At 44.9% G+C, this 288358-nt stretch overlaps 3 protein-coding genes across 35 annotated transcripts in view; all 3 read right to left on the reverse strand.

Moving 5' to 3' along the window:
* Positions 1-15997: 15997 nt before the first annotated feature.
* Positions 15998-233965, reverse strand: TCF7L2 (transcription factor 7 like 2). Of its 32 annotated transcripts, none has more exons than XM_058436004.1 (16): positions 233772-233824; positions 233443-233509; positions 233109-233233; positions 220065-220133; positions 143089-143190; positions 93962-94102; positions 42427-42559; positions 39745-39847; positions 37647-37733; positions 32586-32726; positions 31826-31985; positions 31270-31377; positions 25638-25686; positions 24990-25040; positions 23692-23764; positions 15998-18124 (listed from the first exon to the last, which is right to left on the reverse strand). In XM_058436004.1, exons 3-16 carry the CDS (start codon positions 233169-233171, stop codon positions 17707-17709), a joined length of 1698 nt encoding a protein of 565 aa, XP_058291987.1. In that variant the 5' UTR covers positions 233172-233233; positions 233443-233509; positions 233772-233824; the 3' UTR covers positions 15998-17706. The 32 variants fall into 32 exon arrangements, with proteins under 32 accessions (XP_058291987.1, XP_032033397.2, XP_032033388.2 ...); XM_032177506.2 differs by having other exon boundaries at positions 39757-39847; positions 93962-94105; XM_032177497.2 differs by having other exon boundaries at positions 93962-94105.
* On the reverse strand, positions 196390-196737 carry LOC131383024 (small ribosomal subunit protein uS8-like). The gene has a single exon (XM_058436015.1). The coding sequence runs from the start codon at positions 196735-196737 to the stop codon at positions 196390-196392; it is 348 nt and encodes a 115-aa protein (XP_058291998.1).
* A 43414-nt stretch (positions 233966-277379) lies between the features above and the next one.
* Positions 277380-288358, reverse strand: part of VTI1A (vesicle transport through interaction with t-SNAREs 1A) — a 464597-nt gene continuing 453618 nt past the window's right edge. Inside the window, exon 9 of one of the 2 annotated variants that reach the window (XM_032177811.2) lies at positions 277380-277593. In XM_032177811.2, coding sequence (XP_032033702.1) covers positions 277437-277593 — 157 coding nt within the window. In that variant the 3' untranslated portion in view covers positions 277380-277436. The remainder of the gene's footprint in view (positions 277594-288358) is intronic. The other variant, XM_032177843.2, reaches the window with a different exon arrangement.

Genomic DNA, 288358 nt, shown 5'->3' on the forward strand with positions numbered 1-288358 from the left:
GGTGCCTGAAAGCCAGGGCTCCCCGCCGGCATCTCTCGCGGCCAGGCCCAGCACTGTGCATAGGAGCAAGGCCTGCCCGAAGCCTGCATGGGGCCTGGGCCCTGACCTTGCTTCTTGTCTGCAAGAGGGTTACCCACAATGCCCTGCTCTCCTGACAGGATGTCAGGAGAATAGAGTTGGCCCCTGGAACTTCTCTTCGATATCCCTGAAAAAAAGTGGGATTCCCACTCTGACTTCTTTGGACCTCTGAGCACTTTTCTTTCACATGAATCTCCCTTTGTGAGGGTTGCTAAAATTTTCTCATGTCGTGAATAGGCTGAAAAGTGAGTATCTTTGAATCTTCTTTCTGAAGAAGTCCAGACTCAGATAGGACAAGCTGCCACATTTTTGGAGGAAGCAGTTCGTGCCAAAGGCTGCGTTTGTAGGTGAGCTAAGCTCCATTCATCCCGCGGACTCAGGACTGTCAACAAGGGCAGTCATCCTGCCGGGACATGCAGAGGGGCTGTCCTCTAAATGGAACGTTCCAGAGACCGACAAAGGGAAGGCTCTAGAGCTCCTCTGCAGAGTCTCCACAGGCTCCTACAAACCCAAAAGTTGGGGGCAGTAGCATGCCAGATCCCGTGCATACTGGCTTTTGAGAGCTGATGGCTAACTTTTCAGTAATTTTTTTGCAAGCCAGTTTTTTAAAAATTAACCTGTGAGGCCAGGCACAGTGGCTCACACCTGTAATCCCAGTACTTTGGGAGGCTGAGGCAGGTGGATCACTTGACGTCAGGAGTTCGAGACCAGCCTGGCCAACATGGTGAAACCCCACCTCTACTAATAATACAAAAATTAGCTGGGCGTGGTGGCACACACATGTAATCCCAGCTACCTGGGAGGCTGAGACAGGAGAATCACTTGAACCCAGGAGGCGGAGGTTGTGCCACTGCACTCCAACCTGGGCAACAGAGTGAAACTGTGTCACAAAAATAAATAAATAAAAATTTAAAAATTAAAATTAAAATTAACTTATATAAACTTAACAAATAAATACAGCAAAAGTAATATGCAAAACTCATCTCTTCGTAATTACTTTACTATTCTCTATGCTCGAGGTGTTATATGATTACTGTATCTATATGGCAGAGATACTGGATAATAGTGTGTTTCTGAGCATCTCTTCCCAGCTGTGCATACTGTGATGTCGCACAGAGAGCCACAGTGGAGTATTTACACCACAGAAACTGGCAAATCCACAAATCAGAACTTTTTCCCCTAAGTGCTAGTTGTTAAATACTTACTGGTACACTAGTTGGGGGGTGATCTGGCCCAGCTCCTTGGTCACTAGACCAAGCCACTTTCCCTCTGAAACAAGTCACCATGGTGACAAAGGAAGAAGAAATGGAATGGCATGTTGCTCTGAAGACAAGCTGTATGCAAGTACGAAGCTTAGACAGACTCTGAGCTGCTTGACCCGATATTCATGCATGTGTGACTGTGTTCATTCATTCAACCTATTTTTTCCTCTCTTTCTCTAAACAAAAATATCTTATTAGGAAAAAATACCATTTTCAACTCCAAGACCCTTGACGAACAATCTGCTCCAATATCTGCCTTTAATGAGAATAATTCAGGGCCAAATAGTTGATCCTGAAGGCCATGCTGGGCTCAGGGTTGGGGGCCAGGAGGGATAAGTTCCTGGATCTGGGGACCATATCTCCCTTTGCACCCACCTGTATTCTCTTAGGGCCCCTGTCTCTGGGACTCAGCTGTGAAGGCTGAAAAGGCTGAAGCTGTCCTCCCATGGGACAACTGCCTTTGAACAGGGGTGCAGAGAGGCTGAAAGGCCTTCAGGGCCACACTGAATGAATCTTGCAGGGGATCTCAGGCCAGGGGAGTGATCTGCAAATTTGAGTCTGGTGGATTTCCAAAACACATTATGCAGGCAACTGCCTCCTCCCTCCCAGAAGGCTGCTCTTGATCAGGGTCCTCTTCTCTCCTGCCCCAGAGAACTCAAGGCAACAGAAATAGTAATAATAGCTCATCAGGCCAAAGTGTTAACCTCAGGCCTAAGCACTGTGGCCTCATCTGAGCCTCCTAGAAGTAGGTGGTGCCTTTGTCCCCTCTTACAGCAGAGAACACCAAGACTTTGAGAAGTTCCTTAACTTGGTCCAAGCTGCTCAGCCAAAAAGCTACTCATCTGAAATTCAAATTCAGGCAGTCTGAATCCAGAGTTCTCTCTCCTAACCTCTATGCTCAGATCACAAATCCAGCTGGTTCCCTACCATGCAGGTCTGATCAACGGAAATACAAAAATGGTTTGGGAGACCGAAGCAGGTGGATCACTTGAGGTCAGGAGTTCGAGACCAGCCTGGCCAACATGGTGAAACCGTGTATCTACTAAAAATACAAAAATTAGCCAGGTGTGATGGTGCGTGCCTGTAGTCCCAGCTACTCGGGGGGTTGAGTTAGGAGAATTGCTTGAACCCAGGATATGGAGGTTGCAGTGAGCCGAAATTGTGCCACTGGACTCCAGCCTGGGTGACAGAGCGAGACTCTTGTATCAAAAAAAAAAAAAAAGTAAAGAAAAGAAAAAAGAAAGGAAAGAAAAGAAATAAAGAAATAGAAAAATGGCAGGGGGTGAGGAAGGGGAGGCTGGAGTGGGATGAAAACTATAGTGTGCAAGGGAACTACCTGCTGCCCCTCCCCCCAACTGGGCAACCCCGGGCCCTCCCAGGAGGACACTCCCTTCAGGGCAAGGCTCCCTCTGGCCAGCTCTGAAGTTTCCCTCCTGCCCTGACACACTGGGCTCAATATCTGCTCTGAGTTATTTCACATCTTACAGGGAAGCAACAGGAGCCGAAGCCCTGGGCACTGTGGCAGGCCAGGGAGCTGCTCAGGGGCGCTATAAGCACACCCCACCAACACCCCCAGTCCCCCGTAGCAGACAGGAAAGCATCACTGGGCAGGACCCCCCGATGGGACTCCAGCAGGGTCCTTCTTTTCCCGTGGGCCTTGCCAAGTTAAGGCACTTCCCAAGTTGATTTCTCATTTGCTGTTTATAATTTTGTGAGGCCAGAGTATGTAAAGAGGACACCCTTTACAGAAAGAAGTTAATTCAAAATACCTCTGGGGTTCGACCCAGGCCACTCAGCCCTGCTGGGTCTGAAGCACAGTCTCTGGACTCTCTGTCCAGTGCTCTTTTTGACTGCAGCATCAACATGCACCCCTACCCCACAAGAGGTCCCATGTTTTCGCAGCAGATAAAATCAACTGGTCCCTAGAAATGTGCCAATCACAGCGACCAGAAGACAAGCACCAAAGGAGAGAAATACTTGAGATTCCTGTTAAGAAGCCATGTTGGGATTGATCTGAATAACACCAGAAAAAAGGGGGAAAATAATAAAGTCAGACACTACATAATCCATGGAGACATGGATGGAAGCTGAGTGGGGCAAATTTCAAAGGGGGCACCTTTTCCCATGTAAAGGGGCAGGAGGTACAGAGGGCCTTGAACTTGAACTGAGCTGTGGTCATCTACTAAGCGACACCAAGCAGATACTATTTCAGATCATCATCACTGCAGCCCCACGGCCTAGGGATGATCACCTCCCATTTACAGATGAGGACACTGCACTGAGGATGATCCCATTCCCCAGGAGTGGTGCTGAGATACCCAAGGGCTCTTCCTAAAATGGGGAGTGGGCTGCATGCTTCAGCATGGTGTTTAAAGGGCCAGGTGTTTAATAGCCAAAGTAAGGTCCATTAGCTGGTGAATGCATAAACAAAACACAGCAGATCCACACGATGAAACACTCTACAACCACCAAAAGGATAGCACTACTGATGATACACACTACAAGTGAGTGAACCTCAAAAATATTCTCAAGGGAGATGGTTTTTTCCCCTAAGGGGAGAAAATTGGTTCATATATATATATATCCTTAGATATTAGTGGTTTGTAGCCCTCCAAAGCTCAAGCCTACCGGACAAACTCATGTTTCTTGGTATTTAATTTCTGTCTTTAGGGAGAATTTCAATTACGTTTAATTTTCCTCCTTGGGGGAGGAGTGGATGATAATGAAAAAATGTTTGAGACACTGTGCTGAGTAAAAGAAGCCAGACACAAAAGACCATGTGTCGTATGATTCCATGTACATGCAATGTGCAAAAAGCCAAATCCGCAGAGGAGGGAAGTAGATTAGCAGCTGCCTGGGGCTGGGCGTGGGAACAGGGAGTGACTACAGCCGAGCGAAACGGAGGTTTTGGGGTGATGAAAATGTTCTAAACTTGAACTGTGGTGATGGTTGCACAACTCTGTAAATTTCCTAAAAGTCATTGAATTGTGCGCTTCAAACAAGTGAGTTTTCTGGTATCTAAATTATGCTTCCATAGAGCTATTTTTTAAAAAAAGGAAGAACACAGGCTTGGGGATCTGAGAGGCCCAGCTCCAGTTCTGGTTCCTTACTCCCATGCCTCAGACAGGTGCCTCCAGGCCTCAGTGTCCACATCTGTGAAATGGGGTCTCTACCAAAGCTTTGGAGGCCATGAGGATCCAATGAGACGTGTTTAAAGGCCTTAGCACTGTGATGTGAGGGTCTAAGGGGGATGGCTTCAGGACCCTAACTTTGAGCAGAGAGAACTCATGTTTCAGCCCTCAGGTAAGATAGCATCTCCTTAAGAGGCCTTCCTTGACCCCTGGAGGTTACCGCTCAGGTGTTTGCCTCCCTGAGGCATTTACTGAAATCTACGCCCTTTTGTGTGATCCTTCTTGTCTGTCCCTAAGCCCCACTACTGGAATGTTCGCTTTAGGCCAGCAAGGATCTTATCCTCGTTGTAAAGGCACCCTGTGGGGCACAAAGCAGGGACATATGAATATTCAGTAACAATAATTATTATGGGTTTCATACCAAATGAATGCAGTCAGATGAACTAAGTTTTTGTTCACCAGAAAGTCGCAAATTTCTGGAGGCTTCTTTCCCTTAGAAAGACCTCTCTATCAGGTATGTGAAAGAGTGGATCATTCTGGGGGGAAAGAAAAATAAAAAAACTTGCTTTAGTGACATTGATTCATTTGCCCTGCATGGCAAATGATTCTTACCCTGTGGCTCATGAAATGACCGAAAACATACGCGGCATGCTGTTTGTGTCCAAGAATCTACATTTTCTTTGGGGTGACAGTCATGAGCACTTACCAGAATCTCAGTGGGGTTCATGATGGAAACAAGATGCTCCGGTGCTCCAGGTGAAACGAAAACTCCCAAGTGTGGAGACCACTCCCCCACGCCTGCCCCATCTCCCTCCTTCTCGCCCTCTTTCTCACAAACTTATCTGAAGCTCCAGACTTCATGGGGAATTTGAGGCTGGGCAGTGATGGGGAATCTCCATGAAATGGAACACAAGCCACAGCTGAGACAGGCGACATCGGTCCTTAGCATCTGCTCCTGGAAGAAGCAGCTGTGAAATTAGAACCTGGGACTGGGCACACAGGAAGAGAGCTGCAGAGAGATACAGTGAGAGAAAGCCCCTCTGCCCCTCAGCCATCTACCTGGCACAAAGGTGGAGGGAGGCAGGCACCATCCAGAAGGGGCGAGCAGGGCCTCGTAGGTAGCACCTGAGGCTGCGTGACCCACGGGCCCCTGCTGATTCTCCAGGAGCGTGTGCACTTGAGTGAAAGAGCAAGCAGAGAGAAAAGCTAGTTATCCACGGCAAGCATACCTAACCTATCTACTCTAAAAACGGGGTATCTGACAGCGAAGGGCCCAGGAAGCCAGCTCCTATTCGCTGAACGCTGTGGCCCTTAAAGAATAAAAACAAGAAGGGAGAGGCCGGGGACGGGCTAATTACACCTACCAAGCGACAAATCACTTGGAAAACATAAATACGTTTTCAAGGACACTCCTCCACTAACGATGCTAAAGTGTTTTTCTTTCAAATCCCAGCAAGAAAATCCAAGGGATGAAACAAACTTCGCTTATTTTAGTTTCTACTCAATTACCTGTTAATGGAAAAAATCTGGCACCAGCCATAATGAGGCAAGCATGAGCTCACTGGCGTGGGGGTCGGCCCTGTCAGGGAAGGCTGCAACAAGCGCGGCCTTTATCTGCCTCTCTATAACCCTTTCAAACTCCCTGTCAGGGAGCCCGCATTGAGCAGACTGGAGAGGAGGAACCTGGGACCCACTCCAGGCCTCCGAGGCCCCTTGGGAAAAGGAAAATTGTTGTTGGCAAGTCTGTCTGGCTCCAGAAATTGATCCAGTGCCCCCCACTTGTCCGAGCAGCAGCAGACAGGGCTAAGAATTTTGTTATAATTAAATAACAGAGTGCTGATTGGTTGCTGGAGGTGGTCTTGAAACTGGTGTTTAAAAGCAGAGGAGAACAACGGTTACTATTCATAGGAAAAGCCCAGAGTCTTAAAAATCCATCTGTTTCATTCCCAAATTTAGGCCAAAAAAATGCTCACTTGCTGTCTTTAAAAATACCACCTGCTTTGCGATGTTGTATAATGTGCCATTATATAAGGTGGAGGGGGCGGAGGGGAGGGCCGGGTGGGAGGATGCCGTGTGGTGGGCAGAGCCCCTTCCTGAGGAAAACAGAGACAGCCTTGCAGAGGGCCAGGCTGTCCACTCCAAAGGCCGAGCCTCCACCTCCGATGCCCTACACTGGCCTGGAGGCACCAAGAGAGTCTTCTAAGAATTACCTCAGGGGGCTGCCATCAGGAACCCCCAAATATGGGGCCCTGGTAATTACGGACGTCCATCCTGCACCCACCTGGCCTTAGGGGTCAGCCATCGCAGTTTGCACCAGTGCTGGCCTGGGTGGTGATCTTGCCCCATTGCCCACTACAGCTGGGCTGCTGGGTGAGGCCACAGTTCCTGGGACCAGGGGAAGGAGAAGCAGCCAGGCCCCCTTAGCCTGGTAGCTGGCCACTTGCATCTTCCTCCACACAGCCCCCGAACCCAGGATGTGGAAGCCACAGGACATTAGGTTCCCAATGGGACAGCTCTGTTTCTACCAAGCAGACAAATGTCCCTGTCCAACCTAACCCTTATGGAGTTTCCCAAGATTCCGAGAAATGTTGGGGACTCAGTTTCTTCTTAAGATTCTTATTCATAGGGTAAGTGGGGAAAAAAAACCTCTGTAGTCACACACCTAATTTTAATCCCAGATCTGCCACTTTTTGGCTGACCCATCCTGAACACGTCACTTCACTGCTTCCCATGACAACGGGAGTAGGAAGACTTACATCACAGTATTTGGGTGAAGAACAAATAAAATAATGCATGCTGCCCCAGATGCCTGGGAGCCACGTATGGTGCCTGGCACATCGGAGGCACCGCTAGCAGGTGGTGGCTGGATTTCCAGGAGCTTCACACTCAAGCCCTTCATTTTGCATTGGCGTCTCCAAACCTGAAAATCACCCAGGATCGGGAACAAGTCTTACAGCTGGCAGCAGGGTTAGCATTCCCCACATCAAAGCGAGCCAGTAGAGAATTCGAGGCAACAGGTAGTTATGAGAAAGATCCCTGGTCTAGATTACAAGGAATCATGGCATCTAGCCGAGATCCAGCCAGCACCTAGCTGTGTGGCTTCAGGCAAAACACTCCTGGGGCCCCCTCTCTGAGCTTCAGTTTCCTCTGGTCCTTCTTTCCAGCTCTTAAGGACTAGGCGGTCAGATTCTATTGAGAGCGCATGCTTTTTTCTACAAAGGCCTCCTGGAATTTCTACTCAGCAAGATAAGACTTAGATGTATCCGCACCTCCTCCTTGGGCATTCTGAGGCCCTGGGTGGGGGGGACTAAACGGGGAGCCCCAGGACCTGTGTGAGTTCCCTTCATATCCTGACACCAGAAACAAGCTCGAATTTCAGTAACATGCCCAAGATTCTTTATTTCTACCCTCCTGTCAACCCTTGCACCCTGTAAAGCAAATAGACACGGGGCAATTTCTAGCAGAGTGTTATCTGAAACAGTTATTAATAGGAATTTAATCTGTTTTATTATTATTTATTCTTAGAGGCCATTCCAGAAGCCCCACTGCATCTACATTTTTCACTGCAAATTTCTTGCCATAGTTGGTCTCATAAAGCTAACAGGAATGTGGGTGAGGGGGTGGGCACCACATAGCTTGTTTGGTTTTATTTTAAGAAGCAACCAGCACTACCTTTAGAATCCAGAGGAAGTTAACATTGCTTAACCTGAATCCTTCATAATTCCATAAATCAAGTGAATAGGGGGCATTAAATCTTTTTTTCAAAAGGCTTGTTTCATGACTTAGCCATGGTGCCTTCCTGCTTGGGCCCCATTTGATAGACCACATGGCAGTCATAGCTCCCGTGTTTAGTTACTGGTTCTATATGACACACACAACCTAGAGGCCTTTTGTTTCCCTTATTCATCCAATATCAGCTTCATCATTTCAGCAGAGTGGAGCATATATAATCTATGAGAAAAATCCAGAGGAATCCTGAGGGCACTGGATGAGAACTACTCATCTATTGTACGACAACCACAATTTATTCATCCTTTCTACCACTGATGGGCAGGCAGCTCATTTCCGGTTTTTGGCCATTATGAATGAAGCTGCCGTGATCATCTACTAAGGTAAAACATATCCCATTTGGATATGTTTTGGTAATTCCCTTTTGTGAATTACCTAGTTCTGTTTTTCAGTTTTGCTTTGCTTTTTGCCCATTTTTAATTGGTTGAGCGATCTTTTCTTTTGATTTTTAGGAATTCTTTTTATCTCTCGATATTAGTCCTTTGTCAGATAAATGTATTACAGACATTTTCTTCTAGACCGTGGCTTGCCTTTTTCAATTTTAAGATAAGTTTATGGTAGATCTTTCAGCAAACTAAAGCTAGAAAAGAATTTTCAGGCTGGACGCAGTGGCTCATGCCTGTAATCCCAGCACTTTGGAAAGCCGAAGCAGGCAGATCACTTGAGGTCAGGAGTTCGAGACCAGCCTGGCCAACATGGTGAAACTCCATCTCTACTAAAAATACGAAAATTAGCTGGGCGTGGTGGCAGGCGCCTGTAAGCCCAGCTACTTGGGAGGCTGAGGCAGGAGAATTGCTTGAACCCGGGAGGTGGGGGTTGCAGTGAGCCAAGATCCTGGAAAAAGGAATTTTCCTAACTACTACAAAAACATACCGCTAACACTATACTTAATAGAAAAACAGTGAATGATTTTTCTCTGAGTTCAGAAAAAAGTCAAGGAAGCCGTTATCGCCACTCCTATTCAACATTCCATTGGAGGCTCTTGCCAGTGCAAGAAGGTTGAAATCTCTCAGCCTCAGTTTACTTGTGTATAAAAGGGGGGCAATAACTATACCTACCTCAATCAATTCTTATACAAATTAAAGGAGATAATAAGTAATTCATGCCATTCTTGGCAAATTGTATTATTTTTGTGCCCAGTTATTCTTCCCTATACTAGAATTATACAACCATGTCCTTTGCCATTTGATTGTATTGTTCCTTTAAATTTCGGCAGAGTATAGTTTTCCAACCTATTGATGTGCAGCTGGGCCATGTTTTGGCCAATGGAATGTGGTTGGAATTGACCACGTGCCAGTTTCAAACTGAGTCCTTAAGAAAATGCATATGTTTCTGCCGTAACTATAGGGACATGCCCTGGGTAGCCACTAGTCTCTGAAAAAGACACGTGTTCAGCAGACCTGAACCCAGCTTAGCCTGGTGCCAAGATCAGCTAATCGCATGAGAGTCACAGCCGACTCACAGACCAAATGGCAAGAGAAGAAATGCTTGCTCTTGTAAGCAACTGAGTTTTGAGATCGTGTATTAACAGCATTATTGCAGAAATAGCTGACAAATACACTTGGCGTATAATTAGTATTTAATAAATGGCAGCTATTTAACTTACACCCCAGTTTTATAACCTGAAAATTGGGAATAATACTACAACATAGAGTTGTTAAAAGAATTAAGACATCTAATATACATGTAAATAATTATATTTCCGAAGATGCACTCCAAGGAACATTAATTCAGAAGGAAAATACTAAGTATTACCCTCTCAAAACAGTTTTCTATGGTCAATTACATTTGGGAAATATGATAGGTAAAGTGAAAGAGTGTCCTTTTTGGCAGACTTTCATAAAGGCTTATAAATGAATGAGCATTCTGAAACTCTAAGAGGAGGCAAAGTATGAGATGTTACCCAAACAGATCTGCCCAAGAAGACGTCATGGGGTCTAAGTGCCCCATGGAGCCCGTTTTGGGAAATACTGGTGTAACACTTAATAAATGCCCGTCAATAAACTTTATTCCATTAACTGAATTTTATACACCGTGCATACTGCATTTTATGTATTGAAACTATTATATTCAATATATGATGGCTGATATTAATGTTCAGACGGCTTCTAAACTTTTTTACCCTAACCACAGTAAGATTTTACAAAATACAGTACACACATACTGCAATATATTCTGTCTTCCATATTTTCTATTTCATTCCATCTTTCTTTTTTTTTTTTTTTTTTTTGAGATGGAGTCTCGCTGTGTTGCCCAGGCTGGAGTGCAGTGGTGTGATCTCGGCTCACTGCAACTTCCGCCTCCCAGATTCAAGCGATTCTTATGCCTCAGCCTCCTAAGTAGCCGGGACTACAGGCATGCGCCACAATGCCCAGCTAAATTTTTATATTTTTAGTAGATATGGGGTTTTACCATGTTGGCCAGGCTGGTCTTCAAGTCCTGACCTCAAGTGATCCACTCATCTTGGCCTCCCAAAGTGCTGGGATTACAGGCATGAGCCACCACGCCTGGCCCATTCAATCTTATTTTTTAAAAATATTGGTCTTATTCCACAAAATCTATCTCCTGACCTATGGACACATTGCAAGCCACAATCTGAAAAACACTATATAATATGTATATACAAATTAGAATATATACTTCTAATTTTCTTCCAGTTCCAGGATCATATAGCTTTTAGTGCTGAGTCCAAAATGCTTGATTTATGTAATTATCAACTGTTGTTATTATTATTACATGCACAGATACCAGAGTAAGAAAAGAAAACTTCTGTGCACTGACAGGGAGAACGAGCGCCTGGTGGTCCCATAGCAATACCCTCTCACAAGGCCGTGGATCAAATGTGCTCTACCCTCCACCTCTCCCTAGTTACCCCGATGAGCTGTCTTTATAATAAGAAATATAACATGGTATTTAGCTACGCAGGCTCCTAAGTCAGGCTGCCTGGGTTCAAATCTTAGGCTCTTTGCTTCCCAGATACGTGTTTTTGGGGAAGCAACTTAACTCCTCTTAGCGTCACTTTCTACATCTGTAAAATGAACATAAATGCAATTTCCATCCCCATGAGTGTTAAAAGAGAAATGCAAGTCGAGTTTTTAGCAATTTCTTTTGTTATTATCCTTACATAAAACTTCTTTCTAGGTGAGCAGCTTGTCTAGGCCTCAGGAATGTTGGTGTTCCCTTTTCTTAAAAACTCCAGCCTATAAGATGGTGCAGAAATAAACCCAGGAAAACTGGAGACCAAGCTGGCTTCACCCAGACTTACATGCCAGTTCCTAGAACAGTCCCTGGTGTAAGCAGGTGCCCAAGAAATAGTCACTGAATGAACGAAAGTGCTTACGGCTCCCAAGTGTATCCACGAGGTGCTAGCTTTTAAAAACCCAGCTTCAGAGCCAGAACTCACCAGTGTTGCCCATCCGACACAGGCCAGAGTTCACGGCTGGCCTCTCCGATGGCCACGTGCCTGGGAGTGCGGAACCAGATATGGAATGGGAGACAAAGAAGCCAACCTCAGATAGGAATCCTTTCGAAAATTCAGTCTATGGCCCTGTTCATTCACGATTCCCAGCTCTGGTTTGTGACACTTGCCTCAGGCACCATTCACAAGAGGCTTTTAGGCTACTCCTCAATTTCTTTGCAAAGGGCTTTAATTGAAAACACGTTTCTATGCCGCATTTCTATGCCACAAAAAGCAACCCAGACAGGGCTGCAGCTCCCCAGAGACTAGAAGTCATTTTCCTAAGGCCATTAAGTTGCAGGTAAAATGAATGAGTGTGGATGAGTCACAATGTCTGCCCCTGGGTCATGTAGATGTGTCTTCTGCATCTAGATCTTTGTGATTCTCTTACTTGGGTGTGAAGAGCTGGACTAACCAGCAGAATCCCAAAGAGAAATAATGAAAACAATAATCCCAGCACTTTGGGGGAGGCCAAGGCGGGCAGATCGCCTGAGGTCAGGAGTTCAAGACCAGCCCAGCCAACATGGTGAAACCCCCGTCTCTACTAAAAATACAAAAATTGGCCAGGCATGGTGGCACACGCCTGTAGTCCTAGCTGCTCAGGAGGCTGAGGCAGGAGAATCGTTTGCACTTGGAAGGAGGAGATTACAGTAAGCCAAGATTGTGCCACTGCACTCCATGCAGTCTCCAGCCTGGGCGACAGAATGAGACTCTGTCTCAAAAAAAAAAAAAAAAAGAAAGAATGAAAACAAATAGAAGACTGGCCTTTGGCTTTTATATTAATAATAAACACTATGACCTACTAGTCCAGCAACTTTGCATCTTAGCCCTCATACAAATCTGTCCAGATGAATGCCAGTATCATCACTTGTTAGCTGAAGAAACAAAGACTCAGAGAGATGAAGGAATTACCCAAGGACACACAGCGAGAGAGTCAGATGTGGGATCCTCCAAGCTCAGATTCACTCCACTGCTCCAAGCTACTTACTTTCTCGAACTCCTGCATCCAGATGCAAAGCTCTCTGACCCTACGTGGATCCACACCATCAGGAAAAAAAAACAACAAACATTTTAATATCTGAAATGAAATGCCATCTACTGTAAAAATTGCTTTCCACATGGGCCTATCCAAGACCACCACCAATAGTGGAAGAACTGCCCATTCTGAAGGGTTCTGTGCTAAGACTCAGCAGTTGGCAAATGATTCTGTAGTGGGCTGAATGGTGGCCCCCCCAAAATATATGTCCATATGCAAATCCTATTAAAACTTGTATTGCTTTATATAGCAAAATATGTGATTAAGTGAAAGATCTAAAGAGAAGGGATATTTACCCAGGATTATCTAGGTAGGCCCAAAATACAAAACATGTATCCTTGTAAGAGAGAGGCAGAGGGAGTCTGGGGACAGACAAGAGGAGAAAGCGATGTGAAGATGGAAGCAGAGATTGGAGTGATGTGGCTTCAATCCACGGAATGCCAAGGATTACAGGCAGCCACTGGAAGCTGAAACAGACACGGAACAGATTAGCCTCCAGAGCCTTGGAGGAAGCTCGGCCCTGCCACCACTTTGATTTCAGACTTCTGGTTTGCAAGGCTGTGCAAGAGCAAATTTCTGTTGTTTTAAACCACCACATCTGTGGTGATTCATTACGGCAGCCACAGGAAACATACGCCCTACTAATATGCAAACATCTTTGGCTAAGCCCCGTAAGAGGCCGAAAGTGATGTGGCTGGGAAAGTGAGAGTTCTCGTTTCCCAGACGTTGTTTCAGGGTCTCTTAGTAACAAAAAACCCGCAGATCCACTCTTACAGATGAAATTAGAAGATGCTCAGTTTGAAAAGAAACTCTTGAGGTAAGAAGAAATCAGAGAGAGAGAGGAAGTGCTGAAGGGCAAAGACTTGGCTGGGCATTTGGGAGACTAGAGCTTGGGCTGCTGAGAACACAGGCCTGGGGGAAAGGAAGTTCCGTCTCGGGTGGAAGGATCCTCCAAGTACCAACCAGGTGTTGTAAGGCAGGCAAGCATGTGACTTGGTGACCCCATTTTGATTTTTATAGAGATTGGCACTCGGGCTGGCTGACAGCAGAGGGACTGACCCCCCTGCCCTTTTTCTGGCCTTTGTAACAAAGGCAGTGGGTTACATCCCAGCATGGCCGTAAGGATTAAGGTCACCACCACCCTGAAAGTTGTGAGAACACAAAATTTGGAAGCCTCATGGAAAGTTTCCATTTTGCTTCTTCCTTCAATATGAGTGTTGAGTTGGCCAACCTCATTCCTTTTTTCCTTCAAAAAATGTGTATTGAGCACCCCACTGTGTGCCCGGCACTAAACCAAGACCCTAGCATACAGCAGTGGCACGAAAGCCACAATCCTGTCATCCTGGAGGGCTCTCTAGAGAAATGGTTTTCAACTGGGGGTGATTTTGCCCCCCAGGGGACATCTGGCGATGTCTGGAGACGTTTCTGGCTGTCATGACTGGCGGCGGGGCAAGGGCTGACAGGTTATCTAGTGGGTGGAGGCCAGGGGTGTTGATAACATCCTACAATGCAGAGGTCAGACCCCCACAACTAACAATTATCTGGCCCAAAATGTCTTGAGTGCTGAGGTTGAGAAATACGGTGAGGCTGGAATGACCTAAGAAGATGACAGCCACTTTCAAAGGAGACTAGAAGACAGAGGCCTGAAACACCACACAGGAGGGAGACAGGCAACCCTCAGGGACTCCGGACCATCTCCCCTAACAAAGCGATGTCTTTGCCAAGACCTGAAGCATGAGGGGTTGTTTTCCAGGCAGGAAGAGCAAAAATGCTTTTAGGTAAGCTTAACTCTGTAGTACAGCTAGAGAGGAAAGGGAGTGAGTGAGTGTGTGAGGCAGAGGAGGTGGGGGAATCAAGGAAATCCTCTGAAAGGACTGTTCCCTCACTTCTGTTTTGGAGGGGAAGGGCCGTCTTTATTATGTGAGGTGGCAGAACTTAGTGTTAAGAGCAGGGGCCTGGAGTCAGATCTGAATTTAAATCCCAGCCCCACCACCTCCTGTGTGGCCTTAGACAAGGCACCTAAAACCCTCAGTTCCTAAATCCATTTTCAGAAAATGAAGCAGAGGGTGGCAGGGGAGAAGAATGTCTACCTTAGGTGGTAGTGTTAGGATTAAATGAGAAAATGCACATAAACAGCTTGGCACACTGCCACGAATAATAGATACTGTTCTTATTTGTGTTTTCAAAGGTCACTCGGCCCAGTGTGCAAAATAAAATGAGGAAGGACAACCAGAAACACTCCTCCCTGGGAATACAAAGCAAAGCAAAAACAAAATGCCGAGATTTTACAGAACAAAAACTTGCTTGAGCAAAGCAGTTTCCGAGGGGCTTTTAAGTCCTTGATGCGACACTGTGGTCACCTTAAGTAACCACAACGGCAACAGGAACAGTTCCATGCCCATTGAAATCGTCATCCTTTGAAGGTATAAATGTCCTAGATAAATGGAACAATGTGTCCATCCATCCGTCTAGTCGGCAAGAGAAATGAAATCCAGGGGGAAACCTTAGGAAGATCTGTATCGTGGCCCCTGCTCAGTGATGGTGATGAACTTAGGCTCTTACCAGGGTACAGCCAAAACACTTGGATCCCACATACAGCAAGGCCCTTCCACACACACCTTTCAGTGCATCACCTTAATCCAATTTTCTAAAAAGCTGCTTACTCAATAATCGCTCACTGCTAGAGAAAGGGCAGTCTGACACCCTTGCATCTCTCCCAGGGTGCAACTCTTGGAGGTTAGGATGCTTTCACATCCATGATCCTTAACTGCTAAGGATGTGGTTTCTTAAGTGCACTCTTGGTGGACTAAGTCTCATTCACCAGAATTAAATTCTTTCTGCTTGCTACTGTGAGAGGATGAGTAGGATATGTCAGAGAAACTGGTTTATAGCCCCCCAAAAAATGACACTTGCTCTGTAACTCTGCTTTGCTTTCAGCAATAAACTACTGGGAATGGCACAGTGAAATACTACAGAAGACACACATCAAGGATCCCCTTTGATACTGATCACCTCCATTGCAAATGACACATTATGCAAACCAGATACACCAAATGGGCCAGGAGGATGGAGGGGAGGGGATCAACCCCTCAAAAGAGTCCAAGACCACATTCTGGTATCTAAGTCATCACCCACACACTAACCGTATGGTCAAGTTCCAACTTGGGAATATGTTTTTCTTGATGACGGTAGATCCAGTTTCCCTAGAGATAAAAATCCAAATCACAGAGACAAGTGACCAGCCTTTATCTGCACATACTAAGTTGCTTTTATTAATCCAGAACGGCATGCTACAGATACTGTACAGCATGAACATTTATTCATTACAAAAATGGCTTCCAAACCATTAAAAATGAACTTGGAATAAGAGCATAAAACGGAACAGTAACATCACAACTGTTAGGAAACATTCAAAGTATTCACAAAAAATGTTATAGTTAGCATTTTAATAAACCAGAGAAAAATCGGAGACAGTTTTACAATCGCTTCATGTCAACTACAATGGCACTGAATGAACAGGTTTCAGCTTTATACAGCATTTTGCAACATCAACATGCCTAGGTTTTTTTTATTTTTAAAGTCTGCTGCCTACTCGTATGTAATATGTGTACATAAAAGCGGCAGCTGGTTTTTCTTTAAAGAGTAATCTAATATACAGAATTTTGGCCCTTAAGGGTTTATACCTCTTCATTTAAAATGCTTTCTGGACAATCTGCTACCAAACACATTTTGTTATAGGTGACATTAAAACTACATACAAATCTACCTAGGTAACATCACAGCAAAACATGATGAACAAAAATTACAGCATCAAAAAGAGGGAGAAAGCTAAATTCACTGAGAATTTTGGCACGTAAAGTTTTGCACACGGTCAGTCCAGGTCCTAAGGGCGCAGGGTAGGGCATCCCACTGGGAGTTCAAAGGGGAAACGAAGATGGTTCCCACTGCTGCTCAGACAGTGTCGCTAAAATTCCCTCACTCATTTTCAAGTCTTGTTTTACATAATGGCTTTTAAAGCAACTTTTGTTAATGCTACTGATCCTTAATGCAACTATTAATGTCCATTTGGTGACATCTGGGTTTCATACAGAAAAAAAAAAAAAGTCAAAAAGGGGAAACAAAAATATATATACACATTTTATATATAAACTTAAAAACCTTGTACAAATGAGTTGTTATATATAAGATGCTTATGCTAAGGGGGAAAAAAACTTTATACAGTTTCAAGAAAAAGGAAAACATATTTAAAAAGGGACGACATACAGGTACGACAAGCAATCTCTAAAGCAATAAATACTACTGGCCCAACAGCGTTGTGATTCTATTAAGTGTTGAGTAGCGTCCCCTCCCCCCAAAAGAACAACACCATGGAACAAGGTATATTAACACACTTTTACCCTTTGTTTCTGTACATTTAAACAATAACAAGTAACATCACAATAAAAGTTGTTTCACACAGAAAAAAAAAAAAAAGTAACGGCACTGCATTCGTGGTGCCCTTACGGTTTAAAAACCAGATGTAAAATGATTGGTTCGCAAGCTCGTATTTAATACAAATAATACAGAACCAACTCCTTCTGGAGGGCTGCTTCAAAATTGCTTTTTCTTTCTTTTTGTTTTTTAATCAGTCTTTTAAAACTAAGCTATCCGAACTACATAACAGTTATGTATATATATATATTTTTTAAACGCTACAAAGACTTTAAACAGCTGTTGATAAAAATTTTGGTAGAATCATGAGGTTCTTCTCTCATCTACATATTTAAAAGGAGAAATTGAAATAAGAATGGGTCAAATATTGACCAATGAACTCGATAAACATCAACTAATGTAGCCACGTGGCACAAAATTAAGAGAGTACAAAACAAAACCTTTCAAGGTGGGGGTGGGGGGCAAATTAAGAAAAGTGAAACAAAACCATAAACAAAGCAACTGGGGTTCACGACGCTAAAGCTATTCTAAAGACTTGGTGACGAGCGACAGCGGCTGGGGCTGGGTCCCGGCCAGGGAGCTGTGGGAATGTAAGGAAGAAGTCGACGGCTGTGCAATTGATGAGGAGGGGGCGGCAGGCTGCAAAGCGGCTGGGGGCAGGTCCAGGGCCCCGTTGGGACAGAGGGCGGAGGCCTTGTGGGTGGCCTCGGCGAGCAGGAGGGCGGGCGGCGGAGGCATCATGGACAGGTGGGCCAGGGGGTCGGGCTTCAGGGACAGCGACAGAGGCTGGGTCTGCTCAGTCTGTGACTTGGCGTCTCGGGGAGGGGAGCCTAGCAGGTTAGGGGAGGGGGGAGGCGAATCTAGTAAGCTTCCATCTGAAGAGGGTGGGCTGAGGCAGCTGCCTTCACCTTGTATGTAGCGAACGCACTTTTTTTTTCTCCTAGAAACAGGGGAGAGAGTTATCTGTGAATAGAGGGCACAGGTGCCAAGGGAGAGAGTTACCTAATGTTCACACCCAAGCTGAGGTCACCTAAGGGATGTCCCACAGAGGTGGCACGCCCAGTGGTCCGAGGACAATTACGGTGGCGCCCCCCAGGGTGGGTCGCTCACTTCACGGTGCCCAGTTCTAAGCCTGCTCTGGCAAACAACTTATTTAAGAGTCTGAACTCTCTACTTGCTTCCCCCAACCCCTACTAAACACCCATGGCCCCACCATGCCCAAATTATACGAGAGCAGCATGGCGGCGGCCACCTGCAGACGGTGGCATCTATTTGCCAGAAAGTGGCTTTGTCCAAATTGAGATGAACTGAAAAGCTCTTTTGGCTTAGACAGTCCCTCACTCTCCCATCACGTTTCCTCGGCCCTTCACTCCCATTCCCACCACTACCACCCCCATCCCCCAGTGATATGTGTGTGTGTGAGTGTGTGAGTGTGTGTGTGTTTAAAAGAGAAAGACAGAGCTCCTTCCCCAGCCGCCTCTTATCAATATGAAACTCTCAAAATGCTCACTGTTGAGCCCACATAGCTGAAGGCAGCGCTAGCAAGAGGCTTAAAGGTTTTAACACACCACCACCATGAGGCTGCTGGCGCCCAGAAAGCTTTCGGGCTTGTCTGTTAAGAACCACACCAAATCAAGAGAGGTCAGAATCAGGTGAGAAGGGAGGAAGGGAAACAAAAATAAAACAAAATAAACTTAAAAAAAAAAAAAAACCAAAAAACAAAAAACAAAACAAAAAAAGAAACCACCAAAAACAGGTAGAAGAGGATAAACAAAGGTGGGGGAGGGGGAAGAATAAGAAAAACAGAAAATGATTCAAAGGAACAAGAATAACTGGTTGTATGGCCTGCAGGTTGTGGATTAAATTAAGATTCAAACTTGATTTTTTTTTTTTTTAAGATTTGGGGCTTTCCCCTCCCCCACCCCATAGTGAGAAGGTTGGAAGGAGAGATGGTGAGGATGGGATGGATGGAGGGGCATCCTGCCCTTGTCAATATGCCGAGGCTAGTCAATGGAGGGTGCAGCACAAGCCGGTCACCGAAGTGACTACAAAGAAGAAGTGCCAGGGAATCGCAGCATGGACCTTCCTGGGTTTGGGTTATCGTGATTCGTGTTTAAACCAGAAAGACTAATTTTGCCCTGCACCAAAACCAGCATCTCCCCTCTTCACTACTCATTCATGTAAGAAATAGGAATGAGAATTTCAGAGCCTTTCTTGCTTAGCATCAAAGGATGAGGTCGGGGAAAATCAACTCAAGAAATTGAGCATGTGACTTCAAAGCTTCTCCTCCCATTAATCCCAGTCTGATGGGATGGTATTTGGTTAAGGAAAGGTGAGCCTGGGGATCAACCCCACTAATGCTATAAAAATAATGCAGATACAGGAAGTGTGCTCATCTAAGGACCCTAGAATATTGTCAGAACCATGGCTGGTAACACTCCAACTGGAAACACGTGTGTAAGCACTGGCCAGCTTTCTGCCGCTGGAAGCAACCAAGATGCTGCCTACTTGAAGGCAACCACTGTCAGACAATGTCACTGGCCTTGGAAAGGAAGGGTGTACTGAGTTGCTCCTCTCAGTCTGTGCGCCAGAGCTGTCTGATCATGCCCCTCTGTGCTTGGGGTTTGGACTCAGCAAGATGGCAGGAAGGCAGGAAAGGAGGGGAGGGGTGTAAGGGAGCATGCTCAGTCCTCCCTGCCTCCCAGAGGCTGAGATTCATGGGGGCTAGTGGCCTCAGGGTCGGTCTGTTCCCTCTGGGTCAGAAGGAACTTTAGGGGAGCAAGCACCACCCCCTCTCACCCTCAATTCGGCAAGGTTCCTTTTTCTCCCTGGGAGAGAGTAAATAGACTATGGGTTCTGCTTCCATCCCAGAAACCAAGATAAATAATTAAGCCTCTCAGAGTTTTAAACCACCTTAGCCTGCAGATCAAAACATGCTCAAAAAACTAAGATGTCCATGCATTTTAAAAATGGGAGAAGGAAAGGAGGTGGGGAGGGGGAGGGCATAAGCAAAACTGAGAAAGCAACAGAGAAAAACAAAGAGAGGAAAGGAAAAGGAGAAAGAAAGAAGTAGGGAGAACAAGCAGGAAGACAAGGGAACAGCACCAAGCAGCATTCCATGCTATATTAGGGCAGAGTGAAAAGATGGGAAAAGCAACTTGGTGGGCTCAAAACAGAATCTTGTTAAAAAGTCCACAAATGTCAAATAAAACTAAAAACCTTGTGTGGCAAGCTAGGAGCCCTGATTGGCTAGGAGCATTCTGGTACTTTCCTCACCCCTCCCACCCTGATGACGTGGAAGTTTCCAGATCACAGGAATGAGAGGGGTATCTGGAACACGGGACATGAAGACTATGGCGACAGAGCAATGGGTCTTCTAAGGTGGCTGAGCACAGGGCAGCTGGCACGCACACACATTTCTGACGAGTCAGAAAATGCCTCGGTTGGCAACTGCTTTTCTTTTTTCCTTTTTTTTTTTTTTTAAGTACATTTTGTCCTATGGGTTTCAGCATCAAGCCAGGGGTGGCCATAGCCATGTTAAAAGGAAAATTGAGTAAAAGGGGGAAGGTAACCCATACTCTTAGCACCCCCAACCTAGGCTTCATCTCGATTCAGAGGAGTGGCCTCTTAAAAACCCCTTTCTAGCTTCTTGTTTATTCTGAAAGGAAACTAAGGGTTCTTCCTGATTGCGTTTTGGAATAACATCCTTCAAAGACAGAAGAAATGCATTTGCTAATCATTCCATGGTATGGAAAAGTCACCAATGAAGAAAAATGTCTGCCGGGAAAGTCTGAACACTGCTGAGACTGGAAAGAAAACCAGGTGGAGACGGGGACCTGGGGAACTCTGGCACGTAGGACCAGGGGCTCAGCATCTGCAGCAGAAATGCTGCCATATTGACAGCCCCTCCAAGAAGCATTTTAGAAAACCATGTTGCTCAAACAGGAAGCAGCTACAAAGGTTTTGGGTTGGCAGATTTTCTTTTTTTTGATATCAATAAAATTCTGGTCTCTGAAGATACACCCAGGCTGTAAGCAAGGTGTAAGCTAAAGCTATGCCCAAATGGGGGATGTATGTTTGGGTCAATGTTAGGAATAACTTCAAGAAAAAAAAAAAAGTCTGACTTGCAGCAACTGCTTCCAAAACAAAAAAAGGATCCATAAACCACCACCTACCCCATTAATAAAATAAACAAACCAGGTACCTGAACCAGCCTTATTGCGAGGCGTACACAATAGTGTCAGTTGTGCATTTCTACAGATCATGAGAAACCCTCTCTTTTAGTGACCCTTGTGGTTAACCAGTCATTGGCCATGGCAGGGCATCTCAGAACAGGCTTCCACAGCTAGTTATCTTCCCACCTGGTACAAGTAAAATTTTGACAAATTCACTGCTTAAAAGACTCCCTGCCCTCCCTGGCTAGTCCTAATTAAATATCTAACGACCTCCATCAACTTTGTCACAAAACTCCTTTCTGTTGTGCAGAGAAGACCCCAGGACTGTGTCAAAGGGACATCTGTCAGCTCTGTGAACACTACCATTTCACAGAATGCCTGGGGAATTCCTCTCCTGCCAGGTGTTCAACTCGCCCCCAAATCCCTCATTCCACGGGCAGAGGGCTGTCTGTGTGGTTCCCTCTCAGGGAAGACTCTCAGGCCCTCTCTCCTCTAATGTGTGCTGGGGTCGACACGAGGCACTTCACCGATCTCTCGTATTGGCATCAGAGAAGGGGGGAAGAGACACAGGAGACTCGTGGGCATGCACGTAATGGGATGCACATCTGATCTAACGTCTAAACACGGAGCACATGGCAAAGTCATGAAGGGGAGGGACACGTGACGAGGGAGGCACTACAAACAGGGAAGCGTGTTTGGGGTGTTGAAATACCTACCATTGTAATATTCCAAATTCAAAGACTGCTTGTATCAGAACAAAGAAACAACACATTTAACCAAAGGTGGTCATTAAAGAAAGGAAATGAGACAGGAGCTAGTCGGTATCCCTCCACCAAGACGGAAGTACCTACACTTTCCCTGAGAATGCAGGCTGGATGGAGACCTGCAGGTGGAACATGGGTGCTTAATTTGGACACTTCTGGGCTGTTCTGATTCCTTTTGGAACCAATGCTATATATATACACACATATATTTTGTTAATTCTGCAGGCCTAGGGACACTGCAGTCTGAGACTGCATGACTCACTGCTTGCAGCCCTTTAGCTGGTGCATGCCGTTCAATGCCACGCTTCTTTTTCAGCACTGTAAAACAATGTCAGCTAACCAAGCTCCTCTGTACAGACATGTGGTTTTTAAACATAAAACAACCAAAAAGGAAAAAGAAAAAGGGAAAGAAGAAGCCTACCCCAGAACCCTTCTCCATGTGTCTCGACTCTAAATGCACGGGAATGCAATTGCTGCCAAGTGTTAACTCATTCAAACCTTTGGAAATGGTGGCTCTCTGTGCTCAGTACCCGGGCCACCAAGACATTCATAGGGCCGGACCAGCTCCAGGACGCTGGCTTTCAAAGCAAAAAGATAAGTGCCCCTCCTTGTTTGTTAAGGCTGTGGTCTCAGTCCTGCCACCAGGGATAATTATTCACGAGAGCAGGGGGGAAAGAGAGAAAGAGAAAGTGGGGAGAGGAAACGGCATAAAATTAGCAAGGAAATTTTGAAGAATGAGGATCATTAGTCATTGATGCCAGAGGGGAAGTAGATGGGGAACGAGGTCAAAATAAATTATCACGCTAAGGTACCAGAAGGACAGAATGCTTTGATTTTCCCAAAGGCCTCGCAGTGGTAATATACCTGCACGGTTTGCACCATAAAGTCTGTCGGTCAAGCCCGAACAGTGCCCGACACTTCTTTGGAGTATTTGCATCTGTTAGCATAAGGTAAACACAAAAAATACAACACAATGGTGGGTCGTGCTCAGTTGGATGTGAAATCTCAGCTACAGCTTCCTTTTCTTCTATATCACCTTGGTTCTACTTGATAATCTTCCCTCACCAAGGACATGAAAGGAAAGGACTTCTGAGTCAAAAGAAAAAAAAAATAAAATAAAACAATAAAACACACACACACACAAAACAACAACCAGAAACCAAAAAACAACAATGAAAAAAATAAATAAATAAAAAGAGAGAGAGAAGAGGAGGGGAGAAGGTGACGTCATTTGCTTCTACCTAAGCCAGGATTCCGATCCTGGGCTGTCACAAGGAAGGGACGGGGGAGGGGCTGGCAGGTAACATTCCCTGGGAGGGGGCGCGCTAAGGTTTGCTGTCGCTGACCCGAGGAGGCACGAGTGATGCTGTTTTACAGTGGCATTTTGGCTGGCAGCAGCAGGAGAACAAGCACATCCCTCATAGAACCCATACACTTGGCAGTGTCCCACTCCCCTGTGTCTCCTGAGATCCACACACAGAGCTACAAAGCAACAGGCCAGAGAAGGGGGAGAGGATCGAATAGACCAGCTGCAAACCAGCACAGCGAATCTGGAAAACTATACACACCTGCAAGGGCCGCACCAGTTATTCTGTTGATCAAGGCCAAAGCGCGCTCGGCATTTCTTAGGAGCGCTCAGGTCTGAATGAGTTCAAGAGAGAAGCGAGCAGAGGAGGAGAACGTGGGAGAAAGGGAGAGAGAGAGAGAGAAAGAGAGAGAGGGGGGGAGGGAGGGGGGGAAGAGAAAGATACAAATAAGAAAAAAATAAAAATAAAAAAGGGAATAAATCAATGACCTGGTTACTAATCGCAAAATATTGACTTTCGTTTTTTAACTTTAATTAAAAAAAAAAAAGTAAAAATCACATTCTTATTCAACTTTTGAAATTAGCTGTTGCAAATAAAGCTGCAGTATCCCTTCTTTAAGGACTGTCTCTCAGATTTGGTTCGAGCTGACAAAGGGAAGTTAGACACGGAATAACTCTTTTAAATATTTTTCCTCTTTCAGTTCTGCTTTCCCTTTTTTTCTCTCAATTTTTTTTCTTAAAGAAGAAAATAAAGCGAAGGAGGGAATTAAGTTTGTAACATGCTTTTTTCTTCTCAGAATACAATAGTTTAAAAAAAGAAAAAAATTACAAATAAAAACAGAACAAAACGAAACAAAATAGAAAGAAATAAAGAAAGAAAAGGGTTGTGGTACTGGGATATTGCAGCTTTTGGAACGTTCGTCTTTTTTTTTTAAATCTATTTTCATTAATTATTAAGAGAGGAACAGATAAAGGTAAACAGGCTGTGTGAATGAGCTGTTAGGAGTTAGTTAGAAGCTCATAGCAGCATTTAAGCAGGCACAGTCAGTAAAATGCTAGTGGATTTGCAAATTATGAGCAGAAAAGCAAAAGGAAGAAAAAAACTAAAATAAAAAAAAGCAAAGGAAAAAATAATCATACTGCGGATGCATGCTTGCGTGAGAAAACTTAGTGGAAGCAATGAAAAAAATGCCATTAGATTAAGGAGGTTTATTACTGAATTCCTTCCATTTTTTTTTAACCAGTCTCTTTTAAAGAAATACTGCATATTCAATTTGCACAGTTAGTTCAACTCTAAATCACTGTCATCACTGCTTAAACAACTGTTATGGGAAAAATAAATAAATAAACAAAACAAAGGTTAAATTAAAAAAAAAAAAAAAAAAAACCAGAAGCAACTGAAAAAAAAAAAATCTACCGAAACATACGAAACCGTGTTGATGGTCATTTTAAAGGATGTTCAAATGTCATACGTGTTTAAATGTTAATAAAACTATAATGGCAAGAAAAATTAAAAAACAGTTTATCAACTATTTTAATGACTCAAAATGACATTAGCACCTGTAATCGGAGGAAGTGAAAGGCAAGGATTTAGGAAACATTCGCTGTGTTCTGAAAAAAAAGAACAAATTATACAAAGCCTTCAAAATTTTTGTTTTGTTTGTTTGTAAAAGCCTGGCCTTCTCCAAGGGACCTCTGAGATTGCCTATGCAGTATTTCTAATTTCTTCTAGAGAATGACAAACCTCCTTAATTTAAAATGGGTGTAATTTACCACTGTAAAGGCATGCATCAGAACATTCAGGAACAGCCCAGTTAATATCAAACACTCACACACACCCCCTCCTACTCCCCTAAGCCCCGCCCCCTCCTCATCCCTTCTCAGGCACGTACAAAATAAGCAGACTGTATAAATCCCGGCATAGGCATGCCTACCGCTTGCTCTCCAGTTATAGGCTTTGCAGTTATTTTAAAACACATTCCACTAGAATTACAATGTGCTTTTCATGCAACAATGGATGTTACTAGCTTTAAAAGGGCAGTCATGAAGCAATTAATTAAAATGCATAAACAAAAAGGCTGGCTAAGAAGGGTTCCCCCACAATGTCCTGGCCTTGAATTTCTCCTGCCTCCCCCAGATGGAAACCTAACATAAAAGGGTGGTCCTCAGGCTACGGCTCCTTCCTCTAACCTGATGATTGTCACTTACCATTGGTCTCTCCCGGCTGCTTGTCCCTTTTCCTCTTCTTCTTCTTTCCCTAGATAAACAGATGAAACACAGGGAATTACTGCAAGAAAGAGACGTGAGAAGGGTGTCTGGGCGAACCTAGAAGGAGAAGGCAGGAGGAAGTGACCATACTGCCATCTCCATCCACATCAACCCCCGGTATTTATCCAACCTCCAACCCCGCTTCAAGCCAAATGCCCTTGCATTGTACCCCAGCTGGAGGGACACACGCTTCTTGGGAGAAGAGAAGGGACCGGCGGGTGGTGAAGGGAAGCTCTCATTTCTCATGTACCTATGTCCATTGTCAAACCTGACCCACAGCATTTGATCCATAAAAGGGAAGAGGGGACTGCAGGAGGAAGATTCAGAGAGGAGTGGGATGATGGCGTTGCAAGCAGTCTGAGAGCCCATCTTTGAGGAGCACATGAAGGTGGTCATGGCCGCACCAGCTTCAAGGGCTGCCCTGCCTGACCTGCTCACAGCTCTTACTTAGGAAGGCCAAAGGGTCCCACTCTGAATCAAAAGAGTGAAAGCTTTAGCAAGGGCTTCTCTTAGAGCTTGTTGTTAAAGATGCGGGGAAAAGGGTGAAATAGAACCAGGAATTATCTGGGCTCCTTTCACAACTGCTGAGTGGGTTGGGAGCAGTGGCTGACACCTATAATCCTGGCACTTTGAGAGGCCAAGGCGGGAGGATCACCTGAAGTCAGGAGTTCAAGACCAGCCTGGCCAACATGGCAAAACCCCGTCTCTACTAAAAATGCCAAATTAGCTGGGCATGGTGGTGCATGCCTGTAGCCCCAGCTACTCGGGAGGCTGAGGCAGGAGACTCGCCTGAACCTGGAAGGCGGAGGTTGCAGTGAGCCGAGATCATGCTACTGCATGCCAGCCTGGGTGACAAGAACGAAACTCTGTTTAAAAACAAAAAACAAAAGACAAAAAAACCAAAAAAACTGCTGAGCGGACATCTGCAAGAAAGAAGACGTTCCCTCAATTCTCTTCTAGCTGACATAATGAGGATGATACCACTCCTCCCGTGAATGGGTCACATGTGTTGACCATATGCCAGGTGCCAGGCATGATTCTAGGTGTGCTACGCAGATGGACTCATTTTAATCCTCACAACAATCCTCTTCAACAGGTATTACCACCATGCCAGTTTCACAGAGGAGAAAACTGAGGAGTTAGGTAACTTTGCCAGGGTCACACATCTAGCAAGTGGTGGGGCCAGGAGACAACTCAGGTGGTCTTGGCTCCAAAGCCCTCAACCACAAGGCTCTGCTGCCTACATATTTAATGCCTAGCCCTCCAAGGAAGCTCTTTTAGTGAGGGGTTTAGGGAATGAACTGCATGGAGTCTTTCATATTCTCCAACCTGATCCATCTGCTCGAGGTTGCAAATGTGGAATGGGACTGGGGGGAATTCAGGAGAGGTGACTGCCTCATTCCAGATTAGACTAGTTCTCCCTCCCCTCATAGCCCTACCCAGATGAAGTAGCTGCCTGGCATACATCGAAATGAAATGGTCTTACACTGCTATATGTTTCAGAACAGCTAAAAGTTGCCTTTGCCTTTGGCTAAAGTTTCTCACAATATGTTGACATCAACCCAGAAGAGAAAAAGACAATGATAGGTAAAAAGAAACTTGAGGTCCAGATGCAGTGGCTCACACCTGTAATCCCAGCATTTTGGGAGGCCAAGGTGGGCAGATCACAAGGTCAAGAGATCGGGACCATCCTGGCCAACATGGTGAAACCCCATCTCTACTAAAAATACAAAAAATTAGCTGGGTGTGGTGGCACGTGCCTGTAGTCCCAGCTACTCGGGAGGCTGAGGCAGGAGGATCACTTGAACCTGGGAGGCAGAGGTTGCAGTGAGCCGAGATCGTGCTACTGCACTCCACCCTGGCAACAGAACAAGATTCCGTCTCAAAAAAAAGAAAAAAAAAAAAAAAGAAAGAAAGAAACTTGAGAACACGTTAGGCTCTGTCAGGAAAACCTCAAGGTGGTGATGCCACCAAGCTTAGGCTCCACCCAGGACTGAGGGCCATCTGTTGTAGAAATGGCCTATCTTTTCTCTGAGGGGAAGGGGCCTGTGCAACTTGGGAGCTTCATTTTGGCCTTCTGTTCAGGGATCTTGTTGAAACACGCTATGTTCCTTCATGTACAATTTCTTTTAAAAGGACCTCATGTGCTTTATCATGAAGCTGGCATCTCATGGGCCTGCAAAGGACCATCTCCATGCCCGCGCCTCTCCCATGTGAGGGGCAAAGTGCCACCTGGCTGTCCTGGAACAGGCGGGTGGGCCTAGTTTCAGTTCATTCAGGAGCCTGAAGTATTCATAAAAACTGGGCATAGAAATGTTTTAACTTCAAGGAGTATCAGCATCCACATACCCAAGGGCTTCTCAGCCATGTGTGAAAAAGCATCCCCATTTCCAATTCCTTGCAATATACTGTGAAGGCATCTGAAAATTACCCATGAGGAAGCTGTGCCTTTAGGATATAGCATGGAGATGCTGACTACTGAAGAAGCTGTCACTTAGACTAGAGACTTCTGGAGGACAGGGACTGTGTTTTAAAAGATGTGAGAAAGTGGATAAACCCTACACTTAGTGAAGAGGAAGATGCATCTCCAGGGAAGGGGCCACCCTATTACCCCTTTAAACGTAACAGAAGAAAGAAAGGGCCTACTATAGGGGTGGAAGAAAATAAACTCAGGTGAGCAAATGGCACGGGACCTCTATCCTTTACCTAGTGTAGAGGGTTAGAAAGGAAATAATGTCAAAGATAATCCCAGGGGTTACATATTACTATGGGACTCAAGATGTTTTCTCTTGGGCTCTAAAGAATGTGCCAAGTCTGACAACCCAAATGTGACTGCTTCACTCAATTCTGTTGTCCTAAGGTAGAGATATAAAGGCTTCCGATGCCAGTTGGCTGGAAAAGCAGGAATGTGAAAGAGGCATGAGAAGATCTCAGGAAATATTTTCCAGAAGGACCTTTTGGAGTTTACAATGACCAAAGTAATATATGGAAACTCCCACGTCAAGTTAGTTTAAAAAAAAAAAAAATACTAGTTAAGTTGCTACCACATTCAAATCCATAAAAGCTTCAATGCTGCGGTTCTTAGTCCCAGTGTTCCCTAGTGCATAAAAGGAAGGAGTGAGTGTGAGTGTGTGTGTTCACACCCATGTGTAATGAATGAGCCATTATAATAGGAATCTAAGTACCTCTTACAAGAGATAAAGTTCCTAGAGCCCTAAATCCAGATCTCTAAACCTCAGATCGTCTCAGGAGTTCCCTTCTTATACCAAACCATCTTCCAAATTTAAAACTGAGCTAAAGTGATTTCGAGTGCCTCACAGCCCTTCTGAAACCCAGAAAGTATGTCACAAAAAGCCTCGAGCAATACTTTCTCTAAACGACTCCCAGGCAAGTCAAACACGGTATTCTTTTGAAGCTATCACAGTCTGCCTTGTACCTTTGTAGAGATTTCACCCTGCACAACTCCAGGGGGCACCATTCACATAGACCCCAGTGTAAATGACATACTCTAGAGTTGTGCAGTGCATGCCCTGCACAGCTGTACATGAAGGCCCTACTATGACCCAAAATGTCTATTGGGGATATGATCTCTATAGAGAAGCTGAATTCCACTCTGTGGTATCATTCTAGATTACTCAAAGAATTGGGTCTGTAGCAGGTAGAAGCTCAAGATGAACTCTGAGAACTTCTGACCCGAAACCAGGAGAGCAGCTATCCTGAAATGATATGGTTGTGTATGTGGAGGCTATGGAGCCTGCCTGCTGCTGGAAATCTCCACCTCAGGGTCAGGTGGGGGTGAACAGCAAGCCTGTGGGAGAGCATTCACTTTCTCATCCTCTTCCTTTCAGCTCCAGAAGAAAGGCTTCCCCACTGCACACATGCTGGGGACAAACGGAAAGGTCCCAAGCAGTGGAGACCCCGTGCAAGCCCATCTGTCAGCGACAAGGGCTCTCAGCAGAGCACATGCGCCATCCGAGAGGTGCCAGCACTCCTTCCTGATTCAACTCCCAGGAGGAACACAGTCTAGTGCTGCCAGCTAAGGGGGCAGGGCCTCGAGAAAGATGGCCAGGGGCACCTCCCTTCTCCCTCATCTACAGGGCAAGCACAGGTTTAAAAGTATGAGAAGAAAGAGGAAGGAGGCCTGAAATCACTAATCAGAGCAGGCAGAAGCAGCTCTTCCTCGGGATCACATAGGCCCGCAGATGTTTGCGATTTCCTGGCGGATGCTAAGTTCTGAGGGAGTAAAGATATCCGACTTAACTCTGAATCCCTGTGATAACTTGTGCACAGTAACTGCACATTTCCCAGCATCTCCTGCAGTTAGGTTGGGTCACGTGACTAGCTCTGGCCAATGGGTGATGGGAGTAAGTGACCCATGACACTTCCAGGCCAAGGCAGTTAAGAGCTGTGTGTCCCCAGCCCCTGCCACAGAAGCCTCAAAGGCCATGGTATGTTTCACTCAATTCAGTAATAATTTAACGACCTCAACCTCTATACGTCGAGCTGCTTCACCGCGGATGATGCCAGTGGGAGAGTCCAAAGTAACTGGAAAAGTAACCATCCACGGCTCCAAGACATCGACAGGAAGGGAACGAGAGGCCTGTGCCGGCCTTAAGACAAGTTTTGGTTTTCCCCTAAGAGTGGATGGTGAAATCCCTTCACAGAACCAAATGTCATGAAATAAAGTATCAGGCAAAACAAGAGGCATTTCATCCCTCGAGAGAGGAAAGCAAAGTTACTGGGCAAAATGCAGGATAACCAGCAATGGTGAGAAGTGACAGAAGTCTCCGGAAGACAGCGTGCTCATGGGAGGAGAGGAATCATGGAGTCACAACCACTGCAATTAGTAAAAACAATCACACCATGGTGTTTCCTACAACCCAAGAGAGGACTAGGCAGATCCTATAGCCAACACAGAGCCAGGAACACACACACCACATAGCACACCTTTCCCTGCCCTTGCTGGGGCCAGAGTCCATTCATGCATCCTGCCAAGGGCTGACTTCCTCTGGCTGCTTTCAGGGATATTCCCATCATGCCCCTCTCAGGATGAAATAGGCTTCTAACTTCTACTGCACCATGGCACAAAGGAATAGTTTTGTTTTTCCTTCTTAAGGGTAAAGGGCCTGCTGAAAGGCCTGGGAGGAATTAAATTCTGTTCCTCTACACCTACCCGCTGGTCTTCCCTAGAAGGCCACACCACTGATCACTGCTGAGGAGCCTGAGGAACCTAATCCAGAACATAAGGTCCTCTGGGTGTATCCTAAGAGCCTTGCCTCCTCTAGGAAGGAGACAAGCACCAAATCGACCTCACTCGTCCTGAGCTGGAACACTGGGACTGCAGCCTCCTCTCTCCACCCTGAAGAATGACTGTGAGCTGATCCAACCATCCACACTGGAAGCCCCTCCCTGCAGTTTAGTGATCCAGGAAGATGCTACCAGTCCCCAAAGCGGGCAGATTGGATGGTCCTGAGGCCCACCCCAGTCAAGTGGCAGGTCCTGTTCTCTTTGTCCACATAGATGCACAACACAGCTCTACAGACTCTAATCCTAACGAAAATGATCCACCTACATAGTTATCCCGCGCGGACCAGCCGGGGTACAGCTGCATATGAAGCTGTCGCTCCTTCCGGGCCAGCTCGTAGTATTTTGCTTGCTCTTCTCTGGACAGTGCATGCCACTGGAGGGGACGTGGGGTACAGATGAGAAAGACATGAACAAAGAGAAAAGCATGAAAGAACATCACACGTTACACCAAGGTCAGGGAACAAATAATGCTGCTTTTTTGGGTGAGTCCATCCAGAAATGGTATAATCTGTACATACTGACTGTCGGCTGGGTCCTGGCACTAACAGGAATGTTTAGACAAAACTTGATTTGTTATCTATGTCATTCTGTCATTTGCTCACTCGCTCGGGTAGGGGAAGAGTATGGCTGTGGCTGTTCTGAACGCTGAGTGCAAAATAACTAGTCCTGACTCAGCGAAGGCCATTCGAGGATTCAGAATGTGGCTGAAGGGCAAGAATTCTCCAAAGAAATGGGGACAGAGACATTCTGCCACCTGACCTGCTGCACTCTGGTCCCTTACCACCCGTCCCCCGCTTCTCCCTGAGAAGGGCGTCACCTACCCTCCGCCCAAGGATCTGGTTGATGGCCGCGCTTTCTTTCAATGTGCACTCAGCTACGACCTTTGCTCTCATTTCCTTCATATACAACATGAATGCATTAAGAGGTTTCTTTATGTGGGGCTTCTTCTTTTCTTCTTCCTTTTTGGAGTCCTGATGCTTTCTGGAGATAGACAAAACAGACACAACCCAATAAACAAGGTCGTCGTCCAACTTCCTCCATGGCAGAGAGCGTATCTCCTTGTCTCATAACCCCCAAGCCTTGCAGTTTTGGATTAAAAAGCATGCTTTTAGTTCTTCTGCGCCCCGGAAAATGAAACGAAAATAGCTTGGGGAGGGGTTGGGGGAAGAGAGGGATTTTGCAATCACTTCCTCAAGTTTCACAAATATACAATTTTCCCAAGCCAAAGGGGAAAGCACATGGTTGCTGTCTTCACCTCAGCAGGGTTTTCTCCTGCTTGCAGAACAAAGCTCCAAATGTTCAATGATGGGGTTAGGGGGCAGGGAAGTGGTTGCAAATCCCATGTATCCAAGTACACACACAAAAAACAGTTCTGTTCTAACCCGCAGTGGTACAGTGAGATTCTGCCACTGTGCACTCTCTCTCTCTTTGTAAGGGAGGGAAGAGCCCACACAGGCTGGGTATTGGCTACAGTCAAACCAAACGAGGCCAACCTTAGGCAGAAAGCCACCACCCAGCAGCTGCAACAGGCTTGCAGAACACCATGGCTACGAAGAAGGTGAGAAAAACAGCAACACTTACGAGCTATGGAGTGAGCCGACGTCACTCTGGGACGATTCCTGTTTGACTGTTGGTGTGACTATGGCCGGATGCGGAATGCCCGTCGTGTGTAGCGTATGATGTGGTGGGACCATATGGGGAGGGAACCTAGAAGACAGAAAGCTGTGTAAATCGTCAGAATCAAAATGAATGAATGAGGAGGGATGTGTACACACAATTAAAAAGAAAAAAAAAACAGCACGTAACACTCACATGAAAGCAACCCAAGGCATATGAAACCTGTCAGTATTAATTAGCGATAAATTAAACATAATGATTCTCATAATGTCATTAAAGCCAATCTCCCCCTTCATTATTGCTACTGACATAAGACATTACGATTTTTAACATCTTTAGCAAAAGACAAATTCAACTGACATACTTGGGCGGAAAAGTGGGCTTGGACTACCTGCCAGAAATTGCACGTCCACTTGTTTTTTGAGGCATTATTAGTGGCATCTAAGAAGACAATTTCCTAAGTCCTAATCAGCTCTAAAATGAAAGGTGAAATCTTTTGTTGTATATTGACAGCTAAATAAAATATTAACGTGGTTGAAATATACATACATTTTTGACAATGCTGTGCAAGCCTCATTAAGCCTCCTCCTGTTGATGAAGTGCAATACAATTTTTATTTTTCTTTTGTGCTGTGTCCCATTATTTGACAGGAATGGGAGAGAGTGAGGCAGGAAGACAGGGAAAATTCAAATAGTTCCTATTTGGTTCATATCATAAGTCACGGACATTTTAAATAAGTTTGTATCCCTTTATGGAAAGATGCAAAAAAAAGGAAAGAAAAGGTGCACACACACACACACACACACACACAATAAAGCTTTGATTCTGATTTGTATGCCCTTTCTCCTCTAAAATTTAGGATTCCTATATCACTTTTACTTTATCTGTTGTCTGGGCATCATTAAGAAGTCTTCTAAATGATTATCAAAATTATAAATGAAAGATACAGTTTGTGTTTTCTCCTCTCATGCTGCTCATTTTTTGGACAGTTCTCTAAGACACATTTTAGGGCCTGAATTGGCATTTCCCAACCAAGTACATTAGCCAGGACAGTAAGAGCTAATTTTAGCCTACTCTTGGCCCAACTGCAGACTGACAACTGGATCAAACACCTTTCTCATTTTCTATTTTGCGTGGTGTCACCATGATTTGTACTGGGCTGGAAGACTCACCCCTCTTCAAGCAACATATCCTACTATAGAAAAAACAGTGAGGGACAGAAAGGGCAGAATCCCAAAAGAAAACAATATGGCAGCCTCCTGCTCCAACCTGGCAAGGTGATTCAAGTAAGCAGATGGGAAGCTGTTCAGATGAAGATCATGGCAACTGTTGCTTTCTTAGTAAGTCCAAACCAAAACAGTTCAACATACTACCCAAGGAATAACAACCTGCTCTTTACAAAGCCAATTCCGGTGGGAACTAGAGGGCCTAATGAGGATCGATCACGACGATTCTTTCGAAAGGATTCTGTATGTATTTACAAACTTTTTTCCAGAAGTGGGCTAGAGATAGTTTCCATTCAGCCAAAATAAGGTAACAAACAATTTGAAAAATAATAAAATGATTAAAGTACTAACTGAATCTAGACAGATCAACAGAGGAAGGAAAGTTAATGAACAATGCTGATTCTTGAAGAAGGCCCAAGCCACAGTAGACATTTCACTCAAAAATCCCACCCTGACGTGGCCTCTCCTGCCACTGCCTTCACAAATTTAAGCCAGTAGTGAAGACTGCATGACATGATTTTAAAAATAACAACAATAAAAGTCCTTCGAAAGTATCAAAAAAAAAAAAAAAAAAGAAAGAAGGAAAATGTAAGGAAACAAACAAGCTAACAACCTTCATCCTCTTCCCCTCAAAATAATGTGAAAAACAAAAAAAGCAAAGGAGACACTTGGGAGACACTTGGGCTCCAAGTGACACCCTGTTCCTTCCCACTGCTCGAGGGCCTCAGAGGAAACAGAAGTTAAGAACATGTGTTCTTGGAAGCCCTTGGGTGAAGTGGTGGGTGGCAGCTTTTACTGTGAATTTTAAAGGCCTGACATTCCTCAAATACATATGTTCCCTTCCTGCGGAATGAGAATATGTGTACAGACGTGCGAGGGAGAGGGAGGGGGAGAGAGAAAAACACTGCGTGTGTGACTGTGTGTGTGTGTACGTGTGTGTACATACACCAAATACCACGGGAAGACACCACAATCTGAGTACATTTTGGGGTGCAGACAAACTTCCAATGCAGCCATGAAGAAGGCACATTTCTAAGTTCCCATACCTACACGTATATTCCCGTATCTGAAAAATGTTCAGCAAAGAAAGAGACCATGTGTGAACGTGAATGTGGGCTGTATACACATACCTTCGCTTAAGAAATTCCTTTCTGCAGACAACTATTTCATGAAATGCAATAAACACCCTAAAAATTCTAAGCAGCTCATTATATACCCCCGTCTGCTTTCATGGCTCCAAGCCAGAATATAATGATGAACCTTAACTTGTTAAGAACAACTAATTTTTGTTTCTGGCTGTCTCAGGGGCTTCTCTCTTACTCGCTCTCACTTTACTTCACTGTTGACACGTTTCTGTTAACCGGATGTCATCTGCCGGCCTTGATTTTATGCACAAGCAGTAGGATGCATTTTCCTGTGCAACAATCCTGCTTTGAGTTGCATTAGGTTTGTCATTATTCTCTCATTTTCCCCCTTGCACTTGTAACATTTCATCTCTTCCTGCCTTATTTTTTGTGAGCCACGGTGCACCCACATTATGGTTTATACATGATCTCGCTCCCTTTGAAGCCGGCAGATTTCAGAGCCGGCTCTCGTCAGGAGAAGAGCCTTGCACCAATTTAGCAGGCTGAGGGCCCGGAGCTCCAACATCTCAATCTAAAGGGGGTCACAGGGTGGCACAAGTGAGTGTCAGCAAGAGCTGTTTAATTGCCAATCTAGGCTTCTCCATGGTGTTTAAAGTATAATGACCCATCACTTAATTCTGAGAAGTCCTGGCCCCACTGCTGAATAGAATGAATATCAAAGGGTGTTCTGGAACAGGGCAAGCTGCCTACATTTGCTATAACTGCCATAAGTATAATAGACCTATACTTCTGTCGCCCCATTACCACAATAATGTATTTAATTTGCTGTATACGCTTTTTAACTAGCTATCTTTCATTTGGCCTACCTGGGGAATCGGCCGCCTCTCCCCCGCACCTTGAGGCCCTAACCTTTCTTCCTGAGGTTCCCTTCCTTTCCTCCACCCCCCTGCCCACCTATAAATCATCGACTAACCTCCTAATGATAATTCAATCGATCAGCTTAACCCCAATCCCTATCCTACAATTACTTTACCACTGTTAACCTCCGGAATGCACCAAATAAACAAACATGAAAAATAACCAGGTGTAATATACAAATGCTGGGAAGGTGGGAAGATGAGCTGTGGACCATAAGCTGCTACACTAATAGAACTACATGTAGCCGTGGTCCCTGGGTGCTCTCCACCTGGGGGACCCCCTGTTCATTCGCATGCTTTGAGAAGCTGTGATGACACTACTTAATAAGCGTTACGTCTCCTCTTCTCTCTAGGCCAGAGAACACACGAGCGTTTTCCTACCTAACTAATACTGGCATGGATTTTGAAATTTTGATGATATATCGCAGGTAGAATATGGATCTTTTCAACTGTGATATCCACGGTATAGTTACCGATGCTAGATATGCCACGGTTTGTTTTTCTTAATGAATGTAACTCTCTATCACTGCTAAAATTACTGTTTTGTAAGTAGGAAAAGCAGCATCTTGACCTGTCTTTCCAGGCCCTTCTCTGGTCTTGGCTTCCCATGTTGGCCGCAGGGATTGGGGAAAGAAGCTGGGGACGGCACCCCTGCCACGTAACGCATGCTAATTTCATTATGTGCCATCATCAGAATGGGTTGGCGATTTCAGACCATCAGCAAAGTCTAAACCTCCACCGATTTAATTAACTTGACTGAAAATCAGATGAACAGAAAATAAAACTATCATTAGAAACAATTAGTGACTACTTAAACATACTGCTGCCAACCAGTTTGTAAATAAACTAGCAGTCACTGAAAAATTAGCCAGAATTAATCAGAGAGAGGAAAAGAATAACATGGGGATAGCAGTGTATCTTGCAAATATGTTTCTATGCTGAAATATAAATATATATGAATGTACAGCACACACACACACACACGATTTTTTGTTTTAACTTTCAAAGACTTAGAGCTACACAGACCACTATGATATACACCAGCCACGTGTGGCTATTGAATATTTGAAATGTGGCCAGTCTAAACTGAGAAGTGCTGTGTGTATAAGATACACATCAGATTTTGTACCAAAGCTCAGTATAAAAAAGAACATAACATCTTATTAATAGTTGTTGTCCAGGAATAGCATGTTAAAATGATAATATTTTGGCTATATTGCATTGAATAAAAACGTCATTAAAATAATTTTATCTTTTTTTTTTTTTTTTTTAAACAAACCTTTTTTAAAAACACGGCTTCTACGAAATTTAAAATTCCCTCTGTGGCTCACACTATGTTTCTATTGGACAGTGCTACCTTCGAGGGGAGGAGGTGGATGCTTTCTTGTTGACTTGGAATCAGAGTCTGAGCTTTGAGAACACCAATAATCTTTTTTCGAACTCTTCTTGGTATAATAATAAAACTACCTTCACCGCTACCTTTCTTGCTGAGGATAGGACAACAGAGAAATGGCATTTTTAAAAGCTTCTGTCCTGTTTCTCCCTTGCCTTCTTAATTCTTTAAAACACATTGTTCAACTGAGTGACTCAAAAATTTTACCTAGAAAGACATCACTTACCTTGGAATTTCAGGGCAATTTTTCAGGATTTTCTGGGAGTACAGCCTAATGCCACACTGGCTTTACACTAATAGAACTACATGTAGCCGTGGTCCCTGGATGGCTTGGTGGCCATCTAGAGAACTTCCTGAGAAGTCACACATGGCCTTGGATGAAGGCCCCAGTTCTTGGAACTCACCTGGACATGGAAGCATTGACAGTCAGAGCTGTGGGGTAGGGGTGTCTGAATCCTCCTGTCGTGATTGGGTACACTGGTTGACCTTGCCTACAAAGAAGGGGTACAAAGTAAGAGACTTGAAACAAGGGTGGGGGTGGGGACAAGAAAAAGAAGAAAAGGGAAAAGTTCTCTCTGCACAGTAAGCTTTATTCTCATTTGATCAGAACAAAAATCTTGGGGATTGTACAGCAAGGATCAAAGGGAAGAAACACAGAACAATTTGAATGCCATAAATCTGATAGGAATGGCTAATTAAATTTTATAACCTCTGCTTATGTCAATAGAGACCCTCTCCCCAAGCTGAAACTAGGTGTTTTGTTGTAATAATTAAAGGCGAAGTCTCGCTTGCTTTAATGGAGCCATCACACTAATTGAGGGCTACACATCCAAAGGAAAACAATAATGAATGTAAATTTATACCAAAATAAAGTACAGTGAATCAAAGGACTTCAGTTGCGCTTTGGGCCTCTTTCGGTATTTAGATCTCGGTGAGAAAACATTAAATTAACAGAGCTTAATTTGTAGCCTTTTGTCAAATTAACAAGTGTTGACAAGAGTTACCGGGGGGAGAGTCCCCAAGAAGAATTGTGGGTAACCAATAGACAATCACACCTCATTACAATAATTAAAAAATACAGCAACATGCAAAATAGCATCCTCATGAAAGACACACAACTTTTTCTGACAGAGGGTTGTCTGAGTTGGCTATTCCTTTTTATCTAGACTTCAAGTATCTCCCCATCAGCTGAATAGGGCAAATGATCACTGAGAACTATTCGAGGGATGGCCCCATCTATTTAGAAGAAATGGGTCACAAGCTCATGTTCATGTCTACCCTCCCAATAAAAATAAGAAGAGACAAAGAAACAGAAACTATACCCAGGGTTGGTATTTGGTACAGCTACTACATAATGCAATTTGTTGTTTATTAAAAAAAAAAAAAGCATAGAATCTATCTAACTAGAGAAATCTGGGTAGAATTGTGGAGTAAGCCACTCCAAAATTTTATCTTCCTTAAGGCTTTGAAAGGCCATCTTCCCTAAGACTCAAACCTGAGTTTTACCAGGATTTATTCCTTTTAGCATTCAATGTATTGTCCTGTGTTGTTCAGAGTACAGATCACTGATAAGGAGAAACATATCCATAGAAACAATCATGAAACACATATTACACACATGCTCATGCAAAAACACACATACACGCCACCCGCCACAGTATGCTAATGCATCAAAGGCCTTTCTACTCTGAATTTAAAACACAGTTTTTTTTTTTTTTTTAATTGCAAAAGACAGTCAAATAATCTGGGCACTGCCAAGAACTAGGATTGATGCTTACGAAGGCCCCACATGCTGCAGTGACGGTTCCAACTGCCCCATTCCCACCGTTCACAGTTAGGTAAAACATTCAACGTGCAAAGACTCTCAGAGAGACGCTGATTCAGTCCCATGGAGCTTCTCAACAGACAAAACTTTCCACTGTTGTTGTCAACCTTGGGAGTCATGTTCAGAATGAGGTGGGGGGTCCTGGAATCGTACAAGAACGTGCCCTAATCCCAACCCTGGATTTCAAAACAAGGCAGTTCTTGTTCCCGCTTCTGTGCCCCAAAATATGTAACACCTAAAAGGGAGGACTCAACAGCCTCAACCCAATGACATGACTGCAGTTTGGGCAGCCAACAGCAGAAGGGTCATGACCAGCTTCATTGGGTGGAAGTTCCAGGAGTCTTCTGCAATTCCCAAAGGAACTTCAGGGCACCTCTGTCCACAGAGCCTTTGGGGACCATGGTCTCGGAATGCTAAGTGCCAGTAACCTAATCCACCTGAATGGCTGTGGATTTGCCTGTATTCCCACAGGACACCTCAGCAACACCTTTTCTGTGCCCTCCCACAGCCCCCTCCCCAACCCTGGCTTCTAACACACACACACACACACACACACACACACACAGAATAAATAATAAACATGCTTCTAACACACACACACACACACACACAGAGAATAAATAATAAACATGCCCATGTAAGAAACAAAAAGGAAATTAAAAAATGGAACTCCTTACTGTGGTACTAACCATCCTAGCGGATGGGGGATTTGTCCTACGGTGCCAGGCGATAGTGGGTAATACGGGGATATATCTGGAGGGTGCGGAGGCCGTGGGATTCCTGAGGGAAGAAGCAGCATTTTAGGAACAAAGGAGGGAGAGAAGGAAAGAGCAACCCGCTAGGGGATGGGAACAGGGAAAGGAGGAAGAGAAGCATCTCTTCTGGAATCCTAGCACAAGGTTCATTTGTGATTATAAATCCTGAGTTGTTGGTAGGATTCATCTCATTTTCCCTCAGCCTCAGTTTGAAAAATTAGTTTATCTCCTTCTAAATGGACTGGTATACTGGGTAGACTCAGAATATGCCATCTTGGGTATTTCTGCCTCATGTGACTGGTGTGATTGTTTCAAGTTTAAAAGAAACAACATCAAAAAGGCTCGGCACCTGGTGGGGAATGAAGCAATGGTAATCCCTGTTGCTCTTAGAACACTGGCCCTTCGCCCTGCGGAGTTTCATGCCTTCCCTGCACAAGAGCTACTCCTCTGATTTCTAACACACTTTTTGAGCTGTGGCATTCGAAAGGTTATTACCCTTGCCTTCTTTCAAAAACGGTGACTCCTCTAAAATGTCTCCGCCTCTATTTGGATGAGCTGGAGAAACTGATCAAATGCCATTTGGCATCTTATCTAAGGCAGAATCAGAGCTGAACAGACAAGGAGGTGTTGGAGGCTTGTGTATTCCATTCCGGAACTTCATCCGCTAGAGGACAGAGTCGTCTGTGCGGATTAAGCCCACCTGCTGAATGGGCACCTCATGTGTCGCAGGGGCTAAGAGCTTCACAAGGCACACATGAGTGGATTCTGCAAGTACGCGCCATCGCACACCTGCCAGTTCCACAGGAGCGCATCCTGCAGTCGACTCTGACAGAGAGGAACTGATCTATGCCGTTGAAGTGGGAGGCAAAAGGCACAATACCACAGAATTAAAGCAGAGTAATGGAGGGAACGGGCTGCATGTTCGTGGATGAAAACGACTTCATTTTTTAAAAAATTCATTCAGGAAGCTTTTAATCTGTAAATTAAGTCTCCCTGGGTGACATTTTCATGCAGACATTGCTTTCTCTCTATTACAAAAACCAAACAGATTAGCTGGGCTTGGACCCTACACCGAGCCATTTGCACACTTGAAAGAATGTTCGCAGAGGAAAAGTAAACAGTCCACAGACGTTAATCATATGTTTTACGATAACCATTTAAAAGCTATTCCCTGTACTACCATTATTTAAATGAGACGTTGACGCTGCCATTCACTGGTGGAGCCTGGGGCCGGCTGGAGGAGGCCGCCAGGCATCCAAGCGCCAGGCTCAGTCCTGCACCAGCACAAAGGAGCTCAGAGACCAGTAAAACCCAGCTCATGTGTGGCTTTGCCTAACCAGGCAGCCTACCTACCCCAACACTACCAATCCCCTCTAACAAAGTGATGTGCGATCACCACTTTAAACCCATCCTTCCAATTACTGAGCTGGGAAGGGGAACTCCTACCAAGACACTGGGTAGCCTGAAAGACACACACTAACCTTACCTGTTCTCCCAAGACCACCCCACCAGGAGCTGGGGCTGCCTGCCTGATTTAGATCTTGCTGGAGGAGAGCTACAAGTAACCCCACCTTCTCTCCCTCTCCCCTTTGGGAAAAAAGCAGTCAATGAACAACTGGGATAAAAAGGGGATGCTGAGCTGGGTGTGGTGGCTCATGCCTGTAATCCCAGCACTTTGGGAGGCCGAGGCGGTCAGGAGTTCGAGACCAGCCTGGCCAACATGGTGAAAACTCATCTCTCCTAAAAATACAAAAATTAGCCGGGTATGGTGGCACATGCCTGTAGTCCCAGCTACTTGCGAGGCTCAGGCAGGAGAATTGGTTAAAACTGGGAGGCGGCGGTTGCAGGGAGCCAAAATCGTGCCATGGCACTCCAGCCTGGATGACAGAGCAAGACTCTGTTTAAAAACAACAACAACAAAAAGACGTTGAAAAGCATGGCAACTTCTCTCAGACACCCATTGGTTGTTCTATGAAGAAATGAAGCACCCTGCCTGGGCTTCAGTATTCACATCTGTAAAATGGGTTCAACAATACCTAGAATATTGCAGGGGGAAAAGAACCTAAATAAATTAGCAAAGAAAATGCAGAATCCAGTGATGTGGCTTTTTGAGGCTGTACCAACAAGTCATTGTCAAGTAGTGACTGCAGCCTCTTAGCCAGTTGAAGGAGGCGAGGCCTGGAAAGCCATGCTGTCTCACCTTCCTAGGAAGCTGAGGAGGAACCCCAGAAACGCCTTCAGTATGATTCCTGCATCCACATCTGCCTGAGGCTCTTAAGAGTTAAAAGCCACTCCTGGAACATACTGAGGACTCATAGCTGGGTTCCCAAGACAGCCCCTTCACGGGTACTGGAAGCCATAAAGAGATCTTTAACACTGCAAATGAACTTCTCCAAAGGGAGTGGAAAACCACTGCCACACCAGGCCGCAACCACCCCAAAGAGCTTCCTTTTCAACACCCAGAAAAGCAACAGGGCCCCCCCCCACCACCTTTCCCCCCAAGTCCCCTACTGCTCTGCCCCTGGGGTTCCTGTGGAGGCCTCAAAGGTTCCCCCAGAACCCCAGGACCAGCGCTCTACCTTGGCTCCCAACCCCACAGCCTACCTGTTTTGGGGTCTACGTCAGCTGGTAAGTGTGGAGGTGGGTTTCCCGGCGTGAAGTGTTCATTGCTGTACGTGATAAGAGGCGTGAGGGGGTGGACATGGTGAGGGTGCTGCACCACTGGCACTTTGTTCGACTGTGGGGAGGAGAACAGAGAAAGACGCCGTCAAGCCGGTTCCAGCAGCCCAGGACTTCAGAGCACTGGGCCCGTGGGTTCCCCTGACCACAGCTTCTCACCTGGATTTTCTAAGATGCACTCAACTCTGCCCGTCCCACACTCCCCCGAGTCCATGTGAAAATAATAGATAGTTGTAAGACAGCTCTCTGGGTGGGTCTGCTTTAGTTTTTATTTCCCCACTAAGCCTGGCTTTTAAAATACCTTCTCAATCCCTACTCCATTATGGAGCCCAAGAGTCTGCACTTTTCCCATTGGCAGGTGAGTCAGAAGTGGGGACTTCAATCTCCCATGCCTACTGCGTTTCCGCATGTAGTGGGGACCTCCTACCCCAAAGCTCCACCTCCAGGAGGCAGGCAGGCTGCACAGGGGACCATCTAGGAAAACCACCACTTACAAGAAACCGGCAGGGCCCAAATCCCACCCAGCCAGCCTCCTTAGCCACCCCCCCGACAGCTCCTATCCTCTCTCTGCCCTTAGAAACAGCGGGCACGTTACAATCCTTCACAGACAGCATGGATGCAAAACCCCACTCATGGTTTGGGTGGGAGTGTGAACTTTACCAGAAAGCTCTAAACTGCCTGGCAAGCACCTGCATATTTTATGCAGATTACAGCAGCCCTGATTCATTAGGAATTTCCTTAGAAAGTCATCCGGGAACGCTAATACATTAACTGGATGATGATGAATTGGGCTAATAAAAGGTATGCATTTTAGAAATGGGCAGTTCTAGAAAACAAAGTACAGGCATTTTTGTGTTTGGGAAGGGTGGGTCAGTGGAGAGAAGCAGAGGGCAGGGTGGGGGGAAGAAAAGCATTTTAAAAATGTTTCTAGTTGCTATGCCCAGGCTTTCCCAAATTATTCTCCTCCTCCTTCCCCCACCTCCCGCTCAGTCCACCCCTCCCCACTCCACTACGCTGTGCTATAACTTAGCCCAGCAAGATCACAAAGAAAAAATTAAGCTGAAACAAGCGAACTACTGGGCCATTTACTGAGAGTAATCCAATTGCAAAAAACCCTATTCCCCATAGAGGATTTTCACTAAAATCCTACAACAGGGACATTTAACCAGATTAGGTACCAGCGAAGATAAAGAGGCAAGTATTAGATGATGAATGGATTAGAGTCAAGTTTCATTTCAGAACGTGTCTTCATTTCCTTTTATTACTTTTAGGAAGGCACAACTTGCATTAACATCAAGGAAAAGGAATTGCATTAAAAGAAAAGAACGAGGGTTCTAGTGCTGCCCACTAGCGCCTGTTGAGTTCAGGGATCACTAAGCAGTTAGTTCTCTTTACTATTTCTCTTCTTGTCCTTTTTTTTAAAAAAAAAAAAAAAAAATTGGGTGAGGAAGGAATGTAATATAAGAACAGCATTTCTTACCACAGGTAATTGAGGGGAAAGTGTCTTTTAAAAAGTGCTTTTAACTTTTTTGTGGTTATGTGTGGAAAGAAAAATAAGGCCTTCTCTCTAGATGCCCCAGAAAAAAGCTACAGAAAAAGAAGTCAACGTTTCCAACAGCCTGGTTTACCAATTCCTTTGTATAACTGGACTCTTGGAGAAAGGGGCTAGCAGGTTGCTTACAGGAGCTTTGTGTTATATGCTACCATTCTGCATCAAAGCAAGTAAGTTAAAAGCCACCAAAGCAGACGGAGCTTTGGAAACCAGCAACACTTCCATAGAAGGGGCAGCCATGAAGGGCGGGGCAGCCATGAAGGGCCGGGCAGGCCATGGCCAGGGTGAAGGGCTGCTGCCCACGGCCAGTGCTGGCACCTCATGGACAGGCACTAAGGATTCCTTAAGACTAAGATTTGCTCAGGACAACTTGAGAAATAAGGAAGAAGGAAGCTCCCACTGTGTGCTGAGGTGGAGAGGGAAAAGAGCAAAGGAGAGGAAGGGAGGGAAAGAGACAGACACGGACAAAGTGGAGACCGTTAGGAGGCAAGGCAAATGACTGTTGCTGCCTTCCGGAAGTTTTCTCTTTGGTTGGAAAGATACATACCCGCTGACATGAAAGAAAGCAGACCAGCTCCAGACAGTTTAAAGTGAGTGTGGAAAAACACCAGGGCCAGTGGGGAGAACCACCCATAGCCCAGAGAAGGGAAGATGATTACTAAGGGGTGGAAGGACGGATCAAGTGCCATGGGAGCAGGACCACCATCAGCCATGAGAAGCAGCACATGGGAGGAGAAAGGGCTAGTGGTGGGCATCAGAACCAGCAGCAGTCAGCCCCGAGTCAAGCATCTCCCAGGATGCTTTTCACTCATTCAGATTCCCCAATCCCAGGAAATCTCTCAGTAGGCCCTGATTCATTCACAGGGGGTCTGGGCTCAGGACCCAAGCATCTTGGGCCTGCTTGCTGGGTGCTGTGTGTGGTTCTTGTGTTCAGCCATGAGGACCACACGCACACAGGCAAGCACAGAGGTAAAGGGCCATGGGTTCTGATCATGAATCAAGTCCTAGTTCTTAAGGAACCCAGGAAAAGGCTTAGCACAGAACCTAGCACACGATAAGTTTGTTATTTATTATCTATTACAGTGGTTTATTATTAATGTTATTTTTATTGTTAGGAAGAAGCTGTCCAATGACATGATCCGTCTACAGTGAAGAAGCACAAATCCCACAGCCATCTTCTAAGCAGGATTAAGGGGAGATGTGGGGAAAACCCTCTTTCTCTACTTTACAATAAAAGAGGAAGATAGCGTTTGGGCAATAATGAAATTAACTGAGTGTGAGATCTAAAAATTAAGTCTCCATCTTCTTAGATATACATATGAAGGCAATTCCAACAAAAGGTGGAGGAGCCCTGTGTTCTGGCTACCAACACCTCTCCCGGTATTATTTTGCACACCTGAGCCTAACCAACTAGTTTTTTCCTGTTCAGTCAAAACTATATCATGGGGGTGGGGGTGGGGGTGGGGGTGGGGGTGGGGGTGGGGTGGGGGTGGGGTGGTGGGGGCGGCAGGGAACTGGAAGTTTTAGGTACTGCCTGGCTTTAGGGGAAAAAAATGGGACCTGTACTAGGACTAGCCTTACTCCCTTCTGACCTCAACTGCATGCCAGGCAGGTCCCTGCGAAAGAATAGAACTTCCTCTCTGTCCAAGCTCATGGGTTCCCTTGCAAGAGAGGAGAACTCTGTGGTCATACCTGCCAAAACCAGGGACTAATTGCCACTCCATCCAACCTGCCTCTACCTGGAATCCTCTATGATGGAAGGATTTTCTTCTTGCAAATGCCTATGTCTCTCCAGCCTCAGACCCCAGAACCCTTTCTTCCTACATCACACGATGCCCACTGCTGGGGGTGTGTGTGCACCCTTCTTAGTCGCACTATACCTAAGTTCCTTAGGGACAAGGACTATGTTTTCTAGAACTTTGTGTCCTCCCAAGTGCCCAGTCTGTGGAATGGAGAGCACATTCTCCTAAACTGCAGAAGAACCACCAAATTGCAACTGCGTGCAAGCATTCAAAGGGAAAGACAAAGCCAATCACAGATTAACTTCAAGTAAACGGCGGTGCTCTTTAAATGTAGTCTCCTTAGAATCACAGAACAGAGCTTAGTGGTCCTTCTGGACCATCCAGTTCAATACGCTTGCAGACGCTATCTCAATTACAACTGTGCCTTTAAAAGTGTTTTAGGGGCAACTGGCATTGCACACAGTGATTCAAGAACTGAATTCAAGGAAGAGCCGAGTTTTAATTCTTCCTCACCAGGTTGGCTGTTCGACCTCTCTCAAGACTTCCTTTCTGTCTCTGTCAACTCTGGATGAGAATCGTGTCTACCTCGCAGGGTTGTGAAAACTGAATGAGAACTTGCACGTAAAGCATTTAGCACAGTGACAGGCACAAGCTAAATGTGCAACACAAAGATGCTTTGAAAATGCAATCTGATGAATACAAATGATGACGCAGTTCACTGTCCCTCTAGCCTCTTCTGATTTAATTCACGGAACAGGGGGGATACACAGCCACGATTCCACTCCTGATTTCAAAGGTAAGGATGTTTGTTTATGGGGCAAGATCATTCTAGATGATTAGTGGCACTCTCCTCAGGCACATACCCTTCTTCAATATGCGGTATTTAATTAATCTATATATTTTAATATCTCTTGTGAGAAAAGTCATCACTTGACTATGCCAATAAATGAGATTGCCACAGAGGAGCTGAAAGTTAAAGAAAAAAGAAAAAAAAAAGGTAGGTGGAGATGATCATGGTCCCTTCCAGATCAGGGCAAGGGCCTTTAAGTAAGAGCTGTCATAAAGGAAACACAAAAGAATCCAAATAGAAAGATGCCCCTTGGACGGTTCTCCTTCTCTTTGAACACCTCCCACTTCTCTAATGAGGTCTTTAAGAATTGTGTTCAAAACCGCACCACCCTAAGAAAATTTAGATATGAAAAGTAACTTGGTTGCAACATAGAAAACCTTCCAGAAATGTACTCATGGCAACTAAATTAGCAGCAACTATCCATGCTGGGGGTGCTGGTGGGCTCATTAGCCTGCAGTACTTACTCTCTCCCTCTTTTATCTCTTTATAAACAGAGCCCAATGTGCAAGGGAAACAGCTCAACGTAAGGCCAGGTTCCTTTTTGGGAACTATTTCACCTAAATACATCTTCAACACTACGTGGGGATACAAAATCATTACAGCCAGTGACAGCAAACCAATGTTCAAGGTCATGGTAGTGATGGTCAAGGAGAGCTGTGTGAAGAGCCTGCGTTGCTGTACTGAACTCTGAAAACATGATGACAACGGACTCTCCAAGCCACAAAAACAGCAAACACTCACATATGAATAACTTACATAATTTCAAAACTGTTATACCACAGCTGCCGAAGTCACACCACCACCATCAGCTTAGAACACCTTTTCTAGATGAAATGAGGGTAGGATGGGGACTGACCAGCTGCTACCCCTGAAGCACTACCATCCACACCAGCACAGCTCAGGGTGGCCACCGTTTAATGGTGCCTTGGGCTCTGTGTCTGTGTGCCTCTGTGCTGAGCGCATGACATGCTTTATTCTAGGACATCCTCACAACGAGCCTATGAAGTAGTCGGCATTTGTTATCAGTTCCACGCAGCAGGTAAAGACATTTTTTTTTTCCAGGTTACATGCCTTGAGAGAGTGGTGTTTCTAAGCTTTGCAGCCTCACCTGCCTGCCTCCACCACCCCACTTCTACACTCTCCCAGTCTGCAGAAACTGGCATTACTGGGATGGCGTTAATTGCTGTGTTCATCTAGTGAGATGCACCCAATGAGATCAGCCCGGGCCAACCTTCCCATTGGATACAGCTGCTTCAGGACTTTCGGTGGGATCTGTCCTCAAACTCCCACCTACCAATCACTGCATCCTAGACCATTTTCAGCAAATATTGCCCCTAAACCCCAAATTAGGAGGACCTCAGTGTTCCCTGCCTTAGCCACAATGCCACAGGGCATTGAGTATTTTTAGCAGGGATTTTTACATATTTGGCTGATTATGGGAAGACTGGGGATGGAAGGGGTAAAGACATTTAATAGGATGTTTCTGCTTCTCAAATACAAACATGCAGTATCTCAGCCCGGCAGGATTCAGATGATAAGAACACTTTATGTGGTCAGTTCTGGGCTGACAAGAAACTAAAGAAAAAGTCCACTAAAAAACCAAACCATTAAATGAAGTAAACAATGTCTATTTAAAAGGAACCAAAATCCTCATCTGACTTTAAATTATTCAGGGCTTTATGCTTTCTACCTGGAGAAATCGCTCTTTCGCAAAGCCAAGCTTTCCTCTGTCTGGTTCCTTAGGCTCCATGGGTTTTGAGCATTGAATAGTTAAATCATAAAGAAAAGGTCCTTTAACAGCCCTCAAGGCACACAAAGCCCTTCCACCCAAAGTATTCATCGTATTCATCGACTACAGTGGGGGGGAATGGGGAGGGGGAGGCGCCCCTGTGGCTGACCTTTGACCTTTCAAGAACCCTTAAGCATAGCGCTCTGCAACTTGGCCATGCCACCCTCATCGCCAAGCGCCCACACACCCATCCAGATGCTGTTCCTCATTTGGAACTTGGCAAGTGAAAGATTGATTAAGGCACTTCTAAGATCCCTCTGCTTAGTCCCCCTCTCACCCCGACCCCACAAGCCTCTATAACTGTGGGCAACCTAGAGGGAATGAAAGCTTGCCATTCACCTCTGCAACCTATTAATCAACGGACACTGAAAACAAATAGAGCCGTTGCTGGCCCTGGTGTCTCCCTTGGCCCTCCTCTTCGATACGCCCCTATTGCTGCCTCTTTCTGCAGTAGCAAAATGGGGCCAGAAAGTGCCTTTAGGAGCTCCGCACAATAAAACTAAAGCAACAGAGGAGCATTTGTCAGCCTTTTCCCCTCCTCGGGGTGGGCATGGAAGGTCTTTGGGGGTCTTCACTTACCAGCCCTCCCAGGGGCTGAAATCAGCATCAGGAAGGGACACCATTCACTCCAGGTTTACATTTAAAAATTGGTTTATAGTCCACCTCTAAGCATTTTTCCAGGTGCCGTTTACAATGGCTGCAGCAAGACCAATGGCAACCGTTAAAACGTTAATAAAAGTTTCCCATCACCGAAGATGTGGCAAGTTGGGGAAGAGGACAGGTTGGGGATACAATGAAGGAAGGACTGTTTCTTATCCATCAACTACCCTTTGGCAACTCAACTAGTCCTGTTTTTCCAGCCTGTGAGGGTGGTGAACAGTCAGTTAAGGTTAACACTCCTGTCCCCAACAGCCTATGACCCCAGCAGTTAGCAACCATTTCTGCTGGTGGGATGGCCACAGGAGACACGGCCAGTGCAACCTAGGCCTAGGCCTGCATGGACAGTCCCATCCCAACCCAGCAGGCCAACACTTGCTTTTGCATCCTGCAAACCTCTTATATATATATACACAGAATAACACCAGCAGTCATGACTTCCTCCCGTGGCCCCAGGTGGGTGGGCTTCCTCAGAGCATTTTACCCTGGCCTGTGCCCCTCTCCCCTCGCAGCTAGCCAGAACCCATCCAGCGCCGTGGCCAGGGTCCTTTCTTAGTTGAATGTTGCTCCTTTCTGTCTAAGGCCTTGCTCCCAGCTAATGGTGGATTGTTTCCCGGGACAAGACTTCTATCGATAGCTACAGCACTGCCTGTTGGAAATAATAAATAAAAGACAGAAGGTTTCACAGGGTTGAGTTTTACTTGGAGAAACAAGGTGGTAAGAGAAAAGAGATCTGCCTGTGAGACGCAGAAAAGCAAAGCCCACCCTGCCAGCCACAGTACACAGCCTGCATCCTCTGGCCAGGCTGCTGCAGAACCTACCCCCGCCGGCTGCAGTTAGAGCGTCTCCAACCCCTGAGAGCCTCCCAGAAAGGGTGCTGCTTATTTGTTTTGTAAATTATCAATAGCTGGCTTTTATTTCTCTCTCTCTCCCTCTCTGGAATCAAATCCATTTAGACAGCAAGAAGAGGAAGAGAGACGATTCTCCCTGCCGTCTGTGAAATTTTGCCGACTCATAGTTTCTCATGGATTCACACAGGCATTAAAATTCTTCTTGCTGGGAAATGACGGAACAGAGCAAGCAGGGAGAGGAGAAACGTGCAGTCAGTTTTCATCCAAATTCTCTCACACACATGCAAATACCTAGAACTAACTCGATCACTTCAAGTCCTTGACCTTTTTTGGGGTGGCCCTTTCTATATTATACCCCCCCAGCTGGTCACACACCAAACAGACTGCCAAACATGAAGGGTCTAGAGGACCAAGCTCAGCTCTTCTTAAAGACCTTTTCTCAATCCTCAAAAGGAGGATGGAAGGGCTGAGGCGTTAGAGGTGGTGGGTGGGCTGGAGGTGTTGGGATGGAGGAATAAAGGAACATTTGAACCTGGAAAATAAAGATGTGTACCAGCTGCTTGGCTTTGTGAAAACCGCAGCCAAGGCCCGACCCAGCAAAGCTGTGCATTCACAGGCTCTTGAACAATTACTTCCAGTTAAGTTCATTAAACATAATTTATTTCCACTCATTTTCATTTATTTTCCAATTAAAAAGAAAACATCCCATTGTGCCTCCCCCAGCCAACCTTTAAAACACTTGCAAGCTTACGTCTTAGCCCACCCGGTCCAGGCCCGCCCCTGATCAGCAAGTTTCCAGGGTTTTCTTCCTGCCTGCCTCTGCCTCCCTCCGGCAGCGTCACAAAATTCTCAACCTGGAGGTCAGTGAGGGAGTGCGACAGGCACAACGGGGCCCTCTGTCCTAATCCTCCACCAGGTCTCAGGGATGAAGAACCAGCCACTTCACCCCTAAGTAATTTCCCAGGAATTTGCAACCTCCACCCTCCCGCCAAATATTTCTCTACTACTTGGGTATTAAATGATTAGCGTTAACATAATCAATCTTGTTAAGTGCCCGAGTTTGCAGAGAATGTTTGGGAATTGGGTAAGAGAGTACAGCTGTTTCTAGGAGAGCAGATCTTCAAAATCGAGCCAGAAATAAATCGAACCTATCCCAAATGAAGAAATCCAAAAGCTCAAATTCAAAACAACTTTTAACAAATAATAATGATTTCCAGACCACCCCCTCGCCACCAAACACAACAACCCCAAATCTAGGGATTCCTAAATATAATGGAAAGGAAATCACCAATTTTGATTTAGAGTAAATTTTAAGAGCATAATGGTTATCACATCCTGGGGAATTAAAGAAAGAAGTAGTGAACAAAATCTGACATCAACTTTCTAATTTATTTACAAGGAACAGCTGCATAAAAAGGTCTTTTGTTTTTCTTGTATACCCTGTGCCTAACTTTAGAATCTCAGTCTGCATTTGAAAATCATGCCTACTCCATGGAGTCTGAGAAAAGCTCAAGAAACAGCTGTTTCCTTCGCCGATCAGGTAAATTTTCTCCCTAGAAAAAGGAGGTAAGCCAAGAAGAACAAACGTTTCCACTCATGTGGCTCAACAAACACAAATGCTCAAACCCTGTGATTCAGCAAAGACCGACAAAAAGGAAGATGAACACAAAGGCAGAACTGCATTGTTCCGTTCTATCCTGCCTTGTTAGTATCCCAAACATGGGCATCCTTTAACGGGCATCTACAGCCAGAATAAATAACACGCGTGAAAATGACACAGAGTCACCATGGGACGAGGAGGGCAAACACAGTTGCTGCTCCCTCTGATCTCCAGCTGATGTGCTGCAAGTTTAAGGTAACAAGGGAGTGACCTAGGCAAAGTTGAATTTTTTCAAAAATCCTCAAATGTGTGCAGAAGTATGTAATCTGGAGGGCATGTCAGGATTTCATCACATTCCAAAATATTGCAGAAGGAAAGAATTCTATTACACAGCTCAGCCAGGTCCCCAACAACCCCAAACCACAAAGGGGAGGTTTCCCTAAGAATACAAGGTTTCAGGCTCTGCTGCTTCCAGAAAATGCCCATGCAGCAGCCTGTTGTGACAATACAGAGATCATAATATCTGTATCACTGGAGTCGGGAATTTACGTTTTCAAAGGAACTCCCTTCTCATACGACATCAAGAATAGTGGTTTACTCTCACCAAAGCCAACAGGACCACTATGAAGTAACGCAGGCAATTTGAGTAAACTAGGGTCTAGAACCTCAACATGGGAGACTGTATTGGGTGTGATATTTGCAGTAACACAACGTACACATTTACAACACAGCCTCCACTATCTTCCCCACCATTCCTGACAGTTTACACAATCCTAGATTGAACCAAAAAGTTGCACACAGCTAGAAAGGAAAACCAAGATTTACACCCATCATTATTTTACGCTCAACTAGAGAACTATCTATGATCTTGTGTTTTAATATGATACACAGAATTTAATTCATGATGTTGAAAATATAAACATAAGTCTATGGTATATTTCATTCCTTCTCACCCCAAAATTGGATCGAAGAGCTTATCGACCACTGCAGATTATTTCTGTTTGGTCATACAATAACACCACAAATAACAAAAGTAATTAAGGAATTGCCTCCAAATTCAAGAGAGTCCCCTTAGAGCTTGTGGCAAAAGATAATCACTCCGGCTGGGCACGGTGGCTCACGCCTGTAATCCCAGCACTTTGGGAGACCGAGACGGGCAGATCACCTGAGGTCAGGAGTTCAAGACCAGCCTGGCCAACGTGGTGAAACCCCGTCTCTACTAAAAATAAAAAATTAGCTGGGCATGGTGGCGGGTGCCTGTAATACCAGCTACTCGGGAGGCTGAGGCAGGGGAATTGCTTGAACCCGGGAGGTGGAGGTTGCAGTGAGCCGAGATCTCGCCATTGCACTCCAGCCTAGGTAACAAGAGCGAAACTCCGTCTCAAAAAATAATAATAATAATTTAAAAAAAAAGATATCACCACACAGTTGAAGAGAGTATAATGGACCCTAAATCCCAAATTCATATTGCAAAAGGACCTTCTCCCTAATCATTAACAGCACAATGAGCTGTCATCAGGCTCTTGCTCGTGTTTCCAAAACACATTTTATATTAAGTTTACAAAACACACCACAAGCAAGACCACAGCCCTAAAAAGCCAGCATGTAAATCTGGAGATTGACAACTAAAGACGGAGCAACAGAAAGTTAGCATTAAATATGAAACCAAAATACACAGTTTACACAGCCCTGCTACTGTTAAAGCCTTATCACTCAAAACTTTCAAGCTTTGAAAGTTTGCTCCTCTATGAGGCAATGTCATTTTTCCTTCTCTCTCTTCTGACGGAGCCCACCCTGGTGGGTGAAGAAAACAATTATTCGTTAGAAGAAATTCCAAACCGTACCACCCCTTCCCAGATTCCAGCTCACCCGTACTTGGGGAACAGGGTCTGCCTTACCATAGAAGTGTAAGAACTGTGATGAAAGTCAGACTTCTCTCCTCCCCATCTTTTTTTAACCCTTTCTCCCCCTCCCCAAAAAACTGCTGTGAAAAGGACTCAAAGAAAGGGCATAGCTTGAGTTGACCATTTATTCTTGTTTTGTTTTTTCCTTCCCATGATCTAAATTAAGGGGGGGAAAAAAGCATAGGTTTAATGGTCAATACCATAAACACGGACACAAACATACACACATCCCCCCATACACACACCACACACCCCACTACTCACCCAGCAATTCAAATTGAGGTGCCAACCGCCCAACTGCTGGAACAGAGAGACCCCGGAGGCCACTGCGCCTCCCTTACCACTCAGATCTTCCATTCCCACTAAAATTGTATCCCTAGGGTACATAACAGCCTTAGTTTTCCCTCTCTCCACCTCTAAAAAAACTTTCTCTGTACCTTCGAGATGGGACTGGGCCAGTTTTTTTTCCTCCTCCCTTTCTGCTTTTCTCACTTTTCTTTTTCCTCCCAGCTTCCCCTCCCTTTAAACCTTTCCCTTAAAGAACTGAAAAAAAGCATCTAAAAAGATCGAAATGGCTCCAGATTCCTGGCCAAGTAGGCTCAAAATGCTCAAAGTTGTCACTCATATTGCCTAGAATTATTTTGTTAATCCTTCCCCCTGCACACACATCCCTAAAAAAATCTTAAAAATAAAAAACAAAAAAATCCACTAATGATCGAGAGTTCAGCTGGTTGCAGATTTAATTTTTTTAAAAAAATTTAAAAACTCCTTTTACTTTCTAATCTTTGCCACTACAGAATCCATGAAGGAAGGGGGAAGGTCCATGTTCCCCAGCCAGCTCAGGGCACCTCAGCAAAGTCCCCTCCCTCACCCGTTACCTTGGGCAGCAGGGACAGAGCTGCCGCTAAGAGTAGCAAAGAAATTACGGTCAGCCATGAGGGAAAATGATCAACCGAGTGCAGGAGGCAGGCACTTTATCTGCAAGATTGTCAAATCCCTCAAAACAAATTTCTTAGGGAGAGGGCTGCGAAGGGAGAGGGGAGGGAGGAGGAAAGGATATTTTCTTGTCACAGTGACACGGAAGTGACACTTTGCAGGGCCTTGCCTGCCCTGTATACACCCTCTCTTCCTTCCAGAGTAACAGAATGTGCCTGAAAGATTCTCAACTGACCTCCCTGGAAGCAGAAGAAACGAAGCTTCCTGGGCTCACTAGTATTCCAATAGTCAGAATGCTAACTCGCTTTTTTGACTGTTGAGTTTTGTGAGCTTTCCCCAGGAATAGAGAGAGAGAAAGAGAGAGAGAGAGAAGGAAGGGAAACGGCAGAGGGATGCAAAGGCTACAGCTGAATTCCACAAACCCGACTTACTTTTCCTGGGGCTCTTATGGGATCCAGGGCCGGGTACATTTGTGTGGGTTTAACTTAACTTGAGTTGAGACACTCAAGACATCACAGGCCAGAAATCGTCCTCTTTTACATGAAGGAGGGGAGTGTGGGAGGGTGGCTGCTCACGGAGGGATTACAGACAGAAAAAGTTGCAGGGGACAAAACTCATCCAGAACGCTTTTCCGGTCTTTTCCCACCCCAAGTGTTAAACCATTTCGCCCTCTTCAAAAGCAAACACACAACTCCGATTTGCATGCAGGTAAGAAAACACCCCTGCTGCCACATGGGATCCTGAACTTGTGTGGCTTGAAGCAAGACCAGTGGCAAAGATTTTGTTTCTTCTGGCAGCAGGACACCTGAGGTAGAGATGTTTTTAATTTACTGAACTGATTGCCCATCTGTTTATCTCCAAACCCACAAGACTGTTTTCATGATGTAGGTCTTTAAACAATCTGTTAATACACGGGACAAGTTAATCACCCTCGCCGCTCCCACCCCCCCAAAAAATCAACAAAAACAAGGGCTGGGAGGGCTTAAAGATAACAAAAAAGTGGGAATTCTTCATTTTCTTCTTTTCTTCTTTTTTAAAATACTGCTCCGTGGCCTCTCTTTCTGGACTTATCTGGCCTTCCTGTGTAAGTGTCAGGCAGCAATCTTTAAGGCCCTTAACACCAAAACAAAACCCTGCCATTCCCTTTACATGGTGGTAACAAAAGCAATGAGCCTCCACTTTGACAAGTAAAAAGCCCCAACCACACAGCCTCCTAATTGCCTTCCCTCCCTCTATTCACGCGGACCACCACACTCCTGGCAGCTGCTTTTGTCACACACGCAATTTCTTAAGTAAACTGCAAGTTCTCTGCCGCTGATGGACAGCTCCCAATCATTCAGCAACAATAACTTATAAAGTGCGGCAAACAGGATGGGCAACTTTGACTAAGAATTTATTTTCTAGCTTTCTCAAAAGACCGAAAAATGGAAAAAAAAAAAAAAAAAAGGAAGCAGCAACACAAGCTAACTCATGCTAGACAGACCCCCTCTTCCTTAAAAAGTAAAGGGAAATTTCTTGAATTTCTTCAAACTAAAAACTGCTCCTCAGAAACTCTTTCCGGATATTTGCCATCCCATCGCACTATTCTAAATTCATCCCCAGGGTGCCCCCAGTTTGTCAGAAGTACACCATGCTTAGAACATTCCCACAAAAAATTCAGAAGGTGATCAAGTGCTGCAAAGTTCTGTAGGGTTTTAAAAAAAAAAGACAGCAACAACAAAAAAACACTTCCCCAAAACAAAACAACAACAACAAAACAAAAACGAAAGCTTCCTTTCCTTTCAGCATGAAATTACAATCATGTGCAGGAGGAACGAAGTAAGGAGGCGGGAGGAACTGCTCATTTACATCCCACGGTCCGCATCTGCAGCATCAGCAAAGTTTTGTTTTGTTTTAAATAAAGAGGTTCAAGAAGGGAGGAAGGGGAAATGGGTCTTGGAGGAATGGATGGACGAAAAGCAGCAAAATGCTGATTCTTTACGAAAATATTTGGGGATGGGGAGGAGGGGAGCAAGGAGGGTGGAGCATTGGTGTCTTTAACTTGGTGGGCAGAAAAAAAAAAAAAAAAAAACCCGAAACCCCTCCGTATTCACTTCCAAGTTAATAATAATAAAGCATGTTTTTATAGTCACAAGCTGAAATTCGGGGTGGGGGGAGGTTTAGTCAATTTCTCTTTTTCGTTTTTTTGTTGTTTTTTTTTTGTTTGTTTGTTTTTTTAAGGGAGGCTAAAAAAAATAAATCTACTGCATCCACCCGGCAGCTTACCAGTCAAGGTACATCAACCTGAAAGTTACTGCAAAGTGACAGCGAACATGGCAAAGGCTGAGAGCATGCATGCGGACTGGACAGCGGTGGACGCAGCAGGGCAGGCGCGCGGGATGCAGCGGGCCGGCCACCGCGCACCGCCTGCCCGCCCGCCCGCCGCCGGCCGCGCTTACCATCTAGAGAGGGTTGCGGCGCTGTCCTTCCCGCTGCCGGCTCGCGGGCATGCTGCCTGCGCCCAGATGCCGCCCAGGGCCCGCGCCGGCCGCGGGCTCCACTGGAGGGCAGCACCCGCCCTGCAGCCCGCGCCGCCGCCGCGCACCCGCGGCACAGGGGAGCAGCACACACCAGCAGCGCCGCCAGACAAGATGCTCACGCACAGTTCCATTCACAGAATTATCTCGCTTGATAGGGAAGAGCACAATAACTGGGATCTCCCCCGATTCCACAACAACCCACCCCCCCCCCCACAAAAGGGAGGGGGCGTTTAAAAAAAAAGGGCAGGGCTTTCTTACTCTTCTTTTTTTCCCCCAAACCCGGCATTCAATCAAAAGAACAAAGCCTTATATTTTGTTTGCCGACTTAGCAAACATAAAGGCAATTTCAATAGTCCAAAGAAGTTCACCTAAGTTGGTGAAAGTAATGCTTTGCAGTTCTCCAGTGAAATTACGCTTTAATAGCTATCTGATGCCATTCAGAGAAGGCAGGGGAGGAAACTCACTGAATTTAGATAAACTTGGAGGGTCCACTTCACTCCAAAGTTTTCTGCCAACTGAAAGTACTCTCAAAATTCTTGGCAACATCCAGAGCTTAATTATCTTGCTGAATTCTTTTTTTTTTTTGGAGGTGGGGGATACAAAAACCAATATAGATCATTAAAAACACTCATATGTAAAAGAATTCAGAACAATTTACTGTATAACATTTTTCATGACTCACTTAAAAAAAAAAAAAAAAACCTACCGAAACTGGTGGATGTGTTCCTTTAAAGCAAATGGTCCTAACACATATTAAACCACCGCTGCGCGTCTTCTAAGCATAGTAGGAAAAAATGACTATTGATCTTCAAATAGCGATAATTGAAAAGATCAAAAAGATTAAACAAAATCAAGAATGTGCTGACTTACCATGCTATGCTTTTTTGTTGCAACTTTGTAGAAATTTCACTCAAAGAAACTGCATCAGAGGTGTCAAATTTTTTAGCGGACTGTGATCGTATTATTTCCGCAGCCCTGCCTTCCAATGCTTCAGAACTTTTTTCCCTTTCTCTTTTTTGTTTGTGGTACCTAGCTTTTTGCTATAGACTTTAAAAGCCTTCAGCTCAGCAAACCAGCACAAATTATCTTGCCACCTTGCGCAGCTCTGATGCTTTGGCCGGTAACTTTGGAAGGCCCTTTACTACTGCATCAAAATTAGCATTGTCAAAGCAGTTAATGAATATTAATATTGTATTTGTCATTGGAGCCGGCCCGTTGCTGAACTCCGAGTCATCCATCAGGGACAAGATTAAGAACACAATTATTTCTGACTGACAGGGACCAAATCTGCTAGAATTTTTTTTTTAAACAATTCGGGGGGAAAAAACCCACAATATCATCATCTTAAGGTGTCTCCCAAGAGACTGGGAACCAGATTAATACGCTTTTAATGAAGTAGAGATCATTATGTATGAAGGGGAAAAAAAAGAAAAGACGTACTATTCAAGCTATTTAGTTATGGTGGTGGCTAGAAATTTAAAAAAAAATGCAGACGGCATATCTTTTTCGACAGCTGTCCAGATTTTATTCATACTGTTCTAAAGAAAAAGCCTTTTTTTTTTTTTTTTGAAATCTTTTCTTTTTAAAAAAAGAACAGAGAACGAGCGATTCGTCCCATCTGGGATAATTTTCCATGTCTTCACTTTTACTGTAGCGGCTCAGGAAAGACAGCACAGTAAATAATTCCTACACAAATTTGACAAGAAACACCTTCATCAGCTCAGCTCTTTCCACCCTTATTCCCCAGATTCCAAGCACTGTCTCTCTCACTTTATTCAGGATGAACCATTACATTTACAGAAACTCTTAAGTTTCTTTTAACGGTGACATCTTTCTGTCATAAACACACAGGACACAACACAACTCAACGAAAGCCTCTGACACATGCAGCAGATCCCCAATCGCCATTCGGAAAGAGTGCCCGCTACACTCCTTCAGAGCCAAGACGGTCTCATTTAGGGTGCCGCAAAGTTGAAATGGAAGTTTTGTCAGAAATTAAACTAACAGAGGCTTAACGAACTGCGCAATCAGCCCAGTAGCAGAAAACGTTTTACGAGATCATTAAAACACAGAACTTTCTCTACAACATAGGCAAAAGACTGATTAAAAGGAATTAAGTTTAAAAATTTGAAGCTTACCTGGCATAACCAACATATTTGAATTCACCCCAAATCATCTCAACATCTATATCTATGTCCTGCAGAGTTATATCACTTATAACTATATTATACATATATGCATACATAGATATATACGGCGATTTCTTAGATGTTTTAGGAATAGCAGGCTTCATTGGCTTGCTCCATATAAATTGTCTTCGAGATGATATTTCCACCCCCCTTTTCATATTTTAAATGTGGTAAAAGGGATAAAATGACAGATGTGATGGCTAATCTACCCAATGAATCGTGGGGGTCTAGGTAAAGCTGTAATGGCCACTGAGCTAATCTACAACACCCACTGACCACCCCACTGGCCTTCTAATACCATTATCAACCCTTAGATGAACATTCTAAATTAGAGTTTTGTTCGAAAAGGGTGTGAATCTGACCTTCGATGCTGGGAAGCCTGTGCTGTACATACAGATGGCAAAGTTCTCATAAAAAAATTTTTTTTAAGGTTTCTACTTTCTCGTGATTTGCATCTTTGAACTCTGTATCTTTACACCCTCCCCTTTTGCCCAAAAAGGAGCCTTTCCAAATCCCCTCCTGCCATAGCCACTGATGTCATCTCTGCCACACACCCCATAATGTTTATGTTTATCCCGTCAGAAGGACCCCAGTAAAATCGCTGAAAACAAAGAAAAATCTCAAACATACATACAAACATCCTATCTTGCCCCAACTTTTCTTCTTCTCTCTTTCAGTGCTCTTTATATCCAACAAGTTTTTGGAATAGGTCCTAAAAATATATCACTTTCTAAATGGGAAGACTTGAGACAAAATCGGTTAAGAGGATGAGGTAAGAATACAAGAAAGCAATAAAGAATCCCATTTGTTCACACGCACGTCAAGGTACGCTACAAAGAAGGAAAGGGATTTGGGGCTAAGACTTCTCCTCTAGCACTCCTTTTTTAAAAAATGGATCAAAATGGACTTGTATCAAATTATTATTGCCTAGATATGATTCACTTAAGGATATATTCCCAATGCCACTTAAAAAAAGATCAACATAATCCCTATGATGAAAGCACACATTCAATGCTCCCTTCAAAAATCACAGTTTTCCTACCTTTTCCCCCACATCATCCCATAACCTACAATAGTCCTTATGCAGATATGTTCCTTTATTTTAGAAAGGCATGTGCAGACATTTCCCCTATCACCTGTTTATCTAGACCAAAACTCAGACATGTGTAAACACACATACTTATGTGTATCCGACCAAAGATTTTTCAAGCATAGACTGGCTTCCAAATAACCTGAGATGTCTAAATTAAGGAGCCTTTGCTTTATCAATCCAGAGCTTCCCCATTCCTGGCCAGAGCCTGTCTTTTCAGGGCCATGGATATATCCTTAATCTGCATCTTTGTGCGCTCTGAACCGGAGTTGTTAATAGGCAGCTTTCTCTGCCTCTCTCTCGGCTTCCCCAGCACGACCGCATCAGCACTAGTATCAAATTAACTCTCCGACTTTGAAACTTATTGATCTGCTATTAAGACACCAGTGAACTTGATGAAATGAGTGCTGTAGGTGCAGTCATGACTTCAAAGTCTAGCACAGCCACATAAAGCAAGCGCCTTTGATCCTAACTCCGATCTACTGAGGGTTTAAAGCCCAGTTCTCCCTAAGCTGCCCTTCACTCTCGTCATGTCTGATGTCTTACCAACTAGTGACTTGATAATGTTAATAATGCAAATTTTACAAATGATTTTTATAATGGCAAAATTAATTATATGAATTGATGCTTCTTTCAATCGGGGTTTCTGGTTTCTACACTTCTCTTCCCTATAACGGTTGCAGCAATTGTGATGGCCAAGGAGGGATACCGGGCCCAGGTAATTCCAGACCACACTTTCCCATCTTCTTTCCATTTTGTACCTAAAACTACAGTAATTTACTAGAAATTCCGCTAATAATCTTAGTAACTTTTATTGCCATAATTCTCCTTTCCTAGTAAATACCTATTGCTAAATAGAAGTAGCCTCTTTTTTACATGCGGTTGCTATTTTTAGATGATGGGCCAGTACAAAATCTTTATTCCTGCATACAATTTCTTCTTGATAGTCACAAACCCACGGTTAAGTTGTAGGGTTTCATACTCTCTGTTACTTTCTTACCAATTTGGAATTACCTGAAATGGTATATAGATAAGAATGAGAATGTACTACACAGATTCTGTGACATGAAAAATGTAAATACACATATTCTGTCTCAATCTGGCTAAACAATGCTTTTAATCTAACAAGCTTTTTAATCATCAAGGAATACATGTTTAAGCAAAGATTAATTTTACAAATTCCTTCAGTAAACATTTTGAATCACAGAATATTAAAAATAGGTTTCCAATTCAAATTCTGTCTAAATAGAAAGATAAACCCTATTAACTCTCAGTTTCACAGAGAAGTTTGGATTTAAATCATTTAAGAAAGGTTGTTATGCTCTAGGTTAAAAAATAATCTTATGTATAAACTAGAATATCAGAATTTAAGCAGAAGTGTATCTTGATACTTCAGGAGAAGAATTAATGTCTGAGGACATATCCCTTGCCAAGAGGTTTGATTCTTTGTATGCTGATATTGGACGGAAGAATGTCATAAAGTTTAGAGTAAAATGTGCTCGACTAATAGAAGCTTTATATATTCCTTTGATTTACAGTGTGTTATGTAATGATTGTGTTACTGTTGTTCCGAATCCGTGTATTATAGGAAGAAACTAATGGATGTATTTTCTTCAATCAATATGGCAACGTGTTTTCCCCATTGCAAATGTCAGGGCTGCCTCAGCACCCCCATGACAAAACATAATGGAAGTTTTAAAGGACCGTGATTTTAATAAATACTTGCCTTCATTTGTATGTGTGTGTGTGTGTTGTGTGTATGTGTGCGTGCGCACACGCGTACATGTGCATTTCCCCCCCACAATATATATATTGAGAGAAGGGGGTAAATCCAATTAGTTTGCTTTCCAACACTACTCTAATCATAAAATTTAGGTAGTAGTAACTTTGTGTTAGTGTTTTCCCTCCTCCCATTCACCCCCCAATGTTGATACTCACTTAACCTACTTGCAATTCTAAAGAAGTCAACACTTGATTGTGACAACGTTCAAAAGAATTTCCTCTGCCACTAGCACAGTAAAAAAACTTTCACCAATTAGTGCAGGAAAAAAGGAGGGAAAAGCCACAGTGCTGGTGCTCAAAGAGCCAGGCCTTGCGGCAAATCTGTCATGTCGAGAGGATTGATCAACAGGACGGCAATTTCTAATGGCATGTTGTCATGAAAAGTCAGCCACAGGGAGCCACCTGCTTTGCTCCTCACAGACAGCTAGGAGAGGAAGGAAGGAAGAGGGCGGGAGAGGGAGAAGAGGGGCAAGGCTCTCTCCATTCCTACCCCTGCCAGTTCCCTTTTGCTAACAATTTTGGTAAAGGCATCATGATTTTTCATTCAGTTGAAATATGTCAAGTCTCCAATCATATTACCCTTCCTCTAAGATTACAGTGGTTTGAAGGCTGACTCTTCCTTTTGCCTCAATCCCTTTTCCCCCCATTTTGCGAAGGGATAGAGATACCTTCATTTGACCATACTCCCTCTTTGCTTTTGTCTACAATACTCCTTAGATCAGAAGACATCTATCATGCCTTTAAATCAACAAGAAGCATCCTGATTTAATAAAATCCAAGTTTGGAAGAGTCTGGAAGATGAAAGAGATGCAGGTGACACCATCAGACATTATTTTTCTGAGCCAAGCATTTAGCCAATTGAATGCATGTGTAACTGCTCTTGGCCTCATACTTCCTGGGGCTTTGTCTAGTTGAGAAACAGTTGTGAAACTCAGGGTTTGTAGGCCATTATCTAATCCACCACAATCTACTCCGACATCAGTATCCTCCTGTGACACTGGTGCTGTTAGTTTATTTGTTGTAAATTTTCTTGCGCTCAGTGCAACTCAGTATTTCATAACACCCTCCTACGTCCCCTTGAAAACAGAAGACATTCTGCCTCTGAATACTCCTCTAGAAGGTATGATTTTCTCGGTACTCAAGACTCTGATTACCAGCCACTCCAAAGAAAAGAATAGTCCTTCCTCCTCCTGATGTCCTACTCAATGGCTCCCTTGTCATTTCAAATGATGCTGTATTTGATTATTAGTACTACAAGATACTCTACCAGTACCAATCCCCAAAATGTCAAGCTATTGAAGGACCCAACACTAAATTGCAACATCTGAAAAACTGCTTCCCATTGACCTGATCTTAGAAAGTTGATGTGGTTGCTCTCCATAAAAGCCACTAACACAAAGGCCATCTTCTCCGTCTGTGTGAGGATGGTCCAAAATACAGTTGTGACCTCCTGTCCCTGGTAATTGTCATACTTTAAACACTCACAAATATACTGCCCCTCAATCTACTTTGAACAAAAGAAAAAGAGTCAAATAAAAGTTAAAGAACTTTTAAGTTCATGAAACCAAACCCCACTTGGCATGCAAATCACGTACTGTAACCTTTTATTGGCGGAGCTTCTGGTCTCATCAGTCGATGAAATTCTCAGCCCGCGGCAACAGCTTAGCCGAGGGACACAGACCAATGAAAAAATATTCATTGTGTTAGCATTTCAAATGGCGAGAAAGGAAGAAGAAGCGCTAACTGATCACTGCCCGTGGAATTAATTGGATATTCCAAGAATAATGTCTCTCACTGAAGATCCTTGGAGGCCAAGCGCTGGTAGAGACCACATTTTGTGCGGCGCCTTCAAAAAGAGACCGCTTGGGGGTAGTGGACATATTAGGGTTTTAGCGCATTTCCCTAAAGGCCAGAAGATAATCAGATGCACTGAACCAAACTCAACTAATCCAATCCATAATTATACACACAAATCCAATAAACTTTGCCACATAACTGGAAAATTAATCTATTATATTGAAACCTTCGATAAGAAAAAAAAAAAAAAAACACCTTAAGGGGCACCATGGCTAAAATGTTTCTTTTGGGGGTGGAGACATGTGGCCAAGAACTTCATTATTTTTTGCTTGCAAGTTATAACCTTCTGTTATGTTCAAGGACTGATCTTAGTGCCAACATGGTTTCTTTATTCAGGGAGGGATTTGTGTTTCGGCTTTATTGCACATAACCTAAGCATCTGCAATGACCCTGACCGATATTAGTATATCTTTCCTTAAGACACATCTTAATCTAACCTTTTTAAGACTCTTTTGCTTTCAAACTCAAAACAGCATAAAAAATAAGCATTGTTGGTGGCACCAGGAGTCTGAACTAAGGGCCTGGCGTGGTCCGCAGCAATAGCCCCCTGGATAAACAGCTGCCGGTGAAACTAAATCACCATCGGAGACCAAAAGGTAAGGGGGGAAAAATGAGATTAGGAACTTTCCCAAATGTTCCATCTCTCCTATCGACCACTGGCCTAGCGTGAGGTGTCAATTTTGACTCCAAAGAGAGCACACGAATTCGCAGCGGTCCCATTATGCGGTCTCTGCTCTCATTGTAAATTCTGTCAACGAAGTCAATCTTATTAACTTCCGCACTGGTTCACACATGACATTTTCTTCAATTTTCTTGCTGACATCAAAAACATCAATTAGCAGCCCGAAAATAGGAAGGAACGAATGACAGCGCCTGATAACGTCGACTATTTGAAGCCAAGGGTAAATCTATTCTCCAGTTCTGAATGCGTTCATTACAATTGCATTTTCAAAGAAGACCTCCAAATAGCAAAGAAAATTAAATTTATCATCTAGAAATGCCTAGAAATTGTTTTTTTAATCCTATGTCTATCTCTCAATCCCAGAGCATAATACAAAGTATCGCAATTGAGTTTTATGATAACATGCCACAACTTTAATAGAAAGTTTATAAAATATGCAGCCTGGACCACACTTACTATCAAATAGCAACCAAGGCTTGGGAATAAAAAAAAAAAAAAACTTCCCCAACAGATTGCAGCCTCTCCTGGTAGGGCCCATCCATTTTCCTGGGTTCTCACTATACTCCAGGCAAATGTGTAGGTGAACAAAAACAAACACGCACACACACACACACACACACACACACACCCCAGATGACCAGCTGGTTGAAAACTTTAAAAAAGGAAAAAGAAAAGGCAACAAAGTCTGTCATTCAAAACCCAAATGTTTTTATGGAGAAAAACCAACACTCTTCCTCCCTATAAAACTAAATAAGTCTTACTATCCACATACCCCTTTCTCTTCTTTAAGAAACAAGTTTCCAACAAAATCTTCCCTCTTCCCACTGATCACCTCAAGACAGACATATAAGCCTCGTCCAAATAGTCCAAGCCAGAGACAAAACCATTATTCATCTGCCCAATGTGCTTCCCCTAATTATCACCCATTTGCTTTTAATTGACTTTTTCTCTCCAAAATCAAACAAATAAATAATAAAAAACATCAAGGGTTCTCCCCTGGCCAGAAAATTAAAACGCCACCAGTAAATCCTCGAACCCGTCTGCTGGGCTGAGCCCAGTGAGTCCTGGAAATGGTTGGAAATGGACCGAAAAACATAGCACCAAAAAAAACTCGGTTTTTGCAGTCTTAAGAGAAAAGCTTGTATTTATTTTATTATTTATTTATGGGGGCGGGGGGTGGGGGCGAGCAAGCTAATGTGCCCGCTTTGTGTGCCGTATCACAGCTCCCAGGGAGGGAGGCGACGCAACTTCGGTGCCTGCCCCAGACACCGCATCGGACTTGTGGCGGAGCAGAAACAGCAGCTACACCCCGGTAAACAGATTGCATTCCTGCGGCCCATTGATTTTTTGATCTTTTGACATTTTTTAGTTGCTTCCATTCCCTTCCTTGTCTTTTCTTCGATGTCACAAAAGACAAAAAATGTCTAAACAATTGAGGGCAGAGATATCTATTAGCTGTCAGACCGCCGTTTCCCGGCATTGACTAAGCGTGTACCACAAAGAATGCCGAGAACTGGTAAGATGACAAATTATATCATTTTTTTCCTTAAATAGGGATAATCATATTCCAATACCTTGCCTTCTCCTGGCCAACCAAAACGTGCTGTGAGAGAAGGGAAAGAAATCTCATTGTATCCTGTTCTGTAATTTCTATTACGTTAGCTATATTTGTTGGGGGGAGAAGAGAGAGAGAACGAGAGAGAGAGAGAAAATCCCTTCAAGGAAGGTAGCAACATATTTCAGGTTGTAGCATCTAGGAGAAGCAAAGCATAGCTTCCTGATTATTTTCCCCGAAGAACTGCTTCCATAGCGCAAGTACCACATTAATAAAAGAAACAATTTGTTATACTTAGGGATGAAAGACTGTTAGAGAATGAACTGATGTCCCCTAAGTTATTTGTTTCCCCCTGAAGACAAGCAAAGCCGTTCTTTCAAAGCAGTTAAATCGTAGATTTGATGTACGGCCAACCTCAACTTTCTAAAACCTAAAATCTGAAACTTATCATTCCCATTAAATAATGCCCCGACAGGAATGCTTTAAATATTGTTTCAAATGGGTTCTCTCTGCTTGTGATTTGACTGCAATGAACATGTTGTACATCTATGATTTCAATGTTAAAATTCAAACCACACTCATACTGCGTTTTCCTTCAAAACCAATAATCAACAATTTATGGACAAGAAAGCTAAAATGGATCAACTTTACACTTGCATTTGAGAAGATTAATGATTTTCTTTCAAGAAAGCAGTGTGTTAGGAACATTAGCTCTCAACATTTATTTTTGTATGTAATAAAAAATATTAAAATGTATGATTTAAAATCTATTTACCTAGATTATCTATGGATCTATTTTATAAGGAAAGATTATTTAACCCTTTTTAAAAAATAGGCCCAAATGGGTAGGATGCACTTAGGGGGGAAAAAAAAGGAGCAAAAAAAGAAATGTTTCAATTTACTGTATGTAACTCCCTTGTAATCTTATAAACAACGATTTCAGAAATAAGCAAAGGATCCCCAGGCTTAATCTGCACTTTTATTTCTATTTTATTTACATAGACTCCTACTTGACATTTAACATATAATGTTTATTTTTCTGTTTTCAAATATGCTTTTAACAGAGACTACATATTTTAAGATACTGGCAATGTTTGCACTATTACACTACAAGGGAAAATATTAATTAGGTCTAATTTAGATTATAAGTGATAAAATATAACTAATTCAAATTCAGAGGGAACAAAGCCCTATTATGCTTTTAGGAATTGTATGCAATAACACCACAATACTTGAGAGTATCAAATCTATGATTTTCAAACATAAGTTCAAACTGGCAAATCTAAGAACATATTTATAACCTACAAAAGGGGAAGGGGAAGGGAAAAGAGGGAGAAAATGATAAATTCAATTTTTCATCAGATTATCAAGATAACCTATACACAACCAATCCAGTTTTTCTGCTCCTAAGACAAACATTTCTGCATTGTTGTCAGCTACATACATCTATCTTTTCTTAGAGAGCATACGATAGTCAAATAGGCTCATTCACACATTGAGTAAAATAGGACTGAAGTTCGTTAAATCATTCCATAATATTAGAAGACAGGTAAGGAGCTATATCGATATACATCTTTATGTTGTTTGAGGTTTCTATTTTTAAGTTTATGAAATCAAATATGACGTGACAGCAGCCTGTTTAAGGGGGAAGGGTGCTAAGGAATTAGAGGAGGCAAGCAGAGACACACGCACACACATTCACAAAACTGACCACAGGTTGCGGACGGGATGGTCGGTAGTTGTGGTTTTTAAAACCGTGCGCTGTCCTTGAAACGGAGGCCGCACACAGCTCCATTAGATACAGATCCAGTGCTCTTGATCTATTATTTACAAAGAAAAACCCTTCACTGCTTAAGTGCCCCTTCTACTTCAGCCTTCCATTTCAACAGCATCAAACAACTTGGTGGGGGGAAAAACACAAGACACAACAACTTGTGTTCATCACAACGTTCCGTGCAAAATTCTACTTGGATGGGAAAAAAAATTAGAATAACCTGAACACAGGATGTTGGCTAAATGACAAACAAATAAGAGGTTTGTCATTTTCTAACAAGCGATACAAGATTTGATCATCTTTCTGTAAGAGAAATTTCTATTTGAAAAGAAGGGAAAAAATTCAGGAAATCTCATTTTACCTCAAGGATGTGAAAAGAAATGTTTTCAAAATGTATATTTGGTATGAAATTCTTTAATTATCAAGTCTGCTCTTTAAGTCAAACTGCATTCGATCTAATTAGTAAGCTTAGATCTCACCTTCATGCTGAACTTTAAACTCTCTGAAGCCAATTAAAAACTATTTAAATGAATATTAAAAGGATTCCTGTGATCATTTCTGACATGAGAGAAAACATGCTTTTCAGCAAAAAATAGGTTTACACAGCATGCCTGCATTTCACAAAACATTTGAGTTTAGTTTTGCATTTAATCTGTGTATTACCCTTTTTTGATTCTGCCATCCATCGCTCTTCCTCAGCTGTTCTATCATCCTTCTTCAAGCATATCTGCTGCCAATATAGTTTTAACTGCAATTAGAACTGCTTTATTATTCAGTGCTTTTCAATTTTCAATAACTTAATTAAGATTTACTGGATGGTACCTATTTCCTACTTTCATTTCAATACACTATTGAATTGGACACACATGGAAATGTAGCAATAACAAGTTGGAATCTGGAAAAAAATTCTTAGCAATTTTCAATCCGATAAGCCAAAGCAAACTGAGACTACAGTAAAACACATACTCTTTCCATCTCAGTCTAGGCCTTGAAATCGCTTTTTGAGAATTAATAAATTATTCTGTTTGCTTAGGAAATTAAGTGCTCCCATGCAAAGCCGTTACAATTAACACTACTAAATGTGTTAGGTTACACTAAAGAAATCCTCACAGTGTAATTATATCAATGAGTCACTTAACTCACATATATTAATTCAATTTATCTTCATTTTGAACCATGTGGACTGATAGATTGTCATCATTAGAAATGACAAACCTCCATGCTGGAGGAAAATGCAGACCTGCTAATGCCCTGACTTCTCCTTAAGCCCACACACCATTGCCTCCACTAAGTGCACCTCCAAGTTATCAAGGGATGTATTCTCTGCTAAGGACAAAAAGTCAGAGCTTCTGATCGAGATGCAAAAAAATATCAGTTGGACTCTCCGGAACCTACAAACCGGTATCAATAAAGAAAATTCCAACATAGAAATCTCAATGCTAGTAAGTTCTTAAGACAAAGACCATTATACATTTAGTACTAAAGAAACATTCACCCAATATTCCTTGGGAAAATGCTACAAAATAAATGCCATTTTCCCCAACCATGCAACCTACTGATAAGCATTTCTGATTAAAAAGGAACTACAGTGCCAGAGCAAACATATTAACCAAGAGAGCTCAGTTGGGGATATTGTCAGTAAATAAGATGTTACCAGGCAAAGCAATTCCAGGATTGTTCACAGGGATTTCCTTCTGAAAACTCACAGGATTAGAGGGGGCCTTATTAAGATTTTAACAATCATGAAACTATGATTTGACCTGTAACAACTGATAGTCCAACTAAACCCATCATGATGGTCATCCTGGGTTTTGAAAAGTGGAATCACAGTGGGAAATTCAAGGCTAAGTGACTGGCTTTGCATTTGATTCTTAAAAGGCTGATTTTTATATTTAACATCTTAAAACATCTGACCCAAATATTTTTATTCCCCTCTCTCTTAAAAAAAGGTCCTTGGAAAACTAACATAGAAATCCTTGGGTTTATGATGCCCCAAATGTCATTATTTATCTCTAATGGGAAACAAATTAGATGGTGAGGAGCCCAGGAAAACTAATTTAATTTCTTTAAATGCTGCAGAAATAAGAGAAACCACACAGTTCTTTGGGGCTTGGAGAGCTGGAAGCCACCAAGACTAACAAGGACAAAGGGTCACAAATTCTAAAGGGGGTGAATGCTGCTCTAAGAAATGCCTCACATCTCCTTCTAGGTGAAGGTGCCAGCAACACAGAAGCCCCCTTTCAAGAGAAGTCATCAACCTGGCCAGTGTGTCCAGCCCAGGCAGCTCATCCTATGAGGATGTCCTATGCCCTGTGATTCATGTCTAAATAGCCACTGACCAGTTTGTTAATCAAGCACTGGTGGGGAGGTGCGGGGGAAGAATTAAGTAAGGACATCAAGTTGCTTTGGTAAGTTATAAGTTGTTGATGTAGTCAAAATGACAATATTTCCAATTCACCTGCTTATGGGTGTTTGTGCTCTTATTAGCGATCAGGACTATTACTGGGCTGCTCCTGTACTGAAGTGCAGGGAGGGAGGCTGAAGAAACTGCAAGCTGTCAGGATTTCACCGACTTGACAAGGCAGACCTTGGATGGCCAGTGTTTGGGTTTTCGGTTACAGAACCCAAAAACTCCTGTCACTCATGGGGTCCCTAACTAACTACTGCTACTACATCAATACGACAAAAATAACGGAATTTGCTTTTCAGATAACGGTGACTCTCTGCTACAACCAAGAGTTAATATTAACAAATGAATTGGAAGCAGAGGAGAAGCAGCCATTTTATAAACCGCAATGACAAATAGAAACCCACCAGAAAAGCATAATCAGGGAAAAGCCTTCTACCTTTTGTTTTATTCTTTTTAAAAGGAGAAGGATCTGAATACACAGAAACACTGGCCAAACTCGCCTCCCATGATAGCCTCATAAGCTTAAAACACAATACTGCTTGCCTCTGGAGAAAGACAACATGCCTCCATAACATCAGAGAGAAGGTGACAGTACAGGACAGTACGATCCCATTCTGAAATTGCTTGGTTTTCATTAACAAATAAATGATGTTTTGGTGGACTTTGAACTTTTGCTGTTCACATGAAGTTTAGGAATGTTGGCAAGGAAAGACACCCAAATCCAGTAAGTTGATTTAAACACTATTATGTAAGCACGGGAAATTGCTGTGCCCTTTACAACACGTATGTGTTCTTAGAGAAATTAGGTGTGCACACACCCAAGCCCCAAGCTGCTACAGGGAATTATGAGGCCGGGGAAGAGATTTTAGGAGAGCAAGTCCTTCTGAGCCTTGCCAGTCGCTAACCGGGTGGTGATTTCACCTCTACCCCAAGATTGGTGCTGCATGCCAGGGAAGAAAAGTGTGCATGTGCGCACATGTGTGCATGCGTGTGTGTGAACATGCCGGGCCCCTTCTGCTGACAGCACAGCTTCTACAGACAACACAGCCTCTACCTCTTTCCTAAGCTCCTTGTAAACATACCCAGAGGCTAACATACAATGGGCACATCCAGTGAATAATAAAGTAAAATTGAATTATGTCATGCCTCCACCATAGCAACGCCTATTGGCTCTCTCCTCTCTCCAGGAGAGCCTTGCCAATGTTCCTGCTGCCATGTGGAGCTGGGAGTGCGCTCCCATTAGGCACAGATGGAAAGCATGTCGCAATCACCTGCCCAAAGCAGACAGTGAAACTGGTTTCAAATGCAACCAGGCATCTTAGTACAGTCTGGACGGTGGTGTTATTTTTTTCAAAACCATCTTGTTTTTGTCTAGCATCTCTTCAAGGAAGTTTAGGCGTGACTATTTCTCATAATCTAAGTCTCACATGAAAACAGCCCCATTTTACAGACAGAAAAACAGGCTCAGAGGATTTAGAAGAACTGATTTGAGATTAGCTGGTTAATAATTTTATTTATTTATTTATTTATTTATTTATTTATTTATTTAAAGACAAGGTGTCACTCTGTTGCCCAGGCTGCAGTGCAGTGGCGTGATCACAGCTCATTACAGCCTCCACCTCCTGGACTCAGGTGATCCTCCCATCTCAGCCTCCCGAGTAGCTGAGATGATGGGCACGTGCCACCACGCCTGGCTAATTTTTGCATTTTCTGTAGAAATGAGGTTTCGCCATGCTGCCCAGGCTGGTCTCAAAATCCTGGGCTCAAGTGATCCTCCTGCTTTGGCCTCTGAAAGGGCTGAGATTACAGCCGTGAGCCACCGCACCCAGTTGGTTAGTAATTTTAGCAAATGAAAATGAGGAGGAGGAATTATTGCTGCTGTTTCCATAAACATAGTAGAGTCTTCCTGGTATCCTTCCCTTAGATGCACTAGGAGATTCATTCACTGATTCAATAAATACTGATTCAGTGCCTATTTCATGCCTGGCTCTGTTCTAGGCACTAGGGATGGAAAGATATATCAGTGAATCAAAGTCCTGCCCTCAGGGAATTAATAATCTAGAGAGGGAGATAATTATTTACAACTGTCAAAAAGCTGAGAGATACACCCCTGGAGTACCTTGATGGTATAATTTCCTCAAAATCCATTAAACTCTAACAGAAACCAGTTCTATGACCATCCAGCCCAATATTCAATTCACTGCAATTATTCTATGCCCCGGAAAATATAACTGAAAAGCTTGATTTATATGCTAGAGAAGAAGCACAGGTTTTTAATCACCACTTAGAAAAAAAAAAAAAGGAATCCCAAATGCTAAATTATGCTGTCAAATCATCTAAAGATGAACAGCTATTTGCACTGGAGGTCAGAGAACATTACAGACTTGGGGAATATGGTGTTAACAGTCAGATCCCCTTTTTTCATACCAATCTAAACTCAGAGCTGTTGGCTATTTTGTTTGACCCATACAATTGGCCAGATTAGTCTATGATTGGGACAGAAGCATTACGGGCACTCAGGGATTGCTCATGAATACCAATTAATATTAATTTGGATTTCTTCTCTTTGACCAAGTACATAGTATAGGCTTTCTTGTACTTCCATACTTAATTTTAGGGCTTTATAAACTACAACAACTCAAACTACCGGCATGAACTCTTTTAACATTTTTAGCTGCTTTTCCAACTATAAATTAGGTAAAATATATAGATGTGGGGTCAAAAGCCAGCAATTAGAATCGACATTGTCCTTCACTATAATTTTGGGGCAGCCAGGCTTGTGAGAAGAAGAGCTTCCTTTACCAAAGACATGTGTATACTACGTGTTTATTGCTGTGTCCTAAGTATATATATATAGAACCAATTAAGGACTGGTTAAGTGCTGTTTGTTGCAGATATTTACATGTGAAAACACTGCTTCTGAAAAATCCTTCAGGAAAAAATTCTTAAAAAAAAAAAAAAAAAACCCAGTAGACAATCTCAAACATTTCAAAGAAAATGTTAGAATTGGAAATTCTTTAAACAGTTTCTAAAATTCACTTTTTTACAATTATTCAGATTGTGATGGCCTGATGAAAAAGTTATTAGAACCCAGTATAACAACTAAAAGTTCATTATTATCTACAAAGATAACATTTTTTAAAATGCATCTTTATTCAGGCATCAGGGAGGAAAAAAATTGATTTCTCTAACAGAAGAGCTTCCCAAATTCAGAGGAAGAAGTCAAGAATTATCATGCTTGTTTTAAACCAAAAATATAACTGACGTGTTTAACATTTTCTAAACATGTTTCTTTAGAGGCTTCAACAGGTGTTTTCAAAGTGTAAGCATAGCAAAGCTATTTTCTGTATGAAATGATGTTATAATCTTCAAGCAAGTCACTTTTTGAAAGATCTATAAAATATTATACATTCTGATATAAGCCATGATTCAATTAGAATATTTAAGTTATCAAAGAGGCAGGTAAAACAGCAAAATGAACTATATGCACATTATGTTTCAAAAAACAACTGAGGCCATTGCATCTAAGCCTGTTGCTTATAAAAGCTGTATGGGGCTTCACTTTCTAACCCTTGAACACCAGATGTCAGGATGCTTAACACATCCACCAGCCTTTCATAATATCTCACTTAAATCCCCGCAGTGGCTTATGCCTGTAATCCCAGCAGTTTGGGAGGCTTGGGCAGGTGGTTGACCTGAGGTCAGGAGTTCGAGACCAGCCTGGCCAACATGCAGAAACCCCGTTTCTACTAAAAACACAAAAATTAGCTGGGTGTGGTGGCAGGCGCCTGTAATCCCAGTTACTCAGGAGGCTGAGGCAAAAGAATCGCTTGAACCCAGGAGGTGAGGTTGCTGTGAGCCTTGATTGCGCCATTGCACTCCAGCCTGGGTGACAGAGCCAGAGCCTATCTCAAAAAAATAAAAAATAAAAAAATAAATCCCACACCCTTACTGGGACATTGATAGCACTATCCCTATTTTATAGATAGCAAAACTGAGACTCCAGGAATAAAATAGTTTCCCCAAGATAACACCGTAAGTGGCAGAGTCAGGATTTGAGCTCAGGTCTTCTGACCCTAACTCCCTGCTCTTCCCAATCCCATGGCTAAATCCCCTTCAAGTCAACACTACATGGCAGGGGTTCATGATGGAAAATGCCAGTGCGGTAATTCGAAAGCTGGAAATATGCTCCTTTCTGATCAACACATTACATTATGTGGCGCATGTGTGCACGCGCGTGTGTTTGTGTATACACACTGTCGGCAGGGATTGTAGTGGTTAAGGGGACAGTTGGCAGGTATGGTGGTACAATTAGTACAGATAAACCCTCAATAGCCTATCTGCCTTCTGATTTTTAAATAAACAAAGGCTGAATACTATAATTAAGATCAGAGTGCCTCTGAAAGACCATATGGCAAAACGAAAATTAAATGAAAAAGTCACCGGCAGGGAATGGGAGAATATGTTATTCCTAAAGTGGAAGAAGTGATTTTTGAACAAATGCTTTTTAACTCTGATGCCTGGAGGAAAACAGCAACCTCCCCGCAGAAATGATGGCCGCGACCAGGGCAGGCAGTCCTGGGAAGAAATGGAGCGCCCTGGCCCTGCAGAGGCTGGAAAGGGAATACCACGTCCATACTGCAGGGGGCGCTCCGCAGTGCTGCCAGCCTAGGCTGACCTTGCCCAACCTCTCGGGTTAGGGGGTTCCTCCGGGATAGTGCAAACCTAGAAAAGCAGTCAGTGCAGTGGTCGGCTACACTGATGCCTGGAGGTCCCTAGAGTCCTACTCCTTTTCTTAATACTGAGAAAACAATGGCATCTCTATGCCCACAATGGCTTCAGTGTGCACCCCTCCCCCCTACAATGGCCCCATTCAATCCCCCACCATGAGCGATTGCCCCAAGTTTAACGGCCTGTGTTAGGAGAGCACCGGACACAAAAGGACGTGTTTCCAGGTTCAGTGAACACTTTACACCCATTCATCAGGGAAGGGACAAAAGCGATTCCCCACTTCACCTCAGGCAGAGCAGAAGCTGGGGGCTCTGCCATCCCCACCAAAATGCAACCTTTGCCTGCTGGGGTGGGGGTCCACATTGTGTTTAAGGATCACTGTGCAAACATGGTTCCTGATTATTCTACCTCCAGCTAAAAACATTTGCATAAAAACGGGATTCTTTTGTCCCCTAAGAAGAGCCAAGAGGAAGCTTGGTGGGGAAGTATGGGGGCAAAGGGGCTGGAGGGTCTCAAAGGAAGACCAAGAAGGTCAGCCAACAGACCCTAAATTATACTTTGGAATCTTTATTAGGAAAATAGCACACCTCTTTCCTTACATTCAGTTTTTACTAGGGTTCACTGCTATTTTTATTAAGGAAACTAATGTTTACTTTGTGTAATTGCTTTAATTACTAAGTGCCCCTTACAGCAACACTTGACCGATACAGGCTGCTTTAAGAAATACCATTATTTCACAGGACCCAAAAGCATTATTTCCCTAATTGCAAGTGATGTACCTTGATTTTTTTTTTTAAGACGGAGTCTCGTTCGGTCGCCCAGGCTGGAGTGCAGTGGTGTGATCTCTGTTCACTGCAAGCTCGGCTCGCTGTAAGCTCCGCCTCCCGGGTTCACGCCATTCTCCTGCCTCAGCCTCCCGAGTAGCTGGGACTACAGGTACTCACCACCACGTCTGGCTAATTTTTTGTATTTTTAGTAGAGACAAGGTTTCACTGTGTTAGCCAGGATGGTCTCGATCTCCTGACCTCGTGATCCACCCGCCTCGGCCTCCCAAAGTGCTGAGATTACAGGTATGAGCCACCGTGCCCGGCCGCACCTTGATGTCTTGACCACAAATTTGTACATCAGGGCTTGGGTATCAGTCAACAGCCCCTGACTGTACTGGTTGGTCAGTAAGGCTCAACTTCTTTTGTGGGAGGGGAAGGGGGTGAGGGGAGGGACTACAGAGTTTATACAAAGTGCTAAGATTTGAAATAGCTCAAGTCATACCTCCCTCCTCAGAGAGCCACCCACCCACCCAGTACCCAGCCGAGCTGGATTAGTCACACTAAACATAGTCCATTCCCAACCAACCCTTCAAGCTTTGGCAGGCCAAGCTCTGCTGACATTCCAGGCCCAGTTTAACATTACATAATGAGAGTTTCACTCCCATCATGGGCTGCAAGTCAAAACAAACTTGCTGAACTCAACCCAGGGCACCAGCTTGTTTCCTGGTTACAGGACATGGGAGTGCTAAGGGCAGAAGACAGCTCTTCGCAAAAATTATAAAACCAGTGAACTCTTGCATCCATCCTGATCATGGTCAACTCAGTCTGGTGGTTCTGAGTTCAAGAACTGGTGATCCACACCCTATATACTTTTCAAGTTTTCTCACATAGTGTTGGTGCCAAACTTGTTTTCAAAGGATCATTTTCATACATTTCTATGTTTGAGCTTTCAATGAAAGCCCAGAAAGCAACACTTTATAAAAAGATTCCCAAATACAAGTCCTCTGGGAAAGACCAGTTAGTTATTCATTCATCATTCAAAATACACACATAAATGGTAAGATCTGACTGTCTATGTATCGCTAAAGCACACTCACTGCTTGAAAAGTTTTCAGTATTCTTTATGTATCAATTCCAGCTCACTGCTTTCTAGTTAACCTTTAGCAGAGACGATTATATTAATCCATCCTCATCACCATCACGAGCCTCCTGATCATCACATCAACACCCCGGGGCACCTGAGAAAAATCAGGATTTCAAGTGGAAAATCAGTGAATTCATACTGAACACACTGAATTTCACACACTAATCCAGAAAGACCTTGAAATTAATGGCACTTAACAGGAATGGTTCACAAAATTAAACTCTCCCTTGAATCGGAGGTGGCCGAGGGGAAAGAGGAAAACCAAGAGATCTGGATTCTAGTCTTGATTCTCCCACTGTCTGGCTACACACGAATGCTTGAGCTTACAGCAGTCTTCTTTCTCTAAGCCTCTGCTTCCTCACTCTTCAAGAGAGGATTTGAAGAGTGGTCAGGTTAGAGTTATCAGTCTGCTCTCACAATTCCAAGATTCTGTAACAGATTCTACAAACCCACCCACCCCAACCATAGTGAACACATTACTCTGGTTGGGGTCTGTTTGCATTAATATTCTCAGTGCACTCAGGTCCATTTCCCTGACCTGAGTTATTTTACTTTTCCTGTGTCAGAAGCCCAGGTTCAAGGGAATACCTCAGAGCCCATTTGCACCTTACCTGTTAGGTAACATTCCACTTACTGCTATCTTCTTACTATCTCCTTACCCACAGGACAGTCCCAATTAATCTCCCTAGAGAATCTATTTTTTTGTTTTGTTTTGTTTTAATCCTGGAGACAACAAACTCTTCTTAATAAATCAGGATACTAATTACAAACATCGATTGCCAGAGCCCCAAGGGCTGTTTGCTCTATTCTAAACAGCTCCAGCTTACGGTGCTTTTAGGATTATCTTGCTCTCTCCTCTTTCTAAACTGTTAAGACCCTGCAATGCTCAGAGACTCTCGTCTGCCTGGAACCTGGACAGGATGCTTTTGGCAGACAGGATCTTCGTGATTCGAAGAAAGGCAGAGCAAAGACTTGATGTTGAATGGGCAAGAGTTGGAAGTGTGGTGGGAAACCCCACTAGACGGGTGAGGTGCGGGGCACCTCCCTGGTCACCAGGCAGAACTGAAGAGTGAAAAAGGAGAGAAATGGGCCTGGGAGCATCTAGACTGCAGTCAGAACAACAGCCATGGTAACTCCCAAAACTTCAAAAATGGACCTGCCCACCACATGTCCCTGTGTTATGGCTTTCCTGGGCAGCCTCATTACCAAGACGATTCGCATGAAGATGGAAGGGATCCAACCATGCAGGGAGTTCCAAATCCCAGAAGCTCTCAAAGTGATTTCTTCCCAGAGAGGAGCAGGCCTCAGAGCAAACTGGGACTCCCTAAGAGGCCCAATGGGGGCCGACTTCGACTCAAGCCGTCACTCCTGGCTAGACAGTACACTTCCTAAAGGCAACAACTCAGTCCTCTCACTCACACCCTTGTCCCCAACACCAGAACCCTGCCTGGCACAGAAGTCCTCAATAACATTTTACTAAATGGACTCAAGCTGTCCCAAAAGCTGGAGTCCCTGTCATGTCACTCTGGAAGTTAACGAGACCTATTGTGCAGGCTTTCCCATAATTTGTGTCCAGAAGCAGTAAAGAGAGACCAACATGTCTGTCCCACAAAGTCAAGTTAATGGCCTTTGCAACAGTTATTTTCACAATCTTCGCTTCTTTTCTGCCTCCTGCCAACACTGCAGGGAGGGAGGCTATCAGCCAGCAATCTGATGTTTGAATAAGCGGGGGCTGAGTTAACTGTGCCCTCCTTCACCCCATGACTTCGAGGAACTGTTCAACCCTCATGTACCAAGCTAATGGGATGGTACTGTCTTGTCTGCCTTAGACCCTAGCCTGGGACCCAAGCCCCCAGACAGCCAGAAGAGTAGAATTGTGTTCCTTGAGTGTCACCTGATGTTACAGCAGTGGGTACAGATCTTCAGGCTTTGTAAACATCCAGGTGTAGAGCTCAGTAATGCTGAGATATTTGAGATCAAATTAAATAAGTGGCTTACCATATGTATTTTAGGCCATCTGCAAGACCATTAGGACACTGTGTCCTTTGTCCTAGAATTGTAGAGTATGGTATACGACACTGTGGTACCACCAAAAAAAATCACAGGCTGCATTGCCCTGAAAAGGATAAATAAGAGGCTGGGAGATGGCGTTAGGGGTAAAATCTCACTTCTAAGACTTTTCCCCCACTGCTTCTCAATGCCCCTCCCTGGTGTCCAGATGACATCTATTAAATTCAGGCACTGCTCCACAAGGGATCTTGGCCTCTGGCTATGAGAAGAATAGCATCAAAAAATTGCTTGCCAACAACCCATAAATTTAAACAAGTCAGGATGGCAAGAGGAGGCTGCCTGGGAATCATCACAGAGGGGAAGTCAAAAGCAGTGTGGTTTAAGTGGGACACATAGACAGACAACCCTACAGCGCGGTGTTCCTCCTTTAACAAAGGCAAATCCTTCAAGCTCCCACGAGGATTAGGAAATCATCTCTTTGCCCATGTGACCACTTACAGTCTTGAAACTATGGGGGAAGGATCGCCAATGAATAGCACATCTTATTGGACCAAAGGCATCGAACTCAGATCTTGGCCCATCCTAATTCTCAAGAGGGGGCTGGGAGTGAGGGGAACAACTTATACGCAAGGGCACTGATTTTATTCCCACAAAAGTGGGGGCATAGCTTTGATAATCAGAGCACAGTGCTAAGAAACCAAGAGCCCCAGCTACACTGACCCAGTTCCCTTGACCTGGAAAAGGGCCTGGCTTGCTCCTGCCTCAGTGACTCCATCCGTACAATGGAAACTGTCAAGCTGTGCTAAGGCTTGCTTCTCCTCCTAGTGTAGCCCACCATCATGGGGAGTAGAACGCAGCAGCGAGGACCACACACTGTGCAAATATACACTTGATGCTCTCAGTACTCACAGCCACTCGCACAAAAGACATACCATTAATAAGTACGAAAAAATGTGGGTTTCCTCCCAGAGCCATCTCATGCCTTGTAACCCCTCCTATCACTGGCAACCACCGTTCACATTTGATTCTCAACGCAGGCAAATGGGGGACTTGAAAAACACGAGGGTCCCAGCATCTGTACATCCAAAGCTCACCCTCCAAAGCAGACTTTCCTCTTTAAAGCCCCCTGTTAATCATTCTACCAAATGGCCTATGTTTTTTTTCTTTCTTACTTCGCGGGATCCAAGCAATTTTTTACTGTGGGTGGTAACAATTGTAGAACTGTTTCTAATTATTTAAAAAACAAAACCACACACACAAAACAAAACAAAACAAAAATCTATGTTGCCAATTGCAGAGAGGCTCAGAAGCCACAACTTCCGGTAATAAAGATTTTTTCTCTGCAAGGATCATAAGCCAGCGTATCTGGACAGCATCTGTGTGCTCTGAGCTTCTCATACAGCTGGGCCCACTTCCACATTACAGGACAGAAAGTTGTCATTGATGGAGAGGTGGGCAGCCTGGTTTGGACAACATTTGAAGACCCAGCCTTCAAATCCCAGTCCTAACAATTACTTTCAGTGGAACCAACAACAAATTGTTAAAAAGGAAAAAAAAAAAAAGTCTGCACCAGTTTTCCTCTCTATAAAATGAGAAAAAATGGTTCCTACAAATTGAGTGGATTAAATGAGTTAATATATGAAAACCACTTAAGGCAGAGCCTGGTATACAGTAAGTGCTGAGTACATGTTAGCGACTAGCTTATTTATACATAAACTTTAAATAATATTGGTTTTTCTCTCTTGTGGTAGCTGTAAGGGTGAAACAATAATACTTATGAAAAGCTTAATCCAGTGCCAGAAGGATAGTAGATTTTTAATACATGGTGCATAGTATTAACATTAAAGCCTATCCCACTCCCACTAAGAAGAGGGTTCAGGTTTCTTTCCTCCCAAATCAAAGAAGTGAATTAAAAAATACAGATATGGCCAGGTGCTCATGCCTGTAATCCCAGTACTTAGAGAGGCTGGGGAAGACAGATCACCTGAGGTCGGGAGTTCAAGACCACCCTCGCCAACACGGTGAAACGCCATCTCTACTAAAAATACAAAAAATTAGCTGGGCATGATGGCGGGCATGTGTAATCCTAGCTACTCAGGAGGCTGAGGCAGGAGAATCGCTTGAACCCAGGAGGTGGAGGTTGCAGTGAGCACCAGTGCACCAATGCACTCCAGCCTGGGTGACAGAGCCGAGACTCAGTCTCAAAAAAAAATAAAAAATAAAAATAAAATTAAAAAAAAACAGATGTTTGCCAGTTTCCATGTATGTCACTCGCCTTATATACTGTAATTCATTCAAATCTACTGATAAGTAAAGATAGGCATAATAATGTCCTGGTTTTATGATGTGAAAACTTAAGCATAAACAGTGAGTTGCACATGGTCATTCAGCTGGTCAGAGGCAAAGCCAAGATTTCAGCTCAGAGTATGGGGCACATGTTCCTAACCATCCCACTAAACAGACGTCCTCGACACTGAGTACCAAAACCACATTCTTTCTCACTTCTTTTTTTTTGATGGAGTCACGCTCTGTCACCCAGGCTGGAGTGCAGTGGTCCAATCTTGCCTCACTGCAACCTCTGCCTCCTGCCTCCCGAGTAGCTGGGACTACAGGCGTACACCACCACGCCCGGCTAATATTTTGTATTTTAGTAGAGATAGGGTTTCACCATGTTTCCCAGGCTGGTCTCAAACTCCTGAGCTCAGGCAATCCACCCACCTTGGCCTCCCAAAGTGCTGGGATTATAGGCATGAGCCACCACACCTCTCTTTTTTTTCTTTTTTTGAGACGGAGTCTCGCTCTGTTGCCCAGGCTGGAGTGCAGTGGCGCAATCTCGGCTCACTGCAAGCTCCGCCTCCTGGGTTCATGCCATTCTCCTGCCTCAGCCTCCCAAGTAGCTGGGAATACAGGCAGCCACCACCATGCCCAGCTAACTTTTTATATTTTTTAGTAGAGACAGGGTTTCACCGTGTTAGCCAGGATGGTCTCAATCTCCTGACCTTGTGATCCGCCCGCCTCGGCCTCCCAAAGTGCTGGGATTACAGGCGTGAGCCACCGTGCCCGGCCCTTCTCTTCTTTTTTTAAGAGGCAAGGTTTCGTTTTGCCGCCCAAGCTGGAGTGCAGTGGCTCAATTAGAGCTCACTGCAGCCTCGAACTCCTAGACTCAAAAAATTCTCTTGCCTCAGCCTCCCAAGTAGCTGGGACTACAGGCATGCACCACCATGCCTGGCTAACTTTTTAATTTTTTGTAGAGATGGTGTCTCGCTATGTGGCCCAAGCTGGTCTCAAACTCCTGCCCCCAAGTGATCCTTGAGGCCTCCCACCCAAAGCCCTGACAATATAGGTGTGAACAACTGTGCCCAGCTACCTTATGAGATAAGATATATCCTCCTCAAAAGGCTTGCAGGAATTATGACTTTATCATTAAATCTGAAAGAGGGAATAACAAAATGCTCCTTTTTATAGGGAGGAGACAAATCCATTGAGTAGAACGTCCTATTAAACACTGAGAAGGATAAGATACACATTGAAGAAGGATGGATTTTTTCTCCCCCCTTGAGATGGAGTTTCGCTCTTGTCACTCAGGCTTGAGTGCAATGGTGCGATCTCAGCTCACCACAACCTCCTCCTCCCTGGTTCAAGCGATTCTCCTGCCTCATCCTCCCGAGTAGCTGGGATTACAGGCATGCGCCACCACACCTGGCTAATTTTGCATTTTTAGTGGAAACGAGGTTTCTCCATGTTGGTCAGGCTGGTCTCAAACTCCCGACCTCAGGTGATCCACCTGCGTCAGCCTCCCAAAATGCTGGGATTACAGGCGCGAGCCACCATGCCTGGCCGAAGGATGGAATTTCTTTTGGCTAACTTGAACCTCAATTTCAACTAAAGTGCCCTATTCCACACAACATGAAAAAAGAATCCCGTATACTCTTCCACCTTCCCTTTCCACCTGATTTGTTAATCATGCCCAGAGGGTCGCAATAAGTTTAACTGCAGACATTTATTTTGGTTAATGGAATTCTAAGCCCATAAGTTTTCAGCAGGGAAGATGAGATAATCTTCCACTGTGTTTTTCTAAAGCAAATATTTAGTGCTTTCATCTTTTAGTGCCCTAACATGCAATCTGTCACCCAAATAAGAAAAAAAAAATATATACCTTCTCACGTGGGTGTTTGCAGAAGTGACATCATGTTTCCAACTTCGATCAGACAAATGGCAAACACGTCCAGAGCAGAGCTGATCATTCTGCCTTCTGCCTTCCAGAGGCAGATTCGAGAGAATTAAGACCCCACAGTGAAACTTGCTGTACTTGTGGAAAGAATGCCACCACCCGCTTTCTAAAGTACCCTATCATTTCAATGGGGATGCTGAAAAGCAACTTGTTTCCTGGCTACTTTGTTCTTCTGCTAGTACCTGGGCTCTCGGGATGCTTTGTTTATAGTGTGTGGTTGTTAAAAATGAAAGCCATTCTTCTCCCACCTGGAAGACATTCCTCTACAGAAACCTGTTGCCAGACAATGGGAGTTTCTTATCAGTAAAAGTCCTTCCTCTCAGCTAAGTCACGGATGACCTGACTCTACCACACGTGCTGAGAATTCCTCCAGCCTGCTAAGAGAGAGGTAGAGGGAGCAGGAACTTGGGACAGAAAAGCTGGGGTACCTGCGTGGAGGGCAGTTACAATGTTTTTGCTTTTTCCTGATCCTGAAGTGATTTTAGATGCTGTAAAGCCAGGAGAGCTACAACTGTATTCTGGATGCCACCTCCCCGCCCATCCCCTCCCCTCCAATTTCTGCTTTCTGCCCAGGGTCACTGCTCCCACTTCTCAATTGGCTGCGATGGCAAGTCTCCAAGTAATTACAAAGACAGGAATTGGATTACACAAGAATTTACATGTGTGCGATGGCTGTTACCTTCCCCAGCGAAACGCACGGCAGAAGCATCATCTACTGTTCACTCGAGTGTGACACTCTGAGCTGGGACCTCGGGGGTCACCTCTCATCATTTCCCAGGGGGAGGACAAGCACACACAGAAGATCCCCACCACACACATAGCCCTACATTGCACTTTTCCCTAAGAAAGCATAAGCTCTGAACAACAGCCAGGAAGACGGCAGCTCTGGTCTTCCCGTGCGTGTAGCAGCTCGTTCCAGAGCCCGGGTGGGGATGCACTGAGGGTTGGTGCAGGCGGCTTGGATGCTCTCCTCTTGCCATTCCTGGTTTCATCTAAGTAGTGGGGCAGGCGAGGACAGCCTGGGAGGACCAAGTTGGGTCAATAAAATCTACAGACATACCATCTTCATTTTAAACATTATGCCCCAATCTTGAAAATCTGTCCCGACATCTGAGAAAGAGTAAAATAAGTAATTCAAAGCAGAATACTCCAAAAGCCGTTTTCACTCTGAGGCCCATATGGTCAGCAATAACATATTTCCCTCACTATTTTTTCTTTGGCCACTGTTGGAATTAGCTTGAATTCTCATAAATCCACAAAGGGGCCCAGAGCATGCTAGGTGTACAGGCAAGGACAGCCCACAATGAAGAATAGAAAATCCAACCAAAACTTGCTAATAACTAACAAGCTGACAACCATGGCACTGCAGTTACATCTCTTTCGCTGGAGAGGGCTGGAGAAACAGCAGAGCAGAGCCCCTGACAATCAACAATGAAAAATTAGCCCTGGAATGGGTGAAGTGAATCAAGTCGGCACTATCTATCACATGGAGAAAATAATAAAAATAAAACCCACATCTCCAGTGACTACACAAAGGCAGCAACTAGACATGTATAGGGCGATGGATCCATTCTGTGTCCTATGTGGTGGCAATAATATGAATTTATATTACAATTCATAGAACTGGAGACCAAAAGAAAAAGTCAATGATCATAATATATTTTAAAATACATTTTTTTTGTTGTTTTTTGTTTTGTTTTGAGACAGAGTCTCACTTTGTCGCCCAGGCTAGAGTGCAGTGGCGCGATCTCGGCTCACTGCAACCACTGCCTCCTGGGTTCAAGCGATTCTCCTGCCTCAGCCTCCCAAGTAGCTGGGACTACAGGCGCCCACCACCATGGCTGGCTAATTTTTGTATTTTTAGTAGAGATGGGTTTCACCATATTGGCCAGGCTGGTCTCGAACTCCTGACCTTGTGATCCATCTGCCTCGGCCTCCCAAAGTGCTGGGATTACAGGTGTGAGCCACCAAGCCCAGCCTAAAATACAATTTTTTTAATAAAAATCCCACGTCTCACATTTGACCCTCATACCTTAAATCAGGGCACAGAACTGCATGCCATTGAGTGCAGATTTGAAAAACAGCTGCAAGTGACCTGACCAAGGAAGATCCCAGTGCGGAAAGCCCCAACGGAGACCTGGATCTTGTAGATTTTGCTGTCCCAAACCGGAAAGGTCCAAGAAGAAACAAACATCCCCAACATATCACTACATCATGAGGGTCAGGAGCCTGTGCCAGACACTGCTGCCGCTACCAAGGAAATGGGGAAGGGCAGGGAAAGGACCTATCTTCCCTTCAGGTACGACATGTGTTTCTTCTTCCTCTTCTTCTTCTTTTTTTTTTTTTTTTTTAAGACAGAGTCTCACTCTGTCACCCAGACTGGAGTGCAGTGGCATTATCTTGGCTCACTGCAACCTCCACCTCCCAGGTTCAAGCGATTCTCCTGCCTCAGCCTCCCGAGTAGCTGGAATTACAGGCGCACTACCACGCCCGGCTAATTTCTGCGTTTTTAGCAAAGATAGGGTTTCACCATGTTGGCCAGGCTGGTCTCTGACTCCTGACCTCAGGAGATCCACCCGCCTCAGCCTCCCAAAGTGCTGGGATTACAGGTGTGAGCCACTGTGTCTGGCCATGACATGCGTTTCTGAAGCCAGTAAAAGATGCCATAAGCAATCCCTCCAGGGTACACCTTTCCCTCTCACCTCCATATATCTTTCTCATGGGTTTTTTTTTTTTGAGACAAGAGTCTCACTCTGTCACCCTGGCTGGAGTGCAGTGGTGCAATCTTGGCTCACTGCAACTTCCACCTCCTGGGTTCAGGTGATTCTCCTGCCTTGGCCTCCCAAGGAGCTGGGATTACAGGCGCCTGCCACTGTGTCTGGCTAATTTTTTATTTTTAGTAGAGATGGGGTTTCACCATGTTGGCCAGGCTGGTCTCGAACTCCCGACCTCAGGTGATCCACCCACCTCGGCTTCCCAAAGTGCTGGGAGTATAGGGGTGAGCCACCGCGCCTGGCCTCCTCATGGGTTCTTCTACAACTGGCAAGAGGAAAGAAATTTGTCCTGAGAGAGAGTTGTGACAACCTACACACTGGACTTCCCCCTGGTTGTTACAAGTTGCTCCTACTTTCTAGTGGAGCTCATTTCTCAGGAACAAGTGGACTTCTCATCTGTCACCCTGGGCCCTGGTGAACCACAAGGCTTACCACAAATGCTGCCACAAACCCAGCAGGCAGGAGCTGGGATGAGCACTAAGTGACACAGTGTGCAGGACCCCTCCCAACCTGCCCTGTGTGTAGATCACAGGCAAGCTACTGTCATCTCCCCCAACTCTGTTTTTCTAAACAGCAAGAGGCTACCACCAGGACAGGGATGGTGATGCGGGGCTCAGGCTAAGCTTGTCTGACCCAGTGACCGGTGGAGTGGAAGCAGAAGCCGAGCAGGGGGGTCCCACGTCCTGCAGTCACTACATGCCTCCTCACTTCTCCCTCTTATTTCTTCTTTCTCTGGTGTCTTCGTTGCTTTCCCATCCCCACCCTCCCCTCTGGACGGAGCTGGCTTTTCCAAAACAGAAACTTTCACTCTGAGCACAAACAGGCCTCTAATTTAGATCTTCCCAGCCAAGAGCTTTTCTCCCTGCTGCACTGGCCTCTGAAGCTGGTGGTGAGTGTGCTGTGACATGGCCAGAATCTAAAAGGGTGTGGCTGCTCCTCTTTCATTTTTGGCCCCCATAGAAGAGGCCAGACATTGATCAGGAAAAGCAAATCTGGCCTCCTACGGCACTTCCACCAAACTGAAAAAAAAGAAACTACTGATTTTTCTTAATGCAAACCGGTTTGAAATGGCCTTTCAGAGACGTGACAGAGAACACTGGATGGGTGTGAAGTAAAAGGTGAAAGATGATGGCGCTCCTGGCTAAACCAGCAGCAGCTGATGCAATAAATACCTTTCCAATAAGGTCCATAGGACAGGACTTATAAGGAAGAATAATAATTCAGATCTGCTATTTTGCTTGCCTAATAATCACTGCCCTTAATAAAAATGAGTAAATTAAGTTACAGAGTCTGGGCTGAAATATGGTTCCTCTCCATTTCCAAATTCCAAACGTCTACCTTGCTGACGTCATAGAAGGGATTGATATCTGAGAAACAGGTACATCAACAGAGACGCTGACTGATAGGCAGATAAGTCAAAACCACCCCTGTAGCGTCTACCCCTCTCCCTAAGTGCTAACCGCATATTCTCATATGGGAGACCCTATATGGAATACAAAGTCTTAAGGCTAATTTATACTCTCCCTTGACTCAGACTGGCGCATTAAAAAACTGACCTGTCACCTCACAGCATTACAAAAGGGGAGGAGCCAAAACAATCAACTGTAGGGATGACATGTCACACATTAAAGGCCCAAATCTTGTCTACGAATACCTCTGCCACACGAGACGCAAAGAAAATACGTGACTCACGACGAAAGGGGAAAAGGGAGGTAGCCACTAACGTGGAGAGACACAGGCACAGCTTGCGGCACCCTGGGGGTTGTCAAGTGGGCTCACTGAGGCTAGGATGCAGGATGCAGGAACACTCCTGTCTTCTGCATGGATGAGCTCCTTGGAAGACCTCCACGGAGGGTGCCTGGGCTTCCTGCTTAGTATACAAAATGAAAAGGATAGTGTTTACAATGACATCTTTTTGCAGTCCAAAGAATGGTGAACAATGAGGGAAACGGGGCCAGAAATGATCCCGGCTTCTCTGCGTCTGTTTGGTGGCAAGCTCTGCAAGCTCTGCATCTGATAAGTAGAGTGGGACTACTTCGTGTTCCCTCTACACTGAGAATATGACCTCACTGAGGCATTAAAAATTCCCAGGGAGGCACTGCAGTGTCCACTGATGCTACCACGGCGGTTGATCAGCAGAGAAAATTTGTCCGCTCATTTAGCCTAAAAGACTTCAACAAAAAAATATTGGCAGATAGAGAATGTGGGAAAGGAAAAAATAAAAATAATCTGGCAGTCCCACCTCCCATCCTACCCAGTAAGCATGAACTGCGGTAGAGAGGGGGTGACGAGGAGTTGAATTTGCTGGCCCACTTGCATAGATCGATCCGGGGCTATACATGCGAAGCAATGATGGGTCACATACATCAAGGGGGCATTATGGAATGTTCCAGAATCGCTCTCTCTTCACTGTTTGCAACTTCCACCCTCTGCCACATGAGATGCAGTTGCACTATCAATAGTGGAACTTTGTTTTTTGTTTTTTTGTTTTGTTTTTTTATTTTTTGAGATGGAGTCTCGCTCTGTCACTCAGGCTGTAGTGCAGTGGTGCAATCTCGGCTTACTGCAACCTCTGCCTCCCGAGTTCAAGCGATTCTCCTGCCTCAGCCTCCCGAGTAGCTGGAACCACGTACCCAGCTAATTTTTGTATTTTTTAGTAGAGACAGTGTTTTGCCATGTTGGCCAGGCTGGTCTCAAACTCCTGGCCTCAAGTGACCCACCTGCCTCAGCCTCTCAAAGTGTTGGGATTTCAGGCATGAGCCACAGTGCCCGGCCAACAGTAGAACTTTGGAAACAGTCTGTGTTCATTGGGGCAACAGCTAAGCATATTAAGGGACAGGAGGGATAATCATTAGTACTTTCACAGCTTTTGTGGCATACATAGGGAAGTGTTTCTAGTATAGAGAGATGTAAAATAAACAGAAAACAAGTGCATGTACAGTATGATCCCAGCTATGATTTTTAAATCACATTTTTTAAACGACTGAGAGGAAGTATTTCAAAATATTCACTTTGTCTTGGAGGGGTATTTCTTTGGTTGTCTCATCTGCTTCTTTATATAATCAGGGGTAGGAGATAAATGAAAATATTTAGTTAGCAGAATGCTTGCTAATCCAAAGTTATAATGTAGAGAGTTCTAAATTAGCAAATACTTCCCTTCTAGTGCACTTCATTGTGTAAATCCAAATTTTCCATACATACCACGTACTGAAAAATACAGTACCCAGGAAATGAAGCAATATCTATATTTGTTTCAAATGACTAACAAGCAGAAATAAAACTTTGACCGTGATGACATGCTTTTTAGAAATCAGACATATAATAAGCCACATAGGATGTGGTCTAATAAACCCAAGAAAAGTTTCATTTCCTCTCACCAAAATGGCTAACTCCTTGCTTATGTGTCTAGCTTGGCAAATTTAGCGGAAGTCTCTTCTTCTCTGAAATTTCTAGATTGAGAGGTTAATAAGCAAGTAGCAGCAATAATGTGCCCCCCTCCTGAAAATACACACATGCGTGGGCACGCACACCCCCCCCCAAAAATGCAATAAAAACAGGCTCAACACCAGCAAAAGGGTAGGTCAACCACAAAATCAGAAGGACAGAGTGCACCATCTCACTAATCCCCGGCCACTGATCAGGAAAAGTTTATAGAACCCCTGAAGAGGAAGGAAACAAGGAATCAGGGAAGGGTTTGGACAAAGAACTTTTTTAAAGTTTGTTTGCAAGTATTTCCGTGAAAATGGTATTGACTGAGCAATTACAGGAAGAAAAAAAAGAAAACTCTTTCTTCTTATCTGAATGCAGTTATATGCCATGGGTCACACCCTATTATTGTCACTATTAAACATGTTAATAGCCTCAATGTAATGACTTTGTGTGGTGAGCTTTACAATGTACATGAATAGCTAACTAGAAAGAAATGACTCATCTCTGCCCAGGTGGATATTGACTTTCTGAGTCACATTTACTCAGCTGGTCTACCAACCTTAATTCCCTAGAGGAAGGGATCTAAAGGGTTCAAATCCGGCTGAATTACATGGAAAGAAAGAGAAGGGACAATGAATTTAAAATGTGGATGGGACAGAAAGTACAATTGTTGAGACTTGTAAGAACTTAGGTATCCTGAACCAAAATTTCCTCCCAACTCCTAAGGCGGCTGAGTGAAGAAAAGGATCAAACACCTTCTCCCTGAACAAGTGGAAGATGGTTGGTATCACAGCTCTGAACCATGGCCAAGAACCATGGCCAAGAAGCACGGCCCTTCATTACCAGCAATTTTATAGCTCTCACCCTTCAGCTGGGTGATCTTAGGGATGTTGCTTTCTCTCTCTCTGGCTCAGTTACCTTAATTGCAAAATGGGGATAATCACAGCACCTCCCTCATAAGGTTGCTATCAAGGTTTGGAAAAGTTAATATAGGAGGTAGTTACAGTAGTTCTTACAGTAGTTCCTGGATCACAGGAAGTCTGTGTTAAATGTCAAGGGATCTCTGTAGGTACCCAGTGGAGCAGACTGCGGGAATATCCCACGACCACCCCATTACATCACAGAGTGGGGAGGCACCTTGCCAAAACAGTGAGTGTTGGACTCAAACTTAGTTCTGACGACCAGTCACAAGAGGTTCCCACCACACTCTGCAGAGCCATTTCTATCACACCCAGGCTGTGGGATCAGGATTTTCAGACATCACCAAAATCCTTACCCTGCCCCCACATCCCCCTGGCAGAGGGAGTCTTGCCCTATGGCCCAGGCTGGAGAGCAGTGGTGCTATCTTGGCTCACTGCAACCTCCGCACCCTGGGGTTCAAGCAATTCTCCTGCCTCAGCCTCCCAAGTAGCTGGGATTACAGGCATGTGCCACCACGCCTGGCTAATTTTTGTATTTTTAGTAGAGACAGGGTTTCACCATGTTGGCCAGGCTGGTCTCGAACTCCTGACCTCGTGATCTGCCCACCTTGGCCTCCCAAAGTGCTGGGGATTACAGGCACGACCCACCACGCCCAGCCACCACCAAAATTCTTGAAGTAGGTACTAGGAATGTTACATGTGAATTTCCACGGAAACCTACATGGAACACATAACTGAGCTACTCCAGCAGCAACTGGCCCATCACACAGACACACCATCAGGGTGTGATTCCTCAAGAATCTTGCTAATTGCCTGCACCAGTCTGAGCCCACCAGCTCTCTCACCAAGCACCCCCTTTATATACAGCCCGTATGTGAACCTTTATCACTGATGGAGAAATTGAAGCACAGATCAGTCGAGTAACTTGCTCAAGTTGGCACAGCCCATAAGTGTCATCTTTGTACCTCACCTATTCACAGTTTACGGATTTAGATGACATCCTGGAAACGTGGCATTTTGGCGCATCCCTGGGAGATGCTTCTGGGTTCTGACGACAAGGCTGAGAAATGCTCAGTCACTGGCGCCAGGGATCTAATCAGCTCCTGCGGATCTTGAGTTATAAGGAAGAAACTCAGTCTTTCTGTTTCATTTTCCTCATACTTAAAATGGGTGCCTGGTTCCTTTATCTACCTTCTGCCGCCAGCCAAAGATTAATGAGTTACCATGTGCCAGGCTCTGATGGGAGAATAGCTATATTCATATCATCTTATCATAAATAGCCAGAATGAACAGCTATGCTTATTAAAAGCTGAACCAATGAGAGGCTACTGAAAAAAATCTTCTACCAGGCCATGGCTAATGCAGAGAAAAGGGGTCCTCCCTGCTCTATCAGACCCAGGCCAGTTAAAGGGAATGCTCCTTACACATACAGACAGCAGCTCCAGGTAATCAAGACATAGGCGTGGCCCAAGAACATGCAAGATCAGAGGCAAGAATGCAAGACAGTGAAAAGTCCGAAAGATTCCAGAAACATTTTGAGACGGAGTCTCGCTCTGTCGCCCAGGCTGGAGTGCAGTGGTGCGATCTCGGCTCACTGAAATCTCTGTCTTCCTTCCGGGTTCAAGCGATTCTCCTGCCTCAGCCTCCTGAGTAGCTGGGATTGCAGGTGCGCACCACCACACCCAGCTAATTTTTGTATTTTTAGTAGAGACGGGGTTTCACTGGTCTCGAACTCCTGATATCGTGATCTGCCTGCTTCAACCTTCCAAAGTGCTGGGATTACAGGCATTGAGCCACTGCACCCAGCCACATCTTCAGTTTTATGCACATCTGGCTAACACGGAATAGGTGGACCAGAGGATTTCCACTTTGGTACATGAAGTTACTAAAGAGAATTAGGCACACGTTATAGTGTCAAAAAGTGTTCCTAGAATTAAAAGTAGAAAGAAATTGCAAAACCGTATGAGGTGTAATACCAATTTTGCAAAACACTTTTAAGGTTTGTGCACATGAATGACTAGAAATTTGGAAATGTATCCAAATATTAAGAGATTATCGGGCAGACATGGTGGCTCACGCCTGTAATCCTAGCACTTTGGGAGGCCAAGTCAGGTGGATCACCTGAGGTCAGGAGTTCAAGAACAGTCTGACCAACATGGCAAAACCCCGTCTCTATCAAAAATACAAAAATTAGCCGGGTATGGTGGCAGGTGCCTGTAATCCCAGCTACTCGGGAGGCTGAGGCAGGAGAATTTCTTGAACCTGGCAGGCGGAGGACACAGTGAGCCAAGATCACACACTCCAGCCTGGAAGACAGAGTGAGACTCCATCTCAAAATAAAAAATAAAAAAGGCCAGCCACGGTGGCTCACGCCTGTAATCCCAGCAGTTTGGGAGGCCGAGGCGGGAGGATCACGAGGTCAGGAGATCGAGACCATCCTGGCTAACACTGTGAAACGCTGTCTTTACTAAAAGTACAAAAAATTAGCTGGGCTTGGTGGCGCGCACCTGTAGTCCAGCTACTCGGGAGGCTGAGGCAGGAGAATCGCTTGAAACCGGGAGGCAGAAGTTGCAGCAAGCTGAGATCGCGCCACTGCACACCAGCCTGGGCAACAGAGCGACGCTCTATCTCAAAAAAGAGAGAGAGATTATCAATAGGTAATGAGTATAGGTATTTACATTTTCTTTATATATTTTTACAGTTTCTAGTTCTCTTATATGGCTATTCATCACTTCCTACGCCAGAACAAACTTTTAAAGATGACTTATTCCACGTTTTCTCTCTCCAACGGCAAGACTTATATACATATGTATTACTCCAGGTCTCTGCCTGCTGGAGGCACTGCTTTCTGTTCCTATGGCTCCAACACATAGCACAGCACCCAGTAGGTATACAATAAATGTTTTTAAAGACAGAGGCTTTATTAATTGGTTCATAAATATTCACTTTTCTTTTTTTAAAAGCTAACATTAGTACTAAATCATTTGCTGTTTAAACCTAAGAGTTCCTTGAAAATGTTTCATCTGCATTGACTTTTGCTTTTCTGAAGATAAAAGCATGTTCTAGATGTTATTTTTTCTTCAGGACTATTAATTTGAAGAGAACTGTCACTCCCAAGCACTGAGCAGTGTGGGGTATTGACACTGTATTGAATTATTTAAAGGAAATTAACAATGCTTCCTGTCCTTGGAGAGCAACATTTGCGAGTAAAACCATTCACGGCTGCCTCGGTAGGTATTGTCGAGGCAAAGTGGGCATTTTCCAGCACCCTGAATTTTAAAAGAAAATCTTTAAGTTCTAAATTACTAGTAACGAAGGCAAAGTTGAGGTGGTAACTTCTCCTCCATTGTGAACTGTGAAGAGTCCCAAGAGACACTTCCTGGGACCAAGTTTAATGGGATAATATTGTGCTCCTCATTTTCACGGAAGTTACGTGTGGCACTGGATCACGAGGCCTTCACTGGGAGCCAGGCATCCTGGAGTCATGGGAGCACCACCCTCCACCCTCTCCTTGTAAACAGGCGTTTTTATGGCTGTGATATCCCTATCAGTGGTCAGCACACCCAGACATCATGGCACCCAAAATGACAGTGACCCAACAAGAATTCAGGGATCGCAGTGGATGGGCCCTGCCCTAGAGAGAGGTAAACTTTGGATGGGCGGCTTCATTTTAGAGCTAGCTCATCTCATACCGTCATTCTGCTCCGAGACCTACCTCAATACACCAGGGCTCCCCAACTTTTTGTAAGGAGTGGCTCCTTTTCATGTCCCTGAAGACTTGAGTGCTGACAGTGAAGTCTGAGGGGGGGTAGAAGTGCTGACAGTCATGTCCCTGAGTGCAGCAAGGGAGGGGGCTCTGCTGCCAGGAAGAAAGGGGAACAGAGTAAGGCTCGGGAGCGAGGGGGGACACGTCACCAAGGCACACACAGCCCCCAGCCTTCCTTTCTGCCCTAACCCACATTTCTATAGAAGCTCCATGCCAGAAGGATTACAGTCCCCAGCACGAATCAGAACTCTCCTGTTTCCCTGCCATCCAGCTCAGGGTCCCTTCTAGGAACATCTGAAATGCAACCTCCTCCAGGCAGCCTTCCTGTTGTGTATTCCCACCCCTACCCACCATTCTCCTAATGGGCATGGCCTCCCCTTCCTCTGAGCCTCTCAAGAACCAGCTAGCTAGCATTTTCTCTCTCAACTTACCTTACTGAATCTATTAGTTATGTGAAATTGCTGATATTTCTGTCCTACAAAAATACAATTACATATGGTTCCACTTAATACTTCAGCTGTTTGGGGAGCTGATCTTTTTTTTTTTTAAGAGATGGGGTGTTGCTATGTTGCCCGGACTGGACTTAAACTCCTGGGCTCAAGCAATCCTCCTGTCTCAGCCTCCCAAACGGTTAGGACTACAGGTGCACGCCACCACACTCAGCTAATCTTTTTATTTTTGTGTGTGTGTGGAGGCAGAATCTTGCTATGTTGCCCAGGCTGGTCTTGAACTCCTGGGCTCAGGCAATCCTCCTATCTTGGCCTCCCAAAGTGTTGGGATCTCAGGCAAGCAGCACCACGCCTGGCTGATCTGTCTTCACTCATACCTTAACAGCTTTTCCTCTGCCAGGCGACAGTCTTTTGAGAAAAGCAACTATACTATCAATTCTGGACCCCTTGAAAGATCCGGCAGCACACACCTTGGGTGCTCAAGAAATATGTGTTAATTTGAATTTCAAACCCTATCACAATAGCTGCTACAGTTTACTGACAGCCTACTCTGTCTGGGGCCCTAGACAGGAGCATGCCTCTTACTCCATTAATCCTCACCGCTACCTTATGAGGTAGGTAGTATCATGCCCATTTCACAGAGGAGGAAACTGACTCAGAGACTGTAAGGAGCATGCCCAAGGTCACACAGCTAGTAAATGGCAGAGGGGGAATATAGCCCAGGTCCCACTCAACTCATGCAAGTGCCTGCTGTAGAGACCCATTGGCCTGTCTATGGCTCTATAAACAGGCTCTATAAACAAGAGAATTTAGGGCTGTAAAAAACAACTTGTGGTCCAAGAAGGGTGATTTTGCAACCAAGAAATAATATTCTACCTTTCTTTTTTTAAAAAGAGAAATAGCTATGCCCTTTATGTTCATTGTAAAAAGTTTTATACGAAGAAAAACTCCATGAACCATTTTTTCACGTAATTTGTTCAGGATTAAGAATAAGAGATTAAGGATAACACCATCATCTTGTACGTTTTTACATTCACTATCACAGTAGACATAGTGGGTATGCAAGACTCTGGAAAATAGGAAATTGATAAAAATAAAGGAAAAATTTATACAACAGCAGCCACATCTTTAGAGCAGTGTGTACATAGTATACGGTATTCCCATGGGCCTCAAGTTTATCCAGATGGATTAAAACCATCCACAGGCAAAGTGAGCTCTCAAAATGAGAGGGGGCCATTGCTGCCCCATAACTGGAGCTACTCCAGGGCCCATGCTGGCTGCAGCTGACCTTGTGTCTGGATTTTGAGAGCCACCAACCAGAAGCTGAGAGATCTGCCCCCAGGAAGGGAAGCCGAGCACCAGAGGAAGTACTTGGTTCTCCACCCCTGGAGGTCTAAGGTCTCCGTCTGGGAAGCAGAGCCTCCCAGTCTGCATTTCTTCACAGAGCTGATTTGTAAACAGGAGCGTGAGTCATTAGGCAAGCATGAGTCCATTTGAAAGATCAGCCCAATTTTACAGCTAAGGCTATCCTATTCAGTCCAGCCACAGCAATGACTCACCTGACTGCCTTCCACGAAACGTGACTTGATTAGCCCTCCAACTGTTTCTAGAAGGAACCCAGCAACATGAGGGTTTAATCCTTGTCTGCTTGCTTTATTTTCTAACACAATGCTGAGAGCAAAGAGACAGAGTTACCAAAGTGCCCCAGAGAATGCGTTAGGAAAGAAATGCATCCATGGTTGCCACAGGCCACATGGTCTCCTTTATCTTCCACGGGCATTTCCTCATGGCCTTTACTCTTAGAGGAAATTGTACATTATAGAAATGTTAAACACACACACAATCTCTCTGTACAGATCTAGATATTCTTCCGTGCCTGGGAACCTCAGAGCCAAATTTATAGTTCACGTCCAACATCGCATCAGGGGCTACCGGCTTTGAACTTGTAGAATTAACCTTACCCCTAACCTTATTCCCCACCTTATCTTACTGAGCTACACTTATTTCCCTTTTTTTTTTCCTTATGTGTGTGTGGCCTGAAGGAGGTTTATTACCCCCTCAAGACCACACTTCACCACTGCCCTCTGCTTTCCTCTTTAATGTTCTTAATTATTCATTTCCAATCCTCTTACAGAATACAAAGGCTTAATAAATGACTTCCAATTTTAGGGGGGTAAGAAATGTCTTATAAAAAGTTCAAATGTATATACAACTACAAAATCTCTTTATACCATGAGAAAATGACTATAGTTTCTTTTTTTTTTTTTCCTTTTGAGTCTTTCTTAAAAAACAAACAAATAAAAAACTCTTCAACAAATCCTAAAGACCAGGAAATAAACATCTGCTGAGTTTTCTGCTCAGTGTCCGTTCATGATTTTTCTGGTAACACTATTGCCAGTTACTTAGGGGGCAACCCCCTGACTCTAGAGCCATGTAGCTTAGTGGAGTGAACCCCACCCCCAGCTTCATAAGTGGGTAAGTTTACACAGTCCAAGCTCACTCAGACACTGCAACCCCTTTCCATAGACGCAGGTCCAGAATCAAGGTCACAGACTTATAGGGAAAGATAAGATCTCTCTGGACTTGAATAAGCCTCTGTGCAGTAAAACCAACTGGGAGGTAAGCAGAGCCCAGAACTGGAAGGAGATGGTTTTAATACATGGGCCCCTGGATCCAGCCACGCCTGATGCCTGATCATTCTGGACTTTCCAGTTATGGATCAATACATTCATTTTGCTCAGGCCAGTCTGAATTGGGTTTGAAGAGAGAGGAATTTAGACTCAAGCAGTCCTCACCTCAGCCAGACTGGCCTCCATAGTTGTCCATCCATGAATCAAGGGAGGATATGGGAAAAATTGAAGGTGTTACAGGATAAAAGTAAATGAAGGCCTCGTGAGTTTCATGCTCCTGACATGATGAGTGGGCAAAGTACTGAAGTAGGGATTTGGTGCTTCTTGAAAGAATGAGGCAGGTGGCCAGTCTCTGCAGAAAGAAGACTAGGACCTTCAGCCACCACCCACCTGCTGGAATTGCCCGGAGGGCCCTCCTTCACCTCTAGTGTCCCTGTCACCGCCACTGGCAGCACTGAGCTATTTCATGTCATTTCATGGTCTCCATAATGTACCAGATCTAGAAAGTAGAGACCACAGATGCTAAACAGCACTAAAATCTGCCTCCTGGCTTTCTCCAGAAACAATGCCTATTTGTGACATAGGACCTCAAGAGGCGTGTTTCTCCTGCGGAAACTGAAATTATAAGGCTGGATCAAGTCAAGAGAGAAGGTAGACTGACAGGGCTGCTGGGTTTGAGTCTCACTGGTGGCTCAGCCCCTCATGTCAACGTGTGCTAACCAGATCTGAACACAGCCACATGGATCAAGAATCAAGGTGTGCCACCCATAAAGTCATAGTAATATTTGTGTATTCCACTATCTTGCTTCTTTATGAGCTTACTGCCCCACTCCACAACTAGCTGGGTAATATTCAAATGCTAATGCAATCGAATAGCACCTAGTAAGCCAGAAAATACTAATTGCTCTGCCAGGAAACATTTAAAAATGAACAAGTATAGACGGAGGTGAGAAGCATTTGAAAAACAAAACCCCTAAAAATACAAAGGCCTCCAGAGATGAGAATTTTGTATGAAATAATGTCACCCAGGCTGGGTGTGGTGGCTCATGCCTATAATCCCAGCACTTTCAGAGGCCAAGGCTGGAGGACTGGTTGAGCTCAAGAGTTCAAGACTAGACTGGGCAACATAGCAAGACCTCGTCTCTACTAAAAATTAAAAAAAAAAAAAAAAAAAATTAGCCAGATGTGGTGGTGCAGGCCTGTAGCTACTCAGAAGGCCAAGGTGAAAGGTTTGGTTAAGCCTGGAAGATCAAGGCTACGGTGAACCATGATTGTGCCCCCGCATTCCAGCCTGCGTGACAGAGGGAAACCTGAATAAAAAAAAAAGAAAGGTGTCATTGAGAGTAAAATTGGCCAACACCTGTTGGCTGTTAGAAGAATCTGAACCAACCTCACAGGCAAGAAGAAAAAGGCAACAGCTTTACTCCTCTTTGCCTCAGAAAACTCTGGTGGTAATTAATTTTATGTGTCAGGGTTTTTTGTTTTTTTGGGGTCGGGGGGAGGGCGGGGTTTGAGACAGAGTCTCACTTTGTTACCCAGGCTGGAGTGCAGGGGTGCAATCTCGACTCACTACAACCTCCGCCTCCCGGGTTCAAGCGATTCTCGTGACAGCCTCCCAAGTAGCCGGGAATACAGGCACGCATCACCACTCCTGGCTAATATTTGTATTTTTTTTTGGTAGAGACGGGGTTTCACCATGTTGGCCAGGCTGGTCTCCAAATCCTGGTCTCAAGTGATCCGCCCACCTCGGCCTCCCAAAGTGCTGGGATTACTACAGGCGTGAGCCACCATGCCTGGCCTTATGTGTCAGTTTGACTAAGTCACAGGGTGCCCGGATATTTGGTTATACACTATTCTGGATGTTTCTCTGAGGATATTTTTAGATAAGTTTAACATTCACTGAGTAAGGCGGATGGTCCTCCTTGATGTGAGCAGGCCTCAGCCAATCAGCTGAAGGCCTGAATAGAATACAAGGCTGATCTTCCTCCAAATTAGGGGGCATCCTCCTGAGTAACTGCCTTCAGGCTTGAGCTAAAGCAGCATCTCTGGGCTCGAGCCCACTGGCCTTCGAACAGGAATTACACCGTCAGTTCTACCAGTCCTCCAGCCTTTAGACTCAGACAAGAGCTGCACCATGGACTCTCCTGGGTCTCCAGCTTCCCAGCTACAGATCATGACACTTGATGATACAGATTATGCAGTTCCATGACTGGGTGAGCCAGTTCCTTATTGCAAATCTCTCTACATAAACACATACATCCTATTGGTTTTGTGCCTCTGGAGAACCCTGTCAAATGCATGTGAATTTGGATTTTCATGTATTTTCTCCTCCACAGCAAGAGGGAATGGATTTGTGCTTCTCTGAAAGATCAGAGTTTTAAAATGAAGTGAGTCTTAGAAATCATCTCATCTAATTCTTTATGATTTTCTTTAAATCTCCAAGTCTAGATGTAAAAGGGCCTGTCCAGGACCACACAGCTAAAAAAGAGCTGAAACTAAAGTCTAGCTTTTTAAAGACTAGAGTTCAAGGTTCTATGCATAAATGGAAGAATTTTCTTCTGGAAATGCCACATCTTTGGAACAATAAGAAATCCATTTAAAAGAAGGATATTGCTAAGGGCCATTCCACTAAAAAAGCAAAGTACTGAACTGACAATTTTTAAAAATTGGTGAGAAGGTAACATCCTCATATTTCTTATCATGTATTCACACACAAGGAAGCCAAAAAACAAAGAGCAACCATCCAAACAAACCAGCCAACCCCACGTACACACACGTAACCTTGGAGAGAGGCTAGGTCTTTACAGGTCACACCGATCCAGCTTTATGCACCATCGATAATTCTCACCTCTGAAGATGAGGCAACTTTGAAGGGAACTAATTACATCTGAAATACACTGTCAACTTACTGCAAAGGCGAAGAAACTGCCATCGGGGGTCCAGATAAGCTACCATTTTTATCATAAAGACAAGCCCAGTTCCTCCCCAGACCGGGATATCATCACTCACATGGCAGATGTATGCAATCCTTTTTTCTCATTATTATTTTCTTTAATGTTAGCATGTACGAGTGGCAAGGTGTGAGTATGGGTCCACACTTGCACGTGTGTGTGTGTGTGTGTGTGTGTGTCTATCAGTATATGTGGAGGGCAATGTCCTCGAGTCACGAATGGCCAAGTGTCCAGGTCACACACGGCACCTCCCTCTTCCCTTACTACCTCCATACCACACAGCCACTCTGCTCAAAGTTGGCACGAGTTGGAATGTAATCACCATCTCTGTACTCAAGGCATGCAGAAATGAAGTCTACCTCAGCCCTCAAAGACCTCACCTGAGAAAAAGACAAGGCTCCAAACAGAAGGCAAAACAGAATGAGCATAGAAAGAGACCACTTTTTCACATACCTTTACAAAGCACTGCTCACCCCTCCTCAACCTCAGCACAGACAGAGCGTGGGGCCTCAGTGTCACTGCCACTGACACCCTCCCACTGACTAGCTGTACTCTCTGAATTTCTGGGGCTCAGCTTGACACAGCATATGCGGATGCTGGCTGCTGGATGACTTCCAAGGGTTGTGTCCATCTCCAACACACTCCAGTTCTGTATGGCCAGCAGAACACAGAGGAGCAGGTTTGTTAGGGCCTTGACTCTCTACATACAGAAGCAATGCACCTCGATTTCTGGACATGGTCATTATATAATAAGAGGGTAAATTTATTAAAATAAGTCACATTCAAGGAGAAAAGACCACAAGCATGTGCATGTGCACGTGCGCACACACACGCACGCACACACACGAACACACACGCACACACACAGAGTGAAGATTTCTTTTACTGAATAAAAGTTCAACATGACCAAAAAAAGTATTTTAGAAATATGGCATCATGAATAGGAATTCGCAGCATCATTTCAAAAGGTGCTTGCTGGTTAAAACAAAGTTTTGTCAACTGTTTCTTTTTTCCTGTAGGGGGGAAAGTGTACCTATCAAATATTGAGAAATTGGAAATAAGATTTTTTTGTATTATTGTATCATAAACAGTACAGGGAAAATGGGTAAAAATAATTGTTTTCAAGTTTGGAATAAAGTTATTTAAAAAAGACGTTATATGGGTAATTCTGAATAAAGGAGACACTGACTTTTTAACTGTATCAACACTAAATTAGTTTTATACGTGAAGGTCAAGGCTTTACTGGAATGAAAGGTAATAAGATGAAGTAGTTAACCTTAACATTATCTGAACTTGAGATATTAACCAAGACATGCAAAAAAAAAAAAAAAAAAAAAAAAAAAAAAAAAAAAAAAAAAAAAAAAAAAAGGTAGTGGCTCACACCTATAATCCCAGCACTTTGGGAGGTCAAGGCAGGCAGACCACTTGAGGTCAGGAGTTCGAGACCAGCCTGGCCAACATGGTGAAACCCTGTGTCTGCTAAAAATACAAAAATTAGCCAGATGTGGTGGCAGGTGCCTGTAATCCCACATACTCAGGAGGCTGAGGCAGGAGAATTGCTTGAAACCGGGAAGCAGAGGTTGCAGTGAGCCAAGATCATGCCACTGCACTCCAGCCTGGGTGACAGAGCAAGACTCCATCTCAAAATAATAATAACAATAAGAATAATGATGATGATGATGATGATGATGAAGTTCAAACAGACCCGGCTAACATTAAATCACGTCTTTTTGAAGGCACATCTAATTTCGAGGACATCCATACACTAGCTGGCACCAGCTATCACTCCCATTTGTTTTCCGCAACAGGGATGAGGTTCGATGTGACCTCAAGCAGGTGGAAAATGAAGCTTCTCCTTGCGACCTTTATATCCATTATTTCCATATGCAACTGACAGAGTCTCTGTCCTTAACAGTATAATCTTTCCAGACAAGTCAATAGCAAGCAAGCATGAAAAACCATGCTCATCAATGACTTTGAGAGAATAGGAGTTGATTTCACATGTTTAAGTGTAACACAGAAGCCCATCTACCTTACTCAGCAATGACTGGCTATGGAAGAACATTAAGCAGAAGCTCGGGTTCAAGCAGCACAGGCTGCGGAAAGCTTTGTGAATCTAGCTAATGAAGTAAGCATTATACTGTGCTTATAATGAGATTCTTGCTAAAGGGACGCTCCTTCTCCCAAGCAGCCTTTGGGAAGTAGTATTGGTGTGTGTTGTGTACTGTGAACATGGCTGGGCAGAATCAAGGGGCCAAGAGGGAGAAGAGGGTCTGATCAGGACTTGTCATGTATACTAGGTAATCCTCTCTTTAAAAGCCAACATATCTCTTACAAAAAGAAAGTTAGTAGCCTAAAATGGGACTGCAAAGTCAAGACAACATAGGGGCTAGGTGTGTTGGGAGATCTAGCTACCACTCAGGAAATTTAGATGGACTTGCTCTGAAAAAGAAAGCAGTGTTGGTAAACAGCGCCCTCCTCCCCTTTCAATGGGAATCAAATGTTTTAAAATGTAAATAACAGGTTCCTGGAATACCCCTGGAATTTCTCCTGGAAATGCTTTCATTAATTCACATCTTGTTAGCCACAGGAACCCCAATTACATATCCTCTTTTCTCATTTCCACTAACCAATTATTAGCATTAGATAATAACACACTATTTTCTGCTAATATGTTTACTGACAACATCAAACTCCAGAGGGTCTTCATGATGCAATAACTGAATAATTGTGCAAACGAGGGCTAATTTATGAGAAAATGTTATTTAAACCTTCTCGGGTGTTTATGAAAACAAGCCATGTTGGTTAAGAGACACCATAAACACTAAATTATTGCATAAAAATGTACGAAATTGAAATGGCTTTAATGAAAACAAGTTCTTTTCAGACATTATGAAAGGAGAAATCCCAATGGGAGCATATAAAGATATAAATATTCAAGAACAGTGCATTCCCACAGGCAGGATCAACTTGACACCACCTTGTTCAGAATGGGAACACACAAGGAAACTCAAAAAAAGACTTGCCAGCCCCATTCACTGGCAACCTTCGTTCCAATACTTGCCCCAGTATATGAATTCCAAAAAGGATCACCCTGTCGCAAATCTGACTGCTTAGGCAGTCACCTCTGTGTCAGAGAGTATATACCCAGGGCATCCACAATGCCTTCTGCTTGGCCTATGGTGACGTGGCAGCTGCCCTGTAATGTATTTGTAGTGTATTGGGGGTTTCCCAGCTTGAAAAGGAGAGGTGAAGTTTTCATGACATAAGGGGTGTGGAGTCTGGGATGAATTATCTGTTGCGCCACCCAAAACTTTGGCTATCTTCTAACTCCAGACATTTATAATTAGTAAAAAATCACGTTAAAGAGGATTTTTGTGAGAAGGGGGAAAACCCTAAATTGTGTGTGCATGTATGTGGGCTGTGTATGTGGGCTGTGTGTGTGTGGTGTGTCTGTAGTGCATGTGTGTGTGTACAGAGGCAGAGACAGTACACACATAAGTTGCAGGGGTCAACCTCATCTTGCTCCCTTTTCTTCTCACCAATAAAAAGATGGGGATCAGGCACAGTGCCCACACCTGTAATCCCAGCACTTTAGGAGGCGGAGGGGGGCGGATCACCTGAGGTCAGGAGTTCAAGACCAGCCTGGCCAACATGGTGAAACTTCATCTCTACTAAAAATACAAAAATTAGCCTGGCGTGGTGGCGGGCACCTGCAATCCCAGCTACTTGGGTAACTGAGGCACGAAAACCGTTTGAACCCGAGGGGTGGAGTTTGCAGTGAGCCGAGATTACACCATTGCACTCCAGCCTAGGCGATGGAGACTCTGCCTCAGAAAACAAAGGGATGGGCCCATCTGCCAGAATAAGCATAACAGGTCCAATGTTCTTGGATTTAGATGGCTCTGAGACAATCCTCAGTATTTAGGGCTCTCTTAAAGATTGTTGAGGGTTCCCCCTGCTTTGTAAAGTGAAAGACATCTTCATATGTCTAACGTGTGCAGCCAATAAAGAACAAACTCAGGTTTTCCTTGAAAACTTTCTCCTGAAGGTACTTAAGGGACATTAATGCCAAGAAGCAGCCCTGCAGGGTGGTGATCAGAACTGATTATAAAGCTGCTGGCCCGGGCTGGATCTCCTGAGCAGAGCAGCTCTCCGTGTGGCTGCATCAACCTAGATGCAGGCAAGAGTCTGTGTGGCAAATCGGGACAAAACAAATTTTCCTGTCTTCAGAGCATCATCGTGCCTAGGCTTCTTAATATTTACAACAGGTAAAAACAACCACCAAAACAGTAACAAATTTAAAAACCAAACCCAAAACCAAAAGGCTCCCCAGGCTGGCAAGGGCATCACCTGATCAGAATCTGCTGTGGCTGGCCCAGCGCACTGGCTCACGCCTGTAATCTGGCTCATCTTTGGGAGGCCAAGATGGGTGGATCACTTAAGGTCAGGAGTTTGAGACCAGCCTGGCCAAAATGATGAAACACTCGTCTCTATTAAAAATACAAAAATTAGCCAGGCATTGTGGTAGGCACCTGTAATCCCAGCACTTTGAGAGGCTGAGGGAGGAGGATCCCTTGAGGCCAGGAATTCAAGACCAGCCTATAGTGAGACCCCATCTCTGCAAAAAAAAATTTTTTAAAGAGATGGATGTGGTGGCACATGACTGTAGTCTCAGCCATCACTTGATCCCAGGAGGTCAAGGCTGCAGTGAGCCGTGAATGGGCCATTGCACTTCAGCCTGGGCAACAGAGTGAGATCCTGCTCAAAAAATAAAATAAAATAAAAAGAGTAACAGTAACTAGAAAGTTACTAATTGCATTGATTAAAAAGTCTTTAGTGTTTCAGGGAGACCATGAATTCTAAAGTTATCTTTACCCAATGTCTGGTTCCAGGTAGTCTGCTGAGGTACATATTTGTTGAAATGTGTGGACCACTCATAGACTTGATCATCTTTGCCCCATAACAGTCATTACCACAGGAACACTTAACTTGCAATAAAAGGAAAGGGATCATTTGGAAAATTAAAGCAAATATGAACTAGCTTAATTTTTTTTTAATTCTGAAGCTTACCATCAACTGATGAATGGGTCAACAAAATATGGTATATCCATATAATAAAATATTATTCAGCCATAAAAGGAATAAAGTCCTGGCCCGGCACAGTGGCTCATGCCTGTAATCCCAGCACTTTGGGAGGCCAAGGAGGGCAGATCACTTGAGGTCAGGAGTTCCAGACCAGCCTAGCCAACATGGTGAAACCCCATCTCTACTAAAAATACAATAAATAAATAAATAAACAAATAAATAAACAAGCCAGGCATGGTAGCATGGGCCTGCTACACAAGAGGCTGAGGCAGGTGAATCGCCTGAACCTGGGAGGCAGAGGTTGCAGTGAGCTGAGATCATACCACTGCACTCCAGCCTGGGTGACAGAGCAAGACTCTATCTCAAAAAAAAAAAAAGAAAAAGAAAAAGAAATGATGTCCAGCAACATGGATGAACCCTGAAAACATTTAAGTTAAGTGAAAGAAGCAGTCACAAAGGACCACAAATTTTATGATTTCATGTATATACCTAATGCCAGAACAGGCAAATCCATAGAAACAGAAAGTAGATTGATGGTTGCCTTGGGCATGGGGGAGAGGGCAGAGTGGGGGAAATGGGGAGTGAGAGCTAATGGGTACAGTTTCTTTTGGGGGCTGAGGAAAATGTTCTACAATGGCGATATGGGTTGCATAGTTCTGTAAATATACGAAAAACCACTGAATTATATACCTTAAATGGGTGAACTGTATGGTATGTGACTAAACTTATTTTTTAATTCTGGAGTTTAAATCGGCATAATTACCACTATCTTATCTCTGTGTGACTGCTTTGAATTTTAATTTTGAGTACCTTTTATTGGAAAAGAATACACAACTCTGGGGAACAGGCAGGATAAGAATTATTATTCCCATTTTACAGGAAGCAGAGGTCCACAGAGCTTCTATTTTCTTTCCACTGCCTGGCTGAGTTTCTGCGGGACTCAGGGAAGAATGTAAATTATGGTGGAAGAAAGGGGCCACAGGTCTTAGCACCCCAAATCAGGAAGGGATGATAACTAGCTCTTGCCAGATGTCTAGAAATGTTATGCAGGTGGATCATACAGACATGCTACTAAACAAAAGGCATTGAAAAATGGCAGGTGGATTACTGAAATGTAATTCTTAATAGCATGAAACTCACGTTAAACAATTTAGCTAAAAATGCAGGGGATGGGGAAGAGTCACCTCTTTAGTTGGTATCTGGTGGGGTGAAAATACACCCAATTAGATGTGTCCATATAATTTTCACATCAAACATCCTGTGCTCCCAAAGGCAACTAATGGCACAGCTTGCTATGGATTTTCCCAAGTTTTCAAGAACAGTGACAGCCCTCTTCAACAAAGCCACTTAACATAACACAAGGTTAAAGTGGGAACCGCAAACACTTGCTTTTCGTAATTTACACCTTTCATTTACTTCCCCAGAAATGTCATAAAGGAACCATGGAATTTCTGATGTACTGTCAATACATGGTTCCTTTCAAGAACAGCATTTAGAAAGCAAAATGTGAATAATCCTAGAAGGTGATCTGGAGCTATAACTTAAAACAAATAATAATTGGCATTTTGGGAGAAGAAAGATGATTTTGGTCTGGGTCTCTCACTTTAACAACAACAAAAAGACTAGTTCAGGTGTGGTGTTTCACGTGTGTAATCCCAGCACTTTGGGAGGCAAAGGCAAGAGGATCACTTGAAGCCAGGAGTTCCTGGCCTAGGCAACATGGTAAGACCCTGTCTCTACAAAAAACAAAAAAGTTAGCCAGGCATGGTAGTGCACACCTGTAGTTCCAGCTGCTCAGGAGGCTGACGCTGGAGGATTGCTTGAGCCCGGGAGCTCAAGGTTGCAGTGAGCTATGATCAAGCCAGTATATCCCAGCCTGGGTGACAGAGCAAGATCCTGTCTTTTTTTTTTTTTTTTTTGGAGATGGAGTCTCACTCTGTTGCCTAGGCTGGAGTGCAGGGGCGCGATTTCGGCTCACTACAGCCTTCGCCTCCTGGGTTTCAGTGATTCTCCTGCCTTAGCCTCCCCAGTAGCTGGGATTACAGGCACGTGCCACCACGCCTGGCTAATTTTTGTATTTTTAGTGGAGACAGGGTTTCACCATGTTGGCCAGGCTGGTCTCGAACTCCTGACCTCAGGTGATCAACTCGCCTCAGCCTCCCAGAGTGCTAGGATTACAGGCCCCGGCTGTAAGATCCTGTCTTTAAAAACAAAACAAAACAAATAAACAAAAAAAAACTATTAGGTAAGTCGAAAACTAGGATTTTGACAAATGCAAATGCAATGACTTCACATTATCTCTTTCACAAACCAGGCAGGATCTAAACCCATGCTGGACCACAGCAAACAAAATTCAGCTCACAGGGAGTTATTCTCTGCATCACAGACCTTTCACAGCTTGAGGAGCTACTAGCTTTTACATCATCACGTTTGTGCAGTTTTAATCTTTTTTTTTTTTTTTAAAGAATACCCTAGTAAACCAGGAAGATATTTTTTAAACACATAAAGTAATTGGCAACATTGAAAAAAAATACATTTGCAAATCGCGTTGCCATTCATTTAAAGATACTCTTTTTTTTTTTTTTTTTTTTTTTTTGACACAGAGTTTCGGTCTTGTCATCCAGGCTAGAGTGCAATGGCACGATCTCAGCTCACTGCAACCTCCGCCTCCCAGGTTCAAGCAATTCTCCTGCCTCAGCCTCCAGAAAAGCTTGGATTACAGGTGCCCATCACCACTGCCGGCTAATTTTTGTATTTTTAGTAGAGACAGGGTTTCACCATGTTGGCCAGGCTGGTCTCGAACTCCTGACCTCAGGTGATCTGCCTGCCTCTGCCTCCCAAAGTGCTGGGATTACAGGCATGAGCCACCATACCCCATCCATTTAAAGTATTCTTTTCAGGCTGGGCACCGTGGTTTATACCTGTAATCCCAGCATGCTTTGGGAGACTAAGATGAGAAGATTGCTTCAGCCCAGGAGATCAAGGTTACAGTGAGTTATGAACTGGACAACAGAGCCAGACCCTGTCTCTAAATAAATAAATACTTTCCTATATCTGAGTCTATTCTTTAGTTGCTCAATGAACACATTAAAGCAGGGCTTCTCAGCTTTGGTACTATTGATGTTTTTGATAATTCTTTGGGAGGGAGAGGGGTTGCCTTAGCAGCATCCCTGGCCTCTGCCCATGAGATGATGACAGAAGTACCCCCTGCCCAGCTGTTAACAACCAACACTGTATCCAGATGTCTCCTGGGGAACAAAATTGCCCCAGCTGAAAACCACTGAGGTAAAGGCAACTGGCATGAAAATTTGCCTATGGTGTGGAGGCCCCAGCTTTAGAGGTTATTTGGATCACTGCAGTAGCCAGCAGCAACATTAAAACCATCCCATTCAAATCCAAGTACTCAACAGAGATCAGGAAACCCAGCAAAATATGGTGCTGGTGTCAATGTGTGATAAGCCCCGCAGTGATGAGTGTGCAGCCGTCAGCAGTGTGCCAAGGTCCCGCACAGTCCGACAACTCTTTTAAGTGTCCCTAATATTTATAAATGTATGAATTGACAGGATTGACATTAGCAAGATTAATATGTCTAAAGATATGGAAGGAGGGGTTCCCATATGTGTTTACATCTTGTTAAAATCACACAGTTTTAGTAATCTGCTAATCATAATACATAGCCCAGTCACTCAAGAAAACTCTAACCACCCCCTTCTTGGACAAGGGGAAGAGGGGTGTGGGCTGGTGGTAGCAAACTGGCAAAACAATGATATTTTTATCTCTGATCTCCTTAAAGAAAGAATCCAAAGTACAAAATAATAAAGAGTCCATCTAATTCACAAATCCAGAATGTTCTGCATAAAGTAAGTCCAAGTGTCTAAAAGATCCAAGATGACGTCTGTGCTCCAGGAAGAAATGTGCCAGCTTCAACACCCTGGCTGACCTTTGGTGTGTTAGTCAGCCTGCAACCGCCCCAGAAACCACCCAGAGGTGACCAGCTACAGCCAGCTCACCACCGGCCGACACCAGAGTCAACAGCAGCACCGGATGTGGAACGGACAAACCCCAGACCCAGCACACGACTCTGGTGCCTCTCTTACAGAGTAGAGAAATGCTATAACGTATCATCATTCCTGGGGTGTGGTCTGTTTTCTGGGCGCTGCAACAGCAACTCGCACATGGAGTCGTCCAGGCCGCAAGGATGGGCGGCAGGCAGCAGGGCCAGGCAGTCTGGTGCGGTGAGTCACACTGAGGCCCGCAGGTTGGGAAGCAAATACAAAGGAGATCGGGAGGCAGCTCTGCAGGGCGGAGCCAAGAATGTCTTGTGACCTCTTTTTTTTTTTTCTTCTTCTTAAAGATGGGGTCTCACAGTCGCCCAGGCTGGAGTGCAGTGGTGCAATCACAGCTCACTGCAGCTGCAAACCCCTGGGCTCAAGTGATCCTCCCACCTCAGCCTCCTGAGTAGCTGGAGCTATAGGAGCACACCACCTCCCCCAGCTAATTTTTTTGATTTTTTTTTTTTTTTTGGTAGAGACCGGGTCTTGCTTTGTTGCCCAGCCTAGTCTGAAACTCCTGGGCTCAAGTGATCCTTCTGCCTCAGCCTCCCAAAGTGCTGGAATTACAGGATTGAGCCACCCTTTTAAATCCAAACACTTTGGTGATCATGAAAATTTAGGCTTTCAGAGTTGACCATCACCAAGATGATAATTCAACATTTCTTTCTCTGGAGGACCCAAGCAGGACAGGGAACAGAGCTTATGAATTCCACCTGTGGTCAACGAGTTGTAGACTGGAAAGACACCTGCTTGAGAAGCGAGGTGGACCACACAGGATGTCTGAGTGCCGATCACCTCCATGTCTCTCTCTGTCTCTCTCTCTCACACACACACACACGACCTGGCCCTGCCCTAGGTATATATGGCTGGCCACCAGCACCTAACTAGGGTCCGCTTCCATTCCTGGGGACATGAACAGCGTAGTTGCTCTAGCTCAGGGGCTGGGAGCGTCACTTGGCACTTAACACCTGAATTTATTAAGAAACCTCAAGAACCATGGTCTTCACACTTTTACCTGGACAGCAGAAAAGGTCTCAGGCCCAGTCCCATCACAACCATGATGTATGGAGACTCATCCTGCTTCTTTTTTCACTTCTTCCCAAAAGGCAGGCAAGAAACAACAGATTTCTTGCTACAGATCGAGGCAGGAACCAATACACAGCACCCCGAGTCACCTGTGTGCACCACAAATAAAAACTCATATTCCACTGCCAGTTTCCCAAGCATGAACAAGATTTTGGGTCGGCTCTTTTTATTTAAGTAGTTTAAAAGCAAGTGATTGGCTGGGCATAGTGGCTCATGCCTATAATCCCAGCACTTTGGGAGGCCAAGGCAGGAGGCTCACCTGAGGTCAGGAGTTCGAGACCAGCCTGGCCAACATGGTGAAGTGTGGTCTCTACTAAAAATACAAAAATTAGCTGGAGGCGGTGGCACACACCTGTAATCCCAGCTACTCAGGAGGCTGAGGCTGGAGAATCACTTCAACCTGGGAGGTGGAGGTTGCAGTGAGCCGAGATCACCCCACCGTACTCCAGCCTGGGTGACAGAGCAAAACTCCATCTCAAAAGAAATAAAAAATAAGGGCCGGGCGCGGTGACTCGCGCCTGTAATCCCTCCCTTTGGAAGGCTGAGGTGGGAGGATCACGAGGTCAGGGGATCTACACCATCCTGGCTAACACGGTGAAACCCTGTCTCCAATAAAAATCCAAAAAATTAGTCGGGCATGGTGGCGGGTGCCTCTAGTCCCAGCTACTCTGGAGGCTGAGGCAGGAGAATGGCGTGAATCCAGGAGGCAGAGGTTGCAGTGAGCCGAGATCGTGCCACTGCACTCCAGCCTGGGCGACAGAGCAAGACTCCGTCTCAAAAATAAATAAGTAAATAAATAAATTAATTAATTAAAATAAAAAATTTTTAAAAAGCAAGTGATTAAAAAGCTCCTCCACCTCCTTTATTAAAACAGTAATTTATTAAAACAATCATTCTCCTTGGAGAGTATTGCTGAAGCCGAGTGCACCCACAATTCCACTTACTCCAGCATCCACAGTCCCAGCCAGCCCCTGACCTGGAGAAATCCACTCATGGGGGGTGGGGGGAAGTCCTCCAAGGATCTGCACCAATGTGACCTGCCTGATAGTGTCTGTGCCATCTCCATTGACAGGGTCTCTATCGTGCCAGGCCTATGAGCCTAGGGGCAGCCAACTCACACACAACCCGCCCTGCCATGTCAGCTCTCGGCTTGGTTGCAGTCCAGGCACCAAGAAGGCTTGGTCCCGTGCCCAGTCCCAACACTGATAACATTCCCTACAGCTGCTGCCCAGAATGGAAAAGGTAAAAGATTCCTCCCTCCTGAGTGTGAACTTGGGGAGAGAGGTGGCGGGGGGACGGGGTGAGAATAAAGACGAGAAAAGGAGGGGTTTCCTGAAATTCCCCTGGAGTTCCTTTTAGCACCAAGGGAATCGGTGCCGTATCTTCACGTCTGTTCTGGGATCTCAGAGACAGACCCTCAAAGCTTCTCTTGCTCCAGTGGACCCTCAAAGCAGAAACTCTCCAATGTCCTCCTGCAGCATTTAACCCTCTGCTTGCCAATGCAGCAGTCACAAGGTATTAAAAAGGAGGAAGCTCTCCATCTGAAGTCCTGGGCGAACCCAGCAAATATTCTACCACTAAATAGAACATGGCTCATTTCTACTCAAAAAGTCAACTGGGGGTTTCTACCTTCTGTCTTCTTGTAGCAAAGCGGCTAGGGAGGCAGGGTGGAAGGAAGCAAGAGAACAGTGAGTTCCAGAAGGCCAAGGCTAGGGCGACATCTGAGCTAAGTTTCCATCAAAAAGCCTTCCATTCGCTAAGTGAAAGAAGTCAGTTACAAAAGACTATGTGTCTATGATTTCATTTATATGAAATGTCCAGAATAGGCAAATCCATAGATGTAGAAAATATATTAGTTGTTGCCTAGGACTGTGGGACTTAGGGAAAATGGGGAGTGGCTACTAGGAGACACGGGGGTTTTGTGGAAGGTGATGCAAATGTTCTAAAATTGACTGTGGCAATGCTCGCGCAACTCCTGAATATACTACAACCACTGAATTGCATGCTTTAAATGGACGAATTGTAAGGTATGTGAATTATATCTCAATAACTCTATAATTTTTTAAGAAGGGGGGTTCCTTGCTTTAACTATAGCAAATAGAGCTTTCACTCTCCCCTGGCTGAAAATTTCCTAAAGGTCATCTGGAAGACCCTTAGCAATATTTACGTAAGCTATTAATGTGCTTGAGACTTCAGTACCTTCTGTGGGGATGATAGTATCTACTCCAAAATGTCACGAGGATTAAATTTCAAGATGCACCTAAAGAGCCTAGCACAGTGCCTGGCACATGACGATTCCCGCAGGGCTCTCCTTTGTGGGAAGGCCTTGATGTGGGTCCAGCAGATGGGCCACAGCAAGCAGCTAGGATCTGTTTGGGATTACATGAGATTCTATAGGAAAGTGGTGTCCCCAAACAGTTATTAGCTCAAAATATGCAGGGAAAGCGAGGAAACGAATATTGAACACCCAGCAGATACCGGACAAAGGGCTAAGAACCTTACACCGCTCATTAATGCAACATTAAATTAATTAATTCATATATATATATATATGTACATATATATATTTTTAAAGACGGAGTCTCACTCTGTCGCCAGGCTGGAGTGCAGTGGCGCCATCTCGGCTCACTGCAACCTCCGACTCGCTGGTTCAAGGGATTCTCCTGCCTCAGCCTCCCGAGTAGCTGGGATTACAGGCACGTGCCACCACACTCAGCTAATTTTTGTATTTTTAGTAGAGACGGGGTTTCATCATGTTGGCCAGGCTGGTCTTGATCTCCTGACCTCATGATCCACCCGCCTTGGCCTCCCAAAGTGCTGGGATTACAGGTGTGAGCCACCATGCCCGGCTCAATAATTTTTTTAAAGACTGACTCCTGCTACCTCCCACAGTGATCTCCCTGACACCGACCAGCCATGTGATCCAGTGGGAGCTGCTATCTTATGCTCACCAAAGCATTCTTGCCACTAGTATTCCTGAATATCTGGTTTTACAAAGGAATCTCAATCAGTCCCATGTATCAGCTCTTGCAGATCTCAACTGTACCAAGCAGACACGAGAATCTTTGAGGGAGTGGCTGAAACATCCAGCGAGGGGCCTCAATGAATACACTATACACTGACTACATACACAGTCTCTGAACGGGTAGAAGGCCAGACTGGTCTACGCCTTTTAAACACTTCCCAATTCCATTTCTAAATAATGTCTGAATGTCAGTGGTTGTTCAGATGGCCCCAGCACATCCTCCTGGACGGGTTAGGCAAGCAGAAATAAACAGCCTTCAGTTATAGATACTGGCCGGGCACGGCAGCTCACACCTGTAATCCCCGCACTTTGAGAGGTCGAGGCGGGCAGATCACTTGAGGTCAGGAGTTCGAGACCAGCCTGGCCAACATGGTGAAACCCTGTCTCTACTAAAAATACAAAAATTAGCCAGGCATGGTGGTTGGGCGCCTGTAATCTCAGCTACCCAGGAGGCTGAGGCAGGAGAATTGCTTGAACCCAAGAGGTTAGGTTGCAGTGAGCTGAGATTGCACCACTGCACTCCAGCCTGGGTGTAAGAGCGAGACTCTGTCTCAAAAAAAAAAAAAGAATATGAGTTATAGACACTGTTGCACCCTCTGACCTGGACACAACATTTACAGGCCCACCGCACCCACTATCCCCTTCCAAGGGGGCCTACCCCATCCCAGGCCCCTCCAAGAGACGGCCAGCCCTGGGCCTTCCTTTCTAAACCATGTGACATTCCTCCCTGCTAACTGGGCCAGAGGAAACACCTGACCCAAGGACACCCATGTCAAGGATGGACAGCAGTTGGTGATGCTACTTGGCACAAACACCCCATCCAAAGAAGGGTAGGCAAGGCCTAATTCTTGTTCTTGGTGGTGGTTGTTGCTTTGATTGGGAAATTAAAAAAAAAAAAAAAAAAAAAAGAATTGGGAGCCAAAGGTAAAGGGATGTAAGGAGGAGTCCAAGAGTTGGAAGGGGTCTGGCAGCATGCAAATGGCCAAAGTTCAGAGTGCGCAGAAGCTGAGAGATGGAGAGTGAAGATACAAGTACAGCGAGGGGGCCTGCGGATGGGACGAGCTGCCAGAAAAGACAGCCCAAGGGAAGAGCCAAGCACATCATGTCTGAGCCCGAAAGAGAAGGGTAGTCAATTCCTGCCACGGAGGTCCCTGAAACAGCCCGAGGTCCAGGACAGTGCTCCACGTCCGGGCCTCCCAGGGCCAATGTCCAGCTGCCCGTGTTTAGTGTTTGAACTCCGGTGCTGTGAATTCTGGTGTCCATCTCTGCGAGGCCCAGCTGCCATGGCATGGCAGGGTAGAGGTGTATCATACTCTCCACATGACTTACAAGAACCCAGCCATGTCCCCTTGTTCCCAAAAGGCCACCTGCCATCCCTCTCCCAGCATCCTGGCTCACTCACGAGGCCTTCTGGGTAACTGCCTTTTGGATGGGCCAATCATTGGCTAAATGTCACTAACAAAGTGTCCTCACACATGGGCTGTCAACAGTAGGCAGTGCAAGAATAGAGACGGCAGCGGCTCCAGCAGCCCTTTTGTCCAAAAAGTTGTTCTGTTTTGTCCAGTCATAGCACTTTGTTCAAAATAGGAAGGTGGTATATGCTTCATTAGCCACTTTTTTGAAAGGAGAGTTATATCTAGAGTGTTTTCACGTGTGATCAATGGCCTCCTAGGACTGCAACTCCTAAGCGGGTTTAATAAGCACTTCATACTTTAAAAAACAACACTGTTTTGAAAAGGACATCAGAGTCTAACTGAGGTCCATAAAGTCATATTAAGTGTCACGAAGAAGACTCACACCCAGGTAAAGAGGTTTTTTAAAGGGTACCAGGAGATTCAAAAGAGAGCAATTTAAGGAAAATCCTGGTTCTCAAAGATTATGAGGCCCTGTCTACTTATTTTCTTTTCCATTTTGTACTCATAGCCCCCCCACCAAAAATACAAACAAAAACAAACAAAAAAAGCCCACAGATCGCTAAACGGACAAAAAGAAGGTCATATATAACCCTCCCCACTTAAAAAAAAATGGTCAACCATGAGGTAGAGCATGCCAAGTACTTGCTCAAGGTCACATGGCAAGTTTCTAACTGGGCTAAGGACTCGGGCTGTCTGGGTCTGAGCCGAGGACTCCTTCCCCTTTATGCTTTAGAATGTATTTTTCAACACACGGAAAGTTTCCTTGAAATCTAAACATAATTATATCAAAAGCCTAAAACTACTTCTTATGAAATCTAACAGAAAGATTCACTGCTTCTCAGAAGCTTCACAAGAGAATCTCAGCAACAGGGGAAAATTATGGCTGAATCTTTCTGCGGGGGGTGGGGAAGAGGGGTACACAGAAGTTTCTGGATAATAAAATCACTTCCAACCCAAACTGACCCACATTTAGAAGTCCAAATTCAATTAATCTGGCATTAGTCAATTCTGTGCTGCAGTCCAAGCATTTGAAAATTGACTTTGGGTTGAGTATTACCAGAAAATTCTTCTGCCAGTGGTCTGCTGTTCATTTCTTTGTATGACAACCTCAACACCCAGAACTCCGGTCCTTCTGGGGCCTCTCCTACGGGCTGCTCTTAGCTGGTGGATTTAGTTCAAGGTCCTCAAAGTATATATCATTGTCCAATTCACATAACGTGTTAATAACCATGGGCTATTATGTTGATTTATTCAAAACCACTCACAGCAGAAATGCATATTCTTTGAGCTGTTCTTAACTGTATGTTCAAATGCATCACACTTACAGTAAGGTTAATGTGCGGTTGCCCATTCTTCCCAATAGAATACACAAGAACAGCAGTACATTAAATGCTCTAATATAGCCTTCTGAAGAAACCTCCGCATTCATTGTTCCCATTCATGCTGCAGCCTAACTCCTCCCAATGAGGAGATGGGCTAAGGTGAGGCTGGAATGTGGACATGTTTTTGATGGTGTGCTTATGGAGAAGCAAGCTGCAGGGCAGCCCAGCCTCCTCACCTGTCAATACCGGCAACTCTCCTTAATGGTCAGAAACAACATGGAAACAGATATGCAGAATCTTCATGAATAGAATCATGTAAAATGTGACTGGTATGGTCTTCTAAGCGCTGATCGTTGGCACAACCACGCCCAATGACTCTGGTTTGCTGTTACTCTTTCAGCACAGCTGAAAAATCTGGTCCACATAGGTTCCACCTATTTTTGATCAAAAGTGGGTTTGGAAGCTTTTAACATGTCATCCATTTGAAGTTTAGGGCTCCTAACAGCACAGCTTTTATTCAAATTATATAAGCACACAGGCATTATTTCCTGCATTTGAAGACTCGCATTGTTTCTACATTTTTACACATCTGAAATTTAGATGCATATGGTAAGTAGATACATTTTAGAGAGCTGTGCTCTTTTTCTCCCTGAAAATTTGCTATTAGATTAAAAGCATATCTTTTTTTTTTTTTTTTTTTTTTGAGACGGAGTTTTGCTCTTGTTGCCCAACCTAGAGTGCAATGGCGCAATCTCAGCTCAGTGCAACCTCTGCCTCCCAAGTTCAAGCAATTCTCCTGCCTCAGCCTCCCCAGTAGCTGGGATTACAGGCATGCACCACCAAGCCCAGCTAAATTTGTTTTATTTTCAGTAGAGACAGGGTTTCACCATGTTAGCCAGGCTGGTCTCGTACTCCTGATCTCAAGTGATCCACCCTCCTCGGCCTCCCAAAGTGCTGGGATTACAGGCATGAGCCACCGCGCCCAACCTTAAGCATATCTTACAACTGATGGTATACTGGAATTCAGAAAACATGGTGTTGCAAACAGTAATTCTCATGCTCCTTGAATCATGGACTCCTCTGGCTGCTTTCTGCTTTCATGCACGGACACAAACCAAATAATAAGAATTATCACAGCCTTATACTGATCCAAAAGACTTACTTGCAAAACACTTCAACTATTAACCGCAACTCCCTCCTAAGCATTGGGCAAAGCAACACATCATGTTTGAGAAGCAATTCTATATCCCTCAGACCACCTGAGCCTCACAACATCTTTTTCCTAACTACAACCTATGAGGGAGGTAGTTATTATTTTCCTTACTTTACAAATAAGGAAACTTGGAGATTAGTAACTTCTTAAGCCGATAAAGCAAGGAGGCAGCTGAGCCAGAGCCCAAACCAAAACCTGTCCATCTCTAAAGCCAGAGCTCCTAACCACCAGGCTACATGGCCCTACCCCTTCAGAAGCCCCAGCTATCCCGATTCTTAACAGATAAAGAAACCGAGGCTGCGTATTAAGCTCTTCATAAGTAATTCCACAGCTGCAGGTGGATAAGCCAGACAGCCGGGGCCACATAAATACTGTGTGAGTTTGGAAGCAGGAATTACTTTCTCCAATATACTGAACAAAAATAAGGTCCTATTCCAAATAGCACCCGTAAGGTATACTCACACCACGGGTAGCTGGAACAAAGTCTCCATCTGCAACTGCAGATCTATGAATGTCTTCTGGTCTCTGCCCTTGACTCCATCCAAAATGTTTCCAAACTGTCTGGATGTGACATTTCAGACTTCTAAACAGGAGGCATTCAAAACAGGCCTTTTGCCTATTCATGAGGTTGCTGCCTGGTAAACAGCATCCTCATAGGCCACACTGGGTTCTAGGAGTAGCTGGTACCAGAGTGGCCACAGTGTCTGGCAACTGGAGCTCTGCCTGGCCCAGCTTCCCAGCTTGTAATTCAATGAGAGGTGGAGTCAGGGAACCTGGCCCTTTTTTCCCTGTGGAATGGGATGATCCCACCATCCTCTACACAAAGGTCTCTGGGTGAATATGCACGGAAATATGAAGGCTGAGCATTATTTATATCAATGGTCATTAGAGGTGACAATGGCAATTGACAAGTTTAGTTGCAAGGCCTACTGTTCATCAAGTCTGGCTAGACACTTGTGCTTCAGCTGAAAAATCAATGGGCAGGCCTAGATAGGGGAAGAAATTTCATTTTGGGAATGACAAAATATTTTCCCAGGCCCTCAGCTGCTTCATTAATGCTTGCCTTATTTGGAGAAAAAGAAACCCGGCTGAAGCATCCGTGGTTGTTTTATATGCCGTGAACTGGCAATGTTTTGGAACAAAAAACAACTTTTGCACGAGGGTACTTATGGCATCATTATCGCATTTCCCAAGACCAGCTACAGTGCATGCCAGGTAAAAAAGGGAAAAGCTGATGAACAGTAGTACCTTCACCAGCAGCACGGCTGAAACAAGAGGGCTTTAGAATAAATCTTGGTCCATGTGCACGTTTATGGCAAAATAACCCATGTGCATTTGCCTTATAAAAGTGTTACAGGTAGGCATACTTATATAATTTATTTAATGTTCTTTAACATCCATGCTTACTTGGGTTTTGTACAATTTATTAAGCTTTCAGCCTGGCCTACAGAAAAAGGAAAAACAGAAGCAGATGTGAGCCTACTACCCGCATTTACGTGTTTACCAACCTCCTGCAGAGCACGGAACCAGCTGGTAAATACCTGTGCAGCCACCATTTGGGCCTGGCCCCTCCCTCTCCCAGAGGAGGCAGTTCCTGACAGGTATTAGGGTCCTTGTGGCTAGCTTGAGTGAAAGAATAAACACCTCAAGGGAGAAAATTGTGATGCCTGACTGGAGCCTGTTAGATATCCCAAAAGAAACAGTCCTTCTTCAGGAGACGAGAGGCAAAATGGCAGGGACTCTGCCTGACTCCAGCAAGCTCTTAACAATCTCCCCAAATACCAATAAACGCTTCCCCTTCCTCGCAGGAGTTCCCTAGACTTGTCCATTTCAGGAACCTCACTGCCTTTTAGGAACCTCCTTGAATCTGCTTGGATGACACATCATCCATCCGTCCAACAAAACACACACACACACACACACACACACGCCACATCCATGTGCACACACACATACACTCTTCTCCCACTGCCTACTCTTCCTCATGCCTGGCCCTTCAGTTTAACATTTACCAGATCTCTCGGGACCTTCCCCTTTTCCTAAAGAACTCTTTCATTGCTCTTTTCTTGGCTCCTTTTTCTTGTTGCTGTCTCCACCCTCCGGCTTCTTGGGAGAGGCAAGGAATCAGCCAAGTGTGGGGGTTTCAACAGGAGCATGCCAGGAGGACAGGGAAGACTGGTGACAGCCTCAGATAACAGAATCAGATTAATGTCCCATCCGGTGTCAAGTTTCCTTTGGCCCTCAGAACTCACACTCCCTCCTGTGTCCACCAGGTTCCCATCTCCCGCTCTCCTCTCCTCTCCATCCCTCCCTCTCATCTTGCCTCCAGCCAGAGCAGTGCCACATTCCAGGGCCACCACAATCTCAATCCACTCACCAGCACTGTAAAATGCCATGACTTCATTGTTTAAGAAACTGGGAGGACACAAGGAGCCTGTCTTTTGGCCCAACATAAAAGCAGCCACATAGTTTGGTTGGGGGCTCCCCGAAGCCCATGGCCATCAAAAAGGAAGTTTATTAGTAAATACAAGCATTCGCCTATCATCAGAGAGTATGTCTCCCTAAAGTCAAGTTTACAACCCCAAACACTACTCCAAGGATATAAGACTTATGTAGGCATCGGGCGGGGCGGGTGTCATGAGCTTAGAGCTATTTCTTGAAGTAGGGCTTAGGAGGGCCACCCGCAGAGAGATTACAGGCATGGTATAACTTCACAACAAAAACACTGTACTGTTCGCAAGCACTCTAGTAAAACTAGGAGACAGAGAATTGAAATTCAGAGTTTGCAGGTCCAGAATTCATTCCGTGCATTGCTTCCTCAAATGTAAAATGAAAGACTTGATGCACAGTCCCCAGCTAATTATTCATGACACATGTGTATCTATAAACACACACACTCTCTACCTTTTGTGGCTGTTAATGTTTAGGACAAAACCATCATGCCCAATGTATTATTCAGTCTTTGGTAGTAAAGGCCTCAAAATGAAACCTCCAGTCATTTATTAAGACCCTGGAGTGTCCCTTGGGCTGGAGACCCCAGGGGGACTGTAATAGACCACGGAGCCCTGACCTCCAGGTTCAACTCCTTCTCCAGCTTATATTAAAACACTTAACGGACGCTTAATTGGACCGAATTTTACCTAGATGGCAAAAACTAAATAATCTGGCCTAGAAAGACTAAACTATCTCTTAACCATTATCTGTTTAGATTTTCACCTGCCACCCTATCCCCAAAAGGTGGTGTGTGGGGGAAGGAGGAGACAGTAAGAAAAAAAAAAAAAAAAAAAAGTGCAGTAGCCGTAGAAGAACCACACAAGAAAGAAATGTGACCAAAGGCAGCAAGAGAAACTTCTACATCAGGAAAACATTAACTTCTGTTCCTACTGTGTTAGACCTAAGGGCTAAGGTTTTCACGGAAACCTTATGTGGTCCATTTTCTCGTAGCTAACATGGACGTATTTTGTGAGCACTTGGGAATCGAGAGACAAGAACTAAGCAGGCACTAGGAATTTCTAGTTGAGGAAGGAAGCAGCCAGCTCTCCAAGATGATGTGGCAACAGCAGGGGTAGGCAAAAAACACAGGGGTTTGAGGAGGGCCTTCTGCAAGTGGCTCCAAACTTTAGCCTTGGAAGAGGTGATAAAGGTCTGGTTCAGTGGCTTCATTCTATCAGTCATCTTCATGAAACTCATTTCTTCCACAGTCACACGATGTCTGCTGAAGAGTATGTCCAAGCGATTCCAGTCATGGTGTACAACTCACACTTTTGCTCTCTACACCCTCACCCCCAACCCCAGCAAAACTTTAGTAAAAATCGCCTCGCCTTTTGTTAATAACAAAATAAACAGATGTGGAATGACGGTGTTTGCCTCCTTCCTTTTATTTGTGCCATGCTTCTAAAGCTCTCTTCACTTCTAAGTCACCAAAGAGATTCTTTCAGAAACATCTTCTAGCTCTCAAGGAAGAGACTAAAAATCCTGACACTCTCGAGAGGGCAGGCGTTGCCAACTTTTAACTCCTCACCTGCTAGTGCATTCGCCAGCGAACAAACTGGGAATTCCCTTTGTCAAGAAAAAGATCAGAACGTGAACTGTACAGTTCCGGGGGAGGATCAATAACCGTCAGAGGGAAAAAGGGAGAAAAAGCAGGCACTTAATTCACTGCCCTTTCATCTCCACGGAAGAGCAAATTTCCTAGGTGACACGTAACTCCCTTGCCTCCGAAGTCTGGTCCAACTAACAACGTGTGAAATATTTGTGTGATCTGCACCCTTTCTCACTAATACCTGCTACAATTATTACACGTATCCTTACTCACACCTAGATATAAGAGGGAAATTGGAGATTGAAGTTTCACAAGTCACTGGAGAGATTAATCCACCTGGGCTGAGTTTACGCTGTTCCCTTAAATTGAGGAAATGTATAGGAAAGTGGCAGCGCTATCTACTGAGCATCCCAGGTGAAGGATAGGCAGATCTCCATGCAGACGCTGGACCTCAGAATACACTCTGTCCCAGCGAGGCAGAGAGAACTGCTGTCATCCATAAGCTCTTCGCGAAATGACCAAAAAACACAAGTCGCCACTTCACCAACGGGGGACCATGCCAGCCGGCAACCAGCCTTGGGAAACTCTGTCCCCCAAGGGTCACTGAAAGAAGCCATGAGGTCAAGAGCTTGACTTCCGTCGGGGGATGAGGGGTGGTGCAGGTAGGGACCACAAGGTTGGAGGCTTAAATATTTGAATAACAGATTCAAAGGGAGGAGGGTAAACGCACACATCAAGTTTGATCATGGATTCCCAAGACCTCTTGTATCTGTGAGATAACCAAGGAGCTTACTATCTACCAGCCCTGAAGTCCTCAGGCCTCCCAGATAAAAAATGCAAGATTTTGCCTAGATGTGATAGGGTTCTGAGGCAGCCAGGACTCCACATGGGTGGCTACTAGGTCATCGTCACACAGCAGCCAGCCACAGCTGCCTCACACTCAGCCACAACAGCCAATCCAGCCATTCCGGGCGGCGTCTTCTCCTTGGGGACACAGCCTCTTTCCAACGACACTGTTCCCTATGTATTTTGGGCATTCCATGATCACACAGCGTACCAATTTATGCTTCCGCATCTAGAAACACAGTCTTCTGGGAAAAACCTGCTCTTTTCGGTATGGCTGGGGAGTTGTGCCCTAGCTTGTAATTTGGGTTAAGGAAGTGACTTCCTGACTGACAGGAAGCAGGAGCCGAAGCTGACTTTAGCTGCCTGCAAACCCCTCGCTTGGAGAGAAAGCCTGAAGTTCTCCAAGAGAAGAAAGCTACTTATCAGGGAATCTTCCAAGAACAGAAACCTCTCCCCTGACACCCCCATTTATTAAAACAAGTTCATCTAACAAACAACTCGAGTGCATTCGGTCCTGAAGAAGTAAGCTCGGTCACTGCTTTTGTAACAACACAGTGCTTTTAAGGCTTCTAAGGACATAATTACCAGTTGAGTTTTGAACTTTGCCCAGATAAAGGCCAATACACCAGGCTTTGCTGTTTGTTTCTCGAATCAAGTAAATTCAAGTGTGAACAGAATTCTGGATCTCCTCTGTGCCTCCAATTCCTTCTCTCAGACATGGTTACTTCCTGCCCCCCTTTATCACTAAATGCATTTTTACGGAGAGCCAAATACATTTTGTTTTTTAAAATTCCAACCACTTGATTTTTATTCTATCTGAGCATTCTGAAGAAGAACAAACACTAACAGGGTATCCGCTGAACAGCTAAAATGTAAATGTTATCAGAAATCACGCTTCCTTTCCTAAAGCCCACTGTCATATCCACCGGGGGCAGATAATCTACATGCCAGCAAGCTTTAAAAACTGACAATATGCAAGGCTAACATTCAAATGTAAAAAGAAACACCCTGCTGTTCCTCCACACACACACACCCCAAAAATGGTATGCAGAAATATGGAAGTGAATGGCAGATAATTAAGGAAAAAACAATCTGCTCTTTTCCTATCACTTACTGACATGTTTAATAGTTTCTAAATAAAAAATGTGATTTTCTGTCTTTTTTCTCCCCTTCTCCAAGCAATGTCCCAGCCAGCTTTGGGCAGTAAACAGTTAATATTCCACTCTCCCTGCTGCCTTGAAAACCAAAGGAACAATTGAGACATTGTCCAGTGAACAAGACTCCCAGGGACTGACATTTTTGTTTATGTCCCAGTTCTCAGACTGTCAATTTCCACTAGGCACGTTAAAGCCTGACCCACGCACCAACACAGTCCACCGTGAGCTGAAAGGGCTCCGCTTCATTTATTTTATTAAAGCTTCGGTGTCTGTTTTTGATTCAAACTCCAAACCTCCCCAACCCCCGCCTTTTCCCCAGAAAGTTGCCTCCTAACTCTGAGACTGTGTTGCAATTCCTTCTTGGAACACTTTGCCAAGAAAAGTAACAAAATATTTTTGAATACCAATGTTTGCATGGTTTTGCCAAAAAGGGTGGGGGGTGGGAGGAGGACCTGAACAAGTGGCCCAGCCTTGAAAGCCGCATGTTTTTATGGAGTTTTGAAAATATTCCGCTGAGATGATATGCGAGCCGGTACCTACGGTGACCTAACAGTCCAAACTCTGGCACTTCGAAAACATTTAAAAGTCTTCCAATGCATCCGAAAAAACCCAAACTTCAGGTTCAAAAACAAAAAGGGTACATCAATATTTTCTTCCCAGTTGATGCCACTGCCTGACAAATTGTCTGAGTTACGGCCCTAAAGCTTCCCCTCCCCACCCCACTTTCCTACTCTTTTTATCCCCCACCCCCACCCTTTTGGGGCATGGGGGGGTGGTTGCATTAGTGATTTCGCAGATTTGGGGTCCTGCTCCTGACACTTTATCTCCATGAAAAGCACACACAGCAGTGAGCACCGTTTCCTGTTTGCAGAGCGGGCATTAACTAAATCACACCCTATGCAGCAGCTACGGAATGCAAGAGCATATGGCATTGTGCAAGGATTTACCGAGGAATAAAAGCAGCAACGCTGGCCTGCTGCTTACTATCAAACCCTGTCACTCTTTGCTTGCGGGGCTCTCTCTCTCCCACTGGCCCAAGCCCATCTCTCCATATTAAGGTACAGCACACATACACACACACACACACACACACACAACAGCTCAGCACACATACACACACACACACACACACACAGCTCAGCATACATACACACACACACACACAGAGCTCAGCACACATACACACACACACACACACACACACACACAGAGCTCATGACCCAAAACCTGGAACTTTTACAAGGAACAGGACACAGGAAAGCCACATGGATCCAAACCCCCTCAGACCCCTTATTGCTCAGATTGGAGACACAACCCCTTCTTTTCACAAACTGACCAGGAAGCAAAAGGAAGGGGCTGGGGCTATGAGCTGCCAGGAGGATCACAGTGTGGAGTCCATGCTGCCCTCAGGGACCCGAAACCAAAACCCTGTATGAAACCACATTTTCCAACGAACCATCTATACCTTCCTTTTCCCTCTCACCCACTCCAAAAACAGCATTTGGCCATCTTCCCATTGCAGACTCTTTGTTTAGAATTGAGGATTCCCCACCCCCCTTTCATCTCTACTCTAAAGGGCCTCTTCAGACCCATTCAGAGCCTGCTCAGGCTCCCCAAGCTGGGGCATCAGACACTGAAATAAATGGTGATACTTTTATGGCGTATTTGAATGTAACAAGCCATTCTCTCCCAAAAGGAAGCCCTGTTGGGCAGTCACAAGCTGTTACTGAACCAAGGTTGAAAGACAGAATCCCTAGGGGCCAAAGGTAAGATTGTAACATTTACAGCCACCACCTTCTTCCCCCTTTAAAGGCCCTAATGAACCCACATAGGGCACACGCAAGACATTAACTTCTTCCTGCCAGAAGCTTCTATTTGCTCGATGAAGGTCCTTCTAGGCAAGCACCACAGCTCCAACACCTCCCACCGTTCACATCTTAGTTTGGTTCTTCCTGACCCTCCATCTCAAACAGCCCCCGGCCCAGTCCCTCTCTGTCCCACCGTCCTGCTCTTTCTCTAACATGGCTCCTGTCACTATGTGAAATTATCTTGCCCATTTTCAGCCGACAGAGAGCACAGAAAATAAGACCTTAGCTATGAACTGAATGACCACTGAAAAGGTCTGGCTTTCCACCTGTGAAAAGCCACCTCCCTTCCCTCTGAGCCTCAGTCTCTTCATCCGTAAAATGGAATACTAATACTTAGCCCCCAAAGATCACAAGGATTAAAGTAATATATCTGGAATGTGGCACATCCTGTTAAGTAGCCAACAGATTTATTTCTATTTTGTTATTTATTAAAGTATTTAAAATTTTTTCCCCTATTACTTGTATACTGGTTTTCGTCTCTATGCCTTCCTCCCTATACCCTGACCCCCAACAGAAGTCCCATGAGAGCAAGAATATTTTCTTGCCCACTGGTGTATTATTCCCTGGGGCCAGGCTCGGTGACTCACACCTATAATCCCATCACTTTGGGAGGCTGAGGCGGGCAGATCAACTGAGGTCAGGAGTTCAAGACCAGCCTGGCCAACATGATGAAACCCCGTCTTTACTAAAAATACACAAAGTTAGCTGGGCGTGGTGGTGCACACCTGTAATCCGAGCTCTTCTGGAGGCTGAGGCAGGAGAATCGCTGGAACCCAGGAGGCTGAAGTTGCAAAAGTATATATTCCCAGCCTGTCTTGTCTCCCCATGGGTAATCACCAAGTATGTGTTTACAGGGTAGGAGAGACAAGAGGAAGGGAGAAAAACCAAGCCAAATGTCTGGCTTCTCAGTTTGGGCAACCAGTAATCACTGTAATGATCATCACCTACTCACAGCAACTTTCCTCAAGTGACATAAAGGGATAAGAACAAATAAAAAGATCTTCATTGGTTATAAGTGGTTTGCGGTCTTCTGACATACACAGAGCAGATAGTATTTCAGTCCTGGCCTCCTATTTCTGCACGCTTCCTGGAAAACGCAGAGTCTGGGAGATGTTTGGACGAGACTGCTCTGTAGAGGCCCAAGGCAGGAACTGTGCCCCAGGAAACCGCCCTCAGCTACCCACCAGGCAGCCTCTCCCAGCCTGCCCATCTGAGGCAATGACGCTTTTCCAAGTGGCAAATGAATCATGTCAGACCAAAAGCCATTTTAAAAGTACACTTTGTAAAAAACCCATGCTACAGCACATTTCATTTATTAATTATGCTATGGATTAGGGATCAAAGTGGTAGAAATCTCAGTGTACTCAAAATAAATGGCTTTTGTGGTTACCTAAATCCTCAGAGTCCCCTGGAATGTAATTCCTTAGGCAAAAACAGCTTCCCAGACTTCTTGCCCCCCCCTCCCCAATAATATGGGGGAGGGTGATTACTCAGCATCAGACTTGCATGATGCAATTATTTGGGCTTTGAACGTTTCAGTTACATGAAATATGGAACTCTTCCTTTTGAACCGCCCTCCTGGCAATGGGTTTTTAGTTTCTATTATTGAGTCTCAAGCTCTTCCCCTTCTTCCTGTCCTCTACCCTCACTGCCCCACTTCCAATTAGATTCGAATTTAAAATAACATATAAAGATGCTGGGATTCAAACAAATCCCAAGTAATTCGCAAGAAGGCAATGGGGCACGGTATTCAGCAACTAGCTTTGTGGTCAGAAAGGTCTGGATTTGAATCTTGGCTCTGCCACTTACTTCATAAATTATCTAAGTGCTTTAAGCTCTGGTTTTCTTATCTCTAAAATGGGGATAAAACCACTTCAAGAGAGCCTGTTGCTAAGACTGATGAGATAAAATATAGAAAGCTTCTGTTCCAGAGTCAGGAGCCCAGGACCTCGGCTGTACGTGACCAAGAATTATTTATTGCCCCAGCACTTTCAAATTTTCCAGATATGGGTCCAGTCCACAATTTTTGTATCTTGCTCTAAGTGAGTTGCTTTAAATTATATTTAAAGCCTAGTTTAAAAATCAACCCCTTGCTTAGATTCCTACCAAAGAAAACTAATTTCCTTCAATGTGACTGCTAGAGAGCAGATGTCCAATCAAAATCAGAGTTCCCGCACCAACTATCTGCAGAATTCGGAGCTACTTAGACTGGGTACAAAATAAAAGCACAGAGGAAAATACAGATGAATTTGAGGGCATTAAAATTTAAAACTTCTTTCTTTCAAAACCCATCCAAAGCTAGGCACAGTGATGTGCACCTGTGGTCCCACCTATTCAGGAGGCTGGGGCAGGAGGACCTCTTGGTACCAGGAGGTGGGAGGCTGTAATACACTATGCTCTTTCCTGTGAATAGCCACTGCAATCCAGTCTGGGCAATACAGTGAGACTCCATCTCTAAAATAAAAGGTAAAAATGAAAACCCATCTAAAGCAGTATTTTAAAACATCACAGCCTAGAAAAAGTATTTCCAACACATATAATCAAGTTTTCAACTTATATAAAGAGCTCTTATAAATCAATAACAGAAAACTGTCTGATTCTTTAAAATGAAGAAGGCATTAAACCAGGCAAGGCACAGAGGAGAAAATAAACATATGGCCAGATGCTCAACCTCAGGAGTCATCAAATAAATGCAAGTTAGGTAAGATGTCATTGCATACACAGCAAATTGGCAAAAATTTTAAGTCCAACAGGATCAAGCATTGGTGTGATTATGAGGAAAAGAGTTTATATGCTGGTGATGGAAATACTCATTGATCCAATCAACTCATCCAGTTGTTCTGGAGAGCTTGACAATAGCATGTGAATTAAAATTAAAACCAGCAAACCAGTGCCCTACCAATTCCTCTACTTTAGTATGAATCCTAGAGAAACTCATATATAGGTACCTACATACACTTGCCCAAAGGATAGTTATTACAGCAGAGTCTGTAATCTTAAAAAACTGTAAGCAACCTAATTAACCATCAATATGGAAATAGAAAGCTGTAGTATATCCATACAATTAAATACTACATAGTAGTTAAAAAGAATGAGCTAAATGTCAATGTAAAATGTTGATAAAATTCAAATGTAATGTTGAATAAGAAAAGCATGCTGCAAAATAAAAATTAAAAAATAAAGAAAAAAACAAAAGTAAAAGAAAACATGCTGCAGAATGTTATGTGGAATGTGAAGCCACTTATGTCAAAGTTAAAAACCACTAAGATTATTTACAATACATAGGTTAATTAAATAGATGTCGAAAAGTATAAAAACCTGAACTCGGTTTTCATATTAATAACAGCCTGGGAGGGAAGATCATGGGCTAGGAGGGGGAAAAGATTAATAATTATTATTTTAGGTGGCAGGTACATGAATGTGTTATCCTTTGTACCTTTCTGTATTTTGTTGTTGTTGTTGTTTTAATTTTAGAAAAAGCTAGAAAGCAATCAATCTCTCCTGTCCTGGAGAACAGAGAGAACAATCAGATACAGCCACTAAAAACAGGGAAGCCCACCTCTAACTTCTCTCTGCAAAGCTTGTCAGCGTGACAAACTTTGAGATAGACACCCTAAGGGGAACTGCCAAACATCATGGAAAACCCCAATACTCAAAGAAAAGATCCAAATTTATACAAAAGATAGATTAGGGAGTGACTACACATAGTATTAAATGGTTGGTGATTTGAGAGAAATGCAGAAACCTTCCATCCATTGTAACTTACCAGAAAGATTTGTGATTTACCCACAAGTTTGCAGACACACATGGTATATAAAAAAGGAGGTATAATTTCGGATGAATAGAAGGCTCATTGTGATGCAAATCTCCCTTTTTTGGTTCCTTTCTTTTGCCATGAGTTCATACCTTTTCCTCCTTGGAACCCACAAAGCCTCACTTCCTCAACAGGAACTAACAGCATCACGAAAGAATGACAGGCCTCCAGGTTCCCTGGTATAGCCTGACCGGCACCAGCCTGGTCTGGTGTCCGGAAACATGCCTCTCCCGGCCTGTATGTGTGCCTGATTAAGGCAGCATAACACTGAAGGGTGAGAGCCCTGGCTCCGATGTGAGACTCCTTGGGTTCAAATTCCAGCTTGCTGCCTCCCAGCTGTGTGACCTTGAGTACATCATCCTCCCCTCAAGCCTCAGTTTCCTCATCTGCCAAATCGGGATAACAATAGCTCATTCATAAGGGCGTTGTCAGGATTAAACCTGACAACTTCATAAATTACTTAGAAAAGGCCACAGCTAGTAAGTGCTCAGTGAACATCCAGTATTACCATGATCTTGTACTTTTCTCTCCATTTCTCAAGGCATCAGTTCCCTAACGATCAAAATGAGGCTTTTGTATCACTAGACCTCTAAGTTTTCTTTCAACATGTGAATTCTGGGATTAAGTCTAATATTGAACAGAAAAATCAGGAATAGGGGGGCTAGCATGAGACAGAACCAAAGCTCCGGTCTATCATTTGCAGACTTTGTAGTAACTGAGGCTCCAGGACAGTGCATGACAAAAAGCTCCCAAAGCCTCATCCCTCAGCTTCTGTTCTGACCTCTGGTATCACACGCCTGCACCCAGCAGGATCCCGACCATCCACACCCTTGCTACATATCCAGCAGGTTCTACTTTGCCAACTGAAAACTTCTGGAGGAAATTCACATAGGCATCCAGACACCAGAGCACTTAGCCAAGCCCAACCCTGCTGGCCTCTGTATGCGGTGCTGGCCACCCCTAGAGTCTCAGCCCATTTCCCCCAAGCCAATGGCCCGCCCTCCTGCTCCTTGACAAATGTCCTCTCTACCCACTCACTTATTCCACACAGACATCCAAACATGCACTAGCTCACCGTATGTCCGTGCTGCCTCTCAATGGGTTATATTTTTCAAATTCTGTTCCAAAACTTAACCATGAGATTGTTGGCAGGAGAGCTGTGCCTGTGTCCCACGCCAGGCTTGAACTCACAGTGTAGCAGATAAATCGAGAAGAGGGCATCACAGGTTTGCACCAAAAAAAGAATCAGATAAAGAAGTTCATTTGTATCTTTTTAAAAAGAACAAAGAACTCCTCTTCTTCCAAATTAAAAGTTTAGATAACATTGAAGTTATCACCCTCTTAGAAATACCTTGATTTTTGTATCATGCAATGTCTAATAGAAAGGTGGGAGGAAAAGAGAACTGTAGAGTTCAGTGCTGAAGCCCAGTTTGAGTAACTCTCAGAAATATGACTAGATCCACTGCCATCACTCACAGGTAGAATGCATAAAAATGAATCCGCACTTCAAGCTTGGCCCATGTGTCACGTCCTCAAGATACACGGGGCATGGAGAGCAAAGAGACATCCCAGCCGCGGGAGGAACAAAGTGGGATACATGAAGCCAGCCGAGCCACAGTCCAGCTCCTGAGCCTACGTCCTTTTCCTTGGGTACATCCTCACTCTGGGTTCGGATGAAAAACATTCCTTTCTCCCATCATTTCATTCGGAACAAGTTTTTAAATGGTGAGTCAGCAGGACTTCTGTTCACCAGGACATCTAAATGGACATTTGACAGGGCTCCGATAGATCCAGTAGGGGGCTCAATTTCTGACACTTTCCCAAAAGCTTGACTGCCTAAAACAGCAATGACAGCTGTGACACCTCTACAGCCCTCTTACTCTCTCCTCTTTCAGCCCTGGCAGAAATTAATCCATCACTGCATCCTTCCCCTGGAGGCCCTGACACATACGGCCTCAGAACCTCTCTCAACACACTGCTCCCACAGACGCCACCCAGCCTGCAGTCCAGGTACAAACACTGCACTAGGCTCAGAGTCCTCGGATCAACACTGTGGCCTTTCGGAGCTCTAGGATCTTCTCACGATTTCTATGTGTCTTAAAGGAAAATGTACAGAACCTTCATCAAATAGTGAAGTTGTAATAATCGGCCAAACAGAAATAAACAACTGTATGCTCAGCTTGCCACCAATTTTCCATGATTTAAAAAATAATGCTTCTAGTAATACAAGTAAGTGTTAATAAGTAGAGGAGACTACACGATACAGGTTAAAGCGACACCTCCTTATTTATGTTATTACATTATTGTGACATTTTTCAACTAAAAGGGCAATATTTCATACTATTAATTATCTAAGGATTCTTCAGTTGTCCCAAGGAGCAAAAATAAGAGAGCTTTAGGGCAAAGAGGAGTATGTTAAACAGAAGCCAGAAAAGAACACTCTGAGATACCAAAAATATGAAAATAAGAATTTCACAAAAATACCTAAAGTTCATTTTCAGAATTCCCCAGAACCACAGGAGAGAATCATGGAAACTCCTTCTTTCATACCAGCCTCTCTTTAGAAATCATTTGTGGGGGATGATTGTGTATAATAAGTCTCCTTAAAGCAGTCCTCAGACTAGCACAAACCAACCTGTTCTTAAAGAAAGCACGCGTGCTCTGCTCTTCCAGGGCTCTATCTATGTAGCGAGAGAAGAATCAGTTCATGTTCTAGCATTTTTAATTCAAAGCATTAAAAATCCAAAAGAAAAAGCATGTCATTTTTTATTATAAACATAAAACTTGGCAAACTATTAGTTAGAATTCCTTTGGTTGTAAGGGACAGAAAACTATCTCCAACTTCATTCCTTACCAAATAGCCCAGGATTAGAACTGGCTACACAGAACTCCATGGTGCCATACAGGCATTTCTGCCTCACTCATTTTACCCTTCTACAAATGAGGGTCCTCCATTAAGTCAGGGGTGTGTGCACATATATGTGTCTATGTATGTATGTATGTATGTATGTATGTATGTGTGTGTGTGTGTGTGTGTGTGGTGTATGCATGTGTATGAAGGCAATTGCAAAGAGCCAGATTTAGATCCTCTCTGCGTGGAAAAGACTCATAATAAAATCACATATCTGCCCCTTGCCTAATCACATATGCAACAGAACCGAGTGGAACAAGGGAAGTGTAGTTTACCACAATGAAAAGAGTGAGGGTGGAGATAGTAAATGCTATTATCAGAAAAAAAAATGTGTAGAGACAGATGTCAGCTTCAGAACCTTATTCCATTTTGAATGTTTGATTTCTTATGCTGGGAGTTCAGCATCTGGGTGTTATTCTCAATACCTGAAAACAACTTCATAATTTAAGAAAAAAGCATAATAATGGCCAACTCAGTGCTTTTCTGAAGTGGGATGGGAAGGGGCTCAAGAAAGACTGTGGGAAAGATGCTTGGCCATATACTAAAAATAGAGATGGCCTCTCCCAGTCAAACTCACTTATTCAGCCTTTGACAATGACTTGCCTTGGTCACTGTAATTCTGAGTCTCAGACATTCCTTCATTTATGAGCTTTGGCTAAAGGGGGCTGCTACCTCTTTCCAAAAAAACAATTTTTTTTCCTGAGTTCCAACTGAATCCTCCCCAAAAGTTTCACCAGAAGCCCTCTGCCCAGCCATGTTCCCCTTCAGTTACAAGACACAGTTTTTAGACTTTATTTTCTACCTCCACCCATCGAGGTTGGCGTCTCCTTTCGATCTGAAAGGGCTGGGGGAAAACACTTCTCTTAATGTGTTCTTGAGTTGGGTCTAACTTTCCAGGAAGAGTCAGAGGTATGGCTCAAAAACAGGTCTTGATAACATCCCCGCCTCTGGGACAATGGGATGGCTCAGTCCCCAAGGCTGTACTGCTCTCAGCTTTCCTTCCTTCTTCAGCCTTTTCAAATGCTTGCTGTTTTTTTCACCCCAGACCCTGAGCAACACAGACAGTGTCCTTGTGAGAGAAACAAGCAGCTTGTGCCCTCAGAGCAGGAAGACAAGAGTAAAGCCTTTATCCCACTGTTTCGACACATGGTGACTCCATCTCACTCAAGCCTAGGTGATGCACTTAATCATGGTCCAGGATCCACCAGCTATGTAGGCTCGGGCTAGAAAACAGATTACTTCATACCATCCAGAGCTCTTCAGCAGCCTCACATTGCGGTCAGGCTGCAAATGGACAGATGGCATGCAGGGCTCGGATGTGGCACAGTTGGGAAGCATCTGGGTCCCACTCAGGGTACAACATTGAAAACATCTGCCACGTCCTGCTAGATGAGCCAGGGTCTGATGAACGGGGACTTGCTCAGCCTACAGGTGTCCCCCAGCCATCTCTCCTCCACTAGCACAAACGTTGAAGCATGGCCAGTGCCTCGGCTTAATGGCATCTAGGCTCTCCATTCTAAGCTCTTGGGTCTCAAAGCCCCACCTCTTAATCAAGTGACAAGACAAAGTATCTGCTCATCGCTGCTTTGGGGCCTCATTCCAGAGATAAAATTTATCCCGACTTTCAGTATAGAGGTCTGTGATATGATCTGTCTAAGGCTTCCAAAGGCCCTCTCAAAGTATGGGAGTGAGCTGTGGAGACCAGAGATGGATGATAGGCTGTTACAAAGGTAGGAAGCAAGAAGGAGACCAGCAAAGAAACTCTGGTGACATCCAAGTGAGAGATGATAGCAATGGACTCCAGTGGTAATGGCAGAGGTGGTGATAAGCAGTGGATGCCACACACGCTTTGAAGGTAGAGAGGACACACTTGGGCCTGTGGGATGGGCTGATGGGTTAAATATGGGGTGTGAAAGAAAAGAGCAATCGATGATGTCACCCAAGGTTTGAGGCCTAAGTAATGGGTCGATGTTGCTGAGCTTTACTGAGACGTTGAACACAAGGAGTAACAGGTTTCGAGCTGGGGAGAGAGTGCACTGAAGATGTGGATTCTGGGCATGCTAATTTCCTATCTATTTGGCATTCAAATGGAGGCTGAACCTGGCACTCAGAAGAGAGTCAGGGGGCGGGGGGCGGCGGAGATGAAGCAGTGGCCTGAGTAATTATCAGAATATAGTCATTCTTGCCTGGATATTCCTGGGCAGCTCAGCTAACCTGCTGGATTTGCACATCCTTATGTGTAAATTGGACATAGCAATACACTTTCCAAGCCAGATCCCTATGGGTCCCTCGCACCTTAGTTTCCAGTACACCTCAAGGGACAATTCTGAAATCCAGTTGTTTTCTCCTTCTATGATAATTAATTTTAAAAGATGAAAATCTGACCTACAAGCCATTAACAAAACAACCATCAAATGACTTCATAGAGCCTACAACATCATTCTTAAAATGTATCTATTGCCCATAGTCAACAATCAAGTCCTAGATTTCCAAATCGGGCTCTCTCTTACAGAGCCAGTGGCCCCATCCCGGGATTCCTCAGAAATAGATGGTTTAAACCAAGATTGAGGAGAGATAGGAGCCCTCAGCCTGACTTTCTGGAGCTTTTGTGCAACCACGTTCCACATAAATGCTGCTGTGGCAATTAGACACGCTCCACTGTGAGCCGGAATGTATAAGGTTGGATTAGCAAGTTACTGGCAAACCATGCAGTGTCATAACCCCAAATTAAACATGCTGTCCCATCAGGTAGAAAGTAGACACACGTCCACGCCCTTGTGCTAACCAAGATGGTTCTGAACACTTTCAGGTCATGATGAAGTCACGCTCATTCCAAACGAAATCAACTCCAGTCCCTAACCAGAGATTGGTTTTCTGCTTAATTAACGAAGCACCATTGTGGGAGGAGAGAGAGCCACATGTGAAGAAATCAACCACAGGGCTCCTTGGCTTCAAGAAACTTACAATCTGGTTGGAGAAACATGCCCCATCCATAGAGTTAATCAGCGAGACAAGAAATGACAAGCAGGACAGGCTGGGTGCCAAATGAACAATTTTGTTTTATTTACTGGAAAGATAAACATAGTCAAAACCATGAGTGTAGCTCTAAGTAGGCGCACATTAATTTAAAACAGGCTCCCACGCTTCGTAAACAGAGCAGGTGCCGAAACAAAAACAACTTCCCAAAGCAGGCCCCAATCTTGCCCCTTGTGCTGGGAAGAGCTCTGCAGTGTTAGGAAGCCCCACTCTAGGGAAGGCCTCCAAGCCCCCTGCGGGGTCAAGATCCTGCCCTAAAGAAACTCATTCACTTCACATACCCCAGTGCTTCCCTAAACCTATTTTAGGACAGAACCCTTTTTTCCAGGAACCTTGTTAACATTCAGCGAAACAAATGTCAGGAAACGCTAGCCCCGAGCTGAGCTGCCAAAGACTCTTCCCCCAAGCACAACAGGCCCCAGCTTGAGAAATGGTCAAGAGCTGATTTGAGAGGCTGCCAGCCCTCCCCACATTCATTGTGGGCTGACCTTAATCACAGGAGCCAACGGCATCTTTGACAAGTGGGTACATTTTCCCAGAAACATAACTCAGGGTCATAATCCTGACCCAGCTCACACATAGCATCGAATAAATAATATCTTTGCCCAATAATATACCATGAAAACAAAGATAATAGAACTAAAAATTCGCAAAAAATGTGAGGTTATAAGAGTAAACTCGAGACCTCTAAAATAGTCCTAAATGAACTGAGTATATTCAGGGGCTAAGGTACCTAAAACATATAAAAGTTATGCTGTGAATTATCTAAAATAAACATCTGACCTTGAAGTCTACCAATCATTCAAGAAACGATCATTTTGTTTGCCTGTTTTGAAGGTGGAGGACCTGGGGAGGCTGACTTGGATGGGCTGGGTCCCTGTTCTAGGGCAGGGTGGAGTTAAGGGTATGTCTCTCTCCAAGGAAGCCTGAAATTTTTTTGTTGTTAAATTCCCCAGAGACATTAAAATCATTCCAACCATAACTCTCTTACATACTGCTGGTAGTTATAAATGCTGAGAACTTTCAGGAAAATAATCTGTGGCTATCTATCAAGAAATTTTTTAACACTTCGTTCTTTTCTACCTTTTGTCCTAGGGATCTATGCCAAGAAAATAATAAAAGGGGAGGGGGCGAGGGGACAAAGATTTACGCACAAAGATGATCATCATAGGATCATTCACAGTAGCAGAAAAAAAAGGAGACAATCTAAAGACCCAACAATATGGCATTGATTCAGTAAATTGGGGTTTCATCATATTATGGACTGTTACGTGGTCATTAAAAATCCTTAAGCATTTTAATGAGATGGGGAAGTGCTTATTAACTACAGCAATTTTCATCTTAAATAAACAGAAGGTTGGAAATACTGAGCACTATGAGCTCAAGTATGTTAAAAACAAATATAAATATTCATACACTCAGAGGAAAAAGGATAATTTGGTGTATTTCTAAAAGGAAATACACCAAATTATTCACAATGTAATCTCCAAGTGGTGAGATTATGGGCTGTTTTCCAAACTGTCTACAATGAACATAAACTTTATGAATGAAGAAAGCTACATTTAAAAACAAATTTCACTTACTTCAGAGGTAGAACTTTTAAATACAAAATTAGCAATTCTCAATTGCTAATTAAGTAGTACAAGATACCCGTCACTGATGATTTGAATTACAACGAACAATCATTTTGAAGAGAAGACTTGGGGTTGCGGGGAGTACAATAGCTACCTTCAAATTGTCAAGACATGTAACTTGAAGCATTAGCAGAATTTAACAGCAAAACATGAATTAAGGAGTTGAGCATTTCCAGGAGAGAGACTGCAGCTCCCTAAAGGCAGAACTCTCTTAAGAGTTCATATTGTACCAGAAAGAAACAGTCTACCACCAGGAGATAGAGCCCCCATCTCTGGAAGTGTCCAAGAATATCAGGGGAAACAGACAGCTACCAAACTGCTGAAAAAAATGGGGGAGGGCAGTTGGTGAAATGGTATTTGATTTTAAGGCCCTGAAAATTGTTGTGATTCCAATATGCAGGGGCTACAACTGAGGTCACACAATCCTTCTTGATGGGATATTTTCTATTGTCATGGTGTCACCTGCCACACCATGAACCCAAACCTCAGGAGCTTCAAAATTCTTCACCAGAGGACAGAGTTTCTGGGAGGAGAGAAGGAAGCTTTGGACATCTGACCATAGACGCTATCATGGCCCCATGTACACTCTGGAGTCTACACCATCCACTCTCTTCAAAGCACCACTGATCCCATCTACCACTTCTTCCTCACCAAAAGATAACCTGATGACCTGGTTCTTCCTATGAGGTACTCATAGTTCTCCTTATAAAATAATGTTTTGGCAGTGCCCGAAGGCTTGCTTTATATCCTTAGACAACACAGACACCCTGACCACAGCCCTGACTGTGAAATGGGAAAGTTCTGACTCAGTGGCTACTAGGAAACACAAGTCAACTCTTTTAGAGAGTCTGGCTGAGTCATAGATAAATGAATAAAATAAATAAAAACAAGGAAGTATATAGGCAGTAGAGAAAGTGGAGATAATCCAGAAGTAAAAGATTTTGGATACTCAGTACAGGGTCACACTCCATATCCCCCAAATGTCCTGCCCGTGGAAAATATGCTGGCCCTCCCCACCATATGTCAATGAGCCCTTTGCAGCAGTCACAGCATGACACCCAGAAGCCCAGTCTCTGGCCACCCTGATGCATGTCCCACTCTCCAGTGAAGCCAGCAGGCCTCCTCCAGCGATGCCCACCATGCCCAGGTGGGGCTGGGGTTCCCTGGGGTTCCCAGGGCTCCCGGCTGCTCTTGGCACACCACACACATTGTGCTCTAAGCACCCACTTAATTATCTCTTTCCCAGCTTCTCTGCAGTGGTTGAGAGGACGGTGTGCTCTGGAGCCAGGCTGCCTTGTTTCACATCCTGACTCCCACAACTGGGCAAATCCCCACCTCCCTGGGCCTAGTTCCTCCTCTCTAGAACAGAGGTAACACAGCCTCTGAAGCAACTGGAACAAGCCTCACGTAGGAAGCGCTACAGTCTTTGTTGCTGTTATCGTTCTTCATTGTCTCCACTCTCTCAGAGTCTAGAATGCTTTTTCCCCCCACACTAAATATTTGCAGAAACAATGAATGAATCAATCAATGGCAAATACAATCTCTCTAAAAAGACAACGCTTCCACCCCCCCCAAACCTGCTCCTCCTCCAATACTCCCCACTCAGTGAAGCATCTCCATCTACCTACCTTTGACTCTCCTTTCTCCCTCTATGCCAATATCTAACCTATCAGCAAGTTCTGCTGCTGTTTCCTCCACATCTCTATTTTCACCATCCCCACCGCCAGCAGCCTAACACACGCTCCTACAGAAACAGCCAACCTGCTCAAATGACTCCCCAGTGTCAGATCCTCACCATACACTGCACCCCAAGTCACTCTCCCGGAGCCCTGCCCGACCTCTAGCTTCCCACCTGATTTCCTGCCTCTGTCCAAGCCAAGCACTTTTCCCTTGAGGACTTTCATACATGTGTTTCCTTCTGCCCACTCCCCATCCCTTCTCCTATCCCTTCATCGGGCCAACCCCAATCAAGCCTTCAGATCTCACTTTTAATGCAACTTCCTCAGGGAGCTGCCCAGGCCTGTAATCCCAGCCAACTTCTCAGCTGAAATCAGGTCCCCCCCGGTCATACCCTCATGGGCCCCCTACTCTGAAGGCACCTGGCACAGGGCCTCCCACAGAGGTAGGGGCCACCGTGGCTTTGCTGGTGCTCAGCAGGCAGCACAGAGCCTCCCAACACATGCCACGTCCCAGCAAGCATCCACAATCCAGGTCAAACATCCCATCGAAACAGCGCATGTGTTTAATAACCAACAGGGTGCTCTCTAGGTAGTGTTTTAAAAAATTAATTATGGGTAGGTTCCCCTGAACTCTTCAGAAACAAAAAGCAAAGGTTCAGCGTGCCCTCTGAGCTTCCTTGAAAATGTACAGGGTAGACGGCAGAGATTTTCTCTGAAGTTCTACCCATCCTGCATTATTTCATAAGAGTTTTCCACTCTCTTGCAGCATTTAAGCAATAACAACAAGAAAAGTACACCACCACAGTCTGGCAGGCTTTGTTCCTCGGGATTCAGTCTGCTTTCTTATCCCACACCTCCATGCTCATTACACAACAAAACACACCAGACCAAGAAGCACAAAAAATCTACCCCAAGGTAAAATTCTACATCGACTTCAAAAGGAAACCCCCAAGATAAAATTGTAGGAACTTTTGAAGCCTTTTGCCGTTTTGTAAGATACATACTATACCAAAATACCACCATTTTGGGTACAAAATCTTTTTTTGCTGGATACAAAGGAGGCTAAATGAAAGTCTTTGTATAGCAAAGACACCGGAGGTGGTATCCAGGGAGCGGCTCCTAACCCCACAGCTTACCAGCCAAGACTGACTCAAACTCTACCACTCAGCAAAACTTAGCTGCTTGGCACTCATTTTGTAAGAGGAAAAAAAGGAGCAAAGAATTAAAAATATAAATTTCAAAACTCCACCAAGAAAGAAAAAGAGCTTAGTTATGTGAATGCGAAAATAGGATTGGGGAGGCTCGGGGGTGGGGGTGTCTTGGAACTTGTGGCTAACGTCTCTGAGTTGTTAAGAAGTCCATGAATCTGTTGGGGGGTATGGGGAGGGAAGAAGGGAGACGGAAGGCAGGGAGGAGGAAGGCAAAGACTGACGCCTTGTATAAACTCCCAGTTTTGGGCCAGCCAATGAACACATCGTCCCTGTTGGAATCGATTTCCTCTCTCCTCTGAACACAGATTAGGAATCAATGGATTATAACAAACGAGATGCTATATCAGCTACAGGAACTAAAATTTGTGGAGTCTATTGTTAATTTAAATATCATTTGATCAGTTGACCTCCACTTGTTAAGAACATTTACTCTACACATCAATTTTTTCTAATGTGGTAACCCACATACCACATGAAAATAATCCAATCAGATTAAAATAGTCCAAAGAAATGCTCTCAATTCCCATGTGAAGATTCTGCCCCAAATGGGTACTGGAAGAAGTTATTCTTCTTAGCAATCTGTGAAAGTTGTAGTTTCGAATGATTAATAATAAACACTGAATACATCCCTATTCTTCAAACGAGACATTAGAAATAATTATGAAATAGCTTGGCCCAAAAGTTACAACAATTCCAAATTTCAGAGAAATTAGGAAGCAATCCTTAGACAATTATTTTGAAACGTGTCTGATGAAACGCTGTGATGTGACAATTGTCTTACTTAAAAGAATGAAAAGCAAAGTGTGAACAAGAGCCCCAAGTGTCTGGAGAAAAGTTAGCCCTTCATCAGCAACTCTAAACACGAACCAGACCCTCTGGCCAATGTTTAACTGTACAAAGACCCAAATGATGTATCAGCCACCATTCAGAATGCACCCTCTACAAACACAGACACACTGTACCAGCCAAGGTACAGCTGGTTTTGGTTGGCACATTGCCTTACGTTCAGCAAAAATATAATCATAAATGTGTAGTCTCAAGGTGTATACGTCCTCAATCCCAAAAACTATGGGTGACCAGGTGGATAGAGGTCAACAACGCAAGGCCTTTCTTCCACTCTACTTTCCTATCTCCCTCAACTCTTTCCTCCTCCCCAGATATCCTCCTTCTCATCTCTGGTGTCAGGTGAAGACTGCAGAAATGCCCCATCACAGGGCTGACTCATAGAACCAGTCACCATTCATGACAAGCATTCAAGTATTTCACAAATGTAAACCACATTTGTCCTTTTGTCCAAGTTCATGGCTTTTCCCTTCTCCCCAGCTCCCAGAGCCCACCTTCCTCCACCAGCCCATCCCCTCTAGGCAATGGCCATTCCCAGATCCCCCTGAGCACAGCAGAAAGCACAAAAGATTGTAGACAGCTGCCAGCTGTGGCTGCTTTGGACAAAGGTCTCCATCTACAAGATGGTGTGTATGCCCCAGGGGAGTTGCTGTAGTCAACACGCCCGCTAAGACACAGCAGAGGAAAAAGGGGCCTAAGCCCCCTTGCTGCACCCCTGGCCAAAATCCACACAGGCTCTGGAAGGAATGTTTTGCCTTCTCCTCCAGATCATTAATTTCTACATAGGAAAATGAGATGCTTAGGGCCTAGGTTGTGGCAACTGTTCTTGTGGGATTTGAGGTGGAGGATCTTTGCTCTATCCAAATGGACAAATCCCCACTCTTACACGGGGATAATGCTCCCTGGCCGCCCACAGAGCCTATGCCACAAACACAGGGGCTGTGTCCACTCTGAAACACTGCCGGGATTCACATCTTCTCTCCTCACTCAAAGAGAGAAAACAATGAAGAGATTTTAAAGATAATGTCCTCTCTCTGTAGCTAAAAAATAAGTGTGGGAAATTCCCATCAACCATTGCCAAAAGCAGAGAAATAAATCTCAAAGCCTGGACCACGCTGGGAAATTCAAGGAGGCGGGAAAAGTGAAACAGACTTCTTCACTTTACTGTCTAGGTGTCTAGAACTGTCACACTTAAAAAAAAAAAAATCTCTATGTCTGTTAAGAATTTTTTTCAACAGGGCATTCACTTTTGGAGAAACCTGCACTAGAACCCCCAACCAGCAACTTCTTTACACATAGGCACTGTCCCTGACCATGACCCAATTTACAGTCAGCAAAACAGAACCAGCCACAGCAAGTTACTTTCACCTCCTGTAGGAGAGAAGACACCACAAGGCTTGGAAAGGGAGCAGAGAACTGGATTCAAGCCTTGCTCTGGCCACTGACTCAGCGTGTGACATTGGGCAATTCACTTAAGGCATCTCTGGGCCTCAGTTTCCTTTCCTGAGGGCAAGTTGGCCCTAAATGATCTAAGGTCACTTCCAGCCCTGAAATCTTGACCTTATAGGAGCAGACGTAATTATGAGCATCCATTTTATTGTGGAGTTGGAGTAAAGGGGAAGCTTCTAGCAAATGTCAATCTTCTTTCTAAAGACACCTACATGCCTCATTTATACCAGAGAAAAGAAGACATTGTCACAAATGATGACTCAAAATATGGTTTTACAAAAATAAGTTATTTTGTGATATAAACACACACATATGACAGAGGTATAACTCATTAAATAACACATGCTCAATTACAGCAAGCTCCAAAATAAGGAGGCAGTTAGCCCAAAATGGCAGAATGCATCTTAAGATTTTTCTACTTAAGAAACTTATTTTGCAATTTTTAGAAATTACAATATAGAGGTAAAATGTATTTATGATTAACATTTTGTGATACTTAAATGAAAAATACATGATTGATTCATGCTTTGCATAATTCTACCTGTCATGGATGGATTCATTATAAAAATATGCCTTCCATTAATTATTTCAGAAGCATGAAGTCAAGCTCATGACATAAACGTATAGAAGGGAATCTTCAAATAAGGCTGAGCTATCTTCTCAAGAGGTTAATTTATAAATTCCACTCTTAGAGCCTACAAAACCCTAAGAAAACACATTAAAAATATATGTAGACACACACTTGTAGTCTCTTAGTACTAAAAACAAATGCTTTCTTTATTGAACCTACATACTTTCAAAGCCATGGATGTATAAATTAAATTCCATTTTAGCCTTTCAAAGTTCATTTCTACTCTAGGTTTACAAATCAGCCAGCCCAGATGAAATTTTTCTAATTAGTGTAGAATGTTACCAACAAATATGAAGATAAATTGGGGGAGAGGATAATAGGCAAGTTTCAAATCCAGGACCCCCTTTTGAGTTTTCTAATTCCCTCTTCTTCACCTCACCTGCCCTGAATGTATTTTTATAACTGCCTTGATACCACTTCTAGTCTCCTCCATACCATGGTGATCGTGTCCTATAAACTAGAGCCCGCAAGGCCAGATTCTAACCAAATACATGGAAAAGAGTGGAGGAAAGGTTTGTAAAACTTCCGGTTAGGTTACAATCATTAAGGTCCAATAGCAGAAAATGAATACCTTATAGATATAAACTATACCCAAGAATATTTCCAAAGAAAATGTGTTTAAAGGAAGAAAAAAAATGACAAATAAGGCCCGTTATCATCAAAAAAGCATTTTCTTTTTCACTCCCTCAATAAAGGAAGCCATCATCTCTGGGAGGTTACTTACGACAATGTGTGCCGGCGATGGGGACCGGGCATCCTTGAGGGCTTGTCTACTCTGGAGGCTCCCTGCCTGGACATCAAGCAGTGGCCATTTCATCTGGAGATACTGGCGAGAGGAAACAAAAGTGAAATGAAAAACAATGAATTCAGAAAGTAAATGCAGAACAACTAGCCCAAGAAATAACTGTGACGTGGGTCAGAAACTGAAAAACATACAAGCATGCAAATAATCATTAAAAAAAAAAAAAAAAAAAGCATGCAATACCAATAGATTCTTCCTTAGAGCTCAAGTTCAATAAGTACACATATAGAAGATGAATGTTACTAGCAATTGTATTTTTTGTCTTTGCATTCAAACTACAGGGTAGCTTCAGAAAAAATGATTTCATTACTATTACCTTAACTTGGTGGGGGGTGGAGGGGAGTGGGAGAGGTGGGGAGGGAGAGGAAAGAATATAGAGCTATTCCGAAGGAAGAAAGTAAAACACAAATCTCAAGCCAGAAGTGTACTAGGAAACCATCAATTCCAAATCTGCTCCTTCTCAACCTCCGTTTTTCAAATGTCATCATCCTTCACTTTAAAGGAAGTCAAGTACATATGAGCAGCTGTCCATTAGGTAGCAAAAGCTATTTGAGTAAGGTGAGCATGCAGTTCCTCATATGACCCAAGTTTACTCAACAAAACTTATTTCTTGGTAAAAGATGCACAGTGCCAGACACAACGTATACACTCATCTCAAAAGACCAGAGGAATGCTTTAGTATGCACAGGTTTACCACAGAGATACAAATAAAGGTGTAAGTCAATTCTGTCTGTCCCCACCTTCCTCCAAGCTAGGAAATGAATATACGGCCCAAGGGAGCTACTTCTGTCAAAAGTGATCCATTAGCTTTCAGTGAGATTTGAACGATGAGTTGACCCACTTCCTCATTTTGCAGACAAGGTAAAATGAGGTGAGGTGGCATGCCCAGTCACAGAGGTACTCAGCCCACGTATAAGAAACTCTTAGGCATTTAACTTCTGTTGGTAACATTACGACAGTTTCCCTCAGGAAACCAAACAGAACTTAGACACAATGCTTAGAAGCACATGGAGATGAGCCTTTATGTTTCCCAAGGCCAACTCACTAATCCATGAGTTAATGAATGCTTGGAGGGGATATAAGATATAAGGAGACACCTTGGTCATTTCGGAGACCTCCTCAAGCAAAATAAATGGCTGGTTTTAATATTAATTCTATAGAAAACTTTACTCAATGAACACTGAGTACTACTTGCTTTGTGTACAGGCTGTGACAAGCATTAGGAGATACAAAGATGTCCACTCTCAGGGAGCTTTTGCCAGCATGAGGAGCCTTACAGACACAGGTAGATCAAGACAGAATATGGTGACACTGTGACAGAGACTCAGGGACTCAGGAAATACCAAGAAAGATGACAGAATTTCTGGGACAAGAGACTGGGGAAGGCTGCACAGAGTTAGGTCTTGATGGTCAGAACAATTTCAATAGAAAGAAAAAAGACAGGAAAGGATAATACAGAAAGAAGGGTTTGCACAAATCCCACGAGAGACAGAAGTGCCAAAGCCATCCACAAGCCAGCCGACGGAGTTCCTCGAAGATACGACTGCTCGGCAAATTCAAACCAAATTTGGTTATACCTAAAGCTGGAAGATCATTGCCCAAGAACTACCTGCCAAAGTACACAGTCGATTTTCCCACCACATCTAGGATCTATACAAGGTGGGTGCGTCTGCTACAAATTCAGAGCTCTCACCTAGAGGCCTCCCATGGTGAGCAACCTAATTATTAGTCTGGTTCTGTCTGTATCTCGCCACAAGACCCTCCCCTTGCTTCAGTGATCTGTTTTTTTCATCTCTGTACCGAAGGAGTTGTCCTATCTGCGACAGGGTATTAGGTGGGGAGTCTGCCCCAAACACTGAAGGACTTCTAGGACTCCAAGCCCCCAGACAGTAAATACCAACAGGAACCCCCTCGGTCATCCTTACCATCTCATCACTTCCAAATACCTTCTCTGGGAGCAGTATCATCTCAAGTTGAGAACCACTAAAGTAAATATTTCCAGTCTCCATCTGTAACCCAGGCCAGAGGGCTCTGGGAATCTAGACTGCCCCGTCTCATCCCAACTTCTTCCCATTCTCACTTACCACATAACTATATGAGCTGCATTGGTCAAAACCACTCAATAGAGTCACTTCCTTGAGACCAACCAAAATGGACACCCACCAACACTCACCTCTCCATCTCATAAAAACCCGTGAACAAAAACGCCAAATGGAGTCGAACCTGTCTACACCCCATGCTGTCCCTCAGTGGGGAGAGCTGGATTGGTGGACAAGTTTTCATCTTTGGCCACCTGCAAAACTGATTTGATTACATCCAAATACCAGCTCTGTAGAATTAGGAAACTCAGGCTTTGTTGAAGGTGACAGACCTGCCCTGAGGACCCACCCAAGAACTGTCATATTCATAATACAATATTAACATGGAGACTTATAATTCTCACTTTACATAAAAGCTTCATTGTGTGCCACATCCAATCTCCATAGGCTACCTGCACCACATAGTTTTATGAGCCCACATTTCAGCGCTCCAAGCCTACAATACACATAATTTTCAATTATGTTAGGGCAGCCCAGGATCATTGCCTATATAACATTACTGTCGGAGGAAATGAGACTCGGCCCCACTGCCCAGAGAGAGCTAACCAAATCCAGATGGTGCAGGAAGACAGCCTGGTCCTGCTGACTTGCAGGGACTCTGCAGTGACAGCCCCAAACTCTCCTTCCCAGTGCAACTTGATGCCACAGAACCGCTGGGTACACACAAATCCAAGCCCGTTCCTTGAATCTTAACTGGCATTCAGGCTGATGAAGTGCCTTTCGGGGAAATAAGTATTATGTCAGGATTTTCTAAAGGAAGCTATTAACCTTCTCCAGAAGTGATGGGTTTCCCAGCTTCCTTCATCTTCTACAATTGGTCCTTATTAATAGGGAAAATAAATAAATAAAGGGAAGAAAAAGGAAATTAGGTACTATTACAGCCTAGAGGAAAATTTTTTTCCTTCCTGGAGACATTAAGCAGCAGGAAATTCTATTCTGTTGGGTCCTAAAGGAAGACCTAAAGGAGGGGGCATCTCAGATTTACAAAAGGGCTGGAACCCTGTGCCACGTTTTCCCAACCATCTGACTTGGTTTTATATCCTTTTGGGGGAGGGAAAAAAAAAAGTTCCCACCATCCCACTACAAAAACAACAGTGGGCTCCAGCTCTCTTCCTCTCAGGCTGTTCAATGTGGAAATTATGAATTGCCTACAAAAACATTAAACTTTTCAACAAACTGCAATCAAATGGGGCTGTGGGAATTCCTACATTGAAAACTTTTGGAAGGGAGTCTGCTCAACTTTCATTTAAAAAAAAAAAAAGAAAGAAAGAAGGCCATCTTGGCTTAAGCATTTCATCCTTTGTTGAATAATAATGTTCTGATCATGGCCCATTAGGGTTTTTCCCCAAATCATATTTTATGATATGTCTCAGGGAGCTTAAGTTAAGCTTTGGACCTGTGAGCAAATCTTGAAATATATACAACACCAATGGCCTGAAAGGAATCAAAGCAGCTGAAAAGACTGTTAAATTGCCAGCAAAAAGAAAAAGGTGAGCATCTCTAATTATTTTTCTCCTCTTCCACTTGCCCCAATGAAAACAGGGAGAAAAGGCAAATGAGGAGAGGCTCCTTTAGGAAATAGTCTTAGCAGAAATTGGCATCTACTGAAGCCAGACTGATGGAGCCTGCTCCCATAGAGGGGCCTTCATCCTCGAGAATCTTCCATCAGCAACAAGAATGTCGAGGATGGGCTGCTCCGAGAACCTGACCCCTTACAGCTGCTACTGAGGGCTCTGTATAAATTTCTTTTCTAAACAAGCAGAAAACTTAAAAGGCAGATGATGATGATGATGATGATGATGATGGTGATGATGATGATGATATGGCGACAAAGTTGTCAGGAAACCTCACATCCTTGATAAAACACCAATGTGGTTTCCAGTATTTCCAGTATTTCCTTTCAGTGACTCTGCTCCACAGATGGACGGGCAAGTGGAATTTGTCCCTTTATTTGTTCAGGGCAGGGTTGGCAAACTTTTCTGTAAAGCGCCAGACAGCAAATATCTTAGGCTTTGCAGCCCACACGATCTCTGTCATAACTACACGACTCAGCCATTGTAACTCAAAAGCAGCCACAGGCAGTGAGTCTATGTCTTGTATCATGGCTGTGCTCCAATAAAACCTTATTTATAGACACTGAAATGTGAATTTCATATCATTTTCCTGTGTCAGAAAATATTATTCCTCTCTTGATGTGTTTCAACCATTTAAAAATAATAAAAGTGCTGGGTGCAGCGGCTCAGGCCTGTAGTCCCAACACTTTGGAAGGCCAAGGCCGGAGGATTGCTTAAGGCCAGGAGTTCCAGACCAGCCTGGGCAACAACAGCAAGACTCTACAAAAATAACAAAAGTTAGCTGGACATGATGATACATGTTTGTGGCACATGCCTGTAGGTTCTAGCTACTCAGAAGGCTGAAGCAGGAGGATTCCTAGAGCCCAGGAGTTTGAGGTTACAGGAGCCATGATTGCACCACTGCACTCCAGCCTGGGTGACAAAACGAGACCCTGGCTCAAAAAAATATTAATAATAATGATAATAAAAAGTCATTCTTAGCTCACTGGCCAGACAAAAGCAGGTGGCAAGCCAATTTTGGTCTATGGGCCATAGTTTGTCATACCCTGGTTAAGGAATAAAATTGTAGGGGCCTGCCCATGTCAGATGGATGAGGGTGCCTTCCCTCGCTGGGCCTTCAATCCAAACAGCCAAACACAGGCATGTAGAAAAGCATGTCCGGTGGCCAACAGCAACGTTTCGGATTAACTCAAGTTGTGAGGGAAAAGCTTGGAAAAAAATTTGAACCCTTTGGCTGAGGCCCCCGTCACAAGGTCTAACCACAAGACCACAATCTCACCAAAATAACTACCCCCTCTTTTCCAGAATGGAAGTCTAAAAATCCCTGAGCAATTCTGACTGGAAAAGGTTCAGAGCAAGACCCTGTCGAAAGAAAAGAGAGAAAGAGAGAAAAGAAAGGAAGGAAAGGGATGGAAAGGGAAGGGAAGGAGGGTAGGGGAGAGGGGAAAGAAAAAAGAAAAAAAGGAAAGGAAAGGAAGGGAAGGGAAGGAAAGGGAAGGAAAGGGAAGGGAGGGGAGGGGAGGGGAGGGGAGGGGAGGGAGGGGAGGGGAGGGAAGGGAAGGGAAGGGAAGGGAAGGGAAGGGAAGGGAAGGGAAGGGAAGGGAAGGGAAGGGAAGGGAAGGGGAGACGAATTATGGTATTTTTGAGATACAGTCTTACTCTGTTGCCTAGGCTGGAGTGCAGTGATGCAATCTCAGCTCACTGCAACCTCCACCTCCAAGCTTCAAGTGATTCTCCTGCCTCAGCCTCCCGAGTAGCTGGGATTACAGGTGTGTATCACCACACCAGGCTAATTTTTGTATTTTTAGTAGAGATCAAGTTTTACCATGTTGGTCAGGCTGGTCTCAAACTCCTGACCTCAGATGACCCTCCTACCTCAGCCTCCCAAAGTGCTGGGATTACAGGTGGGGGCCACCATGCCCGACCAAAAAAACCAAATTAATTGGATACTATCCTCATGATGGCTTTCTGCTGTTAAATCTTCCTAATCCTCTGGTGCCAGAAAGTTGTACTTCTGGTTTTTGCAAAATACAAAATCAATACTCTGCTTATAAGTCCAAAGCTGAGAGTAGAGCCAGCCATAGCCCATCATGTCCAAAGTCACCAAGCCTCCTCCACATCAAGGTGGCTGCTCCTAACCTTTCAGTGCAGCCTCACCACGGGCCATTCATACGGACCTCCTACAAATATGCAACACAAGACTGCACCACGATTATGACTCTCATGTCATTACACTTTACAAAAGGAAAGACGACCAGAAGCCACTCACCATAGAAAGGGAAATACCAGAAAAATGTGCAAAGTAAGAAAATAGGAAGTACAAGCATCCAACCCAACAGTGGACACTTATTTCTTCAGGAACTCATATTGTGACACACACCTAGTAGACACACACATGTCTGTTAAAGAAGAGGCCTGATTGTCTCTTTCTAAACCTACCTCATTTCTCAGAAATGGAAGATGGAAAATTCAGCCCATCTTCTATAAACAAATAATTTTGCCTGGGCGTCATGGAATCCCAATTTACCCAGAATGGTTAAAATACAAGAAGTTGTGATTAATTTAATATTCTGCCCTACCCTCTGAATCATATAGGCACCAAAGTCTTTCAAAAGTTAGCATTGATCAAATATACCTAACATTGAAACTCTGTGAAACTATTTCACAAGTCCCTTCAGAATTGTAAGGGGCATCATTACAAAGTCTGTTTGACCAACTTTTCTGCAGATACAGAAGGTATAGGAGGCTAGGCTGCTTTGCTCTAGGTAAAAACATACTCCAGGAATTGCATCTTTTGAAAAAATCCAGAGAGCCTAAAACAGAGGCTTTATTTGCCTATAAAGCATGATTGTATAGAAAAAGAAGTTCAGAAATGTATGATTGCTGTTGTTTAACATAAATAAGTACGTACTCTAGTTACCTAGGAAAAGAAAACCAAAGATCTCAGAAGGTTGGGTAGACTCTGTGCTTGGAGAAAGAATAAAGCCATAGAAAAATTTCAAGCCAGGCATGGTGGCCCACGCCAGTAATCCCAGTACTTTGGAAGGCTGAGGCAGGAAGATTGCTTGAGCCCAGGAGTTCAAGACCAGCCTAGGTAACATAGCGAGACCCGATCTCTACCAAAAAAAAAAAAAAATTAGCTGAGTGTGGTGGCGCATGCCTGTGGTCCCAGCTACTTGGCAGGCTGAGGTGGGAGGATCACTTGAGCCCAGGAGGCGGAGGTTGCAATAAGCCAAGAAGGTGCCACTGCACTCCAGCCTGAGCGACAGAGCAAGACCCAGTCTCAAAAAAAAAAGGAAGAAGAGAAAAGGAAATGAGAGAGAGAAGAAGAAGCAGAAGGAGGAGGAGGAAGGGAGGGAGGCAGGGAAAAGAAAAAAGAAAGAAAAGAAAGATAAAAAAGAAAAGAAAGATTTAAGTAAGATATTAAGGTTGACTTGGGGAAATAAAAACCAACATAGTCGGAACTCATAAGTTTATCCCTTAAATCACTATCTCATTTCTCACATAAAAGGAATATAGGGGGAAAAAGGTAGGATATCAAGGCATCTGTGTGAACAATTTAACAGCCTTCTCTTCTATCTCTATCAGTTGGTTGTTATAAGATTTTCAATGAAATCCTTACAGTTAACCTTTTTCTCATACATATTTTTAATCATAACAATGTAAAGAGAACTAACTTCACTTCATATTTAGAGGGTATTTTAGAGTTCAGAACGACATCCACAATAACCCTACAAAATAAATGGGCAGAAAGGTGGAACTAACCTGTTATCAAGGAGGAAACTAAGGCCAACAGAGCAAGACCCAGATTGCCTGAAGTGACAGGGGCGAGTGGCAGTCAAGCGCCTAGGGCTCCAGCACACCGGATGTGTTTTCACTCATCCTGACTTACCTTACAAATCCCTTCTATCTTTCCCAGTTTTCTTACCAACTGTTCGGCATCCTTGCCTGAACTCAACCAGGATGCGTGTCTCAAAGTACATGGTGAAGGGAACATCTCAGTGTTCCCAAGTATAAGCAAGACTAGCCAGCATCTAGCATCTCTCCCTCCCAAGTCTATGGACAAACACTGAATTGTTTTCCAAGGAAATTTTTCTACCAGATTTAAGGAGGCCCCTGGTGTGATGAAGACAATGAAGCAAAACAAATAACTAACAAACAAAAAAATCCAATTAACAAAACTTGAGATTCACTGTTTTCTTTAACCCGCCAATCCTTCAACAGCCCTGTCCCTAAACTATTTCTGCATTTGCCAGGTTAGTGGTTCTGCAGGGAGACTATGGTATAGCAGCTCACACATGTACAATCGGTATGGAATTTCACCAGACCCTCCTCTCACAACCAATGAATGGGCCCCTTAGGCTGAGGCCCAGGCCTTCCTTCCACCCTCCCCCAAAAGTCACTCTTCAAATTAGGAGTGCATACTCCCAGGAAAAGCATGGTAGAAAGGGAAGAGTCTGGAAACCTATTTTCCAGACCTAGCTCTTCCATTGACTTGGCATGTCACTTCATTTCTTCACTGGACAACCTCTTCTCCACTCTTTGCCTAGGTCTGCAGCAAGAAATGAGGAACATGATCTAAAAATCTCTTTCTACTCCAATGCATGGATTCCTGCAGCATTTACTATTAAACTTATGCTCTGTGTCAGCTATGGACTAGATATTCTGAGGCCCAGAGAAGTCATCTAAAGACACAGTCAATGGGACAATAAGCTCATCAATGGTGCAGGAATTAACACAAAGAAGGTAAGCAGGGCCAGACACAATGGCTCATGCCTGTAATCCCAGCACTTTAGGAGGCAGAGGTGGGCGGATCACTTGAGGTCAGTAGTTCAAGACCAGCCTGGCCAACATGGTGAGACCCCATCTCTCCAAAAAATATAAAAATTAGCTGGATGTGGTGGCAGGCGCCTGTTATGCCAGCTACTCGGGAGGCTAAAGCAGGAGAACTGCTTGAACCCAGGAGGCAGAGGTTGCAGTGAGCCAAGGTTGCGCAACTGCACTCCAGCTTGGGCAACACAGCCAGACTCCATCTCAAAAGGAAAAAAAAAAATGGTTGCACAGTATCCAAACCTTGCTGGCTTGTTTAAGGGGACTTTTTTCCTGATGCACTCCAGATCTGTTAAATGAAACTTGGTAGTGGCCCAGGATCTGTACGTATTTTTTTCCAACTTGCCAAGCAATTTTGATGATCAGTCATTAGCATCAACTATCGGTGCTAGGGCAGTGTCAATAATCAGCATGTAGTCCATTTGAAGATTCCATTTTACTTCCTCAAAGGCTATTTTAGACCTCCAAACTGATTGTCACTACATCCTTTTTAGGTGGTCAAAGCCAATAATCTCCAAATCCATCTTAAAACAGAAGAAAGCGAGGCAGAGAAAATTAAGTGACTTAGTTATACACAGTTATGAGGGACTGAAACCAGAATGCAGGACTTTGGTACTTCCAGGCCAGAACTCTTTTGCCTACACCCTACTGAGCTTACGGGTAGAATGGCCAATGGGTGCCCAGGCAGGAGAGAAATCTCCAGGGGAGGGCAAAGACCCTGCAATGGTGCAGTCCCAAGACAGGGGGCTGGTGAGACAGACTCTGGCCTCTGAGACAGTCTTGTTCCATTGTGACCAAAAGAGGCCCAGACCTAGCCATCTCGAAGTCTTCAGGCAACCCCAAGATTGAGTCCCACCCAAAGGGCTGTGGATTCCAAACAAATGTCAGCTCCACCACCAGGACACAAGTCCCTAAGCCAGGCGGTTAAAGGACATGAAGACATTGGAAGAATTCAAAAGGAGCAGCCCTTGCCCTCCCATGTCTCTCAAAGTCTTCAGCAGACAGAGCAAGACAGGCTAATGCCCCTTGGCCGCTAAGCTGATGACTAACAAATAATGAATGCTTGCAAGCTGCTGGAGGAACCTCCCATTAAGAGGCAGGCCAGAGGCCATCTACCTTCAGGCAGAAAAGTATTTATAATCTTTCACTTTAATATCAACCTTGTGGTCACTATATTTTCTAATTACTGCTTCTTATAAAAAGGCCAAGTACAATGCACTTAATTGGAATGCTTTAGTTACTACCCATGCCTCTACAGCATGCTGAAGTAGGCAGAGGCAACGGGAGACCAGGAAAATAGCTGGAAGACATGGAGCAGCCCAGGAATGAATGTGGCTGTCACTGGGAGCTGAATATGGTATGTTCTGGGATAAGAATGCACCAAGTCTCAACCGGTGGCTGGATAACTAAAATGTGGTACAGCCATAAAATGGAATACTCTTCGGTAATAAAAACAAATGGAGTACTGACACATGCCACAACATAGGAGCCTTTGAAAATATGCTAACTTAAAGGCAGATCAAGAAAGTTTCATGGTGTATGATTCTTTTTATATGAAATAACCAAAATAGGCGAATCCATAGAGACAGGAAGTAAATTAGTGATTGCCAGGAGCTATGGGGAAGGTGGGTAGAGACTGGCTGCTAGGGTTACAGTGTTTCTTTTGGGGATGATAAAAATATTAAGATACTGGTATGTTTGTACAATCTTGTAAATATACTAAATATACTAAAAAACCACTGAACTGTACACTTTAAATGGGTACATTTTATGACATGTGAATTTAAAATGAATTGAAAACAAAAAAGGGTCAGGCACCATCTTTGATGGTGACCACATTCATTTAAGAGATAAAAGGGGATGGGGAGGCTTGGCGCGGTGGCTCACGCCTGTAATCCCGCACTTTGGGAAGCCGAGGCGGGTGGATCACCTGAGGTCAGGACTTTGTGTGACCAGCCTGACCAAAGTGATGAAACTCCATCTCTACTAAAAATACAAAAATTAGCCGGGCGTGGTGGCGCATGCCTGTAATCCCAGCTACTTGCGAGGCTGAGACAGGAGAACCGCTTGAACCCAGGAGGTGGAGGTTGCAGTGAGCCAAGATCACGCCATTGCACTCAAGCCTGGGCCACGAAAGTGAAATTCCATCTCAAAAAAAAAAAAAAGAGGGATGGAGAGAAGACAGAGTCACATACACACACACTCCACCATAGAAGAATGAACAGAAAACCTGTGAACCCGTTCTATACAAAATCATACCCTCCAAAGCTTCTTGGGAAACAAGCAATTTTTCCAAATGTGATTTTGGTTGGTGCTGGATCTCGGGGAAGGATGCTTACAAAGGTATGGGAACTCCAAGACCTTGTGAAAGATAAGAGAGGACAGTATACCTTGGGTTAATGGTGCTGATGAAGAAACATGGGAGAGAGGACTGTTTCAAGGCATGTGGCTAAAAAACAACAGAAGAGCAGTCGAGTCAACAAAACCACATGCAATTCAGAAACCTGAATCTTAGAGCCCATTCTCTACTACCCTGTGACCTCAGTTTCTCCACCTAAAAAAAAAAATCACTTACCTAGAGCCCCTTGACTAACTCCCAAGGTATTCAAGGTTGAATCATTTATTCAACCTTGAAGGATAAACCATGTGAATGAAGACAAAGAATTATATCAGGTCCAAGGCAGCTAAGATTTGCTATTTCTTCTTCCAACTACACAGGGGATTTCACAGCCAGAAATTTTAGGTCTACTATGGAAATTGTTAGAGACGAAGCCAACAAATGACCTTTGAGAGGTACAAAGCCAGCAAGTAACAGGGTCCTGGTGACCTGGAAGGGTTATTTTAAACCCATGAATCATCAGATTGCAGCAGATATTAAAATCACAACTTCTAAAAAATTCCTTTCTTTCTCCATGGCTGGGAGCTCTCAAGGCTCGATTTTTCTAATTAGGTTCTCCTCCCCATTCTGTATTTCTTTCCCCCATTCCACAACAACAAAAGACAACGAAAGACTTGGCGGTCAAAGAGCAATGAGTTAACTTGTTTTAGTGAGTCTACATAGACAGCAAATGCGAGACAGACTGGGCTCCGTGTCCTCCAACTTCAACTGAAACCGCACCCCGCGCTCCGTTTTCCTTTTATTTTTTTTCCCCTTGTCACACTGGAAAGAGGTCAGTGGCTCTGGCAGGGTCTCCTTGTCCAAATTTTTATTGTCAAATTCTAGCTGTGACAACCATGTGGAGATGCTTCGTAACGCTACACCCAGGAAGCCCAAAGGTCAGCAGTGCCTCTGGTTAGTTTTGCTTGGGGAGGAACAAACCCCAAAGCCAGGGTGAAGATTTATGGGAGGCTGACCTTCTGGAGGCCCCACGACCCCCCTGCATGCAGGTCTTGCTGCCTCAGCCAGAAGCAGCCTGTCACTCAAGTATCATCTTGCTGTAACAAATTACTCCTAACCCAGGATTATGGCTCTTTCCAAATCCCTCCTAGAGAGCAAGGAAATAAACATTCTCTCCCAGGACTCTGCCCCAGTTGTTCCCCCTGTTGGTAATCCTTGTCTCTATTTGCTTCTCCTACAAGCCTTCATCTGGGAGGTCTGCTAGACCATCCCGGCCCACTTTCCTTTCAGACATAAGCTGAATGTCTCAATTGTCCATCAGGCACAGTAAAAGATGAAGGCAGGCTTTCTGTCCCGAGAAGCCTCACACAATAGTTCCCTTTGCCCACACACTTCTCGTCTGACTGCAGACCCGACGGGTCTAATCCTAGTCACTCAAGGAAGTCCACACCCCAAATTCCTTCCTCACGTTCCATGGGACGGGTGGCAAGAACAGACCATCCCAGAGAAAGCAGGGCTGCAGGGCTACCCCCTGAGGACGGCATGATATGTGGGGGTGGGTTGAATAGGGTGAGTGGGGGAGAGAAGAGGAGAGGGAGGAAGGAGGGTCGAAAAGAAGAGGCAAGATAGCAGGGTTGCGGGCTGTAGAAACTGCCTCTCTTACCCCTGCCTGCGGTTTCCTTTAATAAACTACCAGGAGATATTTCGAGCACAATAACCTCATTTGGGGAAGGAAATACAGTTTTGTCCACTTCCAAAGTCTCCTGTGAAACACTGGGATATTCCAAGCACTTCGGACACAGAGGGCTGTTTTGTTTTTTTAATTGTATACATAGACTGACTAGAATATGCCAAGAAGCAGAGAAGAGAACAATGGATATTATCATCAAAGTGGGTGATTTGAGGAGATAAGAATCTTAAGGCTGTTTTAAGTAAGACTTTCTCCCTGGAGAGAGAGAATGGTTGACAGGCATCCTCTCTGACACATGACAGACAAGGAGAGAAACTCTGAAAGAACCAGAAGACACTGATGAAACATAAACACCCCTATCAAAACCCAGACACCAAATCAAATTCCTGCTTCAAAAACCAAAAAGAAATAAGCAGTTGAGGAACTAGGAATGCAACTTTCTGCAAGAACCAAAAAGTGCTGAAGAAATATAAACGCCCCCATCAAAATCCAGACGCCAAATCAAATTCCACTTCCAAAAAGAAAAAGAAAAACCAGTTGAATTAGTCAGCACCACTAACTCATTCCAAAGCAAGGACCACCTTTATTTTCTCATTTTTAAGGCCAGAGCTGACCACTCTCCCTTCTCTGGACCCAGCCACTATGCCTCTCTAACCCAACTCGTTCTCTGCTTTTGTGGTTTTAGTCTTTAGAAGAACTTGGCTTGGGAAGGAGCAATAATGATCTGAAGCTAACCACTTAGCTCATTAGTATGTCATCTGGACAGGCAAAATCAATTCCAAGAGCATCGAGTTTGGGTATTCCCTCCCAAAAAGGTTTGCACTATTAATAGCAAGAAAGTTTCCCAGGCTTTCGTTTATTTGTAATCCCAACCAGCCCTGACCACAGAACCTGGCCATCTCCACTTCTAGAGCTCCCAGAGATTTAGGAGATGGGATTTCAGTTCTCAAGTTTTCAACAGCCGTGGAAAGATGTGGAAAGAAGGCTGAACTTAATGGAGGTGGAATGACACAGGCCAAAGAGGGCTTGATCCCAAGAAATGGCTTGGTAGCAGACGGTAAGAACTAAGGAACGTCTCTTTACCTATCTGACCCAGCTCCTGGGCCCTCTCTTACAGCCAGATGTAACTCCCTGATTCACCATTGTGGAGTTGGCTGACAGAAGGTTCTAGAAAAAGCAGCATGGTTAAAAACTAAACTTAGGCTGGGCACAGTGGCTCATGCCTAGAATCCCAGCACTTTGGGAGGCCGAGGCAGGCAGATCACGAGATCAGGAGTTCAAGAGTAGACTGACCAACTTGTTGAAACTCTGTCTCTACTAAAAATATTAAAAAAATTGCCAGGCATGGTGGTGGGTATCTGTAATCCCAGCTACTCAGGAGGCTGAGGCAGGAGAATCGCTTGAACCTGGGAGGCAGAGGTTGCAGTGAGCCGAGATTGCGCCACTTGCACTCCAGCCTGGGCGACAGGGGGTAGGCCAGGCGCGGTGGCTCAGGCCTGTAATCCCAGCATTTCTGGAGGCTGAGGCGGTTAGATCACCTGAGGTCAGGAGTTCGAGCCCAGCCTGGCCAACGTGGCCAAACACCATCTCTACTAAAAATACAAAAATTAGCCAGGCGTGGTGGCACGTGTATGTAGTCCCAGCTACTTGAGAAGCTGAGGCAGGAGAATCGCTTGAACCCGGGGGGCGGAGGTTGCAGTGAGCCGAGATAGCACCACTGTACTCCACCCTGAGTAACAGAGCAAGACTCTATCCAAAAACAAAATTAACTTAAAACCTCACTAATTCTGACCCAGAATGCCTGGGTTCAAATTCAGAATCTGTGGCTTGGTACTTCTGGGGCCTTGAAAAAATGGCTTTACCTCTCTACACCTCCAGATCCTCGCCTGGAAAATATGGATAATAACATCAGGATAATAACAGTAAAGGCTGTGCAACTCTAACCCAAAAATCCAAAATGCTTCAGGCCAGAGCGGTGGCTCACACCTGTAATCCCAGCACTTTGCGAGGCCAAGGTGGGCAGACTGCTTGAGTCCAGGAATTCAAGACCAACCTGGGCAACATAGCGAAACCCTGTCTCTACAAAAAACATAAAAAATTAGCCAAGGCTGGGCACGGTGGCTCACGCCTATAATCTCATCACTTTGGGAGGCCAAGGTGGGCGGATCACTTCAGATCAGGAGTTCAAGACCAGCCTGGCCAACACAGTGAAACTCCGACCCTACTAAAACTACAAAAATTAGCCAGGAGTGGTGGCACACGCCTGTAATCCCAGCTACTCGGGAGGCTGAGGCAGGAGAATCGCTTGAACCCGAGAGGCGGAGGTTGCAGTGAGCCAAGAATGCGCCACTTGCACTCCAGCCTGGGCACCAGGGCGAGACTTGAGACTCCAGACTCCATCTCAAAAAAAAAAAAAAAAAAAAAATATCCAGTCACATTGCATGCCTGTAGTCCCAGCTACTCAGGTGGCTGAGGTGGGAGGATCACTTGAGCCCAGGAGGTCATGGTTGCAGTGAGCTGTGATCGTGCCACCGTACTCCAGCCTGAGCAACAGAGTGAGACCCTATCTCATTATTTAAAGCTTCAAAATCTGAAACTTGACACCACAAGTGGAAAATTCTACACCTGACCTCAAGTGAGGAGTCACGGTCAAAATGCAGTCAAAACTCTGTTTCATGCACAAAATTATTTAAAATATTGTATAAAATTATCTAAGGTTTATATAAGGCCATGCACAGTGGCTCACATTGTAATCCCAGCACTTTGGGAGGCCGAAGCGGGTGGATCACTTGAGGTCAGGAGTTCGAGACCAGCCTGGCTAACAAGGTAAAACCTCATCTCTACTAAAAATACAAAAATTAGCTGTGTGTGGTGGCAAGCCCCTGTAGTCTCAGCTACTCAGGAGGCTGAGGCAGGAGAATCGTTTGGACCCGGGAGGTAGAGGTTGCAGTGAGCCGAGATCACACCACTGCATTCCAGCCTGGGCAACAAGCATGAAACTCTGTCTCAAAAAAAAAAGGTTTATATAAAACATAAATGAATTTCCCGTTCAGACTTGGGTCCCATCCCCAGGTTATCTCATTATGTATATGCAAATATTCTAAAATCTGAAAAAAATCCAAAATCCAAAACACTTCCAGCCCCAAGCATTTTGGAAAATGGTTATTTAACCTGTACTCCCTCATAGGATGTATATGAGTTGGTGAATAGCAGTGTACCCACTGCAAACTCACTCCCATGATGTATGAGATAGAGGTTTACAGGGTTTATGTCCACAACCAAGCAAAAAAGGAAGCAAGTGACTTTTTGTTTGTTTGTTTTGTTGTGTTGTGTTGTGAGAGTCTCGCTTTGTTGCCCAGGCTGGATGGAGTGCAGTGGCATAATCTTGGCTCACTGCAACCTCCGCCTCCCAGGTTCAAGCCATTCTCCTGCCTCGTCCTCTCGAGTAGCTGGGACTACAGATGCATGCCACCATGCCCAGCTAATTTTTGTATTTTTGGTAGAGATGCGGTTTTACTATGTTGGCTAGGCTGGTCTTGTACTCCTGACCTCAGGTGATCCGCCCACCTTGGCCTCCCAGAGTGCTAGGATTACAGGCATGAGCCACCAAGCCCAGCCCCAAGTGAGTTTGTAAGTAAATGCAGTAAGTCAACAGAGAAACTACCCAGGTTGGACACCTGATTAACAGACCCACTGATAGTGACCTGCCATTATTGTATTCATGCAAGTTGCAGTGGCTCACGCCTGTAATCCCAGCACTTTGGGAGGCCGAGGCGGGTGGATCACAAGGTCAAGAGACCTGGCCAACATGGTGAAACCCCATCTCTACTAAAAATACAAAAAATTAGCCAGGTGTGGTGGCAGGCGCCTGTAGTCCCAGCTACTTGGGAGGCTGATTCAGGAGAATGGTGTGAATCTGGGAGGTGGAGCTTGCAGTGGAGCCGAGATCATGCCAGTGCACTCCAGCCTGGGCAACACAGCGAGACTCCGTCTCAAAAAAAAATTAAATAAATAAAATAAAACAAAATAATACAAAAATTAGCTGGGCGTGGTGGCACACACCTGCAGTCCCAGCTACTCGGGAGGCTGAGGCAGGAGAATCGCTTGAACCTGGGAGGTGAAGGTTGCAGTGAGCTGAGATCGTGCCACTGCACTCCAGCTTGGGTGACAGAGTGAGACTCTGTCTCAAAAAAAAAATAAAATAAAAAGAAACAATTCATTCAGGTATTTTAAATATATCCCTCTGCCTTTGTTCATGTTCCTTGAAAAGGGGCTTTGCCTTGAGAATTAAACTCCAGCTGCCTAAAGTCTCCCAAATGCCTAAATGAGAGGAAGCCAACTTAATGAGGTCTCGCTGTGGTAAAACTGGCACGTCAAACTCAGTCCCTGCTCAGGTGCAGGTGAATACACAGTCATCCCAACCAAAAGGTCTTCCCGAGTTCAGCCCAACTCACTTTGCAGACATGGGGGCACAAAGCCAATCGCAAGCACCTGAAGTAGAGAGGGAAAACGCTAATCCAGCACATGGTCTTGAATGGCACTTCACACTATGCCTTTAATGCCAATGTGCCCAGGAAACACCCCAGGAGCCCTCTTCTCGGCCCCCACAATGTCTCCTTGCTCCTTTCCCTTTGGACTACTGAGCCCCCAGTCCACTAATTGGACCTACTACTGTGAAGACTCAAAGCCAGCTCAGACCTGGGTTCAAATCCAAGTTCTATCATTTCGTTCATTCAACAAAACATTTATCCAGTGCCTAATACATGCCAAGTGCTGACATCCAAAAGAGTTGGGCTAAGAGGATATAAAAGCAGACCATCTCAAAGTGGGTGAGCTTGGGCAAATGATCTCACCTCTCTCAGCACAGCTTCCCTCATCTGTAAAATGGGAATACAAACAGCCACCTTTCTGAGTTTGTGTAAGGATCAAATGCCTGGCATTGTGCTTGGTGTACGGTAAGTGCTTGGTAATTGCTAGCTATTATATTATAAGCTATTATCTTGTTATTAATATAATCAGTATCATCAGGATACAATCCCTTGAGATGTTGCAAGATTTTAGATCACCCAAAAAGTAAATCTGCAGATATGCGTATTAACCACTGCTTAAGGGGGAAATGAACACTTCAGGCTAAGTAAAGCAGAGTGACCAAAAGTCTCCCTAGTTAACCAGCCTGGCCCCTACTCCCATACTTTATTCACTCATTTCCCCAGCTTTCTGGTGAAGTGGAATTTTCCTGTTTCTCCATATGGGCTCCTCCCAGGCACACGGAAGCTCAGCTGCAGGCTGGGGATTCTAAGTCGCTGCATCTCTCCCTTCCAACCAGTTCTCAAACTTATAGAGATTTTTTAAGTGCTTACAAGCCCAGCAGAATTCTGATTCTTACAATCACACTCTGCCCACAGCGGACACACAGTCAGCCATGTGGAGGCAAAGCCGTCCCACAAAACAGGGGGTCATGATGCATTTGGGTAAACCTGGCAGCAGCTGCCCAAGGGCTACCAAGAAACCACACGAAATCACCATCCCAAAGAGGTTTTGCAATGTGCACAAAATAAAAATGAAAAAAGAAAACAAAATCTCAAAGAAAACCTGCCACTTCTCTCTAAGGCCATGTCTTGATTTTTTTTTTTTTCCTCCTCTTTCTTCAGAGACGTCAATAAGATTTAAAACCTAGCCTGTTAAAAGATTGCCTAAAGAAGGCATGGACAGTCAAGAAAGAGAAATTCAAAGAACTCCTGGTGCCCCGGGCTTACCAGCGCAAGGCAAAAGCAAGGGTCAGCCACTTGGCACCCTGTTTCGGGACCGTCGCCAGCCTCTGGTTCAGTCCAAAGACCAGTGTGGATTTCCTCCTCCTGCACTGGCCATGTTCTCTGAGCATGGGGAAAGCAAAAGTCCACGCTGTCAATAAGCCGAGGGAGATGCAAAAATGCCCAGAACACACCCATGTGGAGAGTTCAGTTTTGAGTGTGGTTTAAAGAGTGGGAAGTCAGACCAGCTCTGGTGTTTCAATCCCAGACCACCAACTACTTCCTGAGAGACCTTGGGGGGATTACTTAACCTCTCTGAACCTCAGTTTCCTCTTCTATAAAATGGAAGGTAACAGTACTTTCAGAGTTGTTCCCAAATCATAATTGTAGGCAGCAGCTTAGAGTAGTACACCCAGCAGATGGTAAGTGCTCAAGAAATGTCAGCTCTTACCACCGTTGCTATTCTTATTCCAAAGTTGGTAATTGCCTCATTTGGTGATTTGGGCAATAATGTCAGGAAGTGCTTTCTGTTGCTGTTATCCAACAATGCAGTATGCTATCAGAAACTTATTTTCTAGGAGGTGTACATAAAAAGGGAAGGTGTGTGGTGAGAAAAAGAAAACAATAATAAGTAGCAGAATCATCTAACATTTGCAGTCTTACCATACGGAATGCACTCTGATATTTTACCCATTTTCCGGAGGAGTTTTCAGGAAACTGAGCTGGAAAAGAGCTCAGGCAACCTGCCCAAGGTCACAGGATTTGGAAGTGAAGGTTACAAGGGCAGGAAACATGTTTGTCTCACTGTGCCCCTGTGCCAAGCATGAATGGTCTCTTTAAGCCTCATTTAACATTCGACAAATATTTATTGATGCCAGCACTTTGCTGGGCATTATGCTGGGTATACGAGAGACAGAAGAGAACGATCACAGGGCTTAGGAGTCAGGTGACCTGGGTGACAAATCCCAGCTGGCACTCAACTGCTGTGTGACAATGAGCAGAGACAGTTAGTCTCTCCGACCTTCAGTTATTGTGAAATAATTTCCCCTCACCCACCTCCCTCATACTGTAGATGCAGAGTCCATTAAACAACACCTAGCTAGCTGGCTGCTTTGGCAGGGCCTCAGAATTTATTCAACACTGGTTCCCTCTCCTCTGTCCCCCTTGCACCCCCTCTACCTCCCAAAACAAGCCCTGGTTAATGCATCTATAAAATGAAGGTAATAGTAATATCCCTTCAGAGGGCTGTGGTGAGAACTAAATGAGGTCAAGTATTTGAAAAGTACTTAGACTGTAAAGTATTATAAAAACAAAAGTTATTATTATTACAGGAATGCACCCCGCCTCTGCACCCAGCTGCCTCTTTGCAACCAGGAATTGGCTCTTTGCACCATGTCGGCAAAGCACACTCCATCAGGTAAAGCCCACCTGGTCCTCCAGCCCTGGACGGAAGGGAGAGGGAGAGTAGGGGGTTAGGAGGAGGGTGTGAACAGGAGCTGAGCTCTGCAGGATGCTCATTTCCAGGCAGGAAGAAGGACCACACAGCTGGAAGAATCCAGACACACGGGGTGAGGGGAGGGGGAGGTGGCTCTGCCACTCCTGAGACGGTGCCCACGACCTTCTTCCCAGCTGCCTCCCATCAGCATGGAGGCCGCCACATCTGTCTTCCTACCCCACGTCAATCAAAGAAGCATTCCCAGGCCCCTCCAGTAGGTCAGGCACGTTCTGGACAACAAGGACCCTAAGGTGAGCTGTGAGGCAGCATGGCTGCCCTCACTGACCTCATTATCTTCAGGCCCAGAAGATTCATTAATTAAAACAACACAACACACACACTCACTTCTAAAAAGCTTACCCTCAGGCCACAGCACTTTCCAGTATTTTAAGAGGCATCCACCCACTCACCACCTATTATTCCTGCTTTTAAAGAAGGGCAAAGGTGACATTTCAGCAGGCCACCGGCTCAAAGGTTACAACAAAGAAACCAACAGGGGGGTTCTGGGTTGTCAAGCCTTTAACGTAACGTAAACCTGCCTCCATCCGTATGGCTGCACTTAAACTGTCAAACAAGGCGATGGTTTACTTTTCGTTAAGGGGCAGGTGTCAAGACTGGCTGAAGTCCACGTGGAAAAAAAAATGTCAGCTGTTCATGTGACTGCCTGCACACCTGAAAAATCAGTATATCCAAAACACTCGTCCATTTACCACTTTAAAACAGCAAAAGAAAAAAATCAACCACCTTTGACAATGCTTTTCTCCAAGTGGATTACAGACCCTTTTTTTTCTCTAAACATTATTTTAAATCAAAAGTACAACTTTAAAACGTATTTTCAGTTTATTTTTCAGTAAACTATCAGATAGCTGTAACTTACAGAGGACCCAAGAGATGAAAGGGGTGACCAAGATTGGTGACATTTGAATTTGGCTGCAGAAACCCAACGGTTCAATTATGTCTGTGGAGTGAAGTCCTATAACCAAAAAGGGCAAAGACCAAAGGGTCCCCTACTTCTCGCCACTACACCCAGAAGGACTCATGGGCTCCCCCCGCCCCCTACAACCATGAGTGAGCCTTTCTAACGAGGACACATTCCTGAGACCTAGTTTGGTGTCACTGCCTTTATTACTGTGTCAATCAGGCAAGCAGGAGCGACTATTAACCCCTGACTGACCCCAGACCCCACCAGAACAGCAGCCTCAAGCACACCAGGGATAAGAGACTCCTGCTCTGTCACCATGGTGTGTCCAACGTGTTTCTTTGACATCTCAAGCCAAGGCATACAACATTCCTGTCCGTGAGGACTTCCACAAAGGTGCTTGCTGGCAGAGAGAAGAGTGAGGATGCTCTACAATTCACTGCTTCCACCTTCTCCATCTGCCAGGACAGGTGCAATTTCTTACGCTGGGTCCCATTGGCCCGGGACCCTCCCAAGATTTGTCCCTCCCTCTTACGCCCCCTCCGGATGCTGCTTGGGTTTCCACCATCACACCCACAAGAACTTTCTTCACTTCCTGACTCTCCCAGCTGCCTCCCAGAGCCAGGCCCTGTTCCTCCCAGCTTCCAGCACCGCAGCTGGCCGGTGCTAGGTGACCAGGAAATGTACACTGGACAAACAAATCCTGGCAGTCCACCCCAGCCAGAGGGAATCCCCAAAGCAGGCACAAACAAAAGGACTCAGGAGAGAGGCCGGGTGCAGTGGCTCACGCCTGTAATCCCAGCACTTTGGGAGGTCAAGACAGGCAGATCACTTGAGGTCAGGAGTTCGAGACCAACCTGGTCAACAGGGTGAAACCCCATCTCTACTAAAAATACAAAACTGCCCAGGCGTGGTAGTGGCCACCTGTAATCCCAAATACGCAGGAGGCTGATGCATCATTTTATAGATGCATTTTGTAGATTGCTTGAACCTGGGAGGCAGCGGTTGCAGTGAGTCGAGACCGTGTCACTGCACTCCAACCTGGCGACAGAGTCTCTGTCTCAAAAAAAAAAAAAAAAAGGGACTCAGGAGAAAGCCTGCAAGGACCACTCAGTCTTTGGCTAGAGGGGCCCTTTCATGAAAGCAACATGTCACAGAGGCCTGAGAAGACCACTCACACTGCCCAACCCAGCATTCTCGGCGCCCGAAGGACAGAAAGAATGCAGCAGAGAACAACAGGGCAACACTCCCCAGAAAGACAACTTCACCTCCTCCCACCTCTTAAGAGAGGGTGATCGTTATTGAGCACCTACTATGTTATGTGCAGGCACTGGTCAAACGCTTTACGCAGCTCATGTAATCATCACCACCACTGACAATCTAAATGTATGTGTTTCCTCAATAGTCAGTGATGGACTCGGGGGCATGCAATTAAATTACTCAGTGTCTCTTAGTGACCATAGTTCTCCCAGCACCCAGCACTGTGCCATCTCCACTGTGGGGACCCAGAACTACACGCTGACTACCCAAATGTTACCTTACTCTGCTCTCTCCAGCCCTCTTAATACACTAAGTTTATTTGATTGCAAAAAAAAGATGCATTTTAAAGACCCCAAGTTTACATCTGCCCCCTCTGGATCTCAGCTTTCTAATCCATAAAATGAATAGAAACGTAACTCTGTTTGCAGGGCTGCTATGAAAAGTAAGAGACCCCATCAATAGGCCCAGCACAGGATTCAATAAAAACTTGTTTCCCATTGTCCTTTTTCTGAGAAATAAGGTGACTGGGACAGGAATGTTATCCCAATAACGACATGGTTTCAGAGATTCTCTCTGCTGGGCACACATCCTGCAAGTAGGAGGACACTGGATGGAGGGCAGGAAGTCTGCAGTGACCAGAGAGGGTGTCTCCTGTGGACCAGCCTTTCCCTGGCTCTACTGCAACATGCCACACCCAAGAGAGCCCTCTGCCCCCTCCTCCTTCCCAGCCAGGCTCCGGCCAAGGAACACAGGGTTCTCCCAAGAACTTGTATTTAAAGATGTCTCTGTCACTGCAGTAAAGTTTGCAAAGAAGATGGCGTGGGCAGGTGAAAAGTCCACCCGAGGAGGAAGTGGGCACACGGGATGCTGAGCTCCCCCTCCACCACTGGTCATTTGTTTCTTCGTGGGTAAAATGGGATAATGCCTGCTTCTACCAAACCACACAGCACCCTGCATCAGAGCAGTCACTCCTGGCTCACGGAGGAAATCAATGAGAAAAGTCTCAGGCTCTGCCCCCGATATTACTGCCCTGTGGGACCGGAATCCCTCATGGTTTAAGACAGTCTTACCAACTAAACACAGGGTCACTATAAGAAATCATTCTGGATAGTAGATCTCTATCAATTTTTGGCTTCATGACAGACTAGGATTTGAGTATTCCTGGCTGTTCCACGTTTATAGGAGACAAAGAGTGGAAGGGAGTGTGTTGGGGAGTGGAGAAGAGATATCATATTGGTACAAAAATCCCCTTCTCTGCTTGCCGGGGGCTCTTTGCAAACTGGACATGAGCCTCAAGAAGTGGTCAGTCCTCTGGGTTTCTGAGCCTCGGGGCAGACAGACACCAGCAAGTTTAGAGAACTGCCAAGCAGCAGAAGCTGCCAGAGGCACACAAGGGTGCTCCCGTGTGGGAGGCTGTCAGGATCTGGTGGGCAGCAGAGGCATTTAGGGGATAGCAGCTTCTGATTAGCTGGCGGGTACAGGTGCCCATCATGCTACTAAGGGGGAAAGTAAATCAAATCTTTCCTTTCAAAAAAAAGCCTGGCCCCATGATGTTCCTTTCCTCCCTCTCCACCACCAGGGCAAATAAAACAACTCTCCGGCAGCTGATGAATTCAATTCCAGTCGAAGTCAGCTGGGATGAAGGAAGGGAAAGAGCGGAGAGCTCTCCGCTCTGTCTCTAGGCTCTGCCCAAGCTTCAGGGTGCCCGCCTCGGCATGCCAAAATTGCATGAAGAAATGAAATACTGACACATGCTTGGGACCTACATGAATCAATCCAGAACATGCTGTGATACAAAGGATAATTCTGAATCCCCACCCTCTCAACTCAAGTACATCCAGATCCCCAGGAAGCTGATTCCCCAGATATCATTAACTTTAGTAAACTTTAAATTTAAAACAAATACACCAGCCAGGCTCATGCCTGTAATCCCAGCACTTTGGGAGGCCGAGGTGGGAGAATCACTTGAGGTCAGGAGTTTGAGACCAGCTTGGCCAACATGGCGAAACCCCATCTCTACTAAAAATATTTTAAAATTAGCCAAGCATGGTGGCACGTGCCTGTAATCCCAGCTACTCAGGAGGCTAAGGCAGGAGAATCACTTGAAACCGGGCAGTGGAGGTTGCAGTGAGCCGAGATCACACCACTGCACTCCAGCCTGGGCAACAGAGCGAGACTCTGTCTCAATTAAAAAAAAAAAAATACACCAAGCATGGCCTAGCCTGGCAATACAGTACTTTAGTATGCCCTTTAGCACTGCTTTATTACTGCGTTACCATCAGGCAGATGGTCTTAACCCCAGACCCCAAGGAATGGCAGCCCCAACCTTGCCAGGTAAGGAAACCCCTGCTCTGTCACCACAGTGGGACCAATGTGTTTCCTTCACATCACTTGTCCACGATCTGAAGCATACGTTACGTTACTGATTCTCATCCTTCACTTTCTTCCATGTTTCTTTTTTAATAAAGAAAATCAATTGAGCACAGGCACAGTGGCTCACGCCTGTCATCTCAGCACTTTGAGAGGCCAAGGTGTGAACCTTTGGCGTCTTTGAGGCCCAGGAGTTGGAGACCAGCCTGGGCAACATAGTGAGACCCCCATCTCTACCAAAAAAAAATTTTTTTTAATTAGCCAGGAGTGGTGGCGCATGCCTGTAGTATATAGTCCCAGTTACCTGGGAGGCTGAGGCAGGGGGATTGCTTGAGCCCAGGTGTTTGAGGCTGCAGTGCAGTGAGCTGTGTGCAGTGAACTGTTTTCATGCCACTGCACTCCAGCCTGGGCGAGAGAGCTGAACCTGGTATCAAAAAAAAAAAAAAAAGCCCATCAGGCAGGAAAAGCCCAGCAGGAGGATCACACCTGGCACAAGGCAGGGAGCTGCCAGGGCCTCATGCGCCTCCATTCTGGGGCAAGCTAATAATAAATAATAATACTTTGTGCTTCTCCGGTGCCTTTCATCTGAGGATTTCAAAGTGCTCTGCAAACATTAACTAATCATTCCTCACAGAATCCTGCAGAGACAGCAGAGGAATGGGATTGATGTGGCCTGGACAAGCAAAAATTTCAGAGTTTCTGTTTTCTTGAAACAGAATCTTGTTCTGTCGCCCAGGCTGGAGTGCAGTGGTGTGATCTCAGCTCACTGCAACCTCCACCTCATGGGTTCTGGAGATTCTCCTGCCTCAGCCTCCCAAGTAGCTGGGCTTACAGGTATCCGCTACCACGCCCAGCTAATTTTTGTATTTTTAGTAGAGATGGGGTTTCACCATGTTGGCCAGGCTGGTCTCAAACTCCTGGCCTTAAGTGACCACCTGCCTCGGCCTCCCAGCGTGCTGGGATTATAGGCATGAGCCACTACAGCCAGCCAAAACTTCAGAATTTCTAATGTGCAAGGATTCCAGACTTTCCCAAGGATGAAGTCTCTCATAAAGGACAGAAGGAGGAAATCTCCTTTTAGTTCTCTTTTTTTTTTTTTTTTTTTTTGAGACAAAGTCTCGCTCTGTCGCCCAGGATGGAGAGCAGTGGCACAATCTCGGCTCACTGCAGCCTCCACCTCCTGGGATCAAGCAATTCTCCCTGCTTCAGCCTCCCGAGTAGGTGGGATTACAGGCGCCCACCACCACACCTGGCTAATTTTTGTTTTTTGTTTTTTTTTGAGATGGAGTCTCGCTCTGTCGCCCAGGCTGGAGTGCAGTGGCGCAATCTCGGCTCACTGCAAGCTCCGCCTCCCGGGTTCACGCCATTCTCCTGCCTCAGCCTCTCCGAGTAGCTGGGACTACAGGCGCCCACCACCATGCCTGGCTAATTTTTTTGTATTTTTAGTAGAGACAGGGTTTCACTGTGGTCTCCATCTCCTGACCTCGTGATCCGCCCGCCTCAGCCTCCCAAAGTGCTGGGATTACAAGCGTGAGCCACCACGCCCGGCCTAATTTTTGTATTTTTAGTAGAGACGGGGTTTCACCATGTTGGTCTTGAACTCCTGACCTCAGGTGATCCGGGCCCCCTCAGCCTCCCAAAGTGCTGGGATTATAGGCATGCGCCACCACGCCCAGTCAATCTACTCCTTTTAGGATGGAGGCTTAGTACTGGGCTTCCTGAATTCTCACACTGACATAATCAACCAATAAAGCTCCCAATGTCAAGCAGGTATTTCCATTCTAGAAGCATCCTTGGCCCTGAAATTAACCCTCGCAAAACTACCACCAAACTGTCTAAATCAGGTCCCAAAAGGAGTGTAACTAGCAGCAGATGACCTTCTCATGGGCCCCTGAAGCCGCCTGCTATGCCCCAGGGTAGGGGGCTTTATAGTTACTGGGTCCTGGGTGTTGGGAAGAGAATGCAGAGCGTGGACATTTTTGAGGATTTTAACCATCACTGTTTCAGCTGAATGCTGACCCAGAAACTAACCCATTCCCTGTCTAACCACCCTTCTTAATAAGGACCAAGCACTCTAGGCACACACCCTTGGTGCATCTACCCCTGTCTTCCTGTGTTAACTCAAATTCTTTTTGCATCCAAGTTTTGAGACAGCGCAGGGACCCCTTTTAGGGGCCTGCAGGGCAATACCCCCTAACATAAAAATTTTAAAAAACTTCAGTCCTTCTAAAGAAATTCCAGGCAGCTAGCTAGCTTTAAAAAATAAGTTAACAACTCAATAAACAAAAAAAAATAGTAGCTTAAAACAATAGCCAAAAAAGGGTCATGGGGTGTTTGGTTCCCTATAAATACCAATAATATCATCTCAATACATGTCCCTGACTTGTTTTTCAGAAAGATGGACCCCACCAAATGGATCCGGTGGTTCGTAGACCTCAGATCAGGAGAAAGTGGGGACTAACCTCCAAATGCCTTTCTTTGCTCTAAAGTTCTTTCCAAGGAGTGGCCTAGAAAAAGACATGCCCACAAGCCAGAACTAACATTTCTTTCTGCTGACCCCAAATCTTTAATCAAAGCTTATCTTCCTTAACCAACTACAAACCAAAAAAATCTTTAAATCCACTTATGACCTATGAGCCCCCACTTCAAAATATCCCACCTTTTTAGGCCAAACCAATGTCTTACCTCCTTGTATTAATTTACCATTTTGCCTAGAACTTCTGTTTCCCTAAAATTTACCCCTTTCTTTAAAAACACTTGCTTACAGGCCAGGCACTGTGGCTCATGCCCGTAATCCCAGCACTCTGGTAGGTCAAGGCGGGAGGATCACTTGAGGTCAGGAGTTCGAAACCAGCCTGGGCAACATGGTAAAACCCCTACCTCTACTAAAAAGACAAAACTTAGCCAGGTGTGGTGGCCCACGCCTGTAGTCCCAGCTATTCAGGCTATTCAGGAGGCTGAGGCAGGAGAATCGCTTGGACCTGGGTGGCGGAGGTTGCAGTGAGCTGAGATTGCACCACTGCACTCCAGCCTGGGTGACAGAGCAAGACCCAGTCTCAAAAAAAAAAACAAAAAACCACTTGCTTATAAACCATGGGAGAGGTCAGGTCTTAAGCATGAGCTGCCGGATTTGCCCTGCTTGGTGCTCTACAAATAAATACCCTCCTTTCTCCCACTGCAAACCTCAGTATGAATACTGGGCCGGACTGCACCAGGCGAGAAGACCCCAGATGGGTTTGTTAAGTTTTAGCCACACGCATAGAGTAACAGAAGGAAGCTGGATATGTGGGGCACCTCAGTCAGTCAGCACTTACTGATTCTCACAAATCAGTCAAAATTAATTATGTGAACTACAGTTCAGTGTTATTTTTAAGAAAAATATTTTGGTTCCTTCAAACACTTAACATAACCCCAAAATATGCAAAGCAAATATTCCCTAGACAGATCCAGAAGGAAGCTACAGAAAGGAATGGTTTAGCCAGGCAGGTGCTTGTATGTAAATGACAAAGCTGTTAAGAGACCTGGAGACAAGTTAAAGGCCTTCCTGCAGCTCCTTACTCAATGCCAGCAAACCCTTTCATGATAGAGCAGAGATATTTCAGTTTTGGGTTCTGATCAAATTACCTGTAATTCAAAAGTCCTAGGTATCCCCTTCCTGAAATTCCTCTCTTAGAATTCTTTCTTCCTTCCTTTTGAGTGCCTTTCCACTAGTTCAGACCACCATCCTAGCAGCACACTGCTGTCCTCTGAACCCCTAGAACTCACCATAGACACTCAACAAATACTGCTCACGTAACAAAGTAAGAACACTATCACGATGGTTTCTCAACCCTGCTCCACTCTCTCCTACATTTCATAAATGGAGCAGTCAGTCTTCCCTGATTAAAATTCAGCCAGGACTATCCCAACCCCTAAAGCAGTGCTTCTCAAAGGTCCCCACACCTTGGAATCACCTGGGCATGTTTTATACTACATTATAATGCATGGCTCGCATTCCCCAGATGTTCTGATCTAGTTGGAATGGGATGTGACCTGGGTGTTAGAATTTTAAAGGTTTCCCAAGTGATTCTGATGTGCTGCAAAGTTTGAAAACCATTGCCAAGGTGCAGTAGCAGCAATACTCACAGGACTAAACTCAATGGCAATACTCAAGGGAGTAATACTCAACGGCAATACTCAAGGCAGTAATGCTCAAGAGCAATACTCGAGGTAGTAAAGCTCAAGAGCAATCCTTGAGGTAGTAATGCTCAACAGCAATACTCAAGGTAGTAACGCTCAACAGCAATACTCAAGGTAGTAATACTCAACAGCAATACTCAAGGTAGCAATACTCAAGAACAAAACTCAAGGTGGTAATACTCAAGAGCAATACTCAAGGTGGTAATACTCAACAGTAATATTCAAGGTAGCGATACTCAAGGCAGTAACACTCAAAAGCAATACTCAAGGTGGTAATACTCAAGAGCAATACTCAGTGGTAATGCTCAACAGTAATACTCAAAGTAGTAATACTCAACAGCAACACTCAAGGTAGTAAAATTCCACAGTAATACTTAACAGCAATACTCAAGGTAGTAATACTTGACAGCAATACTCAAGGTAGTAATGCTCAACAGCAATACTCATGGTAGTAGCAGCAGTGCAACTGCTAAGGGCTTAGAGAAATGCAAGGCCCCACCTAAGCTAACTGATATCAGAATCTGCATTTTAACCAGAGCCCCAGAGAATCTGAGGCCTCATTAGCACACAGAATTCAAAGCCCGTGAGGACAGAACACCACACAACCATTCTAGCTTTGAAACTCCCCACTACCACCAGATCTCTGGCTTGGCTCCAGTTAACCCCATCTTTCCTTCTGAGAACTCTATGGCCCTGTGCTTTTGTTCATGCTGATTCCTCTACCTGGATGCCCTTATGCCCTTTCCTAAGCTCTATGTAAGAAAATGACTGCTCATCTGCCAAGCCTTTAGCATTCAGGTACCATATTTTGTTCCAGTCTCCTGGGAACTGCTCCTCCCTTCCTGCCACTAACCATTAAGCATACTGCAACTAAAGCAGGGTTTCTTCAAGGTAAGAACACCAACTCTGCAGGCAGATACGTCCAGATGCAAAGCCACCTTCCACCACTAATTTCCTTTTTTTTCTTTTTTTTGAGACAGGATCTCACTCTCATTGCCCAGGCTGGAGTACAGTGGTGCAATCCCAGCTCAGTGCACCCGGACTCAGGTGATCCTCCCACCTCAGCCTCTCAAGTAGCTGAGACTACAGGTGCACACCACCAAGCCCAGCTAATATTTTTGTATTTTTAGTCAAGATGGGGTTTCACCCTGTTGCCCAAGCTGGTCTGGAACTCTTGAGCTCAAGAGATCTGCCCACCTCGGGCTCCCAAACTGCTGGGATTATAGGCCTGAGCCACCACGCCCAGCCTAATTTCTTAACGAAGTAAGAAAACTATTGCAATGGTTTCTCAACCGTGCTCCACAATATCTCCTACATTTTATAAAGGGAGCAATCACAGTCCCCCTGATTAATAATGACCTTGGTGTCCTGAGACTTAAACCTCTCTGAGATTCAGTTGTCTTGTCTAAAAATGGAGATGATACTGTCTACCTCCTTAACAGCGTGAGAATTGAGATGATGCAGGTAAAATGCTTGGAAGACTGCTTCATGGGTGATCAGCACAGAACACATAGGACTCAGGGCTTACTATCCTCATATGGTGATTCCCAAACTGTAAATCATTTAGACACCTTTGAAATTACTGATGCCTGGCTCCTCCCGAAGTGGGCTCCGGGCATTGGCATTTTTAGAAAAGCTCTCCAGGTGAACCTAATATGCAGCACATTGAGGGAACCACTGCCCTAATACATGATAGGAAGAAGATATCAACGAATGAGGGTGATTGTCACAAAGAATTACTAAGACATATAACCTTTTCCACACCTGCTCCCATGACCCCCTAACTGGCTGCCCTGCCCCACCAATCTCACTCAACTAGGAGAAGGCCCTGCCCAGGAATCACAGACTCAAGCTTCTATAGGACATTGCAGGAAAACTCAAAGTTCCCAAAACTCCATTCTCCAATCCCCAAACGTGTGTTCCAGCCAACTAGACAATGGAACAATGAAAATAGCACCCATAGGAGCCCGTGGGTGACACACAGGGTTAAAGACGCCCAACCAAAGACTTAAGACCCCCAAGTGAAAGGTAAACGGACTCACACAATTGTCTTTTATGGTCTCCCTTAATTACCTAAAAGAACAGTCCATGCTGCCGAACAGGCCTGGAGAAAACCTTTCATCTCTCCCTTACCTCTCCCCTTGAGACTCACCGGGTTGTCTTCAATGTATGAAAGGCTCTGTCCAGGAATGCTAACTTTAATTTACCATCCTCTAAGGAACATGAATTGAGAAGCTAAAAAAATTTGACAACGGCCCTTTACAGCTTTAAGTACAAGCAAAAAAGAAGCCCATCTCAGGGACGTCATGTGAGCATCAGCTCAAGAGGGTTAAGACAAGCAGTAACATTCCCCCTTGAGGAACATTTTAAGGTGGGTGTTTCCTCAACACCCCAGGATATGTCCCTGAAGCTTTGGAGACCCATCCCTGGAGACTGGCATATTGTGTTTTCTGAGAATTTCCAGAAGCCCACACCCTTCGGTGGCAGGAGATGCCTTTCAACAAGGCACCAAAAGGACATGTATAATGAATGCAGGCGAGAGTCTCCAGGGCTGAAAACCTAGAACCACAGAGGACTCATGCCAGCAACTCTGATCAAGAGATGGCAGTGATTTGCTGAGACCTCTTAGAAGGTAATGCAACTCGGAGACAGGGAAGGCTGCTCCAGGCCAGCTTCCCCGTCCAGCTCAAAAAATGGTGATGACCTGAAAATCAGGACAACTTGGAAGGAGTATCTTTATTTAGAGGGGAGCACAGGAAGCAACACAGGAGGGCCCCTTGGACCCCAGATGAATTCTCATCACTATAAAACTAGACTTCCGGCATGGACAATACAGTGAGACCCCATCTCTTAAAAAATTTAAGAATTAGTCGGGCCTGGTGGCGCCGGCCTACAGTCCCAGCTACTTGGGAGTCTGAGATGTGAGGATCACTTGAACCCAGAACGCAGAAGTTACAGTGGATTGCGCCACTGTGCTCCAGCCTGGGCAACAGAGCAAGACTCAGTCTCAAAAAAAAAAAAAAAAAAGATTAGATTTATAGAAGCCTGAGGCTATTCCATGAGGAGAATTTTGAGGCCACTCCTGGGTTGAGCAACTACTCCCTCAGCCTAGGAACAGAAAGATGAACAAGGGAGCCCTAGGAGTCAACAGATGCCCCAAACCACAAGTCACTAAAAGAGGGAAAGAAAGGCTAAGCACTTTCTCAAACTGTGGTGCTCCCAAGCATGGTTTTAGGCAGTACAAAGTGTTACTTTAGCAGTTACGGGATTATACTAATGTGTATTAAAAAATAAATAAAAAAAACATCAAACCTATAATTTCACAGGTGTTAATTAAGGATTACAGTGAGACTGAGTTTAAATAAATGAATCAAATGTTTGAATGCATCAAATAAATAATAGCACAGGTAGTATACAGTTATGCCAAAAACCATGAAGGGGTTATAGCGATGAGGGATGCTTGAGAAGCCACACTAAAGAATCCAAGGGGAATTCTGGCAGCATAGTGCTGATATCATCAAGGTCTCAAGACTCCACAGAAAGGTGAGGCTGAGTGCCGCTACGCAGAGAGACAGGTGTATCCGGGGGCACTGAGAGGCTAAAGGGCAGCTTTACGATGCTGGACACTGACCAGGAAGATGTCCAAGGATGCTCTGAGCATACACCAAAAAGGTACCCAATGCAGGTGTGGGGAAGATGACCATCCCCAGAGTTGAATCGTATGCCAAATAGAATCAGGGCCAAAATGGGTTTGAAAACCGCTCAAACAGAGCTTTGGATGAAAATCTAAAAAAAGGAGCATTGCAGAAAATGTTAAATTAAACAACAACCAAAGTGTCCGCAAAGCTCAGCAGAGAGATCAAGCGGAGAAGACAATGGGTCGCTTTCACTTTTGTGTGTGATGAAATTCTCATCTCAGCCCTCAGCCAAGGCCCTCTCATCGCTGCTACGTCTGGGCTGCACACTTCCCCAAGCCCCAAGCCAAGCTGCCTGCCCGCCCAGCCTTCTTTGAATTCCATCAGAATTCAGAAACACCCAGCTAAATCAGTCAGGGGCACAGAGACACCATGCCAAAAGGCAGGCAGATAGTTAAGTCCCAGAATCGGGGCAAGGGTAACTTCAGAGTCTCATCCCATGGGGCTTCCCCTCCCCAGATCCTCTCTTTCGGCTTCCCCTACCCCTCATCATGCCCTCCTACAAACGTCTTTCCCCCCATGTTTTCACACTTTCAAGGAAAATGGGGAAAGGGAAAAGCAGCTCTGACTACAGCCTGAATTCACTCCGAATGTAGAAGAAGCCCTCTTCCAATATTGGGGTGCGTTTCCAAGAAAATGTGGCAGAATCGCTCTGTTTACTCCAGCCTCGGTGATGCTGCCACAACGCAGCACAACCTTCAGTCAAGCTATTAACTTGAACGTTGAACTTCACAGCCTGGCTGTCTTCCTCAGCCTTCCTTTTGATGTTACCTCCAAAGCAAAAGATCAAAGGCTTTGAGTGTGGTGAGGGGAAGTCCCAAGCTCTTAGCCTACCAGCCTGTGATATATGTTAAAATCCTGGCCAAAAGAGAGTGAGCAGGAAAGGGAGCCAGCTCCAGAGAGGCCTGGGGTGGGCAGGGGGCAGGGCATGGAGGCAAGAGAAGGAATGAGGTTGGCAGTGACGGAGGCCTCAGGGACACACAACCCAGGTGCTTCAAACACACAGAACCCCCCAGAACGAAAGCGCCTTGGCAGGCATCACACGCCCCCACACACCCCCAAGAGAGCCAAATGCTACCCCATGGTCCTTCTCTCACACAACCTGCCCCCATCCAATCATCCAACAAACTTGGGCTCACAGCCTAGGAAGAAAGCATTTGTTAACTGAATAGTCATCCCAGGTAATACACAAGGACAGAGATGCCAATGCTGAAGGGAAAGGAATGTAGTTTTAAGAGGGTGCAAAACACAGACAGGAAGATGTCCCCCTTAAGGGTGTGGCACACAAAGGACGGAAGGAAAAGGGCAGGTGCATCTGTGGGGACAGCAGGTGCAGGACTGGAAGTGGGAAGGGCAGGAGGCTGGAGAAGCTGAAAGTGCCAGCGTAGCCGGAGGGGTGGGCAGAGGCTGGCTGGCTGCGCAGGACTTCCAGCAGCAGCACAGCCCTGTCCTGGGCTTTGCCCCACAGGGCATGTTTCTTATGAAGAAACATCCAGAGATGCCAACACATTTCCATTTGGGAGTGGCAAGGAGACATGAAATTAAAATTAAAACACCCATGATGATCCTATGCATATGAAGTTGGAAAAGAAAATTTAGTCTGTGGCTATAGGAATCAGAAGTAGTTCCTTCTGGGAGATGGAGTCTGAAAGGGAGCAGGAAGAGCCTCTGGGATGCTGGAAAAGTTCCTTATCTCGATCTGGGTCGTGGTTACACAGGTTAACACACAAAAACCTCACAGTCCTAGATACCTAGGTCTGCGCACTTTGCTGTTAAGTTATACCTCAGTAAGTATTAATAGGGGAGGAAAGGAAGAAAAAAAAATCCATCACTGGCCCCTGCTGCCTGATCCTCCAGCATGAGGGGCTGAGGCAGAGCCAGGCTCTAGAACACGACACTGAGTGAGCTCTCGGGCTGTGCTTGTTCTCACCCTGCAGAATGGGCTGGAAATACAAAAAGTAAGATTCAACTAAGAAAACAAACGAGCCTATCTCTAGCCCCTTTTCCCCTTTTAGAAACAGAAATTTGGCTAAAGGGATAGAGACATTCTTGTGGGACGACTTTCATTACGGCAGAATGTGCTGTTTCCCAAGTTGACGCCTCTCCCAAGTTCCATTTTATTTCTTATAAGAAAAGTCTCTAAAAGGAATCAGAGACTCTTAGAGCCAAATTTATCCTGACTCTCCCCAAATCTAACAAGTTCTTCCTCTAGGAGACCAACAGAGCCGTTTTTCTCCCCTCCCCTCCTGGTTCTGAAACATTCCTACTGGAATGTTCTTTTCTTACCTCTGTAGATCCCCTGGACCAGTTTTGGTTTTTATTTCCCAGAACACAGAACACCTACATTCCACATTTAAACAATGACACCGTGGCCGGCCCAGACAGTTCAAAGAAAACAAATTTGACAGAGGTAACTACCAGATCCATCAGCTAAAATCCTGGCCCAAACCACTCAGTTTTTTTTTTTTCTTTCCTTCCTTATTCCAGGCAAGCAATTTGGGATAACGATGAGGACGAACACTTGGAGAATGACTTCCTCCTCCTCCCCAGCCAACCCGTTTGCAGACCACCTTTCTGGAGCGAGCCTCACCCCGAAGTACAAGGAGGGGCCAATCTCAAACCTTTGTGCAAACAGGGCGGCAGGGGTGAGATAACCACAACCGCATTCTTCGGGTAAGCAGCTCAGGGCACTGTAGGAGCCACTGGGCTCTGCTAAGGGGTTGTCGAGATCAAGGGGAGAGGGTGTCTCCCAAAGCCAGAGCTGAGCCCAGCAGGTCATACCCACAATGAACCTCAGAGTAGAAAAGGACTTAGAATTCAGCCAGGTCATACTCCTTGTCTACAGTGAGGAAATATAAGACCAGCAAGATGGGGCACCCCTCCATAGCTACCCTGCTAGCCAGTAGCAGAGATGGACCCACCTCTAATCCATCGTCTGAGACCCAGTCTTTCTCCCAGCACCTCCCCACAATGTGCACGGTGCTGACGGGATCGTGGGAGGGCCCTGCAGCACACACATTCATAATGGGCCATTGGAATGATCAGGCGGCGTGGTAGACCACCTATGACACCGTCTTCAGCGCTAAGAACGTCATTCATGCATGCATTCATCATTCCTGTTTGACCCAACACGTGCTAGGTGCCAGGAAATGTGTCTATGGTCTGGATGGTCCTAAAATGAAAGCCTCCCCCTTCCCCTGAACCAAGGCAGCTACAGAGGCTTACAGAGCAAGACTTTCCCAGGGATCAGAAGGAGGGGTTAAGAAATGGAACCCCAGGCTGGGCACGGTGGCTCACGCCTGTAATCCCAGCCTTTGGGAGGCCGAGGCGGGCGGACTGCCTGAGGTCACGAGTTTGTGACCAGCCTGGCCAACATGGTGGAACCCCGTCTCTACTAAAACATACGAAAATTAGCCGGGCATGGTGGCGGGTGCCTGTCATCCCAGCTACTCGGGAGGCTGAGGCAGGAGAAATCACTTGAACCTGGGAGGCAGAGGTTGCAGTGAGCCGAGATGGCACCATTGCACTCCAGCCTGGGTGACGAGAAACTCCATCTCGAAAAAAAATAAATAAATAAAAAAGAAATGGAACCTTCAAAAGTCTACTTCGATTCACTGTGGGAAATTTTATGCTAATTGCCTGAAGACGTAAGGTTGAGTCACAACTGGGAGAAGAAAAATGCCGGACAGAGAAGCTTTCCTATAAAAAGTAAAATTTTTGAAAAGAAATTTGTTATTTCATTAGTCTGGTCTATGACATACCTGGACCTATTTATCTCTTGGGTGTGAAATACAAGCCAAGGACCTTAAAGTTCCACTGTCCACGTGCTGCACACTCTCAAGGGGAAGGACTGGTGAATGAACAGTTAAACGTTAACTTCCACACCCATCTGCAGCTCTATCATGGCTTCTTAAAATATTAACCTGGCTCGCCTGGAGTCTACAGAGACCCCATACTTCCTCTGGCTTCAAATCCCTCCTACTCCCCGCCTGCAAAGACTCCTTGGGCTTTCTCTCCACAGTGGCTCACACTGTTCTTCCTGCCCCAAACAGCACTGCAGCCCGGAGACTTCTCTACTTCCAGGCACTCTTCTTTCCTCCAATAAAAAGTCTGCCCTCTCCTCAATGAACTGGTGGAATCTCTTCTCAGTCATTAAAACCAAACTAACTGATATTGGGCAATCAACTTCCCCGTGCTACCTAGGGCTCTGTTTCTTCAATCTGTGACACCCCAATAAGAAACCTAGCTCTGCTTGATTCTCCCAGCCTCAAGGGTACCTAAAATGCCTCTAAAGGTGCATGTTTCTCCAGGTTCTGCACTCAAAAGGTGCCCCTCGGTGGTCCCTGTTCCCCGTGGGTGTGTACACAGCTTCCAGCTTCCTTCCACCAAGCACAGAGCCTGCTGAAAGCCATGGTGGCCTACACCATCTCAGGGAGTATACTTCCAGCTGAACAGAACAGGGCTCAGATCCTGACGTTGATTGATACTCGCGCCTGTGGGACCTCAAGCAAGTTCCATAAAAGAAAAGTTCCTCACCTGTTTCGTTTCATGAGAATCCCATCCACCGTCCTCAGAGGGCTGGAGAAGGGACAATTGCTATGCTCAGTGGTTGGCACAAAGTAGGTTATCTTGATAGATGAGTTTCCTCTTCACCTCCCCTACTTGCCCATAAATCATTTGGTAAGTTACAAGAAACAAAGATAACATGATGCGGGCTGGGAAACAGGGTAAGAGAGGGCAGGGACAGGGAAACAGAGGGCAGTCATTCTTTCTGAGCCCAAAAGTGGGAGGGATCCAAGCCCAACCTCAGACACCATCCCCAAGCCATGCTGAGGCTCTGGGGACAGCTCGCTACACAGCAGACACTTCTGGCACCACATGGGTGGCTGGGAAACAAAGGTCCTGGCAGCCAAAGGGTCTCCAGGGGCACGTGGGTGAGAATCCACAAAGAGAAGGCATCAAAAAGAGGCCCCAAATCAAAACCTGATCACACATCAGCCACAATAAATAATGTTTGCTCAAAGGTGGGAGGTGGGGGGAGTTGGAAAGAGACAGGCCCTTATTGGAGAAGGCCGACTTGCATATCCAATGTGGAAGAAAAGCTTGTTTTGTATGTTATACAATGGAGACATTGTTCACAAATGCTTTGCCCATACATAATCAGGCCTGCCTCTGGTTATTACATAAGTCTCTGATAGTTTGAGATTCCAAAAATTAATTTATTTCTATATTTATTCATAAGAATAAATATTTACTTTTATTTTTGTGTGCATACACACACGCATATCCGTGCACAGAACAACACAGGCTCTAAAATGAAACTTAAGAGATGAGCAAAATGTATTGACACATGAAATTGTTCAAAATGATTCTATCTAAAGGGATGGTGAACTTTGACTTCTTCAACACGCCCTCTTCCAAGAAAAAGTGGAAGGATAATGTGGTTTTTATTTTCTTTCATATCTGCATTTTTTTTTAAGAACAAGTCTCAAAATAGAAGCAAAGGCACTTTAACAGAACCACTAGACAAATGAAAGGAGATTATTTTCCTGCTAGTTCTAACGGCTATTTTCCATCTTGCCTGAATCTTGATGTTACCATCAACCAACACCAGGACTGGGGCATAGATGAGCATCCCCCACAGCGATCATGGGGGCAGCAAGTGTGAGTTACCTTATCAAACGTAGAAGAGGACACACACACCCCCCCACACACAGCCAGGGCTTCTCCACTGCAGCACTAGTGACATGTTGGGCTGGATGACTCCTGTCATAGGGGGCTGTCCTGGGCATTGCAGGATGTTCAATAGCATCCTTAGCCTCTGCCCACTAGATGCCAGGAGTACCTCCCAATGACTGGCCACGCTAAATGTCTCCAGACATTGCCAAATGTCCTCTGGTGAGCAAAATCACCAGGATTTGAAAACCACCGCCCTAAACAACTTGAATCCAGCAGCCCCAAGGAACAACACAGCAGCCCCCATCCAGCTTCTTTGGTGGTCAGGATATCTGGCACACAGCAGGCTCAAGGACCAGCTGACTGAACTGAAAACATCTGCATCAGGGTTTGCCACTTCGATACCTTTGTATGAAGTCCGAGGCCTCATACAAATCTGAACACAACCTACAGGCTTCATAAGTCACAGCTTTTTCTTCCTAAGAACAGGAGCTGGGGGTGAAACCTGTCATCCCATTTAATTCTCATCATCATCCTTAGTGGAGGGTAGTACCGTGCCATTTCACAGATGAAGAAACTGAGGCCCAAAGAGAGAGACCAGGATTTGCCTCGAGTCTCGTAGCCTCTAAATAGCTGGGCTCAGACCTTAAAGCCCTTCCCGCCTATGCTGATAATCAGAGACAAGGCAGTGCTGGGTTTCAAAGGGGCTTTTAATTCTTTAGGAACTTACTTTGGAGGAAAAGAAACAAGACTATCTTAGTGAAGCCAGGCTTGGAGTCACAGCTCTTCTGTTTAATCATCACTCAACACTCACAAGACAATAAAAATTCCCTTCGTGTAAACAACCAGGTATGATCAAGGGTGAGTTGGTTTGGTTTGCTGTGCATGTGTTAGGGGGCGTCACCCAAGCCATCTCTTATCCCAGTCCCTCCAAACTTTCTTTGTGTCATAAACCAGAAAGGTTAGGGAGCCCTTTCAGGAGCTACCCTGCCCTGAGTAAAGTTTAGAGTAGTCCTCCCTCCAAACCAAAAGAAGAGAAGGAAAATAAAAAAAAAACCCACTTAATGATTGAACACTAAGGCATTAGAGATGTGGGCTCTGTAACCCAGCCAGCCAGCCACTTCTCTGAGAACCAACCTACCAGCTAACAGCACAGAACTCGGAGCTGGCTGGCTGGGGTTCTACTTACCCTGCAGGCATTTTTCTTATTTCAAAGTTTCTATTAACTCCCCACTGATGTGCCCTAAAAGAATTTTTAAGGGCTTGGAAACACATAAATAAAATAGTCTTTGTTGGACCACTGCAGCCAAATGAAAGTCTTTCACCTGTAGCAGTGATGATAAAAGTTTCAGGCCCTGCTTTCACAGGAGCCATCCGAAGACGGGAGAGCCTGGAGTTCTCAAACCGCCTGTCACTCTCCTGCCCTCCAAGCCAGCACATTCCCCGGCCAAGGGCAGGGCGAGGAAGACACGCTCACTGCACGCACAGGTTGCAGGAAGCATTCCTGACTCCAGGCCTGCCCTCCGGAGCACTCTGTGTTCCTCCTGAGCCTTCCAAAAATACCCAGTTAATCATGTTTGTCAAAACCCCGTTCACACATAAAGATGAAGCAGAATCCTTGGAGACTACAGCCGACCTGCTCAGTGGAAGGCCGGGATAGCGGGGTTTGGAGGAGAAGAAATAGGACCCAACCATATCAAACACCCAGAAAGAGAAAAATCAAGGTGCCTGTCCGACTGGAATAGTGCAGTAAATCTGATGCCACTGTCTTCACGGGCAGAGCCTAGGGTATCCATATCTCACACTCACGTACCCAGAGCCTTCTCACAGAATTAGGATTCCTTGCCCTCCCCCTCCGGGCCCGTGAGATGGCTTGCCAGTGGTAAGGACAACAGCAGCACTGCCAAAGGCCATCCTAGAGCAAACATCCCTGCTTTCGCTGTCCAGGAAAGCCATCATCCTAACCCCCACTTGGCAGCTATTGAATAGCTATGGTGCTTTGCTATGTGCTAGGCCTCAAATCTGGGCTGCTGGTTAAATCCAGGATCTGTCACTTTGCCTTTCTGGGCCTAAAAATTCCTCACCTTTAAAAAGACCGGCCATACTGTGACCCACTCCCTACCAGTCGTACAACTGTACTTGTATTTGACAGTTGTCTCAAGCCCCAGTCCGGGCGGGTCTCGTCTTTCCTTCTTCCCTCCAGAACCTACAAAGTAGTGTCTATTTCTGTCTAATTCACTACTGTGCACCTGGGTAGTGAATCAGACAAACATTAACAAGGTATTGTTCCCTCTCCATCATAGCTTGCTCCCCGAGATGGTGCCTACACCCATCACAGATGGAGTAAACAAACAGAGTGAGGCTCGTCTCGGATCTGGAAGGCTGCTCAAGCGTCATCTAATCCCTCATTTCCCAGGTTGCATTATTCGGTCCTGCAAAGAACAGTCCAGATTTTCTTTAACTTTAGGACTTCTCAGAGCCTTCGATATCCTAATGAACATCTTCATTCTCCAAGAGGCGACTGCTTAGACAGCGTCCCCTAAAATTACTTAACCATAGAATATCTGGAGAAAATTCTCAGGGCTAGCATCCTACAGGCCATAAACAGTCCACACCCCAATTCATTTTACAGATGAGAAAACAAGCTCCAGGAGGTAAATCGAGATGGCCAGGATTAGGCCCCATGTTCTCCTAAACCCCAGGCCAGCTTCTGAATCCAGTCTGTGTGTCCTAGTTCTAATACGATATAGACAGGGGTATTTATAGACAAGACAGGAGTAACTACAAATACAAGTTATTTGGGGTCTCCAAGGACCCCCACTGTTCCTGAGGTTTGTAGTCAATAGCCATTAAGTAACAGGAAGTTCTAGAAGCATGCAAACCCTTAGGCCAGGATGTTTTCTATATACACCTTATTTTTGTGACGAGTAACTGAAATTTCAGTGTATTCCATTTTTCATCCACATCGTGAGAATAACTAACCAGCAACCCTATCAACCTGTGTTCAAGCCCCTCACAAAGAACTTCATCTTTTAGGTAGCTTCCTCTCCTCCTCCCAGAAAGTAAATTGAGATGGTATCTGCAGAGTGCCTCAAGCTTCCGAGAAGGAAGGCACCAAGCTAAGACAAGATACTATTATATAATAAGAAGGGCTCGTAAACCTCCCCACAAAGACATTGGAAGCACACAGACTTGTTCAGGCCCAACGCCTAGTGCGCTACAAGGTGCCTCCCTGCCTCTCCCACAAATCAGGGATGGGGCTTCCAAGCCACCAGGTCATGGAAACTTAGCCACACAGAAGGCAAACAACAACACAGGACCATGTGAAGTCGTCTATTACACAGGCCTGGACAGACAGGGCTTCCCTGCAGCAAAGTATCTCATGGATTGGAAAGTCTCATGAGAATGGGGAAAGGCACTGGTTAAGAGAGGCTGAGGCAGGAGGATCATTTGAACCCAAGAGTTGGAGGCTGCAGTGAGCTATGATTGTGCCACTGCCCTCCAGCCTGGGAGACAGAATGAGACCCTTTCTCTGAAAAATAAAATATTTTTTAATAGGAAAGTCTGGTATTCACTTCACTGGGGGGAAAGCACAGAGAGCCTCAAATCCATCCACAAGCTAATACTAATGAAGAGGACATGGAAAAATAACCTCTCACACTGCTGATCAGTATCTTAATTTGATGTAATGTGATAACTAAGAAAAATATAAAGACATGCAAAAGCATTACAAATTATTAGAACTTTCACTATGTATTGTTCCCAGTCAGCAAACACAAAAAGCTAAAATGTTTATAGTGAAGAGACGAAATGTAGCAGTGAAGTGCCCAAGCTTCTCAGTCACACAGGCCTGCGTCCAGGGCCCCTCTAACCTTTTCCTAGCTATTTGACATTGACTAAGTTACTTGCCTTCCCTGTAACTGTGTTTCCTTGTCTGAAAACTAAGGGTGCCTCATATGGCAATTAAATTATATAATATCTATAAAGTGCTTAGCTCTCTAATTGTTCAGTAAATAACAGCTGTGCTAGGTTTTGAGGCAGAGAAAGTCCATGAATTTGTCATCATTTAAAAAGGAGTCTTCTCTTTGGGCCGGCAGAGATCTCATCATATCTGCATTGCCATCTGACGGCTCCCCCTGCTCAATCCTGCTTTCTCCCTTTTTATTTCACAGGTGCAACCCTCCAATAAAACTTCTGCATATGTCTTCATATGTGAAAAAGTTGGAAAAGTTTTAGTCCAATTCAATTTACAATTAAAGAAACAGATCCAAAAAGGAAATTCCAAGTTTGTTCAAACAGAAAGTGACTAAGCAAGAAACAGAACCTGGGCTAGGCTTGGTGGCTCACGCCTATAATCCCAGCACTTTGGGAGGCTGAGGTGAGAGCACTGCTTGAGGCCAGGAGTTCAAGACTAGAGTGGCCAACATGGTAAGACTCCATCTCTTTAGAAAAAAAAGAGAAGGACCAGAACCTGGGCCCCTCCTCTCCACCTCATCTCCCTTCACTCTCTGCATCTTCTATAGTAAATCAGGGATATCGTATACCCCCACACCCATTTTTTTTTTTTTTTTTTTTTACTGTCAAGGCAATTAATTAATCATCTTTTGCACAGGGGGTTGTAATACACTTAGAAATTTGAAGAAATTTACAGAACGTCAGGTGTCATTGGATTACAATGCAAGGTTGCAAGCAAAAACCTTCAGCCAAAGAGGACGGCTCTTACCTTCGAGAGCAGTACTAGAATTCATAAAGTATAGAATTAGGTCTCAGTGTGACACTCTAGGCCCAACAGAAACCAACATGGAATCTTGCTCCACCTGACTCCAGTCCTGAGATGGAAATTGCTCAGAAGGAAGGCAGGACGAATATCACCGATGAGACCAGGGAGATGTTTTACAAAGGCTGTCATCTGCTCGACCATGCCCCTCAGGTCCCTGGTCACTCTTCCTGGGGGAGAAGGTTGGTGTCAACCCTTTCACGAAAAGGCAGCAGCTCTACAGCTTACTGCCCAGTGAGGCCAATAGGCCTCTGGCCCCCTTTCTGCTTCTGAATGACAGAAAAGTGCCTATCATTGGATGGCACTACCATTGTTTCACTGTCTCACAGGGGGACCCCAACCCTGCTCCCATTCAGCCTGTTGTTTCTCAGCCTTCAATCCACTGCCCTTTGGATAAACCGAAAACCACTCCAAACCTCCCTTCATGTTATTTGAAATTTGAAAATAAAATGTCATGGCTCCAATCAAGACAAGAAAACTTTTTCCACCTGCTTTTTTTTTTTTTTTGAGATGGAGTCTCGCTCTGTCGCCCAGGCTGGAGTGCAGTGGCGCAGTCTCGGCTCACTGCAAGCTCCGCCTCCCGGGTTCACGCCATTCTCCTGCCTCAGCCTCTCCGAGTAGCTGGGACTACAGGCGCCCGCCACCACACCCGGCTAATTTTTTGTATTTTTAGTAGAGACGGGGTTTCACTGTGGTCTCGATCTCCTGACCTCGTGATCCGCCCGCCTCGGCCTCCCAAAGTGCTGGGATTACAAGCGTGAGCCACCGCGCCTGGCTCTACCTGCTTTTTAAAATGCTGATGTCCCTGTTGTCTGTCCAAACCGGCCTACCTTCAGTAGACGGAGATTGGCTCCAAGTTGAGAAACATTCTACCAGCTGTGGTATTTGAACCCTGGATTCTCAAAGACATCTAATAGCCAAGGCTGAGTCAACCCACATAATGGAGAAGAATTAACCATAAAACCCCTGGCAGACATTCTGCAATGTTTCTCTTCAGAAACCCGCTGCCTCATTAGTTTGTGGGGGAACAGGACACTTGAGCAGGAATCTTGTTAATTCCTTGGAACCACTTAGAATTCAGCTCAGCTCCTCACCACACCAACATCACTTTCCACCATCATGGCGGAGATGAACCTCGCCTTTCCTCTCTCTCCCCAAGCCAAATGCTAACATCTCGGCGAAGCACAGTCTCCCTGCAGTCCCAGAAGAGCAAATGCCCTTGCAAAGTCCCCCAAAGCTGCAGAAATTCCCACCTCTAGAACCCTAGACTCTGGTCCCGGCTCAGCCTTTTAACGAATGATGACTTTCACTCCCCTTTTAACGAACGATGACTTTCACTCCCCTCAGTGGAGGTTAAAGGAAACCATCTCTTTGGCCCCTTTTGGGTTCTGACTGAGCAGCTAAACCTACGCCTTGGCCTTCAGGCTTCACTGGCACTGATTACTGGCCAGAAATCCCAGCTGCCCTCCAGAAGTCAGCTTAGGAGAGAGAAGGTAGTCAACCATGGTCACTAACGAGCACTGTGGCTTCCATCAAAGGTCCTAACCAAAGCTTATGCTATTGGTTCCATGACTAGATGCTGAAGGCCACGGTGAGGGGGGCCCCAGTTTGAGAGTGCAACCCTCTGGATCCTGGGGTTTCTCTCCAAGGCCTGACATGTTGCATCTCTCCATAAAATATTTCCTTTAGTATCTTAGGTGCAGAGACCACAACATGGCCCCTTTTTTAGGTTTCCGGTGTAAAATATTGAGGCTCTCCTTGGGCATCACCGAAAGCAGCATCTTTTCTTCATGCCATAATAGAGACCCTTGGCAGGGGCCCCAAATCACTTCGGTCGCCATATCCGAGAGGCTCATCCTCCTCCGAGTGTCATTTTTCTTAATGTACAACATTCACTTCTTTGCTTATTCTTTCACTGGGGACAACACAGCCTGATGGGCTCTAGAATGCTAACCTAGGCTGCACCCCTAGCTGGCCTCTTCCTCCCTGTAAAATGGGATCCTCTGTAAATGAAGGCCCACTGCGTAGGATCGAGCTATAAATGAGTTAATTAATGTAAAGTCCCTAGTCCATGCTGAGCACAAAGTTTTTAAATAAATGTTTAAGTGGGAAATTTAAAAAATCTCAGCTCCTAGAGGCTCACAGCTATATCCCTACAGTCACTGGAAATTTGAGGCAAAGATTAAATAACTTGTTGATTTACTCACAGATATTTCTGGAGCCTCTAGACAATGACGATGAAGCTGCAGACAGATGCTCCCTACCCTCATCAGGGATGGGGAAGGGAAGGGACTGCCAAATAAAGGAAGAGGCCAAGGCATGATCACGACTCTGAAGGAACCCCAGGGGCAGGCGCCAGCAAGCAGTGACTCTCAGGAAAGGGATGTTTCCCGGAGGGCCTCTCCGAGGGAATGACCTTTAGGCTAATTTAACCAACATACCAGGCAGTAGTGGGCTTAGGAGAAGATAATTTGAGCCACAGAATAGCCCAGGTGAAAGGTCCTTCTAGTTCAATCCCCTATTCTGAGCTGCCTGATGTGGGGTGACTCGCCTGAGGTCACAGGGATACTTTGCAAGAGCCGGCACAGTTCAGGGTCTCCCACTCCCAGTTACACCTCCCGCTGCACCACCGGTGTCCAAGGAATTGCATGACCGTGGACAGCCTCTGTCCAGAGAGAGCAGGTGGTCACTCCCATCTCCAGGGCTGAGAAAGAGAAACAACAACCAAGCAACGAACTCCAGCCACTGTCAGGAGACTTACAAATATCTCACCAATGGCCTCTGTGGGTAATGATATGCTTTGCTTGAAACAAAAAAACGTAAGGCCGAATTTTGCCTACTGGGAGATTCTTCACCTCCAGCTCAGTCCCAAGTCAATCATCCCAAAGGTTCCTTCCACTCACTGGCCCGAGGCCTGGGTTCACATCTATACCCAGAGAGCAGCCCAGGGAGTCCCCTGAAGAGACTCTCTGTGACACTCATAAATTCTTCCTGGTCCACACAACCAACCCACCTGTGTCTTCTTCTCACTCATGGAGAAGAAGAGGAGCGAAGCAGAAAACGCCAATTTGTGAAAATCAGACTGAAATTCCAGCAGCTGGAGATTCCAATTGAACTGAGCTGGAAACAGGGCTTTTCTTTTCTAAGAGTTCCCAGATGACTGTATTGTGCAGCCCGTGTCAAGAACTACTTACTAGAGGAAAGAAATGCAGCAGGTAGGTGTCTATCCAGCTAGAACAACGAGGAGGAGGGTGGATCTAACGTGACAGCCTTTTCTTTTCGTTTGTTTGTTTTGAGACGGAGTTTCCCTCTTGTTGCCCAGGCTGGAGTGCAATGGCATGATCTCTGCTCACTGCAACCTCAGCCTCCCGGGTTCAAGCGATTCTCCTGCCTCAGCCTCCTGAGTAGCTGGGATTACAGGCGCCCGCCACCAGGCCTGGCTAATTTCTGTATTTTTAGTAGAGACGGGGTTTCGCCATGTTGGCCAGGCTGGTCTGGAACTCCTGACCTTAGGTGATCTGCTCGCCTCAGTCTCCCAAAGTGCTGGGATTACAGGCGTGAGCCACTGTGCCTGGCCATTTTTTTTTTTAACAGGGTCTCACTATGTTGCCCAGGCTGGTCTCAAACTCCTGGGCTCAAGTGCTCCTCCTGCCTCAGCCTCCCAAACCACTTTTTATAACCACTTTTTAAATATTGTTTCTGGCAATCAGAAGTCACATTTTGCTGTGTTGCCTAACACAACTGGTACATCACAGAACCCAAGGTTTTAAAAGTTTGGCAGTTCCCCAAAATGTTAAACAGTTATTTATTATATGACCCAGCAATTCCACTCATAGGACTATACCCAGGAGAAATGAAAACATATGTCCATACAAAAATTTGTGCACCATGTTCACAGTAGTGTTATTCATGATAACCAAAAACAGATAAATGAATAAACAAAATGTGATCTATCCATACAATATTATTTGGCCATAAAAAGGAATGACATACTGATAGATGCTACAACACTGGATGAACCTTGAGAACCGTATGCTAAGTGAAAGCAGACAGACACAAAAGCCCGTAGACTTTATGATACCGTTTATATGAAATGTCAAGAACAGGCAAATCCACAGTGATTGCCAGGGGCTGAGGGGACAGGAAGTGAGGAGTGACTGCTAATGGTTAAGGGAGGGTTCTCCTTGGGGGTGAGGAAAATGTCATGGAGTTAGAGGGTGTGGATGACTGCACAGATCTGTGAATACACAGAAAATCACTCAATTGTACACCTCAAATAGGTGGATTTTATGGTTTCTAAATATCTCAGTAAAGCTGCTACTTTCCTTTTTTTTTTTTTTTTTTTTTTGAGACAGTCTCGCTCTGTCACCCAGGCTGGAGTGCAATGGCATGGTCTCAACTCACTACAACCTCTGCCTCCCAGGTTCAAGCGATTTTCCTGCCTCAGCCTCCCAAGTAGCTGGGACTACAGACGTGCGCCACCACGCCCAGCTAATTTTTGTATTTTTAGTAGAGATGGAGTTTTACCATGTTGGCTAGGCTGGTCTCGAACTCCTGACCTCAAGATCCGCCCGCCTTGGCCTCCCAAAGTGCTGGGATTACAGGTGTAAGCCACCGTGCCCAGCCACTACTTTCAAAAAAAAGAAAGAATAGACCTGAGGTTTGGCCCACAACAGCTTGCGAGGCAAGAGGTGTCGTTTTTGTCCTGTCCCTCTCTTGTAGAGGGGACTCATCGTGCCAACACTGTGTTTTAAGTGCTCGGTGGGATAACTTACAAATAACGATAAGCCCAGGTGCACCCTGAGGAATCTTGCAACCTAGATACAGAGGCCCAGTGCAAAGCAGAAGCAGGAGACAGCCCATGGCAAAAGCATTTTCTTTTTTTTCTTTTTTTTTTTTTTTTTGAGATGGAGTCTCACTCTATCATCACCCACGCTGGAGTGCAGTGGCATGATCTCGGCTCACTGCAACTTCTGCCTCCTGGGTTCCAGCGATTCTCATGCCTCAGCCTCTCGAGTAGGTGGGTCTACAGGTGCCCACCACCACACCCGGCTAATTTTTGTATTTGCAGTAGAGACAGGGTTTTACCATGCTGGCCAGGCTGACTTCAAGTGACCCGCCGGCCTCAGCCTCCCAAACTGCTGGGATTACATGCATGAGCCACTGCGCCTTGCTGGCAAAAGCATTTTCACATGTGTGTTAATAAAGACCCATTCCCCAGGTCCTGCCCCTGGAAGACTCTGATTCACAAAATGGGGTGGGGAGACGACACGTGACAAATCTCAGTTTTGAGAAAGTTAAGAATTACATGATCAGAAAAGTCAGGGGGACATTAGAAATACAAGACAGTGGCCGGGCACGGTGGCTCACGCCTGTAATCCCAGCACTTTCGGAGGCTGAGGCGGGTGGATTATGAGGTCAGGAGTTCAAGACCAGTCTGGCCAAGATGGTGAAATCCCATCTCTACTAAAAATACAAAAAATTAGCCAGGCGCGGTGTCAGGCACCTGTAATCCCAGCTACTTGGGAGGCTGAGGCAGGAGAATCGCTTGAACTCGGAGGGCAGAGGTTGCAGTGAGCCGAGATCGCGCCACTGCACTCCAGCCTGGGTGACAGAGTGAGACTCTGTTTCAAAAAAAAAAAAAAAAAGAAAGAAAGAAATACAAGAGAGTAACACTGCATTCTGGAGTCACAAAGGGGGTCTGCTTGGAGGTCCAGTCCTCAGGAGGGGTTTCCAGGGGCCAGAACCAAAGCATGGAGTCTTCCTCGAGAAACTCCAACCACCTCCTATCCTGAGTCCTAGGACTCTCTCTCCCCTCCCAGGAGCTCCAGGCACTTGGCAAAGATAGTGCAATCTTAGCGCCCTGCAGCCTCCGGCTCCCATAGGCCCTGCTGGGCAGGCTGCACTCCTTTTGATTCCAGAAATGTTCGCCCAGCACTCGGGCAATTGGCAGTGAGCTGGAACTCGAACCCAGGAATCCCAACGCCCACAGATTCTCACCTCCAGCTCCAACAAAGGCCTCTCTGTCCCGTCTGGGTGTCTCCCGGAGGGCATGCATCCCTCCCAGGGCTAGGGGGAGGAGGCGAGGGTGGCGTGCGGAATGGAATCTATGCTACCGACGCACATTCACTGCTTCCCAGGTTGCCCAATCCCACTGCCTGAGGGAACGGATGGGCAGAGCTTGCTCTGCGCTTGGCAAGGGGTGTCCTGGAGGGACTGAGGCCCTAGACCACTCACGCCTCTGCCCCCCACCCCTCCTCAGGCTTCGCTGCTCTCTGAGTCCAAGGCCTGACCAACAGGCCGCCTGGAGTCTGCATCCTGCCAGGGTAACAGGGCTGGGAATGAACAACGGAGCTCTTGTTCAGACATGCTTTGTAGCCAATGAGGTTACCCTCTGGAAATACTTCTAAATAAATCCAAAAGCCAGCCCATCCTGAGGTCTATATGCAGCCTGGCTTTTGGTGCAATGTACACCCTGGGGGCGTTTCACCCCTCCCCGGCCCCAACAGCCACCTCTGTATGCGGCTCATTCCACCTTCACAGTGACGTTTCCTCAGGAATCAGAGGCAGAATCCATAGGTTTGCCAGTGTGGGGACGGGAAGCAGAGTGCACCACGTGCCCTACTCCTTCCAAGACTCCCTCCCCAAAAAGCACAAGGAGGAAAGGTCAGCTACAGCTGAACAGACCGACAGGGGCCTTCTCCAGGGAAGCAGCAGCCTGCGCTGTCTCTGCTCCATATGTAACAAGCCCTGACTGGATGGTGGGGACCATCTAAAGAGAGCTGGCTGTCCCTGTAGCAGCCTCTGAGCCTGACTCCCCTTGGCGGTGGCAGAGACTCACCCCATGGCTCTTCTCATCCTGGGGAGGGGTTCCCCCCACTTTCTTTTTTTTTTTTTTTTTTTTGAGATGGAGTCTCTCTCTGTCGCCCAGGCTGGAGTGCAGTGGGGTGATACCGGCTCACTGCAAGCTCCGCCTCCCGGGTTCACGCCATTCTCCTGCCTCAGCCTCCAGAGCAGCTGGGACTACAGGCGCCAGCCACCACGCATGTAGAGACAGGGTTTCACCATGTTAGCCAGGATGGTCTCGATCTCCTGACCCTGTGATCCGCCCGCCTCAGCCTCCCAAAGTGCTCGGATTACAGGCATGAGCCACCGCGCCCGGCCAGGGTTCCCCACTTTCAAACCACTCAGGAGCCTGGGAGTACAACCTCACATGGATACAGGATTCCAGCCCCCTAGCAAGATCTCTGTTAGCTTCCCCAATTCCCAGAGAGGGGAAGTGGGTCCCCAAAGGTGCTGAGACAAGCCAGGCAGTCTGAGTCTGGCCCACCACTTTGGCATGTCCACTCCACCTGGCAAGAAGGGATTCAGAGGCTGAGAGTTCCCAAGGAAGGCTGCAGAGCTCACCTCGGGAAGAATTCCAGGGAGAGAGGCAGTCCTGAGCTGGAAAAATAGGGATTTCAATACCAACTGACCAAAACACCAACGGATCAGTCTCCAATTGAAAAGCCTGTCTCAGGTAGCATTTTTCTCCCCAGAGGGCTTCCATCAAACGGTCTCTCTTGGCACTCAAAACCCATTGAGATGAGTAAGGAAATGTTATTACCACTTTAAAGGTGAGAAAGTGGATTGGCCATGTAAAAGACCTATAAGCAGCTGGCTAGCTAATTTTTTTTTATTTCTGATTTATTTATTATTGAGACAGGGTCCCACTCAGTCACCCAGGCTGCACGGCTCACTGCAGCCTGGGCCTCCTGAGCTCAATCGCCTGCCCACCTCAGCCTCCCGAGTAGCTGGGACTATAGGCATGTGCCACCATGCCCAGCTAGATTTCGTTTTGTTTGTAGAGACAGGGTTTTGCCATGTTGTCTAGGGTGGTCTCAAATTTCTGGGCTCAAGCAATCCACCTGCCTTAGCCTCCCGAAGTGCTGGGATTATTGGCATGAGTCATGCGCCTGGCCAACTAGCTAATTTTTTAGCAACCTTTAGGTTCCTGAGATTGTCTCTGCCCAAAAACTTACGGGACGGGGATGTATGCTGGGGAAAAGGTTGGGGAAGAAAAAATATTTTACAAACCTGAACTGCTCTGTTATTGTATGAATATAATTAAAAGTATACCCTCCAAGCAACAGGAAAAAATAATTCATGTGTCTAATCTGAGATACCCTGGAAACTTGCAGGAGGACAATCACTAATAAAACACTCCTGGTCCCCACTGCAATGTGTCTAATTCCATGAAGAAATGACTGTAGCCACGTGCAGGAGTCCTGAGAGACAGGCAATTGTCTTTATATTATTAACAGTAATGGGAAACGTACTACCAGGAATAATCATTTCTGCAACGTGCCAACCTGAACTTCCATTTCACTGTATGAGCTGCTGGGCATCAAAGCCAACACATTCGCAGAAATGCTCGAGGAAAGAAGGAGGGGGAAGAGAAGAAAGCCCAGCCTTCTGCCCACCACCCTCCCCTCACCCCATCTATTAGAAAATCTATTTCTAAATAAATCATGACGAAGCCCAATCTGCAAAATCTTCCATAGTATTAGGTGAGCCAGCACCCCCTGAAACATCACAACAACATTTTAGATCTGAATCTCAACATTTCATCTACCCCACCTTGGTCCAAATTAAATGAAATGCTATCACGCTGCTGTGTTTTAAAACAGCGTCCGAGAAGGTAGAAAAGGTTACCCACAGCAAGCAAGGACTGCCATCCTCACCATAGCAACGCGTCTATTTATAATATGGTCTACCTGCATCAAAGGCTTGTGCAGACACTCAAGGCAAGTCTAGTGCTACATCCCAGCCTGAAGATGAAGCCGCAAACTCTCATGAGCATGTCAGTGAAACACTTCCAATTACATTACATGCCACAATTATTAGCATTGACTAGCAATTTTTTTTTTTCTTCCTGCTCGTATAAGAGTAAAGGGGAAGATGAATTAAGACAGTTTCTAGGACATAGTAGAAACCCAGCATGTGACTTTATAAAGTGTTTTGGCTTTTTTTCTTTTTTTTTTTAATGGTTAACTCCAGAGGCAGAGACAGGAAAGGGGGGTTGCTAAGGGAAGCCAGACCTGAGGCTGCGAGTCCTCACCAATGTCACGTGCAAAGCCTCAGTCACTCCAGCCACAGAGAGAAATTCCAGAGTAACCAAGCTTCAGGTCTATACTGGACCTTGGGAAAAAGAGGCTTTCATTTTAGAGGGAGACACAGGAACCTACATCTGATTATTCACTTGCAGAAGGATTCTGATTCACCTTGAGGGTCTAGGAGGGTGAAACCCACCTAGACTCCCAGCAGCTGCCTCTTCCTTTGCATGTCAACGTAGCAACCGCACAGCATGACGGGACCCGAGCCTTAGACAAGGCCCAGACTCAAACTCCAGTGCCGCCACTTGCTAGCTATGTATCCCTGGGCAAGTCCCCTACCTTCTTTGAAATTCTGTTTTCTTATCTGTATAATGGGGATGATGTTTAAAGGCTTTGTGAGTGTTACGTTGCAATATATAATGTTCATATATAGAGAAACTGGCAGAGAGAGCTCAAAACACCGATTCTTTTTTCTTGTTGCTATTAAGGTTATTTCTGGAGGAATGATTGCTGAATAAACAAAGCGTGAGTTCCTACACAAAACAGAACCACAAGAGGACCTCAAAAATGTGAGCTTTCCCCTCTCTTAACATGCACATCACAGAATAATGCCAGCCCCATTTCACAGCTGGAAAAATTGAGCCTAGGCTCATATTTGCGTTAGTGATAATACTAAGGTTCAAACTGGTGTACAGAAAGGAAACTAAGAGGAAATTAAAGGGTGAGTGGCCCACTCGGCCTATCTCCAAAAGGAACCACTGATGGGAGACAGGTAGAGAGTGACCCACGCTATTCTCATTTAGTCAAGTTGAAGAAAGATAAAATGGACGCCTTGAGCCAAGGGAAGTGGTACATAAGACAGAAGCTCAAAACAACACACGGGCCAGGTGCAGTGGCTCACACCTGTAATCCCAGCACTTTGGGAGGCTGAGGCGGGTGGATCACCTGAGGTCAGGAGTTCGAGACCAGCCTGGCCAACATGGCAAAAACCCGTCACTGCTAAAAATACAAAAAATCAGCCAGGCCTGGTGGCAGGTACCTGTAATCCCAGCTACTCGGGAGGCTGAGGCAAGAGAATTGCTTGAACCCAGGAGACAGAGGTTGCAGTGAGCTGAGAGCCACTGTACTCCAGCCTGGGCAATAAGAGCAAGACTCTGTCTCAAAACACACACACACACACACACACACACACACGGGATTCACAGTCCCAAACACCCTCCTCTGATAAGTGTTATCTTTTTCCCAGTAAACTGTACATTCCTAAAGGGCAGGGATATGTTGCTGTATCTAGGATGCCTAGGTACGGCAATGGGTACAGTACAGATCCTAAATAAGTATTTGTCTCTGGTGCGTTTTTTTTTTCCCCCATTGAGGCATTTTTATTTTATTTTTATCTATTTATTTATTTATTTATTTTTTGCATGGTGTATTACACCCCTAGAAAAAGAATCCCAGGCTTTTTCCTCCTGTGCGTTTTCATCTCACCTCTTCGTGGTCCATGATGCCAGCTGAGGTCAGCACAATGCAAGCCAGCTGCTGCGACAGGAGCAGATGATTCTGCCATCTTTCTAGATCTTTGAGCTGCACATCAAATCTCCAGCTGACCACTTCACACTTGTTTAACCTGCCTGTGAGGTTCATCACAATCTTCCCTGCTTCGTGATGATCGATAATTTCAAATTCGTCAATGCACCCATTCTTCATCATCACACTTAGAAACTGGACGACTCTGGAGCTCCACCTAAGAAGAACCTGGTGTTTGCTTCTCTTTCCCGCGTTATTGACACTCTTGAGAGCATCCGCCAGGACACTCACATACACCATTATGGTAGAAAAAGGAGATTTGTTTCTTCCAAATGCATTTGCGGGGGGGGAAAAAAAAAAAAAAAAAAACTTCTGCTTCCTGGAAGCTCCCCAGAAGTGGCTTATTTAAAAAGCAAAAGATACAGTATCATTTCATTTCATTATCACAACAATCCTTGGAGGGAGACAGTTTTACTATGCCTATTTTACAGACAAGGAAACTGAGATTTATTTGCTGCAGGTCATATAAAGTCACAAAGTAGCAAAGCTAGGATTCAAAGACAGGTCTAACTCTACAGTCAAGCTCTTAACTACCTCCTTTATCTTGATGTTTCTCTTGGCACATCAAGTGCATCTCGAATAGTTCTTAACTACCAGGAGATGCTCGGTGTTTTTAAAATAGAAACAAAAGAAATGAACAACTCGAGTTGTCGTTTCCAGTGCCCACAAAAGCCTAGATCGACCATAGCAGCAAATGCTTCACCTTAAGCCTTGCAAATGACATGAGTAATTCTTCACAGCAGACATTCTGGAAAGAATTCAATGCATGTCTTCACCCACCAATATCTGCAAGAAAAAGCCCAGGAGCAAAAACAGTGACATAAAACAGGCTGGACTTGTTCAGGTCCAGGTATTAAAATTATACTGAACTAGAAACTTCCAAAACAGGGATCCAGGATCCCCAGAGAAAAAGGAGATGGAGGTGAGTGCAGCTCCCACTTGAGTGACTTGAGTGGGGTTCTCAAACATGACACTTCCTCAAAATCTTCCCAGGGAGGTGTGGAGGCTGCAAGAAAGGGAGGTACACAGAAAATGCTCTAATACATCCTCTTAACCACAGCCTGAGCATTTTTCCACCAGAGAGAAACACCAAGTGCAACAACAGTGACTTGTAAGTGTGCAGACCGATTATAGCTTTACTTTCAAAAGAGCTTTGATTGATCTTTTTTGATAGACCTGAAATAAATTAAACTAGATTGACTCACTTGAGAATGGACTCTAATCCCTTAGTCAGATCCCGGCGAACTCAAACCAAACCAGCTGTTAATTTAGGCTTTATAAGATAAAGCATGAGAAATCCAAGTTGATGTACCCCAGAGCAAAGCTTACATCATCTCTGTAAGCAATCAACTCAGTGCTTCTTTTAGGAACTAATCAGTTCTTGGGTAAGTGGGTGCCAAGCCTGTACTCTCAGAGTGAAACAAGCTCAAAGACAGGAGGAAAGGCAAGAGAGGAAGAGAGAGAACCCGAGAAACATCTACTGACTCACTCCCCCCATGCAAGCTCGAAACCAACCCAAGACATTTTCATGTTGCTTTCCCAAGTCATCTGTCTCCTGCTCCATAAACAGCCAATGGCTTGACCAGAGCCTGAGTACCCACATAACCACCAAGAAAGAGGAAGTGGCTAAGGCTCTTAGTGTTTCTGTAAAGGTGGGGGCGGGGGTGCAGAATTACCCAGGAAAATATTCCCCACTACTTTATTACTCCCTCATCTTTGAAGATCACACTGTCCCCTTCATCTTTGCTTCTGGGTGCCTTTGATTTGAATATAGAAATTCCAAAGCTTTCAAGTGAAGTGGCGGCTGCCCATGGCACTAATAGAGTTAACAAGAATGCACACACACACACACACACACACACACACACACACACACACACAAACTACAGGCTTCTTTCCAAGCTAAACTCTGCTCACTAACAGGCAGCCCTCCCAACTTCTACCAGCATTTTTTGGAAAGGGATTAATGCCTCCATCCCAAGTGAAGGGGGGGCATTCACCTCTAGGGGACCCCACCCACAGCCTTACCCCAGGAGGCTCCAATCCAGGACCCTTCCACCCAAAAAAAAGCAAGGCTGCCAGCCTCTTGCTCCTAAACAATGATGTTTCATATAACACTCTGTTTACCGAACATAAGGGGATCAAGAATTGAAATCCAATTTAAGGAATTATGGTGCCTTCAGACTGTTTTTCCTCAACAATGAAAAAAGACAGGCATGTTGTTTCTGGACTTAGGCCAGAAGAAACTGATCCTTGTAGTAATACAAGAAAAAAGAAAGAAAATCAATGTATGTGTTTATATATTATATGTCTTGGGGGAGGGGGTCACTAAAATAAGAGTGAAAACGGGTAGCAAATGAATTTGTTTCATTCCATGGAAGGATCCTGAAGTCTATTTGAAAGCCCTATTTTGATATCCATCTGACAAGGAGAATAGGGTTCATCTCTTACAGCTTCTCAGAAGCAGAAGAAATTTAACCAGAACTGATGGAAGTTTGAAAAGACAAGAAAACCAACCACAAAGTAGCCACTTGCCTTCCCTAGAAGCAAAAGGAACCAAAGTACCCCAGCAACAGCTAGAGCCTGCCAGGATCACAGGTATCATTTCCTTTCCAATTAAGTAACCACCGTTGCTCTTTCCTTAGCATGGGCCATTGTGTCAGTGCTGTGGCGCTGTACATGTTATCCCATTTAATCCTCTGAGAGGTTTTATCCCCATTTTATAGATAAAACTAAGGCTCAAGGCGGTCCCACAGGCAATAAACGGACACTGCTGACTTGAGTCCCCAGCTAACGTCTGACTTCAGTGCCAAAGCGCTTTATCCATCATCCCAGAATGCCTCCTTATCACAACAAAAACGCTTAACTTCAGATAAAACAACACTTTTATGGCTTCTAATTAATTGGTCTTACCACTGCATCCATCCTGTGGAGGCATTTCACAGATGAGCAAACCAAGACCCAGAGAACCAGCTATCTGCAGCCAGATAATTTAATAGCAGACCTAGGAGTGTTCAGAGCTCCTGGGCCCCTAACTTCAATTATTAAGCTTCATCCTCTCCCTTAATTAATTCTTCCCCACTGCCTTACACAAAGACAAGGTTCTCCCCAGAGAAAAATGCCTCATCTCACAATGCACTGCCTGGGGAAATAGTTTTGTTGTTGGTATTAATTTTTTTTTTAGAGGGAGGGGACTTAAAAGGGGGGGGGACTATGCGATGAAGTAAATTAAGACATTTCTGATAGGTAGGGAATAAATCATCACTTAGAGGAACTAACCAATTAAAGAAGTAAGGCACTGCTCTTGCTAAAAAGCCATGCCATCAGCCAGAATGCCCGGGACAAATTAGAGTGAAGGAGGGGAGGAAAACAGGCCTTCCGCAGCCTAAGGCCACTGAACAGCTATAGAGTTCTGGCAAATGCCAAAAAAAAAAAACAAACAAAAAAAAACCTAGCTTTCTGATTCACAAAGCCTGCTGAAATACAAATCTTCTTCTGAAGGGGGCTGGGGAAGGGTGGGAGGGTATAACCTACTGTTTTACAGCTCCCCAAACCAAAAAGGAGGTAAGTGCTGGGGGAAAGTCTATTGACCAACACTGCTTTCTGATTTCTCTTTTCATTTTGGCTTCTGAAAGGTTAAAGACAGATAGCAATAAATAGATCCCAAAGCACTGTGTTTTAATTCAGCCTGCTGCAAATGAGGGAGGTTTAAACTGTACCTTCTGGAATCAGAAGGTGTTAAGAAAACAATGGTTGTTTTCAAGTCGAATGGGAGAATCGAAGTTATGTCTTCACCACTCTTGAGAATAAATCATTCTGGACAAGCTCCCTACTGCATCGCTGTCATCTAAGTTTATGTGTGAACAGGCCTGGGTTTGCGGCCACTAACTGATTGCTTCCTCAAGAGAGACACACAAGAAAGTTCCAGCAAGCTGACCTACGCTGTGTGCACAGACTCATCTGCAGTAAAACACCAGTGCCTTCTCCCATATGACACAGGCACCCAGGGACCCTGGAGCAGTTAGCTTCCAATCACAAGTTCCAAAGGTCTCCTGTCCCTAGTAACCAACTAACACCACTTGTCTTTGAGGCAAATTGCAGGCTGTTACACGCTTATTACAAACTCAGACAAACAATAGCCTGACCACAGAGGCCAAGGAAAACCCCATATAAAGAAAGAAAGGAGTGTTAATACGTTCGCAAGGCAGGATGCAGACCTCTGTCATTTGAGAATTGAAAAGGATGACTTTTAATTTATTTATTTATTTATTTATTTGAGACAGAGTCTCGCTCTGTCGCCCAGGCTGGAGTGCAGTGGCGCAATCTCGGCTCACTGCAAGCTCCGCCTCCCGGGTTCATGCCATTCCCCTGCCTCAGCCTCCGGAGTAGCTGCGACTACAGGCGCCCACCACCACGCCCTAATTTTTTGTATTTTTAGTAGAGATGGGGTTTCACCGTGTTAGCCAAGATGGTTTCGATCTCCTGGCCTCATGATCTGCCCGCCTCGGCCTCCCAAAGTGCTGGGATTACAGGTGTGAGCTACCGCGCCCAGCCTAAATTTATTTTTTTAATGAAGTACTAAGCAACAGAAATCTGACCAAAAAAAAAAAAAAAAAACCAAAAAACAAAAACAGAGTAGACATTACAACCAAAAGGCCACAAATTCCTGTCTTGCTGTCACTAATTTCATGCCCATCAGAAGCTAAATAAATATAATATTATAAGTCCCGTCTCACCCCCAGGCTTTTTGGTTTCCCTCCATGGGGAGACAAATGACATCACAACATGGACTCTTTCACCCTAACTCTCTTCAAAGGGTATTCTGGGGCCAGGCGCAGTGGCTCACACCTGTAATCCCAGCACTTTGGGAGGCCGAGGTAGGCAGATCACATGAGGTCAGGAGTTCGAGACCAGCCAGGCCAACATGGCAAAACCCTGTCTCTACTAAAAATACAAAAATTAGCCGGGCGTGGTAGTGCGCACCTGTAGTCCCAGCTACTCAGGAGGCTGAGGCAGGAGAATTGTTTGAACCCGGGAGGTGGATGGAGGCTGCAATGAGCCGAGATCGCACCACTGCACTCCAGTCTGGGCAACAGAGTGAGACTCCATCTCAAAAACGAAAACAAAAATAAAGGGTATTCTGGACTACTCTTATTCAGGAGAAATAATTCAAGTCCAGATTCTGCTGTGAGGTAACTAAGGAAGCAGGGGAAAAAAGAGATATGCACCACAGTATATCACCACTTGTAAGCTTGGCAAGAGTTTTAATAACAACTGTGTTAGGGTAATCAGCTGTCCCAGTTTGCCCAGAAACACCCCACTGGGAATAGTCATAAACCCAATAAACCTTTCTTATGTGCCAGGTACTGGACTAGGCCCCTGTGACAGAGCCTCACATGAATCCCCGTGATAGGCCAGTCTTCCCAGTAAACCTGCTTTTCACAGATGAGAAAATAGAGCCACACAGCAATTAAGTAACCTGCTCAATTAAAAAGTTTAAGCCGGCTGCGCGCGGTGGCTCACGCTTGTAATCCCAGCACTTTGGGAGGCCGAGGCGGGTGGATCCCGAGGTCAGGAGATCGAGACCATGGTGAAACCCCGTCTCTACTAAAAATACAAAAAATTAGCCGGGCATGGTGGCGGGCGCCTGTAGTCCCAGCTACTCGGAGAGGCTGAGGCAGGAGAATGGCGTGAACCCGGGAGGCGGAGCTTGCAGTGAGCCGAGATTGCGCCACTGCACTCCAGCCTGGGCGACAGAGCGAGACTCCGTCTCAAAAAAAAAAAAAAAAAATTAAAAAAAAAATAATATAAAAATAAAAAGTTTCAGCCTTATGTTATTTAAAAAAAAAAAAAAGTGGTGGAAATTAAATACTGAGATAAAGAGAAGTTCATACCTCATGGAGAAATTTTGACCTGGAAACTAGTTAATGAGGAAAAATATTCCCTCCCAAAGGAGATGATAGAAAAGCAAGGAACCAGGATAAATACATAAAATGGGAAGATCAATCACAAGTTGATCTAGATGTTTCCAAAATAGTCCACAGAGGTATTACATAAGAAGCAAAGACAGAGGGATAAGAATCCCCAGGTGGGGAGCCTGTGATCTAGCAGGACCGGAGCAATAACTCTGAAGCCACTGCAGTCTCAATATTCTCAGGGGCTGGCATGCTGGGGCTGCCTTGCCTGAGACTTCCACCGGCCAGGAGTCCTGGTCACTTTGGTTCCCATGCAGCCAAACATACAAGCTGTGATGGCAAAAGGAAACCACAAACCATGACCAAAACAGAAGTCAGATCGAAAGATAAAAATCCACTCTCAGGGCGAAAGAAACGATAAGAGAACCACTGAGGCCGAAATCAAAACCATATCTGCTTTGCATGTGGCATGTGGTTTTCTGTGTGTACTTTTTACGAGTCACATCATTGGTTCCCGTCACATTTAAGTCATTGTCGGGCTCCTTTCACTGCTATGCAAACTTGGTGGCTGGAGATGATCTTGACCAAAAATTCCAAAGAGGGTGGTGGTAGGAAACACCAAAACTCTCAATTTATGACTATTAAATAAACAGTTAAGGATGGTGGAGGTACCAACCCAATCAGCAAAAACTAACTTGATGCTTTTCCTAAACAATCCTAAAATGACAAAATCATGGCAGGAGTATTAGGATTTATTTTCTGATAGAGATAAACTGGCAAATTTAACCAAGCTGAAAAGTCAACCAAGCAAAACACAGCTTTTCCCCTTTTTTTCTTTTTTTACTTCTTTTTTCTTTTTTTTTTTTTTTTTTTTTTTTTTTTTTTTTTTTTTTTTTTTTTTTGAGATGGAGTCTTGCTCTGTGGCCCAGGCTAGAGTGCAGTGGCGCCATCTCGGCTCACTGCAAGCTCTGCCTCCCGGGTTCACGCCATTCTCCTGCCTCAGCCTCCCGAGTAGCTGGGACTACAGGCGCCCGCCACCGTGCCCAGCTAATTTTTTTTTTGTATTTTTAGTAGAGACGGGGTTTCACCATGGTCTCGATCTCCTGACCTCGTGATCCGCCCACCTCGGCCTCCCAAAGTGCTGGGATTACAGGCATGAGCCACCGCGCCCGGCCTATTTTTTTTTTTTTTTTGAGGACGGGTCTCTTCCAAGGAAAGGGGCGCATCACATTATTGATGCCCTTTACTTGCTCAAATTCAAGCCCTGAATGCCAGTTCTTCAGACAGAAACAGCTTCACAAATCATATCTTCTGTGAGGAGACATTTCTCATCTGCTTTCACCATTATGAAAATGTAGCAACAGTGACAAGTGACAAGAAAACACAAAGCAAAGCAGGCTGCCTAAAACATACTGGTGGTTTGGTAAGAATGTTCTTAGCTTAGAGGCACTTTCAAATCTTCCTTTAAGTTCTCTTTCAAGAAAAAAGTGTCTTTATACATTGCATCAGTGATTTTTTTTTTAATTAACAGGAAACTCTTGGCTTCTTCAGCAATTATTAAGAAACAAATGCTTTGGCCGGGTGCGGTGGCTCATGCCTGTAATCCCAGCACTTTGGGAGGCCAAGGCGGGCAGATCACGAGGTCAGGAGATCGAGACCATCCTGGCTAACACTGTGAAACCCCGTCTCTACTAAAAATACGTAAAATTAGCCGGGCGTGGTGGTGGACGCCTGTAGTCCCAGCTACCAGGAGGCTGAGGTAGGAGAACAGCATGAACCCAGGAGGCGGAGCTGGCAGTGAGCAGGGATGGCACCACTGCACTCCAACCAGCCTGGGCGACAGAGCGAGACTCTGTCTCAAAAAAAAAAAAGAAAAGAAAAGAAAAAGAAAAAGAAACAAATGCTTCTGGGTTCCAGAATAAAAGCTAGTGACTTAAGACCAGGAGGAGGGAAGCAGGGGAGGTTTGTTTTTGATTTTAAGGATAAGAATCTAGCTCCAAACTTCCTGACTCCTGGAACACTACTGAATTGAGTCTGATACATTTCATAAATCAATCAAGCCCTTATCTAGATAACTCACTATTTCATTTCTGTATCAAATTAAGTAGTCCTAGGTCTTTTGCTATATATTTATATATTAGAAGCTAATCCAAAGGACAAAAATTCCTCTCTGCACATTACTGCAAGATTTCAGCTTTGCTATTACATCAGAAAGCAGTAAGCTCACCAGGACAAAAACCACAGAAGGCCCTGAAAAGACTTGCCCCCAACATACACGGGCCATTCTGACCCGCAAAGCGGAAGCTTTCTTTTCCTTAAGGGTCTGTTCTCCAGAAATTCCTTATTCACTGCCTGCCCAGTTCACACTATGTATACCCCACCCTCAGGAGTATAAACCTGACAAATGCTTTTGAGCCAAACCAGACAGAGTCCCCCATAAAACTCATGGAACACAAGAGATGAATCTTTCAGCACAAATACCATCAGATTTGGAAGCACATCCTGGTATGTTTCTTCCAAGTTCATTTAATTAATAATACTTACTTGTTCTTAAATGATTTGGAAGACTCCCATTGGGCAGGTCAAATCAAGGGCTAAATGTGCTGGGGCTTTTTGGTGGAGATGCTAATTTAAATTTTCTCAAAGTATTTTACGTACATTCTACTGGTAACTAGATCAGAAATTCAGATTCTCAGAATTCAGTGTTGAAACATAACTGTGAGGTCTTTGTTTATTATCTTTTTTTTGTTTTGTTTTGTTTTGTTTGACACAGGGTCTTGCTCTGTCGCCTAGGCTGGAGTGCAGTGGCGCCATCTCCGCTCACTGCAACCTCCGCCTCCCAGTTCAGGCAATTCTCCTGCCTCAGCCTCCCCAGTAGCTGGAATTACAGGTGCATGCCACTACGCCCACCTAATTTTTTGTATTTTTAGTAGAGACGGGATTTCACCATGTTGGCCAGGCTGGTCTTGAACTCCTGACCTCAAGTGATCTGCCCGCCTCGGCTTCCCAAAGTGCTGGAATTACAGGTGTGAGCCACCGCACCCGGCCTACTGTCATTCTTTTACTGGTTCTGCAACTAAGCTGAAACTTGGAGAACACCAGAAAGTGGTATAAAATCCCAACAAATTTGACTCTGGGACAAAAGATGTGCCTGGAATGGGCACTCGATGTGCACCATGACCTCATACAATGAACTGTCCCCAGTTACAGAAAAAAAATCCTAGGGCTTTAACTTCCACTTACACCCAGCACTCCCAATCATTAGATTTATGGGTACTGAGGCAAGAGTGCACAACCATGAATGTCTTGGCGGTCCATTGCCAAGCTCTTTATGCACTCCAGTCTTTTAAGTTCTCCTTTCAACAGGCGAAGTCTCCAAGGCCAGTCCACTCCACAAAAGAAGAAAACTTCCCAAACCAAAAGAGAAAAAAAAACAAACAATACCAACTCACTAGGGGGCTTTAGCACCTCCTCCCCACATAAAAGAGGGTTGGAGTCTTCTAAGAACATCCTTGGCAAAACCAACAATGTAGGAGTAGGGATAAAAAGTGGAATCATAGCATTAGGAGATATACCTAATGTAAATGACGAGTTAATGGGTGCAGCACACCAACATGGCACATGTATACATATGTAACAAACTTGCACGTTGTGCACATGTACCCTAGAACTTAAAGTATAATAAAAAATATATATATATATTTTTAAAAAGTGGAATCATATATTATTATATAAAAATCACAAAATTTGGCCAGGCGCGGTGGCTCACGCCTGTAATCCCAGCACTTTGGGAGGCCAAGACGGGTGGATCATGAGGTCGGGAGATCGAGACCATCCTGGCTAACACAGTGAAACCTCATCTCTACTAAAAATACAAAAAAAAAAAAAAAATTAGCCGGGTGTGGTGGCGGGTGCCTGTAGTCCCAGCTACTCGGGAGGCTGAGGCAGGAGAATCACACGAACCCGGGAGGCAGAGCTTGCACTGAGCCGAGATCACACCACTGTACTCTAGCCTGGGTGACAGAGCAAGACTCCATTCAAAAAAAAAAAAATCACAAAATTCCTGGGAATGAAAGCCAAAAAAGACTACTACGAGAAATTAGGATATGAGGTCCTTATACATCCTAATGAGTTTGAGGTACAGAAAACACCAATATCTAGCTCTGAAAACTGCCTCTCAAGTTCAATGCTTTCATTCACCTAATCAGTATACATTAAGCACCTACTATGCGCAAAGCTGGGTCACCACTCAGTAGCTATTAAAAAATAGAGAGGGAGATTTTTAAATAGACAAGAACTTCTAGACTCCATTTCAAATATGCATAATACATATATTTCAAAATAATAATCCCTCTTAACTGCTTTCCAATAGAGAATCAAATGCCCCAAGATATCAATTTAAATTTAGCTGTCCTTTTTCTTTCTCTCTTTCAAATCATCATTAAGCTTTCTGGCAAGAGCTTTTTCTAGGCCTCCTGTTAACAAGGCTTAGCAGAGCCCATAAGGGTTTCAGGGTCTAGAAATAGAGAAAGGGAACCTCAAATTTCCTTTATGTTTTGGGCTGTCAATAGTATTTAGGAAAAACAACTCCTCTCCTTTCTGCTTCATATGTTTTCCTTATTGGTTCATTTACGCAGCGCTGCTCCCCAACAGCAGGCAGTACATCGTTCGGTCATTTCTGCCTTTCCCCGCCATTAGTGCAGGCTGCTGAGACGACACCCCAGCTGCCTCCCCCGAGTGGCCTGCGGCATCGGCACATCCCTTTCCCCCAAGTGGTCCCCCCTTTGACTAATGTTCACCAACACTCATACATCATTCCCAAATTGGTCCAAATGAATTAAACACAGCTCTGCTTAACATTATGAGATTTAAATGGATTTTCTCTCTACAGGTCTGCCCCATAATTGGGTTTATCCATCTTGTTGAAGTACAGTTTACACTTGCTAACATCACGCCAATTCAAGCTACATTTTCTGCTCCAGTGGCAGGAGCAAGGCAGATTTGTCATCGGATCATAACAGGTAATTCAAACAACAATTAGTTTGATGACGGCCCGTATGTCAATGTCTGCTCCCAGCAGCCTGGCTCACACCCTATGCTCTCTGTTCCTCAAGATGAATTGTCTTCACAATTCTTCAATTTCAATCATCAACAATGCTTACTGAATCAACTTAAAAACTATTGACACAAGACTTCTTCCCTACAGGGCAGCCTCACCAAAGCCCTAGTGAAAATAATCTTCCAGTCCCCCTAGGATGGGCTACTATCACACACATCCATTTTCAAGCCTTGGAAGATTTCTGATTTGCAACCAAAGCTATTTATTCTGGTGCTTCATCTCAACCTCAAAAATCTGGGAGGCACGAGGTTTGGGAAGAGAAAAGAATGAATCTGTCTGTGCAGGCTCATCCATCCACAAGTAGGAAAACACCTTGTTTAAAATTTGTTTTGAAGTCCCCTGCAGGAATGAATGACAATTGTCAAAGTGTATGAAAATATTATGATCTGACAGGTAATGCTGCCTGACATTTAAAAAAAAAAAAAAAAAAAGGTAATACTGCTTTTAAAAGCCAACTAACCTCCAAACATTCTGAAAATCAGAAGATGGTCATAGAAATAGAAACCAGTCCAACTGTTTGGTTACCACTGTTTGGGTGATGCCATAGTCACTAAGACAGCAGTGCAAATTCACACACTGATGGAGAGCTGGAATCAAAATCTAAGATACACGGAAAAGAACACCAAGTTGACAAAGGGGTTGAATGCTCATCTCAAACTACCTGGCTGAGCACAAAAACAAATTATTTTTGGTCTTTCATATTATAAAAGGGGCTGTTATTTAAAAATTTTAAAAGCACACTTTGCTACCTCTAATATACACCTACTCCAATCTCACTTATATACTGTTTCCTTTCTGCCCACAATTAGATATTCAAACACATTCACACCCCTAGTTGTACACCTACGATGTCCCAGGAATTAGTGCATGGTGCTACAGGGATATAAGTATGAGTAAAACACAATCTCTGAGTAAGACACAATCTTAGCCCTTCAGAAGTGCTTATATTCTAGTCAAATGTAACAAGGACCCAGCAAAAAATTTTCAGTGACATAAGAGAAATGCAAACAGCAACCAACAGGAATAGGAGTCATAAATCTTTGTTACCCAGCAAAGATAGTCCAAGTTATCAAATTTATCATGCGTGATACTCTTGACAGGAAATAAAAAATACACAATGCATGTCGGGATAAAGCATATTCTAAATGTGCAAACAAGTACTTCATAATCCTCAATGGTAAAAATAGCAGCTTACATTTATCAAGCACGCTTCCCTGTATCATCGTACTGCCCACATCATTATATATCTTACCTTGTTTAATCTCCCAACTCTAGAAACAGGTACTGCCATTATCCCCATTTTACAGATTTAGGAAACTGAAGCTTAGCAGAGCCAACACTCAAACCAGATAGATATACCTGACTCCAGAAGCAGGAACTGAACTATTCACCTCCACTCGTACCTGTTTCTTTAAAATGCAAAGGTAATGTAGTATAATACCAATGGTAGGGTGCATGCTTTAAACTATTACACTGAGTCAGAGGTTCTCAACCAGGGAATGATTTTGATCCCCAGGGGACATGCGGCAATGTCTAGAGATATTTTCAGTTGTCACATTTTTGTTGGGTGCCAGTGGCATCGAGAGGGAAGAGGTCAATGAATGGTGCTAAATAAACACCCTACAGGCCGACCGTGGCGGCTCACGCCTGTAATCCCAGCACTTTGGGAAGCCCAGACAGGCGGATCACTTGAGGTCAGGAGTTTGACAACAGCCTGGCCAACATGGTGAAACCTCATCTCTACTGAAAATACAAAAATTAGCCAGGCATGGTGGTGCACGCCTATAATCCCAGCTACTGGGGAGTCTGAGGTATGAGAATCCCTTGAACCCAGGAGGCAGAGGTTGCAGTGATCCAAGATCGCAACGCTGCACTCCAGCCTAGGCAATAGAGTGAGACTCTGTCTCAAATAAAAATAAAAATAAATAAAATTTAAAAATAAACACCCTACAATGCACAAGATGGTCCCCTGCAACGAAGAATTCTCCAGCCCAAAATGTCAACAGTGCTGAGGCTGAGAAGTCCTGCATTAAGTCATCCTATCTCATCCAGCCCCTACTACTAACCAAAGACACAGACATGCTAGTTTCCAGACCGAGCCTCAATCTGGGTGGAATGTGGTATAACCAAGTATTTTCCTAGCTGCACCCCTTAAAACACTAGGATTTTGTGAAGATGCTTCAAAGACTCCACATATGTTTGATGTGAATGTTTCTTTTTATAACATATAGAGATAATATAGTAAATGTACCTACTTTTAAACTTTATTTTTACATTTCAATGTAGTATTCATTAACTATTAAACACACTACCATCCATCCAGTGGTTTTGGTGGAACCCCCAGGAATAAGTAATGCCATTTCTGTTTAATTGAAGCGGATGCTAAGATTTCAAGGCAAACCAGTAAAAAAAAAAAAGAAAAAGAAAAAAAAAGAAGCAACCACTTATCTGTTTGATCAGGACTTGATACAATGCAACCAAATCAAACTCAAGAAACAAATTAACTACTAAGCCTGATAAGCCTGTAAATGTCAGTCACAACCCATTTAGAAATTTCTGTGCTCAGCTAAACAATCCCATGATTTTCAAGGACTTTATAAAATAAATATTATAAAGTAGAATTTACAAAATGAAGTTATGCTAAGAAAATATCAGCAGGCGGCCGGGAGCGGTGGTTCATGCCTGTAATCCCAGCACTTTGGGAGGCTGAGGTGGGTGGATCACGAGGTCAGGAGTTCAAGACCAGCCTGGTCAAGACGGTGAAACCCCGTCTCTACTAAAAATACAAAAAAATTAGCCGGGCATGGTGGCAGGCGCCTGTAATCCCAGCCACTCAGGAGGCTCGAGGCAGAGAATTGCTTGAACCCGGGAGGCAGAGGTTGCAGCGAGCCGAGATCGCACCACTGCACTCCAGCCTGGGCAACAGAGCGAGACTCATCTCAAAAACAAAAAAAAAAAGAAAAGAAAAGAAAATACCAGCAGCTGACTGCCATAGGTCAGACCTCAAGGCCCACCTGCCGTGGCCCATAAGAGGCACACTTATGGCTGATACGACAGTTGTTTTTTTCTTTCTGGTAGTTCCAGTTAAAGACTACCAGACATTCTCTTGGTATCCTCACCAGCCCTCTTCCGAACTAAGTGCCCTAATATGGTGGAGAATGAACAGATACAAATATCTCAACTCATACAAACACAATGATATAATTAAAACAGATATAAGTTTTAAAATTATATAAGTAAAAACGGTAAAACTAGATTGTTTTATTTTATCTGGCCAATGTAATCCAATTGCTATTGGCTTAGACAAGATGATAACCTCTCCTGGAAAGACAGAAAGAAAGCCGTGTTGAAAGAAAGCTGCATTGGACTCCCGGATTCTCGTCTTGTCCCGTGTCCACCAAGTGATAAGAACTGGGAGCAACCCATTCACCTCCATGCACCTGTTTCCTTGCCTATTAAAATGGACTGTATCAGCCTGGGCAACAAGGTGAGACCCGTCTCTACAAAACAATTAAAAATTGGCAGGGTGCAGTGGCCCCCACCTATAATCCCAGTACTTTGGGAGGCCAAGGCGGGCAGATTACTTGAGGTGAGGGTTCAAGACCAGCCTGGCCAACATGGTGAAACCCCATCTCTACCAAAAATACAAAAATTAGCCATGGCGTGGTGGCAAGAACCTGTAATCTCAGATACTTGGGAAGCTGAGGCAGGCGAACAGCTTGCACCCAAGAGGCAGAGGTAGCAGTGAGCCGAGATGGCTCACTCCAGCCTGGGCAACAGAGTGAGACTCCATCTCAAAAATAAATAAATAAAATTAAAATTAAATAAACAAACCAATAAGAAAGGCTTACAATAGTTGTTCTCTAGTGTGTGTGCCTTAGAATCATCCAGTGTGGGGAAGTGGTAGCAGATTCCAGGATCCCCTAGACCAGCATGCCTCAACCAGGCCTGCTCACTAAAAGCTGGGAAGCTTTTGCAACTCAGGGATGCACAGGCCCCAACCCCCAGAGATGCTGACTCGGTTGGTCTGGGGCAGGGCCTGGGCTGAATATTGTTTGAAATGCTTCCTGAGTGAGTATAACCTAACAGTCCAAGCTGGGAACCCTTGCCCTAGTCCAGTGGTTCTCCAAGAGCTATCCCCAGAGAAGGAACACAGCAGTAATTAAAAGCTTGCAAATGTCAGGACCCGTTCCAAGCTTACAGAACCTGAAACCCTGGGGGTAGATTCCCAGTCTGCTCTCCGGGTGCCCTCCAGGTGATACTCGAGCTTGTGAAACACTGACCTAGTCCCTAAATGAGAATCTCCAAGCAGTGGAAACCAGGATTCTGTACTTTTTACCAGGTCCCACGTGATTCCTATGTGTGTTGCCCAGAAGGCTGGTTGGTAGCCACTGCTGTAAGGGAACCCCTAGACCCTTGTGAGCATTACTTTGAGCAGGCAATAGTTACCATAAGCCTATGTAGGGCAGTCTCTCTCTAGTCACACTGTCTGGGTTTGAATCCTAATTGGCCTTGGGCAAAATATCTCAGGTATCTGTTTCCTTGTTTACAAAATGAGGATAATGGTGATAATACCAGTAACTACACCTTTCAAATTTCCCTCTGTGTAGTTATGAAGAATCAGTAAAGAATTCACAGATGCTGGGTGCGGTGGATCACGCCTGTAATCCCCAGCACTTTGGGAGGCCAAGGCAGGCGGATAGCTTGAGCTCAGGAGTTAGAGACCAGACTGGGCAACATGGCGAAGCCCCATCTCCACTAAAAATGCAAAAATTAGCCAGATGTGGTGATGCATACCTGTAGTCCCAGCTACTCAAGAGGCTGAGGTAGGAGAATCACCTTAGCCCGGGAAGGTCGAGGCTGCAGTGAGCTATGATCACGCCACTGTACTCCAGCCTGGGTGACAGAGTGAGACCCTGTCTCAAAATAATAATAATAATTCACAAAAAGCATTTAACACTGGACCTCTCAAGCGAATTCAATAACCATAAGCAGCTATTATTACTAACTATTGTTATTGCCTCTGACCCCAAAGTCTAAGCACCTTATTGTCCAAGCTACTCTTCCATAAGCAAATGATTTTTCTCAAGCTTTGCAAAAGTATCTGGCTGTCTTCACATAAGAATGGGAAAATAAAGGCCTCAAAAACTCACTGGAACATAAGGGCAGTCCAATTTCTCATTCAAAATAAGAAAATGTTATCCCAGTGTAGTACTTAACCAGCCCTCACTTTTTATTTGGCTAGTGAAAATGACTGGGACAGCCAATAAGTGATCAATTGATTGGTTTCAGAAGACTCTAAGGCAGCAATTCTCAAACTTCAGTAGGTTGAAAATCACAACCCTGATTAAAAATGACGGCTGGCGGGAAGCTGAGGCAGGAGAATCACTTGAACTCAGGGGGCAGAGGTTGCAGTGAGCCGAGATCGTGCCACTGCACACCAGCCTGGGCAACAGAGCAAGACTCCGCCTCAAAAAAAAAAAAAAAAGAAAAGAAAAAAATGACAGCCAGGCCCCAGTGGCTCACACCTATAATCCCAGCACTTTGGGAGGCCGAGGCTGATGGATCACCTGAGGTCAGGAGTTTGAGACTAGCCTGGTCAACATGGTGAGACCTCGTCTCTACTAAAAATACAAAAATTAGCTGGGTGTGGTGGCACACACCTGTAGTCCCAGCTACTCAGGAGGCTGAGGCAGGAGAATTGCTTGAACCCAGGAGGTGGAGGTTGCAGTGAGCTGACATCACACCACTGCATTCCAGACTGGGTGACAAAGCCAGACTCCATCTCGAAAAAAAAAAAAAAAAGTAACTCCTGTCCGGGCGTGGTGGCTCACACCTGTAATCCCAGCATTTTGGGAGGCCAAGGCAGGAGGATCACCTGAGGTCAGGAGTTCAAGACCAGCCTGGCCAACATGGTGAAATTCCCATCTTTACTAAAAATACAAAAATTAGCCAGGTGTGGTGGCACACACCTGTAATCCCAGCTACTCAAAAGGCTGAGGCAGGAGAATCGCTTGAAACCCGGGAGGCAGAGGTTGCAGTGGACCGAGATGGTGCCACTGCACTCCAGCCTGGACAACAGAGCAAGGCTCTGTCTCAAAAAAATAAAAGAAAAAGAAAATCTAACTCTTGGACTACACTGGAAACCTAACTCAGTTTGGGAATGGGGTGTTTATAAGTTAGTATTTAAAATATCACTAGAATTTAAGCTTGGTGAGAGCAAGGGATTTTTGTCTGTTTTGCTCACTGATGAATTCTCCAGTGGCCTGGCACACATTAGATGCAAATATTTTTCATGAATGAACATTCTTCTGAGGTATGGACTTAAATTAACTAATTAGGCTAAAACTCATCACCATAGCAAGTCAATGAACGTCTTGAGCAAGTCACCTGGCATCCACAGGTTCTATCAAACTACTCTAGTGAAATGATCTCTTTCTAATTCTTCATTCCTTTGTGGAAAATGGACATGAAATGTCACAGCCTGAGTCTGCTACAGCTCTAAAGGAAACATGAGGAAGTGACTGCACCAAGGGCTGAACCTGTTTCCAGGAGTTCTTCACTTAGCCTGGATCTGCTGGCTCAGCCAAGAGCAAATCCTCATGAAAACAGGAAGGCCAGGGAACTTGTGATGGGTGAGAGGAAAGGCCCAGAACACAAGAGACCCCCATCAAAAACCTGAAGTGGGAGAAAGTCAAGCGCCCTGCAAACACTGCCACCTCATTCTTCAATGCTGGGCCAGTCCGCTGGTACTAATTTCTGGCCATGCTCATCACAGTATGAAGGGTATACTCAGACACAGACATAGACTCTGTGTCAACACACCCCAGGAATCTTAGCAATGTTAAGACACGGACAAGACTGAACATCCAGTTCACATACAGGAATAAGTGGCCAACATGGGGTAAGGACACTCTCCAGTTAATATTCTTCTCTCCTTGGCTCCAAAACGCACGCAGGCCCTGGAGGAGGCCTGATTCATGGTGGAGGAGGTCTAAGACCAAGCAGAAGGTTATGCTTTGGTAAAGCTCAGATGGGAACTTGCAAGCATGAGAACAAGAGGGAAAGTAACCCCCACTGCACAGTATCCACTCCTCAGCTGTGTAAACAAATAAAATGGTCCATTTCTTCTGGATCCTCTCCTAGTTGTCTTTGTGTGGACGCACAGGCGCACACATGCACACACACACACACACACACACACACACACACAAACTACTTCAAATCTAAAAAGAATAACAACCAAGAAAGGTCTACACAGTTTGTTTTTGCTGCATGTGGAGGTTTTTCCTAAATCACATCTGACTTGGTGTTAAAACATCAACCTTTGGCCAAAACGCTCCTAAAACAAAGGCTTAATTGGCTCAGAAGTAGCCCTTCCGAAAACCAAGGGAAACATCTTCTGTGGGTCTTGACCTTCATCACAACAGTGCTCATGGGGTTGGAATAATGCTGAGAGTAGGAGTGCTGGAAGGGCTTTCTTCATGAAGGCAATAGAGATGCCTAAACATTATCTATAATCACCTGCAGGGCATTCCTGGGAGACAGCTCTGTTTATACACATCTGCAGTGTGGGTCCACCTCTGGAATTCAGCCTGCTAGTCCTCCTCCCAGGTTAATGGAGACAGTGGGAGGAGTTCCTAGGAGCTGGGGCCAAAGGCCAAATCACTGCATGAAGGGGCCTGCACCGGAGCTTGGGCAATTGGCCTCTGATCACACCTAGATAAATGTACTGCTCACCCTACAAGTATCACTCACATACCTAACAACTACTGGCCCTGTTGCAATGACAATACTCAAATCCAGCACTCAAGTCTCTCTCAGAAGGTCAGTGCAAGACTAAACATACATTTACCACATGCCCCTCCAAGTCTACTCTTGGTGTATGAACAGAAATGGAAATATATGTTTCCCCAAAAGATGTGTGGGAGAATGTTACTAGAACTTTATTCATAATTGCAAAAAAACTGGAAGCAACCCAAATATCCAACAATGTAAGAAGGATGCATGCACTGAAGTATATTCATCAGTGGAATACTACCTGGCCATGAAAAAGAGCAAACCATTGCTACCCACAATAACATGGATGAAACTCACAGACATAGGCTGAGTGTGGCCAGACATGAAACACTATATTCTGTAAGATTCCATTTACATGAAGCCAAAAACTGGGCAAAACTAATCCACAGTGATAAATAAAACTAACAGACTTTTCAGTGGGGGCAGGGCAGAGAGGAAGAAGCCAAATAACTGGAAAAAGGGGGAAACAAGGCAGATTTCTGGGGAGCTCTTTATCAGAAGTTAGACTCTAGGGCCAAATCCAGCAACTGCCTGTTTTTTTCTAAATAAACTTTTACTGAGACACAACAAGGAATATATATATATATTCCTTTGGGTTTATCATTGACTGCTTTCAAACCACAATAGAAGCGCTGAGTACAGCTGACCCCTGAACCCCCAGGCCAGGGACACCGAACCCCCGCACAGTTGAAAAGCCGAGTATAGGTCAGGCCCAGTGGCTCACGCCTATAATCCCAGCACTTTGGGAGGCCAAATGGGCAGATCGCGAGGTCAGGAGATTGAAACCATCCTGGCTAACACGGTGAAACCCCATCTCTACTAAAAATACAAAAAATGAGCTGAGCATGGTGGCAGGCACCTGTAGTACCAGCTACTAGTGAGGCTGAGGTAGGAGAATCGCTTGAGCCTGGGAGGCGGAGGTTGCAGTGAGCCGAGATCACGCCACTGCACTCTAGCCTGGGTGACAGAGTGAGAATCCATTTCAAAAAAAAATGAAAAAGAAAACCCGAGTATACCTTTTGACTCCCCAAAAACTTAACTAATAGCCTACTGTTGACTGGAAGCCTGACCGATAACATAAACAGTCAATTAATATATAATTTATGTATATATTATATGCTGTATTCTTACAATAAAGTAAGCTAAAGAAAATGTTATTAAGAAAATCATAAAAAAACATATTTACTATTCATTAAGTGGAAGTGGATCATCATAAAGGTCTTCATTCTTGCCGTCTTTGGGATGAGTTGGCTGAGGAGGAAGAGGAGGAAGAGAAGAGGTTGGTCTTGCTGTCTCAGAGGCAGAAGAAAATCCATGTCTAAGTGGATCCATGTGGTTCAAACTCGTGTTGTGCCGTTCAAGGGTCAAATGTAGTTGCAACAGAGACTGAGCGGCTCAAAAAGCCCAAAATATTTGCTGTCTGGCCCTTGACAATAAAGGTGTCCCAACCTCATTCTATATATTGATCTGAGTAATGGTTTCATGGACGTTCACATACGGAAAACTTCATCCACCTCTCTACTCTCTACTAAAGTTCTGTGTACTGTGTTACATGTAAATTATACTTCAATAAAACATTTTAAAGGTCAGTAGAATTTTAAAACAATGTCTTTTCTAAAAGATCTTTTAATTTTCGGCCGGGTGTGGTGGCTCATGCCTGTAATCCCAGCACTTTGGGAGGCCAAGGCAGGCGGATCACCTGAGGTCAGGAGATCGAGACCAGCCTGACCAACATGGAGAAACCCCATCTCCACTAAAAATACAAAAATAGCCGGGCGTGGTGGCACATACCTGTAATCCCAGCTACTCGGGAGGCTAAGGCAGGAGAATCACTTGAACCTGGGAGGTGGAGGTTGCGGTGAGCCGAGATCGCGCCATTGCACTCCAGCCGGGGCAACAAAGAGCGAAACTCCGTCTCATTAAAAAAACTTTTAATTTTCTTTCTAGTTTTATTTGTGTTACCCATTTTGGGAGAACGTGGCCAGCTGAGTTGCTCTTGTCTTTTCAAAACCAAGGGGAGCTAGGAGGCTGTCAAAAGTAGGAAAGATCTAAACATAGCAACTGCTATTGTGTCCAAACCTTTTATAAGAATGTGACGTGTCTATAGAATCACTCAAGGCCATTCATATAAACGGTGAGCTTGGCTGAGTCCTGAGATTACAGGAGGGATGGGAAGGGAAAAAGAGTATGAGTCTAATGTGATGCACAGGGTCATAGTACTCTGGGTTATTTTAGGATGTAGCTTAGGAGAGCAACAAGCTCAGCTTCTATTGAAATTTAGTATTTATTAAGGTTAAACAGTTTTAAGTTTCCAGGGACAATAATTCTGCCCCCGACAATCACACTGCATTTAGCCTTAAGTTGGAGAATGGAGTGAAAGGAACATGTCTGCTCTATGCTGTATCCAGAGCAAAAAGATTATGAGCTCCCCAATGTACTTTGGGAACAATTTCATTTTGTCTAAGCTTGCCCCTTCTTTTCCCTTTGCTTCTTTGGTTTTGTTTTTTGCCATTTATCCTTTGATGATCAAACTAAAATTACAGCTAGATGCCATTTAGCTTGGCCTTGTGCGGGTCTAGCAGAGACTGAGGGAGAATGAACACTGCAAAAGCATGGTGCTGGGTCTCTAATAAAATGTCTCTCTGTTTGCCCACGTGGGCATCAAGCCTTAGCAAATAGAAGCAGAGAACAATACTACCTGTTCATGGAGGAATAGTAATGGTTTCAGTCCTCCAAAACAATGAGCTCTGTAATTTACTCCATCTTCCTCCTGAGAAAGAGCTTCCCATGGCCTGCACCGTGCCAGGTGGTTTGGAGAAAGACGAACTGCTCGGCCTAACAAGGGGCACTTCAGCAACGGGTGTAAAGATACAACAGCCGGTCCGGTCCGGGCTAGTCTCCCAGTGACATGGCCCCAGCCAGCCTTTCCACACCAAGATAAAGATCACTATCCTATTCAAACTCAACAATTCCCACACCCCAGGCAACAAGATTTTCCAGCACTACCGAGATGTAGGAGGCCTTGACGTGGTACATCCACCCGTTCACCAAGAGTTGTACATCCACCCAGGCACCAGGAGTTAGGGTTTGGGCTTATTCTCTAACCAAGTCCTGCATCTAAAGCACTTTCTGGGAGCAAGATCTACTATGCTGTCCATCAAAAGGAGGAAGGAGGGACCAATGGGCAGCATGCCAGAAAGAACAACTGCAGCCTCAAGTTAAAGACACGTCAGTCTTGGAAACAGTTAGGAGTGGAGAAGGGTAAAATCAAGAGTCACACTTTCCCCCAAAAGACACACACACGAAGGTCGGCAGCACAACTACAGAAGTAATAAAAAAAAGAAAAAAATATATATATATTATATATTTTAGACAAGAGTCTCACTCTTGTCACCCAGGCTGGAGTGCAGTGGCATGATCTTGGCTCACCGCAACCTCCGCCTCCCGGGTGCAAGTGATTCTCCTGCCTCAGCCTCCTGATTAGCTGGGATTACAGGGGCCCACCACCACACCGGGCAAACTTTTATATTTTTAGTAGAGGTGGGGTTTCACCATGTTGGCCAGGCTGGTCTCGAACTCCTGACCTCAAGTGATCCGCCCGCCTCAGCCTCCCGAAGTGCTGGGATTACAGGCATGAGCCACCTCACCCAGCCTCATATATTTTTAAAATAAGTTGCTGTGGCCTGAAAATGAGTACAGAAACACTAGGAATGCACCAAATAAAAATGTCTGCTGACTCATGCTTTCCACTGGCGGAATAATTCCGTTTACCTGGGGCAAACAGCTATCTGGAAATCTTATCGAGGAAGATGCAGATCTGAGATGACAGAGCTACAAAGATGCATTGTGGCTGCAGCTACCTAAGACCACACACACACACACACAGATACACATACACACACACACACACACACACACACACACACAGACAAGTTATCTGCAAGGGCTCCTGACCAGAAAAGAAGTCATGGAATAACGCAAATGATCTAACAAACCAACATCAACTTAGAAGAGAAGAAGGCTCTCCAGCTAGACTTCAACACTACAGCAAAAGGTTTCAAGAGAATCCCTTCGAAGGGTTAACCCAGAACACTCAAGAAGTTTTGGTACCATTAGTTACACCATGAGGTACATCCATCCCAGCAAGGCCAGGCAGACAGACGAAAATCCTATTAGTCTGCTCTCCCTCCTCTACTGCATTTTGCTGGCATCAGTTCAGCTCCGAGTCTATATTAGTCCATGATTTGTTTAGCCTTTGGATTTAAGAGAATGGAAGTACTACGTGAGCAGGAAACAGGACACTCATCAGAAGCCGGGATCTGTCACCTTTCCCTTCCAGCACATTTAGTGTCATACATCGACAGGTCCAAGAGAAATCAACATTTCAGGATGATCAGGTCCAAAGAGATATTCTTAGCACCACTTAACATGATTTTGATCCACCAGAAACAACCCTCTGGCTGTCGCACGGCCTCCTCTCCCACCTCTCCCTTTAAGCCTTCCCATTCACACTGTGCCACCCCATTTTACTCCCAATTCAAGATCCCTCCCTAAGCAAAGAAAAACAGTAATCAAGCTGGCACCACCATCACCACCACCACCACCATCACCACCACCACCATCACCATCACCATCATCATCATCATCTCGGTTGGGGGAAGGGGCGGAGAATAAAACACACAAGAGACCTACATATAGACAATTCAAGCTTCAGAATCTCTTGCGTTTCCTACCTGAACTGCAATCTGGTGTTCAATCGTTTTGTACGCAGAGTAATGTGTGCTGCCGGACTGAAAATGGAGCTGTAGAAAGAAACCAAATCAAAGCGTTCTGCTTATGTCACAAACTACAAGAAAACATCTTAAGCAGTTTATGAATAGCAGACAAACCTTCCTAGATTGAACTGCAGCCTTGGCATTCAATCAAGACCGTGTACTTTCATTTGTTGCTATGGATAAGATGATCATAACAATCTAAGGTAAAGTTTTTTTGTTTTTGTTTTTGTTTTTGTTTTTTTTAAGCACCTATTCAATAAGCATACAGGGAAGGTGGGGGCCAGGAGTGAGAATCAATGACATGAAAAGGAAAGACGGATGCCCATTAAGACATAAAGGAAGCCAGTGTGCTGAGCGGGATGCTGAAGAAAAATGAACTGTGTGCTGCAAAAAGTCATCAGAATTGCAACATGTAGGCAAGAGGAAGGATTAGGAGAGAAAAGATTATGAGAAGCCACAAGACTGCAACAAGTACAAGCACCCCACCCCCATATTTCTAATAACTGGGCCCCAGCTCTCCAATGCAATTCTATTTCTGGGAAAACAAATGTGTCAGACAGAATTCAGGGGCCACCCGATGCCTTACACATTCTTTCATGATGACTAAGCTGTCCATCCCAGGCCATCTCTGTCGCCTGCACTCTAGTAATCCACACTTCCCCAAAGAGAGGGCCAAACACTGCCAGAAAGCCACCAATTTTCTAAGGGAGGACCACCTACTAGATGGCAACTGAGTGAATGTAAGTCGCTGATTGGCTCAGACCCTCCCCAAGGTCTAAGTCTGTCCTGAGCCTTTCCCTCTGAAGTCCTAGAGACCATCCATCAAAGAAGCAGGTATCCCGAAATAGAAAGGAAGAGCAAGATGGTTCACCCAGTTCTCATCTTCTCAAATAATACTTGTTAATCTTGGGATCACGTCAATTGGGAAAACAAATACCATCTGCTGATTTATTTTATAAACAATACAATAATCACTAAAGGATCTCAACAATTACCTGAAAATGCATTTTCATTTGCCATATAGGAACTAATAATGAGGAACCAGATGACCCTGGGAAATTGATGTCCATTCCCCTCCTTGCAACAGGCAAATCAACTGCATTTCCAAACATGGATCTGTAGCATTATAACAAACTACTGTTACTACTCCTGTGCTATTACTACTACCAGAACACATCTGTGTTACTAGCACAAAGTGTAATTTAGGCTGCGAGTTTCAGATCCAGATAATTTGTATCTTGCTCCCTGGAAGAAAAACAATTCAGTCCACACAGTTTTAAAAAATAAATAAAGGGGGAAAAATCACATAAGAACTTTTGAACTAACTCAAAATAAACACAAGGGTAGTAATCCAATAAAAAAAAATAGTCTAAATCCATGTTGTTCATGGGCTAAGTCTATAAATATCCATTTTAGGATGCAGTGGGCTCTGAGATCATTTTATCTGTTCCAAATAAACAAACAGAAAATACTACATATATATTGATATATAGATATAATGCAAGTCTGCTTGCCCCAAACAGAATATTAATCAAAATTAAAAGGAGACACAATGAAGTAGGTGGGAAAAAAAACCCTATACCTGTCAAAGGAGAGTAATAAACCACACTGCCCTAAAACAACAGAAGATCTGTCCCCCACGCACAGCCCCCCACACACACTCAGAAGCAGCATCTGAAGTGAACCGCTGGCAGGGTGCAGTGGCTCATGCCTGTAATCCCAGCATTTTGGGAGGCTGAGGCGGGCGGATCACCTTAGGTCGGAAGTTTGAGACCACCCTGGCCAACATGGTGAAACCCCGTCTCTACCAAAAATACAAAAATTAGCCAGGCGTGGTAGTGGGCGCCTATAGTCCCAGCTACTCAGGAGGCTAAGGCAGGAAAATTGCTTGGACCCAGGAGGCAGAAGTTGAAGTGAGCCAAGACCTCATCACTGCACTCCAGCCTGGGCCGTAAGAGTGAGACTCCATCTCAAAAATAAAAAATAAAAATAAATAAGTAAAGTGACCCGCTGAAAAACAAAGATGACTTTGCACCCTTTGTCCCCATCTCCTTTTTGTAAAAACTGCCAGTCAGTAAACGGAGATTGCACTAGTTACTGTGACAATTCTGCATCATGTTAAAACAACTTCTGTGCCTGGGACAGGTTTCTCTGCGAGCTTGGAATTCTTGGCCAGAAAGTAGCTCTTGTCTGAGAGGAGGGTTCTCCTTCAAGCAGAGTAGGCAACACTAACAACTTGTTCCTCTCTTTTCAGTTGGTTTTATTCTCTTCTTTTCCAACCGCCTGATTCAGATCTTAATGGAGACTTGTCCAAGCTTTTCTTCCCACAATCCCTGCAGAGCCCCTAGGCAATCTGTACACAGGGTAACCACAGGAATCTTATATTGTCAATTAAAATTGAATGGACACCTGATAACTAAGGATACGTTGTAGAAAAAAAATTCATATAGTCACAATCTTATGAATAAATTAATCAAACTGTGGTTAATCCAAATTCAATTTTCACTTGTCCAGTTCTGTTCTTAATCCTTGCCTTCATCATCACCCAAATAATACCAACAATCCTAGAGAGAACGCTGTAATTGAAACTGTAAAAACGCAGCTGCAAGTTCCTTAAGACTGTAGCAGAGAAACCAACATATAGGACAAAGTTAATTTTACCTTCTCTCTCTCTCTCTCTCTCACACACACACACACACACACACACACACACACGTGCACGCGCCCACAGACACCCACACTCCATTCTAACGCCCCCCACCCCACCCCCCAGCCATGTAACTTCCCTCAGGTGCCCAGCGACACAGAAAACCTCACCCGGCTCACAAACACACCCAGTACAAGCAGCTTATTCTGTGTCTAAGTCAGATCTTTCTTCCCAGCCAGCAACCATTGTGCTGGAGAGATTTCCAAGCTCACTTCCCCCAGCTACTGCAACAAGGACTTAAAATTTCTTTGTTTCTCCTTTGGGTTTCCACCCTCTCTTTTCCCAACACACTTTTCTTTCGAAAATGCATACTTTCACTGCTTCTTCCTTCCCTGTAAAACACAAAGATGTCTTGTTCATTATAATCTAATTATTTTAAGGCACAGATAAAAAACACAAACACCCAGTAAACCCCTGGCATTCTAAACTGGAACAATAATTTCTCTCTCCAGAAGCTAGAAGGAAGAATAAAAGATGGTAGGCCATTTGTACTTTGGAATATAAGGTGAGACTGCAAAGTCCAGAACAAGATGACTGAGGCATATCTGACTTTAAAAACCAGGTTCTGGCCGGGCACGATGGCTGACACCTGTAATCCCAGCGCTTTGGAAGGCCGAGATGGTGGGGTGGCGGGGTCACCTGAGGTCGGGAGTTCGAGACCAGCCTGACCAACATGGTAAAACCCCGTCTCTACTAAAAAATACAAAAATTAGCCGGGCATGGTGGCACATTCCTGTAATCGCAGCTATGAGGGAGGCTGAGGCAGGAGAATCGCTTGAACCCGGGAGGGGGAGGTTGTGGTGAGCGAGATCTCGTCAGTGCACTCCAGGCTGGGCAACAAGAGCAAAACTCCGTCTCAAAAAAAATAATAAAATAAAATAAAAACCAGGTTCCCAGGCCCGGCGCAGTGGCTCGCGCCTGTAATCCCAGCACTTTGGGAGGCCGAGGCGGGCGGATCACCTGAGGACAGGAGTTCCAGACCAGCCTGGCCAAGATGGTGAAACCCCATCTCCATTAAAAATACAAAAAATAAAATTAGCCTAGCATGGTGGTGCGCACCTATAATCCCAGCTACTTGGGAGGCTGAGGCAGGAGAATTGCTTGAGCCAGGGAGGCAGAGGCTACAGTGAGCCAAGATCGCACCACTGCACTCCGGCCTGGATAACAAGAGCAAAACTCCGTCTCAAAAAAAAAAAACCAGGTTCCCATCTGCCTCATCTCTTGGGACTGTCCTGCACCAGTCACCAAGAGTGCTCCAAGACCACGCCACATAATTTCTTATCCAGCACACATGGCTGCTCTCACCTGGCTGTGCCTCACACCTTCAAAATGGCACCTCCCTGCCTGGAGTACCCAGGGAGTCACCAGATGAGAACTCCAACGTATTTTCCATTTCATTCCTTCCCATGAAGCTCTCAACGAAAATCAGTGACCAAGCCCATCCCCCATTCTACCACCCACAAATGCCTCAGCCCTCACTTGTCCAGAGGAAGAACGGTGAAGACTCGGCCGTTCTCAGCACAGGCTTGCAAAATTCTTCAGCAATGTAAAGACCAACATTTTAAGACTAGCCCCCTTCCCTTATTATCATCATATCTAGATTCTTCGTCTTATTTCTAATCGCTACTGGGCTCTAAATTTGATGTTTCTGATATGCAAAACATCAGAGATACCCAGACATGGAATGCAACCACAGGAATCTCCTCCTCAAAGACAATTAAAACAACTGAAATCCTCTGTTGGTTTTTCCAGCACTAAGCTAACTTCTAACACGATGAACATTAATTTTTGATGCCTATTCGTCCTGCTAAATTGGGAAGAGGTGGAACATTTACTTTATTTTCAGTTTTATGAATCACCTGGCTTTCTCTTATCTACATAAAAAAAGAAACAGATCATTTCTTAGGAGGTGTTAAGTTTTTTTGGTCCACTTTCCTCTCTACCCTGTAGCTACTACCATGAGCCACTTGAAATCTAATTTCCATGTAATTACCTTAAGAAACAAAATACTTTTTCTAGTATACCTAAGACCTTTTCTTAGGTCATTAGTCATTTGAGCAACCACAGGCCATTATGAGCCCAGCTTCCCCTACCCCACTGCCCCCAGTCCTGTGTTGAGAGCCTTTTACATTTAATGGGAAATAAACTTTTGACCAAGACTCTGGGTGACTGCCTGCCCTTATAAAAAGTACCAAGGGGGGCCTCTGACTTCAAGAGAAAAGGCAAAACCAGCATTGCCTGGTACTTGAGCTTTATTAAGTATTTATTTTCATGATGCCAAACTTTAGGCAGGTGCCATTCCTGCAAAGATCTAGACACTGAACATTTGTACCATCCCTAAACAATAACTTAATGACAGCATCCCCTTTCACTTCCTGGCATTCTGCCTCAGAAATTCTGCTGCAACAAAATGCATGCCTTTAGACACAAGAACAATCTCTCCTGTCTCAATGTTCCATCAAATGTCTATTTACCCTCATTAATTTTTCTTTTCCTCAACCTGAAACCATCAGCTATGAGTCAGAGAACGATCATTAACTTTTACAGCTTCTATACGTATCCACCTACTCACATTTGGGGAAAGAAGTATTGACTTGCAACATTGCCTGAGACCAAAATTCTCTAAGAAGAAAAAAAGGGGAAAAAGTCGCTTCAAGAAAGTTTTATCTGTAGGTCTATGGGGAAATGCTACGTTCATTGTTTTTCCACTTTGTGCTGCGAAGTCTCCCAAAAAAAAAAAAAAAAAAAAGTTGAGCTTGAACTTCGTTATGGTGCTAGGCATTTCTGGGTTGATTTTTGAGAAAAACTAGATGATTTTATTTCAACATCAAAACATAATTAAAGTTCTTAAACTGTTTGGTGGAAAAAATAAAGTGAATCAAGTTTCCTGCTCTTGTACAAAACGTATTTCTAGCATATAGAAAAACGCGTGGGCTGAAGTGCTGAGACATATTCCTAACACAGCATTTTTCATTAAAAGTTGCTACACTAAAACTCTTAAAATGATGCCCCATCATTACTCCACTTAGCAGTCGCAGTGCTGCAACTCATAACGAATTAATTTGCATTAAGGTGGGTTTCATGTGTCCTTCCCTGGGTATGCCATTGTGATTCAGACTTAATAAAACTGACACGACAATAACATAGTGCCTTTTATTTCACTTTCCAAAACAAACCAACCCACCCAAAGACCCACACAAATCCTCTCAATTTTTTAAGCATTTTACTAATATATTTTAGTACATCATAATTGGCCCAGCACGAAGGAATCTAGTTATCTTCTCAGTAAATATTTATAGCATCACTCTTTCCCATTCATTCTGCATTTTCTTAGAGAATCTCACTGTAGCCTACATCTGCAATTCATTGACTTTACAATTTACCACATGTTGGGATGGGAGAGGTCTTAGCTCCATTTGAATCACTACACAAATATGCAAGTGATTTATCGGTTTCAAGCTGAAGACTGCAAGAGAGGGACTCCACTTTTCCTGAACATTACTTCTTCTGGCAGACCATGAACAATTACAGTGCGTACTAATTAAGCTCTGTAAATGTGCTGTGCCCTGCTAATGCCTATCAGGCCTCAAATTTATTTTCATGATGCCAAACTTTAGGGAGCAATTTTAACCCCTTCAGGGCTGATGCCACTCCTGGCCATTCCTTCCTCCGTAGACCGACCTGGTTGGGGCTACTGCATGACAAAAAGAATAAAATATAACAGGTCGAATTACCAGCCCGAAATCAGATGTGCCTAAGGAAGAAAAAATCTATCATGGGAAAAGCAAAGAACACTTCGGCTGATAACCCGTTCAAAGATCCCACAGCCCCATCTTTGTAATGAGCTGTTTAGGGATTCACATCTATCCCTGAGGGCTAGTAAGTTTCTGCATGCCATTGATTAGAAAAGAAAACCTTTCGGCCTGGGTCTTTAAGTTTGGGTTGGATGGGAGGAAGGACCCAGTCAGAAATGAGAGCCATCATCTCTCCTGGCCTGGCAAACACCTCTGAATCCCACTTCCCCCTTATACCGCGTAGTCAGTTTGTAATACACCAGAACAGCCCACTTTTTCAACATAAATTAAAATCAGTAGGACAACTGGCCTTCTCTCTCACACTCCAGTCTCCATCACAGATAATGCCTCACCCCCAGATGCTTACACAGTAACTGATAGGAAACACATCTGTGGCTAGGTAGAACACCCTGGGTAATGAAGGGATCACAGCCCATCTTTGCTGAGCAAAGCAATATCCCTTTTTAATAGCCCAGCCCAGGGTACTCCCACGCCCCTCCATAAGGAAACTTCCAATCTCCAATTTCAATTCCTCCAAGCCCAAATCTTTGTCCTCTTGTATTATACTTTTCTAATCTTTCTTAGGCATTTATTCTGTCTCCTCTGGCTACTTTTCTGTGCCTCCTCCCCCAGATACCAGTATATTTTTCACAAATAAGCAGCCCTCCCATCTTCGATGTAAACCTGGATTTTTTTCCCCTCACCTATTATATTCTTTTAATCAATTCTCTTCACCTCACCTCACTTTTTTAAAAACTCTCACATTAACTAGTGTACTATGTAATGTGTACATTTTCCCTTCCACTCAGGGGAACATCATACAAATTAAAGAGCCGTCTCCCACACCAGGTTTCTTTAAGTATTCTTGGGGAAAATGCACAATATAGGCAATGCAATCTCAAAAAAAAAAAAAAAAAAAAGGTGGGGGTGTTGGGGGGAATTAAGAAAAGAGAAAGTAAGGAAAAAGGGAGAAAAGAGAAGGGAAAAGATGCAAACACCTAGGGCAACTTTGCTTTTGAAAAAAGGCATCTGTGCAGAGCCCCCACTGAATTTCCATTCCTGAAAGTGCTCTTTATAAATGTGTATAACAATAGCCTAGAGGAAACGTACAAGTCAGCTGCCAAAGGAGTGGTGGTGTCTGTCTCAGTAAACTCAAGATTGCAGAGGTGGGGGTCAGCGGAGAAGGGAGGGCAGCATTTGCATTGGTATACCACCACCCCCCCATCTCATTGCTTATAATTAGTGAGAGAAATTTGAGCTACTGCCAATGTCTGCGGACCTTGAATATTATAAGGCCAACGTGGCGTCAAATATCTTAACATTCATAAGTGTTATGGGCTGTAAATAAAGCCTGTGGATTTATGACCTGGTGGTGCGCTTGCCAGCAAAAGACTGGGGCACATTTCTTTCAGCAGACCTGTCGAGGTGCGAGTTTGCCTTTGGTTGTAAAATTAACCATTTCCTTCACAAATGTGCTCAATTATAAGTCAGAGTTGAAGATTTACTTACATGGTTGCCAATATTCACTCCCAGAAGAAACTCAGATGCCCACATCACACACCCCTTTGAAAATAAGACCCTCAAGAATTTGGTTCAGCCTCCTTTTCCAAACTTTAAAATGTGTCACCTCAAAAGAATTATAAATGCGGTCAAAGATATTATCTAATGCCACTCACCAAGACTAAAAAGTTTACACCTACTTCCCTGGAAAGTGCTTATTTATTTGGCAACTCCAGCATTAAAAAAAAAAAAAAAAAGTAAATCACTCCTTGCCTGAAATCTCCTCCCTTCCCCCAATATAATGTCATCTACTTCCTGTGCAGGAGAGAGCATTTGCTAAATCCAGGTTGTCTCATACTTAACTGCCAATAAACCAACTTCCACATAACTTCCAGACAGCTGGGGGAAAGGTCCTCGGAGTTTTAGTCATGGTCCAGAAACACGCGTCCACACAAAAATTTGCAGCTGTCCTTTCTCTACAGTGCATTTTTAATGTGATTCAGGGGGGCCTGTTGTGAAACATCTGACAAAATGTAAAATCCTCTTAGATACCTTCTAGTTTACCCACTGCACATGTGTAAGAGAAGTTGCACCAAGATTTCTCCACCGAGAAATCTAGGCACTTTTTGCACACAGCCAGGGGCATCTCGTGGGATGTAAGGAGGCATTCAAAACCTGGAAAGACTTCTACTGTAATCTTTAAAAGCACAGCCTCTGGTGCAACTATTAAAATGCTAGTTTTCTAAAGCAAATATTTTTTTTAATGGCGTGCAGAACTGCAGCGATCCAGCACTGCAAACAGAACAGCATTCTTGATCTGCAAGCCCCCGGAAACCTTCCGGTAACTTTTTCACAGCTTGCTAAGAAACAGAAAGCTGACCAACTTCCAGCAGTGACTCTAAATGAAATCCCTATCAGTAAAATTAAAATCAAGGTGAAGAACTCCTAGCAAGAACGAGGATTGTTTTCCTCAAAAAACTCTTTCTCAATCAGACACAGAGGGCATCAGGCAAAGCTCCTTCCCTTAAACAGTCAAAAGTTTCCAAAAACGTCTTCCAGATAAGCTCATTAGGCTTCCAAATGCTTGAGTTTGTTTCTGGGATTTCAGAAAGTTTCAATATCAACAAAGTGGAAAGCGCTGGCATATTTAATTTACAGTCATTAAAATATGACTTATTGGGTGAATGTTGAGCCTATAATCCATACTGCAGACATTAAACCCCAACCTATAAAGATTAGCATGGAATTAATACGGTTGCATTGAGATTGAAATCTAAACATGTTTGCCATAAATATTTCTGAAGGAGATGAAAAACAATTAGCATAAATACCAAAGAAGGGTAAGAACACCTGTTCTTTTTCAGGGCGATAAGCATTTTATTGTTCTCTATTTAAAATGTAATGACCTGTGTAATTACAGTAATATTCCATTGTTATGTAGAGGCTTGGAATGTCACACTTTGAAAAGTGTTGTCAAAACAATCAGGGGTGAGGTGGGGGGGGTGGGAGGACAACTGGGAAGGACCACCATTAACCCTTCACACTCCAAGGTCTAAATCTTTTGTATTAGAAAGGATTATGTTGTTTCAGTGAGGAAAAAACATCCATTTTTCACAAGCCAGAAAGAGAAGTTGCCCGGCTAAATAAAACCCCAATGAATAGGCCCCTCTCGGTTTCCTTCAAATGCTGGATTCCAAGTTCAAAAATGAATTCAAGATGCAGCTTATTTATCTGTTCAACCTAGCAGCAAACAGCTCAGTTGAAAAGCCAGTAACTTTGAATAAGAGAAGATGCAAGGGCTCGAACAAGCAAGTCCTTAAAAAAAAATTTCAAACCTAACTGGAATTGCAACCACCATCTTCCTATTTCCCCTTTGCCAGGAGGGAAAAAGAAATGTAAAACTACTTTTTCCAATCAACTTTAATAGGTTACAGTATTCTTATCTTTAGTATACAAATGTTACCACAGTTCTAATATTTGCAGTTCTAACACTTCCCATCTACTTAACTAGACCTCTCCTTAGTGCAGTTTTGTATCTGAATCTGTCTTTTTAAAAGCCACTCCTATTACTGAATCAAAGACTAAATTAATATTATGCAGAAATCTTTGTCATTTTAAAATAAAATTATTACTATCAAGCTTTATGGTGTCTCCAGCAATTAAAGCATTATTCTTGAGATAATGTATTATTCATCATAAGCCGATTTAATGATACTCTCTAATTCTTTACATTCTTAAATAAAAAAGCAGAAATCAGGGTTCCAGAGAGTTTGCTTTTTAAAGGATGCAGCTGCTTACAGGTACACCATAAGTAACAGAAAATGTAGCAAAAATCGCCGCCACCAAGGAGCAAAGGGAAAATAATAAAGCACACAGCGAATTTGTCTTGACACCTTGCCATTAAAAACACACCCTATAAAACACTAAGAATTTCAGAAGAGTATGGGAAGCCCGCTATCTTGCCTATGGATTCCTCCATTCCTCCCGCAGCTGTATCAAATCTGGATTGCAAGCTGGCCCTCTGATTGAAGACGTCAGGAATGACACAAAACAGCCTACCGTCCTCATTTCCACTGCTCTGCTGACCAGCCTAAATAAATAACTTTAATTTTGGAGCACATAATCTAACCCAGGTAACAGGGAGGAAGGACGAAGGGGCAGTGTACACAAAGATGTCTGCTGGTGTTTGACATGTAAGTACTAAAACTGCCTACTGAGTTCAGAAATGTCTTCTGAGACTCAATCTGATGTCACAGCACCAGGCCACCCGCTATGTCCACAATTAAAATAACTAGACACCGTCTATTCCTATAATGCCCACAAAAGGAACCGATCATTGGGAGTCTTCCTTTTCTCACCGGGAAGTCATTTATTTGCCTTTAACAATTTCCCTGTTTGCTAATTACAAGACAACACAACTGCTCAAGTTTGAGAAGGCATGGCAAGATTGCCAGCATCATACAGGGAGTTTAAAAAGAGTCAAGAAAGCTAGCAAGCCCGCCATCAAAGCTCAATATTCAGATGGTTAAGTGGATTTTAAAATAAGACCAGGGAGGTTTCCATCGGAAGGGGGAGGGGAGGGGAGGAGAGGCAGAAATTCTCAGGGATTCTTTGGAATGTTGCTTGGTCCGGTTTACTGGTAGGCGAACACTGCGATTCTGAGCCGAACGGTCCCGTTTAAGATGCCCCACAAGCTTCCAAGAAAAATACAAAGTAAGCGAACTGTGCTTCCCCTACAGCTGCAAGCCCAGAGCGCGGCCCCTGCAGCCTGGTGGAACTGGCCCTGGAGAAGGGGGTTGAGCCGAACCGCTCTCCCATCTTCCCAAGCATGCCTGGGCGCCGGGCAGGGGGGGGAATAACTATTTCTCTTCCCTAGCCATAAAAAAATGACCGGTCTAGCATGCCCTTGCCATTTTGCCAGGGCCCAAAAAAACAAGTCAAACCTGATAGTTAATATTTTAATGCTTAAAAACACTTGTAGATCTGATCGACTCCCGTCCGGCAAGCCCTCGGCCATTAGCAACGAATCCACGGCTGCTGAACAGTGGGTGTATTATTTCAAATTGCTATCTAGAGTTACCGAAAAAGAAAAAACAAAAGTCGTGTGTGTAAATAAGGGGTAGGGGACCAAATTGGAGAAGGTGTAAAATGACAATCCCGGGAAGCCGGGCACAAATGCGTCTTGCGTCCAGAGATTCGTAATCCAGGCTTCTTAGAAGAGGGAGGGAGGGATGAGGAGGAGGGGGTTCAGGGTGAGGGCAGGGGGCAGAGGCCGGTGGGGGAGGGGATGAGCAGTCTTAACAAATGTCAGGGTTGGGCGCGGGACCGACCCTGCAGGAAGCGCCGCCCGAGCCCGGCACCCCGCGCTGCCCTGGGGCCCCCAAAGTTAGGTGGCCGGAGATCGGCGGCCCACTCCCTTGAAGGAGAGGCGCCCCGGCCTCCCTCGGCCCCCGCACCTCCTTGAGCCCGCACACCCTGGTCTCTGGCCCCCCTGGGGCCCACGACGGGCCTACACGGAAGCTGGCGAGCGCCGACCCCGCCATACATCCCAAGGCGCCAAAATTCCCTAGAAATACACAAGTCCGCTTGGAGGAGTCCATTCCGGCTGCACACAAACCAAGAATCCGGGCCGCAGGGGCCTCCCCGCCCCGCTCAGCCCTGCTGCCCTGCGCGGCCCGGGAGAGCCCGCAGCCAGTGCGCCGGGCAGCCGAGCCCGCCACGGCGCCCAGGGCCCTCGCGACCCTGCGGGTTGCCAAAGAAAAGGACGCCTCAGAGCCCCCAAGTTTGCGGTGGGACCAATCTGGGAAGTGTGACCTTCCAGGGGAAGGGGGAAGGAGGGCCGAGAGCCAGCGATCGCCACTAGAAAGCTAAATACATAGCCGCCCAAAAGAGAAAGCCAAGGAGCCTCTCTCCAGGGCCCCCGGCTCTGCGCGCTAGCCAGTTCTCAAGTCCAACGCCTGGAGGAAACCCACTCTCTACCCCGCGCGTCGGGCGCAGCAGTCAGTCACTCGGGGCCCGCAGCGGCAGCCAAGGGGTTAACCGGGGAAAGCCCAAGACGCCACAGAAGAGGGAAGGAAGAGAAGGAGAGAGAGGGAGAGAGAGCAAAGAAAGAGCCACACAGTCATCTTCCCAGGGTGAAGAAGCAAACACCACCACCAAAGGGGGAGGGGGAACCAGAACGCAAAAGAAAAGTTCTTCGGATTCCCCCCACCCCCCACCAACAAAGCCCTGCTTGGACAGAGAGGTCTCCCCAACATCACGAGGCAGCAAACTGAAAGCAAGAACGTGGCGAAGTGCAAACAAATCCAGTCCACAAAAGGCAGAAAAGTTTGGAGAGTTTCGGGCCGCCTGGGCCACGAGCGGGGGAGGGGAGGGAGGGAGGGAGGGGAGGAGGCGGGGAGGGGGAGGCGGGGAGGGGGCAGGGCAGGGGCCGCATGCGGGGCTCGGCGGGCGGCGCGGGCGGGCGGGCAGCGGGCGGGGGCCGGGCGCGGAGGCACTTACGGTTCGGGCGGTGGGCGAGAGCGATCCGTTGGGGAGGTAGGGGCTCGTCAGGTCGGGGATCATGATGAAGGGGTAGCCGGGATACGGTGGCCCCTTAAAGAGCCCTCCATCTTGCCTCTTGGCCGCTAACATGGCGGGGCGGCGAGGGGACAGCGGCGGCCGCGCGGAGCGGGAGAGAGCGAGGAGAAACTTTTTAGAAAGTGCCCCAAGGGGCCGGGCGCCCCGACTGGGCCGGCGCAGGGCCGGGCCGAGCCGGGCACGGGGCCGGGGTGCGCAGGGCGGCCGGCCCGGGGGGCGGCTCCGGGCGGCTGCGGGGCGCACGGGGCGTACTCACCTTCTTCCAAACTTTCCCGGGATTTGTCTCGGAAACTTTCGGAGCGAGGCGGAGGCCGTCTTTCCGCCTTCCCGGAGGGGTGGAGGTGGGGAGGGCGAGGGGCAAACGCCACGCAGAAGGGGGAGAAGGGGGAGAAAAAGAATCGGCGAGGTCGGGGGGAGGGGTAGAAAAAAACAGGGTTACAAGTTTTTGCAATGGTGGCACCGTAAGCACACGCCGCCCGCCGGGCCCCGCCGCCGCCCCCAGCCCCGATTTCTCTCCTTTCAGCAACATTTGCCAAGCCCAGGAAACAGATAAAAAACCCCACCAGCCCGAGGGGCTTTTCCTACCTCGGAATCGGAGGAGCTGTTTTGATTCGTTTCTGATTCATTGACTAGAGACGATTTGACATCAGCTAAATCCCTCTCTGCCGAGGAGTTTTCGGAGCTCTTCTCCTCCTGTTCGCCCTCGTCTTTGAAGGAAATCAGTTCGTCGTTGGCGCCTAGGTCATCCCCTCCACCGCCGTTCAGCTGCGGCATTTTTTTTTTCACCCACCAGCAGCAATTTTGGAAGAAAAATGAAGGAGGAAGAAAAGCCAAAAAAAAAATCACCCCCAAAAAGTTTTGCCCCCCCAAAAAAATATTGCAAGAAAAAGACGAGTCCAAGGTGAACTTTTTTTTTCTGCTTGGGGGTCTTTTTCTCCTGGGGAGGGGAAAAGAGGGAGGAGGGGAGGGGAAGGGGGGGGAGATCTTCTGCACGCGTGAGTTTGGGTTTCTTTTTTCTCTCGTTCCCAAGGATCCGATCAATGTGCAAAAAAATAATAAATAAAAAAGGGGGGTTAAAAAAAAACAACAACAAGAAGTCAGATATAAAGAGCAAAGGGGGGGGAAGCCGAAGATACAGGAGGTGCTCGTGCCGCTCGGATTTGAGTGAGTTGAAGTTAGACTGAGAGCTTTTCAGTTCAAAGGCGGCGCTGATTGACAGATAGAAAAAGGGGGATCGAAATCCGGAGGAACGGAGTAGTCTGGGAGCGGAGATTATTGACAGGGCGAGAGGAACACACTGCCTTAATGAGATGCCGGAGGGCGGGGCCGGCCCGGTGACGTGTGCATAAATAAACAGCCGGGGTGGGCGGGGCGGGGGCGGCTAACAATGATCCTTTCGGGCGCCGGGAGAGGGAGGAGGGAAAGAAGGAGGAGGAGAGGGGCGGGGAAGCCGGGGGGAGACGAAGGGAGGAGTGTGCAGGGGGAGCGGCCTGCGCGGAGTGTGTGCGAGCCCGGGATTCTGGGCGAGGGTGCTGGGACTCGCTCCGGGAGGGGGCGGTTTCAGAAAGACAATGCGGGGTGGGAGAGGAGAAGGGGGTGGCGACCAAGTCAGGAATCCGAGCCGAGGAAGGCGGAAGGGAAGCCCACTTGGGGGGCGGGGATGGGGAGAGGCCCAAAACAGTGCACTTTAGAAATATTAGAAATAAGTCTTAAGGGAGGGGGAAAAGGAAGGGTAGTATTTGAGAAAGTGGTGGCTGGGGGCGGGGGTGGGGGGGGTGCTTGGTGGTTAATTCAGCAGTGAAATCAGCCACCCTTAGGCGGGATGCGACAAAAGTGGTCAAAAGGAAAGATCAACCCTCCACTTTCAGAGAGCTTGGGGAAGTGAAGGGGCTGGTCAAAGTTCCTGGTCATCTGCAATGAAAGAAACTATTAACCCATGAGGCCTCCCTCCTCCCTTTTTTGTTTATTAGTAGTGAATCATTTCATGAAATGTAAGTCACACTAGGATGAATATGCCAAAATGACTTTTTATGCAAAAAACAAATGCTAAATGTCAGAAACATTAAAAGTATCCTTAAGGAAAAATATATGATTCTTTTAAATGTAGAGTGGTGTTTTGCTTTTTTTTTTTTTTTTAACTGACGTTGGAGGTGGTAGGAAATGAGCTAGAGTCAAAGTCCTTTTTGACTTAGGAGGTGAAAAGTTTGGGCGTTAACACCGTCAGGGAAAATAAAACTGAAAGTTCACCAACCCCTGGGATCAGTTGGGCTACAGTGTTTCTCTAAGGGGATCTGAAATGAAATCCCCGAAAGACTGACCAAAATAATCAAGATGTAGGTGGCTCTGGCAGGAAATTGCTAACCAAACCAATGCTAGAAGACCTCCGGGAGAAGATGGGAAACCTGGGGCTTGAGGCAGGTATTTGTTGACTTTTAGGTATTAGAGGAGGAGCAGACTGATTTGCTACAAAATGGGGAATGGAATTATGTTAAAGAGGAAAGGCCCAGCTCCCAAAACACAATGTTTCTGGGTGATAGAGCAAGAAGATTCATTTTTGCAAATATCCAGTAAGAAGTAGACTGGACACTACAACATGAAAAAGAGAAAAAAGAAAAAAATAAATCAGTAGGATTTAGCAAATTGCCTCTTAGGAGCAGTATTAGTCTAGAGTCCAGGATGTACTGTTATCCCACCCTTCCCTAAAAAAGCTCACCTGCACTTCAGCTGGCCCATCAGCACCGAGATTTCCAAAAGAAAGCAAATTTGCCATGTAATATTTAGAGAGTTTGGGGTTTCAGCAAAACTGTTTTATAGGCTAAAGTCTCAGGAAGAAGACTACTAAAAATAATGATACCGAGATTGACAAGGCCAACGAATTCCCCTGCACTGGAAAAAATTCACAACCGCATTTGCACACTAAAGAATAAGATGCAGGCAAAATAAAAATGGGTTGGGGGGGAGGCAGAGGAGAATCACTGTAACTCCCAACTTTGATATTAATCAGAATATCAGAAGTAGAGTGAGAAGGAGCCTGAAAAGAAGTAAAACAAATGTGTACATTTAATCAGACAGGATTGCATAGGATACAAAGCACAGGGCTAATTAGTCTCAGCAGGTAGGACTAACCTTCAGACTTCATAAATAAATAAGGCGGGCGCAGTGTCTGAGAGGGAGAGTGGAGACAGAAAGGGGATTATTTCAAGACACCAAGTGAAAACATGAAGAATGAAATGCTTCACTGTTAAATCCATGTACAAATGGACTTAACAGTTTCCTTTTTTAGGTCTTTTACTTGGTTGCCTTTAGATTTACACATTTAGCGAAATGACCATAGCTTTATACACTTGCTAATTGTCACCTGTATACTTGATGTGCCTAAGTCTGTCTCTATGCAGCGTAGACTTTCCTAAGGCTCATTTTAGGGACTTAGTTACTTAAACTGGAACACATTTATAGGAACTCAATTTTATGGCAATTTCTTTGTCCTGTGTGGTAGTTTTTTTTGTTTGTTTTTTTAATCAAACCCTGGTCTGAATTAAGTTGGATAATGAGGTCTTCTATGTTCTTTATAGTACTACCTGTATAATAAAATCTCAGGAATATACTGAATTGAAATTTTAAAGAATGTACTTACTGATTTTACTATACTGGCCTGCATTTTTATCATATGTAAATACTAAGGGCTTTGTTCCCATGATTAGTAACTTTATCCATTTTGGCATATCCTTATTTTTCTCATTCAAAGGGAACTCTTTTGAATCTCTCCTTCCTTAAATCTCTGATTTAATTAAGCAATTAAAAAGTTATTCTGTGATAGTGCATGTCCCACATTTAATTTCATTGCTTGGTGCTGTACAAAGGCTTGAGTAGACCAACAAGATCTCAGAGGGGCCAGATCCCTGATGCTCTGCAAGTCCCTCAGGTGATGCCTGAATTGAGGAGGGGAAGGGAATGGCAGAATTGGCACTGCAGTAGCCAGGCAGCAAGGTATTGAAAAATACCTTGAATAGCCAGGTGCGGTGGCTCACGCCTGTAATCCCAGCACTTTGGGAGGCCAAGGCGGGCGGATCACAAGGTCAGGAGATAGAGACCATCCTGGCTAACACGGTGAAACATCATCTCTACTACAAATACAAAAAATTAGCCGGGCGTGGTGGCGGGTGCCTGTAGTCCCAGCTACTAGGGAGGCTGAGGCAGGAGAATGGCGTGAACCCGGGAGGCGGAGCTTGCAGTGAGCCAAGATCGCACCACTGCACTCCAGCCTGGGCAACAGAGCGAGACTCCACCTCAAAAAAAAAAGAAAAGAAAAGAAAAAAAAGAAAAATACCTTGAATACTATTTGAAAAAAAGGTAGGTTGGCCCACAATGTGAATGTGTAATTTATAGATTTGGTGTGAAATTCTAAACACAGTTGACTTGGGTCCAAGTGCAAGGCAACTTCTCTGTGGATACTGATGACTCCTGGTTTATAGGACCAAGAGTTCTGCCCAAATGACAGAGATTCGAAAAACACAGGAAACCAGACCAGTTCTGACTTTAGCCTGAGCCAGCGGATTTTGCCACCATGGGCTCTGCATGTTGGGAAATGGGTGGGTGGGAGGAGAAGCTGTGCCCTCATCCCTTGGAAATCAGTTTGGTCTGTGCATATTTGGGGAGGAGGGCAGGGAGAAGCTGGGCCCTCGCCCCTTGGAGTCCATTCCTGGCGCCAGTCCAGGTCCCGAACCGTAAGTAGCTGTCCCTAGGCCTCCCTGACTTTGACCTCGCCCTTTTCATCCACTGCCCTTCCGCTGCTTCTCTTCTGTTTTCTCCTCTCCTTCAGCCCTCCCTTGATTAAATCTTTCTCTTTGGATTCATGCTGATACCTTAAAACTTAAGTGAGTAGGGTTACCTCTTCCAGAGGTGCTTCCTTGTTCATCCCTATCAATGAGCATGAAAAGGAGATTTCAGTTTACACAAATCACCTTTTAAGTGTTGGTTCCCCATGGGGGAGATATGGTGAAGTGTTAGGTGCCCATTGAAATACAGGAATGTGCCTGACAGGGGACTTCAGAAATAGGCTGGCCACAGGCTGTGTCACCCGTGGCCCCTTCGTCTTGTCTCACCTGGTGGATGAGGTGGTTGGAATGGGCTTTTTTAAATTGCCTGTTAATATTTAAAGAGTCCATGATTCCATCGTTTCACCACACGCCCCAGTTATGGCTCAGAGATTCACGCACACCAGCAAAGAAGACAAACCATATTGAAAGCTTGGCTCTGGAATTTGAGAAAAACAAGGCTAGTCTGTCAGATTTACCCGAAGTGGGGAATACATGTTGACAGCCATATTCAGCTCCCCCAATCACTCGGCAAGATTCTACTAAGTTACCCTTGACAGTGATATGTACATGTGTGGGTGTGTATATTTGTGTTCCTGTGTGATTTTTCTTTAAAGATCTGGGTTCCAAGATGGATGATCTGTTACCCCACTGTGTTGGACTTATCTATGCCGGGAGTGTGCTAAGGGAAGCCAAAAAAAGAATCTGAAAACATAAGGAAGCTATAAAATGGGGAAATGTTTAGAAGCCAAAGTCCTGATTCCACTGTGAGATTTTCTGTTTGCTTTTTGTTCTGCGTGGGTGATGGTTCCTTATTTGGACCTTGAGGAAAGCTACTCCCTTAGCCAACATAGGAACATTAAAAATTGGACACCTAAGAGTTTTCAAATTTAGCAAGAGGAGGGGTTAGGCAAAAGCGCCCACTTCACAGGCATCCTCTATCCCCCCAACGACTCTGTGAAGGGACTTGGAGAGACACACACACTCTCTCCCCTTGAAACCCTGAGGAACACTCTTCTGTTCTAACATTTTTCTGAAGTGCCCAGCTTGATCACCTTGCTTCAGCTAATAACAGGTCTGGGTAATAAAGTGACAATAATACCTGATGATCCAAGGGTTAATGGGGAGATGTATGCATCTGTACAGGGTTTCATCACCTGCCTTCCTAAGATTACCACTGCTATAGGCATTTGTGACAGGAACAGCTTTCTGAAAGACATCAGTCCTCCATAAATATACTTTTCTTATTGACAAGATGTCTTTTAACCCTAATAGTAATGGAAGAAGGCCAATAAATGAAACATTTACTGCACAACTTGCCTTATTTTGGGGTGGTGTACAATTCCTTTCTAGCTGTCTCTAGAAGATGTTTTCAGCCTAATTTGCTCCCTAGAAATTTCACTCGCTACAGTTATACGTCTATGACGTTTTATTGCCTGAAGCCAAGTCTGCATAAGAACTTTCTTAAGATATACTTATCCTAATGCCAAGCTACAGCAACTGGGCTGCTTTATGCTGAATTATTTGTGCTACCCGGATATACAGGGCAGAGACTTCCCAATAGTCATTGCCATAGGGTAGGTCTAAATGTTTCTAAGAAGGGGAAAAGAGGCAGGAAAAAGGTGAAAAAAGTTTCATCTAGGTTGATTTGTAGAAGTCTTTAGAATTAATAATTGGATGCGTATTTAACATATTAAAATGCCTGAGGTTTTCTTTTGTTTTCTCTTTTTAAAATGGCTTCAATGACCCCACCCTGTCTTACAGAGCAGCTTTGCCCACTCAAATCCATTGCCGTATTCAAAAATGTCACAGATACCAAAGCACCTTCCACTAAAACATGGGCACCTTAAAATGAGGCAGATACTATGTAGCCCGGTATTGAGCAGTCTCACAAGGTGGCTTATGTGTGTTCAAGTGACAGAGCAGGTGAAATTTTAGGAGAGGATGATGCCATTGTTCCCCCCTTGAAATTCATCTACGTGTGGGCTGACACACCTGCATCTGGCCAGAAGCAATATGGGACAGAAGGAAGTAAAAGATCCAAGGAGACTCTCAGGTCCATAGTGTGAAGATTTCAGGTTTGGTCCTCACTGGGAATCCACAGCAGCATCAGCCCCAAACTGTCTTGAGAAAAGACTAAATCTATGTTGACCGAACCACTTGAGATTGGATTAGAATCAGCAACTCTCTCTCCTCCCTTGCAAAATCCCTAATGTTTCTGCAAATTCCAAATTCCAAATTAATATGGATGGATTACGTTTCCTAACAAAACATTCATTTGGATGAGGAAAGGGAAGAAGTTTCAGTGAATGAGTTCCAGGATCCGGAGTGAGTTTGGATCTCAGTATAGGCAACAATATGCAGCACAAGGTTTAGCAACAGTAAGAGAGCCTTCCAGTGGACTGTCATCTTTAGCAAACACCGGTTCTGGGTAGCCTGAGGGCGTGCTGTAAATACCTAGAGCAAGAAGGAGAGCATTAATTGTTATTAAAGGTTCCAGGATGCTGAGAGTGAGGGGTTATAATAACCCCCAAACTCCATAAGAAACACGGGAGCCCCTCTCAGCACCCCCACCTATGGAGATGTGGTGTTTCTCTTTGCCTGCGTCCCCACACACTGAATTTCTAATGACTTCACACGCTGTTGGAAATCCTCCCTGTGCTTTTTAAGGGTGGCCAAGGTTCGTGATGGTCTGTTAACAGCACAGGGATGCAGGTTCCTTGTTCTCATTCTGCAAAGGACTATGCTTCTAAAGAAACCCAAGTCTTAGGCCAGGAAGAATCCGAAGAGGCCTCCTGGGCCCCACCACTTCCCATTCTCCTTCCAATCAATGTGCATTAGGGGCTAAAGGCCATAAGTGATGGCATCTATATGCCTGTGAGACCCTCCTGGCCCTGCCACCCACCCAAACGACAAAGGTGATGACTCTATCTGGAAGCCAGATAGAACATTTCTTAGGGAAGGATCTGATGTTAATGTCTTTCTGTCTTTTCTTCTTTGAAGGCACCTCACACACCCCTTTATACAAGAAGCATCTTTCTAACGTTATCTTCTGGATGTTCATGCTATATTATTGCTGGTTACAAAAAAGCATGTACTGTAGAGTTCTTTTTTTATGTAATTATTCTTTAAAAATATTTGACTTTGGGAGGCCTAGGTGGGCGGATCACTTGAGGTCAGGAGTTCAAGACTAGCCCAGACAACATGGTGAAACCCCGTCCCTACTAAACAATACAAAAATTAGCAGGGCATGGTGGCAGGCAGCTGTAATCCCGGCCCCCGGGAGGCTGAGGCAAGAGAATCACTTGAACCCAGGAGGCAGAGGTTGCAGTGAGCTGAGATTGCGCCACTGCACTCCAGCCTGGGTGACACAGCAAGACTCTGTCTCAAAAAAATACAAAAAAATAAAAATATTTGGAGACATTTGCTTCAAAATGTCAACAGCAATTTTTCCCCCTAGATGATAGAATTTGGGATAATTTTTACTTTACTTTCATTTTCTTTTTGTTTGGTTTGTTTATTTATTTATTTATTTTGAGACAGGTCTTTGCTCTGTCCCCCAGGTTGCAGTACAGTGGCACAATTCTAGTTCACTACAGCCTTGAACTCCTGGACCCAGGCAATCCTCCCATTTTAGCTTACCAAGTAGTTAGGTCTACAGACATGCACCACCACACCTACTAACTTTTCTTTTTAATTTTTATTTATTTATTTATTTTATTTATTTATTTTTCGAGACAGAGTCTCACTCTGTCGACAAGGCTGGAGTGCAGTGGCGCTATCTAGGCTCACCACAACCTCCACCTCCTGGGTTCAAGCGATTCTCCTACCTCAGCCTCCTGAGTAGCTGGGACTACAGGTGCACGCCACCACGCCCGGCTAATTTTTGTATTTTTAGTAGAGACACGGTTTCACCACGTTGGCCAGGATGGTCTCGATCTGCTGACCTCGTGATTCACCTGCCTCGTCCTCCCAAAGCGCCAGGATTCCAAGCGTGAGCCATCGCACCCAGTGACAAAGTATTTAATTTCACTCCTTCAGTTTAAAAATAAATGATGGGCCAGGTGCAGTGGTTCGCACCTGTAATCGGAGCACTTTGGGAGGCCAAGGCAGGTGGATCTTTTGAGGTCAGGAGTTTGAGACCAGCCTGGCCAACATGGTGAAACCCTTTCTCTACTAAAAATATAAAAATTAGCCAGGCATGGTGGCAGGTGCCTGTAATCCCAGCTACTCAGGAGTGAGGCAGGAGCATCACTTAAGCCTAGAAGGCAGAGGTAGCGGTAAGCCAAGATCGCACCACTGCACTCTAGCCTGGGAGACTAAGTGAGACTCTGTCTCAAAAAAAAAAAAAAAAAAAGTAAAAAAAATCAAAAAAAATGATGAACCCCACTTATCCAAATGTGCTTGGAGACCTGCATACAGATTTCACAACAGCAGCATCCTCTGTCCTATAAGGAGATTGATAGAGTTGGATATGTGCCCCTCCCAAGTCTCAGGCTGAATTGTAATCCCCAGTGCTGGAGATGAGGCCTGGTGGGAGGTGTTTGGGTCATGGGGGCGGATCCCTCATGGCTTGGTGCTGTAATGGCTTGGTGTTGTCTTCATCATAGTGAGTGAGATCTGGTCATCAAAAAGTGTGTGGCACCCCCCTCCCATTCACTCTCTTTCACTTGCTCTTGCTTTCACCATGTGACATGCCTGCTCCCCCTTTGCCTTCCGCCATGATCATCAAAAGCTCCCTGCAACCTCTCCAGAAGCCCAGCAATGTCAGGGCTGTGCTTCCTGTATACCCTGAAGAACTGTGAGCCAACTAAGCCCCTTTTCTTTATAAATTGCCCAGTCTCATGTATCTCCTTACCGCAGTGCAAGAATGGCCTAACAGGGATTGTCCTTCCGAAAGCCCTTTCTTATAGATTGTCCCACTTGCTGCTTAAAACACCTTGTGAGGTAGAGAGAACAAATATAATTACCCCCATTTTACAGGAAAAGAAACTGAGGCTCCAAGAGATCCAGGGTGGCCCAGTGTCCCATAGTTGGTAAGTGGCCAGACCAGGACTGGAATGCAGGTTTCCTGTCTCCCAGTCCAGATCTTTTTTTTGCTCCTGGATTCTGGTCAACCCAACGACAGACTCATCCTCACGATTTTCTGTGACACCCTGGGAGTATAAAGGGGATCTTGGCAAAATATAAATAGATTTCTTTAAAGCAAAACTCACACCCGGCTACGCTGTGAAGTTAACATTTGTCCATCCATTCCTCCCCTACTTAGGCTTCTTCTGAGATCTCCAGAGCTTTCTCCCCAGCTTTGCCTCTTCCTCACCCCCCACCCCAAAACAGCACCCTTTACTGTCCCCTAGGGTTTCTCAAGCTTAGCACTATTGACGTTTTGGACTGAATAAGTCTTTCTTGTCAGGGGCTGTTCTGTGCGTGTTGGGTATTAGACAGCACTCCTAGTTTCTGCCCACTAGTTGCCAGACCCTCCCCACTCCCCCAGCGGTTGGGATCATAACAGATGTCTCCAGAAATTGTCACACATCCCCAGCAGGTTGTGGGGGGAGGGGGGCGGGGAGGAATGGTGGGTGGGGAGGGAGAGTATAAAATCATCCTCACTTAGAGAACCACTGCTCTATATGGAATCCCCTTTCTGGAAGAAATGTGATTTATTTTCTTTCTTTCTTTCTTTCTTTCTTTCTTTCTTTCTTTCTTTCTTTCTTTCTTCTTTCTTTCTTTCTTTCTTTCTTTCTTTCTTTCTTTCTTTCTTTCTCTTTCTTTCTCCTTCCTTCCTTTCTCTTTCTCATTCTCTTTCTTTTTTCCCCTTCCTTCCTTCCTTCCTTCCTTCCTTCCTTCCTTTCGAGACGAACTCTCCCTCTGTTGCCCAGGCTGGAGTGCAGTGGCACAATCTCAGCTCACTACAACATCTACCTCCCGGATTCGAGCAATTCTCCTGCCTCAGCCTCCTGAGTAGCTGGGACTACAGGCACGTGCCACCATGCCCACCTAATTTTTGTATTTTTAGTAGAAATGGGGTTTCATCATGTTGGCCAGGCTGGTCACGAACTCCTGACCCAAGTGATCCACCTGCCTCGGCCTCCCAAAGTGCTAGGATTACAGGGGTGAGCCACCGCGATTTATTTATTTATTTTTGACACTGAGTCTTGCTCCATCTCCCAGGCTGAAGTGCAGTGGTGCGATCTTGGCTCACTGCAGCCTCTGCCTCCTGGGTTCAAGCACTTCTGCCTCAGCCTCCCAAGTAGCTGGGACAGGTGCGTACCACCATGCCTGGCTAATTTTTGTATTTTTAGTAGAGACGGAGTTTCACCATGTTGGCCAGGCTGGTCTCCAATTCCTGGCCTCAAGTCATCCTCCCGCTTCAGACTCCTAAAGTGCTGGGATTACGGGCATGAGCCACTGTGCCCCACCTTAGATATGTGATATACTTTAGATTCACTTTAGTAAATCAGTTCTCTAACTGGTTAGGGAGATGCCACAATCCCTTCGCCCCACCCCCAACTCCCCCAGCCAACCAGGGGCTGTATTAGAATGGCCCAGGAAGTTTTTTCCAACTGTGACCCTCCTCAGCCCCCACAGTCCTGTTGAGAACCCATGCCCTGCACGAGGGAGCCTCTTGGCCTCAGCAGCAGGACTGAAATCTTGGATCGTGTGGATCTTGCCCTGTGTGGATGTGTGACCTTGGGCCCCTCCATAAATCACTCTGACTCTCTTCGCTTATCTGTAAAACAGGGTTGTAATATCTACGTGTGAGTGTTATTACGAGGATTCAGTGAAATAACATGTAGAGTTGCCTTGATTTCTACATCTTTCAATGGGGCAGTTTCCCTTTCTTGCCTCCCCTCTCCAGATGGGGATGGAATACCAGGATTTAGCATAGTTCTGGCTCCTTGGGAGAGCCCAGTAGACCTTAGCTCTTATCACTGTTATCCTATCCCTCCCAGTTAATCCTCTCAAGAACAGCTGCATTATACAAAGGAAAGGTGCCTAAACTCAAATCAAACACATCCCTAATGGTGGCTTTCAAGCCCCAAAGATAAGCTGGACAGTTGCAGCAAAGACCCTTTGGGATCTCTTTGTGGTGCTATCCACTGGGAGGGGCAGCCCCACCAAAAGAGCGACTCCAAACACCCTCCTCTCCCTGTCCCTTCAGGCAAGTCCCTCCCATCCAGTTAGGGCAGCACATAGATTTTGAAAGCCCCCAAGGCTTCATCACAATTGACTAGTAATTTAATAATATGCAGACCTTGGCAAACACTAATTAAGCAAGAGCACAGCTCCCGGTGAGGAAGGCCTGCCATCTTCCCACCCCTAAACCCTGCTTACAAAAGGGAGGCAACTGAATGGTGGCTCCCAGAAGTGGCCTGCTTTGCAATGAAAAGGAAGGAAAGAAGGAAGGCTAGGACAAAGGGGAAGAAAGGAACTCCAGGTCACAGTAGTCTAGTCAAGGCTACTACTGCCTACTTGGGGATGGATGGTCTTCTTCAGACCAAGGGTCTTCTAACTTTTATTTATTTATGTATTTATTTCGAGATAGAGTTTCGCTCTTGTCACCCAGGTTGGAGTGCAGTGGCACGATCTCAGCTCACTGCAACCTCCACCTCCCGGGTTCAAGCGATTCTCTCACCTCAGCCTCCCAATTGGCTGGGATTACAGGTCCACGCTACCACACCCAGCTAATTTTTGTATTTTTAGTAGAGACTGGGTTTCACCGTGTTGGCCAGGCTGGTCTCAAACTCCTGACATCAGGTGATCCACCCGCCTTGGCCTCCCAAAGTGCTGGGATTACAGGCGTGAGCCAACGTGCCCGGCCCTAACTTTTCAACTTGTAGGGAAGGTTGTCAGAAACTTCTTTGAGAATCCAAAGCTAGATTTAGGGTGTCTCACCAGGAAAATGCACTGACATTTAAATTTTTGCAAGTAATCCCTAGACTTTGTATTAAAATCTTCTGTCCTAAATAATCATATGTAACGTCTTAGATTTGTTGAATCTTTTACAATTTAAGAAGCACTTTTCAGTAGCAAAACAGTAGGCACACTTCCATTTTCTCTTACATAAAATGGAGTTAGTAGAAGTGTCTCTTGTTAAAACTGTTTCCATCTTACAGATAAAAAAACTGAGACCTTGAAAAGCTTGACCAAACTCACTCTAGTCAGTAAGAGCTGGGATCTGAACCCAGGATTCTTGACTCTTCCTATATTGCTCTACCTCTCTTTTAATTTTAAAAACATTTTTGTTAGGCCAGGTGTGGGGGCTCACGCCTGTAATCTCAGCACTTTGGGAGGCTGAGGCAAGTGGATCACTTGAGGTCAGGAGTTTGAGACCAGCCTGGCCAACATGACGAAACCTTGTCTCTTTTAAAAATACAAAAATTAGCCGGGCATGGTGGTACACACCTGTAGTCCCAGCTACTCGGGAGGCTGAGTCAGGAGAATCGCTTGAACACAGGAGGCAGACGTTGCAGTGAGTTGAGATCACGCTACTGCACTCCAGCCTGGGCAACAAAGCAAAACTCCATCTCAAAAAATAATAATAATAAATAAAGACATTTTTGTTAGAGTGTAACATTCATATCATAAGTGCAAAAAATTTAAATACTCGGCCGGGCACGGTGGCTCACGCCTGTAATCCCAGCACTTTGGGAGGCCGAGACAGGCAGATCATGAGGTCAGCAGATTGAGACCATCCTGACTAACACGGTGAAACCCCATCTCTACTAAAAATACAAAAAAATTAACCAGGCGTGGTGGTGGGCGCCTGCAGTCCCAGCTACTCGGGAGGCTGAGGCAGGAGAACGGCATGAACCTGGGAGGCGGAGCTTGCAGTGGGCTGAGATCGCTGCACTGCACTCCAGCCTGGGTGATGGAGCAAGACTCCGTCTCAAAAAAAAAAAAAAAATTAAAATATTCACCTTATGAATGTTTACAAATGAACACACCCATGCAACTTACCATCTAGGGTATTACCAGAACCACATAAGTAATCCTTGCATACCCTCCAAATGGATATTCTCCCAACATAAGGTTGCCAGATTTAGCAAATAAAAATATTGCATGAAACATATTTATACTAAAAAAATTATTTGCTGTTTTTCTGAAATTCAAATTCAACTGGGTGGCCTGTATTTATATCTGGCAGTCCTACCCAAAAAGTAACCATTATTTTGACTTTTTTTTTTTTTTGAGACAGACTTTTGCTCTCGTTGCCCAGGCTGGAATGCTGGAATGCAATGGTGCGATCTCGGCTCACTGCAACCTCCACCTCCCGAGTTCAAGCGATTCTCCTGCCTCAGCCTCCGGAGTAGCTGGGATTACAGGCGCCCAACACCACGCCCAGCTGATGTTTTGTATTTTTAGTAGAGATAGGGTTTCACCATCTTGGCCAGGCTGGCCTTGAGCTCCTGACCTCAGGTGATCTGCTCGCCTCGGCCTCCCAAAGTGCTGGGATTACAGGTGTGAGCCACCGCACCCGGCCTATTCTGACTTTTATAACTCTAGATTAGTTTGACCTGTTGTTATGTATTGTATAAATGTAATCATACAGTACGTGCCCTTTTGATTCCAGCTTCTTTGTTTTTTTTTTTTTTTTTGAGACAGAGTCTTGCTGTCCCCCAGTCTGAAGTACAGTGGCGCTACATGGTGAAACCCCGTCTCTACTAATGCAAAAAATTCCAGCTTCCTTTATTTAACATTTTGTCTGTGAGATGCAACAATGTAGCAGTAGTTGTTTTCTTTACTGTATAGTATTCCATTGTGTACAATGTTTATATAAATTTATAACATACAATGAATATACATTTATTACTTGTACGTTGTATGTATATGTGTGTGTATATATATGTGTGTTTTTATGCACAAATGCATGTACAATGAAGATAAATGTACTTATCCCCTCTACTGCAGCTTAAACGTTAGGTTGGTTTTAGCCAAGATAAACAGGGTTGCTATGAATATTCTTGCACATGTTCATATATGAATGCATTCTGACACCTGGAATGTGACAATACGCTCACTTTAATAGATAGTGCCAAAATTCTTCAAAAATTGTTGAACCAGTTATACAAGAATGTACAGAGAGATGCAATTGCTCTAATTGGTATGGTCAGTTTTTCCCCTTTTATGGTGAGTGTATGGTGGTGTATCATTGGTTTTAATCTGCATTTCCTTGTTAACTAATGATGTTGAGCATATTTTCACACACATACTGGCTATTTAGATATCCTCTTTAGTGAAATGCCTGTTCAAGTCTTTCATCCATTTAAAAAAATAGGTGGTCCATCTCTTTCCTATTGATTTATAAGAATTCTTTACATAGTCTACATATGAGCCCTTTGTCAGACATAGGTTTTACAAATATCTTCTGTATTGCTTGCCTTCTCATTCTCATAATGGTGCATTTTGAGGAACAGAAGTTTTTTGGGTTTTTTTGTTTTTATTTTTGAGATGAAGTTTCACTCTGTCGCCCAGCCTAGAGTGCAATGGCATGATCTCAGCTCACTGCAACCTCCGTCTCCCGGGTTCAAGCGATTCTCCATCTTCAGCCTCCCGAGTAGCTGGGACTACAGGCATCCGCCACCACGCCCAGCTTATTTTTGTATTTTTAGTGGAGACAAGGTTTCACCATGTTGGCCAGGCTGGTCTCGAACTCCTGAACTCAAGTGATCCACCCCCCCTCAACTTCACAAAGTGCTGGGATTACAGGCATGAGCCACTGCACCTGGCCCAGAGGTTTTTAATATTAGTAACCTTTATGGTTATTGCTTTTGTAAGTATATGTGTTATGTGAGAAATCATTACCTACCCCAAGGGCATAAACATATTCTCATATGTTGCCTTCTAGAAGAATTTTGTTTTATCTTTCACATTTAGATCCACTAGACATTTTTTTTTTGTCTATGGTATGTACCTCCCAATTAATATTTAAATTATTTCCCAGCTTCACAATTCTACAGAATCTATGTTCACATTCACTAATATCATCATTAGATAGTTTAGTTCAATTTAAAAAGAATTACAAAGCATCTTCATATGTGCCAAGGTATTGTACTAGATGCTAAGAATTTAAAACTTGAACTTGGCATGGCAGCCATTCACTCAGAGCACCCAGTCTAATACCTTATACCCTGTGATCTGCCCAGATCCATGTGAGGCTCCTGCCAACATCCATAGTATCTTTTCAAAGTCCCTTGCCTTAGAAGCAAGGTCTACCGCAGATTTGCTTTTCAGGCTGATACTTGGTGCCTGTCCCCCAGAGTCTGGCTAGGGAGGTGGGAGCATGCTCATGGTATTACTCCTTTGGGGAATCTCTGAATGTTCACAGGGAGAGGCTGAAATCTGGTTCCTATGTGAGTAGCAGGTCCCTGAGCCAAGTAAGAGCCTACACTCCAGCCAAGTCCGTGGTGGAAAAGATGCATTGTCTAGTCACCTGGAGTGACTCGAAAATCCCTGGGGCAGCTAAAATGTCAGTAACAGGACAAGTAATAAACTATGAATGACTTTTATGATACCTGATTGTATCATAACTGTTCTGGTTTGCTGGCCTCACTAGCTCTTCCAATGAATCATCAATCACATTGCTAACATCCAGCTACTAATTCCTTAGTCTGGGGAAGGTGATGTAAAGGTTGCAAGCTCACCCACCATTTCCAATATCTGTCATCTGGAGACTTTTAGCGCTGTTCCAAAAAAAAAAAAAAAACCCAACCCACTATCCTTACCCTTGGGCTCTTGAGGGCTCTTTCACTCCATCCCTAGTAATCACCCAGAACCCCCGTTCCTGGTTTCTGGCCCCTTCTGTTGGCCCAGGCAGGCTCTTTTTATTGGGATGTATCAAGTGGTCGTGATTTCCCACTGGACCCAGACTCTCTTGGGGATTAGAGTTCATTCTGGCTCTTCCTACCCTGGTCCTTCTCATGGTAGAACACTCCCAGCCTCCAACACTGACCACCAGCATTGATGGCTGTTGTCCCACCAGACCCATTGCAACTTCCACAAGACAAGGGATCTAGGTATTGCAGGAGGCCCCAGGGTCCATAGCAGCTCCAGGCTCTACTTAACTACCCCGTGGTTCCTAGTAGCTTCAGGCTCTACTTAACTCTGCTCTACTTCATTTCTTTCTTTCTTTCTTTCTTTCTCTCTCTCTCTCTTTTCTTTTCTTTTCTTTTCTTTTCTTTTCTTTTCTTTTCTTTTCTTTTCTTTTCTTTTCTTTTCTTTCTTTTTCTTTCTTTTTTCTCCAGACAGAATCTGGCTCTGTCACCCAGGCTGGAGTGCAGTGGTGGGATTTTGGCTCACTGCAACCTCTACCTCCCCAGTTCAAGCGATTCTCTTGCCTCAGCCTCCCAAGTAGCTGAGATTACAGGTCCGTACCACCACGCCCAGCTAATTTTTGTATTTTTAGTAGAAACCGGGTTTCGCCATGTTGGCCATGCTGGTCTCAAACTCCTGACCTCAGGTGATCCTCCCACCTCAGCCTCCCAAAGTGCTGGGATTACAGGAGTGAGCCACTGCGCCTGGCTGCAAATTTATTTTTTAAAAATATTTCGATAGCTGCATTTCAATGTAATTGGGCTAATCCTGTGGGTTTTTTTAATTAATTATTTTTAACTGCTTTTTTTCTTCTTTTTTTTCTTGAGACAGAGTTTTGTTCTGTTGCCCAAGCTGGAGTGAAGTGGCATTATTTCGGCTCACTGCAACCTTCGCCTCCCTGGTGCAAGTGATTCTCGTGCCTCTGTCTCCCAAGTAGCTGGGACTACAGGCGTGTGCCACCACACCTGACTAATTTTTGTATTTTTAGTAGAGACAGGGTTTCACCATGCTGACCAGACTTGTCTTGAACTCCTGGCCTCAAGCGATCTGCCCCCTTTGTCCTCCCAAAGTTCTGGGACTATAGGCATGAAATGTTTAGACCATTTACATTTATGTGAATATTGCTATGGCTGGGTTTAAATATATCGTCTTGCCATTTATTTTCTATTTGTTATTTCTGTTCTTTGGGGTTTTTCCCCTTTTTAACCTTCTTTTGAATGAACTGAACATTTTTATGATGTCATTTTATCATCTTTGTTGGCTTATAGCTATAATTCTTTGTTTTGTTATTTTGATGATTGCTTTAGGGTTGATGGTATATATATCTTTAACTTATCACTGTCTACCTTCAAACGATGTTATACCTTTCTACATACAGTATGAGAAACTTACAATAACATACTTCCATTTATCCTCACCCAGTCTTTGTGTCATTATTGCCACACATTTTACCACCACATATCTTATAAACCCTATAATACATTGTTAAATAATTTTGCCTTAAACAGTCAAATATCTTTTAAATAGATTTACATAATAAGGAAAAAGTCAGATATTTACCTATGTAATTAATGTTTCTGATACTCTTTATTCCTTCATGTAGAGCTGGATTTCCAACCGATGCAATTTTCCTTCTGCCTGAAGAATTTCCCTTAACATTTCTTGCAGTATGGATCTGCTGGTGATGAATTCTTTCAAATTTTGTATGTCTGATAAAGTGTTTATTTCACTTTCATTTTAAAAAGATAGACTTTATTCTTTGCTTGTTTGTTTGTTTGAGACGGAGTTTCACTCTGTTGCCCAGGCTGGAGTGCAGTGGCGCGATCTCAGTTCACTGCAACCCCTGCCTGCCAGGTTCAAGAGATTTTCGTGCCTCAGCCTCCTGAGTAGCTGGGATTACAGGCGCGTGCCACCACGCCTGGCTAATTTTTTTTGTATTTTTAGTAGAGATGGGGTTTCACCATGTTAGACAAGATGGTCTCGATCTCCTGACCTCGTGATCCGCCCACCTTGGCCTCCCAAAGTGCTGGGATTACAGGCGTGATCCACCATGCCCGGCCGACTTTATCCTTTGAGCAGTTTTAGGTTCACATCAAAATTGAGCCAAAGGTACAGATATTTCCCATATGTTCTCCCACCTCAACACATGCACAGCCTCTCCCACTATCAACATCCTCCACCAGAGTTGCATATTTGTTATAATTGATGAACATATACTGACACATCATTACCACTCAAATTTCATCGTTCACATTAGGGTCCACTCTTGTTCATTCTATGAGTTTTGACAAATGTACAATAGCATGTATTCACCGTTATCATTTTAAATAGAATAATTTCACTGCCCTAAAAATCCTCTGTGCTCTGCCTATTTATCCTTCCCTCTCCCCCAACACCTGGCAACCACTAATCTTTTTACTGTCTTTATAGTTCTGCCTTTCCAGATGGTCATAAGGTTGGATTCGTATAGCACATATCTTTTTCACATTGGCTTCTTTCATTCAGTAATTTACATTTAAGTTTCCTCTATGTCTTTTTATGGCTTGGCAGCTCTTTTTAGTGCTGAATAATATTCCATTGTCTGGATGTACCACAGTTTATTTATCCATTCATCTACTAAAGAGCATCTTGGTTGCTTCCATGTTTTGGTAATTATGATCAAAGCTGCTATAAACATTTGTGTGCAGGTTTTTGTGTCAAAATTTTCAACCTATTTGGATAAATACCAGGGAGTATGGTTGCTGGATCACGTGGTAAGAGTTATGATTAGTTTCGTAAGAATTGTCTTCCAAAGTGCTAATCTGTCTTCCAAAATGGCTCCCATCCAGTACCAACAATGAACGAGAGTCCCTGTTATGCCATGTTCTTGTCAGCATTTGATATTTTCAGTATTTTTGGATTTCAACCATCCTAATAGAGGTATAGTAGTATCTCGTTATTCCTTTTAAACTGCAATTCCCTAATTTCATATGATGTTGATCATCTTTTCATATGCTTATTTGCCATCTTTGGTGGGGTATGTGCTTTCATTTTTGAAAGATCTTTTTGCTGACTGTAAAATTCTAACTTATCGGTGTTGGTTTTTTTTTTCTTTCAGTTCTTTAAAGATATTGCTTCAATGTCTTCCGGTTTGCATTGTTTCTAACAAGAATTCTACTGTTATTCTTATCTTTATTTCTATGTGCATAGAAACAATGCTTCTTGAAAAGTTTTCTTTATTACTGGTTTTAGGCAATTCTATTAAGATATGCCTCACTGTAATTATATTTATTTCGAGTGTTGTGCTTGGGATTTATTGAGCTTCTTGGATATTTTTTGGTTTGTTTTTTCTGAGACAGGGTCTTTCTCTATCATCCAAGCTGGAGTGCAGTGGTGCCATCTCAGCTCACTGCAACCTCCGCCTCCCAGGCTCAAGGGGTCTTCCTACTTCAGCCTCCCAAGTAGCTGGGACCACAGGCACACATCATCACACCTGGCTATTTTTTTTTGCATTTTTAGTAGAGATGGGGTCTCGCCATGTTGCCCAGGCTGGTCTTGAACTCCTGAACTCAAGCGATCCACCTGCCTCAGCCTCCGAAAGTGCTGGGATTAGAGGCATGAGCCACTGCTCCCGGACTGCTTCTTGGATCTTTGAGTTCATATTTTTCATCAAATAGGAAAAGTTTTTGACCATTATTTCTTCAAATACTTTATCATTTGAAGACTCTAGTTACACATGTATTGGGCTTCTTGAAGTTTCCCTATAGGTCAATGATTCTTGTATATTTTTTATAAGTCTTTTTTCCTTTGTGTTTTACTTTAGTTTCTATTACGTTTGTAAGTTAATTAATCATTCTCTGGAGTGTGTAATCTGCTGTTAATCTGATCTAATGTACTTTTCATCTTAGACATTATAGTTTTCATCTTTAGAATTCTTATTAAGATTTTTAAAAATATCTTTGATGTCTCTACTTAATATGCTTAATTGTTCCTCTAGCTTCTTGAATATAACTTCCATTGTTCCTGTCTACTAATTCTGTCCTCTGTATCATTTCTGATTCAGTTTTGATTGAGTAATTTTTATACTCACTATGGGTTGTCTTTCCCTAATTCTCTGAATGCCTGATAACTTTTTATCACACATCAGACATTGTGAATTTTACCTTTTTGAGTGCTGGATATTTTCTGTATTTTCACAAATACTCTAAATATTCTTGAGCTTTATTCTGGGGCATGGTTAAGTTACTTAGAATCAGTTTGATTTTTTCAGTCTTGTTTTCAAGCCTTGTTGGGTGAGAACAGAGCAGCAGTTAGTTTCAACCTAAATTTTTCCAACTACTGAGACAAAAGTATTCAGAGTACTCTACCTTATGCCCTATGGATTATGAGGTTTTCTACTCTGATTGATGAGAACTGGAACTATACCTGACCCTATGTGAGTTCTCTGTTCCTTTTGCGGGTTCTTTTCCTGGTCTCGCATAGTTTCTTCATGCACATGTGCTAATCAGGACTCAGCTGAAGAGTCCAGGGAGACCCTCTCCAGATTTCCAGAGTTCTCTCTGTGAAATTCTCTCCTCTTTGATATTTTGCAAACTCCCACCACCTTGGCCTCCCCTCTCTCCTAGCTTTTCCTTCTCAACTCAGCGACACCACGAGCTCCTCATCTTTGTGCTACAGTTGAGACACTCTCCTGTGTCCCCAAGCTGGGCAATGTCATAGCGGTCACCTAGTTTATTTCTCATCCCTTGGGGATCAACTGCCCTATGTTACCCGATTGTCAATGTTTTGAAAACTGTGGTTGCATATACTTCATCTGGCTTTTTCAGGTAGGGTAACTCTGATCTCTATTACTCCATCTTGGTCAGTAGCAGAAATCTGCAATCAATCCTATATATTGTATTTAATGCATTTAAAACAAAATATGGAGCCTGAGAAAATGTCCATATCCTTCACTAGATGGTCAGAGGGGACCATGACACACAAAAAGGTTAAGAACTCCTGCTCTTGCCGGGCGCGGTGGCTTACGCCTGTAATCCCAGCATTTTGGGAGGCCAAGGCAGATCATTTCAGGTCAGGAGTTTGAGACTAGCCTGGCCAACGTGATGAAATCCCATCTCTACTAAAAATACAAAAAAATTAGCTGAGTGTAGTGGTGCACGCTTGGAATCCCAGCTACTCGGAAGGCTGAGGCAGGAGAATTGCTTGAACCCAGGAGGTAAAGGTAGCAGTGAACTGAGATTGTGCCGTTGCACTCCAGCCTGGGCAACAGAGCAAGACTTCGTTTCAAAAAAAAAAAAGAACTCCTGCTCAGGTAGGATTAGTTAATATTTTTACAGGGTGCACAGATTTTCCCTGAGAAAGGTGGAACAAGGCCTGAGCTGCTTTTAGGCCCTCAAAAGCTGGGGTCTGAACATGAATGAGAACATGAAGATGGTCTCTGGCAGTCCTGGGCTTTCAGAATTTCCCCAGAGTAGATCTAGGAGGAAATTCGTTCCCACCCTGCAGTTTCTCCCTGTTGGCTGTGTCTCTCTTGCTTCCCAAAGAGAGGTTTGCAAATGTTTGGCAGGGTCTGGACAAATATGTCATGAAATTTTAATTTCACAGCAAACTTGGTTATTAACCTTTTTTTCCTTTATCCATGCCCTTCCTAAAAATCCTTCCCATCCCCACTGCAGACTCTGCCCCATTTTCTCCTCCCTTATAGTTAGGGTGTAAGCTTGCTGAACCCAAATACCTTTGCCTGGTGGAAGAATCTATGTGCCCCTAGCAGTGCATGTTTTGTTAATCTGAGTGCAAAGTCAGAACAGGTTGGAGATCTCTGCCACCTCTGACAAAGGAGCTGGAGGCGGGGCTGGGTCCCACATGGAAACTATTCATTAGTCCTGTATTTTTCCTAGTATTCCAAGTCTTCCCTAATTCCCTTTGGGAGGCTGGTACTACCTGGGTTGCTGGGTAGAGACAAATGAAATGAATTCATTAGCATTTGTAAGCAAGTCTGTGGGATCTGGGCAGGAGGGATTCATTCTGTTGAGATGAACATTGATGTAACTCCCAAAGTTGAGATCAGCTGCTATTCCAGCATCAAGCTCAGAAGTATCTTCCTCTGAATCTCTTTTTCCTGGGTTTAAGGATCCTGCCCTGGGGGTAACACAGCCGTCAGCACAGGAAGCTCAAAAATCCAGCCTTGAGTATCCATGCATTTTTTTATTCAACAAATATATGAGACCCGCTGTATTCTAGTCCTTACAGTAGGCATTGAGGATAGAGCAATGAATAAAATCCAACAAACTCTACAGTTCCTCTTTTTATGAGGCTTACCATCTAATTAGGACAGGCATTGATATGCTGTGTGTTTGTGTGTATAAAAGAGCACAAAATTACATGCATATATTATATGCATGCACACATATGTAAAATATAACTGTGACACTCCCTGAGGAGGAATAAGTAAGCATAAACTAGGGGAACTGACCTGGTTGGGGAGCTCAGGGAAGGGTTCCCTGAAGAAATGATAACCCAGCTGAGATGTAAAAGATGAGTAGACTTTAATTAGGGGAAGAGGGGAAAGAGCGCTCACTGTGGAAGAAATAGGATGTCCAAAGGCCCTGTGGCCTAAGGAAGCAGATGTGTGTGGCAGAGTGCATTTTCCAAAGATGGCTGCATCACTTTGTGATACTCCACAGCTCCTCCTGCAACATGAGGCCACACTCACCCATGGAGAGGTGAAGGTCTGTGTCCCCTCGAATTCAAGGTCCCCTTGAATCCAGTGGGCCTACTGCAGATGTGATGCCATGTGACTTCTGAGGCTAAATCTAAAATTGTTCTATCTCGTCGTCTTGGGACCCAGGACCATGCTGTGAGGCACCCATGGAGCCACGTGGAAAAGTCTCAGCTGGCAAGGGCCAATTGCCCTCCAGACACAAGAGTGAAAGGGCCTTCAGACGACTCCAGACCCAGCCTCTGAGCCACTGCAGCAGATGCCAAGTGGAGTGAGCGCTGCATGGATTTCAGATCTGTGAGCAAAATAAATAGCGTATCATCCTTTCAAGCCACTCAGTATTGACGTGGTTTGCTCTGGTGGCTGTAGTATAACAGTGTGTATGGGGAACTCTGAGAAGGCCAGTGGAAAAGGGCACAAGTACCTCTGGGACCTGGCAAGGGAAAGGGAGCAAGAGCTGGATCCAGAACTTGCTGCAAGCCCAGTGACTCTAGAAAAGGCAATCTCTCCAGGCAAACAAAGATGTGGGGCCCATGCTTGGCTACTGGAGTGAGGACTGGATTTCAGCCCTCACTCATCTCTCAGCCAAATGTGCTTGTGCAGGGCACACACCTACACAATCATACTTAGAGGCCCTGCTAGGCCACACAAAGTCTGAGGCTGGGTTAGGGATTTGGGTCTTTATTCTAGGAGCATGAGGGAGCAGGTAATCGGGCCAGTGAAGTGATTCTTACCACTTTAGTTCAGAGTCTCCCAAAAGACTCAGAAAGCTGCTGTCCGTAGATTTTAGGGTCCATTTCCAAGGGAGAGAATGGGGCCAAAAAAGTCAGGTTTCCGATTTTTTTTTTTTTTTTTTTCTTTGGGATGGAGTCTTGCTCTGTCACCCAGGCTGGAGTGCAGTGGCGCGATCTCAACTCACTGCAAGCTCTGCCTCCCGGGTTCAAGGGATTCTCCTGCCTCAGCCTCCTGAGTAGCTGGGACTACAGGCGCTTGCCACCATGCCTGGCTAAATTTTTAAATATTTTTAGTAGAGACGGGGTTTCACTGTGTTAGCCAGGATAGTCTCGATCTCCTGACCTCGTGATCCACCTGCCTCAGCCTCCCGAAGTGCTGGGATGACATATATATATATATATATTTTTTTTTTTTGAGACAGAGTCTTGCTGTGTCGCCCAGGCTGGAATACAGTGGTGTGATCTTGGCTCACTGCAGCCTCTGCCTCCTGGGCTCAAGAGATCCTCCCACCTCAGCCGGCTGAGTAGCTGGGACTACAGGCGTGCACCATCATGCCTGGCTAATTTTTCTTTTTTCTTTTTTTCTTTTTCGGTGATGGAGTCTCACTCTGTTTCCCAGACTGGAGTGCAATGCTGTGATCTCAGCTCACTGCAACCTCCACCTCCTGGGTTTGAGTGATTCTCCTGCCTCAGTTTCCCAAGTACCCGGGATTACAGGTGCACACCACCATGCCTGGCTAATTTTTGTATTTTTAGTAGAGACAGGGTTTCACTTTGTTGGCCAGGGTGGTCTCCAACTCTTGACCTCAAGTGATCCACCCTCCTCAGTCTCCCAAAGTGCTGGGGTTACAGGAAACAGCCACCATGCTCAGCCTTTTTTTTATTTTTATTTTTGTAGAGACAGGGTTTTGCCATGTTGCCCAGGCTTGTCTGAAACTTCTGGGCTCAAGCAATCTGCTTGCCTCAGCCTTAATTTTTTTTTTTTTTCTTTGGGATGGAGTCTTGCTCTGTCACCCAGACTGGAGTGCAGTGGCGCAATCTCAGCTCACTGCAACCTCTGCCTCCCGGGTTCAAGAGATTCTCCTGTCTCAGCCTCCTGAGTAGCTAGGATTACAGGTGCGTGCCACCATGCCTGGCTAATTTTAGTATTTTTAGTAGAGACAGGGTTTTGTTATGTTGGCCAGGCTGGTCTGGAACTCCTGACCTCAGGTGATCCACCCGCCTCAGCCTCCCAAAGTGCTGGGATTATAGGCGTGAGCCACTGCACCCGGCCCCTAATTTTTTTAAATTATTTTTCATTTTTCAGAGATAAGGTCTTGCTTTGCTATCCAGGCTGGGGTGCAGTGGCACAATCATAGGTTACTGCAGCCTCAAACTCCTGGGCTCGAGTGATCCTCTTCCCTCAGCCTCCTGACTAGCTAGGACTACAGGTGTGCACCGCCACCCTCCAGCTAATTTTAAAAATTTTTTGTAGAGATGAGAGTCTCACCATGTTGCCCAGGCTGGTCTGGAACTCCTGGCCTCAGGTAATTCTCAAGTGATCCGCCTCAGCCTCCCAAAGTGCTGGCACTATAGGCATGAGCCACTGTACCTGGCCAGGCTTGCTCATTCTTCAATGTTTCTCTTGTCTCAAGGTGGAAATAATTTCTCCTACTTATAGGCTCAACTCTACCTACATACTAATCTCAGTTCTGTCCTAGCCCCCAAAATAGCTAAAATATGGCTAAAAGTAAAGATCAGCCTAGCATTTGGTCCCTTTACCTTTTTTTTAAGTTTTATTTTCAATTGACACACACACACACATATATGAAGTACAATGTGATGTTTTGATACACGTATACATTGTGGAATGAGCAAATCAGGCTAATTAGCATATTTATCAACTCAAATATTTATCATTTCTTTGTGGTGAGGACATTTACAATCCTCTCTGTTAGCTATTTTGAAATATACCATGCATTTTTTTTTTTTTTTTTTTGAGATGGAGTCTCACTCTGTCATCCGGGCTGGAGCGCAGTGGTGCAATCTTGGCTCACTCTAGCCTCCGCCTTCCGGGTTCAAGCGATTCTCCTGCCTCAGCCCTCCGGAGTAGCTGGGACTACAGGCATGCACCACCATGCCTGGCTAATTTTTTTTGTAGTTTTAGTAGAGATGGGGTTTCACCATGTTGGCCGGGCTGGTCTCGAACTCCTGACCTCAAGTGATCCGCCTATCTCGGTCTCCCAAAGTGCTAGGATTACAGGTGTGAGCCATCTTGCCTGGCCTACAGTGCATTATTATTCGCTGTAGTCACGATGCAGTATATAGAACACCAGATCTTATCCCTCTTGTTTAACTGAAGCTTTGTACCTGTTGACCAGCATCTTCTCTTTCTCCATTCAACCCCACCGCAGCCTCTGGTAACCACCATTCTGCTCTCTGTTTCTGTGAGTTTGACTTTTTTAGATTCTGCATGTAATTGAGATCCATAAGTGGTATTTGTCATTCTGTGCCTGGCTTATTTCATTTAACATAGTGTCCTGTAGGTTCATCCATGTTTCTACAAATGACAGAGTTTCCAGTTTTTTTTAAGCTGAATAGTATTTCACTGAGTTTATATACCACATTTGATTAACATGGCAGGGGAGATATCTCTTCAGCATACTGATTTTAATTCCTTGGGTATATACCCCGAAGTGGGATTGCTGGATCAAATGGTAGTTCAATTTTTAGTGTTTTTTGTTTTTTTGTTTTTTTGGTTTTTTTTATTTGTTTTTGTTTTTGTTTTGAGACAGAGTCTTGCTCTGTTGCCCAGGTCAGAGTGCAGTGGCATGATCTCGGCTTACTGCAACTTCCTCCTCCCTAGTTGAAGCAGTTCTCCTGCCTTGGCCTCCCAAGAAACTGGGGTTAACACGCCTGGCTAATTTTTTTGAATTTTCAGTAGAGATGGGGTTTGGCCATGTTGGCCAGGCTGGTCTCAAACTCCTGACCTAAAGTGAGCTGCCTGCCTCGGCCTCCCAAAGTGCTGGAATTACAAGCGTGAGCTACCGTGCCCGGCAGTGGCTTTTTAGTTTTTTTGAGTTATCTCCACACTGTTTCCAAAATGGCTGTACCTTTGCCTTTTCAAGCCCTCATTCTGGTGGCTTGGCTTTGACTCAGTGTCCCAGATACTTTGGATTTAGATTTCTATTCTTATCTTTGCACCTTCTTTCCCTCATCCTCTATTCTCTATCACTGATCTCCAAGACAATGACTCCTAATGCCCACCAAGACCATGTCCAAGCTCAGTCCCCCTACACACGGTGAAGCCATGTCCGGGACAAACGGTGTGATGAATAAGCAATGGTGGGGATTGTGGGAGGCACTGTGGGCTGTCTACTCAATGGCAATTCTCTCCTATCTTCACGGTAATAGAATCCTGACTTTGTTCCCCTTCCCCAAGTGATCACAACCTTTCAGGAAGGTTGGACTCCTCCCTGGCCCTAGGGTTGAAATCTGGATGTATCTAAGCCAGTCATGATGGTCTCCTTCTTGACAAATGAATGGTTTGGATGTGGACCCATGTGTTGCAAGGGGAGGTCTGCTGGGGAGCCTTTTAGAACATTTTCATTGCTCATGAAAAGGAACACCAAAGCCCCACCCTGGCACTCACATAGATTGCTTAAGGGATGTTACTATGTTCATGCGGCTCTCAGAACTGCAGCAGCCAGCTTAGGCCTAGGTGGGAATCTCACCTAAGAGGATGAGTAAACAGACTGAGGATAACAAAATGAAAAGAGGGAAATAACCTGGTTCCTTGAAGATACGATTGGGCAGCTAAATTACCAACCATGGAATCAGTCTAACTCCAATCTCATTTTTCTTATTTATTTATTTTTTTTCAGACAGGGTCTTGCTCTGTTGCTCCAGCTGGAGTGCAGTGGCACGATCATAGCTCACTGCAGCCTCGGTTTCCTGGGCTCAAGCTATCCTCCCACACCACCCTCCCAAAGCACTGGGATTACAGGCGTGTGAGCCACAGTCCAGCCCTAACTCCCACCTTCTTGTCATATGAGATAATATATCATCTTAGAGTGCAGTGGCACGATCTTGGCTCACTGCAACCTCCGCCTCCCAGGTTAGAGCAATTCTCCTGCCTCAGCCTCCCGGGTAGCTGGGATTACAGGCGCACGTCACCACGCACAGCTTATTTTGTATTTTTAGTAGAGATGGGGTTTCCCCATGTTGGCCAGGCTCGTCTCGAACTCCTGACCTCAGGTGATCCGCCCCTTTTGACCTCCCAAAATGCTGGGGTTATAAGTGTGAGCCACCACGCCTGGCCTGTTTAAGCCATCTTATGAATATTTTCTATTACTTATGATTAAGACTTCCTGACACAGGCCCTTCCGGCGTGAAATCCCAGACCATAAACTTCATTTCTTCTCCTTGAGGGTACAAGATGAGGAAAAGATGCTAACATTATGAGCACCTACTGTATGCCAGACATTGTGCTAAATGCTCTCTATTCAATCTTCACCACAAGATAGTGTAGCAATTTTAAAACATGGCTGCAAATTCTCTAATGCTTTTTCCATCAAGAGGTAGGGCCTATGTCCCTTCTGCTTGGATCCTGGTGGTCCTGTGTATATATCCACCAACAGAGTACAGTGAGATGCTCACTCATAAAAAGCTGTGCCTAGCTGGGCACGGTGGCTCATGCCTGTAATCCCCACGCTTTGGGAGGCTGCAGCAGGTGGATCACCTGAGGTTGGGAGTTCGAGACCAGCCTGGTCAACACGGTGAAACTCCGTCTCTATCAAAAAATACAAAAATTAGCCAGGCATGGTGGTGGGCATCTGTAATTCCAACTACTCAGGAGGCTGAGGCAGAAGAATCACTTGAACCCGGGAGGTGGAGGTTGCAGTGAGCGGAGATCATGCCATTACATTCTAGCCTGGGTGACACAACGAGACTCTGTCTCAGAACAAACAAACAAACAAAAACCAAAAAAACCAAAAAAAAACAAAAAAACAAAAAAAACAAAACTGTGCTGCTTTCTCCTTGCTCTCTGGAGTCACATAGGAAGTTCAGCTACCTTAACACCACCATGCCAGGTAGCCATGGTGTAGGTGTGCTGATTGACAGTACCAGCTGAGCCCAGCTTGCCAGTCATCCCTACTAAGGCTCCAGACTTGTGAGTGATGCCCTCTTGAACCCTCCAGAGCAGCCTCTCAGCCTGCTGAATACCACTAAGTGGCATCCATTGATACTACATGGAACAGAAGAATCTCTCAGGCAAGCCCTGCCTAGAATTGTGAGATATAGAAATAATGGCTTTGAGGCCAGGAGTTTGAGACCAGCCTGGGCAACAAAGCAACACCTTATCTCAAAAACAAAACAAAACAAAATAAAACCATGGCTGTTGTTTTAAGTCATTAAATTTTGAGATACATAGTTACACAGCAATACATAACCAGAATTAGTAGGTTTTATTATCTCTACTTTGCAGCTAGGAAAGACTAAACCAAAGCTCAGAGAGGCCAGTAAGCAGAGGCAAAATTCAATCTCAGTTTGCCTAACTCCAAAGCCTAGACTTTTCTCACTACACTGTAATGCTTGGGCCCTTCCTTCACACCCAAGCACCGTCTCTGGCCTGCCCTCTGCTTTGACCTAAGGCTCACAGTCTGGCTTCGTTCTCTAGACCTATGGTCTCTGCGTGACACTTTTTTCTATACTACTGGACTTTCCAACTGACACCATCCACTTAGTCCTTCTCCACCTGCCTAATCAGTGGCCTGGCCATTGCCGCCTGCCCTGCAGGTACTCCTATGTTCACCTGGGTGGGCTGCTCTGTTATCTCCTCAGCTCAGTCTCTGCCAAAGAGAAGTGCTATGCTCTTCATTTAAACCACACACATGGCCAGATGCAGTGGCCTGTAATCCCAGCAATTTGGGAGGCCAAGGCAGGAGGATCACTTGAGCCCAGGAGTTCAAAACCAGCCTGGGCAACATAGAGAGACCCTGTCTCTGCAAAAAATAATAATAATTTTAAAATATTAGCTGGGTGTATGCCTGAAGTCCTAACTACTCAAGAGGCTGAGGTGGGAGGATTGCTTGAGCCTGGAAGGTCAAGGCTGCAGTGTGCCATAATTGCACTACCTCACTCCAGCCTGGGTGACAGAATGAGACCCCATCTCAAAATAAAATAAACTGCACACATTTACGGAGTGTCTACTCAGTCCCAGATATTGAACAGGTACTGAGGATGCAAACACTGCATTCCACCTCAAACAGGATGGACCATGGAAAGCTTATGTTAGATTTTTGAACAGAGACACCCATGTGCAAACATCCAGGTGGACACTGTCCTTTCAAAGAAAGTAAGGCATTGATTCCAGGTTTGTGCCATGTTCTGCAACTCCCGAAAACCTCATCAGTAGTCATCATTTTGTTTTGTTTTAACCTATGGAGCCATTACTCACTTCTGTCCCCAGCCTGATTCAGCCACAGAGCTGATCCTCCCCCTCTAAAAGTGCAAAGCTTGGTCACCACTGAGGAATGTCAAAAGGAGTAGTGCTGGTACTCAGGACCATTTCCACTCTCTCCTTGGCTCTGGTGTGTTTCCTGTGTCTCCTCATTTGTTACCATCTGTTCTTTCCTCCATGTCACTTACTTCTTTGAGATCTTCAGTCCTTAGGTCTTCGGGGCTAAAGAGGGAGATGGTTCTTGGATGGCCTCAAGACTCTGGCCAAAGGCAACCTCACACTGACATTTCTTTTGTGCCTCTCCCCACCTTACTAGACAGTAAATGAAAACGGAGGACTTCCAAGACCGAGAAAGTCGAGTCAGATCAGAGGGGCCATCTATGCCAGGCAAACAACTCCCGGATCAACAGACACACAAAATAGAATAGGAGCTACACGGGACTTTTTACATAGAAGTGAGCCCACATTATTTTATAATCCCAAACAGAACCAAAGGAACAGAGAAGGAAGATAAACAGACAGTGGCCCAGCTCTGACATCTAGTAGTTGTGTGTCTTCGGACAAAATTCCTAACTTTTCTTACACTCAACTTTCTTATCTGTAAAATAAAGATAATCACTGTATCTACCTCATACTGTTGTGAAGATGCAATGAAATAAAACATAAACCACATAGCACAGTACCTGATACCCAGTAAAAGCTCAGTGGGAGCTATTTATCATCATCATTGTCATCATCATCATCACATCATTGTCATTTCATCATCATCATCTTTTTCAAGTTCATATAATGCATCTTCTTAGTGCCTTGAAGGTCTTGCATCTTGTACTTGTGATCAAAAGGGTTAACTCCCTGGAAGGTGCCTTCTAGTTCCTGGTAGAATGCACCTCTTAGAGCTGGATCAAATGACTTCAGGATTTTTCTTTCCAAGCCAGTGGTTAGGGGCTCAGACTGCCCCACCTACCCCAGAAAGGGGTGGGAGCCCATTCAGGGAGGAGCCAGGTGGAACTGGATTTTCTCCCCTTTGCTTTAACCCAGTATTTCTTATAGTTCTTTGTTCTCCCAAACAAAGCAAGAGGAAAACTTCCCCAACTTGTAAATACTATGGCTATAAACCCAGGTTATGGCAATGTGCTAAGTGACTTTCATCTGAGGAGAGCACAGAGCCCCTGTGCCCACGACACTGCCTGGCACAGAGGGGCATGCAGTAAATATTGTTGAGCAGATGAATGAAATGAATGAATGAGTGGATGAGCAGAATGAATGCAAGGCCTCTTTCCAGTCCAGACAGTCATTTCATCTCCCATAGAGGCTAAGCCATGGGTCCTACTTATCTCTTCCTGTTCTCTCTCTTCTCCACCAGCCTTTCCTTGTTTGCTACTGAGGCTAGGTAGGGGCTTATAAGAGTTCTACCATCAATGGCTATTTCCCTTAGGCCTGGGAAATGGATCTATTCAAAGCAAATAATTGGACAGGCACCTATCAGATTATGCCAGATAAATAGTACTGAAGAGATCTCAGGTGATGAAGTATCAACAGCTGTATACAGGACTGCTTAATGCATTACTCAATCTCTGTCAATTGAAAATGCCAATGAATGCATCTTGTGAAGGAGACAACCTACTTTCTTAGACTGAAGCTCAAATGGGTAAGGTAAAGCAAATAATGGAAGGTTCTTATATATCAACTACATTTAGGACAAAGTCTTTCCATCTCTTTTCAGGACTCATGTCTGGGGCCTGAGAGATTAGAATATCAGCAAAGATCTGTCACAAAATGCATCAAGCTGGCTTGTTCTACAGCCAGTCTTTTTTTGTTGTTGTTGTTTTGTTTTTAATGAAACAGGCAAAAAAACCACAAAAAACAAAAAACAACTCTGCAGGCAAGCCGTCAAAGATAGTGGACATTGCTTTGGTTGGAGAAAGCTCTGACTTAAGCGGTTTCCTAGATGTAGAATAACATAATGCGCTTTGGGGAACACGTTAAGCTTCTCCTGTTCCTTGGTAGCTGCTCTAGATGTGCATTATGCAATTCTGGATTGATATGTTAAGGACTTAATGACCCCTGTCTACTTCTTTGCAACATCTGAACTGCCTTATTTATGCTTAGGGCTAGATGGCTCATTGTGTATGGAAACACCCTCCTCTCTTTGAATAAAAATAAAAACAGCCAAATTAAGGAGGCTGGTTAACATTTTTCCAGGAATAATGTCAGCTGGGAATCCTAAACTGTAGATTCTTCCTATATAAAATGACTATAATGATAGAACTCTGTATTTTTAGTTTACAAAGTATTTTCATATCCATTTTTTTCATTTGGTCTTTAAGGAAATGTGGGGGGAAGGATAGCTCCCCTTATTAGTGCCATTTATGGAGAAGGTAACTAAAGTTCAAAATGGGTAAAGGGGATGCTAGGCATGGTGGCTTACGCCTGTAATCCCAGCACTTTGGGAGGCCAAGGCGAAAGAATCACGTGAGCCCAGGAGTTCGAGACCAGCCTGGACAACAGACCCCGCTCTCTACAAAAAATAATAAAATTAGCTGGGTGTGGGTGTGTACCTGTAATCCCAGCTACTTGGGAGGCTGAGGCAGGAGAATCACTTGAGCCCAGGAGTTTGAGGCTACAGTGAGCTGTGATCATGTCACTGCACTCCAGCCTGGGCAACAGAGTGAGACCCCATCTCAAAAAAAAAAAAAAAGAATTAGCAAAGGAACAGGGAGCAGAAATGGGTGACTCCAAGTCTCATGCTCTTAACTTACTCTTTTTTAAAAAAAAATCTAAATGCAGACATAGAATTCCATTGTGGCAAAATAAGAGTGTACTAAAAATACATTATCACCCTCTTTTTATTTATTTACTTTTTTTTTTTTTTGGAGACAGGGTCTCACTCTGTTGCCCAGGCTGGAGTTCAGTGGCATGATTATGCCTCATTGTAGCCTCTAACTCCTGGGCTCAAGGTATCCTCCCACCACTGCCTCCCAATTAGCTGGGACCACAGGCATGCACCACCATGCCCAGCTAATTTTCTGCTGCTTCTTCTTTTTTTTTTTTCCCAGAGATGGTGTTTTGCTTTGTTGCCCAGGCTGGTTTTGAACTCTTGGGCTCAAGTAATCCTCCTGCCTCAGCCTCCTGAAGTGCTGGAATTACACACATGAGCCATGGTGCCCACCCTCATTTTTTACCTTCTCATAAGGTGGTCGTGACTATAAAAATCACCAGGGAGCGTTGGCCCTCACCCCCAGAAATACAGAAAGGCTGGGAGAGTGCCCAGGAACTTGTGGGTTTAATAAGCTCTGGCTGGTGATTCTCAGGGCAGTTCCTTGGATAATATTCGGAAAGAGTTGTACACCAGGCTTTTTCTTTGCTGACATGATTCAGGACAAACCAAGAATATTTAGTCTCCTCTTATCCTATCTCTGAAACAACCACCTCTGAAGACCAAAGCCTGCTTATTCCTAAGATTTTTTTTCCAGCAATTCGTAGATAGTGACTGTCTTGAAGCTCTAGGCAAATTCAAACGTCAACTGTGTTGTGTTGTCTTACAGTGAGCGAGTGAATAAGAGACAAACAGCTTGAACACTCTCCATTCGGGGAACATTTACAAACATACTCAAGAATTCCACCCTGAACAACTGAAATTTCAGACTGTGGGTTAAAATATTGAGACTTTTTATGAGCAAATGCTGTCTGAATTTTTCTTTACTCGTTATGCTGGAAATTCTACGGCCAGATGTCTATTTTCAGCAAGCAATCATGAACTCTAGAAAGCTTAAGCTGTGTGTGATATGAGTTACTAATTTACTAGATCAATTACCAAAGGGTTACAGTGGTCAGTCAAGAGAAATATGACAGCTAAATTCCACTCTGACTCTAGCCACACATTTTTACAGGCCTCATTTCTAAGAGCCTGAGAAATTCTGCAGTTCCACTTTCACTGATTCATAAGTCCCTTCTCAATTACCCAGGGAGGGTGGTTACTGACCATCAGCACGCCCTTCCAACTCTGTTTAATAGTTACTTTAAATCATGGTTACTGCGCTTTTAGTTGTGGTTTTAATGTACTTAAAATGGCAGCTCTATGAATGAAAATAGATCCTTGCCTTTTCAGGGTACAGCGGCACTTCCCAACCGTGGCTAAGACCAGAATCACCTACAGGGCTAAGATCAGAATCACCTACGGAGCTCACATGTTAGAGACCCACCCCAGACCTAGTGACTCAGAACCTCCTGGGACGGAGCCTGGGTGTGTTTGTTTATTTGTCCTTACTTTTTTTTTTTTAAAGAGCTTCCTGGGAGTCCCCACCCCGCTACCCCTCCCCCACCCTCACCCTTAGGAACCACTGACATGTTTTTTTGCTTTTCATGGTAATAAGATCTACCATATGTGAAGGCCTCTCATGTGCCTGTAACACACCTAACTCTTCTAACAACTCTGTAGGTTAGGAATTATTACCTTGCACATATTACAAATGAGGCAACCTCCACCCGGCAAAATTGTCCTGAGCTACTAAATCCAAATCTCTGCTCTTTCTACATGAAAATCCATCATTATGTGAGAGGCTCAGGGATCAACAAGATGAATTAGTTTGCTTAGGAGAGTAGTAGATACATCACTGGATATTTTTCAGAAAAAAAGTCCTTCTCTCCTCCCCCCTGCTTTTTCTTTTCTTTTCTTTTTTTTCTTTCTTTGAAAGACGGGGTCTTGCTCTGTAGCCCAGGCTGGAGTGCAGTGGTGCGATCTTGGCCCACTGCAACCTCCACCTCCCTGGTTCAAGCGATTCTTGTGCCTCAGCCTCCCAAGTAGCTGGGATTATAGGCATGCACCACTATGCCTCGCTATTTTTTGTATTTTTAGTAGAGACGGGGTTTCACCATGCTGGGCAGGCTGGTCTCAAACTCCTGACCTCAAGTGATCCCCCACCTCGGCCTCCCAAAGTGCTGGAATTACAGGCGTGAACCACTGTGCCCTGCCTCCTCCCTGCCTTTTCTTATCCCTTGGGTCTTAGATAGCATTTCTTTAGGGACACTTTTTCTGAGTCCCTAACTCTGGCCAGCTGTCCCATCTCTGTGTGCCCAGTCCACTCTGTACTGGACTTAACATGTATTGTAATTGTTTGTCTACTTCTTTGTCTATATCCCTCTTTGTCTATTCTCCCAGAGGGCAGATATTCAGACTCACCACCAAATCCCTCACTAGTCATCTAGTTGAGTACCTGCCTCATTTAAATGCTCAATAAATATGTGTTGAATGAATGGATGAGTAGACAGATGAACAGATAGATGAAACGATGGATGGATAATTGATTGTGGGCTGAATTAACTGGCAAGGGAGCAAAAATGAGGATATGACTAAGAACATTTTGTAATTCTTGGAATAGGAGAATCACACACAAACAGACTTTAGACTCCTCTTAGTCAAAGGGGTGAAGATTCAGGGCAAATGTAATTTTGCGCATAAATATACAGGAAACCTGTCATAACCCCAGGGGAATATTTAGGTTACAAATGAATGAATGATTTAACTCATCTATTGTTCTTATTCAATAGTCATAACAATGCTACCTTGGTTTTATACAAATCTTTTTCCCCCAAAGAGGTTAAGTCACTCAGCAAAGGACAGAGTTTGTGACTTCCCTTTTCAAAGAACGTTCTCAACTATCTGGTTATTCCAAGTGTCTGAAAAGAAAGAAGGAGGAAGGAAGGGAGAATAAAGACCATCTGTATGGCGAAGTCGGAAGCTCCCGCACCCTATTGCTCCACGGTGGTTCATATAAAGAGAAAAGGTTTTGAAATAATGGCAGGTCTTCAAGAGTGACAAAGGGCACCTTAGGAAACAAAGCGAAAACAATAATAGTGCAATGCAGCAAAGACAGTGGCATAAATACAGAGCAAGGGAACATAAAGAGGTCTGGATATTAGAGAAGGAAGCTCCTTGGAGTTACTGCCCTAGCACTTGGGTAGTCTGTGTAAAAGGGAGAGCCTCATATTATGGGCAGGTGTTCAAGAGCAATAAAAGGCAGATTAAGAAAGTTCCAGCCCGGCACAATGGCTCATGCCTGTAATCCTAACACTTTGGGAGTGTGAGGCGGGTAGATCACTTTAGCCCAGGAGTTCAAGACCAGCCTGGGCAACATGATGAAACCCCATCTTTACCAAAAATAGAAAAAATTAGCCAGGCGTGGTGGTGTGCGCCTATAGACCCAGCTACTGGGGTGACTGAGGCAGAAGGATCGTTTGAGCCTGAGAAGCAGAGGTTGCAGTGAGCCAAGATCACGCTACTGCACTCCAGCCTGGGCAACAGACTAAGACCCTGTCTTGAAAACAAAAAAAAATTCCAAGCACAGTATGTACCTACACACACACACACACCTACCACACACCCACCCCTACACACACCCACATCCACACACACACACAGCCACATCCACACACATACCCACACACACCCACATCCACACACACACACCCCCCCCACACCCCACACACAACCACCCCCCACGCACCCACACACCTACACACCCCCACACACCTACACACACCCACACACCCACACATACCCCCCACACACCTACACACATACACACACACCCCCCACACACCCCCACACACCCCCACACACACCCACACACCTCCCCACACACCCGTGCATGCACACACACCTGCGTGCACACACACGTGCACGTTCGCGCACACACACACCCATACACACCTACACACACCTACACACACAACCACACCTACACACCCACACACACACCCCTACCTTAGTACCATCTTCATTTCCCTCCCCACTCTTCCTTAATACTGCATAACAAGGAGTTCAATGTCAGATTAAACCCATTTTGAACATTAAAGTGAAGACTACAGCCCCCCCAAAAAACCAGAACATTTTTTCCTCATTATCACCTCATTAAGATGCCCCTAAGGTCCTTAATCTTTATATGACGATATCATACAAGGAACAGGTCCTGCATGCCTGCGATGAAGCATGACTGATATTTAAGCCCAACAACTCAAGAGCATTTGATTGCTTCTGCGTTTATTCAGAATGGCACTTTTATGCGAAGCCATAAAGTGGCGAATTTCCTATGCAGAGCTGAGAGTGTGTGAGTTGGGGCAGGTGGTGTATGAAGGCCTAGGGTAACCTAGGGTAGCTCTGAGCATGGCCACCGGAGCCAAACGGGAGACTACGTGTGACTTCCCTGTAAATTGCTGTATCCGCGTTGCCAAATCCCAACGCTACCTCTGAGAAAAGGAAAGGAGGAGGAAGTGACGTCAATGAGGAAAAAAGTCAGATAAAAGCAAATTGTCCCTGACAAATATGAGTCATACACCTTTTAACCAAGTTGTTCTCAGAAAAGGAAGCCATTGTTAGTCGAATTTAACCTCTGAGACTACAAACGCTGCGATGCTTAGGAGATGAAACTTTATGCGGCGATGGAAGGACTCCCACCCACATAAATACACTCTGTACACAGAATCTCCAGTTTTGGCCGTAACCTCAAACTCATCTGCCATTTTGGCCTCTAGAAGGGAAGAAAAAGAACAGCTGTGACTCCAAGTCGGTGAATGTACCGCTCAATCTCCATCAACTCAGCCCGTTTTTGGATGTGGGTAGTGAGTGATTCCTTAGTCTTATGAATGAATACTGCTAGGTAAATGCATCTTCAATTACCTATACTACCCACTTGTAGTTCTCACATTTTCTTCTTTTTTTTAAACAAAATTATTAAGATATAATTTATATAATCACACAGTTCACCCATTTAAATCATACAATTCAATGGTCTTTTGTATATTACATTACTACATTTAAAAAATTGCTTCTAAGTTTTCTTATTAGAATTTTCAGTACTGCTACTAAAATCAGGAAGAAAATAGACATATAGAAGAAAATGATAGTAGAAGCATAGAAGGGAAAGGAGAAAGCGAGGAAGGGACAGAAAGAAAGGAAGCCAATGGCTTCAAAAGAAGGAGCTGACTGCTTCAGCACTTCTCAATGTTTTAGCCGGGATTCAAGAACCAACATGGCGGCCTGTCCCCCAAAGGCAGTGGGGGAAAGGAATGGGCCTGGGCACAGTGGAGAGTTACGGAGAAAGGAACTAGAATCGGCTTTGTGGATTGGGGCTGGGAGAGGAAAAGGCTTCCCAGAGGCTCTAGGAAATCTCAACCCCTGCCCAATTTCCTGTCACTCTGCAGAGCCCTCCCCTACGGGGAAATCAGGCAAGGCAAATACAGAATTACAGCTCAGTGACCTGAACCAGGTGCCAATTTTCAACTCAGTCCTTTTCTTACTTCTCAAAGTGCAGCATTTAATGAGGTTAAAACATCAGATTATGATTTTTTTTTTAAATGAGAATTCAGGGAAGTTTTTGGGTTAGCTGAGCCATATGAAAGTATTTAACCTCCGTTCAGCAAACTGTCCTTCATTCACATTTTTCCTTCTACAAAACTGCACTTTCTCAGACAAGTTCACCATTTGGCATTGGGACCTGGTTGTAACCAGATGGTGTGTATCACCATTACAGCATACAAATCAGCCTGGAGCTTGATTTAAGGACCAGAGGATTCTTTAGGGTAAATTCTTCTGGGAAGGGAGAAGAGCAAATGTTGTTGCTCTATGAGTGACAATGTGGGCTGCTCAGATGGCAATAGGTGCTGATGCTGTGCGTCCCCCCCCCCCCCACCATTTATAATGATTAATTCTTCGCCTGGAGACCCACACTGTTTGGGAAGGAAGATGCAGAATGTCTTCCATCCATGCTACTGAAGAGTGGCCTTTTTTGACTTTTTACAAGGTCAATGCTTTGTTTTCCTCTCTTCCCAAGGGGGCACACGACAGTGGAAAAACAGGTGAAATACGAAAACAGTAGGCTGGACATGATGGCTCATGTCTGTAACCCCAGCACTTTGGGAGGCTGAGGTGGGAAGACTGCTTGAGTCCAGGAGTTCAAGACCAGCCCGGGCCACATAGTGAGACCTCATCTCTACTAAAAATAAATTTAAAGAAACAACAAAAAAGAAATGTAAATAATCAAAAAGAGAACACTATCTTCTGCCCCACATTGTCCTCTTTGTAAGCTACCAAAGGACAGAAAGCAGAGAACTTTATTCTCCAAAATTATAGATTTTTAGAACTAGGAGCCACCTGAGAGCCAGTTGTGGTAGACACCTGCCATGGCGTCCCAGCATCAGCATCCTTTCTCTCTTCCTTGTCTCACAGCACCCGGATTCATCTTTGGGAGACGAATGCTCTTGTACTCTCAGATCTTTGGATGGGGCTAACCTGCTCCTGGCTCCAAAGGGTGGACATGTAACCCAGACCTGGACAATGGGCATATTCCATCCCTCCAGCCTTAGTCATTCATTTAGGATGGACACATGAGTCCTATCAGTCCAAAGATAATTTTTTGGATGGACCTATTGAATAGAGGAGGTCTATTTCTGATGGGATTGCTAGCTATAAGGATAATGTCGGGCTAAGCTACTGGAGTCACCATAAAAAGTGGGCATAACTGACTGTGAAAGTGTGAGGATGAGGCCAAATCATAGAAACTTTCTTTGAGCCCCTGGATCCAGCTATACCTGAAACTAACATAATCTCTGAACTTTTCAGTTATGTGAACAGATACATCCAGTTTTGGGCTTTTAGCCTGTTTGAGTTGATTGTCTATCATTTGCAACCAAATGAGTCATGACTAATCCATTCCCCAGTTCTTTCTTTTCACAAACCAAAATCAGAGAATGGCTTGTTCAGCTGGGCATGGTGGCTCATGCCTGTAATCCCAGCACTTTGGGAGGCCAAGGTGGGCAGATCACTTGAGGTTAGGAGCTTGAGACCAGCCTGGCCAATATGGTGAAACCCCATCTCTGCTAAAAATACAAAAATTAGCCAGGCATGGTGGTGGGCACATGTAATCCCAGCTACCCGGGAGGCTGAGGCAGGAGAATCGCTTGGACCTGGGAGGCGAAGGCTGCAGTGAGTCAAGATTGCACCATTGCTTTCCAACCTGGGTGACAGAGGGAGAATCTGTCTCAAAAAAAAAAAAAAAAAGAAAGAAAGAAAAGAGAATGGCTTGTTCAACATCTCACAGTTAGGAACATAACTGGACTAGCATCTAAGCTCCCTGATATCCAGTCTAGGGCTTTTTCTAAAAACCTTTTAGAAGTATTCTTCCTGTTGAAATCACCATACAATATGGGCTAACCATATTGTATCAGATTTTTTTTTTTTTTTTTTGAGACAGGGTCTCCCTTTGTCACCCAGGCTGGAGTGCAGCTCAATTGCAGCTCACTGCAGCCTCGATCTCCTGTACTCAAGTGATCCTCCCACCTCAGCCTCCCAAGTAGCTGGGACGACAGGCATGTGCCACCACACTGGCTGATTTTTTTTTTTTTTTTGGTAGAGACAAGGTCTTCCTATGTTGCCCCGGCTGGTCTCAAACTCCTAAGCTCAATCGGTCCACCCATGTTGGCCTCCCAAAGTGCTGGAATTACAGGCATGAGCCACTGTGCCCAGCCTTTTATCAGATTTTGACAGCAAAGGCCTGTTATGATTGACAGGAACTGACCCCTGCCTATCTGACTGTTTAATGACAGTTATGACTGCCACACTGTTCCATAGTGAGAAGGGATTCAACCAAGTGTGGCTCAAACACATTATCCCTCAACCTTTCTTTCCCTAGTGGATGGAGGCAGTCTATTTCCTGAAGCTTGATAGATGGGTCTGAAGTTCACCAACACATATGGCTATGGCTGTGCTGGCTGTCAAGATATTGAAATGTACCTCTCTTGCCAGGTGTGGTGGTTTACACCTGTAATCTCAGCACTTTGGGAAGCCGAGGAGGGTGGATTGCTTGAGCCCAGGAGTTTCAGACCAGCCTGGGCAACATGGTGCAACCCCATCTCTACGAAAAAATTTTTAAAAATTAGCCAGGCATGGTGGCGTGTGCCTATAGTCCCAGCTACTTGGGAGGCTGAGGTGGGAGGATTCACCCAAGTCCAGGAAGTCAAGATTGCAGTGAGCCATGATCATGCCACTGCATTCCAGCCTGGGCGACAAGAGCGAGACCCAGCCTCAAAAAAAAAAAAAAAAAAAAAAAGATAAAATAAAGGAAATGTATCTGTCCTGATTAACAAAGAGCCACTGCCCTGAGCTCCCTGAGGTTTCCCTCCTGCCCTGGCCCCTCCGCCTGGGCCCCGCTTCCCCTAGACCTCCTGAGTATCTCAGGGCTTAATGCTTGGGTTTTAGGGAGGGGCCATCTGAACCCCACTCCAACACTATGGCCAGCGTCCCTTCTGATTGGCTGTGCCTGTGCACAGTGGGTTATTTCAAATTTAAAATTTTAGCTCTGTACATGCACACACACAGCCCATGCCCAAGGGGGAAAAGGGAGACAGAAAAGATGTAAGGTGTTTCCCCTCACTGAGAGGCAGTTCGTACCTTCTCATCTGCCCCCACAAAAGTATTGGCTCATGGTGCTTTTAACAAGGCAGTAACTATCGGACCAGGAAACGAGTACATCTGGGTACTAATCCCAATTCTCACCCAAACCTCTGTGGATCCAACTTAACTTCTCTGCATCCCACGCACGAGAAGTCAGAGGCAGAGTTCTAAGTCCTTGACCTGTATGAACTCATTCAGTCCTCATCTCTGCGAGGCAGACACTACTGTTGTCCCTATTACAAAGGAGGAAACTCAGGCAGAGAGAGGTTTGGTTACTTCAGGCTGACTTTAGAGACTTCAGGCTTAATCATGACATATGACTACCCTTGAGGTCACATAGCACAGTGGTTGTAGCATAGACTCTGGAGTCAGAATTCTGTGGGTTCAAATCCTGGCTCTGTTGCTTGGAAGCTCTGTGACTAAGTTACCTCTTAAGGGGGAAAAAAAGCTGTGTTAGTAACAGTGATTGGCTATAGTTATGTGTGTTCCAGATATTGCACAGGACATGATATTGTATGGGACAAGCTTACACTAAAAAAATCAAATTGAATGGATGTCCTGAATCTTACCTGGCAACTTTTTTTTTTTTGAGACAGAGTCTTGCACTTGTTGCCCAGGCTGGAGTGCAATGGCGCGATCTCAGTTCACCGTAACCTCCTCCTCCCGGGTTCAAGAGATCCTCTTGCCTCAGCCTCCTGAGTAGCTGGGATTATAGGCATGTGCCACCATGCCCGGCTAATTTTTATTTTTTAGTACAGACAGGATTTCTCCATGTTGGTCAGTCTAGTCTCGAACTCCTGACCTCAGGTGATCCGCCCACCTCAGCCTCCCAAAGTGCTGGGATTACAGGCATGAGCCAGCACGTCTGGCCTTATCTGGCAATCTTATATAGGAAGTACTTGGCACAGTGCCTGGCAGGTTAGAAATATCAAGAGATGAGAGGTGTCTCTATTGGAAATGGAGTTCTGAATGCCAGCTTGGTGGGTCTGCAGAGTGACACTTGCAAGGAGGACCAGATTGAGATGTTCTAGGCCACCAGAGTTGGTCTGAGCCTCAGTGGCTGTTTCTGAAGGCGGAGGAGAAGCCCAGAGCTGACTTTAGCTGGGGAAGAAGTGGAATCGGAAGGCAGAGCTTTGGTCTTCATCTCAGCTTTGGCCCCTGCTCTGGGTTTTGCAGTCCCCATGTAACCCTGGTGTCTGGTCTGTCTACAGAGCCTCCGGGGTACTCCTGAGGGACTGGGCCAGGCCCATCCAGTGCCTCCTTAGCCCCGGGAGGCCGGTGCTCTGCCATATTAACAGTTCCTGGCGGCCGCCTGGCCAGGAGGACAGCATGTCCCCAGGCCTTGGAGCACACAAAGTGATCTCTAAGTAGATGTTCCCGGAACATTCTGCTGCAGTCACACAGTGCAGGAGGGAAAGTGAAAAAACAAAACACCAAAAATACCCTGGGCTCTGCACAAGGATGAGCAAAAGGGAAGGAAGAAAGGAAAACAGACCTGAAATGGAGGTTTACACCCAGTCACACTGGGCTTAAGGGCAAACCTACGAAGAGGACGGAGGTGGCCTTCGGAGCCTAAAGTCTTTCTACCATCATCTTGTCTGCCCTTACTAGAGAGCTGTTCATCCGAGACTCCAGCGCCTTCCAGGCCCTCTCTTCTAGACGCAGCAGCCCTTGGCAGTTCACACTCCCTGCAGAGATCTACCATCCAAGACCTTCCCAGCAGGTCCCAGGTGCCTGCAACAATGTGGGCAGGTTGTCTTAACCACTGACTGCCTCGGTTCTTCAATTGTTTAAGTTGGATAACACCATAGTACTACTCACTCAGTAAACTCACAGCTTTTCCTCAGTGTTGCCTAATAACATAGATGTTAAGACCACGGGTTTGTTTGTTTGTTTTGAGACAGAGTCTCACTCTGTCACCCAGGCTGGAGTGCAGTGGCGCCATCTTGGCTCATTACAACCTCCGCCTCCCGGGTTCAAGTGATTCTCCTGCCTCAGCCTCCCAAGTAGCTGGGACCACAAGCGCGTGCCACCACGCCCGGCTAATTTTTGTATTTTTGGTAGAGACGGGGTTTCACCATGTTGGTCAGGCTGGTCTCAAACTCCTGACCTTGTGATCCACCCACCTTGGCCTCCCAAAGTGCTGGGATTACAGGCGGGAGCCACTGCGCACGGGATTTTAAGACAGACCAAACTTTGCATTCTGGCTTTGCTGCTTACCTGCGCTTTGGAGCAAGTGCGCCGTCAACCTCTTTGTGCCTCAGTTTCCTTACCTGTAAAAAGGATCTGCTCACACCTCTGCTTCATTGGATTGTTGTAAGGAACCAGCTCACATATTCAGGTGTTGAGTTTCCTGGAGATGCCTCAGTTCCCTGGAGATGCGGTGCCCAACAGGCAAAGCGTGGTCTCATTCCTGGCCAGCACTCTGGCTCGTATGATGTACTGAGCACTTCCAGGGTACTAATAAGAAGCACAGGAGAAACAGATACAATTGACAATATTCTATGCCCTCCAGGGTTTTACAGTGTGGTTGGGAAGACAGACCATTAAATCATTAGAGAAAAAGATACAAATACTTTCCTACAATTATGCTACAGAGTGGGTGCCTCCAAGTATAAATGCCTTGGACTGTCATGGAGGGAGGAAGAATAACAGGGAGGGTGCAGGAGGTGAGGCTGGGATGCTGGGAGGAGGTGAGGCTGGGATGCTGGGAGAATGTGAATGGGACAACTGGCTGACGAGGAGACCTTCAGGATGATGCTCCACCAGTGGCCCAAGGAGAAGCCCCCAGGCTACAAAGCAAGTCACCCTTACCTTGTTCTTTAGATTAACAATTTTTTATTTTTTCTTTTGAGACAGAGTCTCGCTGTGTCACCAGGCTGGAGTGCAGTGGCGCGATCTCAGCTCACTGCAACCTCTGCCTCGTGGGTTCAAGTGATTGTCCTGTCTCAGCCTCCCAAGTAGCTGGGACTTCAGGTGCCCACCACCATGCCTAGCTAATTTTTGTATTTTTAGTAGAGACAGAGTTTCACCATGTTGGCCAGGATGGTCTCGATCTCCTGACCTCGTGATCTGCCCGCCTTGGCCTCCCAAAGTGCTGGGATTACCGGCGTGAGCCACCGCACCCAGCCTAGATTAACATTTTTAAAAAAGATCCCAATCCAAGTCATGTGCTTGCAGTAGTTATTGCTCCTTATCCATCAAGGACATTCCATTTCATCATTCAGATACCTGCACACAGCCCCAACAGCCTCTTTGCAGTGGATTGGAGAAGACAGAACTATCTCTGCCTCCATTCATAGCACAGCCTTTGTGGGTGGACTCACCACAGGTGCCCCCAGGCCTTCTCCCTAAACCACCTGTTTATTCCTTAGGATCACAATCCTGTGTTACACTTGGTGAAGGGCACAAAGAAAAAGCAGACAGGGCCCGGCTGTCAAGCTGCTTCTAGTCTAACCAGGGGACATAAAACTCAATTGTTGCTTCTCTTGGCTTCTAATAGTTCATCAGGGTGGTCCTGTGTGGGGTTAAATCCCTTCTTGGGGGCACTCAGGTGAAGTCTTGTGCCTTCTGGATGTTTCTATGATTGGAACAGCCCAGTATAGATCCCAATGGGATTTCTTCCACATGTATCATTTTTGGTGAATTCCCTAATAACCCAGTGAGAAAGGCAGAGAGATGTTACATAATTCCACACCCCCCCCCCCCCCCCCCCCTTTTTTTTTTTTTTGGCAGAGTCTCACTCTGTTGCCCAGGCTGGAATGCAGTGGTGCCATCTCAGCTCACTGCAACCTCTCCCTCCAAGGTTCAAGAGATTCCTGTGCCTTAGCCTCCTGAGTAGCTGGGATTACAGATGCATGCCACTACACCTGGTTATTTTTTTGTATTTTTAGTAGAGATGGGATTTCACCATGTTGGCTAGGCTGGTCTCAAACTCCTGACCTCATGTGATCCACCTGCCTCAGCCTTTCAAAGTGCTGGGATTACAGGCATGGACCACCACGCCTGGCCCCAGTGGGTTTTATTTCATGTGTATCATTTTTGGTGAATTCCCTAAAAACCCAGTGAAAAAGGCAGGGAGATATTACCTAATTCCCATTTAACAGATAGAAATCTGAGTTCCAGAGAAAGAAAATGACCTGCCCTGGGTGACTCTGCTGAAACTTGAACTTTCATTTCTTGACTATAAATCAGCAACATTCTCAACATCATCATCTCACCTCCTATGTAGCTCCTTGAAGGCAGGGTGTGTTTCTACACATCTCTGTCTCTCTTGTATAACCTATATTTTATGAAGTGGTGTGCTGGTAAATGTTTAACAACCAGCTCTCTGAGGAAATAAATTTCTGATTTGTAGCAGTTGCCAATTTCAGTAGTGTAAATAGTCCCATCATGGCTGACTTCAAGCTACCAATGTGACATCGGCCACTTCAGAAATTCCTGAAAACTTGCTGGCCATGATAGCTCATACCTATAATCTCAGCACTTTGGGAGGCTGAGGTGGGCAGATCACTTGAGGCCAGGAGTTTGAGACCAGCCTGGCCAACATGGTGAAACCCTGTCTCTACTAAAAAATACAAAAATTAGCCAGGCATGGTGGTGCATGACTGTAATCCCAGCTACTCGGGAGGCTGAGGCATGAGACTCGCTTGAGCCCAGGAGGCAAGGGTTGCAGTGGGCTGAGAGTGTACCATTGCTCTCCAGCCTGGATGACAGAGGAAAACTGTCTCGAAAAATAAAAAATAAATTAAAAGGCTGGGCACAGTGGCTCACGCCTATAATCTCACTACTTTGGGAAGCTGAGGCAGGCGGATCACCTGAGGTCAGGAGTTCGAGAGCAGCCTGGCCAACATGGTGAAACCCCGTTTCTACTAAAAATACAAAAAAATTAGCCAGGTGTGGTGGCATGCACCTGTAACCCCAGCTACTTGGGAGTCTAAGGCAGGAGAATCCCTTGACCCCGGGAGGTGGAGGTTGCAGTGAGCTGAGATCCCGCCATTGTACTCCAGCCTGGTTAACAGAGCAAGACTCTGTCTCTAATAATAATAATAACGAATAAATTTAAGAAAAAAATCCTGAAAACTTAATAATTGTTTCCTAGAAGCTAGTATGAGCTGGTTCCAGCATACTGCTATTTGTAGAGAACCTTACCTATAATGGGGCTCAGAGATATTTGATGCATTCAGTGGTTATGATGCTCCTCCTTCCATTCAAATTCAAATACTCTGGGGGTGGAAGAAGATGCTCCCAGTTTACCCTGAAGGATGGATGGGATCTCCAGGGCTTGGGATCATCTGGACCTGCAGCTCCCCTGAGATCAAGTAATGTCGCTGGTTGGAGGTCTATGGTGCTGACAGAGAAGGAGGGAAAAACAAATTTAGAGAGGAAGGAATGAAAGAATATGGGTGAAAAGAAGAGAAAAAGAGAGAGAAGACAGAAGTGAGGAAGGAAGGGAAGGAGGGAGACAGGGAGGAAGAGGAAAAGGAAGGAAAGGAGGGAGGGAGGGAAGAAGAAGGAAGGAAAGAAAGGAAGGAAGGAAGAAGGAAGGAAGGAAGGAAGGAAGAAAGAGAAAGAAAGAAAGAAAAGAAAGAGAGAGAGAGAGAAAGAAAGAAAAAGAAAGAAAGAAAGAAAGAAAGAAAGAAAGAAAGAAAGAAAGAAAGGTGGCTTATAAGATGAATACTGGTAGAGGGAGAGTCTCCTGTGACCACCTGTAGCAAGCACCTGCATTTCATTGTCTAGTGCATAGCAGGTGCTCAGTAAATATTGCTGGCCAAGGATCCAGTCATGCTCTGCTTCTGCTATTCCTGTGTCTGATCTTATCTCCCAATGAGATTCTTTTTTTTTTTTAAATGGAGTCTTGCCATGTCGCCCAGGCTGGAGTGCAGTGGCATGATCTCAACCCACTGCAACCTCTGCCTCACGGATTCAAGCAATTCTCCTGCCTCAGCCTCCCTAGTAGCTGGGATTACAGGTGCACACCACCATGCCTGGCTAATTTTTGTATTTTTAGTAGAGACAGGGGTTTCACTATGTTGCCCAGGCTGGTCTCGAACTCCTGACCTCAAGTGATCCACCTGCCTTGGCCTTCCAAACTGCTGAGATTACAGGCGTGAGCCACCTGCCTGGCCCTATCTCCCAGTGAGATTCTAAGATCTTGGAAAGCAAAGACCATATCATTCATTTCTTACCCACAGTGGAACTGCCTCTACTCGAAGGGGTTACTGATATTATTTAAATTATCATTACAATTTTGCAATGCAGAAAACAGGCTCAGCAAGATCAAGTAAATTGTTCACATTTACACAGCTCTTAGGTGATGGGGCCAAGATTCAAACTCTCTGCTCTTTCATGCTACTTCTGAAAGGACCTGAAATCTTTCTGACAAATGAATAGTGTATTTGTCTTCTCACCTAGATGGAGACTTCCATTTCCTTTCTTTTCTATAGTAGCCATTTTTCATTTGTCACGGGAGCCCCAGTAAGAACCTAAGTACTGATGCAACCATGTAACGCATATTCTCCAAACCTTAGCCTTTGTGCACTGGCTACTAACCCATGGTGGTCATAAGATTATAAGACTTCATAAACACCCACCTCATTTTATACAGCACATAGTAGACATGGGCTCAGGGAGAGAACAGATGCACCTTTGGATTTTTCCACTGCAAGGATTATTACATATTCTCACTCATTAACAACCCTATGAGGCAGATGTTGCCAGCCCCCTTTTACCATTGGGAAAACTGAGGCTTATAGAGCTTAGCATTTGGGAGGATTTGGGAGCAGGTAGTTTATTCAGAAGGCGATCCCAGGAAGCACCAGTGAAGGAGTAGGGAAGGAAGAGACATTGCAGGTGCTCTTATGGACAACTGAGGCTTCATCCTGCTGGGGGCCTTCTGAGGAATCATTGCCTTGTGTCATCTCCTGTCCCCAAAGGGACGAGGAAGCTGAGATGCTTAGCCAAAAGCCTCTGGCCCTCTTTGGGGGATGCCTTCTTTGGAGGGGTTAAATCTAGGGCACTGTGCTTGCCCTGCTCAAGACTGAGCAAGATCTCTTTGGAACCAAGGGGAGACCCTGGGCACTTGAGGGTGGAGACTGTCAGCAGGCACAGGGAATGGCAGGTGACCTTGAAGGTGAGCCAGGGCAATATGGGGCGTGTTTGATCAAGGTCATACCTGCCCAGGGTCTTGCTGAGGGTAGAAGGAGCCAAATTGGGATTCGAATGTAGGTCTAGGCCGGGTGCGGTGGCTCACGCCTGTATTTCCAGCACTTTGGGAGGCCAAGGCAGGTGGATCGCTTGAGCCCAGCAGTTTGAGACCAGCCTGGGCAACATGGTAAAACACTGTCTCTACAAAAATACAAAAATTAGCCAAGCATGGTGGATCCTGCCTGTAGTCCCAGCTACTTGGGCGGCTGAGGTAGGAGGGTCACTGAAGCCTGGGAGGTTGAGGCTGCAGTAAGCTGCAATCACGCTGCTGCACTCCAGTCTGGGTGACAGAGGGAGACCCCATTTCAAATAAAGAAATAAAAGCAAAACCAAAAACAAATGCTGGTGTGTTTAATGCCAAAACTCATTTTTCTTCTGTGACACCAATCACTTAAGCCCAGTGAAGGAGTTAAAGTCCACACACCAGCCAGGCACAGTGGCTCATGCCTCTATTCCTAGCACTTTGGGAGGCTGAGGTGGGCGGATCACCTGAGGTCAGGAGTTCGAGACCAGCCTGCCCAACATGGTGAAACTCCGTCTCCACTAAAAATACAAAAAAAAAAAAAAATTAGACAAGCAAGATGGTGGGTGTCTGTAATCCCACCTACTCGGGAGGCTGAGGCAAGCGAATTGCTTGAGCCCGGGAGGCAGAGGTTGCAGTGAGCCGAGATTGCACTATTGCACTCCAGCCTGGAAGACAAGACCAAGACTCTGTCTCAAAAAAAAAAAAAAAAAAAAAAAAAAAAAAATGTCCACAGACCTTGGAGGTGGACTGGGTGGGCTGGTGAGAAGAGTAGGGGTCAAAGATAGGTTGCCACCCAGGGTGGAGGCCTGTCTAGTCCTAACAAGGGCAAGAGGTGCTATCATTAGCATCTCCTGCACACTCAGGAGCATAGAAAAGCCCCTGTCCCAAATGTAATTACCAGTACTTAGAGTATGAGTGGAGGCAGGATCTATGAGCAGCAAAATACACAAGGGACGCAAGAGTCACACTTCCCAGATTAAAGAATGACCGACAAGATGTGGAATAGCCTGGGATTATATTAATGACACTAACCACCGCTTCCTCCACATTTTGAACTTTTCTGAAGCACCAAGCTGCATCTTCACATATCCCAGGGTCAGCCACATTTTCTGCAAAGGGCTAACAGGTAAATACCTTAGGCTTTGAGAGCCACAGGGGCTCTGCTACTCAGCTCCACTGTTGTAGCATGCAAACAGCCATGGACAATCAGTCATTCAAAGGGGGTGGCTGTTTTAAAAGCTTTATATAAAGAGACAAAAACAGGCACCTGCTAGATTTGGCCCACACGCCATAGTTTGCTGACCCCTGACATGTACTGTGTCTAACCCTGGCAACAACTCTCCCAAAGCAGTTTTGTTGACTCCATTTTATAGCTAAGTAAACTGGTTCAGAGAGGTTAAGTAACTTGTGTGAAGTCACACAGCAGGTAACTACCAAGCTGGAATGGAGACCCAGGTGTGATTCCCAAACTGATGCTACTTATGTCTTGACTTGGGATCAGCCTGATGACATACTTGTGCTTCTGTGAAGCCCTATGGGGGGATTCCAAACACCCAGGGTGACAGACCCCAGGCTTCTGCCTCCCTGCGTGGGGCTCCGGAAGAAAGCTAGAGGCCCTCTATTGCTGTCACCCAGATGCCACATCTCCTCAGGAAGGAGAGGTCCAGAGCCAAGCTCAGGCATGGCCAGCGTTACATGGCTGGAAGCCTGTCTTGGCATCAGCTGCCTGGCGCCCAGTTAAACTTTTGACTTCCCAAAATGGAGAAGTTGAAAGTTCTGCTGGGCACTTTTTTTTTAAGGAAACATTTTTTGTTGTTAATTATTTACCAGAAATGGGTCTGTTTCTCTTTCTCTCTTTCTCATTCTTCCCCGCTCCTAGAATTATCTTCCCTTCAGATTCCCCCCACACAAAGAGTTAACACTGGGGTAAGAGGCATTTAATGGCTTCTCTTTCCAGACAAAGGAAAGCTAAAGTGTGGTTAGGGAGAGAACCGGGGGCTCTGGAAGCTTTTCCCTGGGGAAGTTGTTTCCTATTGGCCCGACCTAGCTACCTTGCATCTGATGTATAATTTAGCGATCCATTTCTTGCCACCCACCTAGCGTCGTCTGTTATCTGTGGGTATTTATCGACCCTTTCCCCAAGAAACTGCCTGGAATAGAGGTGGGGAAGCCTGACAATCCCATTGTCCGAGAGGTTAAACATTAAGCTGGGCTCAAAGTTTGCTCCCCACCCCCACCCCCTGCTGCCCTTAAATTGCCTTTGGCCACACCTCCTTGCCAGAGCGTGAGGTGCTAATGACCTGATTTACATCTGTGTAAATCCGAGCTACGGGCACTAATGAGGCCTGAAGTGGAGGTAGCGGACTGGGGTGGAAACACGGCTTACCCTACACGAGCCCTGTCAGAGACGCCCAAAACAGAACCCCAGGCCCAAACCTCACCTCCAGAGTCGAGGCAGCAGGGAAAGAGTTAAACAAGAGGCAAGTGACTCAACGCACTGCTGCCCTCCCCCTGGAAGCACCTTTCCCCAAGTCCCAGGGCACAGGGGCTTAGCCCAGGACCATGCATAATTGATGACGTCAGCGAGGCCGGATTTCCCCAAGCTGGTCATGACAGTGAATATTCACCTCATCCTAGGCAAGGGCAGAGCACCCTAACCCCGGTCACCGAGCGTCCATCTCACTCCAGCATTTTGGGGACAAAGGCTCCCACGGCAAGAGCTGGGTTGGAGGAGGGGCAGCCATGGGCAGCAGTACCCAAGTTGGTTTCAAGTCAAACTGATGGGGGGTCAGTTTCTTCTCCACAGCTTACTTACTTGTTCTGTGACCTTGAGAAAGTCACTGTCACTTCCTAAGCTGTTTATCTGTAAGGTGAAGATGATAATAATTCTACCTCACTTGTAGAGTGTTGGGAAGATGACCTGAGCTAGCATATGTGAGTGTTTTGCATGGTACCTGGCACAGAGGTGCTCAGTGACTTTATCCATTGCTTTCTTTTTTTTTTTTTTTTTCTGAGATGGAGTTTCGCTCTTGACACCTAGGCTGAAGTGCAACCTCTGCCTCCCGGGTTCAAGCGATTCTCTTGCCTCAGCCTCCCAAGTAGCTGGGATCACAGGCATGCGCCACCATGCCTGGCTAATTTTTGTATTTTTTAATAAAAAAGGGGTTTCTCCATGTTGGCTAGTCTGGTCTCGAACTCCTGACCTCAGGTGATCCACCCGCCTCAGCCTCCCAAAGTGTTGGTATTACAGACATGAGCTACCGTGCCTGGCCTTATCTGTTTATTTCTAAATGGATGGCCCTAAAGGGAAATCAGGATTGACAGATGGCAGGAAGACACAGGAATTTGGTAGAAAAGGAGCTAAAGAAGTTTTTAATTAAAAAAATTATTTGTATATATTAATGGGGTACAAGTGCAGTTTTGCTACATTGACATATTGCATTGTGGTGAAGTGAGTGCCTTCAGTACCTCCATCATTGGAGCAATGCACATTGCACCCACCAAGCAACCTCCTATCATCCATCCACTCCCACCCCCTCCACCTCTCTGAGTCCCCATTGGCCATCATTCCACACTCTTCTTCCATGGGTACACATTGTTTAGCTCCCATTTATGAATGATAGCATGTGGTATTTGTCTGTGCCTGGCTTATTTCACTTAATGGGCCTCCAGTTCCATCCATTTTGCTGCAAAAGATAGGATTTCATTCCTTCTTTATGGCTGAGTAGTATTCCACTGTGTGTGTATATATATATATACGTATATATATACACATACGTATATATATACACATACGTATATATATATATATATATATAAAACGTTAAAAAAATCTAGTCCTCTGTTGATGGACACTTACGTTGATTTTGTATCTTTCTTATTGTGAATAGTGCTGTGATAAACAGAAAAGTGCAGGTATCATTTTGATATAATTTCTTTTCCTTCAAGGAGATACCCAGTAGTGGGATTGCTGGATGGAATGGTTGTTCTTTTTTTAGTTCTTTGAGAAATCTCCATATTATTTTTCATAGAGGTTGTATTAATTTACATTCCCACTGTCAAGGTATAAATGTTCTCTTTTCTCTGCATCTTTGCCAACATCTGTTATTTTTTGTCTTCTTAATCATAGCCATTCTGATTGGTGTAAGATGATATCTCATTTTGGTTTTAATTTGCATTTTTCTGATGATTGGTGATGTTAAAATTGGAGAATTAAAAAAAGACCCTCCAGGCACAGGCCAGTGCAGAGTCTGGGGGCCATGCTTAGCTCTCCCATTTGGGGGATGCCCTTGGTTTAAACTCTCTGAGCTCAGTTTCTGCATCTGTAAAATGGGAGTGTGGGGGATGCTTACCCTCCTGCCCTGGAGGTTGGAGATGAGCTTCATGTGAGCTAAGGAGTGTGAATGAGCTTTGGAACCCACGATCCCTTCACGAGATGGTTAATTTTATGTGTCAACGTGACTGGGCTAAGGGATGCCCAGATAGCTTGTAAAACATTATTTGCAGGAGTGTCTGTGAAAGTGTTTCCGAAAAGCTTAGCTATTTGAATCAGTAGACTGAGTAAAGAAGATGGCATCATGTAATACATGGCCTGAATAGAACAAAAAGGCAGAGGAAGGGATTTCACTCTCTTCTTGAGCTGGGCCATCAATGCTTCTCCTGCCCTTGGACATTGGAACTCTTTGTTTTCGGACTTTCGGACTCAGACCAGGACTTACACATTAGCTGTCTGACTCTCAGACCTTTGGACTCAGACCAAATGACATCACCAGCTTTCCTGATTCTCTAGCTTGCAGACAGCAGATTGTGGGACTTCTTGACTTCCAAAATTCCATGCACCAAGTCCCACAATAAATCGCTTCCTCTATCTATCTATCTATCTATCTATCTATCTATCTATCTATCTATCTATAAATCAATCAATCATCTCGCTAGCCATCCATTCATGTCTGTATCTCCTACTGGTTCTATTTCTCTGGAGAACCCTGACCAATAACACTTCAGAAATGCAAGGGATTGTTAAGGATGTCAAGGTATCATCCATTGCAGTGTGTTCCTGATAATAATGACGGTGGTGATGATACTAACAGCACAAACTCCAAGTTCTCAGGGTCAAGAACTGCTCCTTCTTTGTCACCCTCAACTCCTCCCCAAGACAAGCACAGGGAGGAGCTCAGGACATGATTCACACACACATTTGAACTAGTTTCGTGTAATGGATCAGCACCACCTGTACGGCTGCATACAAAGACAGACCAAAGCAAGGCAGATCTGCGCTGCCTTCCCAGGCAGAACTGTTCCTCCCCTGTGCGCATCTATTATTCCAGTCCCTCTGCTGACGGCCTGATTCCTTGTATGTGCTCAATAAATGTGGTTGGATGAACGAAGCATATTACTATTACCAGTTCAGTTCTCTGCTACACACTTTCATAGAACAATGTTCCTTTCCTCTGTAGAAGAATTATTATTATTTTTTTGGTCATTGTGATGATTTTTAAAATGGTCACCAATACTTTGATATTCCTTCCACGGAAAGGTGGGGTTTTGTCCCCTCCTCTTGGACCTGGGCAGACTAGTGACTGCTTTGACCAATTGGGTACGAGATATAAATTAAACCTTGTGACTCTGCCCCTCATTCTCTCGGTGCTCCCTTTCGAAATGTGTCCCCTGGGGACACAGCCACCAGGCTGTGAGAAGCTGGGGCCACCTGGGGAGGCCACATGCAGTGCTCCACTGCACAGTCCCAGCTTAGCCTGACCCTCCACTCATCGCAGCCCAGATGCTACATGCATGAGTGACAAAGCTCCAGGTGACTCCAGTTGATCCCACTTGTCCTTATCACCCCTAAGTTGCACATCTTCCAGCCGATTCCCGAAACATGTGGAACAGAGACAAGCCATGCCCTCCGGGCCTGTCTGAGCTCTTGACCATAGACTCTGTGAGCATAATAAGGTGATGGTGCTTTTCCAGGAGGAAGCTGGGGGTGATCTGCTG

This window comes from Hylobates moloch, unplaced genomic scaffold (assembly GCF_009828535.3).
Source record: "Hylobates moloch isolate HMO894 unplaced genomic scaffold, HMol_V3 SCAFFOLD_3, whole genome shotgun sequence".
NCBI classification, from domain to species: Eukaryota; Metazoa; Chordata; class Mammalia; order Primates; family Hylobatidae; genus Hylobates; species Hylobates moloch.

Coding starts and splice junctions, on each gene's coding strand:
- LOC131383024 (XM_058436015.1), bottom strand. CDS start 196,737: ATGGTGTATGTGAGTGTCCTGGCGGATGCTCTCAAGAGTGTCAATAAC.
- TCF7L2 (XM_032177565.2), bottom strand. CDS start 233,960: ATGCCGCAGCTGAACGGCGGTGGAGGGGATGACCTAGGCGCCAACGAC. Junction 42,560..143,088: donor CATCGCCGGCACACATTGTC/GTAAGTAACCTC, acceptor TCCTCCCCACAG/TCGAACAAAGTGCCAGTGGT. Junction 32,712..37,646: donor GTCAATGCTTCCATGTCCAG/GTGAGTTCCAAG, acceptor TCTGTCTTCTAG/GTTCCCTCCCCATATGGTCC.